Here is a 288,358-nt window from a genome sequence, read left to right as displayed (position 1 = left end):
ATTGGTGTCAGCTGCTCTGGATCAGGGTTTTCAGCCTCTTCATAGCGACGAGAATGGTCATATTCACCGACAGCAAACAGAGATTTTGAAAGTAGTGATTTTTATATGTTTTTTAGGCTCACAGAGTACATCGGAAAGTTGCACAAAGAACAGCCTTTGCCACGTTGCCCACTCGTGGCGAATACGGGCGTCTTATTTCCGGATTGCAGGCAGATGGTGCAGAGTCCCCCAGTATTGAAAGTACAATGGTGGGGAGGGTTCTCACTATGTGGCTGATACAGAGCTAGGATGTGAGGCTGATATATTCCAGCCCTGGCACACGCACTGTTAAATGTTTGAAAAATGCAAGAAACAAATTACAGACAATTCATGAGAAGTGGGTGACGGGGCGACATCGGGACAATGAGCCGTGATTGGCAGAGTCTCGTATCGCTACAACAATGCCACGAGTGCTGATGCCAGGAAAACAATATATTATTAAAACACACAACATCTGCAAATACAGCCCGATTAAAGGATAATAGCCTGATTACACTGCAGATGGCGAGCGGCGCAGGCTCAGCTGGAAAAAGAAAAAAAACGATTTACCAGATGTAGCAGAGCCAGGACTGCTCTATGCCTCAACTCTTGGGGTCTTGGGGGTGTACATAAGAAAGCATGCAGTATTGTTTCGAGTCGACACAATGATCTGTTCTCTGCTATATCTGTATGTCGCGCTGTCCTAGGGTGTGAGCTTTGGGATGTTTTTACTATTTCTGTCCACTAGATGTCACTCTGCAGCTTAACCAAAATGCAGGCAAACAGTTTGCATTACTCAAAACTCCAAAAGTTACAAAATAAGGACAAAACCTGCATCGCGCGTCGTGGGAATGTATATTTTTTTCAAGCTAAGCAAAATTCCCTATCTTTGTACAGCCCTTTATATGTGGCAACACAGAAATATTGCTACTATTGTGCCCATTAGTGTTCTATTCACGGGGGAGTCATAGAGGGTGCTACTGCAACCGGGCCCGTACGAGATGGGGGCCCACTGAAGCCTATTGCAGCTGAAATTTGCCAAGGACGCACATTCAGTTGACATTTATTATTACTGGAAGGGACACAGGATGGGGGACAGTATTAGAGGAAGGGGCTCAGGATGGATGACATTATACCAGGAAGGGGCCCAGGATAGAGGACATTATATCAGGAAGGGGCTCAGGATGGACGACATTATATCAGGAAGGGGCCCAGGATGGGTGACAATATTACACTATAGGAGGGCCACATATGTTTTTATAGTACTTAGAACACTTCAAGGGCCCGCCCATACAACTGACCAACATGCAAGTGGGGGACTAGGTACAGTACAAATTTTGTACCGGGCCCATTGAACTCTAGATTTGCCACTGGTTCCATTACAGTACGATACTGTCATGGGTGTGTCAGATCCTACAGACAGTCGCTCTGCATCTGGCTGCAGAAGGTCTCTGCAGTTAGCATTGCAGACGCCTTATTAATCCTTCTGACTTTTGGACCCAGTGGCAACCTGCCTCCAGCTCTAATTGACACACCCGGATCTGGGTGTTTATAGACTCTCAGTCTGCTTCAGGGAGTTGCCAGTGATATTCACATTTTCCCTTGTGAAGGCTTGCAGCTATAGCATTTGGCTTACTTCCTCTCTAGTGCAGTTGGAGAACATTTGGTGTTACCTCTCTGAGTCTGTTCAAGCTAAGTTTCTTCCCCCTTGTTTGTCTCCCTCCTTCTCTTTAGTGTACAGTGGGGACTGACCAGTGCTCATTCCTCCTTCCCTATTCAGGGCCTAGGTCTAGGGACATACAGGGCTTAGGTTCCTGCTCGGCGATTGGTGTGGAACCAATATAGGGATGGTAGGGGAGGCAGGGTGCTATTAGATCTACCTAGGGGTCTCCACTATCCCTCCACCTAGAGACTTTATTTCCACTTTTTCTTGTTGCACTTATTCTTCCCACACTGTGTGTGACAGATACCCCTTTCATTGCCCCCATAGTGCCACCAAATACAGTACGATGCTCCACAATGCTCCCCACAAAGTATGATGCCCCTCAGTATGAATTCCCCATAGTGTCCCTCACACAATCATCCCTCTTACCTGTGTGTCCTGTCACATCCCTGCTCCTCTGCTGAGCTGGTCTCTGCTGCTGCCAGAAATGTGACCTGAAGGTTCTTGCAGGTAGAGATCCAGATGTAGTGGTGGAACAGGGAACTGATGGCTCTCTGCTCCACCATTATATCCTAAGCACATACCCCTGACCTCCCGGGGCAGTGGCACAGCTCCTCAAATTCTGGGCTGTGCCGATGGATCAGACAGTATGGAAGATATGAGTCTGGGGTCTTAAAACAACGTGATTACATAGTTTTCTATGGGGAAGGGAGTAATAACAAAGAAAGGGGCAAATATATATTGTCAGATCGAATCAATCCCAAGGACTGCGAAAAAACTGGAGTATAACTGTTTGAGGAATTTATTGGGTATAGAAATGATAAGGTCTGAATGTCTGATTTAACGTCTAGGACTCCCACATTTATGGAAAGTGGGGGTCCCCTTCCTAGAAGAAAAGACACCGTGTGGTCCCCTCCATTGTAGCTAATGTGAATATTCCACTACGTGCTCTCATGTATGGTCACCTCTCCACCTCCTTGGCTTTTTATGGAGCGTGATACAAGGGTTGGGAGACTCCCATTCTGACAAAATATGGGGTTCCAAAGATGGCCACATATGGCATTATTGATCCCTTTGTCTACCCCCCAAACCTCCCAAAAGACATAATTTTTTCTTTATTTCTTTGTCACCATATATGATGTACGTTTGTTGCAGGACGAGTTGTAGTTTTTTATGACACCGTTCATTTTACCATGTAACGTACTGAAGAAAAGCAAACAAAATCCAGGTGGGATGAAAGAGCGTTACAAATGCAATGACGCCGTAGTTCTTTGAGTTTTGCTTTTACGAAGTTAATTGTGCAGTAAAAATGTCCCGGTATCACGAATCTCCAGATCAGCTTGATATAAAACTTGTGTAGTTTTTTTTCTTTAGTTTAAGTGGCTTAAAAAAAATTTGTTAAAAAAAAGATGTGGTTTGTGTCGTCATTGCTTGAGCTTTTACTCCAGTATTCAGATGGAAAAAAGCGTTGAAAAGTTGTAAAATGTTAGAGCAACTTGTTGGATGAGGTGAAGTTTCTGTGTGGGGTCAGGAGGGGTTTACAGTGTGGATGTAGCAGAGCTGTGTGTGTTCGAGGTGGACGGAGCAGAGCCGTGTGTGTACGAGGTGTACGGAGCGGAGCTGTGTGTGTACGAGGTGTACGGAGCGGAGCCGTGTGTGTACGAGGTGTACGGAGCAGAGCCGTGTGTGTACATTGTGAGCGGAGACGTGTGTGTACGAGGTGTACGGAGCGGAGCCATGTGTGTACGAGGTGTACGGAGCAGAGCCGTGTGTGTACGAGGTGTACGGAGCAGAGCTGTGTGTGTACGAGGTGTACGGAGCAGAGCTGTGTGTGTATGAGGTGTACGGAGCAGAGCTGTGTGTGTATGAGGTGTACGGAGCGGAGCTGTGTGTGTACGAGGTGTACGGAGCAGAGGTGTGTGTACGAGGTGTATGGAGCGGAGCCGTGTGTGTACGAGGTGGACGGAGCAGAGCCGTGTGTGTACGAGGTGTATGGAGCGGAGCCGCGCGTGTACGAGGTGTACGGAGCAGAGCCACGTGTGTACAGAGCGGAGCCGCACGTGTATGAGGTGTACGGAGCAGAGTCATGTGTGTACTTGGTGTATGGAGCGGAGCCGCATGTGTACAGAGTGGAGCCATATGTGTACGGGATGTACGGAGCGGGTTTTTCCCACGGACACAGGAGTACATGGCGGAGTCCCGAGGAGCACTTTAAAACTCGCACATGCCGTTCCACCGGAAGTGATGTGCTGGAAGCTGACCGGAAATTAGGTAATTTCATGAGGAGATTGTGATGGAACCAGGAATGCTTCATATCCATCACCATGTCCTCCTCCAGCAGCGCAGACAGCGGGATCGTCTTGGAATCGGGGATAATGGCCATGTGAGCGGATCTTGATATGTCCTGCATCGGGTGGCTCAGGTGAGCATTACAATGGGAGCCGGGCTGCTATAGTATCTTTATAGAATCTTTCTTTCTTTCTCTGTTCTTTCTTTCTCATTCTCTGTTCTGTCTTTCCCTCTCTTTTTCTTTCTCTAATCTTTCTTTTTTTCTTTCTCTCTCTCTGTTCTTTCTTTCTTTCTCTTTCCTTCTCTCTGTTCTTGTCATGATCCAGGCTGGATCTGACAAGTTAAATGGACAAAGTGAACTTTTTTTTCCTTTGGCTTGGTGCCAAAGTGGTGTGATTGCCCCCAGTGGCCATTAGAATTATTACACGTGGTGTCGTTCATTCTAAGTTGCCCCGGTGGTGGTGAGCGGTAGTGCACTTTAGTTTCTTTGGTTTAATGTGCACTTAATTACAAATCAGGTGTTAGGCTCTATAAAAGAAAGTCAGGTGTGTTCAATCACTGTGATATTGTGTGTTCATTTGGCAAGTAAGCCTGGGGTGAGGAAGGAGCTGAACATGAGTCCTGTGCAGCCCAGCCAGAGGGGACGAGTGGCAGCTATGTGGTCTGCAAGAAGGGCTGGCATGGCGTGGTGGAATCACAGTTTATGGTGTCGGCAGGAAGTGCTTGCATGGCTTGGTGGAGTGGCAACTTTGGAGAGAGTTGCACTCAGCATGCGGGACTTGGTTGCTGAGAGCTGGACTCAAGCATGCTTGACTTTTTGGGCAGGAGCTGAACTCATCTTTGGGACTCTGTTACTGGACTTCTGCAATTGGTGGTGGACTCTGCTCCAAGGCTGCACTATGGTGAAGGATCCAGTTATGGTGATGGATCCGGGTGGAGGAGAAGATGCACGCAGGTGGTGGCTCTGTTGCTAGGAGCGTACGCAACAGAGCAAAGCTAAGTAGTGTTTCCCCTGTTTTGTCATCTTTCCTCATGTGTGTTTTAGTGCAGTGGTGGGATTAGTTTCCGCACCGACCAATTCCCTAGTGAGGGTTTAGGTCAGGGCGAGCTAGGGTTTTTAGGTTCCTGTTGCGCGCCCGGTGCGGAACCGGCATAGGGAACGTAAGGAGTGCAGGGACACTGGCTCAGGGGAGCTCAGGAGGTCTCCACTTCCCTATTTCCTATCGCAGGGCCCACCATTGTTAATGTTTCCCAGGTTTCCCTTATTGTTTAAATTCGCCTTACTGGAGGCGGGGTTTCCAGACTTGTATATACGTGTAATGTCTAAAATCGCCAGTTGGAGGCGGTGTATCCAGCTGCACGTGTTTATTATTTAAATTCGCCCCATTGGAGGCGGTGTATCCAGGGTCACGTGTGTCATATGGGTTCGCCTTGCGGTACTCGTTGCGTCCAGACACGTGACCGTGACAGTTCTTTCTTTCTTTACTTCTTTCTTTCTCTCTGTTCTTTCTTTCTTTCCCCTCTTTCTTTCTTTCCCTCTGTTTTTTCTTTTTTCTCTTTCTCTCTCTCTGTTCTTTCTTTCCCCTCTTTCTTTCTCTCTATCTATCGCTCTGTTCTTTCTTTCCCCTCTTTCTTTCTTTTTTCCTCTTTCTTTCTTTCTTTCTTTCTCTCTATTCTTTCTCTCCTTCCCCCTTCCCCTCTTTCTTTCTCTCTCTGTTCTTTCCCCTCTTTCTTTCTGTTCTTTCTTTCCCCTTTTTTCTCTCTCTGTTCTTCCTTTCTCTTTTTCTCTCTCTGTTCTTTCTTTCTCTCTCTGTTCTTTCTTTCTATCTCTGTTCTTTCTTTCCCCTCTTTCTTTCTTTGTTTCTTCCCCTCTTTCTTTCTTCCTCTGTTCTTTCTTTCTCTCTCTGTTTTTATCTGTCCCCTCTTTCCTTCTCTGAGTTCTTTCTTTCTTTTTCTCTGTTCTTTTTTTATTTCCACTCTTTATTTTTCTCTATTCTTTCTTTCATTCCCCTTTCTTTCTCTCTCTCTGTTCTTTTTTTCGCTCTCTGTTCTTTCTTTCCCCTCTTTATTTCTCTCTCTGTTCTTCTCTCTGTTCTTTCTTTCTCTCTCGCTCTCCTTTCTTTCTTTCTTTCTTTCTTTCTTTCTCTCTCGCTCTCCTTTCTTTATTTCTTTCTTTCTTTCTCTCTCACTCTCCTTTCTTTCTTTCTCTCTCTCTCTTCTTTCTTTCTTTTCCTTAGTATCAGTCAGTTTGCCCACAGTACCAGTCACTGTGCCCTCAGTACCAGTCAGTGTGATCAGCAGTGCTAAATGGGTTCGGTTGGGCGTGGACATGGGTGTGACTAGTTTTGAAATGGGTGTGGTCGGGGCGTGGACTAAAATTTGCAGCGGTGCCACAGCCTTTGTCCCTCTTTCCCTTCTTCAAAAGTTGGGAGGTATGTATAAACTGTCCTACTCTACACGGACCTAGTATACATTGCTGCAGGTAGCCCTGAAAAGAGCTTTTATCTTTTCAAGAGGCCTAAGGACTCTCCCTAGCAGCCGAGCAATCTCTCCCTATGGCGGGACATCCGAATATAGTGAGGCGAGTACACAAACACTCGCAATGTCACGAGTAACGCGAATACCGTACAATCCGTGCGAATAGTGACAAATACACTCGCTCATCACTAGATGGCGCTATTATGGGAGCATGACATGACACTATTATGCTGACTTTCTGTCAAGAAAAGAAGAATCATTAAATAATAAGGTCACCTAGTACGTAGTACGGTTTCACCCAGCTTTCCTAGAAAGAGATTATACTGTAACTTTCATTGACTGGAACTTCTAACAATACAAGAGGATGAGGACAGGATTGCCAGTAAATAACTATTAATGGTGACTGTAGGAAAATACTGTACATGCCGCCACCGCACATCACACATCGATGAGGACAATAATAATGGCAATAAATTAAAGAAATAAGGAGCATTGATGCCAAATATTGCTGGCACAAGACTGGAGCAGGGCAGATCGCCAGCTCAGAACATGGTACAGAGGCCGCACTGACCAAATCAGATTAATCCCTACAGCTGTACGGTACGTGCCGGGCAGGGAGTGGTCAGGACCGTGTCTAACACCCAAAACCCAGAACACTGCTCGGAATACAACATCACAATTTACATTATGTGCAGTGAGAGGCATAAAATCCTCCAACAAAGCAGATATGACACTGGGCGATACTCATTATCACTGGTACCACATCAGTCAGGGTCCTAGGAAAGCGGGATTATTTTATCAGTACATAGGGGGCAGTATTATAGTAGTTATATTCTTGTACATAGGAGCAGTATTATAGTAGTTATATTCTTGTACATAGGGGCAGTATTATAGTAGTTATATTCTTGTACATAGGGCAGTATTATAGTAGTTATATTCTTGTACATAGGGGGCAGTATTATAGTAGTTATATTCTTGTCCATAGGGGGTAGTATTACAGTAGTTATATTCTTGTACATAGGAGCAGTATTATAGTAGTTATATTCTTGTACATAGGGAGCAGTATTATAGTAGTTATATTCTTGTATATAGGGGGCAGTATTATAGTAGTTATATTCTTGTATATAGGGGGCAGTATTATAGTAGTTATATTCTTGTACATAGGGGGTAGTATTACAGTAGTTATATTCTTGTACATAGGGGCAGTATTATAGTAGTTATATTCTTGTACATAGGGGCAGTATTATAGTAGTTATATTCTTGTACATAGGAGCAGTATTATATTAGTTATATTCTTGTACATAGGGGCAGTATTATAGTAGTTATATTCTTGTACATAGGGGCAGTATTATAGTAGTTATATTCTTGTACATAGGGGGCAGTATTATAGTAGTTATATTCTTGTCCATAGGGGGTAGTATTACAGTAGTTATATTCTTGTACATAGGAGCAGTATTATAGTAGTTATATTCTTGTACATAGGGAGCAGTATTATAGTAGTTATATTCTTGTATATAGGGGGCAGTATTATAGTAGTTATATTCTTGTATATAGGGGGCAGTATTATAGTAGTTATATTCTTGTACATAGGAGCAGTATTATAGTAGTTATAATCTTGTACATAGGAGCAGTATTATAGTAGTTATATTCTTGTACATAGGGGGTAGTATTATAGTAGTTATATTCTTGTACATAGGAGCAGTATTACAGTAGTTATATTCTTGTACATAGGAGCAGTATTATAGTAGTTATATTCTTGTACACAGGGGCAGTATTATAGTAGTTATATTCTTGTCCATAGGGGGCAGTATTATAGTAGTTATATTCTTGTACATAGGGGGCAGGATTATAGTAGTTATATTCTTGTACATAGGGACAGTATTATAGTAGTTATATTCTTGTACATAGGGACAGTATTATAGTAGTTATATTCTTGTCCATAGGGGGCAGTATTATAGTAGTTATATTCTTGTACATAGGAGCAGTATTATAGTAGTTATATTCTTGTACATACGGGGCAGTATTATAGTAGTTATATTCTTGTACATAGGAGCAGTATTATAGTAGTTATAATCTTGTACATAGGAGCAATATTATAGTAGTTATATTCTTGTACATAGGAGCAGTATTATAGTAGTTATATTCTTGTACACAGGGGCAGTATTATAGTAGTTATATTCTTGTCCATAGGGGGCAGTATTATAGTAGTTATATTCTTGTACATAGGGGGCAGGATTATAGTAGTTATATTCTTGTACATAGGGACAGTATTATAGTAGTTATATTCTTGTACATAGGGACAGTATTATAGTAGTTATATTCTTGTCCATAGGGGGCAGTATTATAGTAGTTATATTCTTGTACATAGGAGCAGTATTATAGTAGTTATATTCTTGTACATACGGGGCAGTATTATAGTAGTTATATTCTTGTCCTTAGGGGGTAGTATTATAGTAGTTATATTCTTGTACATAGGAGCAGTATTATAGTAGTTATAATCTTGTACATAGGAGCAATATTATAGTAGTTATATTCTTGTACATAGGAACAGTATTATAGTAGTTATATTCTTGTACATAGGGACAGAATTATAGTAGTTATATTCTTGTCCATAGGGGCAGTATTATAGTAGTTATATTCTTGTACATAGGAGCAGTATTATAGTAGTTATATTCTTGTACATAGGAGCAGTATTATAGTAGTTATATTCTTGTACATAGGAGCAGTATTATAGTAGTTATATTCTTGTACATAAAGGCAGTATTATAGTAGTTATATTCTTGTACATAGGGGCAGTATTATAGTAGTTATATTCTTGTACATAGGGGGCAGTATTATAGTAGTTATATTCTTGTCCATAGGGGGTAGTATTACAGTAGTTATATTCTTGTACATAGGAGCAGTATTATAGTAGTTATATTCTTGTACATAGGGAGCAGTATTATAGTAGTTATATTCTTGTATATAGGGGGCAGTATTATAGTAGTTATATTTTTGTACATAGGAGCAGTATTATAGTAGTTATAATCTTGTACATAGGAGCAGTATTATAGTAGTTATATTCTTGTACATAGGGGGTAGTATTATAGTAGTTATATTCTTGTACATAGGAGCAGTATTATAGTAGTTATATTCTTGTACATAGGAGCAGTATTATAGTAGTTATATTCTTGTACACAGGGGCAGTATTATAGTAGTTATATTCTTGTACATAGGAGCAGTATTATAGTAGTTATAATCTTGTACATAGGAGCAATATTATAGTAGTTATATTCTTGTACATAGGAGCAGTATTATAGTAGTTATATTCTTGTACACAGGGGCAGTATTATAGTAGTTATATTCTTGTCCATAGGGGGCAGTATTATAGTAGTTATATTCTTGTACATAGGGGGCAGGATTATAGTAGTTATATTCTTGTACATAGGGACAGTATTATAGTAGTTATATTCTTGTACATAGGGACAGTATTATAGTAGTTATATTCTTGTCCATAGGGGGCAGTATTATAGTAGTTATATTCTTGTACATAGGAGCAGTATTATAGTAGTTATAATCTTGTACATAGGAGCAATATTATAGTAGTTATATTCTTGTACATAGGAACAGTATTATAGTAGTTATATTCTTGTACATAGGGACAGTATTATAGTAGTTATATTCTTGTCCATAGGGGCAGTATTATAGTAGTTATATTCTTGTACATAGGAGCAGTATTATAGTAGTTATATTCTTGTACATAGGAGCAGTATTATAGTAGTTATATTCTTGTACATAGGAGCAGTATTATAGTAGTTATATTCTTGTACATAGGGGCAGTATTATAGTAGTTATATTCTTGTCCATAGGGGGCAGTATTATAGTGACAAATACACTCGCTCATCACTAGATGGCGCTATTATGGGAGCATGACATGACACTATTATGCTGACTTTCTGTCAAGAAAAGAAGAATCATTAAATAATAAGGTCACCTAGTACGTAGTACGGTTTCACCCAGCTTTCCTAGAAAGAGATTATACTGTAACTTTCATTGACTGGAACTTCTAACAATACAAGAGGATGAGGACAGGATTGCCAGTAAATAACTATTAATGGTGACTGTAGGAAAATACTGTACATGCCGCCACCGCACATCACACATCGATGAGGACAATAATAATGGCAATAAATTAAAGAAATAAGGAGCATTGATGCCAAATATTGCTGGCACAAGACTGGAGCAGGGCAGATCGCCAGCTCAGAACATGGTACAGAGGCCGCACTGACCAAATCAGATTAATCCCTACAGCTGTACGGTACGTGCCGGGCAGGGAGTGGTCAGGACCGTGTCTAACACCCAAAACCCAGAACACTGCTCGGAATACAATATCACAATTTACATTATGTGCAGTGAGAGGCATAAAATCCTCCAACAAAGCAGATATGACACTGGGCGATACTCATTATCACTGGTACCACATCAGTCAGGGTCCTAGGAAAGCGGGATTATTTTATCAGTACATAGGGGGCAGTATTATAGTAGTTATATTCTTGTACATAGGAGCAGTATTATAGTAGTTATATTCTTGTACATAGGGGCAGTATTATAGTAGTTATATTCTTGTACATAGGGCAGTATTATAGTAGTTATATTCTTGTACATAGGGGGCAGTATTATAGTAGTTATATTCTTGTCCATAGGGGGTAGTATTACAGTAGTTATATTCTTGTACATAGGAGCAGTATTATAGTAGTTATATTCTTGTATATAGGGGGCAGTATTATAGTAGTTATATTCTTGTATATAGGGGGCAGTATTATAGTAGTTATATTCTTGTACATAGGAGCAGTATTATAGTAGTTATATTCTTGTACATAGGGGCAGTATTATAGTAGTTATATTCTTGTACATAGGGGCAGTATTATAGTAGTTATATTCTTGTACATAGGGGGCAGTATTATAGTAGTTATATTCTTGTCCATAGGGGGTAGTATTACAGTAGTTATATTCTTGTACATAGGAGCAGTATTATAGTAGTTATATTCTTGTACATAGGGAGCAGTATTATAGTAGTTATATTCTTGTATATAGGGGGCAGTATTATAGTAGTTATATTCTTGTCCATAGGGGGTAGTATTACAGTAGTTATATTCTTGTACATAGGGGGCAGTATTATAGTAGTTATATTCTTGTCCATAGGGGGTAGTATTACAGTAGTTATATTCTTGTACATAGGAGCAGTATTATAGTAGTTATATTCTTGTACATAGGGAGCAGTATTATAGTAGTTATATTCTTGTACATAGGGGGCAGTATTATAGTAGTTATATTCTTGTCCATAGGGGGTAGTATTACAGTAGTTATATTCTTGTACATAGGGAGCAGTATTATAGTAGTTATATTCTTGTATATAGGGGGCAGTATTATAGTAGTTATATTCTTGTATATAGGGGGCAGTATTATAGTAGTTATATTCTTGTACATAGGAGCAGTATTATAGTAGTTATATTCTTGTACATAGGGGCAGTATTATAGTAGTTATATTCTTGTACATAGGGGCAGTATTATAGTAGTTATATTCTTGTACATAGGGGGCAGTATTATAGTAGTTATATTCTTGTCCATAGGGGGTAGTATTACAGTAGTTATATTCTTGTACATAGGAGCAGTATTATAGTAGTTATATTCTTGTACATAGGGAGCAGTATTATAGTAGTTATATTCTTGTATATAGGGGGCAGTATTATAGTAGTTATATTCTTGTATATAGGGGCAGTATTATAGTAGTTATATTCTTGTACATAGGAGCAGTATTATAGTAGTTATAATCTTGTACATAGGAGCAGTATTATAGTAGTTATATTCTTGTACATAGGAGCAGTATTATAGTAGTTATATTCTTGTACACAGGGGCAGTATTATAGTAGTTATATTCTTGTACATAGGAGCAGTATTATAGTAGTTATAATCTTGTACATAGGAGCAATATTATAGTAGTTATATTCTTGTACATAGGAGCAGTATTATAGTAGTTATATTCTTGTACACAGGGGCAGTATTGTAGTAGTTATATTCTTGTCCATAGGGGGCAGTATTATAGTAGTTATATTCTTGTACATAGGGGGCAGGATTATAGTAGTTATATTCTTGTACATAGGGACAGTATTATAGTAGTTATATTCTTGTACATAGGGACAGTATTATAGTAGTTATATTCTTGTCCATAGGGGGCAGTATTATAGTAGTTATATTCTTGTACATAGGAGCAGTATTATAGTAGTTATATTCTTGTACATACGGGGCAGTATTATAGTAGTTATATTCTTGTCCTTAGGGGGTAGTATTATAGTAGTTATATTCTTGTACATAGGAGCAGTATTATAGTAGTTATATTCTTGTACATAGGGGCAGTATTATAGTAGTTATAATCTTGTACATAGGAGCAATATTATAGTAGTTATATTCTTGTACATAGGAACAGTATTATAGTAGTTATATTCTTGTACATAGGGACAGTATTATAGTAGTTATATTCTTGTCCATAGGGGCAGTATTATAGTAGTTATATTCTTGTACATAGGAGCAGTATTATAGTAGTTATATTCTTGTACATAGGAGCAGTATTATAGTAGTTATATTCTTGTACATAGGAGCAGTATTATAGTAGTTATATTCTTGTACATAGGGGCAGTATTATAGTAGTTATATTCTTGTACATAGGAGCAGTATTATAGTAGTTATATTCTTGTACATAGGAGCAGTATTATAGTAGTTATATTCTTGTCCATAGGGGGCAGTATTATAGTAGTTATATTCTTTTACATAGGAGCAGTATTATAGTAGTTATATTTTTGTACATAGGAGCAGTATTATAGTAGTTATATTCTTGTACATAGGGAGCAGTATTATAGTAGTTATATTTTTGTACATAGGGGTCAGTATTGTAGTAGTTATATTATTGTACATAGGGGGCAGTATTACAGCTGTTTTACCTTTTACATTTTTGCACTGACTTTTCCTAAACTAACATGCGGTTGAGGCATCTGGTGATTAGACATAGTACATACTAATTGTTATCTCTGCTGAGGAACAAGGCAGTACCAGTCAACTTGACTTCATGGTCAGAGGGAGGTGACAGGGAAGGGGACAAGGTCTATTTTTACATGTCCATGGTGCCCACCCAGTGCCTTGGTCTTTGTTTGTTTCCTGCTGAACAATGCAGCCTGAAAGAATTGCTTGGTAAGCTGCCAGGAATACTGGGATGTGAGCAGAGCGCATGCACTAGGGAGGTCACTATAACCATGGTCAGACCAAGGAGGGGGCCAGCAGGAGCTGTCATCAACCCCGATAATCAGCTCTTGCTTGGCCAGTGATCAGTCAATGTTGGGAAAGAGTTGTGTGGAAAACTTTTCATCCAACTTCCAACTTGTTCCTAACTGGAAACTTCCAACACAAAGAAATTAATAGGGAGTCTGTCACCTAACTTAAAAAGAGCATAATATAAAGATAGACTCTGATATTCCAGTGATGTGTCACATACTGGGCTGCTTGCTGTAGTTTTGATAAAATCAGTGTTTTATCAGTAGGAGATTATCACTAGAGGACTAGTCCTCCATATTCATGAGCTCGTATCGCTCCGACGTCACTACTAAGCCCCCCATACACTATATAGAGATGTCTAATGAATGGTGAGAGCAAATCATTCAGCCAGTGGCCGTCCCTTCTGACTCCTCCATGCCCATGAGTGCTCACCTTTCCTGAGATTTCTTTGACAGAGCCGCTGCCAGACTCCTCTGTCCTCCCACAGAATCCTCTGATAGCTTATCTCAACGAGAACAAGAACATGGACATGTCAGATCCTTCTGCCCCCCCCGAAATAATCTGTCTTCAGAGAGGCAGCAAACCCCAATAACATAAGACTGTCTGCCAAGCCCACAGACATCACTGGTTACAGGTAACCTCAGCGCAATGTATGTACACAGTGACTGCACCAGCAGAAAAGTGAGTGCAGCTCTGGGATATAATACAGGAGGTAACTCAGGATTAGTAATGTAATGTATGTACACAGTGACTGCACCAGCAGAATAGTGAGTGCAGCTCTGGAGTATAATACAGGAGGTAACTCAGGATCAGTAATGTAATGTATGTACACAGTGACTGCACCAGCAGAATAGTGAGTGCAGCTCTGGGATATAATACAGGAGGTAACTCAGGATCAGTAATGTAATGTATGTACTGTGAGGTAGCACTGTCATTCACATAGGGGATTCTCGTTTAGCCGCCACAAAACCAGATCCGGCACGGGTTTTCCATAAAACCATTATAGTCCATGCGGTTTATTTATGCAGCATAAACCAAAGCAAGCAACATAAAGTTCATATCAGCACAGCATCCTTGACTGAGCTTCTCTCTGTCCTCCCTGTAGTCACACAGGTTGGCATACACAGGCTCTTCAGCCTCATAGTTATCTCACCCACGTCCGGGTTTCCTCATGGCTGTTTCTCCATGCTGCAGACATCCATTCCCTCCAGGGAATCACCAGGCACATGCAGCCATTACACAGAGCCACTGAACATACTGTTAGCCAGGAGACACATCTCCCAGCGGGACCTTTCACAACGGACCAACCAGGTCCCTGCATTCACCACATGTGACCTACCCTGGCCACCTTATATAGTCCGTAGTCACGCCCACCAGGTCACATGGCTATGACCTCATATCACAGGTCCTTGAACCATTCACACACACTTTGCACTAGCGTTCTTAAACACACCCCCTGGGTGGGTTTGTAGGTAACTGGGCCATCTCCCCAGCTACCTGGAGACTTCTCCCTGACACATTGACACAGCATCTCAGCAGTATCACTGCTGATCAACACACACATCAGTCTCCATCTCAAGGCCACCCACCTTGAGATACATAATGGTCCTTCAGGATTCTGCCACTCATCCTCTCTCTTGGGACATCCACACAGTGCCCCCTAGAAGACACAGTGGTCATTACACCACATACCTCCCCCCTCTGTTCAAACCTGTGGGGTTGAACACACAGCATAACCCTAGGATCTCGAGACCGGGCACTCACTACATCTTGCCCCACAAGTCGAGAGAACCATCTCCATCTGTCATCCGGCCTCATCTCTACGTTAGGCCTCCCCCACCCCCAGCGGTCAGAATATCGGCCCTGATCTTTGGCCCTCCAGTTACAGTCTGTCTGCGTCATCAGACACTGTTTAGTCATCACATTCCTTTCTCTGTCTGTTCCGTTCCCTGACCAGCTCCCTCGGTTGGTACGGTCATAAGTCTTAGTTAAGCCTACTGTCTGGCCTGAGTCTGACTCATTCAGCATTTCACAGGAACTACGGTCTCTCAACGTCATCCTGCCAGTCGAACTACCACTTGCTGACATTCTTCGGCCACCCGCCATGTCCCTACTTGGAGGAACCGTTCGGGACCTTACATCTTGGGTTGAAGGCGGCTGCCACCTGGTGTGCAGCTTTCATATTACTCCGCCTGACCAGCTGTTTGGCGTGGAGACATTGTAAATGCATCTCTTTCAGGACAGCTACCCGGTTTGCTGTATCTTCCCTGGCTGATATTATCACCAACTGCCGAGTCTCAGGTGCCCAGTGCACCTTACACGCCTTGACCGCCTCTTTGAAAGCCTCATGCACACCTTCCTCAGCACAGGCTTCTTGCATGTCTTCGACCTCGATTACAGATTTGAAGGTCGTGGTCTTGCTCTCTTCCAGGCCAGGAGGCTCTGGCTTTACCACGGACACTTCCTTCAGTACAGTTGACCCGACCGGGTGACTATCTTCTTCCGTTCGTTGCCCAACAACTTCACAAGATTTTATGTCTTCACGACCCTTTGCCATGATGGATACTGGCAGTTCCGTCTTGTTATCACTCGCACTCACCCGCGGTAAGTCTTTGTCCAACTTCCTCTCCTGCCGAAGATCTCTAACAGTTTCTTTGAGTTCTTCCACCTCTTCCCTAAGGGTCTTGTTCACACTTTGCCAGGTGGACAGGTGACCTCTGAGCTCCAAGACTTTTTCTCGAGCTCCTCGACCCTGTGCTCGGCCATGTTTCAGGACTCTTTCTCGTTTAACATGTTCATCCACTTCTTCTCTGAGGGCCTTATTCAGTCCTTTCCACGTTACCATGTGACCTTTGAACTCAGAGACTTCTTTCTCTAGCTCCTCTAGTCTGTGCTCCCTGTCTCTCTCAGAGCCACAGTCACCCCCAGAGTCTGAGTCACCCCGACCTGCCGAGCAATCCTTCCAGCTACCCATTAACCGTGCGAACACTCCAGCCGTCTTATCAACCAGGTCAACGTCATTCCTGTCACGAAGTGTCAGGTCCGTCCGTTGGGCCGACGTACCCCTTTTCCCGGTCACTTCTATCTCTGACCTCTCCACGTCAAAAGCTGTCACCGTCTTAGTATTGGTTAGCCTAACAGTAGGAACGTCTCCACCCTCCTGGCATATGTCATCAAACTGTCACGATGACCCGTCCTGTGTGACGCGACCCGCAGGCCGGTAACTAAAACAACAAGACGCGGCACGTGATACTGTCCTGTGTGACACGGCCCGCAGGCCAGTAACTAAAACAACAAGACACGGGGAAAGGGGAAACAGTTACTACGGTGGGCCCTGCAATAGGGAAAGGGGACGTGGAGACCTTCTGCACTCCCCTGAGTCAGTGTCCCTAACGCTCCTAACGTTCCCTATGCCGCTTCCACACCGGGCGCCGATCAGGAACCTGTCGCCCTAGCACACCCTACACCTAGCCCTTGCTAGGGAGCTGGGTGGCACAGGCACTGGCTCCACCGCTGTACTAATACACACTAAGGAAAAACACAAACAGGGAAACAGCACTTAGCTTTACTCTGTTGCACTTGCTCCTGGCAACAGAGTCCACCACCAGAATGCAGCTCTACTCCTGAGTCGCTGCCACCAAGCTCTGTCAGAGCTACAAGGAAATCCCCTATGAATCCTTCCACAGCAGGGCTACGACAGTGCTGCAAGAAACGCTCTCCAGCTCCTTCCTCCACCAAGGATGGTTGAAATGAACACCATCACCACCAATGTTTGCAACACCTGTGACTCTTTTATAGCAGAGCCAGAGCAATCACACCTGCATTATAATCATGTGCACTTAACTAAAGAAACCAGAGTGCAATGACGCTCACCACCACCGGTGGCAAACTTAGAACAAACGACACCACAGTGCAATAATCCTAATGGCCACCGGGGGCAAAAACCAAACTTACGCACAGCTTAAGAAAAAAAAATGTTACCTGTGCTTTTTATCTGTCCTGATCCAGCATGGATCATGACTCAAACCTGACAAAGTCCCGGCCCCACTCCAAGGCATAGACTAAGTTTGATGGTATACTGCCACCTGGGCACTCACTGCCTCCGAGCCCCTCAAACATTATTCTGTCTACCGCATAGTTCACCGTGACCCCATGTTTACAGCGAACCTGGACCATTTTCTCGGTCAGACAGAAAGTGAGAGGAGTTCCTACCAGAGTCACCTGACTCTTTGAGTCCAACCGTCCTGAGATTCCTTCCCAGTGTACTATCACGGTACACACTTGCAGCCAGTAATCACCCAGAAAGAATATCCCACATTCTGGAAACGACATACACGAACACTACGGTTCCCAAGACATACCCACTAAGCCAACCAGTGCTGTCATTTGTTCAAAGTCGGCCCCTTTCTGAACCACAACCCCACTTTGGGTCACCGCCTCCCTCTGGGACTCAACTCCCTTTTGGGCTACCATCCCGATTTGGGTCACCACCCCCCTCTGGGACTCCACCTCTTTTTGGGCTACCACCCCAATTTGGGACTCTGTAGGGAAGATGACCTGACGGACGGACTTGTCTGTAGGGAGAGGGGATGGTTTGTGCACTGTAGACGGATGTTGGCAATGACAGAAGGGAAACAGCTGGGGAAAATGGAATCGGAGTGCAATACCTAAGTTTGACCACAAGATGGCAGGGGGGAGCGTAGTTCAGGACTTAACAGCAGCTTTGGACTTTAGAAGCCGCTTAGTCATGGGGGGCGGGGAGATAGGAACCCAGGAGGGAAATTCCCAGGGAAGGGGATAAATAGGACAGGACAGGGTTCCAGACGGTTCTAGTCCCGGGAGGAGCTCAGGAGGAGAAGAATCAGTTCGGAGAACTGACAACGGCGGAGAGCTCGACCAGGGGACTGATAGGAAGGAGTCAGGGGGGTGGCCCTGACACAAAGAACCGCAGGACAGGCGAGGCCCCGGGGGTACCAATTGGACAACGACCTCGGACTGGTGAAGCGCTAGCGGTAGATAAGCCTAGGGCAGCCCCAGCGAAAGATCCGCGAGGAGCGTCACTACGACTGAAGAAAGGTGCAGGTACCCGGGCCTGAATACGGAGAACTGTGAAGGTGCTGCGGTGTATGGCTACGGTCGTCAGGAGGACGGCCAATAAACTCGGACCTGTTGCAGCCAAAATCTGCCTCCGTCTCGTGTCTGTGTCGTCTGGTCGCGGTAAGCAGTGGACCACCCCCCAATCTGGGCCCTTACCACATTTGGCATAGTCGGCAGGATCGCCGCCGCCAATACTACAACTTCAGCGGCAAGATCTGCCTCCGTCTCGTGTCTGTGTCGTCTGGTCGCGGTAAGCAGTGGACCACCCCCAATCTGGGCCCTTACCACATTTGGCATAGTCGGCAGGATCGCCGCCGCCAATACTACAACTTCAGCGGCAAGCCTTCGTCAGGAGAACTAAAAGGACTCGAGTTGCTTTACCTGTGGATTACAAATTTGAGACTTTGTTCAGGATCATTGGCTGTCATCAGGGGATCCGGGGCGGTACAAAAGCCGGATAACATGGCTGTGGTACTCCATGCCAGGAAGAGGCACAGGTGTTTGCAGCTGTACTGGACGATCTGGGGCTAAATCAAATCCGCCCCCTCATGCTGGACCCTGGAAGATGGGTGGAGAGGCCGACCACCGCCCCACCCAAGAACGGGAGTGGCCCAGGTGGGAAGACCGGCTGCGGCTGTTTGGCGCCATTTGATTGCTGTACACCGGACGGGATGCAAGGTTGCAGCTGCCGCGGTCTCGGACGCCTGGAATGGTGGTGGCGTCAGAAGGTCGAATCTCATTGGGAGACCTGCCCCTGGGAGCCACTGACAGCACCCCAGACCACCCATCGGTCGGAGCAGCCGCCGAAGAAATCTCCTGGGAGCCTCCCTGTGGGACCAACGAGCCTGGAGGCGGGGAGAAGATCGGAGGCTGCGGGAGGAGCTGCAGGGTGGCCTGCCGGAGGCCGCGGCGCCGGGGAAGGTGAGAGGTCCCCCGGCCCAGCCGGCGACTCTGCAACCGGCCCCCGCCACGCAGCCTTCCCGCACGGCCTCCTGCTTTCCAATGGGCCCGGCTGCGGAGGGCTTTGCGGCCTCTGCTGGGCTGAGCAACGCCTCTGCCCACGTCCCCAAACCACCCCGCCCGGCGGCACCACGTCCTGTGTCGCCGGTGCGGAACCCACCCGTGGCCGTCCCTGTCACACTCCACCTTGAGGCGGCGGCCTACCCGAAGCCTGCCGCCACTCCGGCCCCACTCCAGGTCTCCGCGGTGGCTGGGCCACCAGCCCCCATGGCCTATCCACTGGCATCTGCAGCCATCGCTGCTCCATCTTCGTCTGCGGCCTGTTTGCCGGAACCCGCGGCTGCTCCGGCTTCACCTGCGGCCTCCTTACCAGTGACGGCGGTCGCCTCGGCCCAGTCTGCGACTACGGTTGCGGCCTGCCCCGCGGCCGCGCCTACTTCGTCCCCGGTGCCGGCTGTGGTCCACTTGTTGGGCTCTGCGGCCTACCCACCGGGATCCATGGCTGTCCCTGCCCGTCGCCCGGCCCCAGCAGCTGCTGGGCCGCCAGAATCTGTGGTCGCCTCTGCCCTGCTCTTGACCCCGGCCACGTCCCACCCACCGGACTCCGCGGCCTACACCGGACCCTCCGTTTGGGTTACGGAGGTCATCGAGAAGAAGAAGGCCAGAGAGCGGGAGATCTGGGGCCTGCTCCACGAGAAAGAGAGGCTGGTATGGCGGCTCCACAGTCCAACAGGCGGCTCGTATACACCAATCTGGAGAAGGGATACGGGTTCATTAGGGACCTCGCAACCGGCCAAAAGGTATACATTAACGTGACTTCCATCTGTCACGGCCGGGCTTTGCGGGAGGGGGACTTGGTGTCCTATTATAAGGAGTACTGTCCCCACGGCTATTATGCGGTAGCAGTTGTCCTCGAACCCGAAGGACATGATCCCCCGTAAAAAAAAAGGACCCCCAGAGACACTCCCAGCATCTCAGGAGCTCCACAGCTGTGGAGCCCCTTGCAATTGGCGGAACATTGGCCATCAGGAAATTGTTAGGAGTCAGTTTTCTGCCTCTCCTTTGCTGAAATCTAGATCCTCACATTCTGCAGTCTCCTGCTCTTCTGCTGTAGAGGAGACTGCAGAGGAGATTGCCTTGCGGCAACTCTCTCCAGAGGCTAAATCCTTTACTCCTGCATCTGAGCATGCTCAGAGGACGAACTCCCATTGGAGTTCGGGAGTCAGGTGTTCAGGGCCTGTGTCGGATCCTATTGGCTCCTCTTGGAGACCTGGAGATTTCCGGAAGGTCGCGTTCGCTATAAAAAGCATGCATGGCTGTCCCGGCATGCGCTAGTATATTCATACTTGCTGCTCTATGTTTGTGGATGGATGCAGCAGCCAGGGTTGTCCATCTGGCTAATCGTTTCTCGGACGCGTCCACTCTTCGTCAGTCGTTACACTGGCTGCCCATTCATTACAGGATACAATTCAAAGTACTTGTTCTCACCCACAAAGCTATCCACAGTGCGGCACCCCCTACATCTCCTCCCTCATTTCTGTCTATCAGCCTAACCGACCACTGCGCTCTGCAAATGACTTTCGACTAACCTCTGCACTAATCCGTACCTCCCACTCCCAACTCCAAGACTTCTCCCGTGCTGCACCAATCCTCTGGAATGCTCTACCCCAAGATATTAGGACTATCCACAATTTGCATAGTTTTAGGCGCTCGCTCAAAATACATTTGTTCAGAGCGGCCTATCACATTCAGTAATCAAAGTCATTTTATGCTTGTGTGTGTGTAGCCCATTCACTATCTCCATCTATCCCCCACCCCCTGAAGATGGCTGGACCATCATTGTAAATACATCATTGTAAATACAAACCTGTGCTTTGTATCGCCCCCACCTCATTGTAGATTGTAAGCTCCCACGTGCAGGGTCGTCTTATTTCGCTTTAATTATTGTTGTTAACGTTATTACTTATGACTGTAGTGTTTGAAACTGTTCAACTGTAAAGCGCTGCGGAATATGTTGGCGCTATATAAGTAAACATTATTATTATTATTGTTATTATTATGCATGGACTGGTGAATGACTCATTTGAAACCCCTACCCTCTGATACTACGCTTGTGAGAGTGATTGAGTTATTGCCAGCATCAGCGCCAGTGTGCCATTTGGTCCATTGCCTCAGCAGCTTAGCGTCTGTCACCGCGCCTGCGTTATCAGCGGTGTCACTGGGCGGCACTATCCACGCCGCGCTGCAGTAGCAGCTTATTTGCGCATTTGCGGTTGCAACGCTGTGCACACTGGTTTTCACGGTAGGTCTCTTCGGGGGTAGTGTGGTTTTATTTAACTACTCCGGTGACTGTCTACCTTGTGTGTGCCGCTGAGTACCTGTGCTGCTAACAGGCTCAGCGTACTTTGTTCTTTAAGTTGTTTCAGCAGCACTGTGGCTATAACAGAGACTGCTAGGTGCACCTGGGTGACATTGAACCCTGTGCACATTACCGCCAGATTGCTCTGTCGTCACCTAGCTGCGGTTTTCCATCCTCTGCACGGTGGACCCCGAGTGGCGAAGGCACTTTATTTATATTTTTATTTAGTGTCTTCCGCCACTCCTAACAGAAATGGCCCGGACTACGGGGATTTCGATGCACCATTGTGCAGCCTAAAGGACAGTTTCACGTCCAAGATAAGAAAAAATTTTTTTTTGTTTTTTGTTTTCTCCTGACACAGCGGGGATGCATACGGGAAAGTACTCCTGTTAAAGGAAGGGGGAGTATTCATGTTCTGTTTTGAAATGTTGTGCTTAAAGAAATGTTGTGTTGAAAGAAAAAAAACAAAACAACAAAAAAAACAACAAGAAAAAGGAGTTACTCCTGTTAAGTAACTCATATTGTTATTAAAACAAAGGAAACCGTATATACGGTATACAAAAAGTTGGTTTAATGTGTAATATGTATAAGAATGTGCAACAGGTCCCGGGTACAGGGTACGATAAAAACGCTGACCATGACTTTCTAACTTGATGGACAAAGAGACGGAAGATATTGAACCAGACAGTGGTCCTTCAGTCAGATCCCCGACACCACGGACACCCCTGAAGGACAGGCGGGCGCTGATGATGACCTGGTAGGCGTAGGGCCTCGGTCAGGGCGTTCTGGACAGTTGAGGGTGACAGAAGGGGAGAGTAGTGGGAGGTACATGCCGTAGAGTAGTCCGGGTGGACCTAGCCCAACTTGAAAGACATTGTTATGTGGCGTGCGTGCCGGCGAGTAGCGGTAGGCTGCTCGGAGCATGGTGCTCCCGGTTTGGTTCGGCTCCTCCCACTTATGGCAGGTTTGGCCCAACAACCGGTCCGACAACAGCCAGTGGACAAGCTTCAGAACGACGAAGGTAGGGAATACGATTGTCGAGGGCGACAATAGACAAAGGAAGGGAGAGTGTAGGGAAGATGACCTGATGGAGGGACTTGCCTGTAGGGAGAAGGGATGGTTTGTGCACTGTAGATGGATGTTGGCAATGACAGAAGGGAAACAGCTGGGGAAAATGGAATAGGAGTGCAATACCTAAGTTTGACCACAAGATGGCAGGGGGAGCGTAGTTCAGGACTTAACAGCAGCTTAGGGCTTTAGAAACCGCTTAGTCATGGGGGGCAGGGAGATAGGAACCCAGGAGGGAAATTCCCGGGGAAGGAGATAAATAGGACAGGACAGGGTTCCAGACAGTTCTAGTCCCGGGAGGAGCTCAAGAGGAGAAGAATCAGTACGGAGAAATGACAACGGCGGAGAGCTCGACCAGGGGACTGATAGGAAGAGACAGTCAGGGGGGTGGTCCTGACACAAAGAACCGCAGGACAGACGAGGCCCCATGGGTACCAATTGGACGACGACCTCGGACTGGTGAAGCGCTGGCGGTAGATAGGCCTAGGGCAGCCCCAGCGAAAGATCCACGAGGAACGTCACTACGACTGAAGAAAGGTGCAGGTACCTGGGCCTGAATACGGAGAGCTGTGAAGGTGCTGCGGTGTATGGCTACGGTCATCAGGAGGACGGCCAATAAACTCGGACATGTTGCAACCAAGATCTGCCTCTGTCTCGTGTCTGTGTTGTCTGGTCGCGGTAAGCAGTGGACCACCCCCCAATCTGGGCCCCTACCACAACTCCACCCCCATTTGGGCCACCGCCCCCTTTTGAGATTTCCCTATGTCCATTATACCGGTCTTCTCAGACCACAGTTCACACCACACAGCTTATGTCTCTTACAATACCAGACAAGTCCTTGTTGGCACCACCACAGCTCCTGCTGCCACCGATCTTCGATACCACCGGCTGCCGTTCACACACAGCTGCTGGTGTCACCTTCGTAACCCCGCCGAGTTACCGGAAGCCGCTTGCCCCCTTCGTAACCCCGCCAAGTTACCAGAAGCCGCTTGTCCCCTTCGTAACCCCGCCGAAGTACAGGAAGCGGCTTGTCACCTTCTTGACTCCCACTGAGCCACCGCATGCTGAGTTGAGAAACGAAAAAAAAACACCACACAAAACTCACGTGTCCTGTCTGTGTGCTATTCAGGACGTTCTGTCTCCGCCTGAGACCGTCCAACACACAGGGCGCACCGGGTGCGATTCAGGGAGCGACCCTCCTCCCAGGGTCTCCCCACACACCGGCCTCACCAGGTCCAGGGGCTCGGCGAGTGCTCTTCAGGACATCCGTCTCCGCCTGAGACTGCCCAACACTCGCGCCTCACCAGGTCCAAGGTCATACCACGTGCTCCCGGGATCTGATTCTTTCTCCTAGAATCTCCCACCACTGACCCTCCAGGACCTTTCCTCACTGAACCCTCCAGGTACACAGTCTTACTCACTGACCCAGGTCAGTACCACACGAACACCTGTCCGTAACCTGTGTCGGCCACACAGGTCCTCGGGTACCTCTTATCCGCAGAGGCACCCTAGCAATCACCAGTCTCTTTCTCCTGGGGAAGCGGCCGCACCGATCCGGACAGTGCCTTACTCACTAGGCCGCCCCACGGTTCCAGAACCACAGCCGGACAGTGGCTACCACAAATGCAGGCCATCACAGGCTCTGCTCACACACGTGGCCGGTCAGCATATTACACGGCTTTCTCGACCGTCAGCCCTCCTGGCTCAGCATTGCCCTTAGCAACCTTTTCCGTTGCTCTCAGCAACAAGGCTGCAATATTGCCCTTTGCAATCTCCACCAATTGTGAGGTAGCGATGTTATTCACATAGGGGATTCTCGCTTAGCCGCCACAAAACCAGATCCGGCATGGGTTTTCCATAAAACCATTATAGTCCATGCGGTTTATTTATGCAGCATAAACCAAAGCAAGCAACATAAAGTTCATATCAGCACAGCGTCCTTGACTGAGCTTCTCTCTGTCCTCCCTGTAGTCACACAGGTTGGCATACACAGGCTCTTCAGCCTCATAGTTATCTCACCCACGTCCGGGTTTCCTCATGGCTGTTTCTCCATGATGCAGACATCCATTCCCTCCCGGGAATCACCAGGCCCGTGCAGCCATTACACACAGCCACTCCACATGCTGCTAGCCAGGAGACACATCTCCCAGCGGGACCTTTCACAACGGACCAACCAGGTCCCTGCATTCACCACATGTGACCTACCCTGGCCACCTTATATGGTCCGTAGCCACGCCCACCGGGTCACATGGCTATGACCTCATCTCAGGTCCTTGAACCATTCACACACACTTTGCACTAGCGTTCTTAAACACACCCCCTGGGTGGGTTTGTAGGTAACTGGGCCCGCCTCCCCAGCTACCTGGAGACTTCTCCCTGACACATTGACACAACACATCAGCAGTATCACTGCTGATCAACACACACATCAGTCTCCATCTCAAGGCCACCCACCTTGAGATACATAATGGTCCTTCAGGATTCTGCCATTCATCCTCTCTCTTGGGACATCCACACAGCGCCCCCTAGTGGACACAGTGGTCATTACACCACAGTACACAGTAACTGCACCAGCAGAATAGTGAGTACAGCTCTAGGGTATAATACAGGATGTACCTCAGGATCAGTAATGTAATGTATGTACACAGTGACTGCACCAGCAGAATAGTGAGTGCAGCTCTGGAGTATAATACAGGATGTAACTCAGGATCAGTAATGTACGTACACAGTGACTGCACCAGCAGAATAGTGAGTGCAGCTCTCGGGTATAATACAGGATGTAACTCAGGATCAGTAATGTAATGTATGTACACAGTGACTGCACCAGCAGAATAGTGAGTGCAGCTCTGGAGTATAATACAGGAGGTAACTCAGGATCAGTAATGTAATGTATGTACACAGTGAGTGCACCAGCAGAATAGTGAGTGCAGCTCTGGAGTATAATACAGGAGGTAACTCAGGATCAGTAATGTAATGTATGTACACAGTGACTGCACCAGCAGAATAGTGAGTGCAGCTCTGGAGTATAATACAGGAGGTAACTCAGGATCAGTAATGTAATGTATGTACACAGTGAGTGCACCAGCAGAATAGTGAATGCAGCTCTGGAGTATAATACAGGAGGTAACTCAGGATCAGTAATGTAATGTATGTACACAGTGAGTGCACCAGCAGAATAGTGAGTGCAGCTCTGGAGTATAATACAGGATGTAACTCAGGATCAGTAATGTAATGTATGTACACAGTGACTGCACCAGCAGAATAGTGAGTGCAGCTCTGGGGTATAATACAGGATGTAACTCAGGATCAGTAATGTAATGTATGTACACAGTGACTGCACCAGCAGAATAGTGAGTGCAGCTCTGGGGTATAATACAGGATGTAACTCAGGATCAGTAATGTAATGTATGTACACAGTGACTGCACCAGCAGAATAGTGAGTGCAGCTCTGGGGTATAATACAGGATGTAACCCAGGATCAGTAATGTAATGTATGTACACAGTGACTGCACCAGCAGAATAGTGAGTACAGCTCTGGAGTATAATACAGGATGTAACTCAGGATCAGTAATGTAATGTATGTACACAGTGACTGCACCAGCAGAATAGTGAGTGCAGCTCTGAAGTATAATACGGGATGGTACTCAGGATCAGTAATGTAATGTATGTACTGTGAGAATCATGTGGGAATAGTGGATGAGGGCAGGTATATCTCGCCCAGATTCCTTTCCTATGTGGCCTAGTCTGGTCAGTATCGCACCTGGTTACTAATGAATAATGGGATGCGGATATAAAAGGATGCCAGGTGGTTGTGTGAGTGTCTCAGCCTGGGGACACAGAGAGCCTGTCGGTGTGAGAGACACACGTGAGTGGAAGCAGTGCCCACTGTAACTGTGGTTTGGCTGGACGGGAGAAGCCCGCCAGTTGGTAGTTAGGTCGGACCTTGTTTAGTTAGTGCCGAACAGGCAAGGATTTGTTTTATGTTTTATTTCCTTTATGCATTGCTTTCACCATTAATAAACCTGACCCAGTGTCAGTTATACCCGGACCCCCGCTGTGCGCCTGAGTTTCATGCTGAACGCACGTGACCTTTGACCCCAGCAAAGCCGATCCCAGAGGGTTTTATCATATTGTGGTGGAGAACGCAGGCATCACGTTGGAAGCATGAGCATGGAGGATGTGGTGAAAGCGCTGGTACAGTCCACCGCCGTCCAGCAAGAAGCTAATCGGGTGATGATGGCCCAGCTGAAGGAGTTGGTGGACATGACAGCTACCGATCGTTCGCTTCTCCAGCAGGTGGCGCAGCGCCTGGCAAGCCTACAGGAGGTTAATCTGGAAGCCGAGTCGAGAGTGATTCACGTGAGTCGGTACTGGCAGAAGATGACGACCGAAGATGACGTCGAGGCATACCTGACCACGTTTGAACGGACGCCGGTGCGAGAAAAATGGCCGAAGGCACGATGGGCCGGCCTGATTGCCCCGTTTCTTTCCGGTGAGGCCCAAAAGGCTTATTATGACTTGGAACCTGAAGCTGCGCAGGACTTTGACAAATTGAAATCCGAGATCTTGGCCCGGCTGGGAGTGACGACCGCTGTCCGTGCACAGAGAGTGCATCAATGGACTTATCAGCCAGATAAACCACCGCGGTCACAGATGTTCGACCTGATCCACGTGACGAAGAAGTGGCTACAACCCGAGGTGCTGACAGCGCCAGAGATAATCCAGAGAGTCGTCATGGACAAGTACCTGAGAGCTCTACCGCCAGCCCTGAGGAAGTGGGTAAGCCATGGAAATCCTACGACGGCAGATCAACTGGTGGATCTGGTTGAACGTTACTCCGTGGCGGAAGGACTCCGAGATGACGCTACCCCACCTCGTTCTTCATCATCTCCACGTGGAACCAGTAAGACTGTTCCAGGGAGTAGGGGAGAAGGAAAAATCCCTAAGACAGTGGGGGAGGAAAACGGGACTGCCCGCACTGCGAGGCCGAGAGTAACAAACTATGGTCTAAGCAAGGGGCCCGTTAGATGTTTCCGCTGCCAAGAGATTGGCCAGAATAGTGAGTGCAGCTCTGGAGTATAATAAAGGATGTAACTCAGGATCAGTAATGTAATGTATGTCCACAGTGACTGCACCAGCAGAATAGTGAGTGCAGCTCTGGAGTATAATACAGGATGTAACTCAGGATCAGTAATGTAATGTATGTACACAGTGACTGCACCAGCAGAATAGTGAGTGCAGCTCTGGGGTATAATACAGGATGTAACTCAGGATCAGTAATGTAATGTATGTACACAGTGACTGCACCAGCAGAATAGTGAGTGCAGCTCTGGGGTATAATACAGGATGTAACCCAGGATCAGTAATGTAATGTATGTACACAGTGACTGCACCAGCAGAATAGTGAGTACAGCTCTGGAGTAAAATACAGGATGTAACTCAGGATCAGTAATGTAATGTATGTACACAGTGACTGCACCAGCAGAATAGTGAGTGCAGCTCTGGAGTATAATACTGGATGTAACTCAAGATCAGTAATGTAATGTATGTACACAGAGCCTGCACCAGCAGAATAGTGAGTGCAGCTCTGGGGTATAATACAAGATATAACTCAGGATCAGTAATGCAATGTATGTACACAGTGACTGCACCAGCAGAATAGTGAGTGCAGCTCTGGAGTATAATACAGGATTTAACTCAGTATCAGTAATGTAATGTATGTACACAGTGACTGCACCAGCAGAATAGTGAGTGCAGCTCTGGAGTATAATACAGGATGTAACTCAGGATCAGTAATGTAATGTATGTACACAGTGACTGCACCAGCAGAATAGTGAGTGCAGCTCTGGGGTATGTGAGAATCATGTGGGAATAGTGGATGAGGGCAGGTCTATCTCACCCAGATACCTTTCCTATGTGGCCTAGTCTGGTCAGTATCGCACCTGGTTACTAATGAATAATGGTATGCGGATATAAAAGGATGCCAGGTGGTTGTGTGAGTGTCTCAGCCTGGGGACACAGAGAGCCTGTCGGTGTGAGAGACACACGTGAGTGGAAGCAGTGCCCACTGTAACTGTGGTTTGGCTGGACGGGAGAAGCCCGCCAGTTGGTAGTTAGGTCGGACCTTGTTTAGTTAGTGCCGAACAGGCAAGGATTTGTTTTATGTTTTATTTCCTTTATGCATTGCTTTCACCATTAATAAACCTGACCCAGTGTCAGTTATACCCGGACCCCAGCTCTGCGCCTGAGTTTCATGCTGAACGCACGTGACCTTTGACCCCAGCAAAGCCGATCCCAGAGGGTTTTATCATATTGTGGTGGAGAACGCAGGCATCACGTTGGAAGCATGAGCATGGAGGACGTGGTGAAAGCGCTGGTACAGTCCACCGCCGTCCAGCAAGAAGCTAATCGGGTGATGATGGCCCAGCTGAAGGAGTTGGTGGACATGACAGCTACCGATCGTTCGCTTCTCCAGCAGGTGGCGCAGCGCCTGGCAAGCCTACAGGAGGTTAACCTGGAAGCCGAGTCGAGAGTGATTCACGTGAGTCGGTACTGGCAGAAGATGACGACCGAAGATGACGTCGAGGCATACCTGACCACGTTTGAACGGACGCCGGTGCGAGAAAAATGGCCGAAGGCACGATGGGCCGGCCTGATTGCCCCGTTTCTTTCCGGTGAGGCCCAAAAGGCTTATTATGACTTAGAGCCTGAAGCCGCGCAGGACTTTGACAAACTGAAAGCCTAGATCTTGGCCCGGCTGGGAGTGACGACCGCTGTCCGTGCACAGAGAGTGCATCAATGGACTTATCAGCCGGATAAACCACCGCGGTCACAGATGTTCGACCTGATCCACGTGACGAAGAAGTGGCTACAACCCGAGGTGCTGACAGCGCCAGAGATAATCCAGAGAGTCGTCATGGACAAGTACCTGAGAGCTCTACCGCCAGCCCTGAGGAAGTGGGTAAGCCATGGAAATCCTACGACGGCAGATCAACTGGTGGATCTGGTTGAACGTTACTCCGTGGCGGAAGGACTCCGAGACGACGCTACCCCACCTCGTTCTTCATCATCTCCACGGGGAACCGGTAAGACTGTTCCAGGGAGTAGGGGAGATGGAAAAATCCCTAAGACAGTGGGGGAGGAAACCGGGACTGCCCGCACTGCGAGGCCGAGAGTAACAAACTATGGTCTAAGCAGGGGGCCCGTTAGATGTTTCCGCTGCCAAGAGATGGGCCAGAATAGTGAGTGCAGCTCTGGAGTATAATAAAGGATGTAACTCAGGATCAGTAATGTAATGTATGTCCACAGTGACTGCACCAGCAGAATAGTGAGTGCAGCTCTGGAGTATAATAGAGGGTGTAACTCAGGATCAGTAATGTAATGTACAGTTGTGGCCAAAAGTATTGACACCCCTGCAATTCTGTCAGATAATACTCAGTTTCTTCCTGAAAATGATTGCAAAACACAAATTCTTTGGTATCATTATCTTCATTTAATTTGTCTTAAATGAAAAAACACAAAAAGAATTGTCCTAAAGCCAAATTGGATATAATTCCAAACCAAACATAAAAAGGAGGGTGGACAAAAGTATTGGCACTGTTCGAAAAATCATGTGATGCTTCTCTAATTTGTGTAATTAACAACACCTGTAACTCACCTGTGGCACCTAACAGGTGTTGGCAATAACTAAATCACACTTGCAGCCAGTTGACATGGATTAAAGTTGACTCAACCTCTGTCCTGTGTCCTTGTGTGTACCACATTGAGAATGGAGAAAAGAAAGAAGACCAAAGAACTGTCTGAGGACTTGTGTTATGGTCCCAGCTGCTGCGCTCTCCTCCCGGCGCATCCCTGGGTCCCGGCGCGTCCCCGCACCCGGCCTCCGGGTTCCCCGGTGTCGGGCACCCGCGCACTGTGGAGATTCCGGCGCTCTGCCTCCTGGGAATTATGACGTGGTGGCGCCACCCCCAACATGGCGGCGTCCACCGGCTATTTAGGATTGGAGTTTAGTCAGGTAAGGTGCCTGACTGTCGACTTCGGTGATGCTGTCTCCTGCAGCGTTCACTCTGTCCCAGGCCGTACCTCTTGTCTGCGCCTCCAGCGCTCTTTCTGTGTCTGCCGCTGTCTCGCCTATCTGCTTTGTCACTATTGTTTCTTGTGTCTGCCGCTATCGCTCCTGCCTTCCCTTGCCTGGTTGTTCTCCTGTGTTCCCCTCTGTCTGATTGCCTCCTGCTGTGTCTCCCTGTCTTTGCCTTATCCATTTTCCCTCTCTATTACAGCCTCCCGTCTGTGCCATGCTCTGAGTCTGCTTGCAGTCCCTCCTCCACTGTTCCAGGTCCATTGCTGCTCTGATTATCTGTGTATCCTCTCCAGGCTTACCCCAGTCGCCCCTTTGGTTCCGGCCGTCACGGTTCTACCCTCCATGGGCCTGCCCTTAACACTCCCTGTATAGGGGGTGGTCATCACCTGGGCCGCTCGCCCTCGGGGGCTCTGGAACTGTGACCCAGAGGGTCCACTCCCGGGTTGTTCTTTATCGCCCCTGTAACAGCAACTGTAACAGTACAGTCAGGCCATGGACCCCGCTGGAGCCTCGGCTGCGCAAAAATAATTAATTTTCCTTCGGGAGAATCAGACGCGCATCATGTCCTTCATGAAAACCATGGACTCGCGTCTGTCCGCCCTCCAATCCTCTGATCCTGGTAACGCCGCCCAGTTGGCGGGTTTACAACAAGAATTAGCGCAGCAGCGTGATACTCAGACCCATACTCAGTTACATGGCGTCTGTGGACGCCTGATTACTTTCCCTGCAGTCGGCCGCCTCGGCCTCCTCACCCGCTCCTGTTTCTCATTCTCCCCCTTAGCCAAGCCACTTCGGTATAATGGTGACACTAAATTATGCCGGGGTTTTTTAAATCAGTGCCGTCTCCATTTTGAATTACTGCCCCAGCAGTATCCGACAGACCGGGCCAAAGTGGCCTTCATCATCTCCCATTTGGAGGGGACGCCTTGGCTTTGGTCAATCCCCTCTGGGAGTGTGACAACCCGGTGGTCACTCAGCTATCCGTATTTTTGGACACTTTTCGGCAAGTTTTTGACGAACCAGGCCGTCTTGCCTCCACCACTGAGGCACTGTTCAACTTTTGCCAGAGTTCCCAGACTGTGGGTCAGTACGCCATACAGTTTAGGACCTTGTCCTCTGATTTAGACTGGAATAACAAGGCACTGGTGGGCGCCTTTTGGCGAGGTCTCTCGGGTCGTATTAAGGACGAGCTGGCTGGTCGTGACACCCCAACAGCTCTGGAAGATCTAATTTCCCTGGCCAGACGAATTGACCTCTGGTTCCAGGAACGAGCCCGGGAGAGAAGGGTTTCCCGTCCTTTATCTTCTGTTTGCAGACCGCCCAGTCCCCGACCAAGGACCTCTGCTCCGGCTTCCGTACCCGAACCCATGCAGGTGGACCGCCTTAAGCTCTCGGACTAGCGTCGTAGGGAGAGAAGTCTCCAGGGCCTTTGTTTCTATTGCGGCAGCAACTCCCATCTACTCCGAGCTTGTCCTGAGCGTCCGGAAAACTTCTTCGCCTAGGCCAGGTAAGAGAGGCCTCCCTAGGCGTATGTGATACCTCTCAACCCCTCACTTTATCTGTCCTCTTGCATGTGGGTGGGAAGCGAGCTTCTCTAACAGCCTACGTGGACTTGGGCGCCGCTGGAAATTTTATTAGACTTGAGGAAGTTGATAAATTTTCAGTCCCTGTGAGGGTCTTGGAGAACCCCCAGGTTCTTGCGTCCATTGACGGCCGACCCCTACAAGAGGCCGTGACTCATGTTACTCTAGAGGTAGAATTGCAGATAGGGGCCCGGCACAGGGAGAAAATTAAATTTTTTGTCTTAGCAGGGATCTCCCATCCTATCCTCCTCGGCCTCCCGTGGTTGCGGCTCCACGAACCCACGTTGGATTGGCATACTGGCAACGTCTTGCGCTGGGGGGAGTCATGTCCAGCTCGGTGTCTGCTGCCGGCGCGTCCCATAGGTAATCCCTCTCCTTCCCCTGTTCCCGCCGGGTTGCCGTTGGCTTACACTGCTTTTTCGGATGTCTTCGACAAGAGAGAAGCTGAGACTCTCCCTCCGCACGGTCCCTACAATTGTCCCATCGAGCTGGTTCCAGGAACCACCCCGCCTCTTGGTAGAATTTATCCCCTCTCATCAGCAGAGACTCAAGCCATGTCTAAATACATTCAAGACAATTTAGCCAGAGGTTTTATTCGAAAGTCTTCGTCCCCTGCAGGAGAAGGCTTCTTTTTTGTGAAAAAGAAGGATGGGTCCCTACGTCCGTGCATCGACTACCGTGGCTTGAATCGCATCACGATCAAGAGCAAATATCCCCTGCCGCTCATCTCTGAGCTCTTTGATCGCCTGAGGGGAGCGCAAGTGTTCACCAAGCTCGATTTACGTGGAGCTTATAACCTCGTTCGCATTCGCTCTGGGGATGAGTGGAAAACCGCGTTCAATACGCGAAACGGGCACTATGAATATTTGGTTATGCCGTTTGGTCTCTGAAAGGCCCCTGCAGTGTTTCAGGAACTCGTTAACGACATCTTTCGAGATCTTCTCTACTCTTGTGTCGTGGTCTACCTGGACGATATCTTGGTCTACTCCTCCGATCTTGCCACACATCGTCGAGATGTTCGCCAAGTCCTCCAACGTCTCAGAGAAAACCACCTTTTTGCTAAGTTGAAGAAGTGCATTTTTCAGCAAACTTCATTGCCTTTTCTGGGATACATCGTCTCGAGCTCAGGGTTAGAGATGGACCCTGAGAAAGTCTCCGCAGTTCTCAAATGGCCACGTCCTCTTGGTGTAAAGGCCATTCAACGTTTTTTGGGGTTTGCCAATTACTATAGGCAATTTATTCCACACTTCTCATCTTTGATTAAACCTATTACCGCGCTTGTCCACAAAGGAGTCAATCCCAACCTCTGGCCTCCTGAAGCACAAGATGCTTTTGAGCTTTGAAACAAGAATTTGCTAAGTCGCCAGTACTTCATCGCCCGGATACCAACAGGCCGTTTATTCTCGAAGTCGACGCATCCTCAGTGGGAGCTGGAGCTGTTCTGATGCAAAAGTCTTCTTCCGGCCGAACTCTCACCTGCGGGTTCTTTTCCAAAGCCTTCTCCGCTCCTGAACGAAACTATGCTATTGGAGATAGAGAACTGTTGGCCATATTGGCTCTCGAGGAATGGCATCATCTGCTCGAAGGAGCCATCCATCCGTTCTCCATCTTCACGGATCACAAGAATTTGGCTTACCTTCAGTCCGCTCAAAGGCTTAACCCTCAGCAAGCCAGATGGTCACTGTTCTTCGAACATTTTGACTTTGAACTCCACTTCCGGGCCCGGGGACAAGAACATCAAGGCCAATGCCCTATCGCGGTCGTTCTTATCAGTGGATAAGGAGGAGGGTCCTGCACATCTCATCGACCCTGCCAGAATCCTTACTGCGGCTCCACTGAACGTGGTGTCCCCACCGTCCGGTAAAACCCTTGTTCGAAGTAAAGACAGACTGAAGGTTCTGCGTTGGAGCCATTCGTCTAAATTCTCTGGGCATGCAGGAGTTAAAAAGACCCTCTCTCTTGTCTCCCGTCATTATTGGTGGCCTTATCTTCGCAAGGACGTCTTGGAATTCATCGCCTCTTGTCCTTCCTGCGCCCGAAATAAAGTTCCTCGACATCCTCCTTCGGGTCTCTTGCATCCATTGCCAGTGCCTGCCAAACCTTGGACCCATGTTGCTATGGATTTTATCACTGATTTGCCTCCATCTTCCAGATGTACAGTGATATTAGTGGTCATGGATAGATTTTCCAAGATGGCCCACTTTATAGCTCTGCCAAGCTTGCCCACTGCTCCCGAGTTGGCGAACATCTTTCTACTGCACATTTTCCGCCTTCATGGCTTTCCCCAACATATCGTCTCTGACCGGGGAGTGCAATTTACCTCTCGTTTTTGGCGAGCACTCTGCGGATTGTTAAAGATAAATCTGGATTTTTCCTCCGCCTATCACCCCCAGTCTAATGGTCAAGTGGAGCGAGTCAACCAGGCTCTCACGGCATACCTTCGGCATTTCACCAATGCTCACCAAGACGACTGGGTCTCTCTGTTTCCTTGGGCAGAATTCGCCTATAACAACCATTCCGGCGAGGCCTGCTCCAAGTCTCCTTTTTTTGTGGTTTTTGGTCAACATCCCGGCATCCCTCTCCCTGTTTCCCCTACCTCGGGTGTGCCAGCGGCGGACTCCTTGTCCACAGACTTTTCCCAGATTTGGAGGGAGACTAAAGTTGCCCTCGAAAAAGCCAGCCTCCAGATGAAGAGGTATGCCGACAAAAAACGGTTAGACGCTCCTCCGTATAAACCTGGAGATAGGGTTTGGCTATCCTCTCGGCATATCAGATTAAAGATTCCTTTAGTTAGGTCCACGATACATTGGTCCCTTTGAGATCCTGAGTCGTATCAACGACGTAGCCTATAAGTTAAAATTGCCCCCCTCTCTGAAAATTCCCAATACCTTTCATGTATCCCTTGTCAAGCCTGCAGTATTTAATCATTTTCACTCGTCGCCAGCTCAGACTTCCCAACCTTGTAGTTCAGATAACATTTTCGAGGTGCAGGACATTTTGGCCATGAAAACAGTCAAGGGAAAGACTTTGTTTTTGGTTGATTGGAAGGGTTTCGGCCCGGAGGAGAGATCTTGGGAACCCCGGGAGAATATTAATGCTCCTCTTATTATGAAACGATTTCTCTTCAACCTTAGGAGGGAGGGGAGTAAGAGGGGGGGTACTGTTATGGTCCCGGCTGCTGCACTCTCCTCCCGGCGCGTCCCTGGGTCCCGGCGCGTCCCCACACCTGGTTTCCTGGTTCCCCGGCGTTGGGCACCCGCGCACTGTGGAGATTCCGGCGCTCTGCCTCCTGGGAATTATGACGCGGTGGCGCCAGCCCCAACATGGCGGCGTCCACCGGCTATATAGGATTGGGGTTTAGTCAGGTAAGGTGCCTGACTGGCGACTTTGGTGACGCTGTCTCCTGCAGCGTTCACTCTGTCCCAGGCCATACCTCTTGTCTGCGCCTCCAGCGCTCTTTCTGTGTCTGCCACTGTCTCACCTATCTGCTTTGTCGCTATTGTTTCTTGTGTCTGCCGCTATCGCTCCTGCCTTCCCTTGTCTGGTTGTTCTCCTGTGTTCCCCTCTGTCCGCTTGCCTCCTGCTGTGTCTCCCTGTCTTTGCCTTATCCATTTTCCCTCTCTATTACAGCCTCCCGTCTGTGCCATCCTCTGAGTCTGCTCGCAGTCCCTCCTCCACTTTTCCAGGTCCATTGCTGCTCTGATTATCTGTGTATCCTCTCCAGGCTTACCCCAGTCGCCCCTTTGGTTCCGGCCGTCACGGTTCTACCCTCCGTGGGCCTGCCCCTAACACTCCCTGTATAGGGGGCGGTCATCACCTGGGCCGCTCGCCCCCTCGGGGGCTCTGGAACCGTGACCCAGAGGGTCCACTCCCGGGTTGTTCTTTATCGCCCCTGTAACAGCAACCGTAACAACTTGAGAAACCAAATTGTGAGGAAGCATGAGCAATCTCAAGGCTACAAGTCCATCTCCAAAGACCTGAATGTTCCTGTGTCTACCATGCACAGTGTCATCAAGAAGTTTAAAGCCCATGGCACTGTGGCTAACCTCCCTAGATGTGGACGGAAAAGAAAAATTGACAAGAGATTTCAACGTAAGATTGTGCAGATGTTGATTAAAGAACCTCCACTAACATCCAAACAAGTTCAAGCTGCCCTGCAGTCCGAGGGTGCAACAGTGTCAACCCGTACTATCCGTCGGCGTCTGAATGAAAAGGGACTGTATGGTAGGAGACCCAGGAAGACCCCACTTCTTACCCCGAGACATAAAAAAGCCAGGCTGAAGTTTGCCAAAACTTACCTGAAAAAGCCTAAAACGTTTTGGAAGAATGTTCTCTGGTCAGATGAGCCAAAAGTAGAACTTTCTGGGCAAAGGCATCAACATAGAGTTTACAGGAGAAATAAAGAGGCATTCAAAGAAAAGAACACGTGCCCTACAGTCAAACATGGCAGAGGTTCTCTGATGTTTTGGGGTTGCTTTGCTGCCTCTGGCATTGGACTGCTTGACCAAGTGCATGGCATTATGAAGTCAGAAGACTACCAACAAATATTGCAGCATAATGTAGGGCCCAGTGTGAGAAAGCTGGGTCTCCCTCAGAGGTCATGGGTCTTCCAGCAGGACAATGACCCAAAACACACTTCAAAAAGCACTAGAAAATGGTTTGAGAGAAAGCACTGGAGACTTCTAAGGTGGCCAGCAATGAGTCCAGACCTGAATCCCATAGAACACCTGTGGAGAGATCTAAAAATGGCAGTTTGGAGCAGGCACCCTTCAAATATCAGGGACCTGGAGCAGTTTGCCAAAGAAGAATGGTCTAAAATTCCAGCAGAGCATTGTAAGAAACTCATTGATGGTTACCGGAAGTGGTTGGTCGCAGTTATTTTGGCTACAGGTTGTGCAACCAAGTATTAGGCTGAGGGTGCCAATACTTTTGTCTGGCCCTTTTTTGGAGTTTTGTGTGAAATGATCAATGTTTTGCTTTTTGCTTCATTCTCTTGTATTATTCTCATTTAAGACAAATTAAATAAAGATAATAATACCAAAGAATTTGTGTTTGCAGTCATTTTCAGGAACAAACTGAGTATTATCTGACAGAATTGCAGGGGTGTCAATACTTTTGGTCATAACTGTATGTACACAGTGACTGCACCAGCAGAATAGTGAGCTGCACGAGCAGAGTATTGATAGAATAGATAAATATATTGATAAATATCTATCACAGAAATAATAGAGCCGGACTGTAGGAATTTGACTGTTGGGTGCTGGAGTATCAGAATCCCAGAATGTGCCTGCTTCTGTGTTTGCAGAGATCTGATAGACCATAGTGATTCTGTGCTTTGGTTGCTGATTGGTGTTTTTCTTTGTGTACAGATTACATGAAGGGAATATTGTTGGGTTTTTGGGAAAGAAGTGACAATTTCCTGGGGATTAATGGAGGCTGGAGGTGAACACTCGGCATCAGTACTAGTGTAATGAAAGGGAGAGGGTGTTCCAGCGCTGTGTACCCAAGCTGCAAACAGTAGTCGCCTTCTCTTCTTTGGAATTTATTCCAAGTAGGATTTCTTGGGCACATACAGTGCACCCTCAGTATCATGGACACGTCAGATTTACGATTACTACTGCTAAACATCTGAATAAATGATGTATCCAACCATAATATTAATATATCAACTGGACTCAATTGAAAAAAAGTAATTTATTGCAAGGATCAATTTGATTTAAATTAGATCTGGGGGCGCTGTTTCACTGGTTACTATGGAAGTTTTTGCAAAATTGAATGGTGAAAAGGGGTACTGCAAGTTATAAAACTATATAATGTAAAACTCACCTGCCGCTAACTCCCAGAAATGCAATATGAAGTGTAGAGGTACCCTCTAGGTATAGACTGTGTGAGACAGAAAGGCCTCCAGCCACAAATGAGTACAAGGTGACAGATGCACGTACAACGGTAATATCCACTGCTGAATCCCAGTGTTGCACCCCCTCTGCCACATTGTAAGAGGTGTTAGACGGTTCCCATTTAAAATAATATAAGTGTTTAAAATAATTTTTTTTACAGCAGTGACACAAACACATGATGGTTACTTGACCTCTAGGGTGGCACAATAAGCTTGGTGGTTGCAGGTCACCGTGGTGCAATGCACTTGAGTGTTGCAGATATTCACTTTATGTTCACTTTTCGGGCTGGTGGAGCACGATTGTTAGCAAAAGGAACTGTCTCCTTAAGGTTGATACGTTTGCAGAGTAATTTACCAATAAACGCTCAATAATCAGGCCATTATGGGAATCTGTCCTCAATACTTCAGGGATGTCTGTGGATAGAACATCATGGATATTATCATTGTCATGGATGGGAAGAAGAAGAACAAACAAATACATTTTGGAACAAATCAAGCCAGACATGTCACTAGAAGCAATGATCACCAAGCTACAACTTGTTTACTTTGAACAGATCATACGAAGAGAGCGATCACTGGAGAAGAACATCATGGTGGTAGGAAGAATAGAAGGAACAAGGAGAAGAGGAAGACCAGCAACCTGATAGCTTGTCGCTATCAAGATAACGGCAGACAAGACCCTGGTGGACCCATCTAGGCTGCACAAGATTGATCTTCCTACAGAGCGTTCATCCATCAGGTCACCACAGCTCGAGTTAGAACTAAAAGCCGTTAAATAAAATAAAATAATATAACATAGTTACATAGTAACATAGTTTTGAAGGCTGAAGGAAGACCTTATGTCCATCTAGTTCAGCCTATTTTTAGTGCAGCTGTTCTGCATTGTTGATCCTGGGGAAGGCAAAAAACCCACAGAGTAGAAGCCAATTTTCTCCATAGGGAAAACAATTCCTTCCCCTAAGCTGGGTCAACCATCTACCTATATTACGTTATTTGTAACCTTCTATACTGTTACTCACAAGAAAAGCCTCCATTCCTTTCTTACATTCATTCAGTGAGTTGGCCATCACCACTTCCTCAGGAAGAGAATTCCAGAGCCTCACTGCTCTTACCGTGAAGAACCCTCTTCTAAGCTGGTGCAGAAATTGTCTTTCCTCCAAACGAAGAGAATGCCCCCTTGTTCTTGTCACAGTCCTTGGTACAAACAGTTCATTGGAGAGATCTCTGTATTGCCCTCTGATATACTTGTACATATATATTAAGTCTCCCCTAAGTCTTCTCTTTTCTAGAGTATATAGACCTAATTTTGATAACCTTTCTGGGTATTGTAGTGAACCAACTCCATTTATCATTTTAGTAGCCCGCCTTTGAACCCTTTCAAGTTCAGTAATGTCTTTCTTGAGCACCGGCGTCCAAAATTGCACACAATACTCCAAGTGTGGTCTGACGAGTGATTTGTACAGAGGGAGAATTATGTTTTCATCTCGTGTCCCCAGACCTCTTCTAATGCCTCCCATGACCCTATTTGCTTTGGTGGCAGCTGCCTGACACTGGGCACTCCAATTTAGCTTCTTATTGACTAAGATGCCTAAGTCTTTTTCCATGTCTGATTTCCCCAGCAGTTTCCCATTTAGTAAGTAATTGTAGCATCTGGTTCTCCTTCCCATGTGCATAACATTACACTTATCTGTGTTAAACCTCATTTGCCATTTTTCAGCTCAATTCTCTAATTTACTCAAATCTGTCTGTATCCCTAATTCCCTAATATCCATAATTCCAGTTGATATTACATTTCTGTGTTTTCCAAAGGACAAAAATCCTGGCACTTGAACCCACAGAAGCAGATTATGTCTCAAAATCAGAGAGAAATCCATGGATTGTGTTCACATTAAAGTATTATAGATATGGCATGGAAATGTTGCATTGTGTGATGTACCTGGAGGCTTCCAATCTGCCTAGGGGTAATGTTCTTCCCCTGTAAATATTAGCACCTCTTCAGTATAGGAAACAGATAGAGAGCATCTGGTCTCCCTGTAAAATGACCGATTCTTAGCTAATTTAATTATCTACTCAAGGAGGAGATTCTTCTGGGTTTCCAGTGATATCAGATTTGTATTTATCCAAAACACAAACCATAACGACGGGCGTCTTTGCTTGCTTAGGGACATCATGGACATCTATGATCAGAACTTAGTGGGAATACAGTAATATGTAAAAGTTTGGGCACCCCTATTAATGTTAACCTTTTTTCTTTATAACAATTTTAGTTTTTGCAACAGCTATTTCAGCTTCATATATCTAATAACTGATGGACTCAGTTATATTTCTGGATTCAAATGAGGTTTCTTGTACTAACAGAAAATGTGCAATCTGCATTTTAATAAAATTTGACCGGTGCAAAAGTATGGGCACCTCAACATAAAAGTGACATTAATATTTCGTAGATCCTCCTTTTGCAAAAATAACAGCCTCTAGTCGCTTCCTGTAGCTATTAATAAGTTCCTGGATCCTGGATGAAGGTATTTGTGACCATTCCTGTTTACAAAACAATTCCAGTTCAGTTAAGTTTGATGGTCGCCGAGCATGGACAGCCCGCTTCAAATCATCCCACAGATGTTCAATGATATTCAGGTCTGGGGACTGGGATGGCCATTCCAGAACATTGCAATTGTTCCTCTACATGAATGCCTGAGTAGATTTGGAGCGGTGTTTTTCGATCATTGTCTTGCTGAATTATCCATCCCCTGCGTAACTTCAACTTCGTCACTGATTCTTGCACATTATTGTCAAGAATCTGCCGATTCAACTTTAACAAGATTCCCGGTGCCGGCATTGGCCACACAGCCCCAAAGCATGATGGAACCTCCACCAAATTTTACTGTGGGTAGCAAGTGTTTTTCTTGGAATGCTGTGTTTTTTAGCCTCCATGCATAACGCCTTTTTGTATGACCAAACAACTCAATCTTTGTTTCATCAGTCCACAGGACCTTCTTCCAAAATGTAACTGGCTTGTCCAAATGTGCTTTTGCAGACCTCAGGCGACTCTGTTTGTGGCGTGCTTGCAGAATCGGCTTCTTTCGCATCACTCTCCCATACAGCTTCTCCTTGTGCAAAGTGCGCTGTATTGTTGACCGATGCACAGTGACACCATCTGCAGCAAGATGATGCTGCAGGTCTTTGGAGGTGGTCTGTGGATTGTCCTTGACTGTTCTCACCATTCTTCTTCTCTGCCTTTCTGATATGTTTCTTGGCCTGCCACTTCTGGGCTTAACAAGAACTGTACCTGTGTTCTTCCTTTTCCTTACTATGTTCCTCACAGTGGAAACTGACAGGTTAAATCTCTGAGACAACTTTTTGTATCCTTCCCCTGAAAAGCTATGTTGAATAATCTTTGTTTTCAGATCATTTGAGAGTTGTTTTGAGGAGCCCATGATGCCACTCTTCATAGGAGAATCAAATAGGAGAACTACTTGCAAGTGGCCACCTTAAATACCTTTTCTCATGATTTGATACGCCTGGCTATGAAATTCAAAGCTCAATGAGGTTACAAAACCAATTTAGTGCTTCAGGAAGTCAGTAAAAAGTAGTTAGGAGTGTTCAAATCAAGAAAATGATAAGGGTGCCCATAATTTTGCACCGGTCAAATTTTTTTTAAATGCAGATTGCACATTTTCTGTTAGTACAATAAACCTCATTTGAATCCAGAAATATAACTGAGTCCATCAGTTATTAGATATATGAAACTGAAATAGCTGTTGCAAAAACCAAAACTGTTATAAAGAAAAAAGGTTAACATTAATAGGGGTGCCCAAACTTTTACATATGACTGTATATGCTCAGAGCAATGTGGATGTCTTTGGCCTGAGTATCATGAGTATCTTTGGACAGGACATCATGGACATCTCTGCTTAGAATATCATAGGCATCTGTGATCAGAACCTAAGGGGCATCTTTGTTCAATACATTGTGGATGTTTTTGCTTAGAACATCACTGATTCTTTCCTTGGAACATCATTGATATCTTTGGTCATGATCTTACAACTCTTTTCACCCAGGTCATTATGTACATCTCTACTCAGAACTTCATAGATGTTTTTGCTTCGAACGTCATGTTCATCTTTGCTTAGAACTTCATGGACCTCTGCACTCAAGAACTCAGAGGTGCCTTTCCTCTGAACATCATAGGCATCTTTGCATCGAACTTCAAGGACATCTGCGCTCAGGAATTCACGGGTAGCTTTCCTCAGGACATAATGGGCATCTTTGCTTTGAACTTCATGGACCTCTGTGCTCAGGATCTCACAGGTGGCTTTCCTCAGGACATCATTGGCATCTTTGCTTAGAACTTCATAGACCTCTGTGCTCAGGAATTCATGGTTGCCTTTCCTCAGGACATCATGGGCATCTTTGCTTAGAACTTCATGGATCTCTGTGCTCAGAAACTCACTGGTGGGTTTCCTCAGGACATCATGGGCATCTTTGCTTCGAACTTCAAGGACATCTGCGCTCAGGAATTCACGGGTAGCTTTCCTCAGGACATAATGGGCATCTTTGCTTTGAACTTCATGGACCTCTGTGCTCAGGATCTCACAGGTGGCTTTCCTCAGGACATCATTGGCATCTTTGCTTAGAACTTCATAGACCTCTGTGCTCAGGAATTCATGGTTGCCTTTCCTCAGGACATCATGGGCATCTTTGCTTAGAACTTCATGGATCTCTGTGCTCAGAAACTCACTGGTGGGTTTCCTCAGGACATCATGGGCATCTTTGCTTCGAACTTCAAGGACATCTGCGCTCAGGAATTCACGGGTAGCTTTCCTCAGGACATAATGGGCATCTTTGCTTTGAACTTCATGGACCTCTGTGCTCAGGATCTCACAGGTGGCTTTCCTCAGGACATCATTGGCATCTTTGCTTAGAACTTCATAGACCTCTGTGCTCAGGAATTCATGGTTGCCTTTCCTCAGGACATCATGGGCATCTTTGCTTAGAACTTCATGGATCTCTGTGCTCAGAAACTCACTGGTGGGTTTCCTCAGGACATCATGGGCATCTTTGCTTCGAACTTCAAGGACATCTGCGCTCAGGAATTCACGGGTAGCTTTCCTCAGGACATAATGGGCATCTTTGCTTTGAACTTCATGGACCTCTGTGCTCAGGATCTCACAGGTGGCTTTCCTCAGGACATCATTGGCATCTTTGCTTAGAACTTCATAGACCTCTGTGCTCAGGAATTCATGGTTGCCTTTCCTCAGGACATCATGGGCATCTTTGCTTAGAACTTTATGGAACTCTGTGCTCAGAAACTCACTGGTGGGTTTCCTCAGGACATCATGGGCATCTTTGCTTCGAACTTTATGGAACTCTGTGCTCAGGAATTCACTGGTGCCTTTCCTCAGGACATCATCGGCACCTTTGCTTAGAACTTCATGGACATCTGTGCTCAGGAATTCATGGGTGGCTTTCCTCAGGACATCATCGGCACCTTTGCTTAGAACTTCATGGACTTCTGTGCTCAGGAATTCATGAGTGCCTTTCCTCAGGACATCATCGGCATCTTTGCATAGAACTTCATGGGCATCTTCGCTCAGGACACTAGAGACATCTCTGCTCAGCACTTTATGGTCATTACATGTGGCGCCCCTGAGGGTCCAGTCACCATAGTCTCAGCCAGAGGTGTGGTACTCCGCTCTCGGGTAAGGAGGGGACACTACCCAGTACCCACATACAAGCACCCAACACTAGACCTCTCCAGGCTAAGGAGGAACTAGGTAGAGGGTGAGGGTGGAGGAAGTAGATAAGGGTAGGACAGCTGGAGAGAAAGCTGACAGTTGGGAGTGGAGAGTTGTCATGGTAACAGGAGACAGTTGGTGGAGGAGTCAGGAAGAGAAAAAAGTTGGTGGAAGGGACTGAAGGAGTGAGGAGCTCGTCCCTAGACTATAGAAGAGTCAGAAGAGAAAGAAGGGGTCCTAGGGGCACGGGAAGTGAAGAATCCACCCGTGGCGCCCGAATCCACGCTGACCGTAGTCGGGTGGAGGGACCAGGTCGCAGTAGGGGACCTGCCCCAGACTAGTGGAGAAACTAAGGACTCAGCTAGCAAGCCAGAGGCTGTAGTGACTGTATATGTGACAGCCAAATCCACACACATGCGCTGAAAAGGCAGCCAGATAGGATTAAGGGAAACAGGAGGAAGTCGCCCGACAGGATCCGAGGCTGCTGGCTCGGGACACTGTGTGTGAAGGCGCAGGGCAGAACAGGTGGGAGCCAGCGCAGAGAGATGGCCAGGAAAGGAACATAAGAAGGCGGTTCTGGTACAGTGTACTCCCAAACTACCTGAGAGCTGGCTGGATCACCGACCGGAAGACACAGCACCCCAGCTGGGCATTGTAATTGGAAGTACTATTAACTTTTTGGGTGTATACAAGGAGATACATAATGTATATAATAGGGAAATATGTCCAATGATGATGATGATGATGATGATGATGATGAAGCCTGAGGAATAGCATCTATTTACTTGGCTTGCGCACATCTGTCATGGTATCTAGGTCGCCATTTAGCATACACAAATTATTTTGCTAGCAGTCGACATTAAAGCTGCAGTGTAGCCGGGCATTGGATCAATACTCTGTCTGCTGCATTATACAGACGATTAATGCACAGTCAGTCCACGCACAGCCACAGAAAGGGTCATTTAAAGGGACAAACTAAAACACTGCTATGTCCGATGTGGAGCCTGCGGGATCGGAGCATAATACAAAGATGCTCTCTTTCGTGTTATGCCCCACCCCTTTGGATCCTGCACTTGGCATAACACATGATATACATTTTGTCTGAAGTATCCCTTTAATTAAAGGATATCTCCACTTCTACACATTAGACACATCTATACATTCCTGATGCTATTTTTGTTCATACAAGATGTGTGATTTCTGGAAATATCCTCTTTATGATCATTAAACTCTTCCCATCTTCCTTTGCAGGAGAGACGAGGACGGGCGTACGTCAGAGGCGGAGCGGTGACTTCTGTGACATACTGCTTAATGAAGCCCTCTAGTGGTTACATTGTGTATTACAACTCCTGATTATATACAGAATTTGCTTTTCAGTCATAGTCTAATAATAGGATATAATGTTTCTAATTTTGGTCAATTTTTGTAGAATGTCCGGGAGGCTCCTGAAATAAGCGAAAAACTCCACGTAAATTCTGCAAGTTACCAACACCTTGACTAAAGTTCCCAGAAATCAGGCACCAAATTTGCTTGAAGGGGCATGACCTATAAAAGGGGGCATGGCAACAGCTAAAAAATCTACAACTTTTTCTGCCCCAAATGGAGGCTTTAAAGTTTTGGTAAAGATGATGCAGCCCAGCTCTATTGAAGTGATTGGTCCTGAGCTGCAATATTGCACACAACCTGTGGGCAGGGGTGGCGCTGTTTAAACAAAAAAGCAGCTATTCTTTCTAATACTGGGGTGTAAGGGGTAACATCTAGTGACATGTAAGGAGACTTATAGGCCATGCAATGCTCCTCTGGGAAATAAGATATACAGTTTTCTAATACGGAACAACCCATTTCTTTAACGTAGTTAAGATTATAACATTTTCATTTTTGGGGGGCACAATTGGATCATTTATGATGTGAATTAGGCTCTAGGGTTTTCTTGGCTGCCTGTAGCCCACTTGCATTAGCTTTTACTCGCACCTACATACACTGATGCAAAGAGAGAGATTTGCCTACAGTGACAGCAGGGGGCAGTGTGCAAGACCGGAAGTTCAGAATTTGGTTTACGGTCATGCGCAATGCGTACACCTGGCTGCACAGGTGCGGTGAGGCTGCTGAAATGTGTGGCGCGCCTGCGCGGATTTGCATGGGCTTGTGATGACGCGACTCCTGCAAATAATGTTTTCACGGCCACAGGGGCATTAAAACATGGGAAGAGGGCTGACTAGGCTGGGGAAACTAACTAAGATAGATAGATAGATAGATAGAAAAACCTGACCAGCACCTCCTAAGTGTGAACAGGTGCAAGCTGCAAGGACTGCATTATATAGAAAAAGAAAACACAGCAGCACTCTATGTAAGTTAAGGCCATGTGAAACCAGTGAAAACATTAATAACACTGGATCTAGACTTTACTACTCAAAAAGATGCACTTAAAAAAAGGAAGGTTCTTAGCGCATAAATTGACCAATTCATGTGTGCTCATCAACCACGGCAAGGTGACCTCACTCTGATGGCTCCCTGTTCTACTGTACATGCCACTCTCAGGCTTGTTTCAACCTGCAGTTAAATGAGCAAACATGTCTTTCACATGTCCTAAATTTATGCAGAGTGTTGCTGTGCTTTCTTTTTCTAAATAATGGAGTCCTTGCAGCTTGCACCTGTTCAGACTTAGGAGGTGCTGGTCAGGTTTTTCTGTATATTTGACTATTGACTATTTGGCTGCCTCCAACCTGATTGTGCACTCCCCCCATTATCCTACAGGTGGCCGTAATCAGTTCTACCTGCCCATAAATTGTAGGCTCATAACCCAGGAGAGACATGTTTGTTCATTTAACTGTAGTGTTAATAGCCCGAGAGTGGGGTCACCTTGCCATGGTCGATGGGCACACATAAATTGGCCAATTTATGCGCTAATAAACTTCTTTTTTGTATGCTCATCTTTTTGAGTAGTGAAGTAGTCTAGATTCAATGTTTTTAATGTTTTCAGTGTTTTCACATGACCTAAACTTATGCAGAGTGCTGCTGTGTTTTATTTTTCTAGATAGATAGATAGATAGAAAATAGCTAGATAATAAATAGATAGATAATAGATAGATGTTATTGAGATATATAATTGGTGCAGCTTACTGTATATGTATTTAGCTCATAATTAAATATGTTAAAAATGGAATGTGGTCCCCCAAATATTTATTAACCAGCTCAGGGAAATCCAATAGCTATGAGAAGATGTATGTAGCCTGTGAAGAGGGTAATACCCATGGAAATCTCCAGGCTATTAATATCAGCTCATGGCTGTATACTTAGCCTTTACTGGTTAGTAAAATGGTGGGCCTAAAAAAATGGGAGTCTGTGTCTTTCTTTCAATTAAAGGACTTTATTCCGGCTGTGTATTTTTTACAATATGAATATGGGGTTAGTAATGGGGGTGTCTTATAGCCACCTCTCCATTATGAGCACCTAAGCTTGATGTCAGCTGCCATAAAACAGCTGACATCAACCCCAACTCTATTACTCCACTTACAGTTGTGGCCAAAAGTATTGACACCCCTGCAATTCTGTCAGATAATACTCACTTTCTTCCTGAAGATGATTGCAATCACAAATTCTTTGGTATTATTATCTTCATTTAATTTGTCTTAAATGAAAAAAAACACAAGAGAATGAAGCAAAACATTGAGCATTTCACACAAAACTCCAAAAATGGGCCAGACAAAAGTATTGGCACCCTCAGCCTAATACTTGGTTGCACAACCTTTAGCCAAAATAACTGCGACCAACCGCTTCCGGTAACCATCAATGAGTTTCTTACAATGCTCTGCTGGAATTTTAGACCATTCTTCTTTGGCAAACTGCTCCAGGTCCCTGATATTTGAAGGGTGCCTTCTCCAAACTACCATTTTTAGATCTCTCCACAGGTGTTCTATGGGATTCAGGTCTGGACTCATTGCTTAGAAGTCTCCAGTGCTTTCTCTCAAACCATTTTCTAGTGCTTTTTGAAGTGTGTTTTGGGTCATTGTCCTGCTGGAAGACCCATGACCTCTGAGGGAGACCCAGCTTTCTGACACTGGGCCCTACATTATGCTGCAAAATTTGTTGGTAGTCTTCAGACTTCATAATGCCATGCACACGGTCAAGCAGTCCAGTGCCAGAGGCAGCAAAGCAACCCCAATACATCAGGGAACCTCCGCCATGTTTGACTGTAGGGACTGTGTTCTTTTCTTTGAATGCCTTTTTTTCTCCTGTAAACTCTATGTTGATGCCTTTGCCCAAAAAGCTCTACTTTTGTCTCATCTGACCAGAGAACAGTCTTCCAAAACATTTTGGGCTTTTCAGGTAAGTTTTGGCAAACTCCAGCCTGGCTTTTTTATGTCTCGGGGTAAGAAGTGGGGTCTTCCTGGGTCTCCTACCATACAGTCCCTTTTCATTCAGACGCCGACGGATAGTACGGGTTGACACTGTTGTACCCTCGGACTGCAGGGCAGCTTGAACTTGTTTGGATGTTAGTCGAGGTTCTTGATCCAACATCCGCACAATCTTGCGTTGAAATCTCTTGTCAATTTTTTTTTTCCGTCCACATCTAGGGAGGTTAGCCACAGTGCCATGGGCTTTAAACTTCTTGATGACACTGCGCACGGTAGACACAGGAACATTCAGGTCTTTGGAGATGGACTTGTAGCCTTGAGATTGCTCATGCTTCCTCACAATTTGGTTTCTCAAGTCCTCAGACAGTTCTTTGGTCTTCTTTCTTTTCTCCAGGCTCAATGTGGTACACACAAGGACACAGGACAGAGGTTGAGTCAACTTTAATCCATGTCAACTGGCTGCAAGTGTGATTTAGTTATTGCCAACCCCTGTTAGGTGCCACAGGTAAGTTACAGGTGCTGTTAATTACACAAATTAGAGAAGCATCACATGATTTTTCGAACAGTGCCAATACTTTTGTCCACCCTCTTTTTTATGTTTGGTTTGGAATTATATCCGATTTGGCTTTAGGACAATTCTTTTTGTGTTTTTTCATTTAAGACAAATTAAATTAAGATAATAATAACAAAGAATTTGTGTTTGCAATCATTTTCAGGAAGAAACTGAGTATTATCTGACAAAATTGCAGGGGTGTCAATACTTTTGGCCACAACTGTACCATCACTCCAGGGTAAGTGGGAAGAGCAAGGTTAAGCTCCTAATTTGGCCCATCTTACGGATGCACCACTACTGGGATGGCTGAGGGCTGATTTTCTTAGTCTGGGAGGGGGCCAATATCCATGGCTGCTTCCTAGCCTATTAATATTACCCCACAACTGTCTGCCTAGCTTTTGCTGGTTATTATTTATAGGGGGGACACCACATCATTTTTTGTGGGGGGTCCACCATTTTAATAGCCAGTAAATGCTAAGTATACAGCTGTGAACTGATATTAATAGCCTGGGAAGCTACATGTTTATTATCCCCTTCCCATTTCAGTACTATTTGTTGCACTATACGATCCCTTTCCAAATAAGTATATGCTTGTTTATACACTTACATTTTGTTGATTGTACCTGTTGTGCAACCTGAATTTAATTTTGATGTATGTTGAAACATCAATTGTTAATTATAACGTCAATAAAATATATTGAACCTTATTATCCCCTTCCCAGGCTATAAACATCAACCCTTAGCCGTCAGCTTTCCCTCAGCTGGTTAATAAAAATTTGGGGAACCACATGCCATTTTTTTTATTCTTTCTATATCTCTTCTAATCTATTACAAGGGATCACGCCGTGAATTTACTGTACTTTGCTGGTGAAATGTCAGGTTTTCTAGGAGCTGGGTGTGTAAAAATCCCACGGCACACGCATGGTCCGTATGCAGTGCGATTTTTGTTGTGCACCCCTTGACTTGCATTGGCGAGTCTTGTCCGATATACATGGCCACTCGCAGCATACTACTATTTTTTTCTTAGTCCGATCTGAGCTGAGAAAAAAAAAATAGCATATAAGCAGGGAATAATTGACTAAAATTACCTTGAGTGCAGTCCAATGTTTTAGCAGATTGAACTTGACCGTTTTTTTAAAGCAGATGAGTATGAGCCCTTACTGAAATCAGAAGCTTTTTGTAGCAGAACCATCTTAACAGGCCAGGTTACATGTAACACCAGAGCCTTCTGTGGCATTGCCTTCACAATTTATGCATTCATTGAACTAGTGAGCTATTGGATAGTTCCTTTGCAGGATGTTACAATCGCCCCCCAGAGCTGCTGTTTTGATGTAATCGGCCTTCCACCCTCATAGGTCTTTGGCTTGAGGATAATCCAAAGTCTCTCAATAGGGTTGAGGTCAGGGGAGGATGGTGACTACACTACTTTTATGCCCATAGCAGCCAATGGCTCAGAGGTTTACATGTAGCATGAGATATGGCATTATCAGCATGGAGCTGATTTTGCTATGAGTGGTAAGGCTCTCCTTTCTCTTACATGGAAGAAAGTGATCCATCAGAAATTCTATCACTTTGCTGTGGTCATTTTCACTCCTTCAGGGACCCTAAAGGGAATCTCTCACCTCTGGCCCCATGATTCTGGCACAAAACATGACTCCACCACTTCCTTGCTGATGTCTCAGTCTTGTGGAGACATGGTGCCATCCACCAACCATCCACTACTCCATCCATCTGGACCACCCATCTTAGTCTTCATGTCTGTCTGGGCCACTGCAGCCATTTCTGCTTGTAAGCGCTGTTTAGAAGTGGCCGAATAGTAGGTTTATGCATAATTGCAGCCTCTGGAAGATCCTACAACTTGAGGTTCGTGGCACTCCAGATGTACCAGCTGCTTCAAATACCTGTTTGCTGCTTTACAATGGTATTTTAGCAGCTACTTTCTTAATCCGATGAATTTGTCTGGTAGAAACCTTCTTGTTTATGCCTTTATCTGCAGGAACCTTCCTCATTATGCCTTTATCTGCACGGACCCATCTGTACTCCTTATTAGCGGCAAATCTTTTTTGCAGTACGAAGATCACACTTGGATCTAATGTTTTCTTACCTTATCCAAGACATTGCACTATGTGATGCCCTTCGGCAGCAGAGAGATCCTTTTCTTTCTTATTTTGCATGAAACCTCTCACAGTTTAGAAATGTGGAACATCCTACTTATGTCATTTTCCTTTAATTGTGCTCACCTGACAAACTAATTATCACTGGTGTTTGAGATTGATTTCAGTGACCAGAGACCCTGGTGACCCAAACCATCCAGGAGAGTTCAAGGATCAGATTCCTTACAGGGGCTTCTGTACCTGCTCCTTTAGAAGTAACGGGCCGCTAATGTGCACAGGTGATGTCATAACAAACTGTCCGTATCAGGAAAGCTTGATATCTCAGCTGTCTATTTATAGGGGAGCGCTTTCCTCTCTTTCGGCAGAGAGAGGCGCCTGGCAGGTTGCTTCGGAGTGCAGAGATTTCTAGACAGGAAACGGCTTCTACTCGGCCGGGCAAACAAAAGAGGGAGAGACAGAAATAGAAAGAGATGTCTCCACGTATGAGGAATCTCGAAAATGTCTCAACCCATGGAGGTTTTCTTGGCCTGAGCATCTCTTGGTGGAGGTGTCATATTGAAGAAGTAAAATTTAAATGAAGCCTGAAGTGCAACCCTCAGTTGTCCCAATAGGGGGCGATAGTTGTGATATCTTATTTATATAGTTACATAAGATGAAAAAAAGACAAAGCCCCATCACATTCAATCTTTCTCCCCAGGAACACATTCTGTATCGCTAGATTATTTATAACCCCCAAAGCCATTTGATGTGAGAAAAGCCCCCCGATCCCTGAGAACGGTCAGTGCACAGTGTACGGAGCTGTGCTGTTCCGGTTCCATACTCCAGAGCGGATATCAGCTGATTGGAAGCTGCGGACCCCCACATATCACATAAAAATAACCCACTGAGCTAGATGATCTCTCCTTCCTCTCACCTCTACAGGATTAGGGTCGTAGGGATCGACCATGATGATTTGTTGCTCTCGTAGTCTTCTCTGCTCAGCGTCGTCTCTGTTCCTTTCTCTGCTTCTGTGGTTTTGGATCCCATCACTTCCATTAATTACGGAAAGTATTCAGACCCCTTTACATTTTTCACTCTTTGTTTCATTGCAGCAATTTGGTAAATTCAAAAAGTTAATTTTTTTCTCATTAATGTACACTCTGCACCCCATCTTGACTGAAAAAAACCCAGAAATGTAGAAATGTTTGCAAAGTTTTTAAAAAAGAAAAACTGAAATCTCACACGATCATAAGTATTCAGACCCTTTGCTCAGTATTGAGGAGAAGCACCCTTTGAGCTAGTACAGCCATGAGTCGTCTTGGGAATGATGCCACAAGTTTTTCACCCCTGGATTTGGGGATCCTCGGCCATTCTTCCTTGCAGATCCTCTCCAGTTCTGTCAGGTCGGATGGTAAACATTGGTGGACAGCCATTCTCAGGTGTCATGATCCAGACCAGGGTCTGAGTCCTGTTTTTCCTTTTTCCCAGTCTGGTCATGAAGGTGTTAACCTTTCTCATCCTCAGTCTGGGTTCAGGTTTGGCTATTTATCGCTGCTACTTCCTGCTGGCGATGTCAGTTATAGTCTTGCTTAGGGCTGCTGTAGCTGACTCTGATTGCTCAGATTAGTCCTGTTGCGTTTGCTCTCTGAACCCGTGTCTCTGTTTTCCCCTTTTCCTGTCCTGACTCTGTGTTCCCCTTTAGTGTGCTGACTCCCTGGTTCTGCTTTGGCTTCTATCCTGACCTGCTTCTGTCTTTGGTATTTTGGCTTATCCGCTCCTGACGGTTACTGACCCTCTGGCTTGTCCCTGACTCTGAGTTTTCTTATTCCTCTGTACTGCGCTATAGTCTAGGTTTTGACCCGGCTTGTTTGACTATTCTGTTGCCAAATGTGGTAGTCTTGCTGCTGCACTGCAGTTCAGCTCTGTTTAGATGCAGTCCTGCTTCCACTTTACTGCCACCTGGTGGAGCCTCCACCTACTTGCATCGCAACAGCGTGATATTAGGTCTCTCCAGAGATGCTCAATTGGGTTTAGGTCAGGGCTCTGGCTGGGCCAGTCAAGATTGGTCACAGAGTTGTTCTGAAGCCACTCCTTTGTTATTTTAGCTGTGTGCATAGGGTCATTGTCTTGTTGGAAGGTGAACCATTGGCCAAGTCTGAGATCCAGAGCACGCTGGAAGAGGTTTTCATCCAGATACCTCTGTACTTGGCCACATTCATGTTTTCTTCATTTGCAACCAGTCATCCTGTCCCTGCAGCTGAAAACCACCCCCATAGCATGATGCTGCCTCCACCATGTTTCACTGTTGGGATTGTATTGGGCAGGTGATGAGCAGTGCCTGGTTTTCTCCACACATACCACTTAGAATTATCACCATAAAGGTTTATCTTCATCTCATCAGACCAGAGAATCTTATTTCTCATAGTCTGGGAGTCCTTCATGTGTTTTTAGCAATCTCTATGCAGGCTTCCACATGTCTCGCACTGAGGAGATTCTTCCGTCAGGCCACTCTGCCATAAAGGCCCGACTGGTGGAGGGCTGCAGTGATAGTTGACTTTGTGGAACTTTCTCCCATCTCCCTACTGCATCTGTGGAGCTCAGCCACAGTGATCTTGGGGTTCTTCTTTACCTGTCTCACCAAGGCTCTTCTCCCACGATTGCTCAGTTTGACTGTGTAAGAGGGTGGCAGGATGGTAGTCGTAGACGAGGATACCGGGGCTCTGGTGTCCTAAACTCCTCCCACAGGAAAACTTTCAGCATATATCGGTGTACCTGTTCTAGCTGCTGGTCCACGGTCAGAGATTCCACTGTGGTGCGACTCAGCTCCTGCACACTTGATTCCAGTGCATGAAGATGAAATAACAGACACAGATACCGGCTCTGATGCAAAATCAACGCTTTTACTTTCTTCTGTTACGGTCCCGGACACATCAGTTTCAGCACAGTCTACACAGCATTCCTCCTGCTCTTTCCCTTTCTGACTTTCTTCGCCCTCACGTACATTCTGAGGTAATAGCCCCTTTGACGGTACTGCAGCTTCACTTCGGTAGGCCCTCAGTACATAGGGGATCCCGCTTGTCTGTTTCGCCCCGGACTTGCCAGCTCCAGCCCTATTAAGGATCTGCCACATCATGAATGTTCTGCGCCCTGTACGACTGATGGGGACCACGTGTCCTCTCCTTTCTTACTGCTGACGTGAACTGTAACTTCCCCGGGTGCTCCGGTCTTATCCAGCCGTCTGACTATGCCCATGCTTCTCCACTTAAACAACGTTGCGTAGCTGCTTTGATGTCCTGGGCTTAGAGCCCTTGTGGACCTGTCGGGCGTGCTCACCCTTCTGACTAACTCCTACAATCTACGCTTACTTAACTCATTGCAGCACCTCCTACATTTAAACCCTAAGTGAACTTCCTAATAAATAAATCTATCAAGGACCCACTAGTATGCCCCATCTAGTGGCCCGTTCCAATACTACACTTACCCATGTTTAAGGCCACTATACTACAAGTGCCCTCCTCTATTGTTACCAAAGGAAGCACTATCTTACCCTAATCTGTACAGAAATACAATACAATATAAAGTCATAACAAAGCATAATATCTTACAGTTTGGTAACACATAATTGTGGCAGTACCAAAAAGACAGTTGGTAATACACAGCCGTGTAGCAGCACCAAGACCTAATAGGATAATGACATTAATAACATATTTACATTAAAGCTCTTAAAGGGGAGAAGACATTTAAAGGAGTGTTCCATTCCAATCCCCTACAACTGGACAGCCAGGTCTAGGAAGACTTCTGGTGGTCCCAAACTTCTTTCATTTAAGGATTATGGAGGCCACTGTGCTCTTAGGAACCTTGAGTACTGCAGAAATTCTTTTGTAGCCTTGGCCAGATCTGTGCCTTGCCACAATTCTGTCTCTGAGCTCCTTGGCCAGTTCCTTTGACCTCATGATTTTCATTTGGTCTGACATGCACTGTGAGCTGTGAGGTCTTATATAGACAGGTGTGCGCCTTCACAAATCAAGTCCTATCAGTGTAATTACACACAGCTGGACTCCAATGAAGGAGTAGAACCATCTCAAGGAGGATCACAAGGAAATGGACAGCATGTGACTTACATATGAGTGTCTGAGCAAAGGGGCTGAATACTTATGACCATGTGATATTTCAGTTTTTCTTTATTAATAGATTTGCAAAAATTTCTACATTTCTGTTTTTTTTTGTTCAAGATGGGGTGCAGAGTGGACATTAATGAGAAAATGAGAAAAAAATGAACTTTTTTGAGTTTACCAAATGGCTGCAATGAAACAAAGAGTGAAAAATTTAAAGGGGTCTGAATGCTTTCCGTACCTATTGTAAATCCTGGGCACAGCCACATAATGACACAACGTGCCCCATGAACAGTGCTGAACGGTGAAGAAGCACCATGCACACAGTACTCCAGGGTCAGACTGTCTGTCAACAACGCCACATGCAAATAGTGCCCCCCACAGACAATGGGTTCTAGCTCTCGTAAACAGTACCCCATAAAGTGTCCTGTGCACAGTGCCCCAAAAAGAAGGGCACCATTGGCTGAGTATTCCAGGGTGAAACTGTCTCTATTAACAGTGCCCCAGGGCAAAGGAAAAGAGGGCCCCTTTAGATAATATACAGTGTCACAGGTAGAAAATATCCCAAGAGTTAAATCCAGTGAGTGCTGTGGTGTAGCAGCCACTGTGTCCGCTAGGGGGCGCTGTGTGGAGGTCCCAGGAGAAGGGATGAATAGCAGAGTGTTGATTGGCCGTTATGTATCTCAAAGTGGGTGGCTTTGAGATGGAGGCTTATAGGTGTGATCAGCAATGACATTGCTGAGGTGCTGCGTTAATATATGAGGGAGAAGTCTCCAGGTAACTAGAGAGTTGGGGGGGCCTGGTTACCTACAAACCCACCCAGGGGGTGTGTTTAAAGCACGGTTGTAAAGAGTGTGAAAATGCCTGAAGGACCTGTGATGAGGTCATAGTCACGTGACCCGGTGGGCGTGGCTATGAACCATATAATGTGGCCAGGGTAGGTCACATGTGGTGAATGCTGGGACCTGGTTGGTCCAGTGTGGAAGGTCCTCCTGCGATGGAGCTTCCTGCCTGACAGCATGTGTGGAGTGGCTGTGGGTAATGGCTGCCAGCACCTGTTAGTTCTCTGGAGGGAATGAATGTCGGCTGCATGATAAAGGAACCGTGAGGTTACCCGGACGTGGGTGATATAACTTGGGGCTAGGAAGCCTGCACATTGAATACTGCATAGCCTATATGACTAGAGGACATTGCTAACAGAGGGAAACTCTGTAACGGACGCTATGCTGATTGTGCTGTTAAGTGAACTGTCTGTTGCTGTGATGGGTTATGATGGTGAATAAACTGTAAGGACTGTATTGATTTGATGGAAAAACCTGTGTCGGATCTGGTTTTGTTCGCTGCCTAGCGAGAATTCCCCAAGTAAATGACAGCGCTACCTCACATTTGGTGGAGAAAGCTATGGGCAATGTTGTAGCCTTGTTGCTGGGAGCAACGGAAGAGGACTGCAAAGTTTCGGTTGCTAAGGGCAACGGTTTCCAAAGGAGTATGTTGCAGTGCTGACAACGCTGAGCCAGGACGGCTGACGGTTGGGGAAGCCACTGTGCGGCTGTGATTCTGGAACCGTGGGGCGGCCGAGTGAATAAAGCACTGTCCGGATCGGTGAGCCCAGTGCGGCCGTTTCTCAGGGGAAAAAGAGACTGGTGTTTGCTAGGATACCTCTGCGGTAGAGGGGTCCTTGAACCTGCGCGGCCAGCAGGTGACGGTCGTGAAAACCGTGTTGTACTGACCGAGGTCAGTGAGAAAGAGACTATGGATTGCTGTAGGGTGCCTCTGCAGATAAGAGGTAACCGAGGACCTGTGTAGGCGACACAGGTAATGGGCTGGTGTTCGTGTGGTACTGACCTGGGTCAGTGGGAAAGACTGTGTTCCTGGAGGGTTCAGTGAGCAAAGTCCTGGAGGGTCAGTTTTGGGAGGATCCCTGGAGCACGTGGTATGACCTTGGACCTGGTGAGGCGTGAGTGTTGGGCAGTCTCAGGTGGAGACGGATGTCCTGAAGAGCACCCGCTGAGCCCCTGGACCTGGTGAGGCCGGTGTTTTGGGAAACCCTGGGAGGAGGGTAGGCTCCCTGAATAGCACCTGGTGCGCCCTGTGTGTTGGATGGTCTCAGGCGGAGACGGTACGTCCTGAATAGCACACAGACAAGACACGTGAGTTTTTTTTTGTGGTGTTTTTTTTTCTTCTTTTCTCAACTCAGCCTGCGGTGGCTCAGTGGGAGTCACGAAGGGGACAAGTGGCTTCTGGTAACTCGGCAGGGTTACGAAGGGGACAAGCAGCTTCCGGTGGATCGGCGGGTCCACGAAGATGGTGCAGCAGGAGCTGTGGCAGCACCAGAAGGAACTGGTGTGGTGTCGGTGATCGGTGACAGCAGGAGCTGTGGTGGTGCCAACAAGGACTTGTGTGGTATCGTTAAGACATAAACTGTGTTGTGTGAACTGTGGTCTGAGAAGACCGGTATAACGGACATGGGGAGATCCCAAAAGGGGGTGGAGACCCAGAAGGGGGCGGTGACCCAAATCAGGGTGGTTACCCAAAAAGAGGTGGAGTCCCGGGAGGGGGCGGCAACCCAAAGTGGGGTGGTGGTCCAGAAAGGGGCCAAGTTTGAAGAAATAACAGCACTGGGTGACTCAGTGGGTATATCTGGAGTACCACAGTGTGTGTGTATGTCTTGGTCAGAATGTGGGATATCCTTTCCGGATAGGAACGATAGGCCGCAGGTCTGTACCGTGATGCTGTACCAGGACGGAGTCCCTGGTAAGCTGGACTCAAAGAGTCAGGTGACTCTGACATGAACTCCGCTCATTTTATCTCTGACCGAGAAAAACTTCAGAGTTCGCTGCGTCCACGGGGTCATTTTGAATTATAAGGTGGACAGACTCCTGATTGAGATGACAAAGGGGGAGTGCCAAGGTGGTAGTATGCCACCAAACTTAGTGCATACCTTTGAGAGACGCCGGGACTTTGTCATATTTGATGATGTGGGGCAGGAGGATAGAGATGTTTCTACTGTGGGGCTAGCAGACACTGAGACGCTGACGCCCCCTAACGTGAACAGGCCAGACGTAGGGACGACCGGAGAAAGAATGGCGTCAGACGAATTTACTGACCTGACGTCACGTGAAGGGTACCACAGTATGAATGAGAAGGGTGTGGTAAACAAAAAGAGCAGAGCTGACACACGGATAGAGAGTGCCTTGGGAGTTCACCGTACGGTGTGGTGTGACTGTGACGTGTTGTTGCCAGTAGCCACCACTAGGACAGAATCTAGTTCTGTGCTGACTGAAACTCGTGACAGGACTGATGGTAACCTGATCGAGAAGATAACGGAAGTAGAAACACGGTCAGAGGGTAACGGGGGCTCGACTAACGGGACTGACCCTAGGGTGCCCTTTGACGATATAATTAAAGAAATAATGGTGCAACACATGCTGGCCAAAAGACAACAAGAGCAGGAGATACAGTTAATAAAAGAGACAGTGAAGGAACATCTCGAACTAGAAAGAGTGATGAGACAAACGGCCGAGCACAGAGTGGAGCAGCTCGAGGAAGAAGTCCTGAAGCTCAGAGGTCACCTGTCAACGTGGCACAGCGCGAACAACACCTTAAGAGAGGATGTGGAAGGGCTTGAGAAAGAAGTCTTGGAGCTCAGAGGTCACCTGTCAATGTGGCAAAATGTGAACAAGACCCTTAGGGAAGAGATGGAAGAACTCAGAGGAGTAGTAAAAGGTCTTCTGTGGGAGAAGAGCTTGGATAGAGAAGTAGAGCGGCCGGGTCCGAGTGATAACAAGATGGAACTGCCGGTACCCATCTTGGCAGAGGGTTGTGAAGAGATCTCCTGTAGTTGGTGTGCAAAGAACTGAAGAAGACAATCACCCGGTCGGGTCAACGGTAGTGAGGGAAGTGTCCGTGGTAAAGCTAGAGCCTTCGGTCCAGGAAGAGAGCAAGGCCACGACCTTCCAGTTGGTGATAGATGTACCAGAAGACATGCAAGAGGCCTGTGCTGAGGAAGGTGTGCATGAGGCTTTCAAAGTGGCAGTGAAAGCGTGTAAGGTGCACTGGGCTCCTGTTGTGAGTTCATTCTCTGGTTCACCAGTTGTGAGTTCTCCTTCCAGACTCCCTCTGGTGGTAACAGGAGGTAGTGAGGCTGATTTGATCGGTGGAGATCTGCCACCTGAGAATGAGGATGACGATTGGACCTCTGGAGTCTCAGATTGGATTTTAGACAGCCGACGCCCTATTCAGTTGCTGGTGATTCCTTCTGGCTTGTCATCTCTTGGTTTTCAGCTCTGTTCCAGTCATCTAAAGCTAAGTTTTTCTGCTAATGTTCACACTTGATTTTGTTGGTCTATTCAGTTTTTTGTGTGGTCAGCCAGCCCCGGCTGGGGGCTGTGCTGAATTTCCACTCTTATTTATCAGTATTTTGCCAATTTGCTTATTTTTGTAGGGTTTTTTGCAGGTTGCAGACAGTGTCTTTCCTTTCCTTCCTTTCTAGTTAGTTTGGGCCCCATCGTTTGCTCAGCCTATTTTCCTGCCTGTGTTTGTGCCTTCATCTTGTTTCACCGTCAATACATGTGTGGGGGCTATCTATTCTTTTGGGGTCTGCTCTGGGGCAGTTAGTTTTCCCCTTTACTTGCTTCAGGCTTATTTAGTCCTTCGGCTGTGACGAAGTGTCTAGGAACATCATAGGTACGCTCCACGGCTGCTGCTAGTTGTGTGGTAGGATCAGGGAACTGCAATCTGCATAGTTACCAACCTCTCTGGTTTTCTGTGACTTAGCTTGTTTTGCTTTTTTCTCTTCGGTGACCCATTCATAACAGGCACCTGAGATTCGGCAGTTGGTGATAGTATCAGCCAGAGAAGATACATCAAACCGAGTAGCTGTCCTGAAAGAGATGCATCTACAATGTCTCCACGCCAAACAGCTGGTCAGGCGCAGTAATATGAAGGCTGCTCGATGCCTAGAGTTAGCAAGGGAGGCTATGGATCGGCTGGGTTTGCGCAAAGATGTGGTTCCGGTAACCAAAGCTCTGATTGGAAGAATCATTCGAAGATCCGGGAAGGTAATGCAAGACCTTGTGAATATCTCCGGTGTGGTGAGGGTGAGGATCCCTCCTGATGATGAAGACCAGATATCCAGTGAAGTGGGTAGGATTCCCATCATGGTGGTTGGTTCCGTGGAGAGCCTGAGAGACTTTTGAATGCTCGTGGAGTATCGAGTGGGGTACCTGCAAGAAATTGAGCAGTTGAGGCTGGACCGCCGGCGAATTAATGAAGAAGTACGGAATACCAGGTGGCGGCCTCCTCCAACCCAACAAGATGTAAGGACCCAAAGGGTTCCACCAAGAAGTGACAGGGCAGGTGGCCGAAGAATGTCAGTGAGTGGCAGTTCGACGGGCCATACGAGGCTGAGAGACATTAGTTCCTTTGAGACGCGGAGTGGGTCAGACTCAGGCCAGACAGTAGACTCAAGTAAGACGGATGACCGTACCAACCGGGGGAGCTGGTCGGGGAACGGAACAAATAGAGAGACGAAGGTGGTGACTAGACAGTGTCTGATGATGCAGACAGACTGTAACTGGAGGGTCAAAGATCAGGACCGATATTCTGACCGCTGGGGGTGGGGGAGGCCTAACATAGAGAGGAGGCCGTATGACAAATGGAAAAGGTTCTCTCGACCTGTGGGGCAAGGTGTAATGAGTGCCCGGTCTCGAGAGCCTGATGTAATGTTGTGTGTTCAACCCCACAAGTTTGAACAGAGGGGGGAGGTATGTGTTGTAGTAACCACTGTGTCCGCTAGGGGGCGCTGTGTGGAGGTCCCAGGAGAAGGGATGAATGGCAGAGTGTTGAGTGGCCGTTATGTATCTCAAAGTGGGTGGCTTTGAGATGGAGACTTATGCAGGTGTGATCAGCAAGGACATTGCTGAGGTGCTGCGTTAATATATGAGGGAGGTAACTAGAGAGTTGGGGGGGCCTGGTTACCTACAAACCCACCCAGGGGGTGTGTTTAAAGCACGGTTGTAAAGAGTGTGATAATGCCTGAAGGACCTGTGATGAGGTCATAGTCATGTGACCCAGTGAGTGTGGCTATAGACCATATATTGTGGCCAGGGTAGGTCACATGTGGTGAATGCAGGGACCTGGTTGGTCCAGTGTGGAAGGTCCCGCTGCGATGGAGCTTCCTGCCTGACGGCACGTGTGGAGTGGCTGTGGGTAATGGCTGCCAGCACCTATTAGTTCCCTGGAGGGAATGAATGTCGGCTGCATGATAAAGGAACCGTGAGGTTACCCGGACGTGGGTGAGATAACTTGGGGCTAGGAAGCCTGCACATTGAATACTGCATAGCCTATATGACTAGAGGACATTGCTAACAGAGGGAAACTCTGTAATGGACGCTATGCTGATTATGCTGTTAAGTGAACTGTCTGTTGCTGTGATGGGTTATGATCTATAATAATAAATGCCCTAAGCAGCTTCCGGTTGTAACAACTTCCGTCCAGTTGTAACCGGTGACGTCACCGCACACCTCTTTCCATGTTAACCCTCAACACACACACTCCTCTCACCTTTCACCATCTCCACTCACGTCCACTCACTCTTTCACTCCACATACGACCCTTTCTCTCACTCCGTCTCTCATACTCACGCCGTCATCGCCGCTGATCCACGATCCCCGACATCTTCTTCCGCCGGCGCCATCCTGGATCCAGACGTCCTCCACGCTGGCGACATGTTCTTGCGGCGACGCCATTTTGGATCGGCGAAATCCCGCGATAGTCAAGATGGCGTCGCCGCAAGAACATGTCGCCGGCGTGGAGGACGTCGGGATCCAAAATGGCGTCAGCGAAATCTCGAGAGATTTCGCCGGCGCCATTTTGGATCCCGACGGCATCCACGCCGGCGACATGTTCCTGCGGCGACGCTATTTTGGATCGGCAAAATCCCGCGATACTCAAGATGGCGTCGCCGCAAGAACATGTCGCCGGCGAGGACGACGTCGGGATCCAAAATAGCGTCGGCGAAAACTCGCGAGATTTCGCAGACGCCATTTTGGATCCCGACGTCGTCCACGCCGGCGACATGTTCTTCCGGCGACGCCATCTTGAGTATCGCGGGATTTCACGATACTCAAGATGGCGTCGCCGCAAGAACATGTCACCGGCGTGGACAACGTCTGGATCCAGGACGCCGGCGGAAGATGTCGGGGATCGTGGAGCAGCGGCGATGACGGCGTGAGTATGAGAGACGGAGTGAGAGAAGGGGTCGTATGTGGAGTGAAAGAGTGAGTGGAGATGGTGAAAGGTGAGAGGAGTGTGTGTTGAGGAGTGTGTGTGTTGAGGGTTAACATGGCAAGAGGTGTGATGCTATTGCATCCTCCCGATGCGATAGCATCGGGCCATAATATAGTGGTGAATAAACCGCAAGGACTGTATTGATTTGATGGAAAATCCGTGCCGGATCTGGTTTTGTTCGCTGCCTAGCGAGAATTCCCCAAGTAAATGACAGCGCTACCTCACAGTGCACTCATAAATAGTGGCTCCAGACTCCTGCTCTACTGTGACCATACTTTACACTGCAGCTCCGATCAGTTAAACTATGGTTATTTTCTGCCACTCTTGCTTAGACATGTTCACTTTTGGGGTATGGAGCATCCTGAATTCAAACTCACTGTCTTTTCTCTTAGGACATTGTTCTGTTTTTTTGTTTTTTTTTCACCATGCTTTACACTGCAGCAGAGATGAGCTGGTTGCTGGTTATAAGAATAAACTCTGCAGGAAGAAAGCGCATAGAGAATTAGTTTTTATGATAGCACTGACTAGCGGGCGACTGTTGCCCAGGGTGTGAGGGGTTGTGTGTGACGTGACAGTGACACGTGTGGAGATAGGAGCGGCAGCTGTGCGCAACATTTCAGATTTGCATCCCTTTCTACTGCAGCCAAATACCCTGGTGAGCAGGGAAATGACTCTAAAGTGAAGATGAAGCCAGCCCCCGTGTGTTCATGTGTCCACAGGCAAATGACCTGAACTTTCCACCCACTGTTAAAGGGGTGCTAATCCTTAAAGGGGTAGGATGTTTTGATCTAAATCCAAATAGTAAAGTTCATGGTTCGTACCAGACACCGAATGTCCGGTGCCGAACTCTGAACACACACTTCTTTCCAGAAATGTTTGGGTTCAGTGCCGAAAAATGTTTGTGAAAGGCTTCAGCGCAGCCAATAAACAAGCTGTTTGGCGGTAGGCACTTCCAGAGCCATCACAGCCATGCCAAGTATTCAGTTTGGTGCAGAGTGCGCCAACAGCCTGGTGCAGAGTGCCCTAACAGCCTGGTGCAGAGTGCCCCAACATCCTGGTGCAGAGTGCCCCAACAGTCTGGTGCAGAGTGCCCTAACAGCCTGGTGCAGAGTGCCCCAACATCCTGGTGCAGAGTGCCCCAACAGCCTGGTGCAGCGTGCCCCAACAGCCTGGTGCAGCGTGCCCTAACAGCCTGGTGCAGAGTGCCCCAACAGCTTGGTGCAGCGTGCCCTAACAGCCTGGTGCAGAGTGCCCCAACAGCTTGGTGCAGCGTGCCCTAACAGCCTGGTGCAGAGTGCCCCAACAGCTTGGTGCAGCGTGCCCTAACAGCCTGGTGCAGCGTGCCCCAACAGCCTGGTGCAGCGTGCCCCAACAGCCTGGTGTAGAGTGCCTCAACAGCCTGGTGCAGAGTGCCCCAACAGCCTGGTGCAGAGTGCCCCAACAGCCTGGTGCAGAGTGCCCCAACAGCTTGGTGCAGCGTGCCCTAACAGCCTGGTGCAGAGTGCCCCAACAGCTTGGTGCAGAGTGCCCCAACAGCTTGGTGCAGCGTGCCCTAACAGCCTGGTGCAGAGTGCCCCAACAGCTTGGTGCAGCGTGCCCTAACAGCCTGGTGCAGCGTGCCCCAACAGCCTGGTGCAGCGTGCCCCAACAGCCTGGTGTAGAGTGCCTCAACAGCCTGGTGCAGAGTGCCCCAACAGCCTGGTGCAGAGTGCCCCAACAGCCTGGTGCAGAGTGCCCCAACAGCTTGGTGCAGCGTGCCCTAACAGCCTGGTGCAGAGTGCCCCAACAGCTTGGTGCAGCGTGCCCTAACAGCCTGGTGCAGAGTGCCCCAACAGCTTGGTGCAGCGTGCCCTAACAGCCTGGTGCAGAGTGCCCCAACAGCTTGGTGCAGCGTGCCCTAACAGCCTGGTGCAGCGTGCCCCAACAGCCTGGTGCAGCGTGCCCCAACAGCCTGGTGTAGAGTGCCTCAACAGCCTGGTGCAGAGTGCCCCAACAGCCTGGTGCAGAGTGCCCCAACAGCCTGGTGCAGAGTGCCCCAACAGCTTGGTGCAGCGTGCCCTAACAGCCTGGTGCAGAGTGCCCCAACAGCTTGGTGCAGCGTGCCCTAACAGCCTGGTGCAGAGTGCCCCAACAGCCTGGTGCAGAGTGCCCCAACAGCCTGGTGCAGCGTGCCCTAACAGCCTGGTGCAGAGTGCCCCAACAGCTTGGTGCAGCGTGCCCTAACAGCCTGGTGCAGAGTGCCCCAACAGCTTGGTGCAGCGTGCCCTAACAGCCTGGTGCAGCGTGCCCCAACAGCCTGGTGCAGCGTGCCCCAACAGCCTGGTGTAGAGTGCCTCAACAGCCTGGTGCAGAGTGCCCCAACAGCCTGGTGCAGAGTGCCCCAACAGCCTGGTGCAGCGTGCCCCAACAGCCTGGTGCAGCGTGCCCCAACAGCCTGGTGCAGCGTGCCCCAACAGCCTGGTGCAGAGTGCCCCAACAGCCTGGTGCAGAGTGCCCCAACAGCCTGGTGACGATGGTGGCCGCAGCGCATCTCTGATGATGAAACTCAGGTGCTAAATGTCCTGCTCTACCCCCATTTCTCTTCCTTTTTCAGCATCCTAGCTCTGACCATAACCGTTTTACAGCCATTTTAAAGCACCCAAGTTCAGGCCCCCATTGGCTTCTACGGGGTTCAGGTTGGGGTCATGTTCGGGTCAAGCTGCAATGTCCAAACCAAACCCGACGAATGCGAATATCCACGGGTCCGCTTGTCCCTACACATGAGCAGCACAGATCGCTCCCATGACCTAATAGTTTGTTTCAGTTACAATGTAGCAGTCTGTGGTCCATTAGCTCACAGAGGATTGTCTCGGCCAGATACAACTGTAACAACCCTTCAGCTGTAAGAAGAATTAGGTCTGCATTGCCTCTCTGATGCAAATGTTCCCAGGTAAGAATACAAGGCCCCACGTACGGATCCATATATATAGAAGGCTAAATGATGGCAGTGTATATAATGCTGGGAGTGGCCGAGCTGTTTTCTATATTACTACTAGTAGTTACATGATTGATCCTGTGCTCATTAGGCGTTCTTTAGTTTATAAACTGTCTGACACAGCTCGGTCATTAAAGGGTTATTCATAGACTTTATAAAGAAAAAAAGATGCGTTAAAGGGGCGCGACTAAACAACTTGTGCAGGTTCGCAAAATCTTTATGATATTTTTGGGTACAAAGTTCTGCACATTTGTGACCACTGGCAGCTGAGATCATGGTACTTGTGTTAAATACCACGTCCAATGACTAAGGTGACATGAGATAAGGCTACGGCCACCTGGCGACGTTGGTACCGCGACCTGAAGATTACAATCTCATAGTTATGTGGTCGTTTTGTGACTATTGCTAGATAATCCTGACCGGCTGGATTTTGCTTGCAGGTTGTGCATTTTACCATCTAGGAACGTAAGTTGCCAAATTGAACTATTTGCAATTTTTATCCTTCGCAGGTAAGTGGTTCTGCACACTAAGCGAGATCACTAACAAGGTCACTGATGCGTCACCGATTTTGTGACGCATCAGCGATCTCGCTGTGTGTGGCACGCATCAGCGACCGCCCCCCCCCCCCCCCCCCGCCGGCTATCGCTGATCATGCACGAATGTCCTGGGCCATTTTTTGATTGTTGGTCTCCCGCTGGCCAGCGCGCATCGCTGCGTGTGGCAGCGCGAGAGCAATGATCAGCGAGCTCCCAGCGCTGTAAGCAGACATCCAAGGTAAACAGTGGGTAACTAAGCGCGCACGTCCTTTAGTTACCCGCTGTTTACCTTGGATAAAAGCTCCCCGTGTGTGAGCATGCTGGTACCCAGGGTACACAGTAGGTAACAAAAGGACGCGCGCGCTTAGTTACCTGCTATTTACCTTGGTTACCAGCGTCCTCGCTGGTCCTGATCGCTGGTGTGTCTGCCTGTTTGAGAGCTCACCAGCGATCATGTAGCGACGCACCAGAGATCCTGACCAGGTCGCATCGTTGTCGGGATCGCTGCTGCGTCTTTAGTGTAACGGGACCCTAAGTGATCTTTCTCATTCACAACTAAACTATCCGAGTTTCATCAGTGCTTTTGATCGGTGTCATTAAAGTTTGGTCAGTGTCAGTTTTTTTTTGTCATCAGAGTTTGGTTAATTTTTTATCAGGTTTTTCTCAGATGGGGAAAAAAAAAGAGTTTTCTGCAGCTTCTCCTATTGAAAATCACACAGCTCATGGCTGGCATCTTGGTTCTATCCAATGTTTCACAAATCCGTGGTCTTGCATTGTCGAGTTTGTTGGGACAATCAAATCAATATGGGATTGATCTGCATGCTGTCATGGAGAGCACTCAATCCAAGGAAAATAAAATCGGACCTAAGACCTGGCACATAGATTATCGTAGGAATAAAGAGCATGGCTAGCACTCATATGAGTCAAAGTGTCGCCTGAATGAGCCCTTACTGCAGTAATACACAATATCACAATACAGTATTTTTTTTTTTTTGCCTCCTCCCCAATTGTCGCCATTTCAGCAAATTTTGGAGGCAATAAGATAAATCTAAAGCGACATTCACATATCCGTATCCACGTACATCAAAGACTGTCTGTGATCGTTTTTCTCTCATGTATCATCTGTTTTGCTTCCGTTTAATGCTCGTGTTGCATCTGCCTTTTTTTTCCTCATCCTTTTTTAAAACTTGGAGGTGGAATGAACTTTTTTCATCCATCTGTGCAATATATTAGAAGAAAAAGGACGAAACAGATGGAAAGCTGAAAGAAAAATGTTGTCTTCGATTTAATCATGGATCCCCACCGACTTTTATTGCAGAGTGGATTATTGCGTCCGATTCTCACGGATAGGAAACGCGGATCTATATTTAAAACGGATGTGTGTATGGGTCCGTGAGCTGTCCAACAAGAAAAAAACAGACTGCGCACGGACTTTTACAACGGATGTGTGAACGCAGCCTTAAGACTAAGGATATGTGCACACGTTGCGGATTAGGCTAAATCCACAGGTAAAATGTCCTGCGTTTTACCTGCGGATTTAGTGCAGATTTTGTGCGGATTTCCCCTGCGTTTTGACACCTTTGGATTTCTTCACTGGAGCAGATGTCAAGACGCTGTGGATCTGCACAAAGAATTGACATGCTGCGGAAATGAACAAGCAGCGTTTATGCTGCGGATTTGTCTGCAGGACGTGCACTGCGTTTTTGATTTTACATTGACTTTAATAGTACTGTACACGGCAGTAGAATCTGCTGCCGATCCACAGGGCCAAATCCGCTGCAGAATCCGCAACGTGTGCACACACCCTTAGGATACACTTGTCGCACAACCAAAACATTTGCAAAATATTTTGCAGCTGTGATTTTTCGCAATGAAATCTATTTAGTCAAAACTTTAATGTTGGCTTCATCTCTTGACGGTGGCGTTAAGTTCGGCTGCATTGCGTTCTCTCATCACATGTTTGTAAACAGAGTTGTGATTTGATTCGCGACCCACCGCGTCACGACTGTCAAGAAAACCTAAACTTTTGAATTTTTGGTTCCGGTTTTACCTATAGGTTTGAGCACAAGTTGTAGGTGCCTTGTTTGCAGTTTGGCTTTAAAAATAGTCGCATGATTGTTTTTGTTCTTGCCATCATGCGACCAGAGGGCATGCGCAACAGCACAAATGTGAGCAAGCCCTTAAAGTGACAGCTCCCTAATGACCCATCTCCATGTCCCGGACCCTCCAGCGCCACTCCTCTGCTGGGATGGCCCTTCTTCCCCTGACAAGTTCTGGGCTGGGAGGAAGTTGCTGGAGAACAGATTTCCTTCCAGCACAATCCTTGCTGTCCCGTTATCTGGTGGTGCATGTCAGGACTCCTCTGACTCCCTCCCCCCTGTCATACCACCACATCCCCCCCACCCCTCACACACACACTGCCAAAAAAACAAGCAATCCCCCCCCTCCTTCTCCTTCCTCATTTCCTTAACAGCATTTCCTGAGCTGGATAACCCAGTGATTTGTAAGAAAAGGAGGAAGAAGGAAAAAAAAAAGACAGGTCAAAAAGAGTCATTTCCAGCCTCTGGGACTGGTCATGGTGCACCTTGGAGTGCAAGCTCCTGTGACTTTCCACTGAGCCGGAGAAGAGGCTTTCTCCTGGGACATGGTGCCCTGGACCCAGATGCCAAGGTGCCACCACCACCACCAGCAGCTTTGCCTCCCGGGATGTGACCCCTCTGTCCATCCCAAGCTCAGCCTGTAGCTCTCAGTCTCCATCCCTCCTCCTCCTCCTCCCCACCCTGGGGTGACAGCTGATCTCCTGTCCAGAGCTGCTGGGATTTTCATGGAGTGACTTGGAAGGAGCTGGGACATCCCCAATGTTGGCTGGCTGAGCTCACCCTGGGCTCCCTCACCCCTCTCATTGCTGCTTTATCTAGACAGTACTTGTGATTTGCACTGGGAGGGGTAGGGGGGCTCCTCTCTGGACCAACTCATGAAGAACAAGGGAGCCAAGACGAAGATCAAAAGGAAAGGAGCCTTTGGATGTGACCTGACTGAGCACCTGGAGACCTCTGGGCAGGATGGTAAGTGCCCCCTCCTCCTGGCTGCCCACCTAAGGGTGGGCTGCCCCCTCTAGGTCACTGAATGATAGTAGTCCCCCTGTATGGAGCGATCCTGGAACTGATGCAACTGCGAGGTGCGGGCGCGGAGGGGTTAATGGACATCTGATTTGAATTAACGGCCGGAAAAAAGAAAAGGAGAAACTGTTACAAAATGTATCAGCAGAACGTTAACCCCGTGCGCGCTGCAGGGGAGGGGGGTTAACACTTTCACTGCCAGGAATCTGGATTGTACAGCATCAATGCAGGGACATTAACCCTGTGCTGGGAAAGGTCCCTGGTAGGGAAGGGGTGAGCTTTTTACCCCACGGATTGCCAAGAAGAAGCATACCCTGTGAGTTATAACTATACATTGTAAAGGCAATATATTAGGCAGGGCCTGGGTTAACTCACTGCCTGCCAGGGAGCTCCATATCCAGGGAATGGACTGCATTATACAGATGGAGGTAGTAGCATTAACTCGCTGATTGCCAGGAAGCAAGTATCTATGGGGAAGGGGTAACTTTCAGTTTTATAACTGTGGAAGGATAAGAAGAGGGCCCTAGAGTTAACCCATTGACTGCTAGGATGGTGCATGGCACATGTATAGCAGTGTGTGAAGAGGGATCATCTTCTTGTGCCCTGAGTTTCCACTCACAGCGTTACTGTTATATCTTTAACCCCCTTATGTCCAATAAATGAATAATTTTGTACATGTGTTATGATGTCATACTAATGGCTTTGGCTACACTGCAACTTTTTGTAGCGCTACTGATTTGACTCTTAACTATTTTCGCTAAAGACGTATTCCAAATCAATGAGTGGCACATAACTGGGAGGACTGCAGCTGCCACTTAATAGTTAAAATTACATAAAATTGCTGTGCTCCCATGATAAGCTTTGGCTACTTTCACATTAGCGTTTTTTAGCGCCGCGCTTCGTGCACAATCAAAAGGCATGCAAAAAACGCATCATGCATTTTGCACGCCTTTGCTTTTTTTAGGCGTATGCGTTTTAACCAGTTTGTAGCCTTGTTAACTCTTAAAACGCATGCGATTTTAAGCGCATGTCCATCGCACGCCTGCGTTCTCATAGACTGTAATGTGATTTTTTTTTTGGCGCATTCCGTGCACATGTGTTTTTTTTTTTTACACAGGTTGGACGGACCAAAAATGCAACAGGTTGCATCTGGCGTGCCTAGGCGCACACTACAAAAAACGCATGCACACAAAAATGCATGCAAACGCTAGACCATGTGCCCCAATGTTAAACATAGGGGAGCATGGCGCATGCGCATGGATGCGCACAATGCGCTGCGCTAAAAAACGCTAGTGTGAAACCAGCCTTTTGGTGACTTTTTCTTACGCTGCGTATTTTCGAAAAAATTCAAGTAACCTATTTTACTTAATGGGTGCAGAAAATCTGCAGCATCAAAAAGGCACTAAAAGTTCATCATGAGAGGCCTTTTAGATTTGTATGAACAACTTTCCTGGCAAAGAAATGGTTAGTGAAAAGATCACGATTAACCCCTCAATGCCTGAACTTGCACTTTATAAAGTGGAACAGGAATAATAGAATTAGTCAACCTAATCTGGGATAGCAATACTTGTGAGGTGTTGGTGGGGTGCACTTTTATTTGATGATAAGGCATCTTCATAAGTAGCCAGTACCCATTAACGCAAAGCAATTGCTTTTAAGCGTTTGTCTATAATGCATATTGCTCCATTGTAAAGGCATAACTATGGGGGGTGCAGATGCACATGTGCCCTGGAGTCTATGGGGGCACAAAATGTTCCTTTGGCCCAAGAGAGAAGACCACTATTAATAAATAAAAAAAAAAAATTTGTATTGGGGCTCAAGAACTTGTGTGTGTAAATTTCAAAGACATTTCTTCATTTCTTTTTGTATGAATCGTTCACGATCGTCCGAATAATCACATTGAAAATTGATACGTTTGTGGCTAAAAAGGGTTAATATGAATGTTACTTCTTGTACTTGCCCCAAAGAGTCATTCTATTAACATCCTGTATGGATTAAATAGAAATGACACAACTGAGACGATCAGTCATCACGGTGTGTGTCATGCTTACACTCTCTGTGCTGCGGTGAGGAATGGAGAAGGCATTGGAAGACACCTGACATCAGAGTATTTGCTCACTGTGGGTTCAGATTTCCTAATTTTGATGTCACGTATGTTTGTTTTGTAATCGTATTGTTAATTCTTAAAGTGACAGTATGACCATTTTTCCACACCTGGCAAAGTCTCTTCATTGGGAACGTGTCCTGTTCTTCCCCCTTAAGGGCCGATGTTTTCAGATAGACGATGGCAGTAATTACAGCTCTGGTGATTGTATGCGATTGATAATTACAGTGTGTGCGTCTGCGCTCATACGTGGCTGTGACAGAGCGATGGGGACTGTGATGTAGAATAGAGATGGTCCTGTCCTCCTCCACCCCAATCTTAGGGCTCTATGTGTTAAAATAAGGTCCATAAAGAGGAGTTGCACATAACAATCATTCAGATTCCAGCTCTCACTTTTCTCTAATTTTGGGGGCTGATCAAATCTTTACACCCCAAAAGTTCTACAACTTTCTACTTTGTTTCACTTTCTCGCCATTTCAAGATCTGAACTTGCCGTCAAATAATTCAAATTTTCTCGTCTACATCTGGAGGCTGAAAACCTGTAGAAACCTAAAACTTCTCGCAGCTGCGGGTTTATTACAGTTGCATCTAGTCTAGACAATCCGTTATGTGGTTAATACATTTCTCACTTGTCCATATAGTTTCCAAGATCTCTGCTTGCTGTGAGAGTTCTGATAGACTGTGATGAGCCCTCCATCCTATGTCACGTGGACACGATCCCTTTTTTGGCTTTTTTAGCCTGTGAATAGAAATAACAATACTCTCGTTCACTGATAGCAAGCAGAGAGGAAATGCTAAGACCAGAGTTGGACTGGCCCACCGGAGAACCGTAGAAACCTCCGGTGGGCCCTGGCTTCTTCTTCAGGAGAGTTCATAGTGCAAACCTTGAGTGGGACAGAAAGGTGGGCCCTCAGAATCAAATCCTCTGGTGGGCCCAATAGACCGTACATTTCATCGATGAGTTTTTGATGATGCGTATTTTTGAAAAAAATGTAAATGACTTCTCTTACTTAATGGATGCAGAAAATCTGCAACAACAAAAAACCTCATTGTGGTAATGTAGCCTTAGAAAATGTCTCATTCCTGCAGCTCATGAAGCGGCTGCCTTCACCCAGTTTTTGGCTACTGGATATTGAAATTTCCGGTGAGAGTTTTTTTCATATTATTATTAATAAGATGAAGTATAAATTCCATAAAGCCGTAAACATCAATATAGATCTTATCATTTATTGATAGAACACTTTACTGTGAATGAAAACTGTGGATTCACTGAGGCTTCATTGCCTGTTTCCCCATGATCACAGGAACCAATCACAAGCCAGCTTTCTTTTTTACGCCCCCCCCCCCAATAGACCCAGTGTCCTAATGATAAGAGTGAACTGTCTGATTACAGGGCAGGAAGTGTTGTCATGGGACAGAGTTAGCGTGGGCCCTTGGAGGACAGTGTCAAAGTGGGCTCCTCTTCACTTGTTTTTTCTTCTTCGCCTTCCAGCAGCTGTAACTTTTTTTTATTTATTTTTATGTAATTTTTGTGTCAAAAGAGTTATGTAATTTCTTGTTGCACAAGTTGTAGATTGTATTGTTACTATTTTGGGGTCCATAGGGCTTTCTGATCTTTTTTATTTCATTTTTTGGGGGGAAGCAAATTGACCGTAAACAGCCATTTTGCTGGCATCCTGAACGCCATTTACTATTACTAGCCCCCCCACGACATAATGACCTGCTGAGGATATTCGCAGTGCTCTGGTCTGGCTGCTTCGGAGTACCAGAGAAGATGCCGGATCAGGGTAGGGTGAATATTGGTGGTCTTTTTCCTGAATTGGCTTCGCTGGTGGACTTGCTGTAGTTTTCGTGGTTGCTCCGCCGCCGGCGTCTTATCGGGAGCAGCTACTCCAAAGAATGTACACGAAAGTTCTTTTAATCACTTCATGGTTTTTAAGGCAAAAGAAGTAAAAAAAAAAAAAAAAAAATGTAACACATGCAGAGCAATGTCGTTTTAACATTACTGTGCAAAACGTTCACTTTTTGCAGTGGTTTTGCGGCGCTTTTTCAGGCAGCTTCCAGGCGATATCCACTTGAAAATGCCGCTGTGTGCACATACCCTCCGGATAAGTTTTATTTTTAGGAGAATTTTGATGGCTCCCACTTTATAGAGGAAATAGACAATATCTGTCAGGAAATCCGCTCCCAATCACCAAGTTCAGTGACTCCCATCCCTCCCTGCATTTCCCCTGGCTCACTCTCCACATTCGATCCCATCACAGAAGAAGAAGTCTCCAGACTCCTCTCCTCTTCTCGTCCGACTACATGCACAACCGACCCCATTCCCTCACATCTCCTCCAGTCTCTCTCTCCAATCGTCACAACTCACCTAACTACAATCTTTAATCTCTCCCTCTCCTCTGGCATTTTCCCCTCCTCCTTCAAACACTCTATCATTACTCCATTACTAAAGAAACCCACCCTTGACCCATCCTGCACAAACAACTACAGACCAGTCTCCAATCTCCCCTTCATCTCTAAACTCTTGGAGCGCCTGATATACTCCCGCCTTACCCGTTACCTCTCCACTCACTCCCTCCTAGACCCTTCACAGTCCGGTTTCCGCCCCCTACATTCGACAGAAACTGCACTCATCAAAGTGACCAATGACCTTCTGACAGCAAAACGTAACGGTGACCACTCTCTGCTCATTCTTCTCGACCTTTCTGCAGCTTTCGACACTGTTGACCACCCTCTCCTACTCTCTAGGCTCCAGTCACTAGGCATTAAGGACACTGCTCTCACTTGGTTCTCCTCCTATCTTTCTGACCGCTCCTTCAGTGTTCTGTTCTCTGGCTCCACTTCATCTCCTCTTCCTCTCACTGTCGGGGTACCTCAGGGCTCAGTCCTTGGCCCCCTTCTCTTCTCTCTCTACACGGCCCCAATTGGACAGACCATCAGCAGATTTGGCTTTCAGTACCATCTTTATGCTGATGACACACAACTGTACACATCATCCCATGACCTTACCCCCGCTGTACTACAGAACGCCACTGACTGTCTGTCTGCAGTCTCCAACATCATGTCTGCTCTCTATCTGAAACTCAACCTCTCCAAAACTGAACTTCTTCTGCTCCCGCCATCAACTAACCTCCCTAAATCTGACATTTCCCTCTCCATGGGTGGCACCATAATAACACCCCGACAGCAGGCGCGCTGTCTGGGTGTTATGTTTGACTCCGATCTCTCCTTCACCTCCCATATACAATCTCTTGCCCACTCATGCCGCTTACACCTAAAGAACATCTCTAGAATCCGCCCTTTTCTCACCATGGAAACAACAAAAACCCTCACTGTCGCCCTGATCCACTCCCGCCTGGACTACTGTAATGCTCTATTAATTGGCCTCCCCCTCACTCGACTCTCCCCTCTCCAGTCCATCCTTAATGCAGCAGCCAGGATTGTCCATCTGGCTAATCGTTTCTCGGACGCATCCGCTCTTCGCCAGTCGTTACTATGGCTGCCCATTCATTACAGGATCCAATTCAAAGTACTTGTTCTCACCCACAAAGCTATCCACAGTGCGGCACACCCTTACATCTCCTCCCTCATTTCTGTCTATCGGCCTAACCGACCACTGCGCTCTGCAAATGACTTTCGACTAACCTCTGCCCTAATCCGTACCTCCCACTCCCGACTCCAAGACTTCTCCCGTGCTGCGCCAATCCTCTGGAATGCTCTACCCCAAGATATTAGGACCATCCACATTTTGCATAGTTTTAGGCGCTCACTCAAAACACATTTGTTCAGAGCGGCCTATCACATTCAGTAATCAAAGTCATTTTATGCTTGTGTGTAGCCCATTCACTATCTCCATCTATCCCCCACCCCCTGAAGATGGCTGGACCATCATTGTAAATACATCACTGTAAATACACACCTGTACTCTGTATCTCCTCCACCTCATTGTAGATTGTAAGCTCCCACGAGCAGGGGCGTCTTATTTCGCTTTAATTATTGTATTGTTAGCGTTGTTACTTATGACAGTTGTGTTTGACACTGTTCAACTGTAAAGCGCTGCGGAATATGTTGGCGCTATATAAATAAAGATTATTATTATTATTATTATTATGGATCCATCTATGCTTTGAATCCTTTTCTATTCATTTCAATAGAAAAATCCCTTTGCTTTGCGTACATCGAGTTCAGCAAGGTTTCGGAATTACTGTGGGGATGAAAAATAGCAACGGCGTCACTTCTTCCTTGTGGAATCTGCTCCAAGCTTGACACTGTCATGACAAAAGGCTGCAAAACACAGTGTGGTAAAAAGAACATCAGGAAAAGAAAGAAAAAAATCTCCAAATTTCCCTCCTCATCTCAAATAATGCATTTTATGCATTGGATTGCTTATTACTTTTTTCCACCTCCAAGCAAAAACTCCATGTGAACATGCTCTTAGGGTCAGATATGCAGCAGAATTTCTATCTGGATATTCAAGGATGAAGATGTGTAACATGTTACAGTACCAAATCTCATGCAAACGCTGCAGAGAAAATCTGCAGCCACTAAAGTTTATCAATCTGCACAAGAGACAAGAGAAATGCAGCAAAAAAAAAAAACACAGCACAACCTGCTTTTTGTAAGTAGCTTCTTCACTGCCAGGAGAGCAGGTTTTGCTGTAGAAAAAAAAATGCAACAAAGAAAGCAATGTGTGAACATAGCCTGTTTTTGCTTCAAAAACTCCTCCAATAACTCTAGAGCCCTAGAGAGTTTTTTTGTCTGTTTTTTGCAGCCTTTTGATTGGATGCTGCCTTGTTTAGGGCGTTTTCCGCCAGGAACCGCTTCAGAGAAGTGACATGTGCTTTCTCTTCTCCAAACTAGCGATTTTGAAACCTTGAAGCGCTTTTTCCTGTGGTTTTTTTTTTTGGGGGGGGGGGAAGCGGCGCAGTATAAATAAACTCTTAAGGCTGAAATCACACATGCAGTTTTTTTGGAAATCTATAGGAAGGCCTTCTCCTTCCCGCTGATTCCACTTCTGGCTTTGTGTGCCCTCAGTCTTAGGCTGTGTGCCCACGTTGTGTTTTTTAAGCGTTTCCGCCGCGTTTTTGCCGCAGTGGAAACGCTTAAAAAATGCTAACAAAACGCATCCCCATGCAATCCTTTGGGATTCCGCAGTTGCTGTGCCCATGCTGCGGATTTTTCAGCTGCGGAATTGCATCACGGTAAAATCCGCTGCATGTTCAATAATTTTGCGGAATCGCGGCGATTCCGCCGCCATAGGATTGCATTGAAATGCTCACTTTACGCATGTGGCTATTTACACCATGGGTAAAGTGAGCGCTTCATGTGCGGATGGTACCCAGGGTCTGGAGGAGAGGAGATTCCATGCCCTGGGTACCATATTCCTGTAAAAAATAGAATTGAAAAAAAAATAGGGATATACTTACCCTCTGTCGGCCCCCGGAGTCCTCCCGGCCCTCAGCGGCACTGCCACCAAGTTCCTTTCCCAGGGATGCATTGCGAGAATCACCTCAGATGACGTCATGGTCGCGAGACCTCTACGTCATCAGAGGTGATTCTCGCAATGCATCCCTGGGAACGGAACTTGCCGGCAGCGCCGCTGAGGGCCGGAAGGACTCCGGGGGCTGACAGAAAAAAAATAGGGATATACTTACCCTCTGTCGGCCCCCGGAGTCCTCCCGACCCTCAGCGGCACTGCCACCAAGTTGCGTTCCCAGGGATGCATTGCAAGAATCACCTCAGATGACGTCATGGTCGCGAGACCTCTACGTCATCAGAGGTATTATTTTTTTACATTTGATATTTTGCTACTGATGCTGCACAGGCAGCTTCAATAGTAAAAAGTTGGTCACACTTGTCAAGCCCTATGCTTGTGTGTGACCAACCTGTCAATCACCTTTTTAAGCGATGCTTCAAATCGCTTGGACAAGCCCTGCCATTCTGCTAGCTACAAACGCTAGTGTTTTGTGGGAAAACGCATGCGAATTCCACATGCGTTTTAACGGCGGCGGGGAGTGGCGGACAATTCCGCTGCATTTCTGCAACGTGGGCACTTAGCCTTATAGTAGTAGTGGTCGCCGGTCGTCACGCAGCGCCCCAGAGAGGGCTGTATGCTGTTTTTGCTTCTTTTGACTCTACCCCGCTTTGCTGATGACAGGACTGTACCGGTCCCTCCGCTAGATGCAGGAATTTGGGGTAATGACTCCCACATGGGTTAGGAATGGCAGGAGTCGGGCCAGGCGGGAGGAATGCTGGTGGCTCCATCTGTTTCCCACCTGCCCCTTCTCCGCAGAGTGGCTGCCATTCCTGCTCGCCTTCCATCAGCAGCCAGCATAGAGAGGTCTCTGTTCTGGGACAGTCCGGGTCTCTGATCAGCCGCCAAGCAGAGTGCGTGCCTGCGCCTTTAACGCTTGCTTCATTTCCTTCACATGTCTCTGTAGACACGTGTGTGTGCCGCAACACGTCCCAGTCACTCACCGTCGCCATTAATCCTCTAACATAAACTATGTCTATTCCTCCAGGTCACTGGAATGGTGGAAATACTTCAGCCATCGTCTGTCTCAGTCTGGAAAAGCTGGGTGACAACTATCACGTCTATCCTCTTATTTAAAAGGGGTTCTCAGCCGGGATTCTTCTGAGCTCTGATTGGTCGCTATGGGCAACAGTTTTCACAAATGATGACAAGTGTGAGAAATTTACAAAACGTTCTCCAAGAAAATGTCTGACACCCATAGCAACCAATCACAGCACAGCTTTCATGTCATATTCTGCTCTTGAAAAAATGAAAGCTGTGCTGCGATTGGTTGCTATGAGCAATAGTTTCATAGAGCTCCTTTATTAAAAATGTTGCCCTTAGCAACCAATCAAAGCTCAGCTTTCGTTTTCTAAACTGCTCTTGTAAAATGACAGCAGCGTTGTGATTGGTTGCTATGGACAACAAAGAAAGGTTTTCATAGATTTCTAAGAATACGCCGCTGCCATAAATCCCTCTGTATTAGGCGGTGGTAAAGCAGAGCGCTGTATGATAACGTGTCGATTTTAGTTAATAGAGTCATTATTAACAGTTTACAAAAAGTTATCACAGCTAATAAATGATGTTGCCAGTGAGTGCAGCGCCAGAAAGTAAACTCTCTCCAGCCAGGCGATATAATCAGCTATATTACACGTCAGCGGCCCCCCAACATAATGCCGAGCTATAACGGCACAGTGCGCTCATAACAGCGCCAAGTAGAAGCCGCCGTAAATGGCGCCAGTAATCAGGCCTCACAACTACGGAGGGACAGATGATGCGTCGCGCCCCAATCCGCGCCCATTTACCATTTCTTTCTCCCCTGCCAGGAGGAGTTGTCAGAGGGACGCTGATAGTGAGGGACATTCAGCAGACGCCTGAGACTGCGGAGCGTAGACCCACATCCAGGACTGTCCGCAGTATCCGGGGGACTCTGGACAGGAGGCCACGAATCTCTAACCTTCCGGCGTCCCCGGGTCCCCATCACCCAGGGTCGGAGCAGCATCACCTGTGCGTCCTGCTCCTCTCTAGTTGGGACCTGTGGATTATTTTTCGTTCATTTAGGCTGTGTGCCCACGTAAGCGTTTTTTTCACATTTTCTAAGCATTTTTTTTCCCTGCAAAAAACGCTTAAAAAACGCATACATTAAGCATCCCATTCTTACAATGCATTCCGCAATTTTCGTGCACATGATGCGTTTTTTTCCGCAAAAAAAAAAAAAATGCAGCATGTTAATTAATTTTGCGAAAAAAAAAACGCATTTCCAACTATATTCAATGAGAATGTGGATGCTCCGGAAAAAAGCGCGCAAAAAAAGCGAGAAAAAAAATGGAGGAGTCCGTTTTTTTCTCAGGAAATTTCTGCATACGTGGGCACATAGCCTCACAGTCAGAGCCGTCAGAACTTTCTCTCTTTTTATGGAGCTTCACTATACAAATTTTGTGTCTGTGTAAGGCCGTGTTCACACGCTGCAGAAATTCTGTGTTTTTTTTCTGCAGGATCCGCACCATACTATTCTAAAACAGGCTTCTCCCCCTTATTTGATGCGTTTTTTTGGTGCAGATGTGAAGCCGCGTTTTTAATGCGTTTTTTTATTAGTCCAAGAAAGTTGTGATTCTGCACTTAAAAAAGTAATATTGCCATGATCTATAGTTAGTGCCTCAGGGGTGCCTGCTTCAGGGTTCATTCACACGTCCTATTTTTCCACATACGAGAAACATGGACCAATTATTCTGATCAGGTCTCGTTCACACGTTCAGAATTTTGGTCAGTATTTTACATCAGTATTTGTGAACCAAGATCATAAGGGGGTGATAAATGCCGCAGTGGTGGAGTGCCCACCACTAGCATCAACTTCAGGGTCCCACTTGTTCAGCTACATTCAAATATGACTTTACCCTCATTGGGTGGATTGATAAAATAATAAGCTGCTGCCTCTGTATGTAATGTAATAAATCAAGTATATTGTGTCAAATATTGCTCATATAAGAGTGGCCCACCAGAGAATTCTCCCGTTTTCCTGTGGGCCAGTCCGAGCCTGATTGTAGGAACACATTGACTGGTACTATTCAGCTCCGTCCCAAAATTAAGAGACCACCACATCATATCCCTGTCATGGGCAGCCCATTCTCCGGACCTGAACCCCATTGAAAACCTCTGGAATGTAATCAAGAGGATGATGGATAGTCACAAGCCATCAACCAAAGAAGAACTGCTTACATTTTTGCGCCAGAAGCCGTGTGAGAGACTGGTGGAAAGCAGCCAAGACGCATGAAAGCTGGGATTAACAATCAAGATTATTTCACAAAATATCGATTTCAGAACTCTTCCTGAGTTAAAACATTAGTATTGTTGTTTCTAAATGATTATGAACTTGTTTTCTTTGCATTATTTGAGGTCTGAAAGCACTGGTTGTTGTTGTTTTTTTTTGTTTTGTTTTTTCAATTTTGACCATTTTTCTTTGTCAGAAAAAAAATGCTAAATTTAGTGCTTGGAAATTCGGAGACATGTTGTCAGACGTTTATAGACTAAAAGAATAGTTTACATTTTACTCAAAAATATACAGAGAAAAATCAGACAAACTGAACATATTTGAAAGTGGTCTCTTAATTTTAGCCAGAGCTATACATGGGTGCCTTCTTTAATCTCCCCAGATGTAGTGCAAGTCAGAGAGCCTATATCCCAATTCCAGTTCAAAAACAAAAAACCTATCGGCGTGCCTCATCGGTGACGTTGGTCAGAATGCCCTCAATGGGTAGGGCTAGTTAAAATGTTCCTATAACAGCGGTAAAGAGCCCTCGTGAATACACTGTCCAACAGAGAGACCCCATTAACAAATCCTTTATACAATGTCCCCCTAAGTGCACTGTTGTATACTCGACCTGATCACAGACTACTAGTCTAGCAGTAATAAAGTCTATACTCTCTTGTTCCCCCCTCAAATCCACTCATCAAATTGCTGTTGTTGCTCCTCTTCCTTTGCTTACTTTATATTCTGAACATAAAACAAGTCTATGCAGCACAAACAGGCAGTGTACTGTATCGCGGATAGAAATGCCTTTATGTACCTGTAATTACAGAAAGTCAAGGCAAGGAAGACTTCACAAGCTGTAGAATATAAAGACTGTCCAACCTTTTGGTGGTAGCATGACCTATAAGTCAACGTCCTACCCTTTAACACTCCTTGCAACAGATCCAGATTTTTCTTTCTTTACGCAAGAGAGCTAATTTGCAAACTTTTTTCCCCCACGGGACATCGTCGATAAGAGACTATACATAGCTGGTCTACTTAAAGGGAATCTAACAGTAGGATCAACCCTCCTAAGCCGACTCTATGGGCATGTAGGTCATAGGAAGCTGAATGAAATGATACCTTGATATAGGCAATCAAAAGTCTTATTCCTAAGAAATCTACATTTTTCTCTTGTGCAAATGAGCAATTAATATCTGTGGACTAAAATCTGCCTCCAGAGCTTATTTCTTATGTAAGGGGGAATTACCAATATGAGACATGTAGATCAGGAGAACAGACTGTCAGTTATTACATGTCTCACATTGGTAACGCCTCCTTTCATTTAGCCTAAGCTCTAGAGGTGAACTTTCAGGGAGATCTATGTCCGGCCCATAGATCTTAACTGCTCATTTACATATTAAGAAAGCCACGGATTTCTCGGGAATGAGACATCGATTCGCAGATATTAAAGTACCATTTTATTCAACTTTTTCATGACCTACATGTCTCTACAGATGACTTAGGAGGGTTGACCCTACAGAGATTCCCTTTAAGGAAAGTTAGTCATCTTTCAAAGAGATTACTGTTTTTTTTTTTAGTAATTGCTGTTTTTCTTTTTTAGAGCATTTTTAATTTTTCTTTTAATTTTTGGAGCATGGCAAGAAAAATCACATTTTTCGATATATATATATTGAGCATTCAGCATTTTGTAAACTATTCTGTGACACAAAAGACATTATTGTGAAAAAAAAAGTATATTCTTGTACAACAGCTTAACGTTTTGAAGCATATATTATTTTTGTGAAAATATAATATATGGGGAAAACTGTGTGGTTCATCCTATTCAATTTTTGTATTTAGTGTTAAAAAAAGAGATTTTCTACTACATAATGCCAGCGCACAATACATTCTGTTGCAGTGTACCGTATATTTTTTCACAGGGTACACAAACATAATTTTTAATTACATTTTTTTTTCTTTAGGCCTGGATATTAATTGCCACCATTAGCTATGTTGACTCAGCATTGACCAGTACGATCTGTACAAAGAAAACCTGCGTCACATCATATGTCTGGGAATAATTATCAAAATGGGGTAAATCAGTGAAAATTCTTCTATCCAGATCTACAAAATATAGATAATGGGGAGGTCCTGACAGTAGTTAGGAGGAGGGATTGAGGGTCCGGGTCTCATGCAGATTCTAAACTTGACTTCTTATAAGATGATGTCCGGAAAACATTGGAAGGGTTTCCTTGTTCCTAAATAAGAAGTCACACCCTATGTTCTCTGTGATTTTTTTTTTTTTTTTTTTCCTCCTCTTGAAATTAAGTCATTTTCTGGTTATGGAAAAGTCAAATTAATCTGTCTGGGAGGGTAGGGTGAGGTTCAGAAAATCATTATAATATGCAGGAAATATTGAAACAAATTTCACAAAAATAATAGCAAAAAAAAATTCTAAATTGAAAAAATAATTCTTACATTTCCTTGATTATAACTGCAAACCTTATGAACTGTAGATAGACAGATAACACACTGATTAAAATGACTTACAATTTACATTTCACTGCATGTTAAGTAAGCAAATTTATCATTTTCTTTCTTTCTAAAGCAGATTCTTGGAAATATTTTCAAATTGGCCCAATGTTAAGCCCCATTGCGGTACCACATGTAAAACTTGTGCCTTTAATGCCATAGTTATTCTAGTAAAATGGGAAAAGCTGCAAGAAATACGGTGCTTAAGGCCATGTTACCACATGGTATAGATGTTGCATTTTTGTGTGTAGAAAATCGTCTGCGTTAAACAGTTCAAGCAAATTGAATGTAATTTCACTAAAACTCATGCTTTTGAAGATGCTATTGGTTTGTTTTGTTTTTTGGTGATTTTTCTTCTTTATAGGTTTTGTATTGAGAGCCTGAAAAAAACGCTTGTAAAAAATTAAATTGTAAATTTAAAGTGTGCAATCTGTACTAGCATGTATTGAGAAAACACTTCAAGTTTGCATCTAAAAGACATAAAAAAAGATATAAAAAAGAGGAAAAAAGAGCAAAAATGCAAAGCAGATTGCTATTGTGGAAAACCTGCAGAAAAACCTGGGGAAAAAAATCAGCGGTTTTTCACATGGCGCATGGCCTAAAAGATAATGCATGCTGTAGTTTGAAAGGTGGTCACAAGTGGACAATTTATAAATTGACCAATAATAGCCTTAGGTTTGGGTTAGTCATGGGACTTAAGCTATACAGCTCCTTTAGTAAGAAGATGGCAGGTAGCTCAGATTTAAGGCTGTACCATCATATAATACTTTAGCATGTGCCCCACTATAGAGTGAAATTATCAGATTTAGATGAGTGATTATTTGATTTGACTACTGTACATTGAATAGGGTAATGAAAGGGGCATGACTTCCTCCACAATCCTCACATCTGTTTCCTGCTCCGATCCCTCTCCCTATGATGCTGCCCTGATGATGTCAGTTGTTACTCAGCACCCGTGTCCTTAATAATGCAGCACAGGCTTTGAAGTAGAGGCTTGCTATTCTCTGACGACAACATCCTAATTGCCCTTTCCCTACTTTGATTTTTTTAAAATAACAACAAATCTTCCTAAGTGGCTACGTGAGACATGACCCATCTGATTCCAATCAGTTACCGATCGATGTATAGACCACATTCTCAGTGATGTCACTGCTCTCTAGTGATGGATAGGCTGCATTCTCAGTGATGTCACGGCTCTCTAGTGATGGATAGGCTGCATTCTCAGTGATGTCACCGCTCTCTAGTGATGGATAGGCTGCATTCTCAGTGATGTCACGGCTCTCTAGTGATGGATAGGCTGCATTCTCAGTGATGTCACCGCTCTCTAGTGATGGATAGGCTGCATTCTCAGTGATGTCACGGCTCTCTAGTGATGGATAGGCTGCATTCTCAGTGATGTCACGGCTCTCTAGTGATGGATAGGCTGCATTCTCAGTGATGTCACGGCTCTCTAGTGATGGATAGGCTGCATTCTCAGTGATGTCACGGCTCTCTAGTGATGGATAGGCTGCATTCTCAGTGATGTCACGGCTCTCTAGTGATGGATAGGCTGCATTCTCAGTGATGTCACGGCTCTCTAGTGATGGATAGGCTGCATTCTCAGTGATGTCACTGCTCTCTAGTGATGGATAGGCTGCATTCTCAGTGATGTCACCGCTCTCTAGTGATGGATAGGCTGCATTCTCAGTGATGTCACGGCTCTCTAGTGATGGATAGGCTGCATTCTCAGTGATGTCACCGCTCTCTAGTGATGGATAGGCTGCATTCTCAGTGATGTCACGGCTCTCTAGTGATGGATAGGCTGCATTCTCAGTGATGTCACCGCTCTCTAGTGATGGATAGGCTGCATTCTCAGTGATGTCACCGCTCTCTAGTGATGGATAGGCTGCATTCTCAGTGATGTCACGGCTCTCTAGTGATGGATAGGCTGCATTCTCAGTGATGTCACGGCTCTCTAGTGATGGATAGGCTGCATTCTCAGTGATGTCACGGCTCTCTAGTGATGGATAGGCTGCATTCTCAGTGATGTCACGGCTCTCTAGTGATGGATAGGCTGCATTCTCAGTGATGTCACGGCTCTCTAGTGATGGATAGGCTGCATTCTCAGTGATGTCACGGCTCTCTAGTGATGGATAGGCTGCATTCTCAGTGATGTCACTGCTCTCTAGTGATGGATAGGCTGCATTCTCAGTGATGTCACCGCTCTCTAGTGATGGATAGGCTGCATTCTCAGTGATGTCACGGCTCTCTAGTGATGGATAGGCTGCATTCTCAGTGATGTCACGGCTCTCTAGTGATGGATAGGCTGCATTCTCAGTGATGTCACGGCTCTCTAGTGATGGATAGGCTGCATTCTCAGTGATGTCACGGCTCTCTAGTGATGGATAGGCTGCATTCTCAGTGATGTCACTGCTCTCTAGTGATGGATAGGCTGCATTCTCAGTGATGTCACGGCTCTCTAGTGATGGATAGGCTGCATTCTCAGTGATGTCACGGCTCTCTAGTGATGGATAGGCTGCATTCTCAGTGATGTCACGGCTCTCTAGTGATGGATAGGCTGCATTCTCAGTGATGTCACGGCTCTCTAGTGATGGATAGGCTGCATTCTCAGTGATGTCACTGCTCTCTAGTGATGGATAGGCTGCATTCTCAGTGATGTCACCACTCTAGTGATGGATAGGCTGCATTCTCAGTGATGTCACCGCTCTCTAGTGATGGATTGGCTGCATTCTCAGTGATGTCACCGCTCTAGTGATGGATAGGCTGCATTCTCAGTGATGTCACTGCTCTCTAGTGATGGATAGGCTGCATTCTCAGTGATGTCACCGCTCTAGTGATGGATAGGCTGCATTCTCAGTGATGTCACCGCTCTCTAGTGATGGATTGGCTGCATTCTCAGTGATGTCACCGCTCTAGTGATGGATAGGCTGCATTCTCAGTGATGTCACTGCTCTCTAGTGATGGATAGGCTGCATTCTCAGTGATGTCACCACTCTAGTGATGGATAGACTGCATTCTCAGTGATGTCACTGCTCTCTAGTGATGGATAGGCTGCATTCTCAGTGATGTCACCGCTCTCTAGTGATGGATAGGCTGCATTCTCAGTGATGTCACCGCTCTCTAGTGATGGATAGACTGCATTCTCAGTGATGTCACTGCTCTCTAGTGATGGATAGGCTTGCATTCTCAGTGATGTCACCGCTCTCTAGTGATGGATAGGCTGCATTCTCAGTGATGTCACCGCTCTCTAGTGATGGATAGGCTGCATTCTCAGTGATGTCACTGCTCTCTAGTGATGGATAGGCTGCATTCTCAGTGATGTTACCGCTCTCTAGTGATGGATAGGCTGCATTCTCAGTGATGTCACCGCTCTCTAGTGATGGATAGGCTGCATTCTCAGTGATGTCACCGCTCTCTAGTGAATGGATAGGCTGCATTCTCAGTGATGTCACTGCTCTCTAGTGAATGGATAGGCTGCATTCTCAGTGATGTCACCGCTCTCTAGTGATGGATAGGAGGCATTCTCAGTGATGTCACCGCTCTCTAGTGAATGGATAGGCTGCATTCTCAGTGATGTCACCGCTCTCTAGTGATGGATAGGCTGCATTCTCAGTGATGTCACCGCTCTCTAGTGAATGGATAGGCTGCATTCTCAGTGATGTCACCGCTCTCTAGTGATGGATAGGCTGCATTCTCAGTGATGTCACCGCTCTCTAGTGATAGGCTGCATTCTCAGTGATGTCACCGCTCTCTAGTGATAGGCTGCATTCTCAGTGATGTCACCGCTCTCTAGTGATGGATAGGCTGCATTCTCAGTGATGTCACCGCTCTCTAGTGATGGATAGGCTGCATTCTCAGTGATGTCACCGCTCTCTAGTGAATGGATAGGCTGCATTCTCAGTGATGTCACCGCTCTCTAGTGATGGATAGGCTGCATTCTCAGTGATGTCACCGCTCTCTAGTGATGGATAGGCTGCATTCTCAGTGATGTCACCGCTCTCTAGTGATGGATAGGCTGCATTCTCAGTGATGTCACCGCTCTCTAGTGATGGATAGACTGCATTCTCAGTGATGTCACTGCTCTCTAGTGATGGATAGGCTGCATTCTCAGTGATGTCACCGCTCTCTAGTGATGGATAGGCTGCATTCTCAGTGATGTCACCGCTCTCTAGTGATGGATAGGCTGCATTCTCAGTGATGTCACTGCTCTCTAGTGATGGATAGGCTGCATTCTCAGTGATGTCACCGCTCTCTAGTGATGGATAGGCTGCATTCTCAGTGATGTCACCGCTCTCTAGTGATGGATAGGCTGCATTCTCAGTGATGTCACCGCTCTCTAGTGAATGGATAGGCTGCATTCTCAGTGATGTCACTGCTCTCTAGTGAATGGATAGGCTGCATTCTCAGTGATGTCACCGCTCTCTAGTGATGGATAGGAGGCATTCTCAGTGATGTCACCGCTCTCTAGTGAATGGATAGGCTGCATTCTCAGTGATGTCACCGCTCTCTAGTGATGGATAGGCTGCATTCTCAGTGATGTCACCGCTCTCTAGTGAATGGATAGGCTGCATTCTCAGTGATGTCACCGCTCTCTAGTGATGGATAGGCTGCATTCTCAGTGATGTCACCGCTCTCTAGTGATAGGCTGCATTCTCAGTGATGTCACCGCTCTCTAGTGATAGGCTGCATTCTCAGTGATGTCACCGCTCTCTAGTGATGGATAGGCTGCATTCTCAGTGATGTCACCGCTCTCTAGTGATGGATAGGCTGCATTCTCAGTGATGTCACCGCTCTCTAGTGATGGATAGGCTGCATTCTCAGTAATGTCACCGCTCTCTAGTGATGGATAGGCTGCATTCTCAGTGATGTCACCGCTCTCTAGTGATAGGCTGCATTCTCAGTGATGTCACCGCTCTCTAGTGATAGGCTGCATTCTCAGTGATGTCACCGCTCTCTAGTGAATGGATAGGCTGCATTCTCAGTGATGTCACCGCTCTCTAGTGATGGATAGGCTGCATTCTCAGTGATGTCACCGCTCTCTAGTGATGGATAGGCTGCATTCTCAGTGATGTCACCGCTCTCTAGTGATGGATAGGCTGCATTCTCAGTGATGTCACCGCTCTCTAGTGATAGGCTGCATTCTCAGTGATGTCACCGCTCTCTAGTGATGGATAGGCTGCATTCTCAGTGATGTCACCGCTCTCTAGTGATGGATAGGCTGCATTCTCAGTGATGTCACCGCTCTCTAGTGAATGGATAGGCTGCATTCTCAGTGATGTCACCGCTCTCTAGTGATGGATAGGCTGCATTCTCAGTGATGTCACCGCTCTCTAGTGATAGGCTGCATTCTCAGTGATGTCACCGCTCTCTAGTGATAGGCTGCATTCTCAGTGATGTCACCGCTCTCTAGTGATGGATAGGCTGCATTCTCAGTGATGTCACCGCTCTCTAGTGATGGATAGGCTGCATTCTCAGTGATGTCACCGCTCTCTAGTGATAGGCTGCATTCTCAGTGATGTCACCGCTCTCTAGTGATAGGCTGCATTCTCAGTGATGTCACCGCTCTCTAGTGATGGATAGGCTGCATTCTCAGTGATGTCACTGCTCTCTAGTGAATAGATAGGCTGCATAATGAGTGAAATTACTGTGTAAATTTTCTTATGCAGATTTTGCATTGCAAAAAAGTGAAATCCGCTGTGAAAATCTGCAGCATAACATGACACCCGACAGACCTTAAATCACTTTTGCAGACCAATTTTTTTCACTGTGAATTCTTTCTTCCTGCGAGTCTAGATGGAAAATCCTCAGCATTTTCGTCTTGTGTGAACATAGCCATAGACAATTACAATGTTACTGGTCATATTATTGTGCTTGTATGGGGTTTTTTTTAATTTCCCAAGGCCAAATTCAAAACATATGGGAATAAATTGTGTCCTCGCTGTGCAGCTTTTGGCCAGGTTACTTTCCCACGAGCTACTTGCCTGGAAAATCATCTCATTATCGGACTTAGTCGGAGATTGTTTGGTAACCCTTACATTTGTGGAAGAAGCGAGGTAACAATGTGCCAATGTTGCCATGTGCCCTGTATGTTACAAACATGCCGATACCTCACCCCCAGGGAGATCAGCGCTTTCTCCAGGTGTCAGGTGACCCTCCCCAATCATTCTCTCGTCATGTAGCATTTTCTTTTTCATCCTTGACATTGACTATTTGCTTCATTTGCATTAATTCCCTGAGGAAACCCCTTATAGACCTCTGTGTCATCCATCGCCGTCTGCATGGCACTGAGGATCCCATCTGTTTCCTGCAGCAATAGGGGATCTATACCATGACTATATCTACCATATGGGCTCCAGCCTATGGCGACATGGATAAGGGCGCAGAACAAAAAATGTTACCTATTCTTATAACATTTTATTTTTATTCATTGCTCAAGGTTTCCATCATTATTACCCCATATCCTCCCCCGTATCGTCAAAGGCATCTATTCTCCTTCAGAGGTAGTGTGGCTGCTGTAGGACGGCCCCTGCTCAGTTGGACTTCACCCACATTTACTCATGGGTGGTGCTTAAACACAGCTGACCATTCACACAGGTACAATGCTGGGGGTGTGTCGGATGATCAACAAGCACTGGGACGCCCTAGTCTGGGATAGGGACATAAATTGGTATCAAGATGGACAAAGATTTATTGATTTAATAAAGGGCTTTATAATAATGTAGGTTTTTTTTTTGTATAATTACAAATTTAGAAAGGAGTACACCTTCTAGTTCTGTGGAATATTCATAATTCTGCATACTTTTATGGTAGATCTCTGTATAGATCTATGGATAGACACATATTCAATATTAAATATATAATTGATTGATACATATTAGATACGTAAATGGTTACATACATATAAGACACATGATCCATAAACAGCTGACAACACAGCAAAGGGATATCATTATTAAAAGTTGTCAGGAGAAGGGGACAAAAACATTTCTCGGGCATTACGTATACTACTATGAAGAAGTCATTAATTGGTGAAGTGGCGTAAATTTGGCACAGCAGTGACATCACCTAGAATATGATGTTCTTCAAAAATCGATGGAAAGACAAGAAGAAAATTGATCCAGGAGGCTATCAAGAGGCCTACAGGAACATTAAAGGTGTTGCAAGAATTTCTGGCAAGTTTTGGTTGTGATCTGCATATGACCACAATCTCTTGTATTCTTCATATATCCGACCCACAGGGGTTGGAGTGGGAATATGGAATACTTTTCTTAAAGGGGTTGTCTGGTCTCCATGTGACTTAAGACTTGTAAATCTAAACAGCAGCTCCCGGAATGGCGGTCATGTGACCACGAGTATGCGATATGCATACTCCCGGCCACAATCTGATAAGCGGCCTCGCTTAATGAAAGTGTATTGAACGAGGCCAGAAACAATCTACTTATCGCAATGTTAGGATTTACAAGTCTGCAGTCACACAGAGTGACTGTAGACTTGTCATTTTTAGCCCGGACAACCTTTTTTTTTTAAAAGAAATCATCCGAACCCTTCTACATTTTGCCCAAACATACATTAAGTCTGCTAAAAGCAGGTGGGAAAACATGTTATGGTCTGATGAGACCAAGGTTGAACTTTTTGGCCATAATTCCAAAATATACGCGGTAGCAGCTCGGAGAGGGGTGACAGTTGCTACTGCGCAGGCGACGGCGGCATCATCTTGGAGGAGGATTTTTTTTTTTCTTCTCCAGTAAGATGGCTCCGCCGGCGCATGCGCAGTAGCAGCTATCGGATCACCGCTATAAACACCGATAGCTGCTACTGCACAGGCGTGGCAGGCGCCATTTTCAAATAGATTTTTTTTTCCCTCTAGCTGAATAACCTGGATAAATTGTATCATTGGCACACTAAACATGCAATTTTGCTGCAGAGCAGGAGCCAGGGCTGACACCTGCCTGCAGAAGGGTTTCGTTTTCTTAAGTATGCACAGATATTCATTGAGCAAACTAGGGGGCAGGTCAGTGAGGGATCAGTTTGGCGCGGCAGAAGCAGCAGAGGTCGGAGTTACAGAAGTAGCAGTGATCAAAGTTGCAGAACTAATAAGGGTGTCAGATGGACAGAAGCAGCAGAGCTCAAAGTGACAGGGTAGCTAGGATCAGGTTGTCAATTGTGACAATGTATGTGATTTCACTATTAATGTAGCACCTTGTGATTCGGGAATAGAAGATTTTTTGGATGTAGCAGACCTTCGGTTTCATGACTCTGTTTTCGGGTATCCTGGCACCAGAGGCTCCTTCCCTGTCCCTAACACTAGGAGCGCCCTTGCTTGCCCTGTTCCACGGATTACTTCTGATGGTGAAGATGCTGGGGCCGTGTACCTTGCTGTAGCTCCTGATTCCACCCTCAGTCTGAACCCCTTCCTCTCCCCGGGAAGAGGGGAGTAGTAGTGTACCGTAATACACCAACCAGTCTAACAAGGTAATATGAACAGGAGTAATGAAAAATACCAAACACACAAATATACTCACACAGGGGAGTGGTGGATGGGGTTAAACCAAATTAGGAGAAAGGGGGGAATTGGCACACATCCAAACCTAGCAACAGTCTCAAATAAATCCACCAAGCGCCTTCTCAAACAACAACTACCACTCACTATCTATTAACCACGAAGCATGAGCTAGCTCTGACAATGAGGACTCAGATTATATAGGAGTGGCTAACAGAGCACAGCTGAGAGCCTTAATACAGGAAAGCTTCCAGGAGCTCTCAACTGAGGAGATTAACCCCTGCACTGCTAAAATATGAAGGTGAAGTGCTTCTAATCAGTGCAGGAATAGGATAAATCAGATGCTGCGATGTTCTTGCTCCTCTTTGTCTCTGTAAATCTGTGACGTTAGAGGTTTTCACATGTAGCAGAGCTTAGTTTGATATTACCAGAACTTTAGGATATGCTAGTTTCACTTTTTTTTTGTTTACTTAGGATTCAATTGCATGTAACTCTGCCTAATTATTATAATTTTGCTGAGGCCCAGCAACCTATGACTCCTTGGCCTTAATGCAAAATCCGTAAAAGGCCTGACCCCCCCCACACCTACCATGTGCCTTTTGTGAACTGTTGGCAGAGAGAACTTTGGACCCTCTAAGCTACGATGGACCATTTGCCTCAGGACCCCCTATAAATATGCCCCTGTATCCCAAAGAGCAATCATGATACACAAACAGTCACAAACTCGGCTCTGCTACATCTGGTGAGCAAACTTGATGCTGCAGTGTTGTGGCTCAATATTGATGTGATGATGTCATATGTTCCCGATGACATCGTTCTGATACAAAAATAAAATGTTATCTCATTCTAAACATTACATCAGTGTTTTTACTGAAAAATTACTCCTCCTAGAACTAGAAATGATGGTGAGCTGGCACAGATGGCAGCCATACGGGTGGTCACCCAAGACCTTCGATATAACATGCAGACTAACTCTTCAATCCCTACTGCATGAATTGTGTGTCAGGCCGCACTGCATCTCTGGAATTGAACTCGTGGACTAGGAAACGCGGTCGTTTTCTTTAGCACGCAGTCCGCTCTGCTCCATCTATAGCGGCCGGCTCCTGATCATCGCTGTGGTTGCACAGATCACTGATATTTTTCATCCCCCTTTTTCTGGATATCGCAGTTGTAAAATATTATGGAACGAAGTTTGTGCAGTTAAACTCCAAAAAAAAAATTCACGTGCGGATCAATCAATTATTAAATCTGTTTGTCTTACTATAAAATGATTTGCGACAGGAAGAACAAATGAGGCACCTGACGTCCGAAGCGTTTTTTTGGGAGGATATTTTGATTTGCTGGGTGCTATACGTCTGCTTATATCTCCGCACCCAGCTTTCCCAAAGCGAACAACAAATTCCCTACTTGCTAAACCTTAAAGAACTGAGTGACTGAATTACTTGATTGGCACCAGGAGCTAATGGACGATTAAAGGGAAAAAAAAGAGAAATATTTGCTTTATTCTTATTTCTTTTTTTGTTACTTTTCATTTTTAAAACATGATTTTTATTTAAAGTAACAGATGCTCATAAATGAGAAAAACCATTGTCAGTTTTTGGCTTTGTAGGCCCCCTCACGTGCCATTTGGCAGTTCATGTTCTCATTGGCGCTCACTGCTGATAGAGACCGCGGGACGTACAGATAATTCATTCAGTCAGGATATCCGGGCTACCAGATTTCAGTAATAAAACAGCAAATCTGGGAAATATTAAAACTTGTAGACATTTCATTGCCATATTTCCTCATCACATCCCAGAGTTGGGGTTGGCATTAGAGGTAGGAAGTTTTCAACTTCATAGGAGCAGTATTATAGTAGTTATATTCTTGTACATAGGGGAAGTATTATAGTAGTTATATTCTTGTACATAGGGAGCAGTATTATAGTAGTTATATTCCTGTACATAGGATCAGTATTATAGTAGTTATATTCTTGTACATAGGAGCAGTATTATAGTAGTTACTGTATATTCTTGTACATAGGGGGCAGTATTATAGTAGTTATATTCTTGTACATAGGGGCAGTATTATAGTAGTTACTGTATATTCTTGTACATAGGGGGCAGTATTATAGTAGTTATATTCTTGTACATAGGAGCAGTATTATAGTAGTTACTGTATATTCTTGTACATAGGGGGCAGTATTATAGTAGTTATATTCTTGTACATAGGAGCAGTATTATAGTAGTTATATTCTTGTACATAGGAGCAGTATTATAGTAGTTACTGTATATTCTTGTACATAGGGGGCAGTATTATAGTAGTTATATTCTTGTACATAGGAGCAGTATTATAGTAGTTATATTCTTGTACATAGGAGCAGTATTATAGTAGTTATATTCTTGTACATAGGAGCAGTATTATAGTAGTTACTGTATATTCTTGTACATAGGGGGCAGTATTATAGTAGTTATATTCTTGTACATAGGAGCAGTATTATAGTAGTTATATTCTTGTACATAGGAGCAGTATTATAGTAGTTATATTCTTGTACATAGGAGCAGTATTATAGTAGTTATATTCTTGTACATAGGGGCAGTATTATAGTAGTTATATTCTTGTACATAGGGGCAGTATTATAGTAGTTATATTCTTGTACATAGGGGCAGTATTATAGTAGTTATATTCTTGTACATAGGGGCAGTATTATAGTAGTTATATTCTTGTACATAGGAGCAGTATTATAGTAGTTACTGTATATTCTTGTACATAGGGGGCAGTATTATAGTAGTTATATTCTTGTACATAGGAGCAGTATTATAGTAGTTATATTCTTGTACATAGGAGCAGTATTATAGTAGTTATATTCTTGTACATAGGAGCAGTATTATAGTAGTTATATTCTTGTACATAGGGGCAGTATTATAGTAGTTATATTCTTGTACATAGGGGCAGTATTATAGTAGTTATATTCTTGTACATAGGGGCAGTATTATAGTAGTTATATTCTTGTACATAGGAGCAGTATTATAGTAGTTACTGTATATTCTTGTACATAGGGGGCAGTATTATAGTAGTTATATTCTTGTACATAGGGGCAGTTTTATAGTAGTTATATTCTTGTACATAGGAGCAGTATTATAGTAGTTATATTCTTGTACATAGGGGCAGTATTATAGTAGTTATATTCTTGTACATAGGAGCAGTATTATAGTAGTTATATTCTTGTACATAGGGGCAGTATTATAGTAGTTATATTCTTGTACATAGGGGCAGTATTATAGTAGTAATATTCTTGTACATAGGAGCAGTATTATAGTAGTTACTGTATATTCTTGTACATAGGGGGCAGTATTATAGTAGTTATATTCTTGTACATAGGGGCAGTATTATAGTAGTTATAGTCTTGTACATAGGAGCAGTATTATAGTAGTTATATTCTTGTACATAGGAGCAGTATTATAGTAGTTATATTCTTGTATATAGGGGCAATTTTTATTATAAAAACCAAACAAATCCAAATAACATTCCTCCAATAATACAAAACTGAATTCACTAGGACTGTACATACATTCATTACATATCCAGTTTATACATATCAAATTAACTTAGAGTCCATACTCCTAGTTTGAGGAGGGAAAAAAAAAAAAAAAAAAACACTTTGCAAACAGAGCTCATCATATTCCTACCCAGTGACTCATCCTTCTCTATCTTAACATTTCCTAATTTCTCCTAATGATTTTCCCTATCTGAGTTTGGTCATTATCTGGTTGACAGCGTCACAGATCTGAGTCGGAGTTATTCTGTTCACCACCGGTCTCCATCTCAGACTCCACCCGAGTGCCCTCAGGTAAGGGCTTCCACTTTGGCGGAGGACAGTCCCCTACGTCCCTATCACACTCTGCGTCAATTCTTTTAAGGTCATCTTCAAAATCGCCGTCAGACTCAGACAGAACATCAAACCTGTTAGATACGACCATTACACCTGCAGAACTCTGGAATTTCTTCCCGGCTCCTTGGCCAGTTTCGTACCCCTCAGGTTTACGGGAGGCCTTGTCCTTTTTCTTCCTTTTCTGATTATTGCTATACTCTTCAGACACTGATGGTAGCACTGAAGTAATGCCTTCCTGTGACTGCTGCCCCTGAGGAACAACCTCCATACTCCCCTGTTCTCTCTCTGAACCCTGCTGCTCTGGTGTTAGCTGAGTAGACCCCTGGTGGACCTCTGGTCTGGTCAGTATTTCCCCTGACAGTAAAGCTGCCTCCTCCAGAATCTCTGCCCCTGTCACCAAGTCCTCGTCAGGAAAGTCCTTACAGATATTGTGCCAGGCGTCTGGACAGTCCCTGTGAGGGTGACCGATCTTCCCACAGAGGTTGCACCTGATGTTCTGGCAGTCTGCAGCTAGATGGCCGACCTCCCCACACAGGCTGCACTTCACCACAGTACAGGTATTTGCCAGGTGACCTGCTTTGCCACATTTAAAGCACTTACGAGGCTGCCCAGGATAGAAACACACACCCCTCTCCCTCCCAATAAAGAAGGAGTTGGGTAAGTGGGCAGTGATGTTATTGCATTGGCGCAGTTTCACCAAAACCCGCCACCCTCCTGTCCAGATCCCATCACTGTCTCTGCTTTTGGTGAGGTCAGAGACCAGGCCACAATGCCTCCGGAGCCACACCACAATGTCCTGCGGGGGAACAGACTCATTCCAGAAGATGACACTAACAGTAACGGTATCTGGCTTAGAGATAGGAATAAAGCTGAACTTACTCCAGCCCTCCGTGTCTCTAAACTTGGGGAAACTAGACCAGAATCTGTCCAGGTCAGACATGAGCTTAAAGCTGACATCATAGCCCTGCCTGTCTGGAAGATTAATCACTGCCAGGATGCTGACTGGCACAAACCCCATCTGGTGGCACAAGAGCTCCCTGATGACAAACCTCCTGTCTGGCAGGCCCTCCTTGGCACCTCTGTGCCGGAAACGCACGACGTTTCTCCGTTTAAACGCCTGGCCTGTATAATTGGAACCAGAGGTAAAGGACGGAGCACCACGACTCCAGGCATTACTGGGGGGACCGTGCGGGGTCACATTGGGTTGACTGACGGGGTGAAGGTCTGCAGCAGGAGGGGCAGCCACACCTTGTGTGCTCGAAATTAAAGGGGGGAAAATCACAGACATCATCATGCACATTGTTATCAACAGCATCAATGTCATTATCAGACTGTGCAGCGTCCACCAAAGATACTGTGCTCCCCCAAGCCCCCGACCCCCCAGATACAGTGCGGTTATCCCCAGCATCAGAGCCCTGCTGGGCACCATCAGTAATGACCGGCACATGTCCACCGCCCAACTGTTGTGCTTGGCATTCTGAGACTTGTAGTCCCTCTGCTGGAAAGTGCAGTCCATGCTGCTGCTTGGAATCTGCTGCAGGCTGCTGTGCTGGGCATTCTGAGACTTGTGGTACACCTGCTGGAATCTGCATAACATGCTGCTGCTTGGGATCTGCCGCAGGCTGCTGCGGCTGCAGTATCTGACCCTTTTGGAAGCAGAAACTTGCAGGCTGCAGCACTGGCCGCACCGGCTTCTGGGGCCCACCTGGGCCAATGTCTGAGCTGGAACCTGCAGAGTCCTGCTTGTGTGACATAAACAGTTCCTGGTTCCTATAAGTCTCTGCCAGGGGCCCCATCTTCTCTAGGACACAGTCCATGTCCGTCACCACTTTTGCCAGCTGTATACCAAGCATGTTCAGAGTCTGATCACAAAAGGTGTGATCCCCACCAGTATTAGCAGCCTTTACATTATGGCCCATGTCTATTTGCTTCTGCAGCAAGTCTTTGTGCTGCTGTAACTCACCGAGCCTCTTGACCAGTCCTGGGATCTCCTCTGCAACCTGAAGCTCAGGTGCACATGGCGTCTCCTCCTGGGATCCTGCTTTCAGCAATGTCCCTGGATGCTTGAAACCAGACGTCTCCTTAACTTTCACCACCGCTGGTTTCGTGGTTCCAGGCTCCACAGCACTTTTACTGCTGCCACCTGACTGCGACCTTGTGCGCCCAGAGCTCGCCATGCTGGCCACCACATGCTTCTGCTGCAGGTTCTCCTGGAGCGTCTGTCTCTCCAGTGAGGTTCTCCTCTGTCTGCTGGGAGTCAGCTGCACACCTGAAGATGGTGATGGCACCTCCTGAGCTGCAGGCTGCTTTCCTCCATTCAGCTTCTCACCAGTAGATTTCTTTTGGATTTCTCCTAGTTGTCCTTCACTCTGCTTGCCTTGGCTGGCCGACTGCTTAACTGGAACTTTCTTAACCACAGCCATGGCTTTTCCTTGTTCCGTTACTTTACGTACTTTCACAGCTTCATCTTTCTTGCTGCTGCTGCTGCTACTTCCATTCTGAGCTTTCTTTCCCTCAGAAACAACTTTGGGACTTGCATCCGCCTTAGACACAACTTGGGTGTTACTTCCAAGTGTAGGCCTGGAAGCCTGGGCCTTGCTTGGGGAGTTACCCCGCCCAGGGTGGCCTCCCCCTGGGCTTGCTTCAGACATCAGGAGAGCTACAAACACACAACCTCACAGCTAGGAGGCAGTATTATAGTAGTTATATTCTCGTACATAGGGGCAGTATTATAGTAGTTATATTCTTGTACATAGGGGCAGTATTATAGTAGTTATATTCTTGTACATAGGGGCAGTATTATAGTAGTTATATTCTTGAACATAGGGGCAGTATTATAGTAGTTATATTCTTGCACATAGGGAGCAGTATTATAGTAGTTATATTCTTGGACATAGGGGCAGTATTATAGTAGTTATATTCTTGTATATAGGGAGCAGTATTATAGTAGCTATATTCTTGTCCATAGGAGCAGTATTATAGTAGTTATACTCTTGCACATAGGGGGCAGTATTATAGTAGTTACATTCTTGTACATAGGAGCAGTATTATAGTAGTTATATTCTTTGACATAGGGGCAGTATTATAGTAGTTATATTCTTGGACATAGGGGCAGTATTATAGTAGTTATATTCTTGGACATAGGAGCAGTATTATAGTAGTTATATTCTTGTACATAGGGGGCAGTATTATAGTAGCTATATTCTTGTACATAGGGGGCAGTATTATAGTAGTTATATTCTTGGACATAGGAGCAGTATTATAGTAGTTATATTCTTGGACATTGGAGCAGTATTATAGTAGTTATATTCTTGGACATAGCAGTATTATAGTAGTTATATTCTTGTACATAAGGGCAGTATTATAGTAGTTATATTCTTGTACATAGGAGCAGTATTATAGTAGTTATATTCTTGTACATAAGGGCAGTATTATAGTAGTTATATTCTTGTACATAGGAGCAGTATTATAGTAGTTATATTCTTGTACATAAGGGCAGTATTATAGTAGTTATATTCTTGTACATAGGAGCAGTATTATAGTAGTTATATTCTTGTACATAGGGGAAGTATTATAGTAGTTATATTCTTGTACATAAGGGCAATATTATAGTGGTTATATTCTTGTACATAGGAGCAGTATTATAGTAGTTATATTCTTGTACATAAGGGCAGTATTATAGTAGTTATATTCTTGTACATAGGAGCAGTATTATAGTAGTTATAATCTTGTACTTAAGGGCAGTATTATAGTAGTTATAGTCTTGTACATAGGGAGCAGTATTACAGTAGTTATATTTTTGTACATAGGGGCAGTATTATAGTAGTTATATTCTTGTACATAGGGGCAGTATTATAGTAGTTATATTCTTGTACATAGTGGCAGTATTATAGTAGTTATATTCTTGTATATAGGAGCAGTATTATAGTACTTATATTCGTGTATGTAAGGGCAGTAATGTGGTGGGATGTGTCCTTAACCATGGTTAAGGCTGGGAATAGTCCCATTTTTTCCCGTATGTGGGGAAACTGATAGAGTCTATATAAAAACTTGGAACGTGTGGAAGGATTTCTGGCAAAAACTTTTCTCATAATAAAATGAAAACTGACAACATTTAGTGATAGTTATATATAATCCATGTTACCCTGCTCTTGCCAAATCCGGCCCCTCTGGCCTCTGCTGACTCCAGAGCATGTTGCGATATATTGTGAGACTGTATCCAGCAGTTCTGTTAGCCTCATGTACTTAAGAGTGAACACTTAAAGGAACAGTAACCGTCTTTATTTTCTAGATTTTCTAACCTGTAGAATATCATGTACTGTTCTCTGTTATCTGCCAGTTAAAGCTTTGGTAGTGTTAGAACCCCGGCTCATTATATTTTGGTGGTTGCGTCTGAGACTTTTTTTTTTTGTATTTCGTGACACTATATAAGCATCCCAGACTATGCAGTCATTCCCAAGCACCATAAACACTACCTCATCCACAGAGGAAAGGCTGGAAATACTGGAAATCCTTCTGATGCTTTCTCCTCTATACAATGAATGCAAATATATTATTACATCATTCATAATCCTTGAGCCCAGAGCTGGGTGGGTAACTGAACAAAAAACGAATACAGCAACCACAAGGTGTCCATTTAGGGGAAATGTTCTCGAGCAAGACTAAACCTTAGTGGAGAGTCAAGGGTTAAAGACAAATTCCAGATAAAGTATCTACAAAGTACAAAATATGTGTTAAATCTGATCAACAATCGTAACCTAGCAACAGGTGCAGCAGAGACAACCCCAGCACTGCCAGTCCATGGAAGGCCAGGGGCTGGGGATGCCACTTCCAACTCCTAGATGTATCATTGCTTTTGCACCTGTTTTTTTTTTTTTTTTTGTATTTTACACCTTTTATGAGGTTTACATCTTTTTTTTTAATATTCGGATTGATTGCTCCTGACCTTTTACTTTTCTTTTTGCTATTCGTAATTTCGTGATCCCGAGCACCTTTGTGGGCAGGCATTGAGTGCGAGAACATATCCAACAGATTGTAATTTGCGACTATTTAAAAAATTTTATTTTTTAAAAAATTTTTTTTAACCCAGTTACAAATGGAAACCCAAAATCTGAAGGTCATTGTGGCAAATCTACCGTTTTTTTTTACATTTTAATTTGCAGCCGTGATGTAAGAAACTTTTCAACAAAATATTGACCTAGGCTGTGTTCATACTTTGCTATTTTGCAGCTTTTTTTTTTGTAAGCAGCACCTGCTCTCTCAGCAGTAAAGGAGCTGCTACCTAAAAGTAGGTTTTTCGGCATTTTTTAAGGGGCTTTTTTTGGTGCGTTTTTGTTTTTTTTTCCAGCAATTTTTTAGGGCAGATAATGTGTCATTTGTGCTCCTCCGATGTGACCTGCCAGGGCCCATGACAGGGAGTGTTATCATGGGGACTCATAGAAGTTGTAGAACTTTTTATTATGCCTTTACATAGTGACAGCGTCCTGAAATTGGAAGAAAACACTTGGCTGTTTTAGGGAGCGGTGACAATAACATTTGCCTTAGTGAATTTTTTAGGGCGCAGAGCTTCCACAACTTCTGGGCTTGGACTCCAACGACTGTCAGCAGGATTTCTGGGCAGGACATATAGGACTTTATGGCGAGTATTGGCCTCATGCCATGCTAGACTGTGGGTGACAATGACAAGTAGAGGTCATTGCTGGCCCTTTAAGGAGCATCTGCTGATCCACAGACTCCTCGCAATGCCCAGGTTCCATCTCCCCCTTTGTCTCAGATATTTGCTCTTGTGTCAGTCTTCACTGCATCTGTGGCATTGTATTTGTGAACCAAGAACTTCAGGATGAACACTGATATAAATTCATCTGTATTATGGATATGTCAAATATTTTTCCTCCTCATTTGCATAAAAATCCTCTGTCCAGGTCATTAGTTTTAGTGTTTCGGCTATACACTTTTGTACATCAATATAAGGCCTGTTCCGTTTTCTGGCGTCAGTCAAAAAAGAAACGGATCTGACGGATTTGCCTGGCGGATCCGTATTTTCTCCATAGACTTGTATTGGCGGGGGATTGTGACCTTCATGTGATGGATCCGTCCTAAAATTGCTGTCCGTCTGGCGGAACAAACGTCCATAGGAACATTTTTTGTCTGCGTCAAAAAGGCGGACGGTGACGGATCCGTCGCTGTTCGTTGTCTGGTAGAATGGACGTCTATGGGCGATGGATCCTTCCCCGTCGGTCACATGACGGAATCCGTTGATGGATTCCGTTTTTTTCCAACTGAGCATGCCCGGAAGAATTTCCATTCATGAAATAATTTAACCCCAAAAACACGTTCTCTCTCTCGCATCGGTTTTTTGCAATCTGCAACGGATCCGTTTTTTAAACTCTTTGACGGATTTTGACTGACGCCAGAAAACGGAAGTGTGAAACAGGCCGAAGGCGACAGAGCGGCGACAAGCGACAAACAGCTGGATGGTCTCACTGCACCGAATCACTGCGCTGATTATTACAGAGACGGTGATGATGTCACCGAAACATTATAGACGCCAGTCTAGACCGACATGTATCCCAGGCTGCGGACCCTGCCTCCAAGGATAAGAGCCAACAATCTACAAAGGAGGAGAGATATTGTAAGGAATTAGTAATGCTGGTATAACCTGGGCATCTCCTGTATGTAATTATATATGTACAGCCGGTATAACCTGGGCATCTCCTGTATATAATTATATATGTACAGCTGGTATAACCTGGGCATCTCCTGTATATAATTATATATGTTAAGCCGGTATAACTTGGGCATCTCCTGTATATAATTATATATGTACAGCTGGTATAACCTGGGCATCTTCTGTATGTAATTATATATGTACAGCTGGTATAACCTGGGCATCTCCTGTATATAATTATATATGTACAGCTGGTATAACCTGGGCATCTTCTGTATGTAATTATATATGTACAGCTGGTATAACCTGGGCATCTCCTGTATATAATTATATATGTACAACCGGTATAACCTGGGCATCTCCCGTATATAATTATATAGGTACAGCTGGTATAACCTGGGCAGCTCCTGTATATAATTATATATGTACAGCTGGTATAACCTGGGCATCTTCTGTATGTAATTATATATGTACAGCCGGTATAACCTGGGCATCTCCTGTATATAATTATATATGTACAGCTGGTATAACCCGGGCATCTCCTGTATATAATTATATATACACAGCTGGTATAACCTGGGCATCTCCTGTATATAATTATATATGTACAGCTGGTATAACCTGGGCATCTCCCGTATATAATTATATAGGTACAGCTGGTATAACCTGGGCACCTCCTGTATATAATTATATATGTACAGCTGGTATAACCTGGGCATCTTCTGTATGTAATTATATATGTACAGCCGGTATAACCTGGGCATCTCCTGTATGTAATTATATATGTACAGCCGGTATAACCTGGGCATCTCCTGTATATAATTATATATGTACAGCCGGTATAACCTGGGCATCTTCTGTTTATAATTATATATGTACAGCTGGTATAGTCTGGGCATCTCCTGTATATAATTAAATATGTACAGCTGGTATAACCTGGGCATCTCCTGTATATAATTATATATGTACAGCTGATATAACCTGGGCATCTCCTGTATATAATTATATATATACAGCTGGTATAACCTGAGTATCTCCTGTATATAATTATAAATGTTCAGATGGAATAACCTGGGCATTTCCTGTATATAATTATATAGGTACAGCTGGTATAACCTGGGCATCTCCCATATATAATTATATATGTACAGCTGGTATAACCTGGGCATCTCCTGTATATAATTATATATGTACAGCCGGTATAACCTGGGAATCTTCTGTATATAATTATATATGTACAGCCGGTATAACTTGGGCATCTCCTGTATATAATTATATATGTACAGCTGGTATAACCTGGGCATCTCCTGTATATAATTATATATGTACAGCTGGTATAACCTGGGCATCTCCTGTATATAATTATATATGTACAGCTGGTATAACCTGGGCATCCCCTGTATATAATTATATATGTACAGCTGGTATAACCTGGGCAGCTTCTGTATGTAATTATATATGTACAGCCGGTATAACCTGGGCACCTCCTGTATATAATTATATATGTACAGCTGGTATAACCTGGGCATCTCCTGTATATAATTATATATGTACAGCCGGTATAACCTGGGCATCTCCTGTATATAATTATATATGTGCAGCTGGTGTGAAACAGGCCTAAGGCGACAGAGCGGCGACAAGCGACAAACAGCTGGATGGTCTCACTGCACCGAATCACTGCGCTGATTATTACAGAGACAGTGATGATGTCACCGAAACATTATAGACGCCAGTCTAGACCGACATGTATCCCAGGCTGCGGACCCTGCCTCCATGGATAAGAGCCAACAATCTACAAAGGAGGAGAGATATTGTAAGGAATTAGTAATGCTGATATAACCTGGGCATTTCCTGTATATAATTATATATGTTCAGCCGGTATAACCTGGGCATCTCCTGTATATGATTATATATGTACAGCTGGTATAACCTGGGCATCTCCTGTATATAATTATATATGTACAGCTGGTATAACCTGGGCATCTTCTGTATGTAATTATATATGTACAGCCGGTATAACCTGGGCATCTTCTGTATGTAATTATATATGTACAGCTGGTATAACCTGGGCATCTCCTGTATATAATTATATATGTACAGCTGGTATAACCTGGGCATCTTCTGTATGTAATTATATATGTACAGCCGGTATAACCTGGGCATCTTCTGTATGTAATTATATATGTACAGCTGGTATAACCTGGGCATCTCCTGTATATAATTATATATGTACAGCTGGTATAACCTGGGCATCTCCTGTATATAATTATATATGTACAGACAGCTGGTATAACCTGGGCATCTCCTGTATATAATTATATATGTACGGCTGGTATAACCTGGGCATCTCCTGTATATAATTATATATGTACAGACAGCTGGTATAACCTGGGCATCTCCTGTATATAATTATATATGTACAGACAGCTGGTATAACCTGGGCATCTCCTGTATATAATTATATATGTACAGCTGGTATAACCTGGGCATCTCCTGTATATAATTATATATGTACGGCTGGTATAACCTGGGCATCTCCTGTATATAATTATATATGTACAGCTGGTATAACCTGGGCGTCTCCTGTATATAAATATATATGTACAGCTGATATAACCTGGGCATCGCCTGTATATCATGGTACATGCACAGCTGGTATATTTTTTACACAGTGATGTATAATTTGCTGCTCACTTGTAGACATCTCGGACCCCTCTGCAGCCAGTTCTTATCTGTCTCGGCATCCTGTCCTCCACCCTCTCTTCTGTTCCCTCTTGGGCAGATGGTGCCATCGGGGGCCGACTTGATGTTCCTAACAATGGAGTATTAAGTGAACATTGTAAACGCTTTTGCATGGTGAAAATAAGAATTCCTCGCCCTTCCAACCCGTGATAGTCATTTCTTTCATAACTTGGGAGTTGGGAACTTTTTTTTCCACTGTTAGAATGTCTCCGAGAAGAACTTTTGCCCTGATTTCTTGGGTTGTGAGAAGGTCTTTGTTCTTTGCTTTGGATATTGTGGGATGAATTTTGCTTCCAGCTACTTGCTGAAAATGGCACTGTTCTGCGTAAACCTCCACTGAAAAGGTCTATTCTGCATTTTTGGGGGTGACACAAGGAGCAGAGCAGGAACCTCTCCGGAGCCTCTCTACAGTCATTATATAGAATTCTGTGCGCACTGGAAAGACCTTGTGTGACTGCGAGAGCGGAAAACTTCAAATAATGAGCAATTATCTGCAGACATCAAAATCTCATAGCTTTTAAAGAGAATGTAACCTCAAAGTAAAAGGAATGTAACACACATAAAGTACAGCAAGATACGGATCAGTCCCATGACCACTACATCCAAAGACACGATAATCTGCCAGAGAAAAGGGATAATACAGTAGTGATGTGTTATCAACCTCCAAATCTGCTGCAACACTGCTCCATAGAAGGCAGTAGTCAGTGGCGTAACTAGAGTCTGATGGGCCCTGGTGCAAGATCTGGACCGGGCCCCATCCTGGTATATATATCCCCCATCTTCGTATATGTCCCCCGTTCTGTTCTTTAATGTATAGAAAAACATAAACCATTATACTCACTAGGGGTGAACATCGAATTTCATGTGGCCCCATAGCAGAAGTGTGATGCGCTCCCCATATTTCTCCATATAGTATAATGCACTCCCCATAGTCCTCCATATGGTATAATGCATGCCCCATAGTCCTCCATATAGTATAATGTACTCCCCATACTCCTCCATATAGTATAATGCACTCCCGATATTCCTCCATATAGTATAATGCACTCCCCATATTCCTCCATATAGTATAATGCACTCCCCATATTCCTCCATATAGTATAATGCACTCCCCATAGTCCTCCATATAGTATAATGCACTCCCCATAGTCCTCCATATAGTATAATGCACTCCCGATATTCCTCCATATAGTATAATGCACTCCCGATATTCCTCCATATAGTATAATGCACTCCCGATATTCCTCCATATAGTATAATGCACTCCCCATAGTCCTCCATATAGTATAATGCACTCCCCATAGCCCTCCATATAGTATAATGCACTCCCCATAGCCCTCCATATAGTATAATGCACTCCCCATAGCCCTCCATATAGTATAATGCACTCCCCATAGCCCTCCATATAGTATAATGCACTCCCCATAGCCCTACATATAGTATAATGCACTCCCCATAGTTCTTCCTATAATATACTGCACAGCCCATAGTCATCCATGTAGTAGTGTAGCCACTGAATAATAAAAAGATACTCACCTTTCCTTTGCTCCCCTGCCATTCAGCATCCTCTTACCAAGCTGACAGCTGACTTCTGTGTGCGTTGGGAACACATGACGTCACTGCCATGCTCCCCCGGTCACGTGCACGCAGACATTAGCTGCTCGTCTCTAATTGGCCAGCTACATGTCCTGCTCCATACGGACACAATGGGTTTGTGCTGTGCAATACACTACAGTTCAATTTTCAGCTGACGTCGATGGGCCCCTGATCCACGAGGCCTGGGTGAATAAGGCAACCACCGCACGCACGGTTGTTACGGCCCTAGCAGTAGTATAACAAGTATACTCTAGTACATAGGGAGCAGTATAATAGCAGTTATATTCTTGTACATAGGGGGCAGTATTATAGTAGTTATATTCTTGTACATAGGGAGCAGTATAATAGCAGTTATATTCTTGTACATAGGGGGCAGTATTATAGCAGTTATATTCTTGTGTATAGGAGCAGTATTATAGTAGTTATATTCTTGTATATAGGAGCAGTATTATAGTAGTTATAGTCTTGTACATAGGGGCAGTATTATAGTAGTTATATTCTTGTACAGAGGGGCAGTATTATAGTAGTTATATTCTTGTACATAGGAAGCAGTATAATAGCAGTTATATTCTTGTACATAGGGGCAGTATTATAGCAGTTATATTCTTGTATATAGGAGCAGTATTATAGCAGTTATATTCTTGTATATAGGAGCAGTATTATAGTAGTTATAGTCTTGTACATAGGGGCAGTATTATAGTAGTTATATTCTTGTACAGAGGGGCAGTATTATAGTAGTTATATTCTTGTACAGATGTAGAAGGATAGGGAAAATAAAGGGAGGTCAGCTCACCAGTCTCAGTTGCGATCCATAATCCACCTGCGCACGGAGTCACCTTGATCAGGGGCGTTGACTGAAGCAAAATTCAGGATAGAATCTCCAGCGCTGGACTTCAGTTAAAAATTCATCATTTATTATAAATTATTAAAATCGGACAGAAAAAAGTATGAATAAGGACATACAGGCAGATGGGGTCTCTGGTGGTCTCCAACCAACGCGTTTCGACCTAGAAGGTCTTACTCATGGTTCTAGGTCGAAACGCGTTGGTTGGAGACCACCAGAGACCCCATCTGCCTGTATGTCCTTATTCATACTTTTTTCTGTCCGATTTTAATAATTTATAACAAATGATGAATTTTTAACTGAAGTCCAGCGCTGGAGATTCTATCCTTTATTCTTGTACAGAGGGGCAGTATTATAGTAGTTATATTCTTGTACATAGGGGCAGTATTTTAGTAGTTATATTGTACATAGGAGCAGTATTATAGTAGTTATATTCTTGTACATAGGGGCAGTATTATAGTATTTATATTCTTGTACAGAGGTGCAGTATTATAGTAGTTATATTCTTGTACATAGGGGAAGTATTATAGTAGTTATATTCTTGTACATAGGAGCAGTATTATAGTAGTTATATTCTTGTACATAGTGGCAGTATTATAGTAGTTATATTCTTGTACCTAGGGGCAGTATTATAGTAGTTATATTCTTGTACATAGGGGCAGTATTATAGTAGTTATATTCTTGTACATAGGGGCAGTATTATAGTAGTCATATTCTTGTACATAGGGGCAGTAGTATAGTAGTTATATTCTTGCACATAGGGGTCAGTATTATAGTAGTTATATTCTTGTACATAGGGGCAGTATTATAGTAGTCATATTCTTGTACATAGGGGCAGTAGTATAGTAGTTATATTCTTGTACATAGGGGCAGTATTATAGTAGTTATATTCTTGTACATAGGGGCAGTATTATAGTAGTCATATTCTTGTACATAGGGGCAGTAGTATAGTAGTTATATTCTTGTACATAGGGGCAGTAGTATAGTATTTATATTGTTGTACAGAGGTGCAGTATTATAGTAGTTATATTCTTGTACATAGGGGCAGTATTATAGTAGTTATATTCTTATACATAGGGGGCAGTATTATAGTAGTTATATTCTTGTACATAGGAGCAGTATTATAGTAGTTATATTCTTGTACAGAGGGGCAGTATTATAGTAGTTATATTCTTGTACATAAGGGCAGTATTATAGTAGTTATATTCTTGTACATAGGAGCAGTATTATAGTAGTTATATTCTTGTACATAGGGGCAGTATTATAGTAGTTATATTCTTGTACAGAGGGGCAGTATTATAGTAGTTATATTCTTGTACATAGGAGCAGTATTATAGTAGTTATATTCTTGTACATAGGGGCAGTATTATAGTAGTTATATTCTTGTACAGAGGTGCAGTATTATAGTAGTTATATTCTTGTACATAGGGGCAGTATTATAGTAGTTATATTCTTTTACATAGGAGCAATATTATAGTAGTTATATTCTTGTACATAGGGGCAGTATTATAGTAGTTATATTCTTGTACAGAGGTGCAGTATTATAGTAGTTATATTCTTGTACATGGGGGCAGTATTATAGTAGTTATATTCTTGTACATAGGAGCAGTATTATAGTAGTTATATTCTTGTACATAGGAGGCAGTATTATAGTAGTTATATTCTTGTACAGAGGTGCAGTATTATAGTAGTTATATTCTTGTACATAGGGGGCTGTATTATAGTATTTATATTCTTGTACAGAGGTGCAGTATTATAGTAGTTATATTCTTGTACATAGGGGCAGTATTATAGTAGTTATATTCTTGTACATAGGAGCAGTATTATAGTAGTTATATTCTTGTACATAGGAGCAGTATTATAGTAGTTATATTCTTGTATATAGGGGGCAGTATTATAGTATTTATATTCTTGTACATGGGGGCAGTATTATAGTAGCTATATTCTTGTACAGAGGTGCAGTATTATAGTAGTTATATTCTTGTACATAGGGGGCAGTATTATAGTATTTATATTCTTGTACATGGGGGCAGTATTATAGTATTTATATTCTTGTACATGGGGGCAGTATTATAGTATTTATATTCTTGTACATGGGGGCAGTATTATAGTAGCTATATTCTTGTACAGAGGTGCAGTATTATAGTAGTTATATTCTTGTACATAGGGGGCAGTATTATAGTATTTATATTCTTGTACATGGGGGCAGTATTATAGTAGTTATATTCTTGTACATAGGGGGCAGTATTATAGTATTTATATTCTTGTACATGGGGGCAGTATTATAGTAGCTATATTCTTGTACAGAGGTGCAGTATTATAGTAGTTATATTCTTTTACATAGGGGGCAGTATTATAGTATTTATATTCTTGTACAGAGGTGCAGTATTATAGTAGTTATATTCTTGTACATAGGGGCAGTATTATAGTAGTTATATTCTTGTACATAGGAGCAGTATTATAGTAGCTATATTCTTGTACATAGGAGCAGTATTATAGTAGTTATATTCTTGTACATAGGGGGCAGTATTATAGTATTTATATTCTTGTACAGAGGTGCAGTATTATAGTAGTTATATTCTTGTATATAGGAGCAGTATTATAGTAGTTATATTCTTGTACATAGGAGCAGTATTATAGTAGTTATATTCTTGTACATAGGGGGCAGTATTATAGTATTTATATTCTTGTACAGAGGTGCAGTATTATAGTAGTTCTATTCTTGTACATAGGGGCAGTATTATAGTAGTTATATTCTTGTACATAGGAGCAGTATTATAGTAGCTATATTCTTGTACATAGGAGCAGTATTATAGTAGTTATATTCTTGTACATAGGGGGCAGTATTATAGTAGTTATATTCTTGTACAGAGGTGCAGTATTATAGTAGTTATATTCTTGTACATAGGAGCAGTATTATAGTAGTTATATTCTTGTACATAGGAGCAGTATTATAATAGTTATATTCTTGTACATAGGAGCAGTATTATAGTAGTTATATTCTTGTACATAGGAGCAGTATTATAGTAGTTATATTCTTGTACATAGGGGCAGTATTATAGTAGCTATATTCTTGTACATAGGAGCAGTATTATAGTAGTTATATTCTTGTACATAGGGGGCAGTATTATAGTAGTTATATTCTTGTACAGAGGTGCAGTATTATAGTAGTTATATTCTTGTATATAGGAGCAGTATTATAGTAGTTATATTCTTGTACATAGGAGCAGTATTATAATAGTTATATTCTTGTACATAGGAGCAGTATTATAGTAGTTATATTCTTGTACATAGGAGCAGTATTATAGTAGTTATATTCTTGTACATAGGGGCAGTATTATAGTAGTTATATTCTTGTACATAGGGGCAGTATTATAGTAGTTATATTCTTGTACATAGGGGGCAGTATTATAGTAGTTATATTCTTGTACAGAGGTGCAGTATTATAGTAGTTATATTCTTGTATATAGGAGCAGTATTATAGTAGTTATATTCTTGTACATAGGAGCAGTATTATAATAGTTATATTCTTGTACATAGGAGCAGTATTATAGTAGTTATATTCTTGTACATAGGAGCAGTATTATAGTAGTTATATTCTTGTACATAGGAGCAGTATTATAGTAGTTATATTCTTGTACATAGGAGCAGTATTATAGTAGTTATATTCTTGTACATAGGGGCAGTATTATAGTAGTTATATTCTTGTACATAGGAGCAGTATTATAGTAGTTATATTCTTGTACATAGGAGCAGTATTATAGTAGTTATATTCTTGTACATAGGGGCAGTATTATAGTAGTTATATTCTTGTACAGAGGTGCAGTATTGTAGAATTATTTAAATGACCATGAATTCCATGTCGTTTCTGACACTGTTTGTGGGACATTTTGTGACATCGCTGTATTACTCTCCCTGTGTAACATAGGATTGGTGATTGGACTTTTGACATTGTTATAAAATATGGCAGAAACGATTAATGTCAAAACATTTTTTCTAAGGAAAAATAAATTGAATCAATATGTTGATCTTTTTCTGTAAGTCATTTCAGCAATCTGTATAATCTCAGCATCCCACTTTTTGGTTGTTGGCAGAGGAGCCTACTCCGGTCCTGACTGTGACCAGTTGTCATTGATTGACCGTCACGCTCTTTGGCCCTTACACAGTATAACACAATTACACTTTCCCGGCCTCGGCCAAAAACCAGATGGGACAAGAAGCGAATTTCAGAGTGTAATTTGTTTAGGGGCAGATTCTGTTAGAATTGACAATTAGTGAACAATGGCGGCATGTGAGCCCCTGACCGGCCCCTGAGAGTCGGACCCCTGAATAGTAAGAGCAAGACGAACTCCTGAGCCTCCTGTCATTCACAATCCGCAGCTGCCGTGTGATTTATGATTTCCATTATGTGTCAGAGAGACCTGATCCCAACTGCTGACCCCACTGCGCTTCATGGATTTTATTATTTGCCCCCCAGTTACTGGTGTATATCGGATGGTCACAATAGGCATTTATAGCATAAGTCATAGGGACGGCTTTCAGGAGTCGTGTCTTTAATGAAACCTCCCCGGCCCAGTGTGCAACAGTGCTGGTATAAAAGTGACACCCTATACATCCATGTGCCGCCTTAAAAGAGCCAGATACAGTCTCTCCATTTGTGTATGCTTCATTCCTACACAACATCGCTGTTGTATGTCAGTGTCCTGTAATAATCTCCGTCACAGTGCCCCATAATGATATCAGTCACAGTGCCCATAATGATATCAGTCACAGTGCCCCATAATGATATCAGTCACAGTGCCCCATAATGATATCAGTCACAGTGCCCCATAATGATATCAGTCACAGTGCCCATAATGATATCAGTCACAGTGCCCATAATGATATCAGTCACCGTGCCCCATAATGATATCAGTCACAGTGCCCATAATGATATCAGTCACAGTGCCCCATAATGATATCAGTCACAGTGCCCCATAATGATATCAGTCACAGTGCCCATAATGATATCAGTCACCGTGCCCCATAATGATATCAGTCACAGTGCCCATAATGATATCAGTCACCGTGCCCCATAATGATATCAGTCATAGTGTCCAATAATGATATCAGTCACAGTGCCCCATAATGATATCAGTCACAGTGCCCCATAATGATATCAGTCACAGTGCCCATAATGATATCAGTCACAGTGCCCATAATATCAGTCACAGTGCCCCATAATGATATCAATCACAGTGCCCCATAATGATATCAGTCACAGTGCCCCATAATGATATCAGTCACAGTGCCCATAATGATATCAGTCATAATAATATCAGTCACAGTGTCCAATAATGATATCAGTCACAGTGTCCAATAATGATATCAGTCACAGTGCCCCATAGTGATATCAGTCACAGTGCCCATAATGATATCAGTCACCGTGCCCCATAATGATATCAGTCACAGTGCCCCATAATGATATCAGTCACAGTGCACATAATGATATCAGTCACAGTGCCCCATAATGATATCAGTCACAGTGCCCATAATGATATCAGTCACCGTGCCCCATAATGATATCAGTCACAGTGCCCCATAGTGATATCAGTCACAGTGCCCATAATGATATCAGTCACCGTGCCCCATAATGATATCAGTCACAGTGCCCCATAATGATATCAGTCACAGTGCCCATAATGATATCAGTCACAGTGCCCCATAGTGATATCAGTCACAGTGCCCATAATGATATCAGTCACAGTGCCCCATAGTGATATCAGTCACAGTGCCCATAATGATATCAGTCACCGTGCCCCATAATGATATCAGTCACAGTGCACATAATGATATCAGTCACAGTGCCCATAATGATATCAGTCACAGTGCCCCATAATGATATCAGTCACAGTGCACATAATGATATCAGTCACAGTGCCCATAATGATATCAGTCATAGTGCCCATAATGATATCAGTCACAGTGCACATAATGATATCAGTCACAGTGCCCATAATGATATCAGTCACAGTGCCCATAATGATATCAGTCACAGTGCCCATAATGATATCAGTCATAGTGTCCAATAATGATATCAGTCACAGTGCCCATAATGATATCAGTCACAGTGCCCATAATGATATCAGTCACAGTGCCCATAATGATATCAGTCATAGTGTCCAATAATGATATCAGTCACAGTGCCCATAATGATATCAGTCACAGTGCCCATAATGATATCAGTCACAGTGCCCATAATATCAGTCACAGTGCCCCATAATGATATCAGTCACAGTGCCCCATAATGATATCAGTCACAGTGCCCATAATGATATCAGTCATAGTGTCCAATAATGATATCAGTCACAGTGCCCATAATGATATCAGTCACAGTGCCCATAATGATATCAGTCACAGTGCCCATAATGATATCAGTCATAATAATATCAGTCACAGTGTCCAATAATGATATCAGTCACAGTGCCCCATAGTGATATCAGTCACAGTGCCCATAATGATATCAGTCACCGTGCCCCATAATGATATCAGTCACAGTGCCCCATAATGATATCAGTCACAGTGCACATAATGATATCAGTCACAGTGCCCCATAATGATATCAGTCACAGTGCCCATAATGATATCAGTCACCGTGCCCCATAATGATATCCGTCACAGTGCCCCATAGTGATATCAGTCACAGTGCCCCATAGTGATATCAGTCACTGTGCCCCATAATGATATCAGTCACAGTGCCCCATAATGATATCAGTCACAGTGCCCATAATGATATCAGTCACAGTGCCCCATAGTGATATCAGTCACAGTGCCCATAATGATATCAGTCACAGTGCCCCATAGTGATATCAGTCACAGTGCCCATAATGATATCAGTCACCGTGCCCCATAATGATATCAGTCACAGTGCCCCATAATGATATCAGTCACAGTGCACATAATGATATCAGTCACAGTGCCCCATAATGATATCAGTCACAGTGCCCATAATGATATCAGTCATAGTGCCCATAATGATATCAGTCATAGTGCCCATAATGATATCAGTCACAGTGCACATAATGATATCAGTCACAGTGCCCATAATGATATCAGTCACAGTGCCCATAATGATATCAGTCATAGTGTCCAATAATGATATCAGTCACAGTGCACATAATGATATCAGTCACAGTGCCCATAATGATATCAGTCATAGTGTCCCATAATGATATCAGTCACAGTGCCCATAATGATATCAGTCACAGTGCCCATAATGATATCAGTCATAGTGTCCAATAATGATATCAGTCACAGTGCCCATAATGATATCAGTCACAGTGCACATAATGATATCAGTCACAGTGCCCATAATGATATCAGTCATAGTGTCCAATAATGATATCAGTCACAGTGCCCCATAATATCAGTCATAGTGCCCCATAATGATATCAGTCACAGTGCCCATAATATCAGTCATAGTGCCCCATAATGATATCAGTCACAGTGCCCCATAATGATATCAGTCACAGTGCCCCATAATATCAGTCATAGTGCCCCATAATGATATCAGTCACAGTGCCCCATAATGATATCAGTCATAGTGCCCCATAATGATATCAGTCACAGTGCCCCATAATGATATCAGTCACAGTGCACATAATGATATCAGTCACAGTGCCCATAATGATATCAGTCATAGTGTCCAATAATGATATCAGTCACAGTGCCCCATAATATCAGTCATAGTGCCCCATAATGATATCAGTCACAGTGCCCATAATATCAGTCATCGTGCCCCATAATGATATCAGTCACAGTGCCCCATAATATCAGTCATAGTGCCCCATAATGATATCAGTCACAGTGCCCCATAATGATATCAGTCACAGTGCCCATAATGATATCAGTCATAGTGTCCAATAATGATATCAGTCACAGTGCCCCATAATATCAGTCATAGTGCCCCATAATGATATCAGTCACAGTGCCCATAATATCAGTCATCGTGCCCCATAATAATATCAGTCATAGTGTCCTGTAATAATGTCAGTCTTAGTTCCCATAATATCAGTCACAGTGCCCCCATAACACTGTCAGCCATAGTGACCCCATAATGATATCAGTCATAGAGCCCTATGTCGATGCAAGTAACAATGCCAGCCATGGTGCCCCATATCAGTGTCAGTAACAATGTTATCCACAGTGCCCTATAACACTGCCAGTCAGAGTGTACCATGTTAATGCCATCCAGAATGCCCCATATGGAAGAAGAAGCAGATTAAACCAACAAGGATGGGATATGAACCCATGCATGCAGAGCACAATGGATTAGCAGTCCATCGCCTTAACCACTCGGCCACCTCGTCTACATTCTACATACATAATGCCCCATATGGCCAGTAAAAATGTTGGCCATAGTTCCCCATAATGATGCAAGTAACATTGTCAGTAATGGTGTCACATAACACTGTCAGCCGTATTGTCCTATAACACTGTCAGCCGTAGTGTCACATAACACTGTCAGCCGTATTGTCCTATAACACTGTCAGCCGTAGTGTCCCATAACACTGTCAGCCATATTGTCCTATAACACTGTCAGCCGTAGTGTCCCATAACACTGTCAGCCGTATTGTCCTATAACACTGTCAGCCATATTGTCCCATAACACTGTCAGCCGTAGTCCCATAACACTGTCAGCCATATTGTCCTATAACACTGTCAGCCGTAGTGTCCCATAACACTGTCAGCCGTATTGTCCTATAACACTGTCAGCCATATTGTCCCATAACACTGTCAGCCGTTGTCCCATAACACTGTCAGCCATATTGTACTATAACACTGTCAGCCATATTGTCCCATAACACTGTCAGCCATAGTGTCCCATAACACTGTCAGCCATATTGTCCCATAACACTGTCAGCCATAGTGTCCCATAACACTATCAGCCATAGTGTCCCATAACACTGTCAGCCGTAGTGTCCCATAACACTGTCAGCCATATTGTCCCATAACACTATCAGCCGTATTGTCAGCCGTAGAGTCACATAACACTGTCAGCCACTGTGCCTGATAACACTGCTAATGCTGTCCCCAGCGCTCTGTGTCAATCAGCTCCTTCTCCGCTCTCACAGCATATAGCATTATAGACTTTGTGAAAAAGAAGCTGCAGCTGCATCTCCCTCCTCTCCCCTTTGTGAAAAAGAAGCTGCAGCTGCATCTCCCTCCTCTCCCCTTCTGGGCTTCTCTTTGCTGTATTTTGCTAAACAAAATGCATCTTCATTGATGAGATTTCTAAGTATTTCATGGAGGCTACAAGCGGGTAATGTAGATGACAGATGAAGAATGCATCCACGTGTGAGCGTAGCAAGTTGTGCATTGACACACCCCTAATGCACGTCCCACATAATTTGCATGTGCCTTTAATGCTCGATTTCTCAGTGCTGGCACCTCGGATTACTATTAGGCAGGTTTGTTTTTCATCATTGTGCTGGGACCTGTGCTGCCATACTGCCATACTCAGTAATAAAATGGCCCTGTTAGATTCCCTTTAAGCCCACCCTCCTTTCTAGCCCCCCACTGTTTCTGTACGATAGATCTGTACGATAGATCTGTACGATAGATCTGTACGACTTCTGTCTGGTCCTGATCTTATGAACCAGTTATGTTTGGATCGAGCTCCATTGTACAGAATAGACTCCGGCTTTGAAGCTTGAGCCTCGTCCTTTCTTACATCGGATGTGCCTCATTTAGGATGGGGCAGAGCGTCTAATCTGATCCGGAAAGTGAATGTAACTATTATATAGGATGATGTAACGTTACTGATTACGGGAGATGATACCCGCTGCGGGAGACCATTAATAGCACATTGTGGGGTTTAGTTGGTGTATCTAAGCCCGAGATGTGTGATACGATCTGGTCAGCCGGTATCTAAAGACCCCCAAAGACATGCAATTAAATTTGGCTAAACCCGCCAACGCCAGTGTGGAATTGTCCGACTGTCTGATGTGTCTGGGGGTCTCCCAATTCCCCCAGTAGATGATCTCAGGGGGAAAAAACGTCATCGCCAGAATCATCCGTCAGTGACTTTCTCATCAATCTCTGCTGAAAACAAATGAACAGTCAACCAATAGAGAGTGCACATGTATGGGGGATAGGCAGATAAATGATGTGTGATACCGCCTGACAACTCTGTGTATCCAAACCTATTATAAGTTCTACTATCTGCTCAGCTGATGCATCTAAGCCTTTCACCTGTGATGTCGGCTGAGATGGTGTATCAAAGCCTTTCCTCTGGGATTTCATCATATGTGTTAGTGTATCTAATATGTGTGATACTGTCTGCTGAGCCGCGTATCTAATCCTATCCTGTGTGATACTGACTGCTGAGCCGTGTATCTAATATGTGTGATACTGTCTGCTGAGCCGTGTATCTAATCCTATCCTGTGTGATACTGACTGCTGATTCGTGTATCTAATCCTGTCCTGTGTGATACTGACTGCTGATTCGTGTATCTAATCCTGTCCTGTGGGATACTGACTGCTGATTCGTGTATCTAATCCTGTCCTGTGTGATACTGACTGCTGATTCGTGTATCTAATTCTCTCCTGTGTGATACTGTCTACTGAGCCGTGTATCTAATCCTATCCTGTGTGATACTGACTGCTGATTCGTGTATCTAATCCTGTCCTGTGTGATACTGACTGCTGAGCCGTGTATCTAATTCTCTCCTGTGTGATACTGTCTACTGAGCCGTGTATCTAATCCTATCCTGTGTGATACTGACTGCTGAGCCGTGTATCTAATCCTATCCTGTGTGATACTGACTGCTGAGCCGTGTATCTAATCCTATCCTGTGTGATACTGACTGCTGAGCCGTGTATCTAATCCTATTCTGTGTGATACTGTCTACTGAGCCGTGTATCTAATCCTATCCTGTGTGATACTGACTGCTGAGCCGTGTATCTAATCCTATCCTGTGTGATACTGACTGCTGAGTCGTGTATCTAATCCTATCCTGTGTGATACTGACTGCTGAGCCGTGTATCTAATCCTATCCTGTGTGATACTGTCTGCTGATCCGTGTATCTAATCCTCTCCTGTGTGATACTGACTGCTGAGCCATGTATCTAATCCTATCCTGTGTGATACTGACTGCTGAGCTGTGTATCTAATCCTATCCTGTGTGATACTGACTGCTGAGCCGTGTATCTAAGCCTATCCTGTGTGATACTGACTGCTGAGCTGTGTATCTAATCCTATCCTGTGTGATACTGACTGCTGAGCCGTGTATCTAATCCTATCCTGTGTGATACTGACTGCTGAGCCGTGTATCTAATCCTATCCTGTGTGATACTGTCTGCTGAGCCGTGTATCTAATCCTATCCTGTGTGATACTGACTGCTGAGCCGTGTATCTAATCCTATCCTGTGTGATACTGACTGCTGAAGTGCCCACCTGCAGCTTATCCCCGTCTCCATTTAGGATGCATGCATGATCGGATCGGACGATTGTGCATGTATGCGGTGTGGCTATTAGGTGACCTCTATATTGTAGCAGTTTTTGGTGGTGTCAACTCATGAGTTCCCACCAATCCTATCCTTAATTCTAATCTTATTTCTGATGTCCCTGTACCGCTATAGGGGAACCTGTGACTTAAAGGGATTGTCCATTCATTGCGTTAGAATAAGGGAATGGGTGGGGGACAAATACCACAAGTGCCAAGTTCTCAGGCAAAATTTTATCCCGACCTCCACCCACATTATCAAATGACCCGGTACTCCGCTGCTCTGAGCCACTTCTTCGTGGAGGAGCAGCAAGTGTATGGCCCAGAAATATGGCAAAGCTCTCAGTATACTGAAGTCCTGTAAGCTTTGTCATCTCAGTCACTGCCTATGCAGAGTGCAGCAGCTCATGACAAGCTGATTTGACATGCTGCGCTGTGCATGTGCTGCATTGTGTTCTCCTGCCGCTCTCTTCCTCTCCCCTCACTCAGAATGCTGGGAAACCTTTCCCAAATTAAAAAAGTCTCCCTTGTAAAAAAATAAAAAATACACAACCATTATAAAAGCTTTTATGTTTTTACTCTTAGTACGTAGGGTTAGGGTTAGGGTTAGGGTTAGGGTTAACGTAAGGCTAGGCTGATCAAATAATTACATGAAAAAAAATGAATTTAAAAGATTTAAAAAAAAATCTAGAAATGGATAACTTTTTATTATCAAGAACAGAAAAAATTAGAGGCTGAAAGGTAAAATTGTAAATGGTGCGGAGTAAAGGGTTCATTACTGGACTGGTGGAAGGGATCAGCAGATACGATGGCCGTCCCGTACGGCGCATGAACAAGGAAAGTTCTCTTCTGCGGAAGACTTTCTGGCAATGGGAAAATCTCTATTTCTTGAGGTTTAAGTATTGGAAAATTTGTCCTGTCAGAAATACGGAAAAGTGTTCTCTATCTGCTAACAGGAAGCGGCGCTCGGAGAGGAGGAAGCCGCGACAGACATCAACAGGAAGCGCCGCTCCAATCTCTCCGCTGCTAATCCCAAGGCCGAGGCTCTGGAAACAATGTTGGCCTGGGCTTTAGACAAAGCGGGCAGGAAATGGCTGAATGTGGGGCTGCAGAGTACAGAGGAAGCCATATCTGCTACCTGCTGCTGGAGTCACCGCAGAGCCTGTCCCCGAGTCTGTCATCACTCCCCACCAGCCTGACAATGATGAGAGTGATTGGCCACATGTTGTGTCATTCAGTTATTTTTATGTATTGTTTTCTTTGTTGAATGTAGGGCTGCAAAATCCTCCGTACGGAGCTCTGCACTCACCACCCAAAATGCTGCTTTTGTGGTCTAGTCTCCAGGATAGTGTGAATATGAGCTTGTACCAATAATAGCCGTAAAGCCACGGACAGGTGAAGCGCCTGTCATGGAGGCGAGATATCAGAAAGCAAGAGCGGTCAGTTCTTACAATAAAGGGCGGGTCTTATGCGATGCTCCTGTTATACGGCAGGTCTTGTGGGTTGTTTCCGGTATACGGCCGGTATTGTGGGGTGTTTCTAGTATACGGTAGGTCATGTGAGTTGTACCAGGTAAACAGGAGGTCTTGTGGGATGTTCCCGGTATACGGCAGGTCTTGTGGGATGTTCCCGGTATACAGCAGGTCTTGTGGGATGTTCCCGATATACGGCAGGTCTTGTGGAGTGTTTCCAATATACAGAGCAGGTCTTGTGGGGTGTTCCCGGTATACGGCAGGTCTTGTAGTATGTTCCCGGTATACGGCAGGTCTTGTGGGATGTTCCCGGTATACGGCAGGTCTTGTGGGATGTTCCCGGTATACGGCAGGTCTTGTGGAGTGTTTCCAATATACAGCACGTCTTGTGCGGTGTTCCTGGTATTCGGCAGGTCTTGTGGGATGTTCCCGGTATACGGCAGGTCTTGTGGGATGTTCCCGGTATACAGCAGGTCTTGTGGGATGTTCCCGGTATACGGCAGGTCTAGTGGAGTGTTTCCAATATACAGAGCAGGTCTTGTGGGGTGTTCCCAGGATACGGCAGGTCTTGTGGAATGTTCCCAGTATACGGCAGGTCTTGTGGGATGTTCCCGGTATACGGCAGGTCTTGTGGGATGTTCCCAGTATACGGCAGGTCTTGTGGGGTGTTCCCGGTATACGGCAGGTCTTGTGGGATGTTCCCAGTATACGGCAGGTCTTGTGGGATGTTCCCGGTATATGGCAGGTCTCGTGGGATGTTCCCGGTATACGGCAGATCTTGTGGGATGTTCCCGGTATACGGTAGGTCTTGTGGAGTGTTTCCAATATACGGCAGATCTTGTGGGGTGTTCCCAGTATACGGCAGGTCTTGTGGGATGTTCCCGGAATACAGCAGGTCTTGTGGGATGTTCCCGGTATACGGCAGGTCTTGTGGGATGTTCCCGGTATACGGTAGGTCTTGTGGGATGTTCCCGGTATACAACAGGTCTTGTGGGATGTTCCCAGTATACGGCAGGTCTTGTGGAGTGTTTCCAATATACAGCAGGTCTTGTGGGGTGTTCCCGGTATACGGCAGGTCTTGTGGGATGTTCCCGGTATACGGCAGGTCTTGTGGGATGTTCCCCGTATACGGCAGGTCTTGTGGGATGTTCCCGGTATACGGCAGGTCTTGTGGGATGTTCCCGGTATACGGCAGGTCTTGTGGAGTGTTTCCAATATACAGCACGTCTTGTGCGGTGTTCCTGGTATTCGGCAGGTCTTGTGGGATGTTCCCGGTATACGGCAGGTCTTGTGGGATGTTCCCGGTATATGTCAGGTCTTGTGGGATGTTCCCGGTATACGGCAGGTCTTGTGGAGTGTTTCCAATATACAGCACGTCTTGTGCGGTGTTCCTGGTATACAGCAGGTCTTGTGGGATGTTCCCGGTATACGGCAGGTCTTGTAGGATGTTCCCGGTATACGGCAGGTCTTGTGGGATGTTCCCGGTATACGGCATGTCTTGTGGGATGTTCCCGATATACGGCAGGTCTTGTGGAGTGTTTCCAATATACAGCACGTCTTGTGCGGTGTTCCTGGTATTCGGCAGGTCTTGTGGGATGTTCCCGGTATACGGCAGGTCTTGTAGGATGTTCCCGGTATACGGCACGTCTTGTGGGATGTTCCCGGTATACGGCAGGTCTTGTGGGATGTTCCCGGTATACGGCAGGTCTTGTGGGATGTTCCCGGTATACGACAGGTCTTGTGGAGTGTTTCCAATATACAGAAGGTCTTGTGAGATGTTCCCGGTATACGGCAGGTCTTGTGGGATGTTCCTCGTATACAGCAGGTCTTGTGGAGTGTTTCCAGTATACAGAAGGTCTTGTGGGGTGTTCCCGGTATACAGCAGGTCTTGTGAGATGTTTTCGGTATACGGCAGGTCTTGGGGGGTGCTCCTCGTATACGGCAGATCTTGCAGGGAACTCCTGTTATACAGCAGGTATTGTGGTGTGGTACCAGTATATGGCAGGTCTTGTGGGGTGGTACTGCTATACAGCAAGTCTTGTTGGGTGCTCCAAGTATGCGGCAGGTCTTGTGGGATGTTCACGGTATACAGCAAGTCTTGTGGGATGTTTCTGGTATACAGCAGGTCATGTGGGGTGTTCCCAGTATACGGCAAGTCATCTGGGGTGTTCCTGGAATATGGCCGGTCTTGTGGGGTCTTCCCAGTATATGGCAGGTCTTGTGGGATGTTCCTGGCATACGGTAGGTCTTGTCTGGTGTTCCCGGTATACAACAGGTCTTGTAGAGTCTTCCTGGTATACAGCAGGCTATTAGGGGTGTCCGTCAAGGGCAGACACTGACAGCTTGGGGCCCCTGTGTAAGAAATGTGTCTGGGCCCCCCTCCTTCTATGGTGACAAAACTATACAAAACATATATATATATATATGTATGTGTGTATATATATAATGTATATTGCCATCCCTTATTATACAGTGCCCCCTCTTGTTAGATACATCCTAACATATTGGATCATATAGAGCCCTGTTTTTTAATTACATACCGTCCTGTCTTGGCTGCTGTATAATGCAATGATGACTGATGGAGCATGGGAAAGCTTCTTTTCTAATGGAGGAGCTGATGGACTGGTAGTCTGGTCGCCGGCTCCTCCATCAGCAGTCATTTTATATCTAACAAGAGAGGGGACTATATAATAAAAGAGGGCGCTGTGAATAACAAAAATAACAAGAATACACTATGTAAGAGACAGCACTGTACATAACAGCAGAGTAAGCTATATAATAAGGGACAGCATCAAAAAAAGTGACTACACTATTTACTAAAGGATGGTGCTATACATAATAAGCGAGTACGCTATATACTAAGGGACTGTATTAAACTTAATAAGCGATAACGTCTTCCTCCACCTCCCCCTGTTCCTAAATCCATTATAAATCCTTCTTCCTCCCATCCCAATCCCCTATACTCCTCATTGTTCTCCTCCCCCCGCATCCTATTATTGTCCTCTCCACACCCCATCATTGCCCTCTTCACCACCTCCATCATTGCTTTCTCCCCCACCACCCCCATCTTTGCCTTCTCCCCTATCACTGCCCTCTCCTCCACCTACACACATAGCACAATTCACCTCTCTGCACGTTCCCCCGCAGCGACACACACACATAAGCTCTCCGCATGCTCTCCCACAGCGCGCACACACACATACAGCACCTCTCACCTCTCCGCACGCTCTCTGGCAGCACCACCGTCGCCTGCAGCTTCCTTTTTCTGGCACAGCCGCAGCGCTGAATGATGTCATCCAGCCGCGCCGCTGACTGTGAGACAGGAAGCACGGGCAGGGAGTAGGATGGATCGCTGCAGCTCCGCTGCCATTTTCTCTAGCAGGCAGTATGCAGGGATCTCTCCCTGCCTGCCGCACATGAGGGCAATCTGGCCAGGGGCCCCCCAGAGCCTCGAGGCTGGATAAACAGGCCAGATTGCCCTCATTATTAGCCATCCTGCAGGGGCCCCCCTCCACCTCTGGGCTCCAGTGCAGCCGCACCAGCTGCACATGAGGTATGTCCGCCAGTGGTGTCCATGGTATACTTCAGATCTTGTGGGGTGTTACCGGTATTCGGCAGGTCTTATGGGGTGCTCCTAGTATACGGCAGATCTAGTGGGGTGTTTCTGGAATATGGCAGGTCTAGTGGGGCGTTTCTGGAATATGGCAGGTCTTGTGGGGTGTTCCCGGTATATGGCAGGTCTTGTTGGGTGTTCCCAGTATACATCAGGTCTTATGGGGGTGTTCCTTACATATGTCACGTCTTGTGGGGTGTTCCTGGTATACAGCAGGTCTTTATGGGTGTCCGTGGTTTGCATCAGATCTCATGGGGTGTCCCTGGTATACATCAGATCTTAGGTGTTCATGGTATATGGCTGGTCTTGTGGGGTGTTCCCAGCATACAGCAGGTCTTGTGGGGTGTTCCCGGTATACGGCAGATCTTGTAGGGTGTTCCTGGTATACGGCAGGTCTGGGGTGTTCCTGGACTTTGGCAGGTCTTTTAGGGCGTTTCCAGTATAAGGCAGGTCTTGTGGGGTCTTCCTGGTATATGTCAGGTCTTGTAGTGTGTTCTCGGCATACAGCAGATCTTGTGGGGTGTTCCTGGTATACAGTAGGTCTTGTTGGGTGTTCCCAGTGTACAGCAGGTCTTTTGGGGTATTCCTGGTATATGTCAGGTCTTGTAGGGTGTTTGCGGCATACAGCAGATCTTGTGGGGTGTTCCCAGTATACAGCAGGTCTTGTGGGGTATTCCCGGTATACGGCAGGTCTTGTGGGGTGCTCCTGGCATACGGCAGGTCTAGTGGGGTGTTTCTGGAATATGGCAGGTCTTGTGGGATGTTCCCGGTATATGGCAGGTCTTCTGGGGTGTTCCTGGAACATGGCAAGTCTTGTGGGGTGTTCCCGGTATATGGCAGGTCTTGTTGGGTGTTCCCGGTATACAACAGGTCTTGTGGGGGTGTTCCTTATATAATCAGGTCTTGTGGGGTATTCTTGGTATACAGCAGGTTTTTAGGAGTGTCCGTGGTATACATCAGATTTTGCGAGGTGTCCCTGGTATACATCAGATCTTGGGTGTTCCCGGTATACAGCAGGTCTTGTGGGGTGTTCCCGGTATACAGTAGGTCTTGTGGGATGTTCCCGGTATGCGGCAGGTCTTGTGGGGTGTTACCAGTATACGGCAGGTCTTGTGGGGAGCTTCTAGTATACGGAGGTATTGTAGTGTGTTCTCAATATACAGCAAGTCATGTGGGTAGGTAAGCAATATTTATGCTAAGTTCTTACATAAATGGTACCAGGAAGGAGAAATGGTGGAAGGCTTAAGAGTCTTGGGTTCCCAAGAATCATTGGTGTTTTGGGGGCAGCAGGGCATCTTAACCATATGGCAAATGGTGCTCCTGCATTATTCTCCTGGAAGTGGCGTCATTTTCACTTCTTAAGACTGAATTAAATGGCAGCAGAATACTGGGCGGCCAAGAAGACCAGTTATGGTGACAGCAGGAGCACCTGGACCCTCAGTCCTTTGGGCAGCAGACCCTCCCTCATTAGGCTGTAGGATGTAGCTGAACAGATTTGGGTTCGGCACCACAGAGGGGCGTCTCTCTCATCACAAGGACTGTGAGGGGCATCAGTAGGGCACCGTCCATCTCAGCAGGAATGGTCCCGAGGATCACGGTGATGTCTCTAGACTCTCAGGTCTCGATCGCTTTGATCATATTTGGATTGTTTCGCTCCCGTCTTATTGTGACGGTGTAAGACGCCCGCGCTCCAGAATCTCAGAGCCAAAGATGAAGGAATGTGCTGAGCCGGGGAATTCAGACTTATTCTCCACATCGTCTTCTGTTATACAGATCGGATACCGCGACACCGTGAGAAACATTCTCAGAGTCTGCAACACGGTAGACTTAGATACACAGCTCAGCAGGTAGTATCAGACATGATAGGATTCGATACACTGGAGCTGTCAGTTTGGGTAACGTGGATGTGTTGTTGCTCAGTCAGCGGTGTCTACGAGTCTAATGTCTGTATTATTCGGTGCTGACAATTTCTCGGAAAAAAAAGAATTTTCCCTTTTATTGAGTTATTACCGGTTTCTGTGCTGTTTCGCCTCTCGTCCTCCCCCGCCGCTGGCGATCCCCTGGCTATAAGCCGGCGGCATCTGTTTAAATGTTATCCCTGTGTGTTCTTCTGCCAAAAGAAATACAGATGATCAAGGCCCAGGTGAGAAAAGAGAGAACAGGCCCAATCACAGCGGGGAGACTGAAATCACAGGCCGCCGTGTCCTCAGCATAGCGGCGGCAGCAGCAGCGTGCCGAGTATAAAGCCTCGATACCTTTGAAATCATAGAAAGTCATAGAAGACGCTACAGCTGTGGGGGATTTACATTCCAGAGTCCTCATAAACCGAATCTATGGCCTCTTTCACACTTCCGTTTTTTACAATCAGTCACAATCCGCCAGGTTTTGAAAAAAAAACGGATCCTCAATTTTTTTTGAGGATCCGTTTTTTTCCCCATTGACTTGCATTAATGGCGGATTGTGACGGATTGCCGTCCGTTGCATCCGTTTTTTTTGAGGATCCGCCAAAAGTTGCTGTCCGTCACCATCCTCAAAGATTTCAAAACGGAGCTTGTAACGTTTTTTTCTGTGGCGGATCCTCCAGACACTGATTTAACCCGAAATTCTTTCTGGGTGCCGGACAAAAAAAAAAAAAATTCTCTCTCTCTCTCTCTCTCTCTCTCTCTCTCTCTCTCTCTCTCTCTCTTTCCTTTAAATTTCGTCATTTTCAGGATCCGTTCACATCAGTTGACAACGGATCCGCTTGTCCGCCTTTTTGGCGGATTATAACTGATGCAAAAAACTGAAGTGTGAAAGAGGCCTATTCCGTAGACATATCAGGAAGAAACAAAGAGATGTGATGTAAGAAAGAGACACCCGAGTGTTATAGACATAGACCTCCACAGCCAGCAACAGGAGAGGACGGCGGCGGAGGACTGTAGGCCCAAAGAGAGACCACATGGTCTCCGCTACATTTACAAAGGAGCAGTACTATAGTAGCTATATTCTTGTACCTAGGAGCAGTACTATAGTAGTTATATTCTTGTACATAGGAGCAGTATTATAGTAGTTATATTCTTGTGCATAGGAGCAGTATTATAGTAGTTATATTCTTGTACATAGGGGCAGTATTATAGTAGTTATATTCTTGTACATAGGGAGCAGTATTATAGTAGTTATATTCTTGTACATAGGGAGCAGTATTATAGTAGTTATATTCTTGTACATAGGGGGCAGTATTATAGTAGTTATATTGTTGTACATAGGGGCAGTATTATAGTAGTTATATTCTTGTACATAGGGGCAGTATTATAGTAGTTATATTCTTGTACCTAGGAGCAGTATTATAGTAGTTATATTCTTGTACATAGGAGCAGTATTATAGTAGTTATATTCTTGTACATAGGGAGCAGTATTATAGTAGTTATATTCTTGTGCATAGGAGCAGTATTATAGTAGTTATATTCTTGTACATAGGGGGCAGTATTATAGTAGTTATATTGTTGTACATAGGGGCAGTATTATAGTAGTTATATTCTTGTACATAGGGGGCAGTATTATAGTAGTTATATTCTTGTACCTAGGAGCAGTATTATAGTAGTTATATTCTTGTACATAGGAGCAGTATTATAGTAGTTATATTCTTGTACATAGGGGCAGTATTATAGTAGTTATATTCTTGTACATAGGGAGCAGTATTATAGTAGTTATATTCTTGTGCATAGGAGCAGTATTATAGTAGTTATATTCTTGTACATAGGGGGCAGTATTATAGTAGTTATATTGTTGTACATAGGGGCAGTATTATAGTAGTTATATTCTTGTACATAGGGGCAGTATTATAGTAGTTATTATACACTGCTCAAAAAAATAAAGGGGACACTTAAACAACAGAACATAACTCCAAGTAAATCAAACTTCTGTGAAATCAAACTGTCCACTTAGGAAGCAACAGTGATTGACAATCAATGTCACATGCTGTTGTGCAAATGGAATAGACAACAGATGGAAATTATTGGCAATTATCAGGACACCCTCAATAAAGGAGTGGTTCTGCAGGTGGGGACCACAGACCATATCTCAGTACCAATGCTTTCTGGCTGATGTTTTAGTCACTTTTGAATGTTGGTTGTGCGTTCACACTCGTGGTAGCATGAGACGGACTCTACAACCGACACAAGTGCCTCAGGTAGTGCAGCTCATCCAGGATGGCACATAAATGCGAGCTGTGGCAAGAAGGTTTGCTGTATCTGTCAGCGTAGTGTCCAGAGGCTGGAGGCGCTACCAGGAGACAGGCCAGTACACCAGGAGACTTGGAGGGGGCCGTAGGAGGGCAACAACCCAGCAGTAGGACTGCTACCTCCGCCTTTGCGCAAGGAGGAACAGGAGGAGCACTGCCAGAGCCCTGCAAAATGACCTCCAGCAGGCCACAAATGTGCATGTGTCTGCACAAACGGTTAGAAACCGACTCCATGAGGATGGTCTGAGGGCCGGACGTCCACAGATGGAGGTTGTGCTCACAGCCCAACACCGTGTAGGACACTTGGCATTTGCCACAGGGCACCAGGATTGGCAAATTCGCCACTGGCACCCTGTGCTCTTCACAGATGAAAGCAGGTTCACACTGAGCACATGTGACAGACGTGCAGAGTCTGCAGACGCCGTGGAGAGCGATTTGCTGCCTGCGACATCCTTCAGCATGACCGGTTTGGCAGTGGGTCAGTAATGGTGTGGGGTGGCATTTCTTTGGAGGGCCGCACAGCCCTCCATGTGATCGCCAGAGGTAGCCTGACTGCCATTAGGTACCGAGATGAGATCCTCCGACCCCTTGTGAGACCATATGCTGGTGCGGTTGGCCCTGAGTTCCTCCTAATGCAGGACAATGCCAGACTTCATGTGGCTTGAGTGTGTCAGCAGTTCCTGCAAGATGAAGGCATTGAAGCTATGGACTGGCCCGACCGTTCCCCATACCTGAATAGGATTGAGCACATCTGGGACATCATGTCTCGCTCCATCCACCAATGTCATGTTGCACCACAGACTGTGCAGGAGTTGGCGGATGCTTTAGTCCAGGTGTGGGAGGAGATCCCTCAGGAGACCATCTGCCGCCTCATCAGGAGCATGCCCAGGTGTTGTAGGGCGGTCATACAGGCACGTGGAGGCCACACACACTACTGAGACTCATTTTACTTGTTTTAAGGACACTACATTCCACTTCAATTTTGTGTGTGACTCCAAATCCAGGCCTCCATTGGTTAATTAATTTGATTTCCATTGATGATTTTTGTGTGATTTTGTTGTCAGCACATTCAACTTTGTACAGAACAAAGTATTCAATGAGAATATTTCATTCATTCAGATCTAGGATGTGTTATTTGAGTGTTCCCTTTATTTTTTTTTTGAGCAGTGTATATGTATTTGGTTCTACTGAATGTGTGTACATACGTTATTAATAAAACAGTGCAGCAGGAGAATCTATCATCCATTCTACACATGTATAATGCTTCTAGTCTGTTATAACTTTACATAATGGTCTCCTTCTGGAAAGAAGCTGTAAAATATGGGGTTGGATGCGGATGTGGATTCTTTTTCAAAGCCTAATATCGAGACAATAAAAGTCTTCCTACGTAAACTACAAAGTGAGATGCGAGTGCATAATATTCTTCTTCCTTTTTGTGTAGAGCCCATGCTGGATTGGTTTATCTTTCTCCATGGTGGGTTGGGTCACATTTTGTTCCTTTTGTGTTTGCTTTGTATTTTTCATTTTTTTTGGCAATCTGCTACTTTAGAATGTCGCCTTAGCAGTGACTTTAATTGAAGAATTTTGGGTCGCCTTTATGAAAAGCGTTTTGCTGACCCGTTTGCCTACAGCACCTCTAGAGGGGAAATGAAATATTTCAAGGTCTAAAAAACAATTGTGGCAGCTCCCTTAAAGAGATTTTACTCTGTATAAACCCTAAACTTATTGTGGAGTGAGCAGAATTGAAGGAGCCGTCGGCTGTATACGTCCAGCGTATCTCAGATTGTGTTTTGGCAGCGAGAGAGTTGGACGGATGGAAATAGACCCACATCTGTCTGACCGCAACGTCCAACCTCCCCGCTCCGCTCTCAACAAGTCCTGCAGACACAACCATACAGCTGGAAGTCTGCAGACAACACTGTCAGGTTCTACCAGAAGAATCTCTTATGTCGGAGGATACTATGTTTGATTCTTGCTTAAATCAATGCAGCTGCAAAATCAATAACAAAATTCTCTGGAATTTTCTCAATCACAGTTAAGATAAAATTTGTTTCCTAACGAATCCGTTTATGACTCAGAACAACATTGTCTAAACAAACTTGTGACATTTGTAACCTTGTAATATCTCTAGTGATGGATAGGCTGCATTCTCAGTGATGTCACCGCTCTCTAGTGATGGATAGGCTGCATTGTCAGTGATGTCACCTCTGATCTCTAGTGATGGATAGGCTGCATTCTCAGTGATGTCACCGCTCTCTAGTGATAGGCTGCATTCTTAGTGATGTCACCGCTCTATAGTGAATGGATAGGCTGCATTCTCAGTGATGTCACCGCTCTCTAGTGATAGGCTGCATTCTCAGTGATGTCACCTCTCTCTAGTGATAGGCTGCATTCTCAGTGATGTCACCGCTCTCTAGTGATAGGCTGCATTCTTAGTGATGTCACCGCTCTATAGTGAATGGATAGGCTGCATTCTCAGTGATGTCACCGCTCTCTAGTGAATGGATAGGCTGCATTCTCAGTGATGTCACTGCTCTCTAGTGAATGGATAGGCTGCATTCTCAGTGATGCCACTGCTCTCTAGTGATAGGCTGCATTCTCAGTGATGTCACCTCTCTCTAGTGAATGGATAGGCTGCATTCTCAGTGATGTCACCGCTCTCTAGTGAATGGATAGGCGGCATTCTCAGTGATGTCACCGCTCTCTAGTGATGGATAGGCTGCATTGTCAGTGATGTCACCTCTGATCTCTAGTGATGGATAGGCTGCATTCTCAGTGATGTCACCGCTCTCTAGTGATAGGCTGCATTCTTAGTGATGTCACCGCTCTCTAGTGATGGATAGGCTGCATTGTCAGTGATGTCACCTCTGATCTCTAGTGATGGATAGGCTGCATTCTCAGTGATGTCACCGCTCTCTAGTGATAGGCTGCATTCTCAGTGATGTCACCGCTCTCTAGTGAATGGATAGGCTGCATTCTCAGTGATGTCACTGCTCTCTAGTGAATGGATAGGCTGCATTCTCAGTGATGTCACTGCTCTCTAGTGTATGGATAGGCTGCACTCTCATTGATGTCACCTCTGATCTCTAGTGAAAGGATAGGCTGCATTCTCAGTGATGTCACCTCTCTCTAGTGAATGGATAGGCTGCATTCTCAGTGATGTCACCGCTCTCTAGTGATGGATAGGCTGCATTCTCAGTGATTTCACCGCTCTCTAGTGATGGATAGGCTGCATTCTCAGTGATGTCACCGCTCTCTATTGATGGATAGGCTGCATTCCCAGTGATGTCACCGCTCTCTAGTGATGGATAGGCTGCATTCTCAGTGATGTCACCGCTCTCTAGTGAATGGATAGGCTGCATTCTCAGTGATGTCACTGCTCTCTAGTGATGGATAGGCTGCATTCTCAGTGATGCCACTGCACTCTAGTGATGGATAGGCTGCATTCTCAGTGATGTCACCACTCTCTAGTGATAGGCTGCATTCTTAGTGATGTCACCGCACTCTAGTGAATGGATAGGCTGCATTCTCAGTGATGTCACTGCTCTCTAGTGATGGATAGGCTGCATTCTCAGTGATGTCCTCGCTCTCTAGTGAATGGCTAGGCTGCATTCTCAGTGATGCCACTGCACTCTAGTGATGGATAGGCTGCATTCTCAGTGATGTCACCGCTCTCTAGTGATAGGCTGCATTCTTAGTTATGTCACCGCTCTCTAGTGAATGGATAGGCTGCATTCTCAGTGATGTCACCGCTCTCTAGTGAATGGATAGGCTGCATTCTCAGTGATGTCACTGCTCTCTAGTGAATGGATAGGCTGCATTCTCAGTGATGTCACTGCTCTCTAGTGTATGGATAGGCTGCATTCTCAGTGATGTCACCTCTGATCTCTAGTGAAAGGATAGGCTGCATTCTCAGTGATGTCACCTCTGATCTCTAGTGAATGGATAGGCTGCATTCTCAGTGATGTCACTGCTCTCTAGTGATGGATAGGCTGCATTCTCAGTGATGTCACCGCTCTCTAGTGAATGGATAGGCTGCATTCTCAGTGATGTCACCTCTGATCTCTAGTGAAAGGATAGGCTGCATTCTCAGTGATGTCACAGCTCCCTAGTGATGGATAGGCTGTATTCTCAGTGATGTCACTGCTCTCTAGTGTATGGATAGGCTGCATTCTCAGTGATGTCACCCACCGCTCTCTAGGGAAAGGATAGGCTGCATTCTCATTGATGTCACTGCTCTCTAGTGATGGATAGGCTGCATTCTCAGTGATGTCACCGCTCTCTAGTGAATGGATAGGCTGCATTCTCAGTGATGTCACTGCTCTCTAGTGATGGATAGGCTCCATTGTCAGTGATGTCACCGCTCTCTAGTGAATGGTTAGGCTCCATTCTCAGTGATGTCACCTTTGATCTCTAGTGAAAGGATAGGCTGCATTCTCAGTGATGTCACCGCTCTCTAGTGAATGGATAGGCTGCATTCTCAGTGATGTCACCTCTGATCTCTAGTGAAAGGATAGGCTGCATTCTCAGTGATGTCACCGCTCCCTAGTGATGGATAGGCTGCATTCTCAGTGATGTCACCCACCGCTCTCTAGTGAAAGGATAGGCTGCATTCTCAGTGATGTCACTGCTCTCTAGTGATGGATAGGCTGCATTCTCAGTGATGTCACTGCTCTCTAGTGAATGGATAGGCTGCATTCTCAGTGATGTCACTGCTCTCTAGTGTATGGATAGGCTGCATTCTCATTGATGTCACCTCTGATCTCTAGTGAAAGGATAGGCTGCATTCTCAGTGATGTCACCGCTCTCTAGTGAATGGATAGGCTGCATTCTCAGTGATGTCACTGCTCTCTAGTGATGGATAGGCTGCATTCTCAGTGATGTCACCGCTCTCTAGTGATGGATAGGCTGCATTCTCAGTGATGTCACCGCTCTCTAGTGAATGGATAGGCTGCATTCTCAGTGATGTCACTGCTCTCTAGTGAATGGATAGGCTCCATTGTCAGTGATGTCACCGCTCTCTAGTGAATGGTTAGGCTCCATTCTCAGTGATGTCACCTTTAATCTCTAGTGAAAGGATAGGCTGCATTCTCAGTGATGTCACCGCTCTCTATTGATGGATAGGCTGCATTCTCAGTGATGTCACCGCTCTCTAGTGAATGGATAGGCTGCATTCTCAGTGATGTCACTGCTCTCTAGTGATGGATAGGCTGCATTCTCAGTGATGACATTGCTCTATAGTGAATGGATAGGCTGCATTCTCAGTGATGTCACTGCTCTCTAGTGATGGATAGGCTGCATTCTCAGTGATGTCACCGCTCTCTAGTGAATGGCTAGGCTGCATTCTCAGTGATGCCACTGCACTCTAGTGATGGATAGGCTGTATTCTCAGTGATGTCACTGCTCTCTAGTGATGGATAGGCTGCATTCTCAGTGATGTCACTGCTCTCTAGTGTATGGATAGGCTGCATTCTCATTGATGTCACCTCTGATCTCTAGTGAAAGGATAGGCTGCATTCTCAGTGATGTCACTGCTCCCTAGTGATGGATAGGCTGTATTCTCAGTGATGTCACCGCTCTCTAGTGTATGGATAGGCTGCATTCTCAGTGATGTCACCCACCGCTCTCTAGTGAAAGGATAGGCTGCATTCTCAGTGATGTCACTGCTCTCTAGTGATGGATAGTCTGCATTCTCAGTGATGTCACCGCTCTCTATTGATGGATAGGCTGCATTCTCAGTGATGTCACCGCTCTAGTGAATGGATAGGCTGCATTCTCAGTGATGTCACTGCTCTCTAGTGATGGATAGGCTCCATTGTCAGTGATGTCACCGCTCTCTAGTGAATGGATAGGCTGCATTCTCAGTGCTGTCACCGCTCTCTAGTGAATGGATAGGCTGCATTCTCAGTGATGTCACCACTCTCTAGTGATGGATAGGCTGCATTCTCAGTGATGTCACCTTTGATCTCTAGTGAAAGGATAGGCTGCATTCTCAGTGATGTCACCACTCTCTAGTGAATGGATAGGCTGCATTCTCAGTGATATCATCTCTGATCTCTAGTGAAAGGATAGGCTGCATTCTCAGTGATGTCACCGCTCCCTAGTGATGGATAGGCTGCATTCTCAGTGATGTCACCCACCGCTCTCTAGTGAAAGGATAGGCTGCATTCTCAGTGATGTCACTGCTCTCTAGTGATGGATAGGCTGCATTCTCAGTGATGTCACTGCTCTCTAGTGTATGGATAGGCTGCATTCTCATTGATGTCACCTCTGATCTCTAGTGAAAGGATAGGCTGCATTCTCAGTGATGTCACCGCTCCCTAGTGATGGATAGGCTGTATTCTCAGTGATGTCACCGCTCTCTAGTATATGGATAGGCTGCATTCTCAGTGATGTCACTGCTCTCTAGTGATGGATAGGCTGCATTGTCAGTGATGTCACCGCTCTCTAGTGAATGGCTAGGCTGCATTCTCAGTGATGCCACTGCACTCTAGTGATGGATAGGCTGTATTCTCAGTGATGTCACTGCTCTCTAGTGATGGATAGGCTGCATTCTCAGTGATGTCACTGCTCTCTAGTGTATGGATAGGCTGCATTCTCATTGATGTCACCTCTGATCTCTAGTGAAAGGATAGGCTGCATTCTCAGTGATGTCACCGCTCCCTAGTGATGGATAGGCTGTATTCTCAGTGATGTCACCGCTCTCTAGTATATGGATAGGCTGCATTCTCAGTGATGTCACCCACCGCTCTCTAGTGAAAGGATAGGCTGCATTCTCAGTGATGTCACTGCTCTCTAGTGATGGATAGTCTGCATTCTCAGTGATGTCACCGCTCTCTATTGATGGATAGGCTGCATTCTCAGTGATGTCACCGCTCTAGTGAATGGATAGGCTGCATTCTCAGTGATGTCACTGCTCTCTAGTGATGGATAGGCTCCATTGTCAGTGATGTCACCGCTCTCTAGTGAATGGATAGGCTGCATTCTCAGTGCTGTCACCGCTCTCTAGTGAATGGATAGGCTGCATTCTCAGTGATGTCACCACTCTCTAGTGATGGATAGGCTGCATTCTCAGTGATGTCACCTTTGATCTGTCACGGGGGCTTAGTTCAACTAAGGCTGAAATACCCGGGGCCCCTGTGGTGTCCCTTTACTAGGGGAAACCCTGTCTGACCCTCAACCCAGGGTTTTTGCTGAAGGTGCAAATGCCTGAGCCTCCGACCTTTCCTTATCTCCTGCTCAGCCCTGCACTTAACCCTCCACCCTCCACCCAGTGAGAAGTCACCACCAAAGCTCCCACACAAATAATGACAGACAGGGAGAACTTAAACTGCACTGCGCCGCACACACACAGGAATAAACAGTAATGTGAACAGGGCACAACTAAACACAAATATGGGAAGGAGAAAGGATAACGACGGATCATACGACACCAGATATGAATCTCTCTCTCTTGAACACCTCCACTCCAGACCGGAACCACTTGGTATGAAACACAAGCTATAATCGGCGACGCCCATAGGCCAGCATGACTATTTAAAGACCGTGGGCGTGACTAACCATCCAACCTGGTCTCCAGCAGGATTAACCCCCGAGAGCCTGAAGATCAGGCCGGCGCCACTGAGGCTATAGTGGCTGGAGGTGGAACTACCTCTGCCTGCCGGATGCTGTGGTGTGAACAGCGTCCGACATGACAGTACCCCGTCTTCTACGAGGGACCCCAGGGCCCTCAAGACTCATAGGACCCGGCTTGTCCGGATGACGACGGTGAAAAGAACTGACCAGCCGATCCGCATGTATGTCTGAGGCTGGAACCCAAGACCTCTCCTCTGGACCATACCCCCGCCAGTGCACCAAATACTGAAGAGTACGGCGTACTACTCGAGAGTCCACTACCTTGGCGACCTCGAACTCTAACTCGCCATCCACCATGACTGGAGGTGGCATCGGCGTCGTGTCCACCAAGCCTACCACCTTTTTCAATAAAGCCCTGTGAAACACGTTGTGTATCTTGTACACCACGGGAAGTTCCAACCGATAAGCTACTGGGTTAATGATGGCAGAAATCCTAAAAGGCCCAATAAACCTTGGACCCAGTTTTAAAGAAGGGATTTTGAGTTTTATGTTCTTCGTAGCTAACCACACCCATTCACCCACACACAGGTCCGGACCTGGCACGCGTCTACTGTCAGCCACCCGTTTGTACCTGGCACTCATGCTCAACAAACGCTGTTTCACCTGCCTCCAGACTGATGACAATTGGGCTCCTAGCTGATCCTCCTCCGGGACACCCCCGGAGTCACCCTGACGTAAGGTACAAAACTGAGGATGTTGACCGTACACACAAAAGAATGGAGACTCTCCTGATGACTCTTGGCGGTGATTATTTAATGCGAATTCGGCCAGAGGAAGGAAAGTAGACCACTCCTCCTGGTTGTCGGACACAAAGCATCGTAAATACTGTTCTAGATTTTGGTTCATGCGCTCAGTTTGTCCATTAGACTGTGGATGAAACGCCGATGAATGTGACAACTTGATCCCCAACCTTGAGCAAAAAGCTTTCCAAAACCTCGCCACAAATTGCGTACCCCTATCAGATACTATGTCAGACGGTACTCCGTGGAGTCTGACCACCTCCTTCACAAATACCTGAGCCAACGTCTTAGCATTGGGCAAAGAGGACAACGCCACAAAATGCGCCATCTTTGAAAAACGGTCAACCACCACCAGGATGACCGTGTTCCCTGCCGAGGCTGGCAAGTCAGTGATAAAATCCATGGAGATTTCTGTCCATGGCCTATTGGGTACCCCCAGAGGCTGTAGCGTGCCAGCAGGACGGGTTCGGGGTGACTTAGCCCTAGCGCACGTGATGCAAGCTGCCACGTACGAGAAAACGTCCTGCCGGATTTTGGGCCACCAGAAACGACGCGATACCAGCTCTAAGGTGCCCTTCACCCCTGGGTGACCAGCCAGTACCGAATCGTGGTGTTCCTTCAACACCTTAGGCCGAAGATGCAGGGGTACAAATGATTTGTTGGCGGGAAGTCCTGGTGGTACCTCCTCTTGGGCCTCGGCAATCTCCGCCTCTACCTCAGTCGTGAGAGCCGAGACCACTACCCCTTTCTGGAGGATGGGTACCGGCTCTTCCCGAGGTTCTCCCCCCGGAAAACACCTAGACAAAGCATCCGCCTTGGTGTTTTTAGCCCCGGGACGGTACGTCACAAGAAAATTGAAACGAGTAAAAAACAATGCCCAGCGAGCCTGCCTAGGAGACAGACGCTTGGCCGACTCCAGGTAGAGCAGATTCTTATGGTCGGTGATAACTGTGACCTGGTGAGCCGCCCCCTCCAAGAAGTGTCGCCATTCCTCAAAAGCCAGTTTGATGGCCAACAACTCCCTGTTGCCGATATCATAATTCCGTTCGGCTGGCGACAACTTCTTGGAGAAGTAGGCGCATGGATGCATCTCGCTCAAGGACGAGCCTTGAGACAGTACTGCCCCCACTCCCACCTCCGACGCATCAACCTCTACCACAAAAGGTTTAGACACGTCTGGTTGCACCAGAATGGGGGCTGAAGCAAAACTATTCTTCAGACGCTCAAATGCACGTATAGCCACCTCAGGCCAGTTCGCCAGATCGGCACCCTTTTTTGTCATGTCCGTGAGCGGTTTGGCGACAGTCGAAAAGTGTTTTATAAATTTCCTATAATAATTCGCAAACCCAAGGAACCGCTGGAGTGCTTTCAGACTCTCCGGCCTCTCCCATTGCAACACCGCTTGCACCTTAGCGGTGTCCATTTTAAAACCAGCTGCGGACACAATATATCCCAAAAAGGGCAACTCCTGGACAAAAAATAAACATTTTTCCAGCTTAACATAGAGCTGGTTCTCCCGGAGCAACTGTAACACCTGCCTAACATGCTGCAAATGAGTGTCCCGATCGCTAGAATAAATGAGGATATCATCCAGGTATACAATCACAAATCTCCCCAGGACATGAGCAAAGACATCATTAATAAAATGTTGGAAAACGGCAGGCGCGGTGGTCAACCCAAACGGCATAACCAGACTCTCAAAATGACCCTCAGGAGTGTTAAACGCCGTCTTCCACTCATCCCCCTGACGGACCCTTATGAGGTTATACGCCCCCCTGAGGTCCAGCTTGGAAAACCATTTTGCCCCCGCTACCTGGTTGAACAAATCCGGGATCAACGGCATTGGGTAGGGGTCACGGATAGTAATCTGGTTTAACTCTCTGAAATCCAGACACGGGCGTAACCCTCCATCTTTCTTCTTAATGAAGAAAAACCCCGCGGCTACAGGCGAGGACGAAGGCCGGATGTGACCTTTGCTCAGACTCTTCGCGATGTAGTCTTTCAGAGCTTGTCTCTCAGGACCAGAAATATTAAACATCCTGGCCTTAGGTAATTTGGCCCCGGGTTTTAACCTAATAGCACAGTCATAGGCTCTATGTGGAGGCAGTTCTGAGCAACCCTTCTCAGAGAAAACATCCGCGAAATCCTGCAAAGCCTCCGGCAGGCTGGGCGTCACGGCGGACACACATGTGGCCAAGCAATTGTCTTGGCAGAAACCACTCCATTGTACTATGTCCTGAGTTTTCCAATCAATTACCGGGTTGTGCCTGGACAGCCATGGAAAACCCAGGACCATTTGAGCTGGGAGATTACGGAGGACCCTACATGTAACCGACTCAGAATGTAGGACCCCAATGTGGAGTTTCACCTCTGCCACAAACTCAGTAATCTCCCCTTGAGGGAGGGGAACAGCATTAATGGTCACCACCTGTATGGGGTGAGGAAGTTTTTCAATCTTAAACCCGGCGGTGTGTGCAAACTCCTCATCTATGAGATTGGTGGCGGAACCGCTATCCACAAACACTGATATAGGTAGCTCTCTGCCGGCGACAATAACCTTGGCAGGGAGCATACATTGAGATACCATCATGGAGGATATGCATACGCTCAGTTGGGTCTCCTCCATACCCTCTGAGCTTAACAGTTTTCCGCCGGTGTGACCCTCTTAGGTAGTACCGGGCAAACGTTAACATAATGACCTCCTTTACCACAGTAGAAACATGCTCCGGACTTCCGGACTCCCGGAGCGCGAGGCTGAACCTGTGCCACGCCAGCAATCTGCATAGGTTCAGGGGACTCATCTACTTCAACCACACCTGCACCTCTGCTTTCTCCCAGAGGTAGCGTCTCCTGTGCCCCCTGACGAAAACGGCGATCAATACGTATCACCAAACTCATGGCAGACTCCAATGATGCCGGAGTCTCATACATCAGGAGGGCTTGTTTCACCCTCCCTGATACCCCATGAATAAACTGGCTCCGCAGTGCTGGGTCATTCCACTGTGTGTCTACAGCCCAGCGGCGAAATTCCGAACAATAGTCTTCTGCCAAGCGCTCCCCCTGGCGGAGGGCGCGGATTTTAGATTCCGCTAGAGCCAGTCGGTCAGGGTCATCGTAAATGAGCCCGAGGGCAGAAAAAACATTATCGACCGAATGAAATGTAGCAGAGTCAGGTGGTAAGGAAAATGCCCATGCTTGGGGGTCACCACTCAGTAATGACAACACCAGCCCTACTCGCTGGGCCTCATTACCTGAGGATATTGGCCGCATGCGGAAGTATAATTTGCAGGCCTCCCGAAATACGACAAATTTGCTGCGATCGCCTGAAAATCGTTCTGGCAGCGGAAACTTCGGCTCTGCACCGATACCTGCAGATGCCGTTTGCACCTTTGCTACTACCAGGCCCTGCTGCTGAACTGCCCCATTCAACTCGGAGACCTGTATGGACAGCGCCGCCAACTGGCGGGTTATGGAATCTAATGGATCCATGGACTCCTGAAAAAATGTAGGCCGATTATAATGTCACGGGGGCTTAGTTCAACTAAGGCTGAAATACCCGGGGCCCCTGTGGTGTCCCTTTACTAGGGGAAACCCTGTCTGACCCTCAACCCAGGGTTTTTGCTGAAGGTGCAAATGCCTGAGCCTCCGACCTTTCCTTATCTCCTGCTCAGCCCTGCACTTAACCCTCCACCCTCCACCCAGTGAGAAGTCACCACCAAAGCTCCCACACAAATAATGACAGACAGGGAGAACTTAAACTGCACTGCGCCGCACACACACAGGAATAAACAGTAATGTGAACAGGGCACAACTAAACACAAATATGGGAAGGAGAAAGGATAACGACGGATCATACGACACCAGATATGAATCTCTCTCTCTTGAACACCTCCACTCCAGACCGGAACCACTTGGTATGAAACACAAGCTATAATCGGCGACGCCCATAGGCCAGCATGACTATTTAAAGACCGTGGGCGTGACTAACCATCCAACCTGGTCTCCAGCAGGATTAACCCCCGAGAGCCTGAAGATCAGGCCGGCGCCACTGAGGCTATAGTGGCTGGAGGTGGAACTACCTCTGCCTGCCGGATGCTGTGGTGTGAACAGCGTCCGACATGACATGATCTCTAGTGAATGGATAGGCTGCATTCTCAGTGATATCATCTCTGATCTCTAGTGAAAGGATAGGCTGCATTCTCAGTGATGTCACCGCTCCCTAGTGATGGATAGGCTACATTCTCAGTGATGTCACCCACCGCTCTCTAGTGATGGATAGGCTGCATTCTCAGTGATGTCACCGCTCTCTAGTGATGGATAGGCTGCATTCTCAGTGATGTCACCGCTCTCTAGTGAAAGGATAGGCTGCATTCTCAGTGATGTCACCGCTCTCTAGTGAATGGATGGGCTGCATTCTCAGCGATTTCACTGCACTCTAGTGATGGATAGGCTGCATTCTCAGTGATGACATCGCTCTATAGTGAATGGATAGGCTGCATTCTCAGTGATGTCACTGCTCTCTAGTGAATGGATGGGCTGCATTCTCAGTGATGTCACTGCTCTCTAGTGATGGATAGGCTGCATTCTCAGTGATGTCACCGCTCTCTAGTGAATGGATGGGCTGCATTCTCAGCGATTTCACTGCTCTATAGTGATGGATAGGCTGCATTCTCAGTGATGTCACTGCTCTCTAGTGATGGATAGGCTGCATTCTCAGTGATGACATCGCTCTATAGTGAATGGATAGGCTGCATTCTCAGTGATGTCACTGCTCTCTAGTGATGGATAGGCTGCATTGTCAGTGATGTCACCGCTCTCTAGTGAATGGCTAGGCTGCATTCTCAGTGATGCCACTGCACTCTAGTGATGGATAGGCTGTATTCTCAGTGATGTCACTGCTCTCTAGTGATGGATAGGCTGCATTCTCAGTGATGTCACTGCTCTCTAGTGTATGGATAGGCTGCATTCTCATTGATGTCACCTCTGATCTCTAGTGAAAGGATAGGCTGCATTCTCAGTGATGTCACCGCTCCCTAGTGATGGATAGGCTGTATTCTCAGTGATGTCACCGCTCTCTAGTATATGGATAGGCTGCATTCTCAGTGATGTCACCCACCGCTCTCTAGTGAAAGGATAGGCTGCATTCTCAGTGATGTCACTGCTCTCTAGTGATGGATAGTCTGCATTCTCAGTGATGTCACCGCTCTCTATTGATGGATAGGCTGCATTCTCAGTGATGTCACCGCTCTAGTGAATGGATAGGCTGCATTCTCAGTGATGTCACTGCTCTCTAGTGATGGATAGGCTCCATTGTCAGTGATGTCACCGCTCTCTAGTGAATGGATAGGCTGCATTCTCAGTGCTGTCACCGCTCTCTAGTGAATGGATAGGCTGCATTCTCAGTGATGTCACCACTCTCTAGTGATGGATAGGCTGCATTCTCAGTGATGTCACCGCTCTCTAGTGATAGGCTGCATTCTCAGTGATGTCACCCCTCTCTGGTGATGGATAGTGTGACGAATCCAACCGCTGCCACCAAATTGTGACGAACAACTGGACAGCGGCACCCTGTGCCACCAATATGTCACAATCCCACCACTGACACGGGTGTATCAGCGGACGGAGGGACGCGACGCACTGCCGGCACACGGCTATCACAGGCACAGTGGGTGCTTATCTTAGTTATCCAACCACTGGCACCATGTGACAAAAATACACAGAAAGCTAATCTTGCTCTAACAATTTACCGCAGGGGGGTTATTTTGGATGCCCCACCACTGCTAACAACCTTCCAAGAACTGCGGGGATTTATGTATATCCCACTTTCTCAGTTCCACTTTGGTACTTGCAGCTCTCCGGCGCCCCCCTTACCCTCAGGTCAGTCAGGGAACTGCACCTAGGATTATTAGTCGCCGGATGGGCTGCTTGTTGTGCACGGGCAATTAGACTACTGTAGTAAGGGAATTATCAATGCTGTAGCCTCAGCCCCTCATTCAGCAATATAAGACCCTTCCGGACTGCCAACTGGCCCTACCAACCGCACACAGCACGCTGCCACCAGCTCCTGGTTTCTCCACTTAAGTTATAGACCTAATGGAGGGGTTCGATGCCAACCCAAACAGTAGTGTAATTATCTAAAAAAGGCGCTTAGTTCGTTTCTTAGAGCATGAATGCAGACTGATAATTTTATCATTTATTCCCAAAATGCGGGCAGTGAGTACATTGAGACATTAAACATGTACAGTACAAATATAAAACAACAAAGGATTAAAAGGCAGAGTAACACTTACATGTGCTTAGTTGGTATTAGGCATCCCATGCGACTCGGGGATGGGCTGCAGCCAGACATCCCAAGACATCGGCAGATCTTTCTAGCATGGCATCTGCAGCTCAAACTGACTGAATTTTGGGAGGGAATACCTTATCCCTTTGGGTCTGTGACCTCACGAAATGGGCGGTCTGGTGAGGTCCAACCCCCACTCTCTAAGTTGTACTTTAACTAAAAACTTATAATAACTATATCTTAACGAGGGAAGCTTGTATAAACTCACATATGGTATCATTGGTTGTAGTTCATCGAATCCAATAAGACAACACCAAGCATGCCATAATTAAGACACTCCATTTGGGAGCAATCCATATCTCAGTTTCTGGAGAGATTAAAATCATGAAAATTAGGGGTTAGTAAGCTGGCCTCGTGCCCTTCGCAGAAATGTAATTATTATATCTCTGCCATGAGGGAGGTACACGCTAGGCTTCTCTTAATTTTATTCATAGCTAGATTGGCCTCATAGCTTCCAAACAATGTCATTTTTTCACTCAGCTTAATTAACATTCCTTTCTGTGGAGAGGGACCAAATGCTGGTAACAGGAAGTGTCCTATTGCCAATGCGGACACAGAGCTGTTCAGGAAGGGGGAAGGGGGGATGCTGCAGCTATGTGACAGGCTACTTTCTCCTAGGAGGATTCTGGAAGGTTCCAACAAAATCATGCCTTACAGTACATTACAGATAGGCTGCATTCTCAGTGATGTCACTGTTCTCTAGTGATGTATAGGCTGCATTCTCAGTGATGTCACTGCTCTCTAGTGATGGATAGGCTGCATTCTCAGTGATGTCACCGCTCTCTAGTGATGGATAGGCTGCATTCTCAGTGATGTCACTGCACTCTAGTGATGGATAGGCTGCATTCTCAGTGATGTCACCGCTCTCTAGTGAATGGATAGGCTGCATTCTCAGTGATGTCACCGCTCTCTATTGATGGATAGGCTGCATTCTCAGTGATGTCACCGCTCTCTAGTGAATGGATAGGCTGCATTCTCAGTGATGTCACTGCACTCTAGTGATGGATAGGCTGCATTCTCAGTGATGTCACTGTTCTCTAGTGATGTATAGGCTGCATTCTCAGTGATGTCACCGCTCTCTAGTGATGGATAGGCTGCATTCTCAGTGATGTCACCGCTCTCTAGTGAATGGATAGGCTGCATTCTCAGTGATGTCACCACTCTCTAGTGATGGATAGGCTGCATTCTCAGTGATGTCATCGCTCTCTAGTGATGGATAGGCTGCATTCTCAGTGATGTCACCGCTCTCTAGTGAATGGATAGGCTGCATTCTCAGTGATGTCACCACTCTCTAGTGATGGATAGGCTGCATTCTCAGTGATGTCACCGCTCTCTAGTGAATGGATAGGCTGCATTCTCAGTGATGTCACCGCTCTCTATTGATGGATAGGCTGTATTCTCAGTGATGTCACTGCTCTCTAGTGAATGGATACGCTGCATTCTCAGTGATGTCACCACTCTCTATTGATGGATAGGCTGTATTCTCAGTGATGTCACTGCTCTCTAGTGAATGGATAGGCTGCACTGACAATACACAAAGGACATTTTTCTATTTTAGAGCAGTATAGAAACTAGTTGGCACAAAGTGTCTCTTGTCTTGAAGATTTAGAAGAGAGGTCATTTTTCAGTTTCCGCTGAGTGACTTTAATGCTCTTGTTAATATGACTGTTGACATTTTATTCTCATTTTATTGCCATGAATCTGCCTGGCGCTCCTCAGATTTGCTGTCACTGAGAGGATATAAAGAAGGATATTAAGTTACTGAAGTACTTTTACAATGGGGAGGCTTTTACCTTGTGACTCATCCCGGTTTTCATTCCTTTTTATTCCAGAATCTGCTCTTAATTTTATTATTCCAGAACTCCACATTGTGTTTTGGTCTTTTTTTTGTCCCCTGGTCTGATTTATTTAGCTATATGATTGAAGACATCAGAGACTGTAGTGATATTGGACACTTGGTGACATTTACATGATATCACATTTATAATATTGCACTTTTTGGTTAACGGGCAGTAAAGTCTTAGATGTCCCGCCAGGTTGGGTGATGTTGTAGCCAGGCTTCATCCCTGTGTCCACCGTCGCCTTTAATGAACTGAGCATGAGCCAATAGTTTTATATTAGGTAACTGCATATATAGCAATTCCATAATGTATTTGTAATCTTAAAGTTGTATTATTTTAGGCACAACAAAAACTAATCACTTAAGACAGAGAAGCCTCAGAAAAGTCAATTTCAGCATCATTTGCGGTTGTTTAAAAGTCACGTTTTTATTCTTGGAATAATTGTTGCTAATTCTTCAATGCGGTGAGTCCATGAATTTTTCTGAAAAAAAGAAATAAAATATTTTTATTTTTGTCTTTTCAATGTTTTCTTTTATTTTTTAAAGCACAAAAGGTTGCACATTTTCCAAAATATCTTAAATTGCTGGTGTACATGGAATCACATCAGGGGAAAGTTGAAGTACATTTGAGCAAAACTTTGCGACTTTTCGAAATGTCGCTAATTAATCAAACAAAAATATCTGGAAATATTAAATCCCTCACAGAATAGTGGGAAAGAAAAGCAAATGAACACTTAAAATAAATACATTTAAAAAAAGAGTGCAGCTCTACACCATAGCTGCCACTCCACCAATCCATGCAAGAACTCCTTGCTAACACCATAGCTGCGACTCCACCACGCCATGCCAGCACTCCTTGCAGACACCATAGCTGACATTCCAGGAATCTCCCTGAGCTGCCTGTGACTCTCCTTTAGCTCCATCCTTCACCCAGGCTTGCTTGCAAATGGAGACCAACAGTGATTGATACACCTGAAACTCTTTTATAGAGCATTCACAGCTGTTACCTAATCACGTGCACAAACTAAGGTAACCTAAGAGCAATGACCCTAATGGCCACCGGGGGGAAAACTACAACTGAAATCACCACAGTGCAATGACCCTAATGGCCACCGGGGGCAAAAACCACCTTTGGCACACTGCCAAGGGAAAAAAAGGTTACTTTGGGCATTTAAACTGTCAGATCCAACCTGGATCATGACACAGACATGCCTCACATCCTGCAAGCAGGCGAAGACCTGCCCCACCCCTTCCTGTAGGCAGGCGCTGGCCTGCCCGTTTCCTGCAGGGACGCGTAGACCCATATCAGCTTCCTGTAGGGTGGAGTAGTCCTGCCCCTGTTTCCTGCAGGGAGGCATAGACCAGTACCTGCTTCCTGTAGGAAGATTTGGCCATCCCCTACCTTCTGTAGGGAGGCATAGACTCACCCCTGCTTCATGTAGGGAGGTGTAGACCAGTCCCCACTTCCTGTAGGAAGATGTAGACCCTCCCCTGCTTCCTGTAAGGAGGCTTAGACTCACCCCTGCTTCCTTTAAGCAGGCACAGACATGCCCCACTTCCAGTAGGCAGTTGTAGACCCACACCACCCCTTCCTGTGGGAAGGTGCAGGCCTGCCCCCATTCCATGCAGGAAGGCATAGACCCGCCTCCGCTTCCTGTAGGTGGAGTAATCCTGCTCCTGCTTCCTATACGGAGGTGTATACCCACCCCTACTTCCTGTAGGGAGGCACAGACCCGCCCTTGCTTCTTGTAGGAAGGCATAGACCCATGCCAGATTTCTTTAGAAAGGTATAGTGCCTCTCACTTCCTGCAAACTGGCATAGATCCGCTTCTTGCAGAGAGGCAGAGACTCTTTCCCTTCCAGCAATCTGTCTTGGCGTGTCTACTGCTGGATATGGATTATACTTGACAACAGGCAGTGTATAGCAGGTTAGAAAGAAAGCAGACACCTCGTGGCTAGAACTTTTGAGTGATTTTCAAATCTGAAAATGTGATTTTGTGCAAAGGACATGACAGTCACCATATAAAGTATCTTGTACAACCTTAAGGGTATTTGCACACGTTTCGGATTCGTGTCCGCAGCAGATTTCCAAGTGATGTACAATACCAAGTTATCCTATGGAAAACAAAAACCGCTGTGCACATGCTGCAGAAAAATCCCCGCGGAAACGCAGCATTTATTTCCCGCAGCATGTCAATTCTTTGTGCGGATTCCGCAGCGTTTTTACACCTATTCCATTATAGGAATCCGCAGGTGTAAAAACGCAGGGGAAATCTGCACTAAATCCGCAGGTAAAACGCAGGTCATTTTGAATCCGCAACGTGTGCACATACCCTAAAAGTTTATATTAGGTAATTGCACACATATAGGGGAGACGACCTGAAGCCATGATGGCCATTGACGCCAAAGCCACAGTACATAATCTGGACTGGAACGTAAAATTGAACGCAAACATTATAGATAAATGTACATTTAGCAAATCGATAATGTCGCTGTATGGGAGAGTGTTTTAGTAGAGTTACGAAGGATAAATCCTCTAGGACTGTCTCTATGGGATTTTCCAGTGCATGGCCAATCCCGAATAGTCTGGAGCCGTTCAGACACGTATGAGACTGCTGACCCGTTTGCTTTGTCATAGATTCCTTCGCTATGCCGACTCATATCTGATTCATGTATAGATGAAAACAGGAAGACGCAGCGACTGTGCGACGTTCCCGCTGACCCTGCGTCGTCTAAGACTCGCAATCCAGACATGCACCATATAAGAGAATTCTCCAGGACGAAATCTGAACCAGCCGGTGATACATGAGAGAAAGGTCTGAGCTCTCAGAGCAGCTCCTGGCTTCATATCACAGGATTTGTCTGGCAAACTGCATGATTGTCGTATTAATCACTAACACAAAGACACAAAAACTACAAGTGAAGGGTCACAAAGGATGAGGAAAGCACAAAATTACCAGATGACTAATAGAATTGTAGCTATGTATCCTAAATGGGGTCGTGCAGGGTCAGAAGGCAGCCATCAAAAATAGCACCACAGCTGGTTTAAGATTGTGCCTGGGATTACAGCTCAACTCCATTAATCTGAATGGTGTAGAGCTGCAATACCAAGCACAACCTGCTGACAGGGGTGGTGCTGTTGTTGGTAGATGTGCTTTTTTAAGGTCAGTTCTAGGGGCATTCATAGAGATCATGAGGCCCCATAGCAAAAGTCCTAATTGAGCCCCCCTTACTCAAAATTAAATTTTCAGTGGACTAGGTGTGGTCATGACATAGAGTGTGATGACCCCCAAAACTCCCTCACACATATTATGATTTGTGACTTCACAGTGAATTTCCCCATAATACACCCATATTCACAGTATGATGACTCCTCAATAGCTGCAACAAAGTATGATGCCTTCACAATGCCGCCAGCACAGTATGATGCCCTATAGTGCCCTCCACACAGTATGATGCCCCTATAGTGCCCTCCACACAGTATGATGCCCCTATAGTGCCCTCCACACAGTATGCTGCCCCTATAGTGCCCTCCACACAGAATGATGCCCCTATAGTGCCCTCCACACAGTATGATGCCCCTATAGTGCCCTCCACACAGTATGATGTCCCCACAGTACCTTCCACCGTCACAATTCCTCCACATACTTTGCATCTCCCAGTGACCCTAACACAGTTTAAAGTCTCCACAGCCCTCCATACAGTTTGATCACTCCCACACAATCTATGATCAAGACCCAACACATAGTAATATTGATTCCTACAGCCCCACATATATTACAGAAGCCCCTACAGCCTCCTACACTGTATGATGTGTTGCACAGCCCCACGTACAGTATGATAATCCCCACACATAGTATGGAAGACCAAAATCCTCCCACACACAGTATCACGCTCCCAAAGCCTCCCACTCATAGTATACTGCACCCACAGTCTTCCACACACAATATGATGCCCCCTCAGTCTCCTACACACAGTATGATGACCTCACAACCTCCCACACACAGTATGATGCCCCCTCATTCTCCTACACACAGTGTGATGACCTCACAACCTCCCACACACAGTATGATGCCCCCTCATTCTCCTACACACAGTATGATGACCACACAGCCTCCTACACACAGTATGATGACCACACAGCCTCCTACACACAGTATGATGACCACACAGTCTTCCAAACACAATATGATGCCCACTCAGTCTCCTACACACAGTATGATGACCTCACAACCTCCCAGACACAGTATGATGCCCCCTCATTCTCCTACACACATTATGATGACCACACAGCCTGCTACACACAGTATGATGCGCTCACAGCCTCCTACACACAGTATGATGCCCCCTCAGTCTCCTACACACAGTATGATGACCACACAGCCTCCTACACACAGTATGATGACCACACAGCCTCCTACACACAGTATGATGCCCCCTCAGTCTCCTACACACAGTATGATGCCCCCTCAGTCTCCTACACACAGTGTGATGACCTCACAACCTCCCACACACAGTATGATGCCCCCTCAGTCTCCTACACACAGTATGATGCCCCCTCAGTCTCCCACACACAGTATGATGCCCCCTCATTCTCCTAGACACAGTGTGATGACGTCACAACCTCCCACACACAGTATGATGCCCCCTCAGTCTCCTACACACAGTATGATGCCCCCTCAGTCTCCCACACACAGTATGATGACCACACAGCCTCCTACACACAGTATGATGACCACACAGCCTCCCACACACAGTATGATGACCACACAGCCTCCTACACACAGTATGATGACCTCACAACCTCCCACACACAGTATGATGCGCCCACAGCCTCCTACACACAGTATGATGCGCCCACAGCCTCCCACACGCAGTATGATGCCCCCCTCAGCCTCCTACACACAGTATGATGACCACACAGCCTCCTACACACAGTATGATGACCACACAGCCTCCCACACACAGTATGATAACCACACAGCCCCCCACACACAGTATGATGACCACACAGCCTCCTACACACAGTATGATGCGCCCACAGCCTCCCACACACAGTATGATGCCCCCTCAGTCTCCCACACACAGTATGATGCCCCCTCAGTCTCCTACACACAGTATGATGCCCCCTCAGTCTCCCACACACAGTATGATGCCCCCTCATTCTCCTAGACACAGTGTGATGACGTCACAACCTCCCACACACAGTATGATGCCCCCTCAGTCTCCTACACACAGTATGATGCCCCCTCAGTCTCCCACACACAGTATGATGACCACACAGCCTCCTACACACAGTATGATGACCACACAGCCTCCCACACACAGTATGATGACCACACAGCCTCCTACACACAGTATGATGACCTCACAACCTCCCACACACAGTATGATGCGCCCACAGCCTCCTACACACAGTATGATGCGCCCACAGCCTCCCACACACAGTATGATGCCCCCTCAGCCTCCTACACACAGTATGATGACCACACAGCCTCCTACACACAGTATGATGACCACACAGCCTCCTACACACAGTATAATGCTCCCACAGCCTCCTACACACAGTATGATGCGCCCACAGCCTCCCACACACAGTATGATGCCCCCTCAGTCTCCCACACACAGTATGATGCCCCCTCAGTCTCCTACACACAGTATGATGCCCCCTCAGTCTCCCACACACAGTATGATGACCCCACAGCCTACTACACACAGTATGATGCGCCCATAGCCTCCTACACACAGTATGATGCGCCCACAGCCTCCCACACACAGTATGATGCCCCCTCAGTCTCCTACACACAGTATGATGCCCCCACAGCATACCACATACAGTATGATGACCCCACAGCCTCCCACACACAGTATGATGCCCCCGCAGCCTCCAACACACAGTATGATGACCACACAACCTCATACACAGTAGGGTGACCCTGCAGCCTACTACACACAATATGATGCTCTCACAGCCTCTCACTCACCGTATGATTCCCCCCTCAGAGGCTCCCACTCAGTATGCTGCTCCCACAGCCTTTCCACACACAGTATGATGCCCCCACAGCCTCCTCCATACAATATGATGCCCTCATAGTCTCTCGCACACAGTACGATGTCCCCCGAGGCTCCCACTCATAGTATGCTGCCCCCACAACCTCCCACACACAGTATGATGCCCCCACAGCGTTCTACACACAATATGATGCCCCACAGTCTCCCACACCGTATGATTGCCCCAAACATCCCCTGTCAAGTATTGACTAATAAAATAAAAGTACTTACCAAGCACCGATCCCCCATTAGTGACGTTATCTGCTGCCCTGAATTTCTGGCGCACAAGCTTGGAATAGCAAACCGGCGATGGTAGCCTAATCCCGTCGATGTGAATATCATTGAAATTGTAATGCCAGTTGGGGAGAGGGTGGTCCTGAGCATCAATGTGCCCCCCTATCACATGGTCAGCCACTATTGGAGGTTTGCCAGTGCTCAGTTGTCTGAATGGTACAGAGCTGCAATACCAAACACAACATTTAGAAAGTGATGGTGCTTTTTTAGACAAAGTGCTTGTCCAGGATAAAAGAAAACAACATGATTTTTTCTAAAAAAGAAAAAAAAGAAACAAAAAAAAAAATGGCACCACTCTCGCCTACTGGTTGTGCAAGGAAATGCAGCTCAGTTCCCTTTGAAATAAATAGGGCTAAGCTGTAATACCACACAGAACCTGAAGACAGGTGTGGCACTATTTTTTGGAAGAAAACAACCATGTTTTCTTAATCTTTTATGAGTTAACCAAAGAGCAAAGTGGGTCGCCCACCAGGGCCGTGGGGTACTCAGAGCCGGGCCCGTTGGGTTTCAATGGTAGACGTCACGGCAGCTGTGACCCGGTCCATGGCCCTGGGCGTCCATTGTAAAAGGGGAAGAAGTTAAGCGTGTGGATGATGATGATTAAAGTTTATTAGTGAATGATTCGTGACGCCACCTGTGGTATTCGCAATGAAGATGTTAAGCCGACGCTGCAGACAGATCCTCTGGGACAGATGGTGTGGTGCAGCAATGATGTTGTGGCCCTCCACAGGTAGGGCTGTAGTCCCAGGGCAGTGTAGATGAAGCGCTAGTGAGGAGAGCGTAATGGTGCAGTGTTAAGCACAGAGATGTAGCAGTGCTGAGTGGGCTGACGCAGGAATAAGTGGAGGACACCAGGGCATGTAGTTCCAAAGCTTTACTCACAGTCTGTTGTGCATACAGGTGCCCGCCTCGGTGCCGTGTCCTCCAGGTCAGGGGCTCAGCCAACCTCCAGGCCAGATGAAGTACTCCGTTCCAACACTCCGCCAACATATGTGCCTTTTCTGAACGTCTCCCTCCTTAGTGCTCGTAGTGAAGTACTCACAGTACTGAGTTACACTGGAGTTCCTGCTTTCTGATGTTCTTAGAACTCTACTTGTACAGCAGACAGCTGTAGCCTGCTTCGGGGACTCCTTGCTACTAAGTCCCGGCTCACTCTCACTGTTGTTGTGCCCCCAAGTCTTGTGTGGGAATAAAGTCGTGACAACTTCTATTCCTCCGCTGTGTGTCGCAGGACCATTAGTATCCATACAACCTTGGGGACCGGACCCCGGCCTTGCGCTTAGAACTTGAGGAAGGGCTCTGCTCTAACCCTAATCCTTAGTTCTCTTCTTCTCACGTTCCGTAGAAAACTATCTTTCTTATGGAGAATTAGGCTTTCTGAATATCTCTTTCCTGTGCCAGCAGACTCAGGTCACTGAAGTCTACTGCAGCACTTCCTTCATCCATCCCTCTCAGGGGATCTTCTCTCACAGACTGACCTAGTCAGACTGACCTAGTCCTAAAGAACTCCCGCTCTCTTGTGCAGACTAAGCTCCACCCACCTCCCAGCACTCTTCGTGTTCCAAGCAGGGAGCCACCAAAGGTGCTTTGCTACACTACTATGTTGTGTGGGATGCAGGTGTTGGAGTGTGGTCAGGTGTCTCCACCTTACCTGAATGGAGGGGTACCACACCTCAGGAGGAGGTGCAGTACCTCTGTGGAGACTGAACCCTTAGGGGCACCACATACCCCCCCGTTAAACACAGCACATCTGCTGGCTTCAAGTCAAACAAAGATTAAACAAAATAAGGAACATACAAAATTTTTGAATGCTAAATATACAGTTCTTATCTAAACTTCCCAATTTGGGAGGCACTGTCTCTTGAACGTTGCAAACAACTTAATTAACTATCTATACTTAATATACATTAAAAGCTATATTACCTAATTTAAAGTGCTATGGTACCAGTTCAAGTATTATCATCTACACATTTTCTTTTTCTTTTGTCTTTCACATTTTCTATACTCTCCTTCTGTCTCTTTCTTGACCTTGGGTGACAACCGCTGATGCCTGGTTCGTCACCTTTATTCAAACCTTTATTCACATTTTTCACATATCTTTATTAAAGTACTACCATTTAGTCTAAATTCTGCAAAATATTCATTAATAATCAAATACTTAGATATTACTATCAACCTCTTGCTATATAAAATCTGTTCTATTGCTATCAACATTTTTATAAGGCACATTATATAATACTTCACATCAAAACAACAATAATTCTTGAAAGTGCTGGACACAGCTCCCAGCCGGGATTTCTTGCAGTTTCCTTGGGTTGGAGCAATGCTCCATGATGAGGTAGTTCTTATTTTATAGATGACCTATGTAAAACCAAGAGAGGGCACCTTAAGAGGTACAACTATTTACAACACAGTTTGTGGATCACTCATTGTCCATGATCTCTGCAGTTCAGTAAAAATGCTGCCAATGCAACTAGGCAAAAACTAGAATAAAAAAAGAAAAACATAATAAACGAGAAAGCACAACGGTGCTAATACCCTCCTGGGTACAGTTAGTTATTTGGGGAATGTTTCTCTAGTGGTGGTCTCCTCCTGGGGTGGTGGAAGCTGGGTTCTTGAGCTGCTTCCAGGGGAGATGATCTGGATGTCCACCTCCTGGCGGATTAATGAGTTGCCAGTATTCAGCTGGAATCTTGGGAATGACTGCCTGTGGTACAGCAGGGGCAGCTACTTGTACCTTGGGATGTTGCACTTCAGTGGACGTGGCCTGCCTGACTTTTGCAGGAACAACTACCACGGTGGGAGGTAATCCTGCCGGGGGTACATACGCTTTCTCCTTTTTGTAGGCCGTAATAAAGTCCTCCGGTATGCGACATACGCTCAGGGTGTACCAGCCACGAAGCCCCTCATGCTGGGTGAAGGTAACTTAATCTCCCGTGTGCAAGTCACGAGCAGGGTGTCCCCTCCGGAGGTGGGACTCTACATCCCTCCGGCTGAAGAAGAGGTCAGAGATCCTCTGGGGGTCTGAGATGAAACTAAACCCCCGCTCCTGGTTGACATTCAGGGCCTGACCCCATCCTGCTGAGTCCCGGGGACCATAGTGACCGGCACGGACCCTTGCTTTCCGATCTATGTCAGGGCCCAGCACTGCCAGTCTCCGCTGATCCCGTACCCTCTGCTCGGCTGCCAGCTGGCGGAGGGTCTGCTGGCAATAGGACTCTTCTTCCTCCTCCACCTCTTGGGGCCGGCCTCTACCCACTGTGGACAGGGGCACCACTGCCAGGGGTTCAGGTGTCCCCCCCCCAGGGACTAGAGTCCCCGTCCCAGACCAAGTCCAGCACAACCTGCCCGGACGCCGCAGCAGCTGTGCACCCCGGGGCCTTCCCAGGTACAGGGGCGGCGGTCATACCTGGAGCCTCCTGGCGGTGTTGTGTCGGCTCCGCTGCAGGCATCGGGCGGCAGCCGGTGGCAGCGGTGGTGATTGGAGCTGCCTGGCCAGAGACTGGAGATGGTGGTGGAGGGGATGGCGGCTCTGGGTCCGCAAGGGCCTCTGGTAGGACCTGCGCAGCCGCGCTAGGTGCAGGCAGGAGCACAGCTTCTTCCTCTTCAGCTCCCAGGCCCTCCGGTAACTCCTCCTGGCAAGCAGCGCTCAGCGGCGGTTGCAGCGGGGAGATGGTAACAGGCACTGCTGATGGCATCGCAGCGGCTGCAGGTTCCACAGATGCTGCCTGAGGGCGAACCAGTGCAGCGGCGGTGGGTACCGGTGGTGAAGGTACCGTTGGTGTAGGCCCCTCCTGGGCGCGCTGCAAGTTCAGGATCCAGATAGCCTCCTGTCTCAGCCGCAGGCGGTGTGTCAGCTGGGCAATCTCGTCCTCCAGCTGCTGGCGGTCCATTGTGGAAGCAGGGTTGGAGCCTTCAGCTACTGCGCCGGGGAAGTTCAGCTCAACCTCCTCGCAGTCTTCGGGCCTCGTTCCTTCTTCCATCATGGCGTCTTGGGGTTCTCTCTCCTTCCCAGGCTCCTTTCCCGCCACAGGGCTTCGCTCCTCCTTCTGGGGGCGGCGTCTTCTTCCTACTTCTCTATACCAGGCCAGTATGCGAACCCTTCTGGGGGTGGGCCATGTCACTGTAGCATAGAAGGTTAGGCAGGGGAGGCCCAGGACAGTTTGCGCTCATTTCTTAGGACAACCCATGTTGTCACGCCCTTCTTCACTGTGTCGGCGGCCATTTTGAGAGTCCATTTTACAGTCTATCATTTTGGCACCGGGCTTCGTCATCCAGTTTGTGACGCCAAGTTGGGTCGACCGCCAGGGCCGTGTGGTACTCAGAGCCGGGCCCGTTGGGTTTCAATGGGAGATGTCACGGCAGCTGTGACCCGGTCCGTGGCCCTGGGCGTCCATTGTAAAAGGGGAAGATGTTAAGCGTGTGGATGATTAAAGTTAGTGAATGATTCGTGACGCCACCTGTGGTGTTCGGCAATGAAGATGTTAAGCCGACGCTGCAGACAGATCCTCTGGGACAGATGGTGTGGTGCAGCAATGATGTTGTGGCCCTCCACAGGCAGGGCTGTAGTCCCAGGGCAGTGTAGTTGAAGCGATAGTGAGGAGACGTAATGGTGCAGAGTTAAGCACAGAGATGTAGCAGTGCTGAGTGGGCTGACGCAGGAATAAGCGGAGGACACCAGGGCATGTAGTTCCAAAGCTTTATTCACCATCTGTTGTGGATACAGGTGCCCGCCTCGGTGCCGTGTCCTCCAGGTCAGGGCTCAGCCAACCTCCAGGCAAGATGAAGTACTCCGTTCCAACACTCCGCCAACATATGTGCCTTTTCTGAACGTCTCCCTCCTTAGCGCTCGTAGTGAAGTACTCACAGTACTGAGTTACACTGGAGTTCCTCCTGTCAGATGTTCCTATGAACTCTACTTGTACGGCAGACAGCTGTAGCCTGCTTCGGGGACTCCTTGCTACTAATTCCTGGCTCACTCTCGTTGCTGTTGTGCCCCCAAGTCTTGTGTGGGAATAAAGTCGTGACAACTTCTATCCCTCCGGTGTCTGCTGCAGGACCATTAGTATCCATACAACCTCGGGGACCGGACCCCGGCCTTGCGCTTAGAACTTGAGAAAGGGCTCTGCTCTAACCCTAATCCTTAGTTCTCTTCTTCTCCTTACGTTCCTTACAAAACTAACTTTCTTATGGAGAAGTAGGCTTTCTGAATATCTCTTTCCTGTGCCAGCAGACTCAGGTCACTGTGGTCTGCTGCAGCACTTCCTTCATCCATCCCTCTCAGGGGATCTTCTCTCACAGACTGTCCTAGTCCTAATAATCTCCCGCTCTCTTGTGCAGACTAACCTCCACCCACCTCCCAGCACTCTTCTTGTTCCAAGCAGGGAGCCACCAAAGGTGCTTTGCTACACTACTGTGTTGTGTGGGATGCAGGTTTTGGAGAGTGGTCAGGTGTCTCCACCTTACCTGAATGGTGGGGTACCACACCTCAGGAGGAGGTGCAGTACCTCTGTGGTGACTGAAACCTCAGGGGCGCCACAAAAGCGTATGTTGACAATGGCTGTAATGGTCAATTTTCACCAGTGTGCGGTATACACATTGCGGAATACATTTTTCTGGTGGCTTTAAAAGACTGGAGCTGACTAGATTGTGTTCCAGTGATGGATGTGTTGCCAGCAGCTGGGGGCTTCATCCTGGTCATGTGTTATGTGTTAATGGGTGCCCCTGTTACAGCTGCTCAGGCCTGGCCCGTGGCCAGCGTACACACAATCTACACACCAACCATATCCATCACATACACAGAAAACATCCACCGAGACCGACCCTCATTCATAAGAGGAAAGCTCCACCAGTCATCTTATCATAATGCATGAATGGAAAGGGCTCGTTACTGGAGACCTTATTTTTATATTTATTTATTTTTTATGGAGCTTATACAGAATCATTTACTAGAGAACAGCAGCAGAATTTGTTATTTTTCCATTATTTCTCAGATGGGAGAGAACATGAATTCTTTATTTCTAAGAGCAGCTGAGTGCAGCAACGTACATTATATGAGCTGATGAAAGTGGTGGGGGAAGTGACCACTGTGATCAGCACATGTTGTGTATCACTTCATATACATAAGCTAAACAATCATACTGCCCCCTATGTACAGGAATATAACTACTATAATACTGCCCCTATGTACAGGAATATAACTACTATAAAACTGCCCCCTATGTACAAGAATATAACTACTATAATACTGCTCCTATGTACAAGAATATAACTACTATAATACTGCTCCTATGTACAAGAATATAACTACTATAATACTGCTCCTAAGTACAAGAATATAACTACTATAATACTGCCCCCTATGTACAAGAATATAACTACTATAATACTGCTCCTATGTACAAGAATATAACTACTATAATACTGCTCCTAAGTACAAGAATATAACTACTATAATACTGCCCCCTATGTACAAGAATATAACTACTATATTACTGCTCCTATGTACAAGAATATAACCACTATAATACTGCCCCATGTACAAGAATATAACTACTATAATACTGCCCCCTATGTATAAGACTATAACTACAATTATACTGCCGCTATGTACAAGAATATAACTACTATAATACTGCCCCCTATGTACAAGAATATAACTACTATAATACTGCCTCTATGTACAAGAATATAACTACTATAATACTGCCCCCTATGTACAAGAATATAACTACTATAATACTGCTCCTATGTACAAGAATATAACTACTATAATACTGCCCCTATGTACAAGATTATAACTACTATAATACTGCTCCTATGTACTATGATTAAGACGCACGGTTTTGCGTTGAAACGCGTTTGATTTTAATGTTTTGGACTATGACACAATTGCTTTTATATTACTGGAAGTGATGGAATAAAAGAAAAATGGATTTTATGGACTTATTTTTTCTAAGTTCTGAAAACTTGCCGCAGAATAGTATCTGTGCGCTCCAGGAGGATGTGAGCAGACACTAAACGTTTTTGTATATTTTCAGTATTTTAGTAGTTATATTCTTGTACATAGGGACAGTATTATAGTAGTTATATTCTTGCACATAGTAGCAGTATTATAGTAGTTATATTCTTGTACATAGGGGCAGTATTATAGTAGTTTTATTCTTGTACATAGGAGCAGTATTATAGTAGTTATATTCTTGTACATAGGGACAGTATTATAGTTCTTTTATTGTTGTATATAGGGGCAGTATTATAGTAGTTTTATTCTTGTACATAGGGGCAGTATTATAGTAGTTATATTCTTGTACATAGGGACAGTATTATAGTTCTTTTATTGTTGTATATAGGGGCAGTATTATAGTAGTTATATTCTTGTACATAGGGGCAGTATTATAGTAGTTATATTCTTGCACATAGTAGCAGTATTATAGTAGTTATATTCTTGTACATAGGGGCAGTATTATAGTAGTTTTATTCTTGTACATAGGAGCAGTATTATAGTAGTTATATTCTTGTACATAGGGGCAGTATTATAGTAGTTATATTCTTGTACATAGGGGCAGTATTATAGTAGTTATATTCTTGTACATAGGAGCAGTATTATAGTAGTTATATTCTTGTACATAGGAGCAGTATTATAGTAGTTTTATTCTTGTACATAGGAGCAGTATTATAGTAGTTATATTCTTGTACATAGGGGCAGTATTATAGTAGTTATATTCTTGTACATAGGGACAGTATTATAGTTCTTTTATTGTTGTATATAGGGGCAGTATTATAGTAGTTATATTCTTGTACATAGGGGCAGTATTATAGTAGTTATATTCTTGCACATAGTAGCAGTATTATAGTAGTTATATTCTTGTACATAGGAGCAGTATTATAGTAGTTTTATTCTTGTACATAGGAGCAGTATTATAGTAGTTATATTCTTGTACATAGGGGCAGTATTATAGTAGTTATATTCTTGTACATAGGGACAGTATTATAGTTCTTTTATTGTTGTATATAGGGGCAGTATTATAGTAGTTATATTCTTGTACATAGGGGCAGTATTATAGTAGTTATATTCTTGCACATAGGGGCAGTATTATAGTAGTTATTTTCTTGTACATAGGGGCAGTATTATAGTAGTTATATTCTTGTACATAGGAGCAGTATTATAGTAGTTTTATTCTTGTACATAGGGACAGTATTATAGTTCTTTTATTGTTGTACATAGGAGCAGTATTATAGTAGTTATATTCTTGTACATAGGAGCAGTATTATAGTAGTTATATTATTATAATTACTGATATGCTGCCCCCAATAGATATAAATATAGTCCTACATAAATATATATTTATCTGGTAGAAACAAAATGAGGTATGATTGGTTTGTGTGTGGGAAAAGATCCAGCTTCAGGAGATAAAATGAAAAGTTTTTATTAAGTCTATTAAAATAGGCATTTTTCTGTTGAGACAAAGTAGTGATAGCCGGTATGATAAAAGGAAGGGTATCAGAAGAATGAAGAACTGAACACATTTTGAACACTTCTTACGTTCACAAAATCATTTTCATTGTCAGATTTTCAGCAATTTTTCCTTTTTTCTTTCTTTTTAGTCTCACGACTATTCTGTGCTGCAAACCTGTAATTGCCGGCGTGATATCCCGATGGATGTGTTAGGGTCCCAGGACCGCTCTTCTCGGCGTCACCCCTTTGCCATGTTTTTCCACGGTTTCAGATGAGAATGTTCCTTTCTTCTCCAGCATCTGGTTTCTATTGTCGTCCTGACAGAACAGGAGAGAGTTCTGCTGACTTTGTGAACAATCTGATCCATGTTTTGTGACTTGATTTGACCTTTTCAGGAAACATTCCTGCTTTCAATTACACTCGTCCTTGGTGTAACAATCAGATCATTAGACGCTCACCTGGTGAAGAGGGAATGACCTGCCCTGACATATTCTGCTTACATTTCATTCATTTTTCTTAGAAAAAAAGGATCTGATTTTTCTCCATAAACAGCGCCACCCTTGTCTAAAGGCTGAATCGGGTATTGCAGTTCTGTCCTTTTAACTTCAATATGCACTTTGGTCCCTTTTGGACCTTTTTATTTTTGCTCTTTTGTCTCTTTTTCCCCTTCTTCCGAGACCCATAACCTTATGAGGGATTGTTATTTGCAGGACAAGTTGTAGTCTTGAATGACACCTTAAATGTTACCATATAATGCACTGAAAAGTCTGAAAATAACAGTGAAAATTGTTTTTGGGGTTTGCTTTTGTGCAGTGAAAATTGCATCCTAGTGATATGATACTTCTGGTCCGTACAATTATGGAAATTCAAACATAACTTTGTTAAAAAAAAGTTTTGGTAGTACTTTTTCAAGACCCATAAACTAAAAAAAACTAACCCACTGGGAATTGTCCCATTGATGACTCTCATAGATAAACTGGCTACAAATTGTATCTCTAGTTCTTGAGGACCTGACACATCCATTCATTGCATTTTAAGGAGAGTTGTGTAATACTGCAGTTCCCCTGTGGGGGCACTGCAGAAAAATAAAACACTTACTGCCTTATTATTTTTATTTATTTTTTTCCAAGATCCTTTTTTTAACCTCTTCACATGTCTCATATCTAATGTGCCGATCAATTTGCTTATTAATTGATGGAAGAAAAAATAAAAATGGGAATAAAAATCCAGCATAAAGGCAATTGGGACAATATCAGATTTTCTGATTGGGTTTTTCTTCCCACTTTATAAAAGATCAGGTAAAATAAAAACTTCTAGAAATATTTGATTGAAAGTTCAGCAGTATTTTTTGGATTCCACAAAATATACCTGTGATGGTGTGATAGGCTATGTGAATAGCATTTTGTGTATATTTCTATTTTACTGATTTTCAGAATGTTTTCTTGTTGTCTTGTATCATTTCGTGTATTCCCCATATTGTCTGGAGTCTCAATTACCTTCCAAAATGCTGATAATTGAGTTAACTCACTTACTGTCTGCAGCCTGACTGTACATAGTGTGTGTTTATCTTTGTCTATTGATGTGTACTGATATGCTAATTGTGCATTGTATTATGAAACTAGTTGGTTGACTTCTAAAGAGGGAACAGAATGTGAGGGTGTACTGAAGGACACTGGGTAATTCTAAAAATAGCTTACCTTTCTTGGGTATAAAAGATCCTGAGAAGGAGAGACCACATCTCATCTCATCACACAGCACAACAGAGAGAAAGGGAAGCGTATAGACCCATTTTATCCTCTGTCTGCTGGATTATTGGACTCTCATCTCCCTGAACATTTTATCCTGTTACTGAACTGCATTTGTGTTCTGGACTATTGTATCCTCAGTGTGGTGGATTGTTTATGGACCTTCTAATTTTGCCTATAATAAAGGTCTTGGGATTGTTTACACTTCCCTCGCTATGTTGATTGTGTGGTATCTGAGAAGGACCCCGTGACAGTACCCAAGCCCAATGGAGCTGGTACAGAATGAACCACTTTGATCGCCCATTGAAATTAATGGAAACATTTAGAGGGGTGCATCTGTTTGGAATAGAAGAGTTTGTGTCTTTTTTAAAGCGCGCCATCTTTGGCTGTGTTTGGAATTGCAAATCAGCCTTATTCAAATTAAGTAACATGCGATACCAGATATTGCCAGAGGTCAAGGGTGGCACAATTTGGAGAAATTTAATCTAAATGTTTCTTTAATATTGCAGTTCCTTTAAGATTAAGTATGTGAAAGGTAAACAGAGCAAAGCGGTGACTTTAGCCGTACCCAGCGGGTTCTGAGTAATTGGGCAAGGTTCATGTAATCAGAGATTTTGGCAGCCAGGTTGTTGTGCTGTGGCTGTGAGGCATGGTCGCTGCACGGTCATTAATCTTTTGCTTACTCCAGTTTCCTACATGAGGAATTAGTTCAGCCTTATCATCGTCTTTACTTGTTAGTTTAATCTAATTGTCACACGCGGTTCAGAGCCAAATGTTATGTAATAAGTCCCAGAGCGCGCGCCGTATCCAGAACCAACACCGCGCACACATACATCACCGCTGACCCCAGAACTGTGATTAGATAACAGATTACTGGTTCTAATTTATATCTTACATCAACCAAGTGACATTAAAGCATTGTAGGGTCTTATAGTACAAAGTTATATAACCGCTCTCTAGTGAATGGATAAGCTGCATTCTCAGTGATGTCACCGCTCTCTAGTGATGGATAGGCTGCATTCTCAGTGATGTCACCGCTCTCTAGTGAATGGATAGGCTGCATTCTCAGTGATGTCACCGCTCTCTAGTGAGGGATAGGCTGCAATCTGAGTGATGTCACTGCTCTCTAGTGAATGGATAGGCTGCATTCTCAGTGATGTCACCGCTCTCTAGTGATGGATAGGCTGCATTCTCAGTGATGTCACTGCCATCTAGTGAATGGATAGGCTGCATCCTCAGTGATGTCACCACTCTCTAGTGAATGGATAGGCTGCATTCTCAGTGATGTCACCGCTCTCTAGTGAATGGATAGGCTGCATTCTCAGTGATGTCACCGCTCTCTAGTGAATGGATAGGCTGCATTCTCAGTGATGTCACCGCTCTCTAGTGATGGATAGGCTGCATTCTCAGTGATGTCACCGCTCTCTAGTGAATGGATAGGCTGCATTCTCAGTGATGTCACTGCTCTCTAGTGATGGATAGGCTGCATTCTCAGTGATGTCACCGCTCTCTAGTGATGGATAGGCTGCATTCTCAGTGATGTCTCTGCTCTCTAGTGAATGGATAGGCTGCATTCTCAGTGATGTCACCGCTCTCTAGTGATGGATAGGCTGCAATCTCAGTGATGTCACTGCTCTCTAGTGAATGGATAGGCTGCATTCTCAGTGATGTCGCCGCTCTCTAGTGAATGGATAGGCTGCATTCTCAGTGATGTCACCGCTCTCTAGTGATGGATAGGCTGCATTCTCAGTGATGTCACCGCTCTCTAGTGATGGATAGGCTGCATTCTCAGTGATGTCACCGCTCTCTAGTGAATGGATAGGCTGCATTCTCAGTGATGTCACTGCTCTCTTGTGATGGATAGGCTGCATTCTCAGTGACATCACCACTCTCTAGTGATGGATAGGCTGCATTCTCAGTGATGTCACTGCTCTCTAGTGATGGATAGGCTGCATTCTCAGTGATGTCACTGCTCTCTAGTGATGGATAGGCTGCATTCTCAGTGATGTCACTGCTCTCTAGTGATGGATAGGCTGCATTCTCAGTGATGTCACTGCTCTCTAGTGATGGATAGGCTGCATTCTCAATGATGTCACCACTCTCTAGTGATGGATAGGCTGCATTCTCAGTGATGTCACCGCTCTCTAGTGAATGGATAGGCTGCATTCTCAGTGATGTCACTGCGCTCTAGTGAATGGATAGGCTGCATTCTCAATGATGTCACTGCTCTATAGTGAATGGATAGGCTGCATTCTCAGTGATGTCACTGCTCTCTAGTGATGGATAGGCTGCATTCTCAGTGATGTCACTGCTCTCTAGTGATGGATAGGCTGCATTCTCAATGATATCACTGCTCTCTAGTGATGGATAGACTGCATTCTCAATGATGTCACTGCTCTATAGTGAATGGATAGGCTGCATTCTCAGTGATGTCACTGCTCTCTAGTGATGGATAGGCTGCATTCTCAGTGAAGTCACTGCTCTCTAGTGATGGATAGGCTGCATTCTCAGTGATGTCACTGCTCTCTAGTGATGGATAGGCTGCATTCTCAGTGATGTCACTGCTCTATAGTGAATGGATAGGCTGCATTCTCAGTGATGTCACTGCTCTCTAGTGATGAATAGGCTGCATTCTCAGTGAAGTCACTGCTCTCTAGTGATGGATAGGCTGCATTCTCAGTGAAGTCACTGCTCTCTAGTGATGATAGGCTGCATTCTCAGTGAAGTCACTGCTCTCTAGTGATGGATAGGCTGCATTCTCAGTGATGTCACTGCTCTCTAGTGATGGATAGACTGCATTCTCAATGATGTCACTGCTCTATAGTGAATGGATAGACTGCATTCTCAGTGATGTCACCACTCTCTAGTGATGGATAGGCTGCATTCTCAGTGATGTCACTGCTCTCTAGTGATGAATAGGCTGCATTCTCAGTGAAGTCACTGCTCTCTAGTGATGGATAGGCTGCATTCTCAGTGAAGTCACTGCTCTCTAGTGATGATAGGCTGCATTCTCAGTGAAGTCACTGCTCTCTAGTGATGGATAGGCTGCATTCTCAGTGATGTCACTGCTCTCTAGTGATGGATAGACTGCATTCTCAATGATGTCACTGCTCTATAGTGAATGGATAGACTGCATTCTCAGTGATGTCACCACTCTCTAGTGATGGATAGGCTGCATTCTCAGTGATGTCACTGCTCTCTAGTGAATGGATAGGCTGCAATGTCAGTGACTTTCCTACTTTCTAATGAAGGCTGCATTTTCAATAATGAATTGTTGACTTTACATTCTGGGTTCTGTATATTTTATTTGTTTCTAGTAAGAAATGTGTTGACCGGATTCTATAGCATTATACACTGTTGCCTTAGGCACCTGACCTGACTCTGGAATATTTGTGCGGTTTGTGGAGCAGCTGTGTACAATCTTTATGAAATCAGAAGATACAGATGTGCTCCTGCATCACATGCATTGCAGACGTCCCGAGCACACGGACCCAGCTGGCATCTCCGTAGGAGGCACCGGGTAGTCGGCCTCAGCTGATGTCAGCAGACTCATTTTTGCCTCTAGAAAGGAAAAAAAGGACATCACTATGATGGCAGCAGCTGGGTGTGATCATGATGGGAGAGACGGATGATTGATTTCCAGAAAATGAATTGTCCTATTTACCATCATTTTCCGATTTCTGTCATGCCCTGCTGTGGGGACGTTTTCTTTCCCTGACATTCCAAAATGTCCTTTGACCAATGTGAAGTACGATTTAGAAGATGAACAGTGGCCACTTACCAAGAGGGGTTGTTCACTTTGGAAAACCCTTTTTCATATCCAACTTGTAACATGTAGTGTAATGGTTGGAGTATGGTCTGTTGCGTCCCCTATTCCACGCCTAATATTACTTTGGAGTAACGATTGTACACGAGCCAGTATGCATGGCCACCAAACCACAAGTGGACAATTGAAATTGATAGAAACCACATAGTGGTGATGAGTTCTTGAGAATTTTCATTATCCCACTACTAGATTTGTTGGCAATGGAGATATGTTCCCTTGACTGTTGAATATCGCTTCACCATTTGTTGGTCTAGTCTGGACTTGGCATTAACCTGGAAGATGGTTGGAAGATGTTCTTCATAGTTGGCACCAGAAAAATGATTTGGAAATGTTCTTCATGCTTGGTGCCATGAAGATGATTGGGAGCTGTTCTTCATAGTAGGTACCAGGAAAATGATTGGGAGATGTTCTTCATAGTAGGTACCAGGGAGATGATATGGAGATGTTCTTCATAGTAGATACCAGGAAGATGATAGGGAGATGTTCTTCATAGTAGATACCAGGAATATAATTGGGAGATGGTCTTCATAGTAGGTACCAGGAAGATGATAGGGAGATGTTCTTCATAGTAGGTACCAGGAAGATGATTGGAAGCGATTCTTCATAGTAAATACCAGGAAGATGATTGGAAGCGATTCTTCATAGTAGATACCAGGAAGATGATTGGGAGATGTTCTTCATAGTAGATACCAGGAAAATGATTGGGAGATGTTCTTCAAAGTAGATACCAGGAAGATGATAGGGAGATGTTCTTCATAGTAGATACCAGGAATATAATTGGGAGATGGTCTTCATAGTAGGTACCAGGAAGATGATAGGGAGATGTTCTTCATAGTAGGTACCAGGAAGATGATTGGAAGCGATTCTTCATAGTAAATACCAGGAAGATGATTGGAAGATGTTCTTCTTAGTAGATACCAGGAAGATGATAGGGAGATGTTCTTCATAGTAGATACCAGGAATATGATTGGGAGATGTTCTTCATAGTATGTACCAGGCAGATGATTGGGAGATGTTCTTCATAATTGGCACCAGCAAGATATTTTGGAAATGTTCTTCATGGTTGGTGCCAGGAAGTTGATGGAGAGATGTTCTTCATAATTGAGTTAAGAAACTTTCCCGATTTAGGTGGTATAAGACGATAATAGGGAGATGTTCTTTGTAGTAGGTACCAGGAAAATGGTGTGTAGATGTTTTTGAAAAAATCTCAAAATTGTTCCAGCTTCTTCAGATAAAATCCAAGGTTTATTAGGTTTATTTAATCAGTCCATATAAAAGGGGACGCATTTCGATCTTAACAAAACAATCGTTATCTGAGCCTTTCGGACACCTGCTACAATTGTTGGTGAGCTGTCTTTCCCTTTTGTTTCCTTTATGCTCAAGGTTGGAAATGTTCTTACACGATTGGTGCCAGAAAGATGATTGGGAAATGTTCTTCATAGTAGATGCCAGGAAGATGGTTGGGGGATGTTCTTGGTACCAGGAAGGTGGTTGAGAGATGACCTTTATGGTATGGATCTTAGTTTCTGTGAATGGAACTCTATGTTCTTGCATGTTTTTCTATTGCAGAGAATCCTGAGCTTCCATATTTGGGCAAACACTCGAAGAAAGTCCTCTTCTATTTTATCATGACCCCAAAAATAAACAAAGAGCCATAAAACGTTCAGACAAATTTGCAAACAGGGCTACACTGAAATACTGAGTTCCCGACCCTGATAATAAGTGGTCATAATTCCCAATGACCATGGTCTTATTTCCAGTTGGAAGCCAATCCCAAATAATAGAAGCTGTGATAGATAGAGGGGGGGTTAATGTTATCAACTCCACGGAACAGCAAATGGTTCTGTTTATGTAGCCACTAGCCAGCCTTTTGCCTTAAGGTGAGTCCATCCCAGAATAGTGATGGCTGTCCACAGGAAGGACAAGGAATCATTTTCTTATGGCTGAAGAGACTGATTAATTACTAGACTGAGAATCCTGAGCCCCCTGTTCCTCCAGTCATCACCACCAGAGTGTGAGGAAGTTTGCATGGAGTTTTTGGTGGTCAAGCATTTGGTAATGAAGGTAGTGGAGTCCAGCGCAGAGCTTTTTTGGGAGAGCCAAAATTTGGGGATTTTTAAAACAACGTTGTAGCAAACCCCAAGGAACACACAAATTACAAATATTATCTTTATCGGATTTCAACCTGGGACCTTAATGTGTTAAGGAGGCTGGAAACTGTGTAGGGAAAAGGAGGCATGATCACAGAGGAGGATGATGGAGGAGTATTCGGCACCGTCCCATGAATGTGGTAGCGCGGCCTCTCAGGTGTTTAGAACAAGTGGTAATGAAAACTGATAACATAAGTATCTGCAGACATGTGGAGTAAATACGGTGTCATCCGAGACGAATGGGCCCGGAGCGCCCACTGCAACCAGTCACTGACTCTCTACCTCCTATCCACTCATGTCGGATGATATTACGCTGTGTGTTAAATCCTTTCACTAGTGTTTAATCCCTGGGAGCCATTGTGTAACTCCCATTAATGTCCACGATTTAGATTTAAAGGGATTGTTCCATTTTAAAGTTAGAAAAGTTCTTTAACTTTCTTATGTACTTTTGAGTTCCTATGTCTCATGACTTATCAATATATCTAGATGCTTGCCGCCATTGTATAAGAAGTTTGCAATCAGAGAGTGAAAACCTGTAGAAGCCTAATAACTACTACAGCTGATGCTTTGTTACAGTTGTATCTACAGACTGATACATTTTTGCCTGCACCGATACAAAAAAACAGCACACACAAGATAAATTATCCTGTCTGCAGTCCTATGTAAAAATATTGATGAAACACTGCTGTATCTACGCATCCATCTATAGCCATTGTGTTGAATTCTGATGACTTGCTTGCATGTATTTTAATCTCGGATTGTGATCTATGAACGTGAGCGACCATTTTATCTCCCAGTGACGTCATCCCCCTTCTTATGTCTTTCTCCCTTAGTTCCCCTTGTGTTGAAAAGCTGCGCAGAGTTTATCGAAGAGCACGGGGTCGTGGATGGTATCTACCGCCTATCAGGAGTCACGTCGAATATACAGAAGCTAAGGTAACTTCTGCCTTCCTATTTACAAACATCCATTCTTTTTAATGACAAGGAAAAGAAAAAGAAACAATTTACTAAAAACAGGTGGCGCTGTTCCATTGCTGTCTATGGCAGAAATGTTCCTTCCGCAAAGTGGTGAAAGGTGGTATTGCAACTGGTAAATACAACTTCATGAAAACTTTTAAACAAGGGACATTGGCACAACAACACCTATGCCTTAAAGTCCGGATTATCTTGTTAATCCAGCATGAGATGAGTTCTGCTGGATTATCTAGGAGTGGGACATTATCAAAATCCCAATGGATATGGGATAACTTTGGAAAACACTTTAAGGTGTTCACGAGCCAATCAGAACACAGCAGAGCAAATAATAGAGGTTATTAAAACTATCTGTTACCCATACTAACCAATCAGAATGCATCTATTTCACCAGACCCCTTCCCACCCTTTACATTTTTTAGTTTTGGCTTTTGTTTTTTTTTCTTCTCTCCTTCCAGTACGATTGCGGCGATACCAAAACTTGTCAAGGTTTTTTTGTTTTACTAAATTGGTGAAAGAAACTCAAAAAAAATTTGTTAAAAAAAAATGTAGTTTGTGTCGCCATTTTCTGAGACACACAATTTTTTTTCATGTCTCCGCCCATGCAGCTGAGCGTAGGATTGTTCTCATGTAGCGAGTTGTTGTTTTTCTTGAGATCGTTTTGAGGCATGTGAAATGCTTTAAGTGCTTTTTTTTTGTTGCTTTTTTTGGGAGAAAAGGTGGGGGCCAAAAACTACGATTCTGGCTTTTTGATTTCTTTTTGTCTTTTCTGTGTCTATCTTACGGGTTAAATAAATCTATATTTTAATACTTGGGACTTGGCGATGCTAAATATGTTTATTTTTTTACTTTTATTTATTTTTTATAACTTTTTTTAGTTTCTGTAAGTGACACGAACCAGCGATCATCTGAAAAAAAAAAACTGCAGCTTGCTGATGGTTTCCAGGCAGCAACAGATACTTTTTTTTTATCTGTATGATATTTTATAGAATAAAATAAACTAATGACAAAAAAAGGTATCACCGCGGTGCCAGCGACTACAGAACCAACACTAATCACATCATTAATGAGCCTCCAGTATTATCGGGGTCGGTGCTAATCGTGTACCATAGCGGATAGGATGTAGGTCAGTCTTCTGCAAATTATAATTGGGTGCGCTCACACAGGACCATCTGCCGGCCCGGTGCCCCGCCAGCCCTGTTTGTCTTCTAATTACCAGATATTAATAACTTAATTATCCAGGAAAAGAAATCCTGAAAAACGACCTAAATGTGAATTATTGCTCCAGTTATATTCGCAGCACTACAGTCCCCATCGTGTGAGAGTTGTATTACGTGTTGGTCTCAGCCGGTTCCGTCTTCTTTTTCAGGCAGGAGTTTGTCTCTGACCAATGCCCGGACCTGACCAGAGAAGTTTACCTCCAGGACATTCACTGTGTGGGGTCGTTGTGCAAGTTGTACTTCCGGGAGCTTCCCAACCCGCTGCTCACCTACCAGCTGTATACCAAGTTCACGGTAAGCCTCCGTCTGCTCTGCTGACATCTTTGTGTCCCGTGGGGGCCCGTCAGAGAAATCGGACATTACACCCATCCTGAGCCCGGTCCCAGATTCATCTCTACTAGTTCTAGCTTCTGAATTTTGGTTCAACAGAAAAATTCAATCAATCTATTTCCCGGGCCTGCTCAAAAGGGTCCTTAACATAATATTTTGTTGCACGACTTTTAGAGCAATCACTGCAAACAAATGATACACATACACCTCTTGGAGAGACTTCTGCCCCCGTCCACAGGTATTTTGGCTCCTCATGAGCCATTGTCTTCTTGTGTCTCTGGTGTGGAGGCGTCTCCTCCAGACTGCAGGTCTCTGCTCCATCCACAGATGTTCAGTACGATTTAGATCAAGGTTCACAGAAACTTATTCAGAAGAGTCCGATGTTTTGCTCTGAGCCGTTCTTGGACGTTTTTCGCTATTTTGGGTCATTATCCTGTTGGATGACCCATTACCTGCGGCTTGAACCAAGCTTGCTGACATCACCGGAGAGTGACGGATGGTTTGGTAGTTATTACCGGGAGTGTCCTCTTCTCTTGGCACCAGGGCAGTTTTACATTAGGGAGTTGGCACTGCTATGTTTAGATCATGTTGGCATCTGGTCCGTGCCCATGGCAGGACACCTCCACCATGCATCTATTAAACATCACACCCACTTTTACTAATATTCACTATAGTCTCAGAAAAGTCAGGTTATTCAAATTACTACCTACCCCTTTATCTGAAATGTCCTAATTTCCAGAGGACGAGATCTAGTCCATTGCTTTTGGTCTATTTGCTCAACCATTGATCCTGTTGCATTGAGGCTTCTCCGCTGGCTGTATATACAAGTATATATAGTGTACAGAAAACAAGGGCTCTATGTTTGCTCGTCCCTCATATTTCCTTGCAGCTGTTTCACGATCCATATTTATAGCTCTGGTATTTAAAGCCACATTTCACGCTGAGACCCCCACTCCGCCTCTTCTCTTTTATGTAAAGATTCTTCGAAAATGCCACAGACTTCCGCCATAAGCCCACATTTCCCTGTAATGGAGAAGTAGATATATATATATATATATATATATTATATAATTTGAGTACTACAACACCCAACAATTTTTGTTAACCTTACTCCATCCATAAAACTTCAGGGGATACATTTGTTTCTCTCTCTGCTGTAAATGATTAGGATACAATGTATCAATTTATTGTTCTCTTATCAAACAATTACATTTAAAGGGGAGTTCCACTTTAACCTGTAGTCTGGCATAGACAAGTGTGTAAAGATCACATTGTCACATTGGTGGGGTCGTTGACGGCCACAGTGCCCCCTTGTGGTGCTAGTTAATACCACCGCACCATTTACCATGTGGGGCAGATGAATTTGGTTCTTCGGCTACTTTTCCTAAGCCTTATATGTAGGAAACATGGTCTGGGCCCCGTCTTCCCAGGGGCCCCACTCTGATAGACTTGAACCATCCATATACTTCATGGACGGCCATACATCTGAATAACCATCATGTAATACTCGATTTTCTCTGCAAGATCAGCACAAATAATTCAGACGATTACAATGATAATGGACAGTTGTCTCCTGGTATTTGCCCGCTCCTGCAGTCTCCCATCCACGAGGTACCATCCATCAGTGACATACGGCCGGGGTCATTAGTCTGCATTGGGCTGTGTAAATGTTATAGACTGGAGCATAGCTGTGACAGAACGGGGCAGATCCATCCCCACCAGTGTTTACACTCCACATTCAGAACATTCCTGGTTTCTCCCTTTTCCATCATGCCCTGAAGTCTTTGCCAGCTTGGCGCGCCACCGTATATATCTGTCTCTGGCTACACGGTCCAAGACACACTCATAAATAATCTGCCCATTACTGATTAACGACCGCACAGCCTTCATTATAGAGGAAACGTAACCAATATATTCACAACCAGCTGCCATAATGATACATTCTATGTACACAACACACACAACATGCACAACACACACTACAAACACACACAGCGTACATACACAACACACTACATACCTACACAACGTACAAACGCAGCACACACTAAATACATACACAACGTACACACACAACACACACTACATACATACACAGCGTACATACACAACACACACTACAAACACACAGCATACACATACAACACACTACATACATACACAGCGTACATACACAACACGCACTACAAACACACACAGCGTACACACACAGCACACTACATACATACACAACGTACAAACACAACACACACTAAATACATACACAGCAAACACTAAATACATACAACAGCATACTACATACACCATACACATTAAATACATACACAACACACACTACATATTGTACATACACCATTGTTGTGAGTTCATTTTCCCCTTCACCATTGAGGTCTGATGAACTCCCTCTTCTGGTGAAGGAAGGTAGTGAGGTTGATTACCAAGCACCTGTGCAGGATGATGATGACTGGGTGACTGGAATTGCTGACTGGATATAAGGCAGCCGACGCCCTTCTGCCTTGCTGGTGATTTCTCAGAGGGATTCTAGGAGACCAGTCTGATTCCTGCTCCTCAAAAGCTAAGTTTTCTGCTCTGCTTTTTGCATTTGTGTTTTGGTTTTGTTTTGCCTTGTTTTTCTGGATTTCTGCCTTTCCCTGCTGGGGTGAGCTGAATTCCTTTTTGCTCTGTCTTCAGATAATACCTGAGTACTGATATAGTCTTTTTGAAGCCTAGCGTCTTCAGGGCTTTTTTCCCTTTCAGTCTGTTGGCTCTTGTTTTGATGGGGTTTTGGCGGATTGCAGACAGCAGCTTTTCTATCCTTTCCTATTTAGTTAGCTTGGGCCCCATCATTTGCTCAGCCTATCTTTCTATCTGTTGTGAGTGTTTTTTCATCATGCTTCACCGTTATTATATGTTGGGGGCTGCTTATTGCTTTGGGGTCTGCTCTGGGGTAGTTTAGATTTCCCTTTCTGTCTTTAGGCTATTTAGTTCTCCGGCTGTGATCTAGGGGTCTAGGGCACCGTAGGTACCCCCCACGGCTACTGCTAGTTGTTGTTGATAGGTTCAGGGGTCTGCAATCCGATAGCTGCCAACTTCTCTGGTTTTCTGGACTTAGCTAGCATTTCTGTTTTTGCCTCCTACGGTGACTCATTCATAACACACCGTGTACACACACTACATACATATAGAGAGTACATACAGTACACAGCACACACTAAATACATACACAGCGTACATACACCATACACACTAAATACATACACAATGTACACACACAACACACTCTACATACATACACAGTATACACCAGGTACGGACTGGGGCTGAAATTCAGCCCCTGGCATTTGAAATCACACAGGCCCATGCTGTCCCCGTCCCCAAGCACGAGATGGGATATATTACCAATATTTTTGGTTATTGGTGTTGAATGAAGGAAAGCAAGATTTACAAGACCAATATTTCTAATGATACCCGTGTGATACCTGTGGCCTGCTGGGGTAAGTGACCGAGTCAGTGACTTTGTGCTCTGTCACAACTCTTAACAGTATGGATGTCTTGAGAACACTAATTCTGTTAATAACGTAGCAGACAAGGCAGCCCATGACCAGACAGGCCCTTCTGGCATTTGCCAGAATTGCCAGATGGCCAGTGCAGCCCTGGTGTACACACACAACACACACTACATTGATACAGATAGTACATACACAACACACACTAAATACATACACGACGCACACTAAGTACATACACTACACACACTATATACAGTGGGGAAACAAAGGATTTAGTCAGCCACCAATTGTGCAAGTTCTCCCACTTATAAAGATGAGAGAGGCCTGTAATTGACATCATAGGTAGACCACAACAATGAGAGTCAAAATAAGAAAACAAATCCAGAAAATCACCTTGTCTGATTTATTTTGCATCTCACGATACATGGTGCAAGAGGACTAAAAAAAATTAGAAAACATGGAAAAAATAAAAAAAAATATTCAGTATCGCCGTATCTGTAAAAGTCTGACCATTGAAATATAAAATTAATTAGCCCATATGGTAAAAGCTAAATCACAACTCCAGAATTGCCTTCTTCAGTCACCGCAACTCCCCAAAAAAATGCAATAAAAGTGATCAAAACGCCATATACACGTCAATTGCCTCGCAAAAACAAGCGACATTGACCGAAAAATAAAAAACGTATGGGTCTCAGAAAATGACTTTTTTTAAAGTTACTTACTGACCGAAGAATCCTGTTGCCAGGTCGTTTCTACCTCACAATTAACCCTATAAAAACAAAAGACAGAAACCATGTGATTTTTATTTTTTTTTGGGACATCTCACTATATTTGGATTTTTTTTCACTGTTTTTTTTAGCACAAGTGTTATGAATGCTGTCATTCACAACTGCAAAAAGTAAAAAAAAAAAAAAAAAGCCTTCATCCAACAATTGAGGACAAAATAAAACAAAGTTATGGCTCTTGGAAGAATGGCAGGACAAATTGAATGCACAAAAATGAAAATTTCCCCGGTCCTGAAGGAGTTAAAGGGGGAGTTAAAAAGAGCCTGTGACACAATGTATCTTGTTTGTTGCTTTGTTTCTTCCTGTAGATACATGATGCAGAACTTCCTTCTTATAGTAGAATTTTCTGGGGATTTCCTCGTTGGTGTTGATGTGTTCAGTTCTGCTCCCGTTAGGACTCAGGTGAGCGTAAACCTCACGTCAGCGCCCCGCCAGGAGACGTGGCCCCGATCCCTCCCGAGTGTGGACTCTTGGCAGCGCTGGCCGCGATCAGCACATTATTATTATGTCTCACACTAAACCTCCGTTGCGGCCTCTGGAGACGTTTCATTTCTCCAGAAAACTTGAGAATCTTCCGAGTATTTCTGAAAACAATTGTCCTGATTTTCTAACACCAGAAAAATAAACAGACGCTAAATGCATCTGGCCCCGATCCCCGACTGCCGAGAGAGTTTGGAGAGCGTAACGGGGATTACATCAAATCTACAATTAAAGGGGAAAATTACAAAACCAGTCGGGTAAGGTCCACTGTAGCTTAAAAAGGATCATGACAAAGTTTCACTTAAAGGGGCTGTCCACTTTTTAAAACACATTCCAAAACAAATACCTAAACAAATCTCAGCAACCGGACCGTCTCCACACCTCTGTATGCCGCACTGTTCTCCCCCACTGTTCATTCTCATGCTTTCTATTATTCTTAATTTTTCATCCATCTCCTCTGTTTCCTTTTTTTGTATTTTATTGCGTCCATAATAAATGAATTCTTCCATCCTGGAATTTGAGCTAACGCTGAATTTACTCAAAGATACGCAGAAAATTCTTTAGCTTTAACCACTGATGTTATGGATAAATTGTTTCTTCTTGACACATTAACATGTCTTCAGTGACGTCTCCTTCATTGTCCCGATAGATATCTGTCACCAGACTTGGACTGGCCTACAGGAGAACAGGAGGATCCTCCGGTGGGCCCCCATGTAGTGATGGGTTCTCCACACCACCTATATGAGAAGTAGTTGGCACAATACAAGTACAGACAAGGGCGTCATCTCAACATTCATTTAACTACCCCTATAATATAGAAATATAGGCAAATTTGTGAGTGAGGGTAATGTGATAATTGCATGTAGCTGAACAGTGGGCCACCAGACTCAGTGGTGGCCCACCAGCATGCCAGTCCGGCACGGTGACTGTCGCCTTCTCGGTATCGACCTTTATCTCTTTCTTGAAAGCACATTTCAGGTGACTTTTCAGAATAAGCTGCCGTGTTTGCACATGAGGGGGATAAGGCTTTTTCTGGACATTATGTGACTTGTTTCCTGTATTCTTTACCCCTTTTCCCCTCTATTTCTAATTTCGAGTTGTCTCTTGGAGAAACTGATGTCTCCCATACACAGCACACACAGACATGAGGGATCCTTGCTCTCCTATCTCTATGTATTTCATGTTACACATCGATACTGAGAACTGTAGCTGTGAATCCATCTTTGGGGTGAGATAAAACACTTACTAGACAGCGCCAGAGCAATTTCTTATTCGCTATGTTCCTCCTCCTCCTCGTAAACTTCCATAAGCAACTTTAACCTGATTCCTTAGTGAGAAACATTTGGTAGTGAGTCAGTGAGGTTCTAAGAACGTGAGATGTAAACGGGAAGCAACACAAAATGTTTGATACCAGCAGAAAGTGTCTAAGCACATAATCCACAGGGCTATGGGTATGTCACCAGTCTCATATCCTTATACTCATTCCGCCTGTCTGTATTTTTTGGACTTTTTCAATCCGTATGTAGTGTGTCCATAGGACCAGTGAGACCCTCAGGTTCAACCATTTCTTGTATTTCTTGACATTGGGCTTCTGAAGTCATTATAGAATAAAAGTTGTGTGACTTTCTAATATATTTCTTGTACAAAAATACTTCTCCCGATCTAGTCCTGCTCACACAGCTGAAGATTTGTAACATTGTCTAATTCCGGGTAATTCTTCTTTGCCAACAACTCAAATCTGTTTTCGTTCCAGAAATTTGAGCTCAGTTTTTCCTATTTGTGAATGAAAGCGAAAATGTTTTTATTTTCTGGCATCAAGCGGACAATGAAGGTAACCGAAGTCGAAAATATACTAGGGGGTCTTTATACCTTTTCATCTGACTTATTTTAGCATCTGTTGAAAAATAAAGCTAAACCAGGACACACCCTGTAGAACCGCTATTAATCTGTATTAATGGGGTCGTCCAGCTGATTTTGCTACAGAAGTAACGGCCCGTCACACGTTTCCTCGGCAGTGGCCGCTGCAAGGAAAATGTAATATTACATGGAGCTCATAGGGGGATCAGTAGGAGCAGAAGGATCCATATGGCAAGGGGATCCCATAGGGGAACAGGAATGCATATTGGGGAATCCATATGGGGAGTTGAATATTTATAGAGAAAGGGATGCATATGGAAGGGTGATCCAATATGGGGGAGGGGGATCCATATAGGAGAAATATATATAGGAGGGAGATCAATATGGAAGGGTGATCCTTTATGGTAAGGGGAATCCATATGGGGTGGGAGATCCATATACTAAGGGGCATCCATATAGGGAGGCAGATACATAGCAGAGGAGAATCCACATGGGAAGGGAGATCCTATATGTGAAGGGGAAACCTATATGAGAGTGGAATCTATATGGGGAGCGAGATCCATATGCTAAGGAGGATCCATTTTGATTCGGAGATATATTTGGGGAGGGGGATTCATGTGGAGAGGGAAATCTCTATGGGGAAGGGGATCTATACGGGGAATAGGATTCATATGGGTAAGGGGGATCCATATGAGAAGAATCCATATGGAGAGGAGAGGAATGCATATGACAAGGGGATCCATATGGGTACGGTGGATCCATATGGGATTAAGGATCCATTTGGGGAGAGGGATCCATTGGGGGGAGGATCCATATGGTTACGAGGGATCCATACGGAGAGAAGGGGATCCATATGGGCAGGGAGATCCATTTTTTTGGAAGCAGATCCACGTTTGGAGGAAATCCATATGGAGGAGAGGAATCCATATGGCAAGGGAGAACCATATGCTTTAGCAAAAGAACAGCCTGGAATTGCTACTATGTAGAAACTTTACTGCAACAGTGAGTACAATAAACCTGAGAACAGTCACTACTTCACGGACTCTTCTTAGGTTTTCAAGAAGTTTTCCTTTAAATTTGAGATAAGACGTCTCCGGTATTTTCTATTAAGCTCTGTATCCAGCATTGAGTGCTGCTCGTCTAATCTGCGAGGAATCAAATCAAGAAGAAAAAGAGTAAGACGGCGCCCGATAGATCTTCTGCTCGCTAACATGCTTACTATGCCAAACTTAAAGGTCAGAAGCGTCAGACTTCACAGAATCCCGCAGATAAAAGCGGAAAACAGCCGGAGTGAATTTATGACGGTATCTGCGACTGACCTGACAGAACCTCGGCTTTTATGTTGTGGAATTAAACATTTATTTTTGCTTAAAAAAGAAAAAAAAAGTGAACCACAGCACAAACTGCAGCGACAGGATACATCGCCGTGACGGAGAATAAAACTCCCATTTGCAAAGCAATCTAATCAGGCCAGGCTTTAATAGAGCAGCAACAGAGATAAAGGATCTAACGCGTTTTATAGACTCAATCGAAAAAGTTATTAACTTCAAAAAAACAAGCCTTCCGGAACGGAAAAATGTCAGCAAATGTGTCTCATAGCTGTGACTGCATACTGTTATACTACGGGAGGGAGGTAGTAATCCAGTGACTTTACTGGCACTCGATTATTATCAATTTTATAGGGGCTACCCCGAATTTTATTGTTACAGAAGAAGATTAAAATTCATATGGCATCTCCAGGGAAGGGGCATTCACCCCCCGCCCCCTCGCACAGGATATCTTAGGACATCCTGTGACAAAGAGCTTACAATCCTTGAAGTAGAATTACATAGTTGACGTATGGGGTAAAAGGAAATTAATAATAGCTAAGAAGTGACAAAGCTAATTAAAACTCAATTTAAAATCAGAGGCTTCCTGTTGTGCCCAGGTGATTGAAACAGGATATCTGCTGTGGGAAGAAGTCAGAAAGTCTAAGGTTTGTAGATTGAAGAGGCAGAAGGTGTTTTGCTGAAAGATTCTCTTGTAGACCACTCTCTTCAATGGTCAGATATGAATATTGGGATTATTACGAGATACAGATTTTTGGCTTCGTAGTATAGGGACCAATGAGACGCATTAACTAGAGAGAGCTACACCTGTTATATTTAGGATCTATGTAATTGTAAAATCATGATAAAAAAATATGACACCAATGTCGGAGACCTTCAGAGGTCCTGGAAATTTAAAATCTCATAATTTTCTGAAACTGAAGCCACATCCCATTACCAGCCCTTGTATGAGTCATCAAGGGGAAGTGTGTGGGTGTGACTTAGCAGCTAATAAAAGGCAAATTCCAAGTTTTGGACCTTGCCAGTACTTTGAGGCACAGTTCACTGTGGGTTCTGTCCGTTTTCTTGGAGTGCCTCCCTCCACTAAGCTTTGAGCCTTTGTTGTGACATCAGGGTTAGTAAGTTTCTTTTGTTTGTCCTTTTATTTTCTGTAATCATATATACCTTATTGTTTTGTCCCTTTTGTAGAATCTTTTGTATATGTTTTATAAACACTGCCTATCTTTCTGGATTAGAATCATACAATCATAGAATCGTAGAGTTGGAAGGGACCTCCTGGGCCATCTGGTCCAACCCCCTGCTCAAATCAGGATTCGCTAAATCATCCCAGACAGATGTCTGTCCAGCCTCTGTTTGAAGACTTCCATTGAAGGAGAACTCAACACTTCTCTGGCAGCTTGTTCCACTCATTGATCACTCTAACTGTCAAAAAGTTTTTTCTAATATCTAATCTGTGTCTCCTCCCATTCACTTTCATCCCATTGCTTCTAGTCTTTCCTTGTGCAAATGAGAATACAGATGATCCTTCTACAATGTGATAGCCCTTTAGATATTTGTAGACAGCTATTAAGTCTCCTCTCAGTCTTCTCTTCTGCAAGCTAAACATTCCCAAATCCTGCAACCTTTCCTCATAAGACAGGGTTTGCAGACCGGTCACCATTCTGGTCTCTCTTTTATGAACTTGCTCCAGTTTGTTGATGTCTTATTTAATATGTGGTGCCCACAACTGGGCACAGTATTCCAGATGAGGTCTGACCAAAGACCTCAATATTAAATATAAAATGTAATAGTTCTGTTCCTTTCGTTCTGTAAACCGCACCCCGAAGCCATAAGCTACCTGTCAGGTGTCCAATCGGCCTGTAAACATTTGGTTGTGGCAACATATAATCTTTCTTGGGTTATTTTTATTGGATATATTCCATGCATTGGAATCTGTTGTATATATGGTTAGTTTTCCAATAACTGGCATAGTAGTGGAAACGGCTTTGGATTCCTTCGTTAATCGTAGGTCAGTTGTGTAATTGTCCTGACAATTGGGGAGCAGCAGAGGGCTGTTCATGACATAAAAGTAATAGGGTGGTTTAGCGTGACCTCCCCCAGCTGTAATCAATGTAAATTATCATTGTTTGGAGTTTGAGCAAGAGGTTGGACCCTCACCATTTAGCACAAATAAGGTGCCCTACGCATATTGTAACTCAATATGGCAATATTGTTATGCACATGTGGTAATAAACCCAGGGGTGAAGGATTTAGCTAAGAAAAACTGCATAAACCCCACCCGGTTCCTGTACAGACTACAGTATCCAGAAACGCAGACGGTAGCATTTTCCAGCGCAACCTCGATAAACTCTTGAGAGTAAAACTAGAGAAGACAATTCAGACCTGGCTCCTTGTAAGGCCGTCGAGTGTATCATGCACCTCCTAAGGAACCAATGACGAATGTAGCACCAGAAAGAAACCAAAGCAGTACACTTATCTGTCTAGCCTAGATACTCAGCAGTAGGACTAGTACTCCCAGCAGGATCCACTAGAGAATATCACCAGCAGAGAAGACCAGCAGGGGGAAGGTTTAAATAGTAGCACCTGCAATGAGATAGGACAGGCTAATTAACAAATAAAATACGCCTGCTGTCCTAAAGGAATGGACAAAGGCAAAACATAATCAGCATCCAGACAGTGACAGAATCTACTGTGGCTCAGCGGAGAGAGATGCCGACCACAAAGCACATGACCGCCGAATTGACTGAGGCATGACAAATAGATTATATACATGATTTTTTCTGCTAGTAGCAAGGCATTTGATAAACATTGCATTGTTTTTGAGGCAAAGATTGATCAAATATGCTTCTGGTAAGTTGTACGGAGACCTGAATCGGCAAAAAAACTAAATCAAGAACATAGGAGAAAAAGTGATACCGAGTGCAACTAAGTATGATGTGTTCATATAGCAAAGTGGGGCTACAGGATTGGTTTGGTATTGAGACTCCAATAGCTATGTATCTGGTTTCAGCCTTGCAAACTTTGGCATATCTGCCTGTGGGCACCATGAGGAATAAGTGAAATCCGGGGTCTCTGAAGCTAAATACATGCACTTCCATCATCTAGAAATTCCGAATGGATCATGTTCTTCAAGGCAATTCTAACCAAGACAAGTGAAAGATTTAGACATTTTTGAGGATCTTAGTAGGCACCATGGATGCTCTATTGGGAACCAAAAAGTAAGCTGGACTTTGCCACATTTGGTTTGCCTGGAAACAAAAATCTTCAAAAGTTCATTTCTGCTCAAAAAATCGTGATGACCACCTCTCCTTTTATGAACTTCGGCAGATTCCAAGGCTAATCAGTCTTTGAAGCTACAAAATGATCTATGGTAACCTAATCTATGCTTGATGATGGAGTAGACAGTGGCCAAGTTAGTGAAGCTGGGCCTGGCCACGCCACACTGGCATTGCCTGGAATCATATCTACATCCTACTCAAGACATGGCAATAGCCACCTGTCCTTTGATAAATTTCGGCAGATTGTAGTGCCCATTGGGCTTCGAAGCCACAAAGATATCTGAAGCAACCTTATCCATACTTGACGGTGGAGTAGACAGGGGTCAACTTGGACTGTTATCCATATACTCTATGTCTGGAGCTGGCCATTGCCACCTTGGTATTGCTTTGTATCTAATCTTTTTCCTACTGGAAAAATGTGCACGGCCAACCCTCCTTTGATAAACTTCACAGATTCTAGTGCCCATTGGGCTTGGAAGCCACAGAGAGATATGAAGCTACCTTAAACATGATTCATGGTGGAGTAGACAGGGTCTACTCTGTGTGCGGAGCTGGCCCTGGCCACATTGACATTACCTGGTATCAAATTTCATTCCTACTGGAGAAATGGCCATGGCCAACTTTGGTATGATAAAATTCAGCAGATTTTAGATCCCATTGGGCTTTGAAGCCTCAAACAGATCTGAGGCAACTTTATCCATGCTTGACAGTGGAGTAGACAGGAGTCAACTAGGATTCTGTTACTCACATATGCTATGTCTGGAGCTGGCACTTGGCACATTGACATTACCAAGTATAAAATCTCATTCCTGCTGGAGAAATGGCCATTGCCAACTCTATTTTGGTAAATTTCAGCAGATTTTAAGGGCCATTTGGGTTTGGAAGCCACAAAGTGTTCTCGTACAACCTTTATTCTTGACGGTGAAGTAGACATGGGTCAAGTCAGACTGTGACCAATATACTTTGTTTGGAGCCGGTCCTGGGAAATTGATATTATCTCATATGAAATCTTGTTCCTTCCGGAAAAATGGCCATGGCCAACTCTCCTTTGATAAACTTCAGCGGATTCTAGAGTCTATTGGGCTTGGAAGCCACAAAGAGAACCGACAAAACCTAATCTATGCTTGATGGTGGAGTTGACAGGGTTCAAGCCAGACAGTTACCACATACACTATGTTGGGAATTGGTCCAGGGCACATTGGCATTGCCTGCTATCAAATCTTGTTCCTACAGGATAATTTAATTTTTAAAGCCTATAGATGTTCACAAAACCATTGGGTTCAGGTTTCTATGTTTTGAATATTCTCTCATGGGTTCCCAAAATTCTCTAAAATCGAGGTGTATTTGTGACTACTTCTTCATCAGAACCTTTTGTGAGGACACCATTCCAACTTTTGCTTCTAGGCACCATAATTACCCTACGGGTCCTAAATTTTAAACATTGATGTCATATGAGCTCTACTCATTGTCACATTCCAGTTGACCATCGACAATGTCATCTTGCTCCTTTTCTATGGTCAAGGTGATGATGAGATCTTCTGGATTTCAGAAATTCTTCTCAGAACATATTTCCATGGACATGATTTATATTTTTGTTTTCCAAAGCAGACATAAAAATTGTACTGCCTAAACATTTGCAGCAACATAGCTCGGGACACAATGCCGGCGTGGAGGATTTTGAAGTCATAAGAGTCTCTTTAGTCTCTTTGAACAGAAGGAGATCTGTGCGCCTCACGATTTTCCGCACTCGTGAGAATAGTCAATGTCACCGATCAGGATCCTTGAGATGTAGTATGCGGCTGTTCACATCCTAAGAGGGTCAGTGATTTTCCAGATTATGATATGAAGGTTTTGTTATGCAAGTCTATTGTTTTTGTAAATTTTTTTTTTTTTAGTTATTTCTCTCGAGAGAAGATGTCATGAATGACCATGGATGAATCGCTATACTTATTCATATCGCCAACAGTAGATTTCAAGGATGAAAAAATGAAGGTCGCCCGCCAATACTGATAGAAAACAATAAATTAGCAGACTGTAGATAATTGTAGAATATTTCACATTCACTTTCTTTATATCGCCCGTGGCATACCTAGGCGGTAATGCTCCCGCTACCAATACAAACACCATAACATGGCCCCAACTTTGTCAGAGGAGACCTTAGGGCACCTTTGGCATCGGTCCTTGGTTGTGACTTCTCTGCACCCTCTTTAGCTATTGTATCCTTGCCAAAAAAGAGTTGTACGGTGCACTGTCGAAACCTCCCAGAAAAGATCTATTCCGAAAGTCTTCTAGTGCCTCACACCGAGGAGCTCCTTCATCAGACCGGTCATTCAGAGGGAATGGACCGAGGCATGACTGGGACTTCGACTAATGGAAGGGGGGTGATTTTGGGGAAAATTGTTATCATATGAGGCAACAATTCAGTTGGTCATCCCCAATCTTTATTTAGATACCCTGGCCAAGTGGATGTGGCTTGTTAGTGCCTCCTTTGGAGCTCACCTTGTCCAGCGACCTCTGGATTCACTCTGAGGACCATTCATTGTGACCTGCAGATGCTGTAGTCATCGGAGACACCTAACTGTGCGATCAGACTACACTGGAATTCTTCGTAGTCTGTAGAGGAGACACATAGGATTGCAATGGAGCTTTGTGCACAAAACGGTAGAAGGTTTTTAATCTAAACTATTTATATTGCATCATTTTTTTTATTAGAGATGCACAAGTGTACACCTCCATTTGTACACTCCCATGCCTTTAATACTCCTCAACGTAAAACTGTTTTAAGGCACTTTAAAGGGTCACTCCTATCTTCATAAATGGGTACAAGCTATATTGCATTTTCCTGCTAATTCAAATTTTCAGCCGTTCTTGAGTTATTATTTTTTTCTTTTGTTTCTAACTAGTTGCCTTGGAAACCGACCACTGCAGCTAGACATCTGAACATGTGCAGTGCTTACATGCACTTTTCCACTGACTTCCTAAGTAATGTTTTGAAGCTGGCCCAGATCGCAGTTCCCTCCTAGTCCGATCCAGCTTCAGTGCTGTGCTTGCGTGCTAGTCTGAAGAGGTGGTCTGTCTCCTAGGCAACGAGCTGTAAGTGGTAATATCTCAAGAACGGCTGCAAATTTTGACAAGCAGCAAATTGCAAAAGTGCTAGTTTTTACAAGCTGTATCCAAAAATATCCATCCTTAAAGATAAGAAAAATCCCTTTAAGGAGTCATTACAGGTTCAGAATCCCAAGTACTGAGTGTGCGACCTCACCCATTCATGTAACATGCAAAAATATGTGCCTCCATATAAAATCCTAGGCACAGAGGTATATAGTACATGTCCATAGCTTCATATTATGGTTCTACTCAATTCATGATCACGGTCCATAGATATTTTGGGAAAATTTGGTCCTCATTGGGTCTGGTATAATATTGCTTTCCTCCCCCCACAGGAGGTTATGCTACATACTGCAGCTGCATGAATGCCATCATTTATGGTATATAAGACTGTGATATCACTTGTGCAGGGCAGGAATCCCAGCAATGCCTCCTGTGACCGCACAAGTCAGCGGCTTTACTAAGAATCCAATAAAGGACGAGACATTGAGATTCCGAGCGGTGAAAGTGCGACGTTCAGGCGCTAAGTAAAGGCTTATCGCGGAGCGCATACATCCTCCACAAAGACCGCTCACGTGTTCCGCCTGCAGCCTCGATCCCACCGCTGCGTAGAAGCTTTTATACATGTTCCAGAAAGGAACGCGCTTCACAACAATTCTCCGTCTTATCCACCACAGAAATTTATTGCTAAGCTTAAAAACTAACAATAAAAAGTGGATCTAAAAAAAAATAAAAAAATAAAAACAGAAAAACAGAAAAAGTAAAATAATAATAATATGACTAAAAGAGTAATATGTGGAATCTATATATATAATTGCCTTGAATTGTCTGTCATCCACTTCCGTCTGGATGTCCCCGAATCCCACAATCCACTGCGCTGCACTGGAAGTATGCAGACTGCCATTTTGGTACACCCAAGTGATGCCGCCTGGATCCAGGACGCAACGGCGATCTCGTGCTCGGATCCATGCCACCGCTGTGATCCCAACCGCCCCTGGGATCCCAGTTGCCACTCGGATCCAGGCCGCCGCTGCGATCATGAGGCTGTGAAAGGGGTGTAACGAGGGGGTATAACAAGAGGGGTGTAATAAAGGCGGTATAATGAGAGGCTGTAATGAGGGGGGAGTAATGAGAGGGATGCCGCCGCCGGACCCCCTGCCTGACTACACGCGCCGGAACCCGCCGCTGCCTGCCCACACACCTCCGTGCAGTCACAGCTGGCAGGAAAGACCGCTGCTTGAGGCCTGTGCTGGAGATTAGGTGCGGCCACCCTCTGGTAGCACCGCACACCATCTCCAGCACAGGCCACAAAACACCGTCTTTCCTGCCGGTTGTGACTGCACGGGAGTGGGTGGGCCGCCACCCCAAGCGCCACAAAGCTGCCCCCATCGTGATGTTACTGCCCTCCCGATGCGATAACATCGGGCACACATCTAGCAGTATATAAAATTCTACTAATGATTAATAAAAATACATAAGTCCTCTATGGCAATAATTCCCTTTGCATATTTTGTAAATGTACAACATTCAATGTCAGGATCACACGTACGCCGCGGAAAATAGTGTTGAGCATTTGATTTTTAACAAACAAGCGGTACTAAAAACAAGGGAAAAAAATGGTAGATATCTTATCCAGAAGCAAAGTGCATGATCAATGGCTGGAGGCAGCTTGCTGACACAGAAACCTTCCTCATACTGAATGAAGCCTAGCTCAGAAGACAACAGCTCCCCGTCCCCCTACCGATCACACAATTCTCCTACAGGCAGTGTTACATTACATGACGCCAGGAAAGATGTAAAGCATAGTGGCTGTAAGACCCCCACAGTGGGAGAAGCTTTTCTTAGCAGCCCACTTCTATTGCTGTCCCATTATATGAAAGAGGAGACTTTATTAGGTCCCATGTATTTTTTTTTTTTAAATACATCTTTCTATAACGATGATTGCCCTATTTTTTTTGATCTCCCAATTCCCTGCTTTCCCAAGTTGCTTCCATCCACTGTCACCACTGTCACCACTAAGGGGAGCTTAAGAGCTAACAGAATTGAGATCGATGACTGCAATAAGCTCAGAAGCTCCCCCTACTGGTGGGCGGAGGTGGCTAAGATTATAATATTCAAGCTCTATGTAGCAATCGGCTTCCAGCACATAACTGATGTGATGATGCTATGAATTCTTGCAAGAATGGATAGAAAAAAGGCATGAAAGGATTTTCACAAGCTGCTTTATTGATAAATATACATAGACGACATTCAGTATAACAAGAAAATAATACAAAATATCTTACCGTATATAACTGAAAGTGATAAAAATGACATTTTACTTATTTTCCAAGATATTCAGAGACCAGACTATAAAACAGACCTATTTATTTCCATGATAACAGACTACGAAGGAGCCGTGTGATTCTATGGTCTCATGTTCTATTCCTTCGGTCCCATCATGTTTTTCCACATTATATATGGAGGCTTATCAAAAACAAACTAGGCTTTGGTAAAACGAGCTGAAACTTTCATAGACTTATTGTTGGGTCATTCTCATCCATCTTCACCCACAAGTAAGATGTCCAGAAAATCTTCTTACACACCATTTTCCTTTCGATGTCTCGGGAGTCTTTATTCATAGGGATCCGAAAGATTTGTAGAGCTGCACTCACTATTCTGCTGGTGCAGTCACTGTGTACGTACATTACATTACTGATCCTGAGTTACATCCTGTATTATACTTCAGAGCTGCACTCACTATTCTGCTGGTGCAGTCACTGTGTACATACATTACATTACTGATCCTGAGTTACATCCTGTATTATACTCCAGAGCTGCACTCACTATTCTGCTGGTGCAGTCACTGTGTACATACATTACATTACTGATCCTGAGTTACATCCTGTATTATACTCCAGAGCTGCACTCACTATTCTGCTGGTGCAGTCACTGTGTACATACATTACTGATCCTGAGTTACATCCTGTATTATACTTCAGAGCTGCACTCACTATTCTGCTGGTGCAGTCACTGTGTGCATACATTACATTACTGATCCTGAGTTACATCCTGTATTATACTCCAGAGCTGCACTCACTATTCTGCTGGTGCAGTCACTGTGTACATACATTACATTACTGATCCTGAGTTACATCCTGTATTATACTCCAGAGCTGCACTCACTATTCTGCTGGTGCAGTCACTGTGTACATACATTACATTACTGATCCTGAGTTACATCCTGTATTATACTCCAGAGCTGCACTCACTATTCTGCTGGTGCAGTCACTGTGTACATACATTACATTACTGATCCTGAGTTACATCCTGTATTATACTCCAGAGCTGCACTCACTATTCTGCTGGTGCAGTCACTGTGTACATACATTACTGATCCTGAGTTACATCCTGTATTATACTTCAGAGCTGCACTCACTATTCTGCTGGTGCAGTCACTGTGTGCATACATTACATTACTGATCCTGAGTTACATCCTGTATTATACTCCAGAGCTGCACTCACTATTCTGCTGGTGCAGTCACTGTGTACATACATTACATTACTGATCCTGAGTTACATCCTGTATTATACTCCAGAGCTGCACTCACTATTCTGCTGGTGCAGTCACTGTGTACATACATTACTGATCCTGAGTTACATCCTGTATTATACTTCAGAGCTGCACTCACTATTCTGCTGGTGCAGTCACTGTGTACATACATTACTGATCCTGAGTTACATCCTGTATTATACTCCAGAGCTGCACTCACTATTCTGCTGGTGCAGTCACTGTGTACATACATTACTGATCCTGAGTTACATCCTGTATTATACCCCAGAGCTGCGCTCACTATTCTGCTGGTGCAGTCACTGTGTACATACATTACATTACTGATCCTGAGTTACATCCTGTATTATACCCCAGAGCTGCACTCACTAATCTGCTGGTGCAGTCACTGTGTACATACATTACATTACTGATCCTGAGTTACATCCTGTATTATACTCCAGAGCTGCACTCACTATTCTGCTGGTGCAGTCACTGTGTACATACATTACATTACTGATCCTGAGTTACATCCTGTATTATACCCCAGAGCTGCACTCACTATTCTGCTGGTGCAGTCACTGTGTACATACATTACATTACTGATCCTGAGTTACATCCTGTATTATACCCCAGAGCTGAATTCATAAATCTGCAGTCTGCTTGTTCAGTATATACATATATCTTCACTGGTGATTGCCATTACTCGTCCTAGTACCCTAGTTTTATCTATATACGGTAGTTTGGAGTTTTCGTGTTATGAGACCTCCATGTCACTGTGCAGCTGATTCTGCCCTGTAATCTCTGTAAAGGTTTGAATTTAACTTGCAGGGATTACAGAGAGTTTTGTGCAGATCCATAGGGAGTCTCTGGCCAGTTCATGCCTGCAGCCATGGTATGGGTGTCATGTCCCATCAAGTGTACTCTGCTTATCTGAATGACGGGTTGGAAAAATGCCTGTATGCTTCCAGTACTGAGACACTAATGCTGCAGACCTCCCAGCAGCTGCTGGACTGTGACATCACTTCATACACAATCTCTCAAATTCCAGTCTCAGAATGAAGGACAACTCTAGAAATGACTGCAAGTGCAAGATAAATATTTATGGGCCACTAAACCGCAACACTCAAAACGCCTGTATAACTATAAAGTAACATAGAAAAGAGAAATTCCAGTCAGAGCTGTAGTGAACTTCGAGCTGCACTTATCATTACTAAGGCTGATTATATATACGCTACATGAAATATTTACTATAATACTGCCCCTATGTACAAGAATATAACTACTATAATACTGCCCCTATGTACAAGAATTCTAACTACTATAACACTGCCCCTATGTACAAGAATATAACTACTATAATACTGCTCCCTATGTACAAGAATATAACTACTATAATACTGCCCCTATGTACAAGAATATAACTACTATAATACTGCTCCTATGTACAAGAATATAACTACTATAATACTGCCCCCTATGTACAAGAATATAACTACTATAATACTGCCCCTATGTACAAGAATTCTAACTACTATAATACTGCTCCTATGTACAAGAATATAACTACTATAATACTGCCCCCTATGTACAAGAATATAACTACTATAATACTGCTCCTATGTACAAAAATATAACTACTATAATACTGCCCCTATGTACAAGAATATAACTACTATAATACTGCTCCCTATGTACAACAATATAACTACTATAATACTGCTCCTATGTATAAGAATATAACTCCTATAATACTGCCCCTATGTACAAAAATATAACTACTATAATACTGCTCCTATGTACAAGAATATAACTACTATAATACTGCTCCTATGTACAAGAATATAACCACTATAATACTGCTCCTATGTACAAGAATATAATTACTATAATACTGATCCTATGTACAAGAATATAACTACTATAATACTGACCCATATGTACAAGAATATAACTACTATAATACTGCCCCTATGTACAAGAATATAACTACTATAATACTGCCCCTATGTACAAGAATATAACTACTATAATAATGCCCCTATGTACAAGAATATAACTACTGTGATACTGCCCCTATGTACAAGAATATAACTACTATAATACTGCTCCTATATAGAAGAATATAACTACTATAATACTGCTCCTATGTACAAGAATATAACTACTATAATACTGCTCCTATGTACAAGAATATAACCACTATAATACTGATCCTATGTACAAGAATATAACTACTATAATACTGCCCCCTATGTACAAGAATATAACTACTATAATACTGCTCCTATGTGCAAGAGTATAACTACTATAATACTGCTCCTATGTACAAGAATATAATTACTATAATACTGTCCCTATGTGCAAGAATATAACTACTATAATACTGCCCCCTATGTACAAGAATATAACTACTATAATACTGCTCCTATGTATAAGAGTATAACTACTATAATACTGCTCCTATGTACAAGAATATAATTACTATAATACTGCTCCTATGTACAAGAATATAATTACTATAATACTGTCCCTATGTACAAGAATATAACTACTATAATACTGCCCCCTATGTACAAGAATATAACTACTATAATACTGCTCCTATGTACAACAATATAACTACTATAATACTGCTCCTATGTACAAGAATATAACTACTATAATACTGCTCCTATGTACAAGAGTATAACTACTATAATACTGCTCCTATGTACAAGAATATAATTACTATAATACTGTCCCTATGTACAAGAATATAACTACTATAATACTGCCCCCTATGTACAAGAATATAACTACTATAATACTGCTCCTATGTACAAGAATATAACTACTATAATACTGCTCCTATGTACATGAATATAACTACTATAATACTGCTCCTATGTACAAGAATATAACTACTATACTACTGCTCCTATGTACAAGAATATAACTACTATAATACTGCCCCCTATGTACAAGAATATAACTACTATAATACTGATCCTATGTACAAGAGTATAACTACTATAATGCTGCTCCTATGTACAAGAATATAACTACTATAATACTGCCCCTATGTACAAGAATATAACTACTATAATACTGCCCCTATGTACAAGAATATAACTACTATAATACTGCTCCTATATAGAAGAATATAACTACTATAATACTGCTCCTATGTACAAGAATATAACTACTATAATACTGCTCCTATGTACAGGAATATAACCACTATAATACTGATCCTATGTACAAGAATATAACTACTATAATACTGACCCCTGTGTACAAGAATATAACTACTATAATGCTGCTCCTATGTACAAGAATATAACTACTATAATACTGCTCCTATGTACAAGAATATAACTACTATAATACTGCCCCCTATGAACAAGAATATAACTACTATAATACTGCCCCCTATGTACAAGAATATAACTACTATAATACTGCTCCTATGTACAAGAGCATAACTACTATAATACTGCCCCTATGTACAAGAATATAACTACTATACTACTGCTTCTATGTACAAGAATATAACTACTATACTACTGCTCCTACGTACAAGAATATAACTACTATAATACTGCCCCCTATGTACAAGAATATAACTACTATAATACTGCTCCTATGTGCAAGAGTATAACTACTATAATACTGCTCCTATGTACAAGAATATAATTGCTATAATACTGTCCCTATGTGCAAGAATATAACTACTATAATACTGCTCCTATGTACATGAATATAATTACTATAATACTGTCCCTATGTGCAAGAATATAACTACTATAATACTGCCCCCTATGTACAAGAATATAACTACTATAATACTGCTCCTATGTACAAGAGTATAACTACTATAATACTGCTCCTATGTACAAGAATATAATTACTATAATACTGCTCCTATGTACAAGAATATAATTACTATAATCCTGTCCCTATGTACAAGAATATAACTACTATAATACTGCCCCCTATGTACAAGAATATAACTACTATAATACTGCTCCTATGTACAACAATATAACTACTATAATACTGCTCCTATGTACAAGAATATAACTACTATAATACGGCTCCTATGTACAAGAGTATAACTACTATAATACTGCTCCCTATGTACAAGAATATAACTACTATAATACTACTCCTATGTACAAGAATATAACTACTATAATACTGCCCCATGTACAAGAATATAACTACTATAATACTACTCCTATGTACAAGAATATAACTACTATAATACTGATCCTATGTACAAGAGTATAACTAATATAATACTGCTCCAATGTACAAGAATATAACTACTATAATACTGCCCCTATGCACAAGAATATAGCTACTATAATACTGCCCCTATGTACAAGAATATAGCTACTATAATACTGCTCCTATGTACAAGAATATAACTACTATAATACTGCCCCTATGCACAAGAATATAGCTACTATAATACTGCCCCTATGTACAAGAATATAACTACTATAATACTGCTCCTATGTACAAGAATATAACTACTATAATACTGCCCCTATGCACAAGAATATAGCTACTATAATACTGTCCCTATGCACAAGAATATAGCTACTATAATACTGCCCCTATGTACAAGAATATAGCTACTATAATACTGCTCCTATGTACAAGAATATAGCTACTATAATACTGCCCCTATGCACAAGAATATAGCTACTATAATACTGCCCCTATGCACAAGAATATAGCTACTATAATACTGCCCCTATGTACAAGAATATAGCTACTATAATACTGCTCCTATGTACAAGAATATAACTACTATCATACTGCCCCTATGCACAAGAATATAGCTACTATAATACTGCCCCTATGCACAAGAATATAGCTACTATAATACTGCCCCTATGCACAAGAATATAGCTACTATAATACTGCCCCTATGTACAAGAATATAACTACTATAATACTGCTCCTATGTACAAGAATCTAACTACTATAATACTGCTTCAATATACAAGAATATAACTACTATAATACTGCCCCTATGTACAAGAATATAATTACTATAATACTGCTCCATTGTACAATAATATAACTGCTATAATACTGCTCTTATGTACAAGAATATAACTACTATAATACTGCTTCAATATACAAGAATATAACTACTATAATACTGCCCCTATGTACAAGAATCTAACTACTATAATACTGCCCCTATGTACAAGAATATAACTACTATAATACTGCTCCTACGTACACCGCTATAGCTATAATACTTCTTCCGCTATTGTTTGACTTCATAACAACAATAAGAAGTGTGATATTAGTGAAGAGTAAAGCTTCTCGTTGTCTTCTCCTCAGGACGCCGTCTCATGCTCGGTGGAGGGAAATCAATTATCCCAAATACAAAATGTCATCCAGGAGTTGCCGCCATCACATTACAGGTAAGAACACGTGAGATCTCATCATTAATCACACTCAGTTATCGCTTTATTATGGCTTTTAGGTGATACCTGTGCACAGAGTCTGATAATCTTTACTCCATCTAGAGTGAGTATTATTGGCAGTGGAAGTAATGTAAGTGACTGATAGCGCTGTCCATCTTGGTTTAGCGCACGGTTCTGATCAGCTCCTCTGATCCTAGCTTGGTGTCGGCCTCGCAGCAGTGATGTATTTAGTGTTTGTTGGCAGATCCTTGTGAAGAGAGATGTCGCCGGCCTCACAAATATCCGGTGTCTGTATCCCAGGCCAGGACGTTTGTCTGTGGCTGTATATACAATTAGAGTACAGTGTCTGCTCGAGCGCGCCAATATAATGTGTTATCAATAGTGATGATGTAACAAGTCATACATTCAATTCTGTGCTCATAATACACAGATCACTTAATGGGGCCTTGCAGAGGGCTATCTGGTGGAGAGCTAGTATTCTGCATCCTGTAACCAGTGAACCATTAGCTGTCTTATAGTCCCTTCCTCTAGTTTAGTAATAAACCCCTAATGTATTTTTAGTTTTCCCTTTGACCCGACAGTTTTGTTTTCTGTTTGCTGAAATCTGACATATAAATTTAAAAATAGTTTTACATTTTGACATTACATTTTTGTTATTTAACTATTTCATTAACTTCGTCCATTCCCTAATCCTATCCCTAACACTATCCCTATCCCAACCCTATCACTAACCCTATCTCTAACCCCAAGTCTATCATTAACCCAATCCCTAACACTATCCCTAATCCTATCTTCAACCATATCCCCTACCGTATCCCCATTCCTATCCCAAATTCTATCCCTAACCCTATGCCCAAGCCTATCCCCAACCCTATCCTCAACCGTATCCCCAACCCTATCCTCAACCTTAACCCAACCCTATCCCCAACCCAATCCCTAACCCTAGCCTCAACCCTATCCTCAACCCAACCCTATCCCCAACTCTATCCTTAACCCTAACCCAACCCTATCCCCAACCATATCACCAACGCTATCCTCAACCCTATCCTCAACTGTATCCCCAACTTTATCCTGAACCGTATCCCCAACCCAATCCCTAACCCTATCCTCAACCCTATCCCTAACTCTATTCTTAATCCTATCACCAACCAAATCCCCAACCCTTATCCTATCCTAAACCCAATCGTATCCCCATCCCTTTCCTCAACCCTTATCCCTAATCCTATATTCAACCCTATCCCTACCCCAATCCTCAACTGTATCCCCAACTCTATGCCTAACCCTATCCCCAACCCTATCCTCAACACTATCCCCAACCCTATCACTAACCCTCTACCAACCCTATCCCCAACCGTGTCCCCAACCCTATCCCCAATCCTATCCCTATCACTTACCCGATCCGCAACACTATTTTTTTACACTATTCCTATTTAAAGGGATATTACTATCTCCAAGATACTATCTCCAAGATACTATCTCCAAGATCCTATCCCAATAGATCGTATCCCAATATGTAGTAGGTGTATTAATAATAATAATAATAATAATATTAGCAAATACCTCCAATTAGAAATGTAGTATAGTTGTTCTGATTCTCTATTTCTGTTTCCTCATTTGCATTAACCCAGTATATAGTAATATTATTTCGACGCTGTATGTATGTGTGCACTGTATGGCGGTATTACTTTTCTCCAGGGGACATTATTTTGTGCATGTTTATGCTTTTGATTTCCCCTTTTGAGAGCAGCAGCATCTGTCCCAGATGTGATTGTTTACGCGCTCTCCAATTTATTGCACAACAGACCGCAGGCCGCGGATTAGACAGCGATGCATTGACTTCCACATGACTAAGATGCTCAGTAAATGTCAGATTTCTTCTGTATCATTCTCGTATGACCCCTCCAGTTCCAGGAATTTGTCTCACAAAATTCTATAAATGATGACGAAGAGGGGAGTGAATTAAAGTGGGAGATGTATGGTCTGGGAAACTCTAATCTTTTTTTTATCACAAGCCATTTCTAGTGACTGGGACTTGGGATCAGAGTTGTCAGACAGTATCCTGAGTTGTCAGATAAAGTCCTATCTCTTTTTGTTGCTAAATGCACAACAGAAACAAAATGATTTAATGGTGGAATATTGAGATAAAAAAAATCTACAAATGAATTTTTAGGGACTGTAAACCAAATGTTACCTCTGGATTCGCTCGTCTGATGAATATAAGCTATTTCCCCTGTCAGTATAAATTTCACATTTTTTACAGGCAGGGGGAGCTCTAGAGCAACTGCATACAGTACTTACATTGAGTGCCATAATAAGTCTGTATTCAATATGCTACTTAGCTCCTCCTAGTGGCAGCTGCAGGCAGAAAGAGTTTTTTTTGCATGTAAATCTATTAAGCCACTCAAAAATTGTGACTTTTCCGAACTTTTAAAAATGTGGGTTTGGTTTTACTGGAAAGGTGGATAATTCCGAGTTAATAAGAAGATTTATTATTAATTCTGAAATTGGCACAATCGATGCCAGCTGGTTTTAATTTTGGCCTTTAAAACAGCCCCTCCGAACCGTGCCAGATTTATTAAGACGTGTGCGCCGGAGCCTCCATGTGATGCTCCATGGTTGTACAAAGGTTTGGCATAAAATCCACAGTTTTTGGGAGTGGATATCGGTGCATGAAACAGTTGTGGAGGGGTTGCGGCAGCACAGTTATCGGAACTTATAAATGTTGGCGAGGTGTTCTGCACGCCACGAACGTCAATCAGAACAGTGACTGTAAAACTTGGCAAGTGGAAGACTGTAGTATGAAATGCGAAATCTCATGCTACATCTGTGTTGGAGATTTGCAGCTCTGTATCAGAAAAATGTAACTCTAGTCCCCATAAATCTTCAGAAGGGTGGGAGCGCTGGTTTTCAGCCTGCAGGAAGTAGTTTGTTTAAAAGGGATATATATTTTTTTTACTCAAATGCCTGTATTTGGAGCTAAAAATAATTTCTGCAATTGGTTGTCTGTGTGTGTCACTGTCTATTGCTGGCTGCAGAATGAGTTATCTGAAAATCTGTCAGCGAGCTCTTCCTAATGGTCTGATGGGAGAATTTGTTACTTTTTTTATCTGTCTTTTTCTGACCTTCTCTCAGCTGAGTTGTCACCAAAGACCTAATCAAAGTTGAATCAAAGAAGCCTGTAAAAGCCAAAATTTGCACAAAGTATTTAATTAAATCGAATTGCAAAAATGTTTTTTTTTGTAGCCCTAAAAACATGCATTTAAAGGAAACCTGTCAGCAGAATGTTTAGACCCCAAACTAACTCTTCTACGCTTGTTTTGTAAGTCTGTGTGTCCTTTTTATAGAAATCCATTGGCAAATTTTCATACAAATGAGCCACTCATGCAAGGGGCCAGGCCCGGCACTACAGCTCTCTGGCCTCTCTTGCTCTCTGGCCTCTCTTGCTCTCTTTCTCTGCTCGCTGCCACCTCCTGTCAGTAATTGACAGGTCACTCTTCTCTGTGACCTGCATCCATGCCCGAGATCTCGCAAAAGTGCCATCATCCCCAGTATGCAGTGAGCTCCCCCCAGTTGTGTCTGTGAACTCCCCCTAGTGGTGCTATGAGCTTCCCCTATTGGTGGTTGCGAGCTTCCGCTATTGGTGGTTGTGAGCTTCCCCTAGTGGTGGCAGCAAGCTTAAACAAGTGTTGGCTGCAAGCTTCCCCAATGGTGGCAGTGAGCTTCCCTTAGTTGTGGCTGTGAGCTTCCCTTAGCCATGGCTGTGAGCTTCCCCTAGTGATGGCTGCGAGCTTCCACTAGCGGTGGCTGTGAGCTCCCCCTAGTGGTGGCAGTGAACTTCCCCTAGTGGTAGCTGTGAGCTCTCCCTAGTGGTGGCATTGGGATCCTCCTTGTGGAGCCTATGAACTCCCCCTGGTGGTGGCTGTGAGCTTCCCCTAGTGGTGGCTGTAAGTTCCATTAGTCATGTCTGTGACCTTCCCCTAGTGGTGGCTGTGATCTTCCCCTAGTGGTGGCTGTGAGCTTCCCCCTAGTGGTGGCTGTGAGCTTCCCTCTAGTGGTGGCTGTGAGCTTCCCCTAGTGGTGGCTGTGAGCTTCCCCTAGTGGTGGCTGTGAGTTCCTTTTAGTCGTGGCTGTGAGCTCCCCCGAGTGGTGGCTGTGAGCTCCCCCAAGTGGTGGCTGTGACCTCCCCCGAGTGGTGGCTGTGACCTCTCCCGTGTGGTGGCTGTGACCTCTCCCGAGTGGTGGCTGTGACCTCTCCCGAGTGGTGGCTGTGAGCTCCCCCTAGTGGTAGCTGTGAGCTCCCCCTAGTGGTGGCTGTGAGCTCCCCCTAGTGGTAGCTGTGAGCTCCCCCTAGTGGTGGCTGTGACCTCCCCTTAGTCATGGCTGTGAACTCCCCCTAGTGGTAGCTGTTGCCTACCCTTAGTCCTGGCTGTGACCTCCCCCTAATGGTGGCTGTGGCCTCCCTCTAGTGATGGCTGTGAGCTCCCCTTAGTCCTGGCTGTGAGCTCCCCCTAGTGGTGATTGCAAGCTTCCCTTGATCCTGGCTGTGAGCTCCCCCTAGTGGTGATTGTGAGCTCCCCCTAGTTGTGGCTGCAGTCAGACAGAAACTTATAATTTTACATTTGTAACTTTGGGTAGGTAATTTGATCACGGTATCAGAAAAGCCGCGCTCCATCCATTTAAAGATACATTATAAAATGAACAACCATAGAAGAAAACGTGGACGGCACCGCTGTTACTGTGAACGTGCTGGTGATGTGCGGCAATTAGAAGACCAACAAACAAGGATCCCGGGTGCTTGACCTCGAAGTAATCACGTCTTGAAATCTTGATAGAAAAATGGGTCACACTCAGCGGGATAAATTTCCAAAATTTATTGACATATATTTTACATGTCAGGGTCGGGAGGGTGACATCGGAGTGCAAAAGGGCTGACACCGTTGTCACCCTCCCGACCCTGACATGTAAAATATATGTCAATAAATTTTGGAAATTTATCCCGCTGAGTGTGACCCATTTTTCTATCAAGATTTCAATACATTATTAAATGAATGAACAGGAGAGTTCTGTGCCCGTTTTGAGAGGAAAAAAAAAAGAAAAGAATAAGGACAGAAGAGCCTCGGAATGCATCGCATCAGCTTTCCAAATCTTTGCCACTTTGTCCCTTGACAATGACTGGCACCACCCGTCTTACATAAAACTCCTCCAGGACGGTGAGGCCACTTTTTGTGCCCACAGAGTCTGCATAAGTTTAACTTTCCTGAATTCTGGCGATCCATCCGCCCCCTCCCCCCAGAAAGTGAGAACGTCTTACGCTCCCGGCGAGGGAGGCGTTCGCTCTGCGCCGTTTAGATGTCGCTTCTCTTGCGGAGGACGTGTTTCTGCCTGCAGCACAATACACCGAGACACCGCAGTTCTGCAGCTGCCACATAAATGCTCCCACACAGAAGATCACCGTCAAAATAACAATTACGACCGCGGTGCAGGAAACACTCGCTTCCTGTTGTCCTAGCAACACACATAAGCAAAGCAGAACTTTATATAGAATTTATATTATTTTAGACAAAACATTCCGAAACGTTCGGAGGTAGACAGCTGGTGAACCACAAAACCCAGCAGGGGCCAAAGTGCACTCCAACGGGCACCTGCCCAGCAAAGTGCCACCTACTGCTACAGCGGGGCACTAAAAGATGTCAGAAGTCTTATTGGAAATGGGTATAATGATAGATACATTGTAATCAATAAGTTCTGTTTTTATTCATCAGTCCCATTGCTCCCTTGATTTGACATCTCATCCCTCTTGTATAACATCCAGCCCCTCGCTCCCGGTGTATAACATCCAGCCCCTCGCTCCCAGTGTATAACATCTGACTCCTCATCCCCGGTGTATAACATCCGACTCCCCCCCCCATTTATAATTCTGCCTGCCTTCAGGGAGCTTGCTGCAGGTGTGTACAGCTCTTCAATGGGAGCAGTTTAAGTCCATAGATATAGAGCTCAGAGCTCCCCCTAGTGGTGACTGCAAACAGCCAGTAGTTTATCATTTAAGGGGAACCTGTCGTCTTGGATCCACAAATGACTTGCAGGATTTCTTGCTGCAATTGTCACAGGAATCCACTGGGGAATTAGGAATAGAGCGGGGATTAGAGGTGATTGATATTTCACCCTCTCTCTTTCTATCTGAAATAATAATAATATAAAGCCTTCCTGCTGTTTTCTACTACAGATGAGGAGTTTGGTTCCATTGTTACATTCTCGGCATTGTTCTATTGTAACATTAGCTGACGTATGGCGCTGTGTGTAGACGGCCTGCACCTTATATAGTGCTCCTGCGGTAGGGGGCTTCATCCTTCCCATACTGTAATTCCCCCAGGAGGAATTCCAGGTATCTGTTACTATTAGGATAAATATTTACCCATCAGTTTATTATCAGCTCTGGATCCAGAAGGCGCAGACGTGAGCGTCCTTCATGCCGAGGATGTCTCTCTGGGAGCTCTGGTGTATATATGAGGTGATTTACACACCAGGGTATTGGCGGCAGGAGCCTTCCCAGTTGTGCAGACCCTACATCTGTGCATGAGGGGCGGTAAACTAACCCTAACATGGCAACAGTCAGCTCCAGCAGAGGCAGAGCCCTGGAGAAATCAACTAATGCCTCTGTGGAGTGTGTCCGCCGCAAATCACTTAATGTTTGAACCAAGTTTTTTTGTTAAATGTACCTTTTTTTCACACTGACCACTGTTCCTTCAGGAAATGCACATGCACATTAGCAGCAATAGACTGACTCAGGTTCTATCTTTTGTATTGAAGCATCTAATGAGCCAGAGCAAAGGGAGGAGGAGGTGAGCTGTGACATCCCCTGTTGTGAATGGTGAATTCTGTGTTATCTACTGTATATAGAGGTGTTACAAGTCAATGGTACAGGAGGAGGAGGTGAGCTGTGACATCACATTTGTGTGAATGGTGGATCCTGTGTTATCTTCATATATAGAGGTGTTATCAATCATTGTACAGGAGGAGGAGGTGAGCTGTGACATCACCTGTTGTGAATGGTGAATTCTGTGTTATTGACTGTATATAGAGGTGTTACCAGTCAATAGTACAGGAGGAAGAGGGTGAGCTGTGACATCACATATTGTGAATGGTAGATCCTGTGTTATCTTCTGTATATAGAGGTGTTATCAGTCATTGTACAGGAGGAGGAGGTGAGCTGTGATATCACCTATTGTGAATGGTGGACTCTGTGTTATATACTGTATATAGAGCTGTTATCCATAATTGTACAGGAGGAGGAGGTGAGCTGTGACATCACCTATTGTGAATGGTGGTTCCTGTGTTATCTCCTGTATAGAGAGGTGTTATCAGTCATTGTACAGGAGGAGGAGGAGGTGAGCTGTGACTTCACCTATTGTTATTATTGGATCCTGTGTCATTTATCTCCTGTATATAGAGGTGTTCCCTGTATTATTGTAATTCATGATAGTGACTCTTCTGTAAAAACAGTAAGTTTGAGTCTAGTATAGCCCTAGTGGTCAGTGTGAAGATTGCAAGTTTTTTTTTATTTATTTATTTTTATACTTTTCTACTATAAATTATCATATGAAAATAGACTGATGTAACCGATATGTCATCTGATGATAATGTAATCCCGTTAAAGGGGTGATCACCATCATAAAACCATGACCCTAGATAGTAAACAGGATGGGGATGCACTTTCGGTTTGGACCCATTTCCATTTGTGGTGGTTCTGGGTAGTTAGGATCACCAAGTGAAGCTATATGAGAGAGATAGGAAGTAAGCATCTGACAGCTTCCATTGTCTGCCATGTTACTTCTCATTGGCTTGTTTGTTTTGTCACATGGTCAGCAAGAGGCTTCTCACCCAGGTCCTCCTTCCTGGCTGTCACAGATAATTAATTGCCTGTAAAGGTATGGTTACTAATTTACTTGAATGGAATCCTCAACTTAATGGTGAAGAATGGTCACAGAGGAAGTAGCTAACTTCTTTTCCAACTTAGTTTTAGTAATTTCAATTGAAAACTCAAGATACAATATGGAATAAATGTGGTTTGGTATGATTCCTAATCACCTCTCTGTGATGATCTGAAGGACTGATAAAGTGATATTCCCCCATTCCCTTCCATCCTCTTTGTGGGTGCCGGTACATTGATGACATCTCTCTGATCAGTCTTTACATTGCATTTGACGTATTGATCTTTTGTCTTTATTTTCTAGGACTCTGGAATACCTGAGCAGACACCTGACTCACATCGCCTCCTTCAGCTCCACCACCAATATGCATATCAGGAACCTGGCCCTTGTCTGGGCCCCCAACCTTCTAAGGTACATTGATGATTGTTTTTTTTTTTAAATTTTTTTTTTTGCATTCCTCTCCTAAAAAAGGTCTCTGGGACTGCTGGAGTACTAATAATAAAATAATAAGGGTCCTATATTGGTAAATTATTATATTTACTGTTTTGTTTGCTTTTTACTTTAGCAACTATTACCGTATATAAGGTTTTGAGTCTTTTATTATATCTCCAGGAATGCTGGTTAACAACCAATATGTCTGACACAGTATGTAATCACTGTCAGAAACAGTGTAATGTCCTTGTCTACAATACTCAGGGCTGCAGCTATAGGGGATACAGAGGTAGCGTTTTCACCTGGGCCCTACTGATTCAGGGCACCCCAAAGGCCTCTCTTCCATATAAGAAGACACTAGAGTAATAAGTTCCACAGATTTTCCTTTTGGGCCAATAAGCTTCAAGTTACGCCCTTGACCCCACCCTTGAGGGGATTAAATATGTACATTAGAACATACTGTATTTCCTAAATTATTGTGACACTTTGCGCACAAAAATATTTTATCAGGGTCATTCTGGATGGCAAATCTAACTGGTTGTGCATCCCTTGTTTAACTATTCTGAAGTGTGGGATGGGGGCCATGTTGGGCGCAGGTCTAGTGAGGATCCTATTTTGTAGCCAATCTGTTATTTTGCAGAAATTCTATCTATCTATTGCTTGTCATGCTGTCTTGGCTACTAGGGGGCTCCATCAGTAATCTCCAACAGTAAACTTAGATATGATACGTTCAGTTCAATGATGTATCATTCTAAAAAAATGTCCATATTGCTTATGCTTCAAGGTCCAAAGAAATCGAGGATTCGGGGTGTAATGGAGATGCCGCTTTCATGGAGGTGCGAGTCCAGCAAGTTGTCATCGAGTTTATCCTCAATCATGTGGACCAGATCTTCAGTAAATGTCCCATGGCCCCAATCAAGCACAGGGACCCCGAGGACCTGTTTTTGGCCAGCAAGCCTGCACCTATTGGTAAGTAATATACCAATAACCAGACTCATTGTACAGTGTGCAAAGTGTAATACTCTTTGCCACTACATGCAACTCCAGTACTTCATAATATGAAAACAAGAGAACAATAGGAGTTTTATAATATAAAATTACAAAAGTTACTTTATTACTATAACAATGTTAAAAGACAAACATGAATAAAAAGAATGTGCTACACCAGACACCAAAGAAGAATATGTGGCACTCAATACATCATATATACACCATTGCATTATATCAAGGGGAGAAAGCGAAACGCGCGTCGGGGTGCATTTGGACCGACTCTTTAATACTGGGTGAGATCTTTTCCCCTTTCTCCTTTCCACAAATTAACTTATTGATGTGGACATGATATGAAATTGGGTTTACTGTGCTGTGGTATAAAGGAGAAGGACCTTTAAGCTGTTTGCATGGTCCCAATTGGTAGCTTTTGTGGCAGTTTAACTTCATGGGGGACTGAGGCGTTTAGGTTAGGTATGTGTTAGGGGATTGCTCCCAGGATATATTATTATCTGACATATAATGCAATGGTGTATATATGTTGTATTGAGTGCCACATGGTCTTTTTTGGTGTCTGGTGTAACACATCCTTTTTATTCATGTTTGTCTTTTAACTTTGTTATATTAATAAAGTAACTTTTGTAATTTTATATTATAAAACTCCTATGGTTCTCTTGTTTTCACCCATTGGTAAGTGTCTGGCCATATGGTTTCATCTTTAAAAGGGGGACACTTCTGTCCTTTCACTCAATTTCATGGGATGCTACAACCAGTAATGGATGATGACAGTATAATCATGCCCTTATTCTTATTTTGAAGAATTTTCTGCAGGATCTGGAAACATTTTTGTAGAAATTCTAGAGAATACGGGGGTTGATCTCCTGTTGGTCTTCTCCATTTTCTGTTGGGATGTGCATCAAGAGAAGGACTCATCCATGGGGCGAGGCTAACCTGTCATTGTGTAATACTGCATGCGGAGCAGAGACGAGGGAGAGGCTCCTGCTGCAGCAATTTGTCTTAACAGTCAGATACAGGAACAAGGAAAAGAGGAAGAAGGGATCATGGAATCCAAAAATCTATTTATTGTTGTTTATATATTTCTATGATGATGTACTCAAAGTGAAATTTCCCTTAGGCAAAAATAACAGGGCTTTGTTTAATAGGTAGTAAAATATTGCCACCCAGACCCTCAAGTTTTGGACATTATATAATGGAACGTATCCAAAAGCAATTTTAAGCTATTATGACCCTGTCCATGATGAAACCCAAAACTAATGATTGATAAACTCTCAGTTGTGGTCACCGCTCTGTTTTTGGCTCCACTGCATCCATGTTTATTTTCATAATTTATCTGATGTTGTATCGCTAAGGAAATTCTCATTCAGTGCCAAGGAATGATGTGCGAAGGGATCTGTTCTCACTTTGCAATGCTGTAACTTAATGCAAATGTTCTTGACACCGAACATCTCAAAACAAAACAGAGAAATATTCCAGGATCCTCCTTGTGTCTTATGTAACATTTAAAGGCATTCTCAAGAAATGTGATTTATGAGGGAAGGAGAATTGTATTTAAGTACAAGAATATAATTACTATAATACTGCCCCCTATGTACAAGAATATAACTACTATAATACTGCCCCTATGTACAAGAATATAACTACTATAATACTGCCCCTATGTACAAGAATATAACTACTATAATACTGCTCCTATGTACAAGAATATAACTACTATAATACTGCTCCTATGTACAAGAATGTAACTACTATAATACTGCTCCCTATGTACAAGAATATATCTACTATAATACTGCTCCTATGTACAAGAATATAACTACTATAATACTGCCCCTATGTACAAGATTATATCTACTATAATACTGCCCCTATGTACAAGAATATAACTACTATAATACTGCTCCTATGTACAAGAATGTAACTACTATAATACTGCCCCCTATGTACAAGACTATAACTACTATAATACTGCCCCCTATGTACAAGACTATAACTACTATAATACTGCCCCTATGTACAAGAATATAGCTACTATAATACTGCCCCCTATGTACAAGAATATAACTACTATAATACTGCCCCCTATGTACAAGAATATAACTACTATAATACTGCCCCTATGTACAAGAATATAACTACTATAATACTACTCCTATGTACAAGAATATAACTACTATAATACTGCCCCCTATGTATAAGAATATAACTACTATAATACTGTCCCCTATGTACAAGAATATAACTACTATAATACTGCCCCCTATATACAAGAATATAACTACTATAATACTGTGCCCTATGTACAAGAATATAACTACTATAATACTGTCCCCTATGTACAAGAATATAACTACTATAATACTGCTCCTATGTACAAGAATATAACTACTATAATACTGTCCCCTATGTACAAGAATATAACTACTATAATACTGTCCCCTATGTACAAGAATATAACTACTATAATACTGTGCCCTATGTACAAGAATATATCTACTATAATACTGCTCCCTATGTACAAGAATATAACTACTATAATACTGCCCCCTATGTACAAGAATATAACTACTATAATACTGCTCCTATGTACAAGAATATAACTACTATAATACTGTCCCCTATGTACAAGAATATAACTACTATAATACTGTGCCCTATGTACAAGAATATAACTACTATAATACTGTGCCCTATGTACAAGAATATATCTACTATAATACTGCCCCCTATGTACAAGAATATAACTACTATAATACTGCCCCCTATGTACAAGAATATAACTACTATAATACTGTCCCCTATGTACAAGAATATAACTACTATAATACTGTGCCCTATGTACAAGAATATATCTACTATAATACTGCCCCCTATGTACAAGAATATAACTACTATAATACTGCCCCTATGTACAAGAATATAACTACTATAATACTGCCCCTATGTACAAGAATATAACTACTATAATACTGCTCCTATGTACAAGAATATAACTACTATAATACTGCTCCTATGTACAAGAATATAACTACTATAATACTGCTCCTATGTACAAGAATATAACTACTATAATACTGCCCCCTATGTATAAGAATATAACTACTATAATACTGTCCCCTATGTACAAGAATATAACTACTATAATACTGTGCCCTATGTACAAGAATATAACTACTATAATACTGTGCCCTATGTATAAGAATATAACTACTATAATACTGTCCCCTATGTACAAGAATATAACTACTATAATACTGTGCCCTATGTACAAGAATATATCTACTATAATACTGTCCCCTATGTACAAGAATATAACTACTATAATACTGCCCCCTATGTACAAGAATATAACTACTATAATACTGTCCCCTATGTACAAGAATATAACTACTATAATACTGTGCCCTATGTACAAGAATATATCTACTATAATACTGCCCCCTATGTACAAGAATATAACTACTATAATACTGCCCCTATGTACAAGAATATAACTACTATAATACTGCCCCTATGTACAAGAATATAACTACTATAATACTGCTCCTATGTACAAGAATATAACTACTATAATACTGCTCCTATGTACAAGAATATAACTACTATAATACTGCTCCTATGTACAAGAATATAACTACTATAATACTGCCCCCTATGTATAAGAATATAACTACTATAATACTGTCCCCTATGTACAAGAATATAACTACTATAATACTGTGCCCTATGTACAAGAATATAACTACTATAATACTGTGCCCTATGTATAAGAATATAACTACTATAATACTGTCCCCTATGTACAAGAATATAACTACTATAATACTGTGCCCTATGTACAAGAATATAACTACTATAATACTGTCCCCTATGTACAAGAATATAACTACTATAATACTGTCCCCTATGTACAAGAATATAACTACTATAATACTGTGCCCTATGTACAAGAATATAACTACTATAATACTGTCCCCTATGTACAAGAATATAACTACTATAATACTGCTCCTATGTACAAGAATATAACTACTATAATACTGCTCCTATGTACAGGAATATAACTACTATAATACTGTGCCCTATGTACGAGGCTCAGGTGTGTTATGAGGACAGGTGTTAATTTATACTGATTTTTTGATGTTGTGCTTTCCATGGTATCATATAATGTCTCTCCTTCCTCCAGATTGCCGGATAGTGAAGAGTATGACCCTACCAACTGGATCACTCCCCATGAAATTGGTCAGTTTAGAAGAAGCTCAAGCCCGTAGTTTATCGGCCACGCACCCTGCCAGGAAGGAAAGAAGAGAGAACAGTTTACCAGAGATTGTCCCGGTCACAGGCACTTTATTCCACACCGTCATAGATCTACCAGAAAACAAGTAAGCTTCAAATTCCAGAATTCAATTACATTTATTGTATTTTATATGTTCTGAACATTTTTTGGCTATGACTCATGTTGATGGCTATCTGTGTCATGTCCACCACAACTTGCTTATATACTCATCTGGTATAACCTGAGCATCTTCTCTAGATAATTCAGGGATGGGAACCTTTCTTCTGCCAGGGGCCATCTGGATATTTATACCATCACTCGCGGCTGTACAAAATTATCAACTAGACATTTATCCTGCTATATTTTATCAAACAGTTAATGTGACGTCTGGAACTGCTTCCCCTTGGTGAGGTGTGATGTTAGGTGGTATGGATGATGTTGCTACTAACAGCTGCTTTATCAGATTTGCATCGGTCTGGAGCGTAGTCCTCTTTTTGCAATTAATTTGGAAAAGAACTTGCAGCAATAAGCCATGAATACAGATGTATATTTCACTGTAGGTCTCCTCAAGGTGGGAAATTAGTCACTGATCACGTAACATTTATAGATCTCAAGCAGTAGGAGAGCTGCAGTATATACATCACATAGGAATCATCAAAACTCTGCTGTATACATCACATAAGAGATACCGAAGAGCTGTATATACATCGCATAGGAAACACTGAGTCATCTTTACACATCACATAGGAGACAATGAGACTGCTGTATATTCGTCACATAGGAGACACAGACTCTCCTGAACCCATCACAAAGGAGACACTAAGAAAGCTGTGTATACATCCCATAGGAGACACTGAGACGTCTGGATATATATCACATAATAGACAGAGACTGCTGTATATACATCACATAGGATACACTGAGACTGCTCTATATACATCACAAAGGAGACACTGAGAGTGCTATATACATCACATAAGAGACACTACGGTTGGCACATGTATATGATTTAGGAGATGCTGTGCCTGCAGCATATACAGCACATAGAAACCCCCAAGACTGCTGTATATACATCACATAGGAGATGCTGGGGTTGGTGCATACTGTATATATCTCAGGATATGCTGGGGCATACACATCACAGGAGACGCTGGGGCATACACATCACAGGAGACGCTGGGGCATATACATCACAGGAGACGCTGGGGCATATACATGACCAGAGACGCTGGGGCATATACATGACCATCCACAATTTGCATAGTTTTAGGCGCTCGCTCAAAACACATTTGTTCAGAGCGGCCTATCACATTCAGTAATCAAAGTCATGTTATGTTTGTGTGTGTGTGTGTAGCCCATTCACTATCTCCATCTATCCCCCACCCCCTGAAGATGGCTGGACCATCATTGTAAATACATCATTGTAAATACAAACCTGTGCTTTGTATCTCCCCCACCTCATTGTAGATTGTAAGCTCCCACGAGCAGGGGCGTCTTATTTCGCTTTAATTATTGTATTGTTAACGTTGTTACTTATGACTGTTGTGTTTGAAACTGTTCAACTGTAAAGCGCTGCGGAATATGTTGGCGCTATATAAATAAAGATTATTATTATTTATTATTATGACCAGAGACGCTGGGGCATATACAGTACAGACCAAAAGTTTGGACACACCTTCTCATTCAAAGAGTTTTCTTTATTTTCATGCCTATGAAAATTGTAGATTCACTCTGAAGGCATCAAAACTATGAATTACCACATGTGGAATTATATAATTAACAAAAAAGTGTGAAACAACTGAAAATATGTCTTATATTCTAGGTTCTTCAAAGTAGCCACCTTTTGCTTTGATTACTGCTTTGTACACTCTTGGCATTCTCTTGATGAGCTTCAAGAGGTAGTCATCGGAAATGGTCTTCACTTCACAGGTGTGCCCTGTCAGGTTTAGTAAGTGGGATTTCTTGCCTTATAAATGGGGTTGGGACCATCAGTTGTGTTGTGCAGAAGTCTGGTGGATACACAGCTGATAGTCCTACTGAATAGAATTTGTATTATGGCAAGAAAAAAGCAGCTAAGTAAAGAAAAGCGAGTGGCCATCATCTTTAAATAATGAAGGTCAGTCTGTCCAAAAAATTGGGAAAACTTTGAAAGTGTTCCCAAGTGCAGTGGCAAAAAACATCAAGCACTACAAAGAAACTGGCTCACATGAGGACCACCCCAGGAAAGGAAGACCAAGAGTCACCTCTGCTGCAGAGGATAAGTTCATCCGAGTCACCAGCCTCCGAAATCGCAGGTTAACAGCAGCTCAGATTAGAGACCAGGTCAATGTCACACAGATTTCTAGCAGCAGACACATCTCTACAACAACTGTTAAGAGGAGACTTTGTGCAGCAGGCCTTCACGGTAAAATAGCTGCTAGGAAACCATTGCTAAGGACAGGCGACAAGCAGAAGAGACTTGTTTGGGCTAAAGAACACAAGGAATGGACATTAGACCAGTGGAAATCTGTGCTTTGGTCTGATGAGTCCAAACTTGAAATCTTTGGTTCCAACCACCGTGTCTTTGTGCGACACAGAAAAGGTGAACGGATGGACTCTACATGCCTGGTCCCCACCGTGAAGCATGGAGGAGGAGGTGTGATGGTGTGGGGGGGCTTTGCTGGTGACACTGTTGGGGATTTATTCAAAATTGAAGGCATACTGAACCAGCATGGATACCACAGCATCTTGCAGCGGCATGCTATTCCATCCGGTTTACGTTTAGTTGGACCATCATTTATTTTTCAACAGGACAATGACCCCAAACACACCTCCAGGCTGTGTAAGGGCTATCTGACCAAGAAGGAGAGTGATGCGGTGCTACGCCAGATGACCTGACCTCCACAGTCACCAGACCTGAACCCAATCGAGATGGTTTGGGGTGAGCTGGACCACAGAGTGAAGGCAAAAGGGCCAACAAGTGCTAAGCATCTCTGGGAACTCCTTCAAGACTGTTGGAAGACCATTTCCGGTGACTACCTCTTGAAGCTCATCAAGAGAATGCCAAGAGTGTGCAAAGCAGTAATCAAAGCAAAAGGTGGCTACTTTGAAGAACCTAGAATATAAGACATATTTTCAGTTGTTTCCCACTTTTTTGTTCATTATGTAATTCCACATGTGTTAATTCATAGTTTTGATGCCTTCAGAGTGAATCTACAATTTTCATAGTCATGAAAATAAAGAAAACTCTTGGAATAAGAAGGTGTGTCCAAACTTTTGGCAGGAACTGTACATCACAGGAGACGCTGGGGCTGCTACTACTGTTTTTGTCGCTAGGACTGGAGCTCTGCACGCTGACAACACCCACAAAGTATGTCCTGACGCTGACACGTAATACTTCATTGCATGCGCTACAGTGTTCAGTAGTGAATGTTTCCCGTTTGTGCTCTCAGTGTAAGGACCAATTAAAGGGCTGGTGGTTTGGTGTATGCTGGCACATGATTTTACATCTTCCTGTATATAGTAACATAGGTCATGCTGGTATAACCTGGGTATATTTCGGTATATGATTACACATTAATAGACTATGCTGGTTTAACCAGGGAATATTTTAGCATATGATTCTACATCTTCTTTTATATAGTAAAAGAGGCCATGGTGATATAACCTAGGTGTGTTTCTGTATATGATTCTACATCTTCTTGTATGTAGTAATATAAGTCATGCTGGTATAACCTGAGTGTATTTCAGATTTTGATTCTACATCTTTTTGTGTGTAGTATTATAGCCCATGCTGGTATAACCTGGGTATATTTCTTAATATGAAAGTACATGTTCTTGTATATAGTGATAGAGGCCGTGCCGGTATAACCTGGGTATATTTCGGCATATGTTTATACATGTTCTTGTATATAGTGATAGAGGCCGTGCCGGTATAACCTGGGTATATTTCGGCATATGTTTATACATGTTCTTGTATATAGTGATAGAGGCCGTGCCGGTATAACCTGGGTATATTTCAGCATATGTTTATACATGTTCTTGTATATAGTGATAGAGGCCGAGCTGGTATAACCTGGGTATATTTCGGCACATGTTTATACATGTTCTTGTATATAGTGATAGAGGCCATGCCGGTATAACCTGGGTATATTTCGGCATATGTTTATACATGTTCTTGTATATAGTGATAGAGGCCGTGCCGGTATAACCTGGGTATATTTCGGCAAATGTTTATACATGTTCTTGTATATAGTGATAGAGGCCGAGCTGGTATAACCTGGGTATATTTCGGCACATGTTTATACATGTTCTTGTATATAGTGATAGAGGCCATGCCGGTATAACCTGGGTATATTTCGGCATATGTTTATACATGTTCTTGTATATAGTGATAGAGGCCATGCCGGTATAACCTGGGTATATTTCAGCATATGTTTATACATGTCCTTGTATAAAGTGATAGAGGCCGTGCCGGTATAACCTGGGTATATTTCGGCATATGACTTCTTCCTGTGTATAGGGGTCCGGACCATCCCCCAGCAGTGCCGCACCGTTGAGGCATTGTGGAGGTAGACATACCAGGTGCTACCATCAGCTCAGACCTTGACTTCTATCTCAATCAATCTCCATTGTGTTCCGGAATCAGAATTCGTGGAATGTCGGGGAAGACGTAGGATGAGGAATGTGCGACTGTGGATGGGGCAGATCTGTCCGATAGCGGCATTGTGTTTACCTGGGTGCATACATGTAGCATACACAGCCGTGTGTTAGTGGGACACGGGCGGCACCGCGGGCACCGGCTCTAATTACCCAGAACAATAAGTGGGAACACACTGGCTCTGATCTCCTGCGTTAATTATTCTCTGGAAGAAACACGTCGCGGGCACAAGGGAAATCTAATTGGAGGCAGCAAACGCACAACAACGCTCCGCGCTTCATATACACCGGGAGATTCCGGGATAAAGCCGGAACTGTGCGCAGAACATTTTCTACTGAAATTTAATGAATAGTAATAAATAATAGAAAATGAGAAGGAACTGAGGCCTGCGGAGGACCCCGCACAGATGTGTGGGAGACCCTGCTTTATTTGTTTAGGAAGAAAAGTGGAAAGTAACATTGCAATGTTCATCTATTACCTTCGTTAATTACTCCCATATAGTGCCCTATATAATACTGTAATACAGTGTCCTATATAATACTGTAATACCGTGCACATGGCCCTATTTAATACTGTAATACAGTGCCTTATGTACTGAAATACTGTAATACAGTGCCCTATATAATACTGTAATAAAGTGATCTATATAATACTGTAATACAGTGCCCTATATAACACTGTAATAAAGTGATCTATATAACACTGTAATACGGTGCACAGTGGCCTCTATAATGCTGTAATACAGTGCCCTATATAATGTAATACTGCTATATACTGTAATACTGGGCCCTACATAATACTGTAATACAGTGCCCTATATACTGTAATACTGGGCCCTAAATAATACTGTAATACAGTGCCCTATATACTGTAATACTGAGCCCTACATAATACTGTAATACAGTGCCCTATATACTGTAATACTGAGCCCTATATAATACAGTGCCCTACATAATACTGTAATACAGTGCCCTATATACTGTAATACTGAGCCCTATATAATACAGTGCCCTACATAATACTGTGATGCAGTGCCTTATATACTGTAATACTGTTATATACTGTAATACTGGGCCCTACATAATACTGTAATACAGTGCCCTATATACTGTAATACTGGGCCCTATATAATACAGTGCCCTACATAATACTGTAATACAGTGCCCTATATACTGTAATACTGGACCCTACATAATACTGTAATACAGTGCCCTTTATACTGTAATACTGGGCCCTATATAATACAGTGCCCTACATAATACTGTAATACAGTGCCCTATATACTGTAATACTGGGCCCTATATAATACAGTGCCCTACATAATACTGTAATACAGTGCCCTATATACTGTAAAACAGTGCCATATATACTGTAATAGAGTGCCCTATATACTGTAATACAGTGCCCTACATAATACTGTAATGCAGTGCCCTATGTACTGTAATACTGTGCCCTATATACTGTAATACTGGGCCCTACATAATACTGTAATACAGTGCCCTATATACTGTAATACTAGGCCCTACATAATACTGTAATACAGTGCCCTATATACTGTAATACTGGGCCCTACATAATACTGTAATACAGTGCCCTATATACTGTAATACTTGGCCCTATATAATACAGTGCCCTATATACTGTAATACTGGGCCCTACATAATACTGTAATACAGTGCCCTATATACTGTAATACTGGGCCCTACATAATACTGTAATACAGTGCCCTATATACTGTAATACTGGGCCCTACATAATACTGTAATACAGTGCCCTATATGATGCTATAATACAATGCCTATCTGAGTTCAGTATAACGATTCGCAGGACCGTGGTTCGGCGATCACACTGGCTGTCCTTGGTCGCCAGAATAGTCGTCCTGGCGTGATGTCATGCCAACATTGTCTCAATGATGACGTCGTGCCAGGATGCCGACTAATCAAAGGAAGAGCTGGGGATGCCAGGAACTAAAAGGAGGTTGGCAGGGCTCTGGCCTGGTGACCACAGACCACCAATGTGGCTGCTCAAAAACGTTCCTGCAAATTTTGCTCAACACTAATGCCAATAGAATAGTGCGATATAGTGCTTATTTAATGTGGCCATATAGTTCTATATGATACTTATATATAATGCTGATATAATACTGCCATATAATGCTCATATGATACTGCCAAAGAGTGCCTATTTAATACCGCCAGTTATTGTCCTTATGTTACTGCCATATAGTGGGAGCCCATTATATTTATTTGCTTTATAAGGAGAATGGACATTAATACTGGGCCAGGTTCACACAGGCGAGAAACTCGGCCGAGTCTCGCATGTTAATATCCGGCACTGCCGCCGGCACTCAGGAGCGGAGCGTGCGGCTCCATGTATTGCTATGTGGCTGCACGCTCCGATCCGAGTGCCGGCGGCAGTGCCGGGTATTAACATGCGAGACTCGGCCAATTTTCTTACATGTGTGATCCCGGCCTTACCAGTATACTTCCATTCCATCACCGTATACTCCCATTTAATGCTCTTGTAATGCTGCTATCTATAATGTCTTTACAATACTGCCATATAGCTCCCAATTGATACTGTCGTGGGGCCTATAAAATGTTGACAAATAGTGCCTATAATACTGCCGTATAGTGTTCATATCCTTTTTCCATGTTATCCACATATAATAGTGCAATATCGTTCTCATATAAAGTGCCTATAATACTGCTGCATTTTGTTCATATATTTTGCACACATAATACTGCCATATAGTGATCATATAATGCAGCCATATAGTGCCTGTAACACTCACGTATAGTGCTAATTTAATATGGCCATATAGTTTCCAAATAATACAATCTTTCTCATCCCCACCGCACCCCTAACCCCACTCTACAACTCTTCCTTCTGCCCCCAACTGAGCAATTTGTACTTACACTGTAAGAGTACTCCCTTTAGCTGCCACTAGAGGGAGCTTTGGGGATCTGTATTTATACTGTATTGGTCCCATTCATTCTAATGGGAGCTGTGATCATTTATAAGCAGTGAGCTCCCCCTAGTGGTGTCTTCAGGCAGCCAGAATTTAATAATAATAATAATAATAATAATAATAATAATAATAAGGATTTGGAGCTCTATATAAAAATATGTAATATCTGTATCAAATATAGTAACCAGCGTAGAATTTTATTCTTCCTTACAGTAAATATATTGTTGTTACCTGATTGCCCCCAGCAGTGTAAATTTCACATATCTAACTAGTCCCCAGAGTTTATGCTGGGATCATGGAGAATTTTGCTTTTTTGCTGCACTGTATCCTGCACAGACAGAAACCTCCTTTGTATTTTGGCTTACGCAATGCACCACAGCACTGAATATGGTCAGATGCTGCCACCTGCAGGTCATTGTGAAGAACTGCGCCATGACTGATGGTTTTGCTTCATAGCTTTGCATTTCAGTGTTTGCCTTTTTGTTTTAAATGAATGTTAATGTGCAGAATAATATCTGCAGTGTTTACAGAGGATCATAATTTCCGGTAAAAATCCAGCAGAATGATTTGCCCTATTCTACGGGAGGAGGGTGCGACATAATATTTCTGCTTCTTTCTGAAGCTAAATCTTCCCCTTAGCCGTCATGTTTTAAGGGTATGGAGACTTGTAATCACTCAAATTATGTTTGCGTCAAAAATGAAGTAAAGAGCCTGTTTGGTGTTTACAGCTCCTATGCAGAACTACAGGTGCGTCTCACAAAATTAGAATATCATCAAAAACGGAATGAATTTCAGTTCTTCAATACCCAGTGACTCTCCTCTATTCTATAGAGCCATTACACACAGAGTGATCTATGTCACGTGTTTATTTCTGGTAATGTTGATGATTATGGCTTACAGCCAATGAAAACCCAAAAGTCATTATCTCAGGAAATTAGAATACTTTATAACACCAGCCTGAAAAATGATTGTAAAATCTGAAATGTATGTTCAGTAAATGCCCTCAATACTTGGTCGGGCTCCTCCTGCATCAATTACTGCATCAATGCGGCGTGGCATGGAGGCGATCAGCCTGTGGCACTGCTGAGGGGTTATGGAAGCCCAGGTTGCTTTGATAGCAGCCTTCAGCTCGTCTGCATTGTTGGGTCTGGTGTTTCCCCTCTCTAGTGATGGATAGGCTGCATTCTCAGTGATGTCACCGCTCTCTAGTGATGGATAGGCTGCATTCTCAGTGATGTCACCGCTCTCTAGTGATGGATAGGCTGCATTCTCAGTGATGTCACCGCTCTCTAGTGATGGATAGGCTGCATTCTCAGTGATGTCACTGCTCTCTAGTGATGGATAGGCTGCATTCTCAGTGATGTCACCACTCTCTAGTGAATGGATAGGCTGCATTCTCAGTGATGTCACTGCTCTTTAGTGATGGATAGGCTGCATTCTCAGTGATGTCACCGCTCTCTAGTGATGGATAGGCTGCATTCTCAGTGATGTCACCGCTCTCTAGTGAATGGATAGGCTGCATTCTCAGTGATGTCACCGCTCTCTAGTGATGGATAGGCTGCATTCTCAGTGATGTCACTGCTCTAGTGAATGGATAGGCTGCATTCTCAGTGATGTCACCGCTCTCTAGTGATGGATAGGCTGCATTCTCAGTGATGTCACCGCTCTCTAGTGAAGGATAGGCTGCATTCTCAGTGTTGTCACTGCTCTAGTGAATAGATAGGCTGCATTCTCAGTGATGTCACTGCTCTAGTGAATAGATAAGCTGCATTCTCAGTGATGTCACCGCTCTCTAGTGAATAGATAGGCTGCATTCTCAGTGGTGTCACCGCTCTCTAGTGAATGGATAGGTGGCATTCTCAGTGGTGTCACCGCTCTCTAGTGAATGGATAGGCTGCATTCTCAGTCATGTCACCACTCTCTAGTAATGGATAGGCTGCATTCTCAGTGATGTTACCACTCTCTAGTGAATGGATAGGCTGCATTCTCAGTGATGTCACCGCTCTCTAGTGACGGATAGGCTGCATTCTCAGTGATGTCACCGCTCTCTAGTGAATGGATAGGCTGCATTCTCAGTGATGTCACCACTCTCTAGTAATGGATAGGCTGCATTCTCAGTGATGTCACCGCTCTCTAGTGAATGGATAGGCTGCATTCTCAGTGATGTCACCGCTCTCTAGTAATGAATAGGCTGCATTCTCAGTGATGTCACCGCTCTCTAGTGAATGGATAGGCTGCTTTCTCAGTGGTGTCACCGCTCTCTAGTGAATGGATAGGCTGCATTCTCAGTGATGTCACCGCTCTCTAGTGACGGATAGGCTGCATTCTCAGTGATGTCACCGCTCTCTAGTGAATGGATAGGCTGCTTTCTCAGTGGTGTCACCGCTCTCTAGTGATGGATAGGCTGCATTCTCAGTGGTGTCACCGCTCTCTAGTGATGGATAGGCTGCATTCTCAGTGGTGTCACCGCTCTCTAGTAATGGATAGGCTGCATTGTCAGTGATGTCACCGCTGATCTCTAGTGATGGACAGGCTGCTTTCTCAGTGGTGTCACCGCTCTCTAGTGATGGATAGGCTGCATTCTCAGTGATATCACTAGTTTCTATTGAATACTTTGTATATTATTGTTCGTTATGTAGCCATTATCAGTTAAATACTCTAATTCAATATCTATTAAAGTAATATAGCTGTGTATTATAAAGACGGTAACAGAAGCTGAACTCACCATCAGTGACATATATTATACATTTCTATGACTGATTCTGTAGTGATATGCTGTGTGTATTCATGTTGAATGTCTACAGGAGGAAACTTTCCACCAAGTCTAAAAAATGGAGATCCATATTCAATCTTGGCCGGTCTGGAACTGAATCCAAATCTAAACTGAGCCGTAATGGAAGTGTGTTTGTTAGAGGGCAGAAAGAAATGGGTGGTAAGTTTATCTGAAGAGGTTGTTGTATCTTTATATATAAATTAATTATTACTAATCAATACGCTCTGAACTATTTTTTTCTGCATATGTAAAAAATATAAATTTCTGAGAAAATCTAAATCCTCTGCATAGACATAACTACGTCATCCAATTCTGTTTCTTTGTAGCTGCCACTAGAGGGAGCTCTCTGCTTACTGTATATACATTTAATGACTAACTAGTATACAGTGAGCTCCCTCTAGTGGTGGCCGCATGTTGAAATAATTTTATTTTTGTATCTCTGTCTATTCTGGGGATTTAGAGCTCTAACTGTAATAAGGATATTTCAAGAAATAATTTAGTAACTTATATTGGACCAATTTCGATGCAAAAAGGAAGCAATGGGTTTGATTTAAGTTCTTGTGGCAAATATATGTCCTGTACTCCTCAATATTGAAATTATTGTTGTAAAATAATGGAATTCACATGATGGGGAAGTTACTGATCTGAAAATGCTGAAAAATATGGAAACAAAATGTTGAAAACATCTGAATTTTTTAAGTCTGGTGTCTGAGCCACGTGCAGAGATCCCGGCACTTCCAGCCTCGGCTGCTGTCACTGAGGTTATTAATGGTTGTCTGAGGAAGGTGCTGCCGTTAAATGCACTTGTGCAAATCATCAAGATCCTCTGCTGGCAGCTCCTGTGTTTTCACTGACCATTGACGTCCTAGATGTGCTTGATGGGAAGTCTGGAGACCATGGTAGCATGCTGCATCACTGGTTCCACCACCAAATCAATGTAATGCTCAGCAATTGGTGTACCTGGAATGAAGACTAGAAGGGTCCGGTTACCATACATTATGCCACCCGCCACCAAAATCCAGGATTAAGATCGGTGTGATGTTTCATCGTGAATGCCTCTGCATGGCTTTGCTGCGTGGTCTCCAGAACCAATCTCTGCCTTCATTGCTTCCCAAACAAAAGCAGGACTCATCATTGAAGACTATAGACCTCCATTCCAGTCTCCATTGTGGTCTTGGTCTACACCACATTAGTCCTTGAGATTAGAGGTGTGAGATCAGTAGCTGGAAGTCTGGCTCGTTGCTCGATGTCATGCAAATGCCTTCAGATGGTTCATATAGCCACTGACTGACTCCTCATGTTTGGTGGCTGACGTCCAGTTTCACCGTAGTACAGAATGGATCACTATGCGCCATTCTTCGAATCTGAAGAGTAGAACTCGTGAGCAACGTCATCCTGTTTCAAAATATTTTGTGCCATTTACAAGCTGTGAAGTACACAAATATTCGGGTAAAGACGTTTTCTTTCCATATCTATAACATTGAATGTCTCTCTCCGCAGATAAAGCCACCATCCGACCGGCTAAGAGCATGGACTCCTTGTGCTCATTACCCACAGAAGGTCAGTAAGACTCCCTGGATATGAGCCAGCGGTTTTTTACGCCGGTCAAGAGCTCATCAATCACTTCCATCAATGGAGAAAAATAATATTTACAAGTTTTGCCAGTCAGCGCCGCTCTCCGAGCACAATCACTGAGAATTATTGTCACTCTGCGGATGATTTATGCCGCCTGGAGAGGTGGCCGCCTGTCGCACCAGGCATGGCGACTATTTTCGACTTTGTAATCCATATTCCTATCCTCGCAGCAGTCGCTGATTTACTGTGAGCTATAAACATGTATGAGTGCAAGAAAAAAGCAGAATGGAAGTCTCCAGCAGCGGCACATTGATGAACACCGCAAAGTACTAAGAGATAGACCTGCTCCAGCACCGCACAATTCAGGGACCTGTGGATTTTAAAAGCTGTTTTTCTGTACATCTATCATCTATCTTTCTATCTATTTATCTATCTATCATGTATTTATCTGTCTATCTAGCTATCTATCATCTATCTATCATCTATCTATTATCTATCTATCTATCTATTGTCTAATATCTATCTATCTATCTATCTATCTATCTATCTATCTATCTATCTATCTATCTATCTATCTATCTATCTATCTATCTATCTATCTATCTATCTATCTATCTCACCTACCCACTGCCATATAGGCAGATTTGTGTGTGCTCACCAGATACTATAAGGCAACCTTTCTCTGGAGAGGCCATTTCTATCAGATTTGACTCTTCCAGGCACAAAAAAACCCTATAAATATTAAGGGCAGATAGGATCAGGGCCGGCGTCAGCATCTGTTGCACCCGGGCACCCTCTGCTTGCTCAGGGTCACAGTACTTGCAATACTTACCTCTCCCCGTTCCACCGCTGCGGCGTCTTCCACGTCCTCTGACTGTGACGTTCAGGGGGCAGAGGGCGCGATGACGTCACTAGTGTGCGCCCTCTGCCTGAACAGTCACGGTGTGGAGAGATGGAAGACGGCGACGCTGAGGAGTCCAGAGCAGAGCAAAGGCTGCAAGGACAGGGGAGTATTTCATTTTTGTTTTTTATGATGTTTGGAGCATCTAATGGGGCCAATAATCTATGGAGCTTCTTATGGGGCCAATTAGATAGGCTGCATTCTCAGTGATGACACTGCTCTCTATTGATGGATAGTCTGCATTCTCAGTGATGTCACCGCTCTCTAGTGATGGATAGGAGGCATTCTCAGTGATGTCACCACTCTCTAGTGATGGATAGTCTGCATTCTCAGTGATGTCACCGCTCTCTAGTGATGGATAGGAGGCATTCTCAGTGATGTCACCGCTCTCTAGTGATGGATAGTCTGCATTCTCAGTGATGTCACCGCTCTCTAGTGATGGATAGGAGGCATTCTCAGTGATGTCACCGCTCTCTAGTGATGGATAGGAGGCATTCTCAGTGATATCACCGCTCTCTAGTGATGGATAGTCTGCATTCTCAGTGATGTCACCGCTCTCTAGTGATGGATAGGCTGCATTCTCAGTGATGTCACCGCTCTCTAGTGATGGATAGTCTGCATTCTCAGTGATGTCACCGCTCTCTAGTGATGGATAGGAGGCATTCTCAGTGATGTCACCGCTCTCTAGTGATGGATAGGCTGCATTCTCAGTGATGTCACCGCTCTCTAGTGAATGGATAGGCTGCGTTCTCAGTGATGTCACTGCTCTCTAGTGATGGATAGTCTGCATTCTCAGTGATGTCACCGCTCTGTAGTGATGGATAGGAGGCATTCTCAGTGATGTCACTGCTCTCTAGTGATGGATAGTCTGCATTCTCAGTGATGTCACCGCTCTCTAGTGATGAATAGGAGGCATTCTCAGTGATGTCACCGCTCTCTAGTGATGGATAGGCTGCATTCTCAGTGATGTCACCGCTCTCTAGTGAATGGATAGGCTGCATTCTCAGTGATGTCACTGCTCTCTAGTGATGGATAGTCTGCATTCTCAGTGATGTCACCGCTCTGTAGTGATGGATAGGCTGCATTCTCAGTGATGTCACCGCTCTCTAGTGATGGATAGGAGGCATTCTCAGTGATGTCTCCGCTCTCTAGTGATGGATAGGCTGCATTCTCAGTGATGTCACCGCTCTCTAGTGAATGGATAGGCTGCATTCTCAGTGATGTCACTGCTCTCTAGTGATGGATAGGCTGCATTCTCAGTGATGTCACCGCTCTCTAGTGAATGGATAGGCTGCATTCTCAGTGATGTCACCGCTCTCTAGTGATGGATAGGCTGCATTCTCAGTGATGTCACCGCTCTCTAGTGAATGGATAGGCTGCATTCTCAGTGATGTCACTGCTCTCTAGTGATGGATAAGCTGCATTCTCAGTGATGTCAGTGCGCTCTAGTGAATGGATAAGCTGCATTCTCAGTGATGTCACCGCTCTCTAGTGAATGGATAGGCTGCATTCTCAGTGATGTCACTGCTCTCTAGTGATGGATAGGCTGCATTCTCAGTGATGTCACCGCTCTCTAGTGAATGGATAGGCTGTATTCTCAGTGATGTCACCGCTCCCTAGTGATGGATAGGCTGCATTCTCAGTGATGTCACCGCTCTCTAGTGAATGGATAGGCTGCATTCTCAGTGATGTCACTGCTCTCTAGTGATGGATAGGCTGCATTCTCAGTGATGTCACCGCTCTCTAGTGAATGGATAGGCTGTATTCTCAGTGATGTCACAGCGCTCTAGTGAATGGATAGACTGCATTCTCAGTGACGTCACCGCTCTCTAGCGAATGGATAGGCTGCATTCTCAGTGATGTCCCCACTCTATAGTGAATGGATAGGCTGTATTCTCAGTGATGTCACTGCGCTCTAGTGAATGGATAGACTGCATTCTCAGTGACGTCACCGCTCTCTAGTGAATGGATAGGCTGCATTCTCAGTGATGTCAGCACGCTCTAGTGAATGGATAGGCTGCATTCTCAGTTATGTCAGCGCGCTCTAGTGAATGGATAGGCTGCATTCTCAGTGATGTCACTGCTCTAGTAAATGGATAGGCTGCATTCTCAGTGACATCACCGCTCTCTAGTGAATGGATATGCTGTATTCTCAGTGATGTCAGCGCACTCTAGTGAATGGATAGGCTGCATTCTCAGTGATGTCACCGCTCTCTAGTGAATGGATATGCTGTATTCTCAGTGATGTCAGCGCGCTCTAGTGAATGGATAGGCTGCATTCTCAGTGACGTCACCACTCTCTAGTGAATGGATATGCTGTATTCTGTGATGTCACTGCTCTCTAGTGAATGGATATGCTGCATTCTCAGTGATGTCACCGCTCTCTAGTGAATGGATATGCTGCATTCTCAGTGATGTCAGCACGCTCTAGTGAATGGATAGGGTGCATTCTCAGTGATGTCACTGCTCTCTAGTGAATGGATAGGCTGCATTCTCAGTGATGTCACTGCTCTCTAGTGAATGGATAGGCTGCATTCTCAGTGATGTCACTGCTCTCTAGTGAATGGATAGGCTGCATTCTCAGTGATGTCAGCGCGCTCTAGTGAGTGGATAGGCTGCATTCTCAGTGATGTCACTGCTCTCTAGTGAATGGATAGGCTGCATTCTCAGTGATGTCACCGCTCTCTAGTGATGGATAGGCTGCATTCTCAGTGATGTCACCGCTCTCTAGTGATGGATAGGCTACATTTTCAGTGATGTCACCGCTCTCTAGTGAATGGATAGGCTGCATTCTCAGTGATGTCACCGCTCTCTAGTGATGGATAGGCTGCATTCTCAATGATGTCACCGCTCTCTAGTGAATAGATAGGCTGCAATCTCAGTGATGTCACCACTCTCTAGTGAATGGATAGGCTGCAATCTCAGTGATGTCACTGCTCTCTAGTGAATGGATATGCTGCATTCTCAGTGATGTCACCGCTCTCTAGTGAATGGATATACTGTATTCTCAGTGATCTCAGCGCACTCTAGTGAATGGATAGGCTGCATTCTCAGTGACGTCACCGCTCTCTAGTGAATGGATATGCTGTATTCTCAGTGATGTCAGCGCGCTCTAGTGAATGGATAGGCTGCATTCTCAGTGATGTCACCGCTCTCTAGTGAATGGATAGGCTGCATTCTGTGATGTCACTGCTCTCTAGTGAATGGATATGCTGCATTCTCAGTGATGTCAGCACGCTCTAGTGAATGGATAGGGTGCATTCTCAGTGATGTCACTGCTCTCTAGTGAATGGATAGGCTGCATTCTCAGTGATGTCACTGCTCTCTAGTGAATGGATAGGCTGCATTCTCAGTGATGTCACTGCTCTCTAGTGAATGGATAGGCTGCATTCTCAGTGATGTCAGCGCGCTCTAGTGAGTGGATAGGCTGCATTCTCAGTGATGTCACCGCTCTCTAGTGAATGGATAGGCTGCATTCTCAGTGATGTCACCGCTCTCTAGTGATGGATAGGCTGCATTCTCAGTGATGTCACCGCTCTCTAGTGATGGATAGGCTACATTTTCAGTGATGTCACCGCTCTCTAGTGAATGGATAGGCTGCATTCTCAGTGATGTCACCGCTCTCTAGTGATGGATAGGCTGCATTCTCAGTGTCACCGCTCTCTAGTGAATAGATAGGCTGCAATCTCAGTGATGTCACCACTCTCTAGTGAATGGATAGGCTGCATTCTCAGTAACGTCAGCGCTCTCTAGTGAATGGATAGGATGCAATCTCAGTGATGTCACCGCTCTTTAGTGAATGGATAGGCTGCATTCTCAGTGATGTCACCGTTCCCTAGTGATGGATAGGCTGTATTCTCAGTGATGTCACTGCTCTCTAGTGATGGATAGGCTGTATTCTCAGTGATGTTACTGCTCTCTAGTGAATGGATAGGCTGCATTCTCAGTGATGTCACCGCTCTCTAGTGAATGGATATGCTGCATTCTCGGTGATGTCAGCGCGCTCTAGTGAATGGATAGGCTGCATTCTCACTGATGTCACTGCTCTCTAGTGAATGGATATGCTGCATTCTCGGTGATGTCAGCGCGCTCTAGTGAATGAATAGGCTGCATTCTCATTGATGTCAGCGCGCTCTAGTGAATGAATAGGCTGCATTCTCATTGATGTCACTGCTCTCTAGTGAATGGATATGCTGCATTCTCAGTGATGTCACTGCTCTCTAGTGATGGATAGGCTGCATTCTCTGCATTCTCAGTGATGTCACCGCTCTCTAGTGAATGGATAGGCTGCAATCTCAGTGATGACACTGCTCTCTAGTGAATGGATTGGCTGCATTCTCAGTGATGTTACTGCTCTCTAGTGATGGATAGGCTGCATTCTCAGTGATGTCACTGCTCTATAGTGATGGATAGGCTGTATTCTCAGTGATGTCTCTGCTCTCTAGTGATGGATAGGCTGTATTCTCAGTGATGTCTCTGCTCTCTAGTGAATGGATAGGCTGCATTCTCAGTGACGTCAGCGCTCTCTAGTGAATGGATAGGATGCAATCTCAGTGATGTCACCACTCTCTAGTGATGGATAGGCTCCATTCTCAGTGATGTCACCGCTCTCTAGTGATGGATAGGCTGCATTCTCAGTGATGTCACCGCTCTTTAGTGAATGGATAGGCTGCATTCTCAGTGATGTCACTGCTCTCTTGTGATGGATAGGCTGCATTCTCAGTAACGTCAGCGCTCTCTAGTGAATGGATAGGATGCAATCTCAGTGATGTCACCGCTCTTTAGTGAATGGATAGGCTGCATTCTCAGTGATGTCACCGTTCTCTAGTGATGGATAGGCTGCATTCTCAGTGATGTCACTGCTCTCTAGTGATGGATAGGCTGCATTCTCAGTGATGTCACCGTTCTCTAGTGATGGATAGGCTGCATTCTCAGTGATGTCACTGCTCTCTAGTGATGGATAGGCTGTATTCTCAGTGATGTCACTGCTCTCTAGTGAATGGATAGGCTGCATTCTCAGTGATGTCACCGCTCTCTAGTGAATGGATATGCTGCATTCTCGGTGATGTCAGCGCGCTCTAGTGAATGAATAGGCTGCATTCTCAGTGATGTTACTGCTCTCTAGTGAATGGATATGCTGCATTCTCAGTGATGTCAGCGCGCTCTAGTGAATGCATAGGCTGCATTCTCAGTGTTGTCACTGCTCTCTAGTGAATGGATAGGCTGCATTCTCAGTGATGTCAGCGCACTCTAGTGAATGGATAGGCTGCATTCTCACTGATGTCACTGCTCTCTAGTGAATGGATATGCTGCATTCTCAGTGATGTCACCGCTCTCTAGTGAATGGTTAGGCTGCATTCTCAGTGATGTCACCACTCTCTATCAAGATCTGTATCTGTCTATTTACAGTTGGACACCTACCAATCAGAACTTGAACTTATGATGCCATTTCTTTCTATGATGGGACATCCCTTGTTTAGTAATTCATCCAATAATGACATGATTTAGTGTATATTACATTATTATTTAATTATTCTACTAGCAAAGGAAACGTTAATCAGATCTATATCATTGCTAGATCCAAAAAACAGGAAGAGATCCAGTATGAATAAAAATCCAATTTTTATTGATCAATAGATTAAAAAAGTTTTAAAATAACAAACATGCCCAGCAGGAGGCACTCATACACCAATAAATATGGTAACACAGTGAGTACAATATTAAACACACTTCTATATTCTGTGCGGAAAGGACCAACAATATACTTTCTCCAACATATATATTAATTAACCCATAGACATATAGATAATTATAATGGCAATGCAATTCTTTCAAATATGCAGCCACATGAAAACATTTATTCCATGTCTCCCTGAGTTATATTGCTCTGAATCTTGGAGGGTTTCAAGCATAATAGGATTCCACCACATACAGCTTAAATCATTCAATAAATAATACCTGTGATGACCAGAGTGATGATAGATGTAAGTGGCGCTGCCTCCCTCACCCCAACGTGCGTTTCGCCCTTGCATCTTCCGGGGGCGTGTCTCAGTGGTGGGCGCTGTGTGTTAAATACCCCCAAGGACCAATAAGAAGACATAATGAGATAATATGGGCGTGAACTATCCTATGACATCACCAGAGACTCTAGCGCATGCCCAGCTCTACTGTGCTATGTGAAGGAAGTGAACCGTCCTGTGACCTATAATGTGACCTCTCAGAACACTGTAGATCTGGGCATGCGCTAGAGTCTCTGGTGATGTCATAGGATAGTTCACAGGTATTATTTATTGAATGATTTAAGCTGTAGCTGGTGGAATCCTATTATGCTTGAAACCCTCCAAGATTCAGAGCAATATAACTCAGGGAGACATGGAATAAATGTTTTCATGTGGCTGCATATTTGAATGAATTGCATTGCCATTATAATTATCTATATGTCTATGGGTTAATTAATATATATGTTGGAAAAAGTATATTGTTTGTTCTTTCCGCACAGAATATAGAAGCATGTTTAATATTGTACTCACTGTGTTAACATATTTATTGGTGTATGAGCGCCTCCTGCTGGGCATGTTTGTTGTTTTAAAACTTTTTTAATCTATTGATCAATCAAAATTGGATTTTTATTCATACTGGATCTCTTCCTGTTTTTTGGATCTAGCAATTTGATATAGATCTGATGAACGTTTTGTTTGCTATTATGTAGAAGTGCCAGAATTTATTTAGTTTTTGGACTAATTTTGGTATATTAATTATTCTACTGTAATGAGGGTAATTTGCCAGAATGGGTACAATAAAACCCCCACTTTTTTTTACTTTTTTTTTCCTTCAAGGTGAAGACGAGAAAGCAGGCCGATTCAAGAGACCTGTGGGCGCTGGCGGCTTCTTTATTCCAGTCCTCAGGTCTCGAGCTTCTGGGTCTGGTAGCGCTTATGATGTAAGCAAGCAAGACAGTGAATGGGACAGCGAAGAAGCCATTGGTGCTAGAGGTGGCTCTTCCCAAGACAAAACTACACACAAGACTCCGCTGGTGAAACCCCCACCTGAACAGATGAAAGTATTCCGGATCGGTGATGAACTGGACAATGAGCAAAACTCTCCTAAAGGAAGGAAGATGTTTTATACTTCAAGTGAAGGATCCACCAAATCTGGTTTTCCGGGCAGTCTGTTTCCTTTGGAAGCCTCACCCAGACACCAACGTAAAGCTCTTAACATCTCAGAACCGTTTGCTGTCTCAGTTCCTCTACGTGTCTCTGCAGTCATCAATGCCAACAGTACTCCTTGCAGAGCCAATTCCAAGGAACGCCATCTTCTCTCCAGCCTGGAGGAGCTACCTCTGCTAGAGCCAGATGCCGGTCCCAAATCCCCTGGTGCAGATTCTATTACCAAAAGTGGACTTAAAACAGGACCTGGATTTCCAGATGTGGCTGAACCAGTTAGAATGCATGAACCTAGGAGACCATGTCTTAAAGACCTTAGCCCAGATTTGTTTGAAGGTAATGCTGGATAGTGAGTAATGACTTTCCATAACGTCTTCTCTCTGGGTCTCAGGAGTATGTACAGATGTGTCCTTCCTTACCATTCCTCATGGTTCAACATTTCCCAGGATGAGTGTCATGAGATGACCAGCTATGGAAAAAAATATGATTTTCTGATACTCTGTTGGGAGATGTTTATGCAATATGTGTCTATATGTGAACATCCAGCGATTGTGATATGAATTACACCTTGTCAAGGATTTTTGCTGACTTGTTGTGATATTGTATTGATGTGTATCATGAGGAAAGGTAAGGTTGGACACATTGGCATATCATTGCGATGATCATCTCCAACCCTTTTTAGTTTTTGTCTTTTTACATTTCTTCAAAGATGATCCATGTTGTCATAATTATTTTTTCCAGTAAGTAATTTTTGTGTTTTGTACTTGCAGAAGATGATCGAACCCTGACTCTCAAGGAAATTTTGCTAGAAATGTCCCAATTACCAGACATATTGCCCAGCTCGGCATCGGACAGGAGGCCGATTGAGCACACATTTGTGTCTATCAATGAGCTGCCTGTAGTCAAAGACTTGGAGCCAAAGAAACCAGAACCTGTCAATTCACCTGTCGAAGAGAAGACTTTAAGTGATCTAGATGATCTGTTCTTGAATGACCAGGTGCGTAATAATGTGTTTGAGCTGATTGAGACTAAATTGAGAGTCTCAAACTAGACTGGACCTTGAAATACAGTTTACAGCCATGAGATTGTCTAGTTTCTCTAGAGAAAGTCCACTACAAAGTACGCATGTAAGTGCAAGGGTACTATGCACTACCTCTCCTCTCTGAGATTAGTACAAGGATATCTAGCTGAGGCAACATTTGAATACCCTTTATAGGTGTTTTTCATTATTGTGTCTTAAATGTATGTCTCCTTTTCTGCCTTAAGAGGAGGCCTTTGTCTGTAGCATCAAGGCAGAGAGAGAATGAAGCCGTGGTCCCTTATGTTCTGGGCTCTCTGCATTCTGTATCCTATAAGTTATCATGTGGAACAGGGTTCAGGATATACCTGTTCTCATTTTTTTGTTGTGAGCGGCCCATAAATCTTCAATGGATATGAATATCTGAGTATAAAGATAGGAATACCCATTTAATAAGTTTTGCTTTTTATTGCGTTTGCCAAGTTTTAATCTTCTGCTTTCGTATATGTTTTCTTTTTTTTTTTTTAAGGATGATGACACCTCCATCAATCTTCTGGACCCCCTTTGGTCAAATATCCAACAAGAGCTAAAGATTACCGAGTCCGAGGAAGACCTTTCAACCCATTCAGAAAGTACCATGGATCCTAAGAGAACTCCGTCACCTCTTAGTGCAACTAATCTTAAAGTAGAATCAGATGGCGTCACTGATGTCTTATCTAGTCTTCATACGGAATTAATTTCGGAATCTGTAGATGCTGATGGTGTGAAAAAAGATGCCAAATCTCAGAAGGATAGCCTCATTCCTTCAGTTACAAATAAACTGGAAAGAAGCAATACTGTACCTCAAGAGTCCCAGGAAACCACAGTGCAGGATCAACCGGTTATCGATCACCCACCTTCAAAGTTACAGACTCTTCGAAGCTCAGCAAAACTGGTTCCTGATAGGTCAGACAAAGAGGATGCAACTATAGAAAAAGGAGCAAAAAAGGAATGTGGCAAAAAGTTGGAGATGAGTGTGGATCTAGAAAAAGTAGAAAATTTAGAAGATAAGGTTGATGAAAGAAAGTCAAGTGAGTCTTTGGACAATGATGACTATGATCTTGAGGTGGAAAGTGTACACACATTCGAGCTTGAAGAATTTTGGGAAGATCACCACTGGGTAACAAGTCCACTACATTCTCCAAAATTAAAGAACTTTTTTGAGAAGGCACCAGCCATACCACCAAAAAGGAGAGGAACCACAGGAGAATTGTACAAAAGGCCAGAGTTCACTCGTAGTTTATCTCTGGACAGTAAAGACACAAGGGCGAGTCAGTGGACCATGAAAGTTGCTGAAATGAAAGCAGATGGAGGTTCATATATAAGAACAAGGACTGATCAAATATTCAATCTAAACATGCAGAGAGAACCAAGACATTGCCAAGTAATACATAATCTTCCTGAGGTGCCGTTAATTGGAAATAAGAGTGATTGCTGCCCTATTAATAATGAAATGAGTCCATATTTGAAATCTATGGTAAATTTGTCATGGGTAAGGGATGGTGCACACCAAAACTCTACCATACCCTTAAATGATATGGATAATTTGTCAAATGCCCAGGATATTCAAATGCCACCTAAGGTTTGTAATCAGGTCGAGCCAATCGAAAACAATATTGGTAATGACAAAGAAGTCTCAGAAAAATCAAAAACGCGACCATCATCTTTGACCATGGACGCTGCCTCTACATCAGGAGCTATTATTTTTACTTTTGAAAATTCAAACCCTCCTGATTATATAGTGCCAAAGAGTCAACAGGTTCACCAGTCAAGTACAGTGTCGACAATAGCTCTGTATGACCGGTCAAAAAGTCTAAATGAGAAACCATCCTTACCTAGTCAAAGTACGTCCGTAGACTATAAATCAACAAATCACCATCCCATGAGTCGGCGCAATTCTGCTCCCGTGAGTGTATCAGCAGTTAGGGCATCGTTCATGATAAAAATGTGTCAAGCCAAAGCAGTACCAGTCATACCACCAAAAGTTCAGTACACTCAAATACCGCAACCTTTGCAGACAGTAAATGCGGAGTCCGAAGTTCCAGATCTGGAGAAAAAAGATGTAGTGAGTGAACCTGACCAGAGACCAAAGCAGCCTCTGCCACCATTGACTGGACATAACGACGTTCCAAAGAGTCTAAAAACCGAGGTCAAACTTGTAGAAGAGAAGGAAAACAATGACCCAATTACTGTAGATAATTCCCATCATTCCGGTTTGAATTCATCCACAGATATCAATCATAGCATTCTTCAAGATGCCCCAGTCCTCCGAAGGAAGCGGATTTCCGATGGGGAAGCTGCAGGAGATACACCATTATCATCCAAAATGGAACGATCTTCTGGACTTTCGAGGTCTTCATTTCGAGCAAGATCTGGAAGACCTCAGAGTCTAATCCTGTTCAGTCCACCTTTTCCCATTATGGATCACCCTGCCATTGACACAAAAATTCTTCTGAGTCCTATTAAGAGCCAAACCCAGACAAACCAAGAATCCACGGGTGAGAACCAAAGAACGCCAGATGGGGTTATACTCAGGAATAAGATGACAATCCCCAAAAATGGTCAAAGACTTGAGACATCCACAAGTTGTTTTTACCAACCTCAAAGGAGATCTGTCATCCTGGACAGTCGAAGTGGAAGACAAATTGAGTGACATCTTCAATGAAGGTTCTAATTTCAATGTGGAAGGACTTAAATATTCAATGAAAAAAAAAGGTTTTCCATGTAAAAACTTTTCTGGGTGATTTTGCGTTTTTTTCTTTTACTATTTACTTCCCTTTCTCTAAATATTAACAATACTATATAGCTGCAGTGCAGTTCACATGATCAGACTAATCGATATGTAAAATACTACAAAGTGGTCACTGTATACTTAGCATGCTTTTCCAAAAAGTTTGTATCTGTATCCAAAGCACTTTGAAAAAAACATCAAAAATGTAAGATCCTCTCAACCTAAACAAGAGGTGGAAACGGCATCTTCTCACTCACAATCAAGGCGGCCATATTGTAGACGTGTGAATTTTTGAAGAATGCAAACATCTTATTTTTGAAATATTTAATTATTATTTTTTTAAGTAAAATGACTTTATTTCTAAGGATGTTGTATATGAATATAATGATAAGCTTATAAGCTTTCAAAGCCACCGGCTCGGCTGTCTAGGACTATGCTTTCCTCAAGTTACATTACCTGAGATACATAATTATTCCTTATTAGTGGGAGTGATGGGGTCAGAAGAAGACCTTTGCCTACAAGTGGCCATACAGTAGTCAATTATACGGCTCATTTGATATCTTGTTTGACTATGGTCACCAATGGATGGAACGGATGTTGGGCTTGTTCTCATTTTTCCAGTACTTGATGTCCAACTTAGCAGCCACTCCAAACAATGGCAATTGTTGGTGTGACCCTGAGATTTGCCGGAAGACGGTTTTGTGGATTGTTTTCTGATAAGAGTCCCAATGATAGTAAAGCATTAGAAACTTCACCTAGATTTATAGTTTGTGATTATGCAAGTTTTGCTAAATATGTTGTTTTGTTTCCCTTGTATGATTCAAATTAGTAACTCACAAAGTAAATGCACTTGTAAGTGTAGAAATACATCTCTATATCCAAAAAAAACCCTTTTCCTATCAGTTATTGCTTATAATTTTTTGCATAGTGGAAGGTTTTACAACTGCCCATTAATTACAGCTTCTACCATATAAGTGCAAGGATACAACTACTATAATACTGCCATCAATGTCCAATAATATATCTACCATAATAGTGTCCCCATGTAACTACAACACTGCCCCCTATGTGCAAGAACATTAGCAGGATTATATTCTATAAAACTTTCCCTTACAGATAAGATCTATGAGGTAAAACACTGCCCCTGTGTGATATAACTAATATAATACTGCCCTATGTGCAACAATACAATTACTGTAATACTGTCCCTATGTACAAGATTATAACTACTATAATACTGCCCCCTATGTACAAGACTATAACTACTATAATACTACCCCTATGTACAAGATTATAACTACTATAATACTGCCCCCTATGTACAAGATTATAACTACTATAATACTACCCCTATGTACAAGAATATAACTACTATAATACTGCTCCTATGTTCAAGAATATAACTACTATAATACTGTCCCATGTACAAGAATATAACTACTATAATACTGCCCCTATGTACAAGAATATAACTACTATATTACTGCCCCTATGTACAAGAATATAACTACTATAATACTGCCCCCTATGTACAAGAATATAACTACTATAATACTGCTCCTATGTACAAGAAAATAACTACTATAATACTGCTCCTATGTACAAGAATATAACTACTATAATACAGCCCCTATGTAAAAGAATAAAACTACTATAATACTGCCCCTATGTACAAGAATATAACTTCTATAATACTGCCCCTATGTACAAGAATATAACTACTATAATACTTCTCCTATGTAAAAGAATATAACTACTATAATACTGCTCCTATGTACAAGAATATAACTACTATAATACTGCCCCTATGTACAAGAATAAAACTACTATAATACTGCTCCTATGTAAAAGAATAAAACTGCCCTGTATGTACAAGAATATAACTATTATAATACTGCCTGTATGTACAAGAATAAAGGAGTATAATATAGTACATTTATGAGTAAATCTTTTTGATGTTTGATTAAATGAACATACAAGAACAAACCAACATATCTAGGGAAAGCTGCATTATAACTGACGTCATAAATCTCTACACACTAAATCTTAGTTACCTTTGCTGGAAAGATGTTTTCAATTTTAATTTGATTTTCCCAATATAAATCCATCTCAGGAGTGATATTTGCTGACAACTTCATACATTGTAATTTGCTAGAGATTCCGTCAAACCGTTGTCAGATACGGATGTGGGGGAGTGGTGTATTATACTGTATGTACACAGTAAGCGGTCTTTGTATTTGTGATGTATCTGCGCCGTGTCTCTGAAGTGTATAATAATAATATAAATAACAAGAATATAAGTAAATATATATAAGAGGAGGAGATGGGGCTGTGAAGAAGAAGCCACAACTGGACCAGACGACTTGCAAACAGCGGTGCTAATTTGATTGTATTTTTTCTCGCATTCAGATAAAACTGGAATCTGTGGATGAAGCTTTAATGTAAATCTCCTGGTGAGGGGAATATGCAAACACTGATGGGGACCTCGGCCCTGCTCAGCGCACCCAGAGGCTTGTCTGGGCTTTTTAAGCTGAGCAGTGCCCCCTGGTGGCTAAACTTCAGATGGTTTGCAATTTTTTTTTATCGTGTTATCTCAGTCCAGTTTTTATTGCAATTTGGTCTGGAAAATAAAAAATTTTATACGAAAAAATGGTCGCCTCCATTTGTCCATTGCAATTCGTTAAAAAAAATTAAATGAATGCATTATGAGGAGCATTCACCACAGGCACAGAGCGCACACACCACACGCACAGAGCACACACACCACAGGCACAGATCACACACACCACAGGCACAGATCACACACACCACAGGCACAGAGCGCGCACACCAAAGACACAGGGCACACACACCACAGACACAGAGCACTCACAACAGGCAGAGCACACACACCACAGGCGCAGAGCACACACAACACAGACACAGAGCACACACAACACAGACACAGAGCACTCACCACAGACACAGAGCACTCACCACAAAGACAGCGCACACACCACAGGCACAGAGCACACACACCACACACACAGATCACACACACCACAGGCACAGAGCGCGCACACCAAAGACACAGGGCACACACACCACAAACACAGAGCACTCACAACAGGCAGAGCACACACACACCACAGGCGCAGAGCACACACAACACAGACACAGAGCACTCACCACAAAGACAGCGCACACACCACAGGCACAGAGCACACACACCACAGGCACAGAGCGCGCACACCAAAGACACAGGGCACACACACCACAGACACAGAGCACTCACAACAGACACAGAGCACTCACCACAAAGACAGCGCACACACCACAGGCACAGAGCACACACACCACAGGGCACACACACCACAGGTACAGAGCACACACACCACAGGCACAGAGCACTCACCACAGAGCACACAGCTCACACACTACAGACACCGAGCACTCACACCACAGACACCAAGCACACACACCACAGACACAGAGCACTCACACCACAGACACAGAGCACTCACACCACAGGCACTGAGCACACACACCACAGGCACTGAGCACACACACCACAGGCACTGAGCACACACACCACAGGCACAGAGCACACACACCACAGGCACAGAGCACTCACCACAGCACACACACCACAGGCACAGAGCACTCACCACAGAGCACACATACCACAGAGCACACACACCACAGACACACACACCACAGACACAGAGCACTCACACCACAGACACAGAGCACTCACACCACAGACACAGAGCACACAAACCACAGGCACTGAGCACACACCACAGAGCGCACACACCACAGGCACTGAGCACACACCACAGAGCGCACACACCACAGGCACAGAGCACACACACCACAGGCACAGAGCACTCACCACAGGCACAGAGCACTCACCACAGACACCAAGCACACACACCACAGGCACAGAACACTCACCACAGACACAGCACACAGCACAGGCACACACCACAGGCACAGAGCACACACACCACAAGCACAGAGCACACACCACAGGCAACAGAGAACTCACCACAGACACAGAGCACTCACACCACAGACATGGAGCACTCACCACAGGCACAGAGCACACACACCACAGGCACAGAGCACACACACCACAGGCACAGAGCACTCACCACAGACACTGAGCACACACCACAGGCACAGAACGCACACACCACAGGCACAGAGCACACACACTACAGGTACAGAGCACTCACCACAGGCACAGAGCACTCACACCACAGACATGGAGCATTTACCACAGGCACAGAACACACACACCACAGACACAGCACTCACACCACAGACATGGAGCATTTACAACAGGCAGAGCACTCACCACAGGCACAGAGCACACACACCACAGAGAACACATACAGACACGGAGCACTCACCACAGGCACAGAGCACTCACCACAGGCACAGAGCACTCACACCACAGACATGGAGCATTTACAACAGGCACAGAGCACAAAGCACACACACCACAGACACAGAGCACTCACACCACAGACATGAAGCACTCACACCACAGACATGAAGCACTCACACCACAGGCACAGAGCACTCACCACAGGCACAGAGCACTCACACCACAAACATGGAGCATTTACAACAGGCACAGACACAGAGCACACACACCACAGCCACAGAGCACTCACCACAGACATGGAGCATTTACAACAGACACTGAGCACACACAGAATGCAGCAATGAAATGCAGCCATTTTTGACCCTAAACAAGTGCAATAAGCTTTTGTTCTGCTCAGCTACATAATAGATACTGCACCACTAAGATCACAACTCTGCAGCCTATAAATCTAATAATCATTTCTATAGAGTTAATATGTTCTGCAGCACTTTACAATTTAGAGGGGACTCGTACAGACAATAAAGACATTACAGAATAAACACAGAATTCAACAGATACCAAAAGGAGTGAGGGTCGTGCTACTCAGAAGTAGAGTTGAGCGAATTTGTTCGGATTCGGTTCCGAATACGATCGGCAGCGAGTATTGTTTTTGCATTATTCGTCAAACACAGCCGAACGTCATTACAGTCAATGAGTGCAGAATTTATCGCATATGTTTGCAACTGATCATCAAACATACATTCGGCACAAATAGGGTACCAATATGGCAAGAATATGACAAATTCAGATTCGACGACCAAATCCAAACAAATTTGCTCAACTGTACTCCCAAACTACAATCTATGAGGAAATAGGGGGACACGAAAGGTAAAAGTTAAAAAAGAGCTTGCATTGTTGGGTCCAGCCATCAATATAGTAATAGGGTATTCATATAATGATGCATGATCTGGGCTCCAGCCAGTGTGTACAGTACAGACATAGAGGGCTATTAAGTACATAGACAGAGTGTGAACAGATGCTACGAGGGTCCTGATTTTTAAGAAAATGTATGGGCAAAACAGGGATAGTTCGATAAGTGAGGTGAGGGGATAGGCCAGTTTAAAAAAATTAGGGACTGCATAAAATTGTGGGTATTGGGAATAAAATCAAATTGTCCTTGGTAATGCATTTCAAAGAATTGGCGCAAGCAAGAAGTCTTGGAGGTGGGAATGGCAGGTTCGGATTACTGAGAATGTTAGGGTATGTGCACACACTGTGGATCTGCAGCGGATTTGGCCCTGCAGATCCGCAGCAGTTTCTGCTGCGTTGTACAGTACCTTTATTTTCTGTGTAAAATGAAAACCGCAGTGCACATGCTGCGGATTTTTCCGCGCGTTCAAATCCGCAGCATGTCACTTCTTTGTGCGGATTCTGCAGTGGTTTGCCATCTGTTGCAGGTGTCAAACCGCAGGCTAATCCGCAGGTCTTTTGACCTGCGGATTTTGCCAAATCCGCGCTGAAAAATTCGCAGCACAATCTGCAACATGTGCGCTTACCCTAAGTCTTACGTTATTAGCAGAACGGAGTGCACGGGTAGAGTGGTAGACTCAGGACAAGGGAGGAGATGTAGGGTGGTGCTGAACTGTGGAGCGCTTTGTGGGTGGGTGTGATTATTTTATATTTAACTCTGTATTGGATGGGTAACTAGTGCAATGACTGACACAGGGTGGAGGCACTGTTGTAGCGGTTGGAAAGGAATACGATTCTTCCTGCTGCATTCAGGACCGATTAGTAGAGTTGTCTGGACCATTACAAGAGTTGAGCAAATTTGTTCAGATTTGATTGCCGAATCTGAATTTGCCATATTGGTACCCTATTTGTGCCGAATGTAAGTTTGATGATCGGTTCCGAACATATTCGGTAAGTTCTACTCTCGTTGAGTCTAATGATGTTCGGCTGTGTTCGATGAATATTGCAAAAACAATATTAGTTGCCAATCGTATTCGGAACCGAATGCGAACAAATTCCCTCAACTCTAGTCCAGACGAGAATGAATAAGAGCTACAGTAAGAGCACTGGCTCTCACCTCAAACACCCAAGGCTTCCTCGTATATATTCTAGTACTCCTCACACATATACATCACATTCCTATAATAAAAGTATATGGTCAACAAGAGAATATCGTCCACATGGTGGAAAAAGGGGGTGCTCACCAAAAAACAATTTGGGGTCTTTGTGTATTCATACTCTGTGCTGGGCAGTGTATCTAATCCCGCCATGCATGATCCTGTCCATGAGCTGTGTATCTAATCCCATCATGCATGATACACAGCTCGGCAGACAGTATCATGCATGACGATTAGATGCACAGCTTGGCAGATAGCACGACACATGGTGGGATTAGATAGAATATCATCTCCCAAGTCATGTATCTAATCCCACCATGTGTCGTACTATCTGCCAAGCTGTGCATCTAATCTCGCCATGCCTGATACTGTCTGCCAAGACGTGTATCTAATCCCATTTTATGTGATACTGTCTGATGAGTCATGTATGTAATCCTATCATGTGTGATACCATGGTAGAGAACCACCATCTTCTCATCTACACATATTAGGTGCCCCTCTCTATCCTTATAGCAGTGCTAGGTACCACAGGAGGAATAGTCTGCATTACCTACAGCCCAGGTAAATAAGTTTTATGACACCCCCCTGCCGATGTAATGGGAGGATCTTATAAAGTATCAGTTCTTTCATGCTAATCTGAGCAGAAAACAGAGCGGATTGGACAATTTCTCACATAAAGCCACAGTCAGAGAATCCTGCTCTACAGGTTTCTGCTCCAGATATCTCCATACTCAGAATATCTTTAATGTTTACCCTGGGGCGGTCACATGTCAGTATAATATGGTGGATACAGGAGGCATCCTACTGTCACAGATACATTACTGTTCCTATATGGCGGTGTAGTTTATGGTATCATAAGGCGGTATTCTAAAAATTTGCAGTGAAATCAGGCCCCATTATCTATAAAACTGATCCCTCGCAAACCCTGTGAAAGATTCACAGAGAAGGGCAGAATATTTTACAACTTGGGACAGATATTAAAGGTCTGAATTAGAATTAATAGGCATCTTTGTGATGTAGTAAGTGTAGCAGATGCATCTTAGTGGCCATTTTACAGCCTCAGACCCTATGGGGAGTTAAGCTCTGCAAAACTTTTGGGCTCAATGTGCTGAGGAGTAAAGCAGATAAGAAAAAAAAAAAGGGACAAAGGGGTTTACAATTAGAAAAAAAAATGGCTGCTTTCATTCTAAAACAGCGCCACCTATATCTACAGGTTGTGTGTGGCATTGCAGATCAGCACCAACAGTGCATCGGCTGGCCATCATAAGCAGACTGATATCTACTATATACTCCAATACCGTGCTAATGCACTATATTATAGCACTCGTAGGTTCAATACTTTTTTTTTTTTTTTTTTTTAATTTGCCGTGGGAAACTGAAGAAAAAAAAAAACCTAAAAAGTTTGAATTGCTCCCGTTTCATCTAAAAAGAAAAAAAAAAAAAAAAAAAATACTAGCTTTATTATATCTGCCTCTGTATAAGTACAATCTGTCAATATATAAACATTATTTAATCCCTATGGTCAACATCGTAAAGAAAAAAAAAAAAAAAAACACAGTCTTGCCATATTTTGACCCACAAAAATGCAATAAAAAGTGATCGAAACATAAAATGTAGTCCAAAAAAGGTATCAATAAAACCGTAAACTCGACATGCAAAATAAACAAGCCGTCACACAGCTCTATCAGCGGAAAATAGGTCTCAGAAAATAGTGATTTTAGAAATAAAAATATTCTAAGAAAAACATTCTGAAACCACAAAAAAAAACAAAAAAACCCTGTACACGTTTGGTGTCGCCATCATCATACTATTCTGGAGAATCATGTTGTCAAGTGATTTTTACCTTAAAATGAATGCCGTTAAATCAAAAATTGACAAAAAAAAGAGGACTTGAGTTTTTTCACCATTTTGCCCCTCCAATTATTTTTTTCTCAGTACATTGTACGGTAAAATGAATGGAGTCATTCAAAACTACAACCTGTCGAGGAAAAAAAAAATAAAAAAAATAAATAAAAATCATTTGGCTATTGGGGGTGGAAAATAAAAGGGTCTTGGAAGAAGGGGAGACCCCACCCCCCCGCAAAAAAAATCAAAAACTAAAGTGAAAAAATTGGCACTAAAGGGGCTAATGGTCACACTACGGTGAGCTCATGACTTACGTGTGTGTCCTGCTTCCTCATACCCATCTACAGGCCGGGCAACGATTCGCAGCCCTCGTCACTTAGGCCTGTTTCACAGTTTCCCCCCCCCCCCCATCAGTCAAGAGCCGCCATTTTGTTTGGCGGATCCGTTTTTTTTCCCATTGACTTGCATTACTGGCGGATCTTGACGGATGGCAATCCTTCAGATCAGTTTTTTTGCGGATCCGCTAATTTTTTTTCTTCATCCGCCGACATGCCCCGACGGAGATTGTAATGTTTTTTTTGGCTGAAGGATCCGCATTTTTGTACTGCACATGCCCGGAGGAATGATCTCAGGCGGAAAATTAACCCTGAAATCATTTCTGGTGAACGTTAAAAAAAAAAAAAAAATTGTCTCTCTCGTCCCCGGACTGCTGTTCCTTTAAAATTCTTCAGCCAACGGATCCGTCAAAAAAACCGGTCCGCTGGCATCCGTTAACGTCAGTTACCAACGGATCCACTTTCCGCCATTTTGGCGGATTTTAACTGACAAGAAAAAATTGAAGTGTGAAACGGGCCTTACCGGTACCGCATTCCTCAGAACTGACCGACAGTTAAAACCGTCAGACTCTGCACTGCCCATCGCAACCAATCCGAGCACAGCTTTTACTTACCAGAGAAACCAGACAGAGCTCAGCCTTCATTTTACCAGAGCGTCCAATCAGAGCTCTGCTTTCATTTTACCACAGAATCACAACTTCCTTTTACCCAATCACAGCTCAGCTTTCCTTTTACCTCAGCAATGTTCGAAATGACTGAGGCAGTCGTCGTTTTCCTGTCAGCCTGGCGGAGGGCGGTCATGTTGGTCGTGTGCGAGTCCAATATGGTGTATTGTGATAGTGGAGGCCGAAGTACACACAGGATCAATCACAGAAACACATGACTGTTTGAACATGGCCTAACACTCAGTATTTAGGTGTACCTCCCCACTTCTGAAGAAAACAAAGAGGGACAAATTAGGCTGTGTGCACACGCTGCAGATTCTGCTGTGGTGTACAGTACCATTATTCCCTGTGGGAATAGAAAACCGCAGTGCAGATTTTTCCACACGTTTTTTTCTGCGGTTTTGAAACCGCAGAAAGAATTGACATGTCAATTCTTTCTGCGGATTCCGCTACGGTTTACCATCTCCTCCATTGAGATGAAAAATCGCAGGGTAAAACCGCAGAGCAATCCGCAGGTAAAACCGCAGGTATTTTGACCTGCGGATTTTACAAAATCCGTGCGGCCAAATCCGCACTACAATCCGCAGCGTGTGCACGTACCCTTAGATGGCGCATGGAGGAGTTGTCAGAGGCGAGCTGGTAGTGAGGGAATTTCAGCAAACACCCATCCCTTCCTACATCTCCCCTGGCTCACTCTCCACATTTGATCCCATAACAGAAGAAGAAGTCTCCAGACTCCTCTCTTCTTCTCGTCCGATTACATGCACTACCGACCCCATTTCCTCACATCTCCTCCAGTCTCTCTCTCCAGTCGTCACAACCCACCTAACTACAATCTTTAATCTCTCCCTCTCCTCGGGCATTTTCCCATCCTCCTTCAAACACGCTATCGTAACTCCACTACAAAAGAAACCTGCTCTCGACCCATCCTGCACAAACTACAGACTAGTCTCCAATCTCCCCTTCATCTCTAAACTTTTGGAACGCCTAGTTTACTCCCGCCTTACCCGTTACCTCTCCATTCACTCCCTTCTAGACCCTTCACAGTCCGGCTTCCGCCCCCTACATTCGACTGAAACTGCACTCATCAAAGTAACCAATGACCTTCTGACAGCAAAACGTAACGGTGACCACTCTCTGCTCATTCTTCTTGACCTTTCTGCAGCTTTCGATACTGTTGACCACCATCTCCTACTCTCTAGGCTCCAGTCACTAGGCATTAAGGACACTGCACTCTCCTGGTTCTCTTCCTATCTCTCTGACCGCTCCTTCAGTGTTTTGTTCTCTGGCTCCACGTCATCTCCTCTTCCTCTTGCTGTCGGGGTACCTCAGGGCTCAGTCCTTGGCCCCCTTCTTTTCTCTCTCTACACGGCCCCAATTGGACAGACCATCAGCAGATTTGGCTTTCAGTACCATCTTTATGCTGATGACACAACTATACACGTCTTCCCCCGACCTTACCCCCGCTGTACTACAGAACGCCAGTGACTGTCTGTCCGCAGTCTCCAATATCATGTCCGCTCTCTATCTGAAACTCAACCTCTCCAAAACTGAACTTCTTCTGCTCCCGCCGTCTACTAACCTCCCTAAATCTGACATTTCCTTCTCTGTGGGTGGTACCACAATAACACCCCGGCAGCAGGTGCGCTGTCTGGGTGTTATGTTTGACACCAATCTCTCCTTTACATCCCATATACAATCCCTTGCCCGCTCTTGCCGCTTACACCTGAAGAACATCTCTAGAATCCGCCCTTTTCTCACTATGGAAACAACAAAAACCCTCACTGTTGCATTGATCCACTCTCGCCTGGATTACTGCAACGCTCTATTAATTGGCCTCCCCGTCACTCGACTATCCCCTCTCCAGTCCATACTCAATGCAGCAGCCAGGATTGTCCATCTGGGTAATCGGTACTCGGACGCGTCCGCTCTTCGCCAGTCCTTACATTGGCTGCCCATTCATTATAGGATCCAATTCAAAGTACTTGTTCTCACCCACAAAGCTCTCCACAGTGCGGCACCCCCTTACATCTCTTCTCTCATTTCTGTCTATCGGCCTAGCCGATCGCTGCGCTCTGCAAACGACTTTCGACTAACCTCTGCACTAATCCGTACCTCCCACTCCCGACTCCAAGACTTCTCCCGTGCTGCTCCTATCCTCTGGAATGCTCTACCCCAAGAAATCAGGACTATCCACAATTTGCATAGTTTTAGGCGCTCCCTCAAAACACACCTGTTCAGAGCGGCCTATCACATTCACTAATCAAAGTCATTCTATGTGTAAGTGTGCGTGCGTAGCCCATTCACTATCTCCATCCATCCTTCACTCCTGCAAGATGGCTGGACCTTCATTGTAAATACACACCTGTACTCTATCTCCCTCACCTCATTGTAGATTGTACGCTCTCACGAGCAGGGTCGTCTTATTTTGCTTTAATTATTGCATTGTTAGCGTTGTTACTTATGACTTGTGTTTTGAAACTGTAAGGCGCTGCGGAATATGTTGGCGCTATATAAATAAAGATTATTATTATTAAATGCCCCGAGACTGCAGGGCGTGGACCCAAATCCGGAACGCTCTGCTGTATCAATCACAGTTGGGACCATCACTCTTCCTCGGCACTACATGGCGCCCGCTGAGATGTACGGCGCTTCAGAACGTTCACTGCGAAAACCAGAGCAGCGAGTGGAAATAGGAGGAGGGGAGACTATTTTAGGTTTTGCTTTTTTCTTTCCCCTCACAAGTTCATTGTGGTGGCCATAAACTGCAAGGACTATGGGGAGCACATTATACTGAATGGAGGACTATGGGGAGCGCATTATACTGAATGGAGGACTATGGGGAGCGCATTATACTGAATGGAGGACTATGGGGAGCGCATTATACTGAATGGAGGACTATGGGGAGCACATTATACTGAATGGAGGACTATGGGGAGCACATTATACTGAATGGAGGACTATGGGGAGCACATTATACTGAATGGAGGACTATGGAGAGCACATTATACTGAATGGAGGACTATGGAGAGCACATTATACTGAATGGAGGACTATGGGGAGCACACTATACTGAATGGAGGACTATGGGGAGCACATTATACTGAATGGAGGACTATGGGGAGCACATTATACTGAATGGAGGACTATGGGGAGCACACTATACTGAATGGAGGACTATGGGGAGCACATTATACTGAATGGAGGACTATGGGGAGCACATTATACTGAATGGAGGACAATGGGGAGCACATTATACTGAATGGAGGACTATGGAGAGCACATTATACTGAATGGAGGACTATGGAGAGCACATTATACTGAATGGAGGACTATGGAGAGCACATTATACTGAATGGAGGACTATGGGGAGCACATTAAACTATATGGAGGTTGTTAATATTAGGAGGGCTATGTGGAGATGGGGCATTATAATATTAGGAGAGCTATGTGGGAGCCTTTACACTTTATGGAGAGTTATGTGGGGGCTTCAGTAAGCAAAAATTGATGCAGATTGTTCCTCCTACTGGATCCTCGTCTTTGAAAGGTGGACCGGGGTTATTCTGATGTGACATCCCCCTTTGATAAATACTTTTTTCACCCCCCAACAAAATAGATCACAAAACTTTTTACTTGGGATTCTCTACAATTAAACCTTGGGTGAATATAAGTGGTCAGTGATATTAAAAATGTACAAGGTGAAGCTACTCCAGATATGGGCACAGATTAGGGGGGGATTATATGGGCACAGTTTCAAAACGCCACAATTCTGTAGCCATCCGCCACATCGACCAATTCTGCTTATTAAAAAAGGTAAAATGACATGAAGCAGATAGTAAATTTTTGGACAATATTTAATTCTGTGATTCTCACAAAGCAAGAAGAAGTGTGCAGACAGAAGAAAGAAGACCTAATACTTTTTCTTTTGTTCAAGATAAAGAACAATAAAACAAAATAAAGATGAAAAAAAAAAAAAGTATATATCATTTGTTACATTTTAATTCACAATTAAAAGGAAAAAAAAAAAAAAAAAAAAAAAACTAAAATAAAAATGGAATGTTGAAAGTTACCAGCTACTGTTTTGGTTAAAAAAGCTCAGGTGATAACAGGTCAGGAATAATCTGGTAGGATTCATGTGGAACATTGGTAAACTGGTTACAGGACGAGATACATTACAGATATATACAAGACAATACTTATTCAAGCACAACCACTACAGACCTCTAAAGCAGAGGGCTATAGGAGGCAGCATTATGTCGGATGACTTCCCCCTCCTCCCCCCAAAAACAACAAGTCCAGCGGCCAACATATCATTAGTCAGAGAGAATACTTTGGATTTCGTGAAGAGGCGATTTCATGTCCCGTCTTCCATATTGGCCAGATTGCTCTTTGGTCATTCATTTCTTAAAATTTTCCAACAGGAGAAGAAATCTTGGAATTTAACATTCAATTCGAACCCAGTAGAACATGACTCCGAGCAGCACAAAGAACTAAGATTGGAAGAATTAAAATATTAATATAATGAATAATTATAAAGAGTCATAGAATGAGAAGATTGTAAGCCGATAAAAATAGGAAATAAAAGGACTAGTGAGAAGCCTTGTGGCACTTTCTCAGGGGCGTTAACTACAAAATTACCACCCCTGAGGAACGGATAGATGAGAAAGAGCAAATAAGACATCGATGTTTAAGATTAACTACAAGAAAATGGGTTCAACCGAGATTGTCAATATACTTACTGTCCAGCACAGAATTGCAAATCCGAACCATGCTACACCCCAAGCGTGACGCCACAGTGGTCCAGCAATTTGATCATAACAGCCCTTTAATGAAGAAAATCAGAGACATGTATATTAGAAAGGTTCTGCTTGACAACTCATGAAAACAGACTATGCTAGAGACACACTAGGGCTAGAACCAAGTTTAAGCAGATGCCCTGGCGAGAGAACCCAAGCCCATTGTTACCATCTGCTTTAGGGTGTGTGCAGACGCTGCGGAATCCGCTGCGGATTAATCCGCAATGATTTTGCAAAAACCGCAGGTCAAAAGACCTGCGGATTATCTGCGGTTTGGTCCTGCGGATTCACCATCTCCACAATGGTGGCGATAGGAACCCGCTGCGGATTCTGCAGAAAGAATTGACATGTCACTTCTTTCTGCGGTTTCAAAACCGCAGCAAATCCGCGAGGATTTTTCCACAACGTCTACACAGCGGTTTTTTTTTTACCATTCATTTGAATGGTACTGTACACCGCAGCTAGAACTGCTGCGGGTCCGCAGCGGAATCCGCAGCCTGTGCACATACCCTTACAAGAAGAGAGCATATTTAGCCATATTATAACAGAGCCACCACAAGTCCAAGTTTGCATGGTCAGGGAGTCCAGCCTAGGACTGACATTAACCAAACCTGGGCCAATGCTATGTGACAGGGCTTGGGGATCCAATGGTTTTCTGGGCAAATATACTTTCCGCTTCTCACATCAAGGATATAGTAGTAACGCGACCGAGCAGGAGCAGGCCAGCTTCACATGCACGACAAAGATTCAATGGCTCACTGAAGGCCTCGCCAAGAGAAGTTGCTTACGTTCATATACAAATATCCATCGACTCCGAGTCTACAGAGCTGCAGATTAGTCGGTTGTCCATTTAAGTCCATGACGCAGCATTGCCGAGGCCAAGGATAGGCTGCATCACTGTTGAAATTGCGGAATACAGAACTGTATCGCTGCCAGTCTAGAGGACCGTTGACCCCGCAACATTTTTTCTACAAAAATAAATTAAATACTTTATTACTATTACAATAGATTTGAGCATTTTGCACGTTGTACCAACTGTGACTAAATACCGTATACTGTTCACGAGGAGGCGTGAGGACAGGATACGGGTCTAAAGAAGTCAATGTCAAATTCCACTACGAAAACCTATCCAAATATTTTTCCATATCTTGAAGTTTCAATGCGCTGGCCTCAAGTTAAGAGGCAGCACAGTAATATTTTACAGTATTTTCAGTCGAACTCCAATTTTTATGACTTTGTTCTTGTTAGTAAAGTCGGCCATATGATTCATATAACTTGCTTGGACTGAAAATTATTTCCCCTTATCGTTTCATAGATATGCACGCTCGTCTCTGCCGACCGCGATTGTGTTCTCAAAAGGGGAGTCACTGTTAGAAGCGGTGGCAGACTATATAAGAAGGTGAAAACAAAAGGATTGAGCATGTTGAAATTTAACATGTCTGACCCGTCATTTCTCCCACATAGTTTCGTCAGGGAAAGAATCAGAACACCTCCCCCCCCCCCCCCATATAGACTAGGTGGTCTTCATATAATGTGTATACCCTTAACTGATGTCACCCACTGCTCTTATCATACAGATGGGGCCATAAATGTAGAATAAACAAAGTACCAATAACATCAGGTTGTTCCAGGTGGCAGTCACTCCGTTAGCTTTGATCTGTTCGTCGTTGTTGTTACTGGGATTTTGGTTCTGGTAATATTCCAACATTTGCTTCAGGAATAAATTAGGAGTGAACTAAATGAAGGAAAAAAAACACAGTATTACAGAAGCAGAACATATCCTTTCATCAATGCCCTTCGCTTGTTTTGCCTTTTTTTGGACTAATTTAGTATGTGGATTTCAATGAGATTTGTGCAATACTTCTTTACGCCTGCGGGGGAGCTGCAGGTGGAGTAAACAGTTGCTTCCAGTCCGTGCTGGACTAGGATGCCAAGGGCCAACCAGCAACAGTCTGGTGGCCCACTGTTCAGCTACAGGCAAATATCACATTACCCTAACCCAAAAATGTGCCTCTATTTCTGAGAAATAATAAATCGGGTAGTTTGTTAGATGGAGGATGAGATGACGCCCTTGTCTGTACATGTATTAAGCTAACTACTCATAGGTGGAGCGGAGTCTCCATTCTTGTATGGAGGCCCACCAGAGGATCCTCCTGTTCTCCTGTGGGCCAGTCCAAGCCTGCTTCAAGTTCTCTCTATAGCTTACAGGCTATTCGACAAGACTCGCCATCATGTTCACGTCATGGGACACTTGTAAACAAATGGGGATTTTCTAAAGTGGACAACCCTTTAAAAAAAGGTATTTTGAACAACGTGCAATATATCAATTAGGACAATCTTTTGTAACAATCGCATAGTTTATGGAAATATTGATGTACAGTAAAAGCTCCTGGAGGAGCAGTTCCCTATTGAAGCACAGAGGGCGGCGTTACTGATCAAAAGCATCAGAAAAGGGGGTTCAATTTTTTTTTATTTTTTTTTGTGGTGGGTGGGGACTATAGGCACCAAGTTGATTGATTGTACGGTTGGGCAAAACAATCTTTGCGGCGATACCCATCTGTCACCCATGAATACTTACAAAATCTCTTTGCGTTGCTGCAACGATGGCAGATGCAACTTCAAAGCAATAAACGATGAACATCAGGATTAAATACTGAAAAAAAAAAAAAAATAAATAAGTCATAACTGAACCACGCCATAAGCTAAAAGTAAAACATTGAACATCTGCTTCAGGGTCTCCACCGTTTTGGGCAGGGTCAGACTGGCGTGCCAAGGGCCCACCAGTAACTGACTTTGAGGGGGCCCACTTTTCACCTGCATACAAATATTACACTACCATCGTTCACAAATTTACCTACATCTCTGTATAATAATAAACTGAGTAGTTTTAATAATGAATGATGAGATGCTGCTTTTTCTGTACAGAGTGAATCAAGTGAATCATATCAAGTTCAGTCCATGCAGTGGGGTTGGGGGCCCAGATCTGCACAGGGGCCCACCGGAGGATTCCCCTGTTACCCTATGGGCCAGTCCGAGCCTGGTTTTGGGGATCCCACAACCACTTCCACCCATCCTCTCTGCCCACTGTGTCTCATATCGAATCATTAAAGTCCGTGACCCTTTAACTAGATAAATACAATTTCTTAATTCCTTAAGAAGGAAGTTTTGCTGTTTTTGTTTTTTTTTTTTTAAATTTGCTTGAGGCATTGAAAATACTGAGTCTTGATGCATTCGCCGATTAGAGAAATCTATACATAGCTCATTTCTGACATCACAGAGGTGGAAATTCACCCATGTTGCTGTTAAAGGCGTTGGCTCAGAGCTGTCGGTGTTTCTCACAGTCTCCCTATCTCCTGCCTACACAGCGACCCCTCCAGTTCTTGGCAGGTCAAGTGAACAGAAGGGAAGACACCATCACCTTTATTTTTGTCCAGAGGCTTCCACCAACCTTAAAAGGGACGTCTTGTAGAAAACAACCCAAAAACCATCCCAGTCAAGAAGTCCGTATGCAAAGTAGACCAATAGCAATACTGATACCTCTATTCACTTTCCATTAAAACCATCCATTTCATAAGACTATGACTGCTGAAAGTCAGCAGGGGCATTGAACGTTCTTGGGAATCATGAAGATCAAAGTGGCCAGAATCCTAAATGATCAAACCCTTTGAGAAAAGTTTTTGGACACCAGCCTGTGCGTTGTTCTGTGTGCAAGAAAACATCATTAAATTAATTTTCGTCACTAAGGACCAGGGGCAACTCACCGCCATTAACATCCTCCGATTTGATTTCATGATGCCAGCTATACCCAAGATGGAGAGCAAGAAAAAGCAGAAACCAGTGAATATGCCAATCCATGCCGCTGCAAAGATGTCGTCATTGTTGGTGGCTTCTAGAAGGGGGTAGAGGCGATTTTGGTCTGTCACAAAGAAGATGCACTCCGCCGTCAGGGCAAGACCAGCCAGCTGGAGGGAAACAGAGAAAGCCATCAACATTCAAAAAAAAAAAAAAAAAAGCCACAACTTCTAATGGTCGCCTGGAAAAGTACGGGTTAATAGACCACAGCTATCAAAAAGCCTCCATGACATGTCTTGCAAAGGTGCCTGTCCCAGCTGGAGAAGAAGACCTAGGAGTTCTTGATTATCATAAACTAAAATATATTACATGGAATGCCAGTCAGCTGCTGCTAAAGCCAACAGGAGTTTGTGTCGCAATATAAAATATGGCAGAATAAAGGTCAGGGCACTAGTTGTTATAAACGTCATCTAGTGATACTCAGATCTTCATTTTAAGGCCAAAATGTCACTCAGCCAATCACCAACCTTTAGTTTAAATTTTTATTTTTTATTTTTTGGAAAAATAATTGGGATGTAGAAACCCCTGAAGGATTGTGATACATGCACTGGCCACGGGTCTCCTAATCAGAGTGCAACAGTCTCAAAGAAATATGAGAAGCAGTCAGGCGCTGGTCGGAGAACCGCAGCCAACGGAAGAGAAGGTCAGTAGACAACTGGGCTACAGCACCACTGGAAGAAAAAAAAAAAATGGATTAAGGATCCATAAGATTACAGACCTTCTCTTCCATTTCTCACCTGGATACCAGTCTGGTGTGTTTCTGCACCACACCGTCCCTGACCACACAAGGTCTACAGGGCCCCTACGTGGAATCAAGTGGTTTTTCCACAATGAATCACTGGAGGTATAGCAATTACAATTTTTTCCTCTCCGCTACATTTAGCGGCCCATGCTCGGATCAATGGTCACAGACTTCTGAACCAGCCCTTAAGAATAGGACTAATCAGATCACTTCTAGGTTACTAAGGAAATATCACTATCTTTCTTGGATCTTCCTCTACTCCAGCTGGGATCAGTGTTCCTCAGTTGTTTCACAGTCCATGTGAAGGACCGAGACAAGAGTCAAAAACATTTCTACTTACACCAATGACCACATTGCCGAGAATCAGAATCACTTGGAAACAACGAACTCCTGAATCTCCCTTCATTTTGACAAGAGTGGACAATCTACGAAAGAGGAAATAACGAAATGTTACATTTCCAGAGTAAAGTATTAGATACATTGTATACACACACACTACAAAGGTGATATCAGCTCAATAGACCTGTAGGAGGACCATTGTGCACCACGGCTCTTGTCCATGACAAAAGCTCATTGGCGACTACCAATGATCTAGGTCATGCCTTCATTATGGACAACTGTCTGAAGATCCAAAGAATGAAAAAAAGGATGGCGTCTCCCTAAGTGCCCTTATAACTATGCCCAAGACAGTCATCTTATATTGTGGTTTCTGCAAATGTCAACCTAGGACTGATTTTTAGTGATGAGCGAGTGATGGGATAGGGCGTTATCTGAGCACGCTCATGTGCAAGTAGTATTAGAGCGCACCAAATATCCTCTATGTTCCAGTCCCCGCGGCTGCATGTTTTTTTAAGCTGCTCGACAGCCACAACATATGCAGGGTTTGCCCGCCTGTTTAACAATCCATGAATGTGTTGCGGCTGCTTAACAGCCATGAGATAAGCAGCTGCAGGAACTCGAACATAGTATTGAAGCATGCCGAAGATACTCTATTAGCACCTGAGCATGCACCGATAACACCTTATCCCAGCACGCTCGCTCATCCCTACCAATTCTTTCAGTAAGGCTATGTGCTCACGTTAGCGTTTTTAAACGCTCAGGAAACTGATCCCCTTCCCAGAAAACACGTGTCTTTTTCCGCGCGTTTCTTGCACAAAAGACGCGCGTTTTCTGGGAACATTGGGGAAGGCTAAAAACGCTCAGCAATGCGGAAATTAATGAGCATGCTGCATTTCTAGCCGCTAAGCGATTCCTGAGCGGTTAAAAACACATGCATTGGCGCAAAAAGCCAAAACGCATGCAAATTAATTTGAAGCTTCTTTTAAGAGTTTCTGCAGCGTCTGAGCCGGCACAAACGCTGCGGAAACACAAAAAAACGCAACGTGGGCACACAGCCTTAATGTGTTGTGACTATAACCAGATGGTCCTAAAGTCATTTTGGCTTCCCACAATAACCAGTCCTTACATTTACAAAGGCCACCTGCAAAATGCTTTTTTTCCCTTTCTAAGGGTATGTGCACATGTTGCGGATTGCTGTGCAGATTTTTCCCTGCGTTTTACCTTCGGATTCACTGCGGATTTCACCTGCGGATTCCTAGAATGGAATAGGTGTAAAAACGCTGCGGAATCTGCACAGAGAATTGACATGCTGCGGAAAATAAACCGCTGCGTTTCTGTGCTGAATTTTCCGCAGCATGTGCACAGCGGATTTTGTTTTCTATAGGTTTACATGGTACTGTACACCACGTGGAAAACTGCTGCGGATCCGCGGGGACAAATCCGTAACGTGTGCACAGACCCTCACCCTTCTCTATTTTCTTGCTGACATATTGGGGGGGGGGGGGTAACATACTTTCAGCTTCCATTAAACTTTACTACCCAAAAGTTGAGAATAAACACTACTAATTCTTTCAAGTCCAGGGGTGTCCAACAACAAAAAAAAACAAACAAGCAGTGCCAGGCTCTACCTCTTTGATTTAAAGGGATAGTCAAGAAATAGGAAAACATGGCTGCCTGTATGTAGTGTTGCGGCTCGCTCCATTCACTACAATTGGTCAGATTTGTGCTCAGGAGCGGCGTTTCTACAAAGAAAGTTAATGCTTTTTTTCCCTTTCTTGACCTGGTCAATCCCATTAAATAAAAAGTGGTTGAACAAGATATACATTATAAATCAGTTTTCTTCACCTGTTCATAGGCTGTGTCTAGTTTTTTTTTTTTTTTTAGGGGGGGGGGGGGCACATGACATACATTAGTAGGGCGCCCTTTGTTTGTGGGGTTTATCTGTAGTATACAGCCCCCAGCCATTTAAAACTATACATATCAAGACAAAGCAAACAGGGAGATCTGTTGCAATGAGGGGTTTTTTTTTGTATGCAGGAAAACCCAAAACACAAAAACAAGTTGTCCTACACCTGCGACCCTACACTCAGTCGCTGTCCCGGCCTGACTGCATTCCTAAACGTCACGTATCACATTCTCCTCACCATGGTCCTGTATACTTATCCTGACCCCACACAACCAGTCACCTTTCTATAGGAGGTGTCAGTTCTCACTCATGTCCCTTATTCAGGTGGGACCGATGCCCTTTCAGCCGAATACCACATTCCTACACAGAAGTGTATAATTCCTCGAATTCAGCCCTTACCCCACCTACAGGTACAACACGAAGACACAGAACCAGTATGGAAATTCAGAGAAGGCTGGAGCCCAAATATTGCTTATGATGCACTGAAGCTCTGACTAGCGCCTCCCTTGCCCCATAGGTTGTGTCTGGTATTGCAGATTAGGCAGAGGGGCTCTGTTTAATGCACTAAAGCGAATGGAAAAATATCAATAAAACATTATCTGATCTCAGCTTGGCATTGATAACCCTTGTATCCCACCATTGAGGTGTACGCTCCTAGTGGGCACCACATCCGGCTTCTCCCAGATTCTTACTGTCCAAATTAATCCATGTACAGCCATATTAGGAGGTCGGTAATGAGAAGCGGTTCCTGAATCCATCTATTTATTTTCCATTCATCACAAAAATAAATAAAATCCTCATTTACTACAGATATTGATCCAGATTCATCATTTGCTTTTTTTTTGTGCCAAATTCTTCAAAAGAGCTGATGCGGTTCATGAAGATGGCACAGAATCAAAAGTGGGCATTTTTCTTGTCTTGAACAATTTTTGCGACATTTTAGTGCAAAAAAAGTTTTGTTTTTTTTTTGTTTTTTTTTTGCAAAACAGAGCCAAAATACACCAAGGGAATGTGGGAAGGACTGAAAAGGTGTTGCATCAAATTCTGCATTTTTTAAGTCTAAATTGAATCACAGGAAAAACATCTGGAATAAACAAAGTGGAAAAAAATAAAAATAAAAAAAACAGGCGAGCGCATAAAAATGACAAAGATGGATATAGAGTAATGAATTGTGTACAAAAAGAAAAAAGGTGTAAACAAAAATTACGCAGGAGACAGGCACAAAAGCAATGATAAACCTGTTCCATTGACAAAAGAAAAAAAAAAAAAAAAAAAGAAGAGAAAAAACAAAAAGTCTAATATTTGGGAAAAAGGTCACCAACTTAACAGAAAGATGTAGCAGAGCTGAATGTGTCACTTTTTTTTTTTTACACTTTTCCAGTAGTGTAAAAAAAAAAATAAAAAAATAAAAAGAAATCTCAATGCAAAAATAATGTTTCAATTCACTGAAAGCAAGAAGAATGTGAACAGGTATCTCGACGTTACACTTCTCACAGAGGAGGGTTTGTCATCCTGTTTAGACATTCTTCTGTGAGGTTATTACACCACTCTCCTCTCAGGACAGTTTGTTACAATGTCTCAGTGCAGGATGTTTAGGTCACAGAGCTTGGTCTACAATAATTACCATGGTAGTAAAGCGATGTGAAGGGACAGGGGTTCATTTGTCTGTTTTACTCTGGATGTAAAGTGAGGAAGTTCACATTCATTTCATGCAAGCAGAGATCTTAGAAATGGTGAGAAAATAACAAAATATCATAATAGCAGAACTTTACGATAAGACAGCGCGGATCTGTCGCGTCTTCCAGAGACTTTTTAGTGACTGCTTCGTCGAGGATCCGGTGTATCCAAAGCCCCCCAGGATCCAATCAAAAAGCTCCATTCATAGAAAGCAATCATTACAATGGGGGCTACGACAAATCCTTATTAAAATAAGTTTAAACAAAATAAATCACTAAACCCCCCCCCAGAAAGTGATAATAAATAACGGGGGTGACGATGAGTGAATTGGAATTGGCATCCCCGTCCACCATCACCGTCACGTACAATACGGGGCGGGGGAGGTTTCTATTATTTTCCTAAGACGTAGACGGGGCCGCACCTAGAAGCCCTAAAGCAACAAACGCTGCAACAGAAATAACCGCAGCGATGGCCGCCGAGCATCATTCGCATTCTTATGGCCGTCGTACGGGCAACTGAACAACACGCCATAGAAAAAGAGGCCGATGTACACTTAAAGGAGACCACAACCCAACAGTCACACCTGGGCCCTGGCACTTAGGGAGGTCACCAAAACCCCTGTGCCACGCAAGACAGCACCGGTATACAGAATAACACGTGGCATTTAGGGCCCTGTTCCAGATTGGGCATTGGGACCCAGGAATTTCATTTTCTGACTCTTGGGCCAATATGACCTATACTAAATACAGTCAGGTAGGCCTTATTTAAAGGGCCAGTACACCTAAAGGGACAAGCTTAGAGTAAGCAAGCGGTCATCATGAGAGCGGCGCCCATCACTCACACAGACAATAACCCTTCAGCTCATTTCCATTTACTGTGCATTTGAATGCAATCTATTGTTCCCTGGTATCAACAATTTCAGGTCCATTTTCATAGTTCCAGGAACACTATACACATTTCCAGCAGACAATCTGCTTTCTTAGCTGTAAAAATGCTGCTTCCAAGATGTCGGTTTTCTGCAGCATTTTGCTGGATGCGAATTACGTGTATGATGTGTCCACTGCGCATGTGTAATAAAGTTAGTTTTAGTTACCAAAAATGCTGCAAAAAAAAAGCAGCAGAGCCCGTTTTTCGTGTTTTTGAACTCTGTCATTGCTTCCTAGGAGCGGAAAAAAAAGTCAGGAAAAGACAAACAAAAACACACAAAAGTGTGCAGGATAATTCAGAACCCTCATAGCTTTTGCCGATACTGTAAAACACAATTTTTTTTTTTTGGTAGGGGGAAAAAAAAGAAAAAATGTTGCACGTGAACGTAGCCTTATATCCATACAGGTCACGATATCAGGTGCTCCCCTTAGGGTGCGCGCACACGGTGCGGATTTTGCTGCGGATCCGCAGGCGTTGTACAGTACAATGTTAACCAATTGATTTTAAAAGCCGCAGTGCACATGCTGCAGATTTTTCCATGCGGATTTGCTGCGGTTTTAAATCCGCAGCATGTCAATTCTTTCTGCGGATTCAGCAGCGGTTCCATTATACAGGTGTCAAACCGCAGGTCACTTTACCTGCAAATCCGCAGCGTGTGCACTCACCCTTATAATGCTACAACACCAAGATACTGACTGCCGGGTTCGGAGCCCCTTTAAAAGTAATGATAAAAGAAGAAAAACTGCAAAATAGGGAAAGGTTATAACAGTGATGCAGAATGGACCCCACAGATGTATTAATATGCAGCAGAGCTGAACCTGTCAGTTTACAGAGAGACACTTTGTGCTTCATGATACAACGTTATGTGTTTGGATACTTCGGTAAATTTACTTGCTGATAAAAGCGCAGAAGTCACCGTGATAGATACAAAGTTGCAAACTCAGCTCACACATGCACAAGGCGGAAAAACTAGGATATATTAGATATAATCAGATATTTGTGAATTTAAAACAAAACAGATGCAATCATGCAGAATAACAAGTTGTTAATTACCAGAGAAATGTAGCAGAGCTGAATAGGAATTATTATAGGTCCCAGAGGTGGAATAAACCGATATTACGCCACTCGTGAGAGCACAACGAGCTGAATAATCTCATCACTAACTAGAACCACAGACAGATGTAGCTGAGCTGAGTTTGTGATCTCACTCTTTAGGAACAATAAAAAGGATCTTGGAGCGAAGATATAGCTCTATACAAAAGAAATACAATGATGTGTACCGAACAAACTCAGCTCCACTACACGTACCTACATGCTGATGTAGCAGGGCTGAATTTATCAAACAAGTTTTTTTTTTCTTCACATTATTAAACTTATCCTGCAGCTCTAGAGAGCAAAAATGGAAATCTAACAAACTCTGCTCTGCTACATCAATAGATACCCTTAGATAAGGCTTCTCCCACAGACTCACCAGCCCTGGGTGCACACACCTGTCCTGCTGCTCCTCACCAATGGCTCACACACCTGTCCTCCTGCAACTCTTTAAGCCCTCTCTCTTGGAGCCCTGTGATTGGTCACAGGTTGTCATGTGACCCCCCAGTACCTGGATGAGCAGGTTGCAGCAGAGGCATGTCAGCTATTCCGCTGTTATGCAGGAATGTCACATTAAAACCCTCAGCCATTGCTGGAGAGACGAGCGATGATTCATGGGGGGGGGACCCAAAAATGTGTGATTCAGCCTTGTCCTGATCTGTGAATACAAATTACATATCTCGCGTCATTATATATCATCGCCGTAAAGATACGCGTTATATATTGATTTCTGGGACTTGTGGTTCCCCGACAGATGGAAACATTATACAAACAATTTTGTGATGGATTCCACTTTATGCCAAGTTGCAAAACTAGCCCCCCCCCAAGCAATAATGTAACATACAGCTCATCAGCCACAGTTCAAAATCCCTAAAAGGGCCTATAACTACTACATGGATTGATTGGGGAGACAGACTTTTAAGCTCTGGGTGAGCCTGAGACCCCCACATCCACTACAGCATCACTGCTGATCCTGGAACCCAACGCAAAATCCCCAATGTTGCCCCTATTATTACCAGTCCTATATGATCGTCGCTCTGCCAGTAATAGGGCTCCGGATCCCCATAAGGTGCCTCTTTATTCTACTATTAGTGGTCCTTGGTGTAAGACCCCCACTGATCACACAATGCAACATCCCCCCCAAAAATCTTACTCACCAGAGACAAAATTCCAGGTGCCTGAATGCTCACCCCCAAACCTCCTGGTGCCGAATGCAGAGGAGTGAAGTTCATGGCGAGACTTTATGACCCATTATTAATCGATTGGGAACTTGCAAAAAATTAAATAACAATTATAAACTTAGGGAGTGTGAACAGATGATACGAGGGTCCAGAGTTTGAAGAAAATTTTGTATGAGCAAAACAGGGATAGTTAGATACGACGTAAGTGAGGTGAGGTGTTTTTAGGGCATGGTTTAAACTGTGGGTATTGGGGATTAATCGAATTGTCCTGGGTAATGCATTCCAAAAAACTTGGCACAACACGTGAGAAGTCTTGGAGACGGGAATGGGAGGTTCAGATTATTAAGGATGTTAGGGTGTGTTTCCACGTAGCATATGTTTTCAGGCTTTGCTGCGGATTGAATGCTGTGTACAGCAGCGTCCAGATGTTACAGCATAGTGGAGGGGATTTTATAAAATCCCGTCTCCACTATACGTGCAGGGACGCGGGTGACACACCAGAAATTACGGACATGCGGCGCGTCTTTATAGACCGCAGCATGTCTATTTCTCTCCATCTCCACAAGATAAATAACCCAGTCTATCGATAGGATGCGCTGATTCCGCTTGTGTTCAATGAGCACATGTGGCATCCTCGCACGTACAACAGGGGGCGTCGCTTTGGCCGGAGCGAGGTTTCCGCTGCGTCCAAAGGCGCTGCAAGTACACAGCGTGGAAATATACCCTTAGTCTTACGTCATTAGCAGAACGGAGGGCACGGGTAGGGTGGTAGACTGAGACGAGGGAGGAGATGTAGGGTGGTGCTGAACCATGGAGGGCTTTGTGGGTGAGAGTGTCGAATTTATATTTAACTATATCAGATGGGTAACCAGTGTAATGACTGGCACAGGGTGGAGGCACTGGTGTAGCGGTTGGAAAGGAATATGATTATGGCTGCCACATTCAAGAGAGAATGGAGAGGGGAGAGTTTGGTAAGAGGGAGACCGATTAGTTGAGAGTTGCATTAGTCCAGACAAGAATGAATTAGAGGTTCTGCAGAGTCAAAGGTGAGGAAAGGTTAAATTCTAGAAATGTTTTTTGAGGTCTAGGTGACATGAGTGGGCGAGTGATCGGATGTGGGGAGTGAAGGAAAGATCTGAGTCAAGTAAGACGCCAAAAGAGCGAGCATGTTGCTGCAGAGTAATGGTAGAACCACACGGAAATGGCAATATCGGGCATAGGTTGGTTAGTGGTGGGTGGAAACACAAGTTCAGTTTTTGATGGGTGCAGTTTCAGATAGAGGGAAGACATGATGTTGGAGAAGGTGGTAATACAATCAATGGTGTTTTGTAGTAATGTAGGCGTGATGTCAGGAGCAGAGGTGTTTAATTGGGTGTCATCAGCATAGGGATGGTACTGGAAACCAAATCTACTGATGATTTCTCCAATAAGGGAAGTATACAAGGAGAAGAGTAGGGGGCCTAAAACTGATCCTTGAGGAACCCCAATAGTAAGAGGAGAGGGCCTAGGACTGATCCTTGAGGAACCCCGATAATAAGGGGAAGTGGAGAGGAAGAGAAGCCAGCAAAAGAAACAGTGAAGGAGCGGTCAGAGAGATAGTGCAAGAAATAAGTGAGAGCGGTGTCCTTGAGGCCAATGGAGCGAAGCATAGTGAGGAGGAGCTGGTGATCCACAGTGTCGAATGCTGCAGAGAGGTCCAGGAGAATCAGCATGGAGTAGTGACCATTAGATTTAGCTGTTAGTAGATCATTAGAGCCTTTAGTGAGGGCAGTTTCAGTAGAGTGTAAAAAGCGGAAACCGGATTGTAGAGTGTCAAGAAGAGAGTGCTCTGAGAGATAATAGATTAGCCGGGAGTGGACCAAGTGTTCCAGAAGTTTAGAGATGAAGGAAAGATTAGAGACAGGTCTATAAAGTTAGTTAGGTCTAGGGATGATTTTTTAAAGTAATGGATGTATGCTGACGTGTTTAAATGAGCAGGGAAAGATTCCAAATGAGAGATAGGGGTTAATTTTTTTGGTTAGGTGAGAGATGACAGCCGGGGAAATGGACTGGAGAAGATGTGAGGGAATAGGGTCACTGGTGCAAGTAGTAGGGCGTATGAAATAGTAATAGTATGAAGACTCATGCACACTGTTCATTGAACTGTGCATTTTTTGGCACATTTTTTCCCAATAGGATTTTGTAGGAACCTGGAAAAAGGTATGTAAAAAAACGCAATTGCATTTTTAGGTGCAAAATCCCAGCAAGAAGCATCTAAAAATGCAGCAAAAACACATTAATTAGAACAGATTGCTGTTGGAAATTCTGGTGTGGACACCTGTAGGTAAAATGAAGATAGGGCGCATGGGCGTACCCAGGATTAAAAATAGGGGGGGAGGGTCAAGCCATGGTTGTTCAGGTTGTAAAATTTTAGAACGAAAAAGGTGAATGAAAGGAAAATGAAAAAATGACCGCCATACACAACACAATCCGCTATACCAAGACCAATAATACCACATACAGGGGAAAAATACCACCACACCATATACAGATCACATAGTGACTGAAAAATACCACATACAAGGAGAAATACCGCCACACCATAACTAGACTACATATTCCGCCTCATAGTGACCAAAAAATACCACATACTAGGGACAAATACCGTCACACCGTGACCAGACCAAAATTACCACCAGACAGTGATTAAATACTACAATACTGATCATGAATACAAACCACAATACTAACAACACTATTATTACCACCAGTGCCATTATACACAGAAGCTCAGCGGCCCTTTAAAAGCTCGGCCAGGAGGTATTCTTAGATTGTGTACCCCTGCTTCTAGGGGAAGGGGGGCAGCTGCCCCACCCCCCCACGCCACGGTGGGTACGCCCATGATAGGGCGGCACGGTGGCTCAGTGGTTAGCACTGCCACCTTTCAGCGCTGGGGTCCTGGGTTCAAATTCCACCAAGGACAGCATCTACAAGGAGTTTGTATGTTCTCCCCGTGTTTGTGTGGGTTTCCTCTGAGTTATCCGGTTTCCTCCCACATTCCAGAGACATACTGATAGGGAATTTAGATTGTGAGCCCCATCGGGACAGCAATGATAATGTGTGTAATGTGCTGTGGAAATAATGGCGCTATATAAATGAGTAAAATTAAATAGAAAAACCAACACTTACGCTACATGGAAACGTGGCTTAAGGATTATTTACTCATTAATTTAAGTCTAGAGATCAGATAGCTGGGTTCTGTGGAGTTCAACAAGTAAAACAGATTAAATAGAGAAATGATATAATACTGCACACTATGTGCAATATACCCACTATTTTACTGCCCCTATGTGCAAGAATATAACTACTATAATACTGCTCCTATGTGCAAGAATATAACTACTATAATACTGCTCCTATGTAAAAGAATATAACTACTATAATACTGCCCCTATGTACAAGAACATAACTACTATAGTACTGCCTCTATGTACAAGAATATAACTACTATAATACTGCCCCTATGTACAAGAAAATAACTACTATAATACTGCCCCCTATGTACAAGAATATAACTACTATAATACTGCTCCTATGTACAAGAATATAACTACTATAATACTGCCCCTATGTACAAGAACATAACTACTATAGTACTGCCTCTATGTACAAGAATATAACTACCATAATACTGCTCCTATGTACAAGAATATAACTACTATAATACTGCCCCCTATGTACAAGAATATAACTACTATAATACTGCCCCCTATGTACAAGAATATAATTACTATAATACTGCTCCTATGTACAAGAATATAACTACTATAATACTGCTCCTATGTGCAAGAATATAACTACTATAATACTGCTCCTATGTACAAGAATATAACTACTATAATACTGCTCCTATGTACAAGAATATAAATACTATAATACTGCCCCTATGTACAAGAATATAGCTACTATAATACTGCCACTATGTACAGGAATATAACCACTATCATACTGCTCTTATGTACAAGAATATAACTACTATAATACTGCCTCTATGTACAAGAATATAACTACTATAATACTGCCCCTATGTACAGGAATATAACCACTATCATACTGCTCTTATGTACAAGAATATAACTACTATAATACTGCCCCTATGTACAGGAATATAACCACTATCATACTGCTCTTATGTACAAGAATATAAATACTATAATACTGCTCTTATGTACAAGAATATAACTACTATAATACTACCCCTATGTGCAAGAATATAACTACTATAATACTGCCCCTATGTACAGGAATATAACCACTATCATACTGCTCTTATGTACAAGAATATAACTACTATAATACTGCTCCTATGTACAAGAATATAACTACTATAATACTGCCCCTATGTACAGGAATATAACCACTATCATACTGCTCTTATGTACAAGAATATAACTACTATAATACTGCTCCTATGTGCAAGAATATAACTACTATAATACTGCTCCTATGTATAAGAATATAACTACTATAATACTACCCCTATGTGCAAGAATATAACTACTATAATACTGCCCCTATGTACAGGAATATAACCACTATCATACTGCTCTTATGTACAAGAATATAACTACTATAATACTGCTCCTATGTACAAGAATATAACTACTATAATACTGCCCCTATGTACAGGAATATAACCACTATCATACTGCTCTTATGTACAAGAATATAACTACTATAATACTGCTCCCTATGTACAAGAATATGACTACTATAATACTGCTCTTATGTACAAGAAAATGACTACTATAATACTGCTCCTATGTACAAGAATATGACTACTATAATACTGCTCCTATGTACAGGAATATAACCACTATAATATTGCCCCTATGTACAAGAATATAACTACTATAATACTGCTCTTATGTACAAGAATATAACTACTATAATACTGCTCCTATGTGCAAGAATATAAATACTATAATACTGCTCCTATGTATAAGAATATAACTACTATAATACTACCCCTATGTGCAAGAATATAACTACTATAATACTGCCCCTATGTACAGGAATATAACCACTATCATACTGCTCTTATGTACAAGAATATAACTACTATAATACTGCTCCTATGTACAAGAAAATGACTACTATAATACTGCTCCTATGTACAAGAATATGACTACTATAATACTGCTCCTATGTACAGGAATATAACCACTATAATATTGCCCCTATGTACAAGAATATAACTACTATAATACTGCTCTTATGTACAAGAATATAACTACTATAATACTGCTCTTATGTACAAGAATATAACTACTATAATACTGCCCCTATGTACAAGAATATAACTACTATAATACTGCCCCTATGTACAGGTATATAACTACTATAATACTGCCCCCATGTACAAGAAAACAACTACTATAATACTGCTCCTATGTACAAGAATATAACTATTATAATACTGCCCCTATGTACAGGAATATAACTGCTATAATACTGCCCCCTATGTACAAGAAAATAACTACTATAATACTGCCCCTATGTACAAGAATATAACTACTATAATACTGCCCCTATGTACAGGTATATAACTACTATAATACTGCCCCCATGTACAAGAAAACAACTACTATAATACTGCTCCTATGTACAAGAATATAACTATTATAATACTGCCCCTATGTACAGGAATATAACTGCTATAATACTGCCCCCTATGTACAAGAAAATAACTACTATAATACTGCCCCCTATGTACAAGAAAATAACTACTATAATACTGCTCCTATGTGCAAGACTATAACTACTATAATACTGCTCTTATGTACAAGAATATAACTACTATAATACTTCCCCTATGTGCATGAATATAACTACTATAATACTGCCCCTATGTACAAGAATATAACTACTATAATACTGCCCCTATGTACAAGAATATAACTGCTATAATACTGCCCCTATGTACAAGAATATAACCACTATAATACTGCCCCTATGTACAAGAATATAACTACTATAATACTGCCCCTATGTACAAGAATATAACTGCTATAATACTGCCCCCTATGTACAAGAATATAACTACTATAATACTGCCCCTATGTACAAGAATATAACTACTATAATACTGCCCCTATGTACAAGAATATAACTGCTATAATACTGCCCCTATGTACAAGAATATAACTACTATAATACTGCCCCTATGTACAAGAATATAACTACTATAATACTGCCCCTATGTACAAGAATATAACTGCTATAATACTGCCCCCATGTACAAGAATATAACTACTATCATACTGCTCTTATGTACAGGAATATAGCTACTATAATACTGCCCCTATGTACAAGAATATTTCTACTATAATACTGCCCCTATGTACAAGAATATAACTGCTATAATACTGCCCCTATGTACAAGAATATAACTACTATAATACTGCCCCCTATGTACAAGAATATAACTACTATAATACTGCCCCTATGTACAAGAATATGACTACTATAATACTGCTGCTATGTACAGGAATATAACTACTATAATACTATCCCCTATGTGCATGAATATAACTACTATAATACTGCCCCTATGTACAAGAATATAACTACTATAATACTGCCCCTATGTACAAGAATATAACTGCTATAATACTGCCCCTATGTACAAGAATATAACCACTATAATACTGCCCCTATGTACAAGAATATAACTACTATAATACTGCCCCTATGTACAAGAATATAACTGCTATAATACTGCCCCCTATGTACAAGAATATAACTACTATAATACTGCCCCTATGTACAAGAATATAACTACTATAATACTGCCCCTATGTACAAGAATATAACTGCTATAATACTGCCCCTATGTACAAGAATATAACTACTATAATACTGCCCCCTATGTACAAGAATATAACTACTATAATACTGCCCCTATGTACAAGAATATAACTGCTATAATACTGCCCCCATGTACAAGAATATAACTACTATCATACTGCTCTTATGTACAGGAATATAGCTACTATAATACTGCCCCTATGTACAAGAATATAACTACTATAATACTGCCCCTATGTACAAGAATATTTCTACTATAATACTGCCCCTATGTACAAGAATATAACTGCTATAATACTGCCCCTATGTACAAGAATATAACTACTATAATACTGCCCCCTATGTACAAGAATATAACTACTATAATACTGCCCCTATGTACAAGAATATAACTGCTATAATACTGCCCCTATGTACAAGAATATAACTACTATAATACTGCCCCCTATGTACAAGAATATAACTACTATAATACTGCCCCTATGTACAAGAATATAACTGCTATAATACTGCCCCTATGTACAAGAATATAACTACTATAATACTGCCCCTATGTACAAGAATATAACTGCTATAATACTGCCCCTATGTACAAGAATATAACCACTATCATACTGCTCTTATGTACAGGAATATAACTACTATAATACTGTCCCCTATGTTCAAGAATATAACTACTATAATACTGCCCCATGTACAAGAATATACTGTAACTACTATAATACTAGTCCGTACTCATATAGACATTTACCTTCTGATCAGGAAAATTTATGGGCTTTATATAAAATACAAGACATATTTTTGAAAAACAAATGTCAAGTCTGACAAACAGTTACAAAGCTCTACTATTACAACAGGTAGTGGAGTTTAGTTACGAGATGGGAGCATTACTCAGGTGTTCTGGATATGAGCCAGAACAATAAAATAATCTCAATCCAATTACTTCGCTCTAATTCCGGACAGTACAGAATAATATGTTCATAGAGATTATAGAGCAGCGCTGATTACCGGGAATTCATTAGCTGTTGCATAAAGAGCTGTAAAATCATTATGGGGAGATGACGGCCACATCTGTCTGGTTGCCGGCAGAGCTGACAATCTATATTCCCCTTTAAGTGGTTTAAATGGGAAATATGGAAAAAGCCAACATATTGTCCATCTTGGAGCTTCTGGGTTCCATCGTGTCTGAGAAGACAAACTGAGGGTCAGGACTTGACAAATGTATCCCTTATTTTACCCATCTTAGTTGGCGTCACATGAATGCCTTAGCATAGCTTTATTACAGAATCTTAAAAGGATCGTTCCCAAGGACAAGGGGTCAAATGAGGTCCCATTATGATGTTGGGTACTGTCGCCCAAAACGATAGGGTTTGTTTTTTGTTTCTGTCCATTTCCACACTCCTTGGGTTAATACTTTGGTTGAGAGACCCAATACTGGTGCACGGTTTACCTCTATGGTGCCTTGTTCATGTGGATTATTGGGGTCAAACACCATATTGGTCTAGAAGTTATGGTCACAAGTGGCAAAGTATCAATGCTCAAAAGATTAGTGCCGAGTGGACACTTGGTAGAAGCCCGAGAAGTAAAGGGTGAAGAGCTGGGAGTGGTTGTGGGGGTTTCTGTAAAACCGGCTTGGTGTGTTCTCCGGGGAATGTGTCCCTGATAATGTGAGGAATGAAGACTTTCCGCATTTCAGGTTGGAGAACTTCGTGGACAAAGAAATGTATTTATTACTGAAAACAAGAGGACGATGAAGAAAAAGATGAAGGAGCCTCTCGAATATTCATCCGCTAAGGTGACCTGATGGATCGTCAACATAAGTCTTCTCCATCCCCCGATCCTGCATCTATAGAGGGGTGGTCTGTTTTTAAAGAGTCGGGCGATGGAAGCCATGTCCATGTTGCACAGTGGGTCTCGTTACTTCAGAATATGGAGGCACATTTATGTAGGAAAGCGACATTTTGCATTTGACCTGGAAGGAAGGCAGTAAGAGCCGTCATATAAGGCAGTAAGAGCCGTCATATAAGGCAGTAAGAGCCGTCATTTAAGGCAGTAAGAGCCGTCATATAAGGCAGTAAGAGCCGTCATTTTTTTTGCCCACAATGAATACATTTTATTAATTCCTTTCTCCTAAAGCTAAAATGTTGGACAATTGGACACCGATTTGATGATTAGGCATGACTATGTGAGTCTAAAGCCCCCGTCACACATAGCGATCTCGATAGCGAGATTGCTGTGTGAGACAGCTATCAGCGACCGGCCCCCCTGCCGGTATCACTGATCGTTTTTTTGATCGCTGGTCTCCCGCTGGCCAGCATGCATCGCTGCGTGTGACAGGCGGGAGACCAGCGATCAGCGCGCTGGTAACCAAGGTACACATCGGGTTTCTAAGTGACGCACGCCCCTTAGAAACCTGATGTGTACATTAGTTACCAGCTCCCTGCATCAGCGCGCTGGTAACGTACACAGCGACGCCGCGCGCTCGGCCTCGCTGGTGCTGATCGCTGGTGAAGCTGCCTGTTTGACAGCTCACCAGCGATCATGTAGCGACTCACCAGCGATCCTGACACGTTGATATCGTTGTCGGAATCGCTGGTGAGTCGCTATGTGTGACGGGGCCCTAACATGTAACGGTCAACATAATTATCAAGCGGATGAAAGGAATAATAAACCTAAAATGGGACTGCATTGTTACAGGAGTCACCAGGTTGTTTCTGCAGCCGGGGTTAGCACTGACTACTAGAGGACAGGTGGCCCCTAAATGGTTTGCGTTCACAATGACCATCAGTGTTGTCCGTGGTTGTCATGGATAGCACTCGTACCTATGACGGTATATACGACCATATTTAGGACCATTCACATGTCTGTGGTCAGCAGTGCAAAACTGGGGAGACATGTGTCTCAACAATCCAACTCTATGGGTCCATGAAAACTTTGGACCGCACTCGGATGGCATCACGGACTGTCAGAAAGGAGAAGATGAAGAAACTTTTTTCTTTGGACAAGAAGGTCCCTTGACGTCCATCTCAGTTCTTTTTAATGCTGAGACCTCCAGTGATCAGCAATGATCTCTACAGGAATGTGACAGCAAGTATATGACTTTTATACAGTGCCACCGCAGGAGAGAAGAGGAATTACACTCATCAATGTACTGTCCTTGTAATTCTTGGACATGTTGGATCCTCCAAAGCGAGAGAAAATCTTAACTTTCAAACAATATTTTTGTTGGTGCGAGCGTCTTGTCCTCATTAGAGTCCATTCCACATCAGCATCTGGGGATAACTAATCTGCAGGATAAATAATGTTATTATCACTCTGGCTATGTTTTATTAGTCCGCAGTTATGTATTTCATGCCTGACTGATGATGAGGAGCCGGAATGCTTCCATGAAATGAGTCATGAGACGTTTCCGTGTGTACTTGGCACACAGCTCCGATATATTACAAGCCTGCGCCAGGGGGTGATGCTCCATCTCCTAGTAAAAAGATAAGTAGTGCTCTACTTTCATACATTTGTTCCTCCCAACTTTTTATTGGGATGACCCAGCTTTTCAGTATGTGTTTTTCATGGTCTAAACTATTTTATCTGTTGCTTCATCATCAACGGGTGTCTGCTAACGGCTCCCCAACTTGACCACTTGTGAACAAGACCAGGCCTTCTCTTCTTCTTATTGGGTTGTCAACCAATTGTCCTTGAGTCAAGAGGCCACAGCAAGACTGACTGTGAATAGAACATACTGATATATGGTCACCATCACTAGTGTGGACCATAGGAGGCGCTACTGAGTCCTATTTGCTTTCAAATATTTGTGAAACACTTTGTAGATGGATTCCCCCTCCAGAGAAAAATATTCAGCTTACAGCTGCCTATTGAAGTCTATGGAGTGGGGATGGAAAGCAGAGAGGCACAGACACACACAGATAGTGCTGCTGCTCACTGATTTAATGACATAATGCCATCATATTCCACAGCGCTTTACAGACATCATCATCATTGTCCCCACAATCTGAATTCACTATTAATGCATTTTTGGACTGTGGGAGGTAACTGTAGTACTCAGACAAAACCCACGAAGAAGATACAAACACTTTGCAGTTGATGACCTTGATGGGATTTGAGCACAAGACCACAGTACTGAAAGAAAAAAGTGGTGTACATTATACTTTATCTCACCCTAGAGCTGGATTCACAGCTATACCTCTCAATAATGCTGTATATATTCATTCATGTTGCTACTTTCCTGATCTGACCCCCTTAGACTTTTCTCTTTTGGGTCATCTGAAGGCATCTGTGCTAGCATTTCTTCTGCAGTGTTGCTATCAGTGTGTCCAGAGTGGGAGAAGAGGGTTGCATTGACAATCCAACACAATGGGCAGCACTTTGAACACATTTTATAAGTGGTCATAAACTTGTAAATAACTCATGAAAGAATAAAGTTACTTTAAAACCAAGCACACCATTGTTTTTCTTGTGAAATTCTCAATAAGTTTGATGTGTCACATGACCCTTTTCCCATTGGAAAAAATAAAGTTGGATCCAAAATGGCTGACTTCAAAATGGCCACCATGGTCACCACCCATCTTGAAAAGTTTTCCCTCTCCCATATACTAATGTGCCACAAACAGGAAGTTGATATCACCAACCATTCCCATTTTATTTAGGTGTATCCATATAAATAGCCCACCCTGTACATTGCTAAATAATGCTGCATAATGTTCTCCGTTCTGCGACTTTCTAGTATGTCTTGTATTTCATCCCAGAGCTGTATTCACAGCTACGATGTTTAATACTGTTGCATCATGTCCTCCGCGCTGCTGCTTTCTAGTAAGTGTTTTATATCGCTCCAAAGCTGGAATTACAGCTATTCTGCTCATTACTGCAGTATATGGTCTTCCATACTGCTGTTGCTTCTGAACATGTGCTGTATAGAGACAGGAGAGCTGGAATCCCTCATAGATGCTGCATTGAGAGTGCACATTTTGGGCTCGCGATACGACAATATCACTGGTCGGAACTGTCAATCAAGAAGAATTTCTTGCACAGCATCCTTTAAGGAGCGCACCTTATCCCCAGCTTCTCAGTTTCCTGCTTGCTGCCGGGAGGGAGAAAAAACCTTTCAATATGAAACACTGGGTAAAATGATGCGTTAAAGAATTTGGGAATATTAAACCAAACACAACTTATCTGCAATAACCAGTGTCAATCAACTGCTGTCAGTAGAGTTGAGCGATACCGTCCGATACTTCAAAGTATCGTATCGGATGGTATCGGCCGATCTTTAAAAAAAGTATCGGTATCGCCGATTCCGATACCGGAAGTCCCATTCAAGTCTATGGGACTTCCGGTATCGGAATAAGAAAAACCCTTTCCTGCCCTTGTACAGCCTCTCTGGGGTCTGTACGGGCCTTTCGGGGGGCTGTGCCGGCCTGCCAGGGGGTCTGTGCAGGCTCCGGTGGTCTGTGCCGGCCTGCCGGTGGTCTGTGCAGGCTCCGGGGGGCTGTGCCGGCCTGCCGGGGGGCTGTGCCGGCCTGCCGGGGGGCTGTGCAGGCTCCGGGGGGCTGTGCCGGCCTGCCGGGGGGCTGTGCCGGCCTGCCGGGGGGCTGTGCCGGCTCCGGGGGGCTGTGCCGGCCTGCCGGGGGGCTGTGCCGGCCTGCCGGTGGTCTGTGCAGGCTCCGGGGGTCTGTGCAGGCATCGTCCGATGGGACTACAAGTCCCATCGGGCGATGCCTACTACCATGACAGTGATTGACACATTAGCCAATGATGGGACAGTAGTAGTCCCATCATCCGGCTAATGTGTTAAATGTAAAAAAAAAAAAAAAAATTACATGCTACATACATACAACATGCATACTACATACATGCTACATTCATACTACATACTACATACATGCTACATTCATACTACATAAATACTACATGCAACATACATACTACATATATACTACATGCATGCTACATACATACTGCATGCTACATACATACCACATATATACTACATACATACTACATGCATGCTACATACATACTACATGCTACATACTACATGCATGCTACATACATACTACATGCTACATACTACATATATACTACATGCATGCTACATACATACTACATACATACTACATATATACTACATGCATGCTACATACTACATGCTACATACATACTACATATATACTACATTCATACTACATACTACATATATACTACATACATACTACATACATACTACATGCATGCTACATACATACTACATGCATGCTACATACATACCACATACATACTACATGCTACATACATACCACATATATACTACATACATACAATACATTCATACAATACATACATAGACATACAGTACATATAACATAGAGTAACATACTTACCAATACTTGTCACATTGTTCCCCGAAGCCATTGTCTATTCCGGGATAAATATTAACATAACAAACCACAAAAATACTCACCCACGATCCGAAGCAGTCCACGAGTGTGTCCCACGACGATCTTGGGTAGAGAACTGCAGCATCAGATGATGCTGCCGTTCTCTACGGGCTGCAGGAATCCAATGACGGAAGGTAGGTATCCTTCCGCACTGTATTCCTCCGCCACTTAAAAAAAAAAAAGTCCCTAGTCTCACTTTATGCCATTGCTGTGTGGGAAATTCCCACACAGCAATGGCATAAAGTGAGACTAGGGACTTTTTTTTTTAAGTGGCGGAGGAATACAGTGCGGAAGGATACCTACCTTCCGTCATTGGATTCCTACAGCCCGTAGAGAACGGCAGCATCATCTGATGCTGCAGTTCTCTACCCAAGATCGTCGTGGGACACACTCGTGGACTGCTTCGGATCGTGGGTGAGTATTTTTGTGGTTTGTTATGTTAATATTTATCCCGGAATAGACAATGGCTTCGGGGAACAATGTGACAAGTATTGGTAAGTATGTTACTCTATGTTATATGTACTGTATGTCTATGTATGTATTGTATGAATGTATTGTATGTATGTAGTATATATGTGGTATGTATGTAGCATGTAGTATGTATGTGGTATGTATGTAGCATGCATGTAGTATGTATGTAGCATGCATGTAGCATGCATGTAGTATGTATGTAGTATGTATGTAGTATGTATGTAGCATGTATGTAGCATGCAGTATGTATGTAGTATATATGTAGTATGTATGTAGTATATATGTAGTATGTAGTATGTATGTAGCATGCATGTAGTATATATGTAGTATGTATGTAGCATGCATGTAGTATGTATGTAGCATGTAGTATATATGTAGCATGCAGCATGTATGTAGTATGTATGTAGTATATATGTAGTATGCATGTAGTATGTATGTAGTATGTATGTAGCATGCAGTATGTATGTAGCATGTATGTAGTATGTATGTAGTATATATGTAGTATGTATGTAGCATGCATGTAGTATGTATGTAGTATGTATGTAGCATGCAGTATGTAGCATGTATGTAGTATGTATGTAGTATGTATGTATGTAGTATGTATGTAGCATGCAGTATGTATGTAGCATGTATGTAGTATGTATGTAGTATATATGTAGTATGTATGTAGTATGTATGTAGTATGTATGTAGCATGCAGTATGTATGTAGCATGTATGTAGTATGTATGTAGTATATATGTAGCATGCATGTAGTATGTATGTAGCATGCATGTAGTATTTTTTTTTTTTTTTTTTTTTTTTTAACATTTAACACATTAGCCGGATGATGGGACTACTACTGTCCCATCATTGGCTAATGTGTCAATCACTGTCATGGTAGCAGGCATCGCCCGATGGGACTTGTAGTCCCATCGGACGATGCTTGCACAGACCCCCGGACATCAGCACAGCCCCCCGGCAGGCCGGTACAGACCCCCACAGGGTGCACAGACCACCGGCAGGCCGGCACAGCCCCCCGGCAGGCCGGTACAGACCCCGGGCAGTCCACACAGCCCCCCGGCAGGCCGGCACAGCCCCCCGGCAGGCCGGCAGAGACCCCCGGAAGGCCCGAAATGACGGCGCATCATGATGCGCACACACCGCGCATCATGATGACGTCAGGCCGTCAATCAACTGAACTTCCGATTCCGATGCCGAATTCCGATATTGAAAAAATATCGGAAGTCGGTATCGGAATTCCGATACAGCAAGTATCGGCCGATACCCGATACTTGCGGTATCGGAATGCTCAACACTAGCTGTCAGCAATTCTTAAAGTGCAAATTATGTTACTTTGTTTCTATGTTCTATGTAAATAAATGTAATTCCTACATTGATTTTTGGCTTTCACTATTACAGTCTTCATTGTATGGCTTCTTTTTTTTTCTCTGTGTTGATGTTTTTATTGATAACATCTTGGGATACATTCCACATTTCGATTGCTTTTTATTGCATTTTTAGGGAGGTAGAATGTGTAACACAAGTATCCATTGCACAGAATGCACATAGATCATACAGCACACAGAGGTAGGAATCTCATATTTCTGCCCCCCATTCATCCCCACTAAATAAGAGGTTTAACACTCATAACATAAGTGCAGATGAAGTAATCCACATCTTGTCAGACGGCACAATACTTTATTAACATATGGCCAATGTTGCACATCCTTTAACAAGATGTGGATTGATAAATCTGTACAAGACCGGAAACAAAAACAGTGCATGAATACAGAACCAAGATCAGTATTTGAATACAGCACCAGAACCATCATCAGTACATGAGTACATCACCAGAACCACCTTCTTCTCCACGGTATTCACGGTGGAAAATAAAATGCTAGGTGAAATGCCGAAAGACAAAGAAAACCCTATATTAAGGGAAACCAATCTAACCCAAGAAGAGGTGCGAAACTGGCTAAATAAGATTAAAATAGATAAATCTCCGGGTCCGGATGGCATACACCCACGAGTACTAAGAGAACTAAGTAATATAATAGACAAGCCATTATTTCTTATATTTAAGGACTCTATACTGACGGGGTCTGTTCCACATCGACTGGCGCATAGCAAATGTGGTATCAGTATTCAAAAAGGCTCTAAAAGTGACCTGGAAATTATAGGCCAGTATGTCTAACCTCTATTGTTGGTAAAATATTTGAAGGGTTTCTGAGGGATGATAGTCTGGATTATCTCCATGAGAATAACTGTGTAACTCCATATCAGCATGGGTTTATGAGGAATCGCTGCTGTCACACCAATCTAATCAGCTTTTATGAAGAGTTAAGCTATAGACTGGACCAAGGTGAGTCATTGGATGTGGTATAGTATATACTCGTGAATAAGCCGACCCCTGTATAAGCCGACCCCCCTAATTTTGCCACAAAAAAACAGGAAACCTTATTGACTCGCGTATAAGCCTAGGGTGGAAATTGCAGCAGCTACTGGTAAATTTCAAAAATAAAAATAGATACCAATAAAAGTAAAATTAATTGAGACATCAGTAGGTTAAATGTTTTTGAATATCCATATTTAATCAGGAGCCCCATATAATGCTCCATACAGTTAATGAGGGCCCTATAAGATGCTCCATACAAAATACACCCCATATAATGCTGCATAAAGGTTAATAATGGCCCCATAAGATACTCCATAGAATAATATGCCCCATAAGATGCTCCATAGAATATGCCCCATAAGATGCTTCATAGAATATGCTGCCCCATAAGATACTCCATAGAATATGCCCCATAAGATGCTAAATAGAATATGCTGTCCCATAAGATGCTCCATAGACTATGCTGCCCCATAAGATGCTCCATAGATTATGCCCCCATAAGATGCTCCATAGAATATGCCACATAAGATGCTCCATAGAATATGCCCCATAAGATGCTTCATAGAATATGCTGCCCCATAAGATGCTCCATAGAATATGCCCCATAAGATGCTCCATAGATTATGCCCCCATAAGATGCTAAATAGAATATGCTGTCCCATAAGATGCTCCATAGACTATGCTGCCCCATAAGATGCTCCATTGAATATGCTGCCCCATAAGATGCTCCATAGAATATGCCCCCATAAGATGCTCCATAGAGTATGCCCCATAGAATATGCCCCCATAAAATGCTCCATAGAATATGCCATCATAAAATGCTCCATAGAATATGCCCAATATGCCGCTGCTGCTGCAAATAAAAAAAATGACATACTCGCCTCTCTGTCGCTGCTGGCTCAGGACCCGGCACCTGAGATATTCACCTGTCCCTGTTCCCACACTGCTCGCCGCTGCCTGCCATGTCGTCTCTCAGTGAAGTTCAGGCAGCAGAGGGCGCGGCACACACTAACTACATCATCGCGCCCTCTGACCTGAACATCACTGACAGAGGACGCGGCAGACAGCGGCGAGCAGTGTGGGAACTGGTCAGGTGAATATCGCATATACTCATCCCCCTGGCGCGTCTCTGAAGCCCCATTCTCCCACAGTCTCCGGCGCCTGCCTTCAGCAGTCACGTGATATCGCTCATTGAAGACATGAATATGCGCATATTCATATCTTTAATGAGAGGTTCCACATGACCGCTGAAGGCAGGCGCCAGAGACCGTGGGACAAGCAGGGGGGCTGCAGAGATGCACCAGGGGTTCAGTATGATCTGACACCCCCGCTCCCCCTCCCCCGCTGACCCCCTGGTGTACAGTATATGACTCGCGTATAAGCTAAGAGGGGGACTTTCAGACCAAAAAAAGGGCTGAAAATCTCGGCTTATACGCGAGTATATATGGTAACTTGATTTTTCCAAAGCGTTTAATACAGTGCCACACAAGAGGTGCACAAAATGAGAATGCTGGGTCTGGGGGAAAATGTGGGTAAATGGGTAAGTAACTGGCTTAGTGACAGAAAGCAGAGGGGGGTTATAAATGGTATATTCTCTAACTGGGTCGCTGTGATCAGTGGGGACCGCAGGGGTCGGTGTTGGGACCTCTTCTCTTCAATATATTTATTAATGATCTGGTAGAAGGTTTACACAGTAAAATATTGATATTTGCAGATGATACAAATCTATGTAAAGCAGTCAGTACAAGAGAAGATAGTATTCTGCTACAGATGGATCTGGATAAGTTGGAAACTTGGGCCAAAAGGTGGTAGATGCGGTTTACCAATGATAAATGTAAGGTTATACACATGGGAAGAAGGAATCAATATCACCATTACACACTGAATGGGAAACCACAGGGTAAATCTGACATGGAGACGGACTTGGAGATCCTAATTACTGATAAACTTACCTGGAGCAGCCAGTGCCAGACAGCGGCTGCCAAGGCAAACAGGATCATGGGGTGCAATAAAAGAGGTCTGGATACACATGATGAGAGCATTATACTGCCTCTGTACAAGTCCCTGGTTAGACCGCACATGGAGTACTGTGTACAGTTTTGGGCACCGGTGCTCAGGAAGGATATAATGGAATTAGAGTGAGTACAAAGGAGGGCGACAAAATTAATAAAGGGGATGGGGGAACTACAATACCCAGAGAGATTAGCAAAATTAGGATTATTTAGTCTGGAAAAAAGACGACCGAGGGGCGATCTAATAATCATGTATAAGTATATAAGGGGACAATACAAATATCTCTCCGAGGATCTGTTTATACCAAGGAAGGAGACGGTCACAAGGGGGCATTCTCTGTGTCTGGAGGAGAGAAGGTTTCTCCACCAACATAGAAGAGGATTCTTTACTGTTAGGGCAGTGAGAATCTGGAATTCCCTGCCTGAGGAGGTGATGATGGCAAACTCAGACGAGGGGTTCACTAGAGGCCTGGATGTCTTCCTGGAGCGTAACAATATTGTATCTTACAGTTATTAGGTTCTTTAGAAGGACGTAGATCTGACGGAATATAGGCTGAACTGGATGGACACATGTTTTTTTCGGCCTTGCTAACTATGTAACCATCAATACTTGAATCCTAAAAAGAAAATTTGCAGCAAAATCTAGTGTTAATGGAAAATATCCTTTTATGTAATATCCATTGAAATTCAAAGAGCTTCATGGCGAGACATATTTGTTTATAGATTTCGACTCTAAGATTTTAATCTTTACTATAAAGCCCTTACGGTCCAAATGGACCAACTCCCAGTATGTTTTTAACAATGGCAAGGAGGTGATCAGAGATCTTCTTACTAGTCATCATCAGACTGAAGATCATAATGATGAGCCACAATTAGTAACTTCTGTTCCCTCCCACACTCCAAAACGACATACAGTACTTCATAGGTAATTTTGATATTGAGCCCCAATGGGGACAAAGAGGAGTACTGAATAGACGACATCTTCTCACATTAGAGCCGTTCTCATCCCTTTCATCTCCATCTTGAGATATGGTACATAGCCTCCACACTGTCCTCTCCTACAAAATATCGCTCTCATGTCATCCCCCTACGAATGTCTCCCATTGTCCTACTTACAAACTGTAGCTGACACACTGTCCTCTCGCATAAAATATTTCTTCCACACCATCCCCCATACCTATAGCCCCAAACCATACCTCTTATGAACGATGAAGCCAAAATGTCCGTCCTTATGAATTATCACCATCACACTGTCCCCATTTCAAACTGTTCCCTCTCCATTGTATCCCCTCACGCTGTTCGCATCTCCACACTGTACCCCAAAGCTGCCCCCTCTTCACGCCATGATACCACAATGTTCTTCCACGCAATGCCACCTTTCCATACTTCTCACCTCCTCTACATGCTATTCCACCCATATTGTGTCCTTCACATTAAAGGTTGGTATACATTACACCCGACTTACAGGGGTGTCACGATCACAACTGGGCCTGTGGAAGAAGAAGGCTTGCTGATGCCAGCGCCTTTTATAGTGTGACGTGCATCATTGGACACACGTTTAGCTTAAATGTGCTGTGGTACAGGGGAATTTTAGCATTGCACGGGGACCACATAAGGGGACATCAGCATTAATACCGCATGATAGCTTTGTGATGGCGTCACAAGAGGAGGCATCACTACAGGAATAGGTTTTATTTCTGCTGTTACACTGTTACTCTGCAGGTCAAAGAGAGGGGGAACTGTTGCACTTTTTTTGCCATCTAGCACAGTGTAGCTATCTATCCAGTGGCATAACTAGAACCTGATGGGCCCCGATGCAAGATTTGGGCCGGGATCCTAGTATATGTGTCCTGATAAATATGTTCCCCTTCCTGGCCCCATCCTGGTATATATGTCTTCTATCCTGAAATATATGTCCTCTATCCTAGTATATATGTCCCGTATCTTGGGTCTTGTCCTGGTATCTATACCCCCCCCATCTGATTTATATAAAGTATATCCTCTATCCTGGGCCCCATCCTGGAATATATGTCCCCCATCCTGGTATATAGGTCCCTTATCCAGGGCCCCATCCTGGTATATATATATGCCCCATCTGATATATATATCCTCTATCCTGGGCCCCATTCTGGAATATATATCCTCTATCCTAGTATATGTCCCCCAACCTGGTATATAGGTCCCTTATCCTGGGCCCCATCCTGGTATATATATATGCCCCATCTTGATATATATAGCCTCTATCCTGAGCCCCATCCTGGTATATATATCCTCTATCCTAGTATATGTCCCCCATCCTGGTATATAGATCCCTTATCCTGGGCCCCATCCTGGTATATATATATGCCCCATCTTGATATATATATCCTCTATCCTGGGCCCCATCCTGGAATATATATCCTCTATCCTGGTATATATATCCCCCATTCTGCCACTGTTCTTTAACGCATGCAAAAGAATAAACCATTATACTCCCCTTCCTTCCGCTCCCCCGCCATGCAGCGTCTTCTGAAGCCGGCAGCTGACTTCAACATGCAAGTGACAGGAGAGCATGACATCACCCTGCCGGCCTCTGATTGGCTGGCGATGTGCACTGACCCAATGGGTCTCTGTGCTGCAATACACTTCAGCTGAATGCACATCTGACGACCCACATCCAGCTGAAGATTGTGCTGGCATCGGCGGGCCCCTAACCCGCACCAGCCCGGCCACGACCTTTGCTTCCGCGGTCATTACACCCCTGTTTTTATCTATCTATTATCTATCTATATAGTAAAAAATGGAGGCAGCACACCACTTTTGTAAAGGTGAAAAAAGTGCTATGTAATAGTGAGGTAGATACATTTGGGCGAGGTTTCGGTTCTATCTGAAAACGTTTCTTGGGAAAGAATTATTGTGCCCATTAATAAAAGTTTTCTTTAAATTTGTATTTATCTTTTTCAAATTAATCTATCATTTCTTTATCATATATTTCCCAAATGTATATATCTCTCTTCCTCCTTCTTCGCATGTAAAGCCCCGAATCCTCTTTATGTGTAATCTGCGTAATTCTGATCATTAGATGACACTTTCTACAAATCTTGTGGGTATTCGGCTTATTATTATCTGCAGCAGATAACACAGGTAATGTCCCAGTGTATGGTCTTTATCAGGACACGTGAGGAATCTCAGGGTGTTGTAGAAACTGACTGCCAAAAATATTCCATAAAATGCAAATAGCTGCGAGCAGAAGTATAAACGGCTCCAGTAAAACTAAGTGTGGTGATTATACTTTTATATCACATGATGACTTTTCATTGTTGCTTAGTAATAACTGGATTAACAAACCACAGATGCTGGAATCGCTCATAAAATCTATCTATCTATAGATATAAAATACCAGTCCGGGAATGTAGAAGAGCGGGTGCAAATCTCAAGATCCACTGCTCCATATACAAAAAGTCCAAACCACCCCCTAGGGTGGTCTGTCTGTCTATCTATCTATACTAGCTGAAGAGCACGGCGCTGCCCGGGCATAGTAACTAACTAGTTAATTTTAACAAATTATAATGATTATATCTATATATATATATATATATATATATATATATATATATATATATATAAAGCTGAGTGTATAGCCCCGCCCACTCCGCATAGCCGTATTCACTATAATATCCCACATCGTCCCGTCAGCCAGAGCCACCAGACTACTACCCCTAATATCCCACATCATTCCATCACAGCCACCGGACTACTACCCCTAATATCCCACATCATCCCGTCAGCCAGAGCCACCGGACTACTACCCCTAATATCCCACATCATCCCGTCAGCCAGAGCCACCGGACTACTACCCCTAATATCCCACATCATCCCATCAGCCAGAGCCACCGGACTACTACCTCTAATATCCCACATCATCCCGTCAGCCAGAGCCACCGGACTACTACCTCTAATATCCCACATCATCCAGTCAGCCCGAGCCACCGGACTACTACCCCTAATATCCCACATCATCCCATCAGCCAGAGCCACCGGACTACTACCTCTAATATCCCACATCATCCAGTCAGCCCGAGCCACCGGACTACTACCCCTAATATCCCACATCATCCCATCAGCCCGAGCCACCGGACTACTACCCCTAATATCCCACATCATCCCATCAGCCAGAGCCACCGGACTACTACCTCTAATATCCCACATCATCCCATCAGCCAGAGCCACGGGACTACTACCCCTAATATCCCACATCATCCTGTCAGCCAGAGCCAACGGACTACTACCCCTAATATCCCACATCGTCCCGTCAGCCAGAGCCAATGGACTACTACCCCTAATATCCCACATCATCCCATCAGCCAGAGCCACCGGACTACTACCTCTAATATCCCACATCATCCCGTCAGCCAGAGCCACCGGACTACTACCTCTAATATCCCACATCGTCCCGTCAGCCAGAGCCAACGGACTACTACCTCTAATATCCCACATCATCCCGTCAGCCAGAGCCACCGGACTACTACCCCTAATATCCCACATCATCCCATCAGCCAGAGCCACTGGACTACTACCCCTAATATCCCACATCATCCCGTCAGCCAGAGCCACCGACTACTCCCCCTAATATCCAACATCATCCCGTCAGCCAGAGCCACCGGACTACTACCCCTAATATCCCACATCATCCCATCAGCCAGAGCCACCGGACTACTACCTCTAATATCCCACATCATCCCGTCAGCCAGAGCCACCGGACTACTACCCCTAATATCCCACATCATCCCATCAGCCAGAGCTACCGGACTACTACCCCTAATATCCCACATCATCCCATCAGCCAGAGCCACCGGACTACTACCTCTAATATCCCACATCATCCAGTCAGCCCGAGCCACCGGACTACTACCCCTAATATCCCACATCATCCCATCAGCCCGAGCCACCGGACTACTACCCCTAATATCCCACATCATCCCATCAGCCAGAGCCACCGGACTACTACGTCTAATATCCCACATCATCCCATCAGCCAGAGCCACGGGACTACTACCCCTAATATCCCACATCATCCTGTCAGCCAGAGCCAACGGACTACTACCCCTAATATCCCACATCGTCCTGTCAGCCAGAGCCAACGGACTACTACCCCTAATATCCCACATCATCCCATCAGCCAGAGCCACCGGACTACTACCTCTAATATCCCACATCATCCCGTCAGCCAGAGCCACGGGACTACTACCCCTAATATCCCACATCGTCCCGTCAGCCAGAGCCAACGGACTACTACCCCTAATATCCCACATCATCCCGTCAGCCAGAGCCAACGGACTACTACCCCTAATATCCCACATCATCCCGTCAGCCAGAGCTACCGGACTACTACCCCTAATATCCCACATCATCCCGTCAGCCAGAGCCACGGGGCTACTACCTCTAATATCCCACATCATCCCGTCAGCCAGAGCCACCGGACTACTACCACTAATATCCCACATCATCCCGTCAGCCAGAGCCACGAGGCTACTACCCCTAATATCCAACATCATCCCATCAGCCAGAGCCAACGGACTACTACCCCTAATATCCCACATCATCCCATCAGCCAGAGCCAACGGACTACTACCCCTAATATCCCACATCATCCCGTCAGCCAGAGCTACCGGACTACTACCCCTAATATCCCACATCATCCCGTCAGCCAGAGCCACGGGGCTACTACCTCTAATATCCCACATCATCCCGTCAGCCAGAGCCACCGGACTACTACCACTAATATCCCACATCATCCCGTCAGCCAGAGCCACGAGGCTACTACCCCTAATATCCAACATCATCCCATCAGCCAGAGCCAACGGACTACTACCTCTAATATCCCACATCATCCCGTCAGCCAGAGCCACGGGACTACTACCCCTAATATCCCACATCATCCCGTCAGCCAGAGCCACGGGACTACTACCCCTAATATCACACATCATCCCGTCAGCCAGAGCCAACGGACTACTACCCCTAATATCCCACATCATCCCGTCAGCCAGAGCCACGGGACTACTACCCCTAATATCCCACATCATCCCATCAGCCAGAGCCAACGGACTACTACCCCTAATATCCCACATCATCCCGTCAGCCAGAGCCACCGGACTACTACCCCTAATATCCCACATCATCCCGTCAGCCAGAGCCACCGGACTACTACCCCTAATATCCCACATCATCCCGTCAGCCAGAGCCACCGGACTACTACCCCTAATATCCCAGATCATCCCATCAGCCTGAGGTCAGAACCAGAGTGCTGAGTGGAACGGTCCTAACTTCCATACCAATGATCCCTTTAATAGAGGCCTGGGGTCAAAACCAAAGAGCTGAATGGATTTGCTCTGACTTCCATACCAATGATCCCTTTAAGGGTATGTGCACACGGTGCGGATTCTGCTGCGGATCCGCAGCGTTTCTGCAGCTGCGGGTCCGCAGCAGATTTAGGTGCGTTGTACAGTACCATTTTTTTCAATGGTAAACTGGAAAACGCAGTGCACATGCTGCAGATTTTTCCGCTCGGTTTTGCTGCGGTTTACAATCCGCAGCATGTCAATTCTTTAGTGCAGAAACGCTGCAGTTTCACACCTCATCCATTATGAGGTGTAAAACTGCAGGACAATAAAGTCCTGCGGATTTACCTGCGGTTTTTATTTCAAAATCCGGAGAGCCAAAAAACTCCGTGTGCACATAGCCTAAGAGGGAAGATGTGCCTATATGATGGAGGATGTGTGATAGGGATATGGGCAGGGAGGGGGGGGGGCATTCATTTCTGTCATGTGCTCTCTGCTCCTTTCTGGGGGGCAGACAATGGCTGGGAGCTTATGTTCCCGGGGATGCTAGATTTCTCCCACCATGTCAGTGTCTGCTGAGGTGTTGTCAAGTGGGAAAACTTGCTCATAGCAACCAATCACAGCTCAGCTTCTTTTAACCAGTTCTGGTGAAATGAGAGATGCTTAGTGATTGGTTGCAAGGAAATCTGTTGCTCATAGCAACCAATCACAGCTCAGCTTCTTTTGAACAGGTCTGGTGAAATGAAAGATGCTTCATGATTGTTTGGTGATACACACACACACATACACTGTGTTCCAAATTATTATGCAAATGATATTTTTCTCTGATTTTCCTAAATAGTCGGTCCAAATGACAGTCAGTCTAATAAAAGTCATCACCGGTTAGAGTACACATCGAATTTTATTGAAGAAACCTCCCAATAATAACAGTATAATCTCCAAAATGAATAAAAACTCAAATTGCACTGTTCCAAATTATTAGGCACAGTAGAATTTCTAAACATTTGATATGTTTTAAAGAACTGAAAATGCTCATTTGTGGAATTTGCAGCATTAGGAGGTCACACTCACTGAACAAAAAAGCTATTTAACTCCAAAACATCCTAACAGGCCAAGTTACATGGTAACATAGGAACCCTTCTGTGACATCACCTTCACAATTCTTGCATCCATTGAACTTGTGAGTTTTTGGAGAGTTTCTGCTTGTATTTCTTTACATGAAGTCGGAATAAGCCTTCCAGAGCTGCTGTTCTGATGTGACCGGCCTCCCAGCCTCACAGATCTTTTGCTTGATGATACTCCAAAGGTTCTCTATAGGGTTGAGGTCAGGGGAAGATGGTGGCCACACCATGAGTTTATCTCCTTTTATGCCCATAGCGGCCAATGTCTCAGAGGGATTCTTTGCAGCCTGAGATGGTGCATTGTCATGCATGAAGATGATTTTGCTCCTGAAGGTACATTTCAGCTTTATATACCATGGAAGACAGCTGTCAGTCAGAAACTCGATATACTTTGCAGAGGTCATTTTCACACCTTCAGGCTGGTTTCACATTTGCGTTTTTTAGCGCTGGAAAAAAACGCATATGTGCGCATGCGTTTTTTCCCCTATATTTAACATGGGTGCGCATACCTGCGCGCTTGTAAGCGCATGTATGCGATTTTCATGCGCTGCGTTTTTTTGGGGTGTGCGTTTGTATTTTCCAGACGCAGCATGTTGCATTTTTTGGCCCTGCAAAAAAGCGCATGCGCACATATGCGCACGTTTTGCGCTAAAAATGGCCATTATAGCCTATGGATGCGCATATGTGCGCACTGGCATGCTCATGTATGCGTTTTTTTGCATATGCGTTTTTTTTTTTAACCATGGAATTTAGGGGTTTGGGTTAGAGTTAGGGTTAGTTAAGGGGGTTTAGGGTTAGGGTTAGGGTCAGGGTCAGGGTTAGGGTTGGGGTTTGGGTCAGGGTTAGGGTTAAGTATGGTTTGGTTAAGGGTTAGGGTCAGGGTTAGGGTCAGGATTAGGGTTAAGTATGGTTTGGTTAAGGGTTAGGGTTAGGGTTAGGGTCAGGGTTAGGGTTAGGGTTAGGGTCAGGGTTAGGGTCAGGGTTAGGGTTAAGTATGGTTTGGTTAAGGGTTAGGGTCAGGGTTAGGGTTAGGGTTAGGGTTAGGGTCAGGGTTAGGGTTAGGGTTAGGGTTAAGTATGGTTTTGTTAAGGGTTAGGGTCAGGGTTAGGGTCAGGATTAGGGTTAAGTATGGTTTGGTTAAGGGTTAGGGTCAGGGTTAGGGTTAGGGTTAGGGTTAGGGTCAGGGTTAGGGTTAGGGTTAGGGTTAGGGTCAGGGTTAGGGTTAAGTATGGTTTTGTTAAGGGTTAGGGTCAGGGTTAGGGTCAGGATTAGGGTTAAGTATGGTTTGGTTAAGGGTTAGGGTCAGGGTTAGGGTTAGGGTTAGGGTTAGGGTCAGGGTTAGGGTTAGTAAAGTCATGGTTTGGGTTAGTGTGAGGGGCCACCTAATGTTGGAAAAAAACGCAAACGCGGTAAAAACGCACTAAAAACGCATACAAACGCATAAAAACGCTGCGTTTTTTTCATGCATGCTCATAAAAATGCTTGAAAAAAACGCAGCAGTTGTATGCTTTTGTATGCGTTTTTTCAATGCGTTTTTTTGCGGGAAAAACGCGCTGCAAAAAAAAGCAAGTGTGAAACTAGCCTCAGGAACCTTAAAGAGCCCTACCAGCTGTTTCACCATGATTCCAGCCCAAAACATGACTCCTCCACCTGCTTGCAGACGTCGCAGCCTTGTTGGGACATAGTGGCCATCCACCAACCATCCACTACTCCAGCCATCTGGACCATCCAGGGTTGCTCGACACTCATCAGTAAACAAGACTGTTTGAAAATTAATCTTCATGTATGTCTAGGCCCACTGGAACAGTTTCTGCTTGTGAACACTGTTTAGGGGTGGCCGAATAGTAGATTTATGCACCACTGCAGCTTTTGAAGGATCCTAGACCTTGAGGTTCGAGGGACTCCAGAGGCACCAGCAGCTTTAAATATCTGTTTGCTGGTTTGTAATGGCTTTTTAGCAGCTGCTGTCTTAATCCAATGAACTTGCCTGGCAGAAACCTTCCTCATTCTGCCTTTATCAGCACAAACACGTCTGTGCTCAGAATCAGCCACAAATCTCTTAACAGTACGATGATCACATTTAAGTTTTTGGGAAATATCTAATGTTTTCATGTCTTGACCAAGGCATTGCACTATTTGATGCTTTTCAGCAGCAGAGAGATCCTTTTTCTTTCCTAAATTACTTGAAACCTGTGACCTGCTTAATAATGTGGATCATCATTCTTAAGTAGTTTTCCTTTAATTGGGCTCACCTGGTAAACTAATTTTCACAGGCGTTTGAGATTGATTTCAGTGATCCAAAGAGCCCTGATACACAATGCCATCTATGCGTTTATTTGAAAAACAAAAAATTATATCTTTATGACACTGAAATCCAATTTGCAACGCAGTGTACATTCAGTTTTATATATATAGATTATCTATCTACTCTATTACCTGTCTATCGTCTATCTATCATCTATTAGTTAGGCGTCGGATTCCTGCAGCTGCACAGCAGGAATCCAGAGCCATACATCCAGCGGTCTCCCATTCCTTTCTGACCGCTCAGAGACCTGCATAGCAATCTTGGCGATCCAGGCGCCCTGCTCAGACCAGCTCTCTGGGTCTGGATGTTGCTGCCACCTCTGGACCAGCAATGGTAGCGCAACCTGCTTTGCAGGAAACCACTCCAGAGGCTAAGTCGTCTCGCCGCGCTACTGGGCATGCCCACGAGACGGTCTCCCAGTAGAGATCGGGAATCATGTGCTCAGGTCCTTCTCCTGATCTGATTGGCCCATCTCAGAGGTCAGGAAGGTCCCAGAAGCGCATGGCTATAAAAGGCCCACATGGCCGCTCGGCCATGCGCTAGTATAGACTGTTGTGAACTCATTTTCTGGTCTGCCTCTGGTTTCTGGTGAGGGAGCTAGTTGTGCTGACAGAGGAGTTGTGAGTTCTCTTTCCAGGCTCCTTCTGGTGGTGGCAGGAGGTAATGAAGCTGATCTAATTAACAGAGACCTGCCACCTGATAATGAGGATGAGGATTGGACATCTGGATTCACAGACTGGATTTAAGACAGCCGAATCCCTATTCCAATGCTGGTGATTTTTTCCTGCCTCCAGTTTCCAGTTCAGTTCCTGCCTTCTCAAGCTAAGTGTCTCTGCTAATGTTCACATTTGATTTGGTTTGGTCTATTCAGATTCTCGTGTGGTCAGCCTACCCCGGCTGGGGCTGTGCTGAATTTCCATGCTTATGTCACTGTATGTGCCAGTTTGCTTTTTGTCCCTTATTAGATAGGCCTCTTTTTGCTCTGTTCTCAGAATATGCCAGAGTGCTGATATAGTGGGAGAAGTCTAGTGACTTCAGGGTTTTTTTTTTGCTATCGGAAGTGTTGGACATTTTTGCAGGGTTTTTTGGCATGATTGCCAACAGTATCTTTCCTTTCCTGTCCTTTCTAGTTAGTGTGGGCCCCATTGTTTGCTCAGCCTATTTTCCTACCTGTGTTTGTGCTTTCATCTTGTCTCACTGTCAATACATGTGTGGGGGCTGTCTATTCCTTTGGGGTCTGCTCTGGGGCAGTTTAGATTTCCCCTTTTCTTGCTTTAGGCTTATTTTGTCCTACGGCTGTGACGAAGCGTCTAGAATCATCGTAGGTACGCTCCACGGCTACTGTTAGTTGTCTGGTTAGGATCAGGGGTCTGCAATCCGTGTAGTTACCAACCTCTCTGGTTTTTCTGTGACTTGGCTTGGTCTTGTTTTCCTCCTCGGTGACCCAATCATAACAATAGACTATACTTGCTATATGTGAATGGTGACGGATGTATGATTCTGGTGACCGACTCATTTGAAACCCCTTCCCTCTGATATTACGTATGTGGTTAGGGAAATAGAGATATAGTCAGCGCCAGTCAGTGGCAAGCCATACGCCACAGTGCATACCGCACCGCTACACTAGCGTCCGATAGTGTTATGCCTCACGGCACTGTCGTACAGCGGCAGTAGTTACCGCCGCGCTGCAGTTAGCAGCACTTACCGGCGTCCGCAGTAGCGACGCTGCACGCACGGTAGGTCAAGACGGACACCGACCTCTGCCTTGGGCTGTGTCCTGTGACCATATACCATGTGTGCATGCCAGCTGAGACCTGTGAAGCTAACAGGCTCGGCGTTTATGCTTTATTTATACTAAAGTGCCTCTGTGAGTTTAACAGAGTCCGCTCTGCGCACCTCGGGTGCCATTTAACCTGAGCGCAGTGTACCGCCATATAGCGAGTCTGCCATTACTCAGCAGCGGTTGTTACACCTACTGCACGGTGGACCCCGGGCGGCAAACGCACTTCCTATTATTTATATTTAGTGCATTCCGCCGTCCCTAACACTATTATCTATCATCTGTCTATTATATTTCTATCTATATATTATTTATCTATTCTCTATCTATTATCTATATATCTGTTATCTATCTTTTATCTATCAATTATCTATCTACTGTCTATTATCTATCTGTTATCTATCTGTCTAGCTATTATCTATCTGCTATCTGAAGAGTCCGGCGTTGCACGGGCATGGTAACGAACTGTGGGTCCCGCTCTCTCCCTTAACAGCCCCGCTCTCCACCCGCCATCCCGCTCTCTCCCTCTGCAGGCCTGCTCTCCATATGCTATCCCGTTCTATCCCTCCGCAGCCCCGCTCTCCATCTGTGTCCCATTCTCCCTCCACAACCCCGCTCTCTCCCTCTGCATCCCCACTCTCCATTCGCCATCCTGTTCTATCCCTCCGCAGCCCCGCTCTCCATCTATGTCCTGCTCTCCCTCTACTGCCCCATTCTCTAACTCCACAGCCACACTCTCCACGCACTGTCCCGCTCTCTCCCTTGCAGCTCTGCTCTCCACCCACGTCTCGCACTTTCCCTCTGCAACTCAGCTCTCCAGCCGCCAGAGGGCGGGGCTATGTGGAGTGGGCACACACACACATATATACACTCAGCTTTATATATATGGATTATCTATCTGTTATCTATCTATTATCTATCTATCCATTTATCTATTATCTATCTAATATCTATCAATCTATTAATTTACGTATATATTTATCTAGTATCAATTTCACTTTTAATAATCTTGCTGTTTATCTATCTGAAGTACTGTATAAAAGTACTAGGCAGGTGTTGAAAAAATGCTGCCAAGAAAGATTTCAAAAATAGAAGTGTTAATAGTTTATTTTTATCAATTAATTAAATGTAAAGTGAATGAACAAAAGAGAAATCTAAATCCCATCATTATTTGGTGACTGCTTGTCGCCTCCATCACTTCTTGTTGTCACTTTCACCCAGTTTTTAAGGAACAAGGCATTAGCTATTTCGAAACATTTTGGAAAACTGACTGCAGATCTTCTGTGGATGTTAATTGTTTAAATCCTTCTGTCCCTTCATGTGATCCCAGACAGACTGGATTGTGTGAAATAAGAGGCTTGTGGGGCCGGATCATCACTTCCAAGACCCCTGTTCTTCTTTTAAGTCTGAGCACAAAAAAAAGACAATAGGTAGTTATACTGCATCAGCAAGGTCTCTTTCAGGCAAAGATTTCACAGCAGACTGGGGTTTAAAGTTGTGCTGTTTTAGTTCTTTTGAAGAAAAATTTAAGAAATGGGCGACATTGAGAATCGCCAACTTAGTGGTCGGCCAAGAAAAGTTAGTGCACCAGAAAAAAGACACAACATGTTACTTTCCTTCACAACTGGACGTTGTCCAGCAGTGTCATCAATTCAAAAATGACAGAAAAAAGTGGCATCCAGCAACACCCATCCACTGTACGGAGAAGTCTCTCCAGAATTGTTCTTCATAGAAGAATTGTGGCCAAGAATCAGACTTTCCACATGGAAGACCAAATGATCCAACTATACATGAAAACATAGGAACCGGGGTGCAGAAAAATGTCAGCAGTCACAATGTGAAATGTCTAGACAGCAGCACATTAATGAGGGTCTGCAGGAGTAGTGACGCAAGATGAAGGGTCCTGCAAGTTTGTGGCTGCATTTCACTAAATGGGGATTTGATCATTTTGTCAGGATTAATGATGTCCTCAATGCTGATAAATAAAGAAAGATACTTAATCATCATGTAACATCACAATGGAGGAGTCTGATTGGCTTCAAATTCATTCTGCAGTTGTACAACAACCCCCAACATCCAGCCAATGTCATTAGGAACGAGGAGCCCTGGAGGTGATATTCCAGCCCCACAGAGCCCTGATCTCACATCATCCAGTTTGTCTGGGATCACATGAAGGAACAGATGGATCTGCACAAGCCTCATACACAGGAGATCTGGGGTCAGGTCTCCAAGATGTTTGGAACAACCTCCTGCTGAGACTTTCCATAACCTATGTACAAGTGGCGAGAAGAAGTGACAGAGACGACGGGTGGTCACCAGACACTTATGATGGAGATGCCTGGCAGTCACCACATACTGAACAAGGCTATGGGTGGTCACCTGACATTGATTTTGGACGCGACGGTCGGTCACCAGATAATGATGTTGGAGGCGACGGTCGGTCACCAGATAAGGATGATGGAGACGACAGGCGGTCACCCGACAATGATGATGAAGGCGACGGCCGGTCACCAGATACTGATGATGTAGGTGACCGG

The 288,358-nt window shown here is 44.1% G+C and overlaps 2 protein-coding genes across 6 annotated transcripts; one reads left to right on the top strand and one right to left on the bottom strand.

The window, feature by feature from the left end:
* The first annotated feature begins 68,831 nt into the window (after window positions 1-68,831).
* On the top strand, window positions 68,832-232,958 carry ARHGAP31 (Rho GTPase activating protein 31). Of its 2 annotated transcripts, none has more exons than XM_073577095.1 (12): window positions 68,832-69,503; window positions 167,860-167,962; window positions 169,368-169,512; window positions 192,772-192,854; window positions 201,089-201,196; window positions 202,002-202,186; window positions 206,409-206,604; window positions 216,913-217,040; window positions 218,382-218,441; window positions 226,194-226,856; window positions 227,291-227,517; window positions 228,068-232,958. In XM_073577095.1, the coding sequence occupies exons 1-12, from the start codon at window positions 69,413-69,415 to the stop codon at window positions 230,228-230,230; spliced, it is 4,152 nt and encodes a 1,383-aa protein (XP_073433196.1). In that variant the 5' UTR covers window positions 68,832-69,412; the 3' UTR covers window positions 230,231-232,958. The 2 variants fall into 2 exon arrangements, with proteins under 2 accessions (XP_073433196.1, XP_073433197.1); XM_073577096.1 differs by lacking the exon at window positions 68,832-69,503 and adding an exon at window positions 166,261-166,386.
* A 10,511-nt stretch (window positions 232,959-243,469) lies between these two features.
* UPK1B (uroplakin 1B) lies at window positions 243,470-255,492 on the bottom strand. Of its 4 annotated transcripts, none has more exons than XM_073577091.1 (8): window positions 255,344-255,492; window positions 249,364-249,448; window positions 248,191-248,391; window positions 247,008-247,082; window positions 246,039-246,164; window positions 245,218-245,397; window positions 244,373-244,456; window positions 243,470-244,123 (listed from the first exon to the last, which is right to left on the bottom strand). In XM_073577091.1, the coding sequence occupies exons 2-8, from the start codon at window positions 249,427-249,429 to the stop codon at window positions 244,073-244,075; spliced, it is 783 nt and encodes a 260-aa protein (XP_073433192.1). In that variant the 5' UTR covers window positions 249,430-249,448; window positions 255,344-255,492; the 3' UTR covers window positions 243,470-244,072. The 4 variants fall into 4 exon arrangements, with proteins under 4 accessions (XP_073433192.1, XP_073433194.1, XP_073433195.1 ...); XM_073577093.1 differs by having other exon boundaries at window positions 255,363-255,407; XM_073577094.1 differs by lacking the exon at window positions 255,344-255,492 and adding an exon at window positions 255,181-255,204.
* Window positions 255,493-288,358: the final 32,866 nt, after the last annotated feature.

The sequence above is a fragment of the Dendrobates tinctorius genome, unplaced genomic scaffold (genome assembly GCF_039654945.1).
Source record: "Dendrobates tinctorius isolate UK_male_01 unplaced genomic scaffold, ASM3965494v1 ptg000054l, whole genome shotgun sequence".
NCBI classification, from domain to species: Eukaryota; Metazoa; Chordata; class Amphibia; order Anura; family Dendrobatidae; genus Dendrobates; species Dendrobates tinctorius.
Note: the sequence above shows the minus strand (reverse complement) of the source record. Positions and strands in the feature narration are given on the sequence as shown.

Excerpts from the sequence above, each read along its gene's own strand:
- ARHGAP31 (XM_073577095.1), top strand. The coding sequence starts at position 69,413 with ATGAAGAACAAGGGAGCCAAGACGAAGATCAAAAGGAAAGGAGCCTTT. Across the intron at positions 206,605-216,912 it reads ATAGATCTACCAGAAAACAA|GAGGAAACTTTCCACCAAGT; the intron begins GTAAGCTTCAAA and ends GAATGTCTACAG. Across the intron at positions 226,857-227,290 it reads TAGCCCAGATTTGTTTGAAG|AAGATGATCGAACCCTGACT; the intron begins GTAATGCTGGAT and ends TTGTACTTGCAG.
- UPK1B (XM_073577091.1), bottom strand. The coding sequence starts at position 249,429 with ATGAAGGGAGATTCAGGAGTTCGTTGTTTCCAAGTGATTCTGATTCTC. Across the intron at positions 248,392-249,363 it reads TCGGCAATGTGGTCATTGGT|CTGGCTGGTCTTGCCCTGAC; the intron begins GTAAGTAGAAAT and ends GTTTCCCTCCAG. Across the intron at positions 247,083-248,190 it reads ATCGGAGGATGTTAATGGCG|TATTTAATCCTGATGTTCAT; the intron begins GTGAGTTGCCCC and ends TTTTTTTTTCAG.